The following is a 288358-nucleotide window of genomic DNA, read 5'->3' as shown; positions in this document are numbered from 1 at the left end:
TAATAAGTGAGTTGAAAAAAGCAAACGAGATCTTTAAAGTTTTTATAAACAGTGTCACGGGAACTAGCCCCGGAGGTGGTCAGACACCCAGCCTACTTGTGACAGACGCCACTAAGGAGAATGAGCCAATCCAGGTCCAACTGTGGAGAGTTAATTGCCTGACTAGTTGGGCAGCAGCTAATTAGGCAAGGAGCACCAGGGTGTAATAAAGGTTGATGAGGGCTCAGGAAGCCTCAGAACAGAGGAAGCTCCGGAGGAGAGGGACTTCTTAGAAGAACTAGTTAGGAAGCTACTGCCAATGGTGTTTCCCTGGCAAACTGCAGATAGGAACAGGCCCAGGGAGAAAGAGCTCCCAGGCCAGGGACAGGAGCAGTCTAGGAGAACAAACTGAGCATGGGACCTGCTGGGGAGCTAATTGGGATTGGCTCAATGAAGAGCAACATGCTACCGCATGAAGACTGGCGTCCATCCAGCAGCAGAGGCCCTGCTATGTCTATCCCCAGAGTTCTCATTCCTGCAAATTTCCAGTCTGCACACTGGTTTCCACAGTATTTGAGGGCCCAGCTGGAGATGACATGTCCCCACAGTTTTCATTGACATCACCTGGTGTTACGGGCGCTCGGCACCTCTGAAAAATCAGGCACAAATTTGGGCACTCAAAACTAGTGAACCCTTTTGAAATCTAAGCCCTGAAACCTCGCCCAGGATCACAGAATGAAGAGGCATCAGGCCAAGATTAGAACCAGGGAATTCCCTGCTGTTGCTCTTGTGTTCAAACATTTAAACCACCCCTCTCTTTTCTATCCCTCCGCAATGAGAAATCACAGCTAATCCACTACAATAAAATCCAGACAGTGTTAAAATGTGCTGTGCGTATATGCTGTACTGAAGGTGTTATGTACACGTGATCCAACCCTGAGATTAAGTTGTATAGTTTTCTTCCGTGGACTTTTAAATTCCTATTCTTTTAAATGTTCTTTCAAGTTCAAGAAAGTACAAGGAAGGCCCACATTTTTAGCTGGTGTAAATCAGCCTATTCCATTGACTTCAGTGGAAGGATTCTTGTCTTCAATGAAGCTAGGTTGATTTACATCTAAAATACAACTGACTTCTGATTGAACTACCATGTTACTCATTTTCAACTCCAGCTTTGCCTCAGACATCTGAGTGCTGCAAAGTTTTATAGGACTGCAGGTTGGCAGCAGCAGTTACCTCTGTTGGATCAGAAACACGGTCCATCTAGCCCAATGTCCTTTCTCTGACAGTGGCCAGAACCTGATGCTTCGGAGGAAGGTGCAAAATGCCCTCTACCTCCCCCGTCCATAGGCTGATGTTATGCTTCATAGCAGCCTGTAGAAAAGGATAAAAACAAAGGCATTTGTAACCCTGTCATCCCACTCCAAGGATGTAACTTCACAAATATTTAGGCCAGCTGGGGCACACCCTGCACTGTACAGAAAACATGAGACCAGATGCCAGAGCCTTGGTGTGTTTGATAAGATGGATTCCATCACCAGGGACTACAGCAGCATAGTCATTTAATGATCAGCTTGGGAGATGAAGGCTGGCTTAGGAGACAAGTGATGTATATTGTGGGCTCAGACCAAAAAAAACCCATTCCTTAGAGGAGTGTCTGCTGCCAGGTGCGCAGAGTAACCATGTGCAAGCTCAGTTGTTGTGACAGGCGGGTAGGAACCCTCCATTTAAAAAAAAAACAACAATTTTGAGAATAAAGTCCCAGAGAATAATAAACGACCCATTCAGAATAGTAGGAAACCTGAGTGTAATTCCCAGCTCATCCTCAAACTCCCTGTAGGAACCTGAGCAAGTCACTGAATCTGCTCTTCAATTCCCCCTCAGTGAAATGGGGATAATGCGTCCCTGCCCCACAGGGGTGTTGTGGGCATAAAATGAATGGAGGCTGTATATCAGGGCAGCAATCTGCTCCATCTTAATGATGCGCAGTCTTTTGTGGCTCCTCACGATTAGTGGAGCTCTCGCTCACCTCCGGTGCAGGCTGTGGCTTGAATGCCACAGTCTAGCCCCTAAAGTGTTAACATTATTTCTCAGGGATCCTAAGCAGAGGCCTCCGAGTTCCTGAGAAAGCCAGAGAGCCTGAGAAAGCCCGGAGCCTTATAGTAAGGAATAGCTGCATCGCACAACACCTTACACTGAGGGGGAAAAGTCACGTGCAGAGAGAATCAGCGCTGAGTTGTGCATAATGGGATGAATCATTGAATTCTACTGACCATGGTTTGTCCTTGCTATTAGTCGGCAATCAGTGAAGTGGGAATGTTCCACCATTGGTCAGAACGGGGCGAAAATCCACCTCTCTTCTATCGGTTTTGGCTTCTTCTCAATGAATTTTCATTGAAAATGTTCCGACCAGCTCAACTGTGAGCCACATAGAAGGCCCATGTTATGGTTTAAGTGGGGCATACATTGCACTCGCCCTCTACAAAGAGGCGAAATTCCATTCCCGAAGCAGAAAACAACCTAAACGCAGATATTACTTTTCCATCTGCTGTTATTTAACTGCCCACTAGCTTGTGTTAATTCACTAATTTATTGCCCTGTTCTGTTCCCATTGTTTATGAATGGTTTCTTATCAGGAGGCGTAGTTCTATATTTATGACAGGATATCCAGCCTAGATTTACAGTCGCCTTGTTTGAACTAGATACTTTTACCTTCCACGCAGGCAGCAGTGTAAGTCAACATAAAAGATATAAAAATAAACAGGTGTTTGTTTAGGGACATTGGTTTGTATCAAAACACCCAAAAGGAATCTCTTCCTACTCCTTTAGCTGGAGAACGGGGTTCTTTTCTTAACAACCTAAACAACAATTATTTCCTAGGAAGATTGAGAGTTTCCTTTTTTAAAAAAAAATAAATAAATCGACAGAATAATCCTGATGGCGTTACAGCTCAGTTTCCTTCACTCCCTCAGAAGTGAAATGCTGATTAACTAAATATAGCACGGCCTGTCCAGAATCTATCACGTGACACAGACCAGCAGGGAAACCAATCAGCTGCCAAACCCACAGGTTGAGTCAAGCATGCCACTGAGAGGAATGCAAACTCAGGCTGAGGCCAGGGCTGGCATAAGAGATTTGTGTTTGACTTCAGTTGGCTGCTTTACAAATTTCACCTCTAGCTTGTTACATTCAGATCTCTGCACATCCTGAAGGAGTTTTACGTGCAGCAAACCAACTCGTGACAGATCATCGTTTGTGAAATACGGGTGTGTGTACAAGCTAATGCCTGCTGTAGGACTCTACTGGCCCACCTCAAGGGGGATTTAAATGGTGGGGTAAGCCTTCACCCGTGACCTAAGTCCCTCTTGCCTGCCAGACTGCTTCTTCCACAAGCCTCTCCCTGCTCCCCCTGCACGGGGAAACTTCTCATCAAAATTCAGGAAACCAACACCTTCTTCTCCTTTAAATCGCTTCTCAGAGCCTAACTCTGCCATGATGCCTACAAATCATGCTTGCCTGGCATTGGCTGGGCAACTGTTGAGCTGAGATTACTACTGCTTCTCTTCTACTAACCTCTGTTAATTTTCTTAGCTCATCCTCCCATGCTCCCTCCTGCACATTACTGTTTTATCCTCTTCTTATGTCCTGTCTGACACAGACTTTAAACGCTAAACTTTAGAGCTGGTTAGAAGATGTTTATTTCCCACCCACCGACCCAAAACCAACACAAAATATTTTAAGGTTGGGAAGAAAAATTGAAGAGAAATATTTCAGTTCTGAAATGTCATTAAGATACCTCCTGAGAGTAGTAATTCAGGAGCGTCATGCTCCCATTCTCCTCTATGGAGCAGGCTTCCCTGTTCGGATGACATCTCCCATCATTCTCCACGTTCTCCCCTTTTGGTGAGGGAATGTGGTGCATTGAGTCAATTGCATGGCTGCAGTACATCATGGGAGATGAAGTCCAGCTGTATGGCCTATCCCGAGAGGAGAATATGAGCATGAGGAACCTGAAGTAGAACTCCTGTGAGGCACTGCTTTGGAATTTCAAAATCAAACTAGTATAGTTTTTGGCCAAAATATTTCCATGTTGGTTGAAAACTGAATTATCTCAGGTTCTGGGCATTCAGTTCTTCAAATTAAAATTTTCCGTGGAGACCAGTCACTTTTTGTGAAAAATATAATTGTCAACAACCTAATTTTCTATCAAAAAATAGTATTGACAGAAAAATGTTGACCAGTTCTAATTCCAAACCTGCTGGGGCAGCCACTGCCCATGTTGTTTCAGTTCTCCAGGTCGCTCTGATCTCTTTCATGGGCACATGCATCCAGTTCTCTCTCACACATTTTTTAAAGCAAAACCTATGAGCTAATAGTTCTGTAAAACTATAATCAGGAGTCTGTAATGGATCAGCTTCTCAGACTAATGATTAGTCAGTAATATGAAGTTGATTACTGTTTGAAAATGATTTTACAACAGACTGTGTGTGTGTGGTGTGTACACCCTTCTGGCACAGTCTGGCACAAGGGATTCTTAGTCAAATTGTCAAGAACTCTCCAGCATGGGTAGTCAGCGTCATCGAGCTTCTCCAGCACAACTAACGTTTCTGAGTGCACGTGGGAGACGGAGCTAGAGTACGGAAAAAACAAACCAACCGTCTACCCCAAGGCTCTGTGCTGGCACTGATGCTTTTCATCCTGTGCACAAATGATTGTCCTCTTATCCAGTCCCATAAATTCATGTACGCAGATGATATTTACTTAGACGTCCAAGCATGGCATTCCCTGAACTTGAAGATGCCCTAAATGCTGACTTGACTAAGATAGCTAAATACTGCAGTCGGTGGCATTTACAATCAAGTATGACCAAGACAGTTTTGAGCATGTTCCATCTTTGCAACACCACAGCAGCCCAAGACCTGAATATCTTTCTTAATAGACATCACTTGAAACATGAATCTCACCCAGTCTACCACAGAGTAACCCTAGGCAGATCTCTCACATATCTTACCCACCTGAGGAAAACTGCAGCTAAGGAGAAATTGCATAAGAACCTTGGAAGCAAATTGGCCAGAACTTCATGTGGAGCAAATGCTCAAACCCTCCAATCATCCGGTTTAGCTCTCCGTAGCTCTGCAGCAGAGCACTGCGCTCCTGTTTGGCTCCATTTGTCTTGCATCAAGTTGGTTAACACACAACTACTCTCAACCATGTGCATTGTAATTGGGACAATTCAACACACACCAGTACCATGGCTCCCTGTGTTAAGCAGCATAACTTCTCCACACATCCGTGATGAGTTGCTACAGCCAGAATGGTTGAGAAGATCAGGGCAAACCCAAGCCTACCACTATACACCGACCTCTTCAAGCACTCAAGAGCATGCTTGTCACCAAGGCAACCACTGTGGGCCCACTTGCCCTGCGGGATTTCTCTCCAATGCCAAGGGGGTGTGAAGAATGCACTGCAGCTGATATCAGAAACCAGTCTCTTATAACTGACCCAACCATGTGGGTACCCCGCTTTGATTTGCCACGCTACTTGTGGGCCCTTCTGAACTGATTTTCAACAGGTCAGCATGTGCCACCAGCCTTCATGCCTGGGGCCAGTGAGAGGATCCCCCATACAGCTGTGGCCAAAGACAGACAATGTCACACATCATGGACAACCACTTCTGACCAGATTTGATGGCAGGGTGACCAGATGTCCCAATTTTACAGGGACTTTCCCGATATTCTGGTTTTGTGTTATACAGTCACTCATTATCCCCCACCCCTCATCCCAGTTTTTCACACTTGCCATCTGGTCACCCTATCCGAGGGCTCTATACTTTGCTGGTAACGATGCCACAAACTGCTCTGCTTCCAATAAGAAGACCAATCTCAGTGGTGTACCAATAGTGGGGAAGGGTGAGGAGGGGGGCCAGGCCCCCAGGAGCCAGCCTGGGGGGCGCTGGCCAGGCCCTCGGAGGAAGATCTGATGGGCTTTGACATCCCCAGCAGCCGCACTGACCCCAGCTCAGGCCTCCTGGCCCCTCTGCCCCCGTGCTGGGCTCAATGCACCGGGGAGTTGCGGGGATCCTGGCAGCGCAGGGGCCAGGCAGCCTGACCCAACCTAACAGCAGGGCTCTGGGGCAGAGCCTGTCACGCCCCACCTCCTCCCCGCCACTGTGCAGCCCTGGGGCATCTGCCCCTGTCACTACCACTCCCTGCCGTACCTGCTGCCCCCACAGCAGGAGGGAGTGGGGGAGAGCAGGAAACAGGCCCACAGACACTTCCCCCCCCCCCCAGCCGCCGGGCACTGCTGCCGCTGCCACTGACAGGGAGGCACAAATGCAAGTATTGGTCCCTGGGCACTGGAGACCCATGATACGTCACTGACCCCTCTGTTTGCCAACTACGGAGCATCCGTTCCAGAAAGGATAATAGCAGTGGGATGAGCCCTGGAATATAATAATCTAAGAGAAAAAGATGTAATTTGAGGACCTTCTCACATCAATTAAGCAAAACAATCCCCCATTCATAATGGAACATTGTTCTTGTAAGGCATGTTAAAACAATATTCCACTCAACTAACAGGCCCGGGTGTGACTATCAATGATTCTGGATTGATTCTCAGGATTAGCCAATAATTCCAATCTGACTGGCCTAATTCAAAACCTGAACCTGTGACTTTTCCTTTTTATTTTTCTAACTTAGTGTTTGTAAAGGATTGTGTGAACTGTCAACCACTACTCTGTTTTTCTCCAGAAATCAAAGTACTGTGGTTTCCCCACATTACTTCTATAAAGTTCCATGGTGTCCAAAAACTCAACTCCCTTTTGGGATTTTAGGAGATTGCATTTACCTGCCATTTTTCCATCCAAGGGACTGCCTCCCTTTAGTACAAAGAGAGCAGTACAGCCAGGTTCCTTTTTGTTTTCTAAGGAGGACCACAAGGTCTAGCAGAGGCTAAAATGGGAACAAGCTGACTCCTGTTATATGAAGCACACACCATCTGTAATAGAAACCTGTGTCTTAGATTAGAAAGTGACATTTTGCATTCAGATGCAAGGACTGCTTCTCCTATGGACTATGCATGGATTGTATTCAAAATTTTTAAGGGAACTCTGGGAAAACAACTTGAGCTCAGGCTATATTATAGTTATGTCAGCCTAGGTTACATTACTCAGAAACTTTCCCCTTAATTCGGGTGATTATAAATACTTTATGGAGAGCAACTGTACACTGTCTCATCACAGCTGTTTGATTCTCATTTCCTGCTGCCATAGAAGCCTGGCCATTTATTTCCAACCTGTGACCTAGAAATGCAATATTTGGGAGATAATGAGGGTATAAAACACCTCGGAATCATGATTAGAATGTAAAACATATGGGAACATAATGAGATTTAACCTAAATGGCATGCCCTAAATTGCAGTCCTCAGAAATGTATTGATATTTGGCACCAACCTTTTAAACTGATACCATTGTGCAGACAGGCTCCAGAGTGCCAACGGGAGGCCATGACCCAACCACTGTGAAATGCTACTCTACAGCTGAATACAGAGGTGGGACTTTGTGGTGTTGCTCACTGATACAAAATCAGAGGAAAGGGCGAGCTGCTACCACGCTACGGACCCAGGTAAGTACATAAACATTTTTTAACCAAGTTTATGGCCAACCTAGCAACATTTTCTATAGCATTTGTCTAGGCAAGCTGGGCTTTATACTTGGCTTATAGTTCTTGATTTTTCTCACTGTTTCAGTAAAATTGCAATAAATGTGCATTTACTTGGACGAATGGAATTGAGTCTTGAAGGAGTCAGATGGAGCAATCTGTGGCAGTCACCTTGCAGGGAGGACACAACCTCAAGGGTGGCACTGCAAAAAGCAAGCAAAAGCTAAAGAACAAGGTCCTTCTGCCCCCAAACACCACAGAAGGGCTGATGAGGACCATTGTGAAGACAGGGAGAACTCAGGGTTCTGAAGGACAATTAGCTCAGTGACAAGCTTCCAGTCCCTACAGTGACCTGGATGCTTGAGTCAAGATGGTGCATTTAATATTGGGTAGCTGATAGCTGTTGAAACATCATTGTAATCAGGGAATCGTCACTGAGTGGGTCTGTTTCACCCTACACTATTTACCATTTTTTCTCAATGACCTGGAAGAAGACATAAAATCATCACTGATAAAGTTTGCAGATAACACAAAAATTGGGGGAGTGGTAAATAATGAAGAGGACAGGTCACTGATTCTGAGTGATCTGCATCTCGGTAAACCGAGCACAAGCAAACAATATGCCTTTTAATACAGGTAAATGTAAATGTATGCAACTGGAAACGAAGTACATGGGCCATACTTACAGGATGGGGGACTCTATCCTGGGAAGCAGTGACTCTGAAAGAAGATTTGGGGGTTGTGATGGATAATCATCTGAACATGATTTGAGGGTCATGGTGGATAATCAGCTGAACATGAGCTTTCAGTCTGACACTATGGCCAAAAGAGCTAATGTGATCCTTGGATGCATAAATAAAGGAATCTCAAGCAGAAGTAGAGAGATTATTTTATCTCTGCATTTCACAGTTGTGCAACTGCTGTTGGAATAGTGTGTTGAGCACTCACGCCCACAGTTCAAGAAGTATATTGATAAATTGGAGAGGGTTCAGAGAAGGGCCAGAAGAATAATTAAAGGATTGGAAAACATGTCTTAAAGCGATCTATTTTGCTTAACAAAGAGAAAGTTAAGGGGTGACTTGATTACGGTCTAAGTAGCTACAAAAATGGGGAACAAATATTTAATAATATCTTTTCAGTCTAGCAGAGAAGGGTATAACATGATCCAGTGGTTGGAAGTTGAAGCTAGACAACTTTAGACTGTAAATAGAGCATACATTTTTAAGTAGTTAACCATTGGAATATATTACCAAAGGTCATGGAGGATTCTCCATCACTGACAATTTTTAAATCAAGATTGGATGTTTTTCTAAAAGATCTGCTCTAGGAATTATATTGAGGAAGTTCTATGGCCTGTGTTATACAGGAAGTCAGATTTAGATGATCACAAGGGTCCCTTCTAGTCTTGGAATCTATGACTCTAGGACTTGACCATACAGACATATCTCCAATTTCAAGATAAGGGTGGCTGCATTCTGCTCACTTTTATGCTTCTGAGGTGTGGCCTTGGCCCCTTAATGACTTGTAGGCAAAGTTTGAGCACACAGCAATGAGCTGCCTGTTTGAGAAGTAAATGTTGCTTACATTAGTCAATTTATTGACAAATACTTAGAAATAGTCTAATGTAAAGATGTACTGGAAGTTTTTGGGTTTGGGGGTGTTTTTTGCAATTGCATTCTCAGAGCAAGATTTAACACAAATGTCCAACTTCTCTTTTAGAAGACTCATATAGCACAAGTATGCTTCTGTTGCATCTGGCCCTCAAAAAGTCATTTGCACCATTTATAGAGATCTATATTACAAGGAAAAATTTCTTTACATAATGCCATAGTGAGAGCTATTGAAACCTGGTCCATTGAGAGGGCTGTCACTGTAACAACAACAATTATGCTGGAAATTCTGAGCGAAATATTGTGTGATTCTGTTTAAAAATCCAGTGAAAGCCCTACAGCTGTGCTGTGACACAGTGGAGAATAATGATACCCTTCTGCTGTAGGGGTTACTGGGGGGAATTCTGTGGCCTGTGAAGGTCAAACTAGATGGTGATAGTGGCCCCTTATAGCCTTAAATTCTATGAAATCTGTAAGTCACTTCTCCATCCATAACAGGTAGCAGACTCTGCAGTAGCATAAACTTACTGTGACTGTGTAACAGAGGAGTTGGGGAAGAGAAATAATCTACAGTGCTGTAGTGTTCTATTTCACTGCTGTGTGCAAAGTTGATGTGCAGTGGAAACAGTACAAACAGTCCAGGGGAATCAGTCACTATAGAATCTCCTATTTCAGCAAGAGCCTCAGAAATCTTTATGGCTAATCGGGAACATCATGTATTAACCCATTTAATAACCAGCCAAGTGCAGATGTTAGCGTGGATAAGAACTTCCTTAGCATCATTAAAAGTGATGTGCAGAATTCTGTGACATATTTCAATAAACAACCTTCAGTCCAAGATTTCCTATGTTACTCTGTGTGCTAAGAAGATCTAAACTTTCCTATCTAGAGAGGCGTGATGGGGCATACCAGGTATTCATGACCTCCTGCCAGAGACCCTGCTGTCTTGATGCACCCCATCCTGGGAAGTGGCTCTTTAAGAGGAGAAGGGCAGAAAGTCTGGCCCTCCAGGAGTTGCCTAGAAAGGCCTTCCTGGGTCAGCTGCTGGTGGAGTCAGCAAGACATAGGGCCGGTCTACACTGCCAGCAAAATTCAGCAGCAGTTGACAGCTTGCGTAACTCTCATCGACTTTGTAACTTTCCTTTAGCACGCCATCTCCACTGCGCTGTGCTGACAGGAACTGCATTCCCATCGACGCAGCGCTACAGTTTTTGGAGAGGTGGTTTTATTAGATCAACTTCCGGATCGATTGAGCTTGTCTTCACTGCACCTCAGTCAAACCAGAAAAATTGATCTGACAGTGGCAAATTTGCCGCCGTCAGGGTGTACATAACCTTAGTCCTCCAATGGCTGGAAGGAGGTTGATCACGGCTCAGCAGGCCAGATGAAAAGGGCTGGCTGCCTCTATCAGATAGAAACTCTGGTTAAAGCCAGGAAAGAGAGGGGGAGGAAGGATCTTCCCTCTGTCTTAGCCCAGGAAGCCAGACTTGGTCAGAGCAGAGACTTTTGACTTATTTTATAGAGTGGAAGGCCCAAATGGGCCATACTGAGTGAGATTGAACTACTGAAAATTAGGTGCGCTCATCTCACAAGATGCCCCACAGGTTCAGGTGGGTCAATGACAGGAGGCAATAGTAAAACTATGATCACAGCCTTTTTGGGATTATACTGAAAAGGTTGTGTTCCATGTAGGGGTTAATATTGGGTAACTTTGCCTATTCTGCGCCTATACAATTAGGACCTGATTCAAAGTGTACTGAAGTCATTGGAAAGGCTCCCACTACATTCAGGGGCTTTGGATTAGGCCTGTAATTATTGGAATATCTTAGTCAGGTGTATGTTTTTTAGCCGAGCATCCTTCAGAAGAGAATCCCTGAATCAGCTCTAACCAACAGCAGCCCTTCTTTAAGGGAAATAAAAACAGACTGTTGGAAAAGTCTTAAGTGTTCTCAAAGTTTTATAGCTTTTTAAAAAATGTTTTTTGCTGATTTAAAATATTTTAAAAACCAATACAACTGAATATTTTTAGATCTCATCTTCATCTTATAGCAAGTTTTTATAGGTATTCTAATGTAAGCTTTAAGGTTCAAATACCAAAAATATTCATGATAAACAAGCACCTTCAATTTAAGATTTTACTTCACACAGAATATACATCAAACATGGGGAATGGGAGAAATTCACATTCTGCCCAGGCAGGCAGCTGAGGTCAAACCCACCAATTATTTATTTGTATTCTGTTATTGTCAGGGTGGCTAGAGTGGATCACAGCTGAGAATGCCCAAACTCAGACTACTAGAAAATAGGGCAGACACTCCAAACTGGTGGTATATTCTATGATTAGATTTCACCAAGCCAGTAATAAAAGGTATTCTTGGACCACTATAGTAGTTTATCACAGAGTACAGACAGTCCCGTTGACATTCCAGCCCTTTCTTACAACCCAGGCAAACTGGACTTTATGGTATAAGGTTATTAAAACCCAAAACACCATACATTAGGTTCTTCTAGTCCCAAAGGACCAGTCACTCACCCCAGGTCACTGGATACTTCAGGGTTTCACCAAAAACAATGCTCTTAGCCAATCCTTAGTAAACTAACTACAGGTTTATTAATCCGGAAAAGAAATGAGAGTTATTAAAAAGGTTAAAAGCAGATAAAATACATTATAGTTGAATTAGAATATGAGTCCAGTTGTTAGCAGAGATATCATGTCTGCTAATTCTCCATAAGTCTCTTGGTGTCCTTCCCTGAGTCTTACAGGGTGTCCCCAAATGATTTGGGGGGGGAGGGATCTCAGTCCAATGGCTCAAACTCTCCCTGTTTAGAGTTCAGCAGATCAGAGATGGCAGGATCACTTCCAGTGCTGCTTCCGTTAGCTGCAAACAGTTTGCTGAGTGTCACTGGAACAGCATGAGTTTTCCCCTGATGAAGAATAGGTAATGTAGACAGTTAGTGAATCTCCATTGTTAAATCAATGCCTCTTGCTTTGAAGTTAACCTTCTACTTCCCATGCATACACAAATAATTCAGTTACATTGATTTACATAAGGTAATTGCTGGCCATTCATTACAACAGGGATAGATAATTGAAGCCAATACAGGTAATGTTATTACTTTCATGCAGTATATACACATCTTTGATCTTAAGGTTGGTTGAGTACAGGATACAGACAGACAAAAACAATACCAACAACATTTTCCTTGATCTATTATCAACACAAGTGAATGAGTTGGTGTCTTCCCTTTGTTACCCACACACAGTGAATTGACACTCCTTGGAGGTTGTGACCTGAGCTGGCTAGTTGTCAGCACTACAGTTATCACCGAGGAGCCCTAGTCATGGACCAGGCCCCCACTGTGCTAGCTGCTGTACAAACAGAACAAAAAGACAGCCTTTGCCCCAAGGACAATCTTACAGTCTAAGTCCCTAACACAGGGGGCTGAAGGGATGGGAAACAACTGCCTGCCTAAGGGTGCAGTGGGTGCCTGTCTGTGGAGCAGAACTAGATTCCCTGCCAGCCTGTGTGGTGCCAGCACAGGAGGTCAGTTTCGGGGCAGGGCCACTTTCACGTCAATCTAGTTGTCCCACTAGTGGAGAGAAGACATGGCTGCTACTCCAGCCGTCAGGCATAGCATCTGAGAATGCTTCACCCCAGGAGCTCTTCCAGGCAGTCTGGGATGGCCAGAGCAACAGCTGCATGTATAGTAGCCCTTTACCCTATCCCTGAATTTAAATTCCAGTCTCCCACCTGTGTAGTGCCAGAATACTCAGGCATTGTGTAGGTGGATTGATTTTTCACCCAACTGAAAAAAGAGACAGAATTTGTTGGATAAATAATTTTTTCAAATGAATTGCTCACCCAGCTCCAACTTTTACTCTTTTTTTGCCCCATAAAAAAGCAGTGTGTTTGTAATCATCAGGGTAGAGATGTTTGGCCTTTCCAACGATTTGTTCTTATTTAAATATTAAATTTATTTTTCTTCTCCTGGAGCTTCTTCAAACCTCCATTTTATTCCTTCCTAACATCTTGGCAGTGGGATTATCAGCCTTTCTCAGAATGCTGTCAGATATGTTTCCCATTTAGAAGGATGGGCATAAATAGGCAAGACACCTGGCCCTTGATTCTCAGTTAGTCTGCTCCTGCAATTGGGGAAGAAACATGTGATGAAGGTGGGAGGTAATGAATAAAACAAAGGTGACCTTAAGCCACCTTGTTCTATCCATATTCAGAAGCTTCCAGGGACCCAACTGGTCCCCAGTGTATGTTAGAGCAGCCTCAGGGCTATTGTAATTCTGCTTCTATTGGGATGTAGAATGGGAAACTAAGTCACAAGCCTGCCCTATGTATGCTTAATCAGTTTCACCTTACTTTAAATAATTTCAGACAGAATTATTGTCCCTTATAGTATCTGGATATACATTTATGCAAAACAAATAATAACAGACAAGATGGAATAGGTAAATGGGCCCAAGTTACCACATTCTGGGGCACCAGGAAGTACTTCTATAAGAGCCATTGCCTCCCCTGATCTCCTCTGGTCCTTCAGTCCTGTTCTTCAGTTTCTGGTCTGGTGTTTCTCTACTTTTAAGCCCATATCTTATACATTTTCACATTCCCCATTACCCAACTTTCCTCCAATCAGCATTTAACACATTATTCTTTGATTTTTAAATACCCCATACAATACATTATGCATGCACAACCTCTACTTACCTAACCTCTACATTTTTCCTTCTGGGTTTGCAGTTTCTGGGTCACCCAGTTTCTGAGTTTCCCAGAAAAGGGGGAACTTACATATTCTACATGTTTGTGCCTCTTACTTACATCTTCCTTCCTTACCTTGCCAGCAATAACATCATTTGAAACAAATCAGCAATTTATATCAAAAGACAATTGGCAAAAACACACTCATGCCATGCCTCCATGTTACCTTATCTATACTTATTCATTATCCATAATTAAAACTTATTAAAAATATAGCTAGCAAAACTTTTAATATTATCATTAGCAATCCTTCAATTTTATATTTCAGTGTTATAAGTCAGTACCTGTATGTTATCTTCCACCTTAACAGAAGTGGGTTTTGGAGAGCACACTATGATTCTTTTGTGTCGATGTTACTTATCTTCTGAAAACAAAAATTTGTCAGGGTTTTTTTACATTACTCAAAGTCCAAAAACATTGTGCTTTTCTATTGCCAAATCTTGTCAGGGTTTTCCTTGTTACAAATTTTGAGGTGCTCAGGTTTTGGAGCCTTGGTATTTAGTTGTTTTTAAGGGTACTCGAACACTTCCCCTGAGAAAAGAATAGTGATAATACAATGCACTCTAAACACCCGCCACCCGGAAGTAAGGCTGCTGTAAAGGTCTATAGTGGCTGGGCAGGGCCCCTGCACAGAGCAAGTTCTTTGAGGGCTGTTTCTGCCCATTAAGGCCTCATTACTCTACCAGAGCAATACAAAGGGGCCTCAGTATAACTGAGAATCATGCCTCTGACCTAGAGGGAAAAATCAAGGCAACTGCCCTTGACCAGGAAGATTGTCCAGCAATAACCCTGAAAGTTACATAAAAGACCAGATAAAATTAGCATGTTGGATGAAAATAACGTTTGAAAATTCCTGTCCTATTGGGACATTCTGCAGACATCACAGGGTGTTCCCAATTTCCTAATCTTCTGTCACAGGAATCCTGACTGCCTGATGCCTGCAGCCTTCGCACAACTCCAAGTAGACTGGCTGACTGCCCAAATTTCATGGCATTTTCATTGCCATGGGAAAGTCATACAGGAGGGTAACATTTGGTTTGACACCCATTTTTAACGAAGTGGTTGCAGTTGGATGCATTTTAAAGTCTGGGACACTTTGTACTGGTTTACTGTAGAGTGTGCGTAAAGAAATATAATCCCGGCCTAATGATGAGTCATAGCTGAGCTGTCACACAATGTTGAAATCTCCAGGAAGCAAATGTTTTTTATGAATTTTTTTTAACCACTCAGCTTGTTACATAAACTCCCAATGGGTACAACCATAGCAAGGGTTTTGAAAAGATATATTTATTACCAGAGTAATAGTGGCATTTAAACCTCCAGATAGCTGTTGTGGACAAATAAGCAATAAAAACTAAAGCCAATTCAAAGCTGATATTCAGGAATAGTAAATAGTGTGACCATTTGAATTGTGAACCGTATTATGCTTTATTTAACATGTATACAAATCATTAATACAGCACCTCTTATCCACAGACTTCAAATCACTATGACTACAATTTCCAAACTTGAGTGCATACCATTTAGCTGCCTAAACATGGATGTAGGTACCTAATTAAGTGGCCTAAATAAATCTCATCTGCCTCTTCCATTCATCTTCAAACTAATTTTAGGTATCCAAGTACAACATTTGGCCTTTATAAATAAACATTAATTAAATCTTATGTTTTATTGTGCCCGATTTAGTGAGAAGGCCAGAGTCAGAATCTATTTTCTTTTTTATCAATGACCCGGAAGAAAACAAAGTAATCACTGATAAAGTTTGCAATGACCCAAAAACTGAGCACAAGCAAACAATAAGCATTTTTATATGGCTAAATGTAAATGTGTACATCTGGAAACAAAGAATGGAGGCCACACTTTCAGGATGAAGGGCGACATCCTAGAAAGCAGTGACTCTGAGAAAGATTTGGGAGTCTTGGTGGATAATTAGCAGACCATAAGTTCCCCAAGTAATACTGTGGCCTGTGACGGGGTGCGTGCCCCTCACTGGCCAGGAAAGGGTTAAGAGGGCACATGGAGAGGTGGCACGAGAGGCAGCCAATAGGAAGGAGCTGTGTGACAGCCAATCAGGGCCCAGGAGGCCAGTATAAAAGGGAGCTGCAGTGCGTGCAAGGACAGTGCCTCCCAGAAGCTTGAAGGGGAAGGACTGTCAGCACCCTGGACGAAGCAGTGGCTGGCTGCTGGGACTCAGCCAAACCAAAGGCCCTGGAATAAGGGCAGAGAAAGGACTGGGGCTGCAGTGAAGCGGTCCATGGAAATCGATGGAGGAGCTGTGTGGGAGGAGCAGCGGAAGGCTGCCACACACATAGGGTCCATGGGCCGGGACCCAGAGTAGAGGGACCCCTGATTGCCATAGAACTGGTAGCAGAACTGCAGTAGCCACAGTGGGAGATGGCTAGAGCAGACTGCAGAATCCACCGGAAGGGGAGGGAGCACAGATTGGACTGATTGTGGGACACCATGGAGAGGGGCATCTGCCTAGCTGAGAGCTGATTCCTCAGATAACCAGCAGGAGGCATCCAGGCGGTGAGGCAGACCATGCTACATGGCCAAAAGAACTAATGCAATCTTGGGATGCATAAACAGGAGAATCTCAAGTAGTGGGACAGAAGTTATTTTACCGGTTTGGCACTGGCATAACCATTGCAGGAATATTGTGTCCAGTTCTGCTGCCCACAATTCAAGAAGAATGTTGATCAATTGAAGAGGGTTCAGAGAAGAGCCATGAGAATAATTAAAGGATCAGACAACATGCCTTGCCGTGATAGACTGAAAGAGCACAATCTGGTTAGCTTAACAAAGAGAAGATTAAGGGGTGACTTGATTACAGTCTATAAGTAGCTACAAATAGTTAACAGTCTAGCAGAGTAAGATATAAGATGATCCAATGGCTGGACATTGAAGCTAGACAAATTCAGACTTGAAATGCAATGTACATTTTTAATGGTGAGAGTAATTAACCATTGGAACAATTGACCAAGAGTTGTGGTGGATTCTCCATCACTCACAATTTTTAAATCAAGATTGGATGTTTTTTGAAAAAATATGCTGTAGGCATTTTCTTGGGGAAGTTCTCTGGCCTGTGTTATACAGACAGTCAGACTACATCATTACACTGGTCTCATTTGGCTTTGGAATCTATGAATCTACTAACCTGACTCCTATCAAAAAGTATCTGACTCTGCAAATAGTACCACTGATTTCAACATGAGTAACTGTGGCAGAAATCAAGCACTTTAAAACTAATTAGAATCAGTGGGGTTCTTTTTATTGAATTCAGTAGGCTTTGCATCAGCCATTAAGTAATTTCCCCAATGTTCCAGTGTGTGAGCAGCAAAACCAGAAACCAAAGGTGAAATCCTGGCCCTGTTAAAATTAATGGTAGTTTAATCATTGAGGATTTCACCCCAGCAGTACTGAATACCAACCCTTCGCTTTTCCTCTTAGCTACAAATATTATTTAACCTTTTGGTATGTTTAAAAAATGTGGCAAAACAGCTCAGATAAACCCAGCCCCAAGCTCTCATTCACTCTTTGATGTCTGAAAAATTCTCCATTTGCAATGAAATTTCCCATGGCTGATTTTCATCCCTAGATACCCCAATCTCTAGAAAAAAGGTTATCTCCCATTGACAATGCTGATTTATGTGCTACACTCTTCCTGCTTTAAAAAAAGCTTATCCTTGCTCTCCGCTCACCACCTGAGGGAGGTAACTCAGCAATGGATGGACTTTGAGGGTTCAAACTTTGCACTGGATTAATCCTCAATATGGAGTAGGTGCTAATTACTGGTTGGGAAATAACAAAAGGCCAGTCCATACACACAGTCACTGCAGAAAGGGTGCCCAGGAACCAGATGAGGGTGGGGGTGTATAGGGCTGGTTACTCCAAATTATCCGTGTCCCAGAAGCCCCCTGGAAGAATTATGACTAAGAAAGCTAAAGTTCCTGCTGGGGGCTCCTGCAAAAATGCGGAGCCTTCTCATCCCCCCCTCCCCCGAGTTCAGGGACAAAACTTGCTCATTGAAAATCATCGAGTTTTGCTCTTGAGCTGATGTAAAGCAGTATACAATAGCTCTATTGATGTCAATGGAGCCGTATGCCACTTCACGCCAGCTGAGGGGCTGGCCCTTTTTCTTCAGTGAGGTAGGATTGGGCCCTATACTTACCAAAGTGAATTATCTAACAAATTGTTTTTTGTTAAAGCTTTATCTTATAAACTGTGACGAGGGCAGGGCCCTTGTGTTAGCTTTTCCAACATTCAAACAAATAGTCTGTCTGAAGAAAACCACAGAAGAACGGACACCAGTACCGTTTTGGAGCAGTCGTAGAAATGTTGTATTCGCCTGAGGAGAAAGGGGAAAAACAGTTTTATCTGAAATGCTCTGTAACGGTATGTCCTAGCAACCTGTGGAGGCTAAAATATCTTGCACAAGATCTCTTACTGTTCCAAGCTACCCTGCCAACTGTCAAGTACTTTTGCTGATTCAGTTAAAAGAAACACAGCTGAAAGGGCTTCTTCGGTGAAGTCTGGAATGAAAAAGGCACACTTTGCCATGGGAGGGTTCAACTTATACTAGGTATGCTGTAAAGCAAGATTCGCAACGTCAGACAAATGCGCACATACACCTGGAGTGCCACATCCCTCTTAACCCACAGTTAAAAGCTGTGAGCTTGAATAGAAAAGCCATTGCGCTTCCCAGATTAGGGTGGCCCCTCATCTCACTGCCAAGCCCCAGACTTGCCTGGGGCATGACCACCGCCTCCCAGACTCTCCAACTGCAAGCGTGGAACAACAGCTCGCACAGGTGAGCCATGGAGTTAGTGTACAGGAAACAGGATAATGCTGTCAGTACAATGCAGACTCTACACCTCAGTGGCTTTGAACAGTCATTCTATATGGCAGCCATACTTCACCCCCTTACTGGCCCCATCTCCCGTTCCTCTTGCTGCCAAGCACCTCTTTCAGACACTCCGCTGTGCAGCCTGTAACCCTTCATCTTCCTTTCCCAAAACCAGGAAAATCAGAGACCCCTCAAGACACACACGTTACACACTTAAGCTACCATATGATCTTAATGTCACCATTATCTGTGTCCACGTTTGTTTTCTAACCAGCATTCCACACAGTGATTGTCACTGGGTCACTTTTGTCACAACAGTCTTTGACTGCTGGCTCTTTTTGGGGGGTGGCAGCTCATCTTTATTTGTCTGTAAAATGCCACGTGTATTTATTGAATCGTATTACATCGGCATGTAAATAATACTGACCATATCTTGGGTACTGACACAATCAGACTCATGGCCTAGACTACAGGTTTTCTGCCCCGTATAGAGTGGTGAAAGTGACTTGCTGAAACATCCGCAGGTGTCAGTCCAAAACTCACAGGAATTCTATGACCTCCCCTACGTGCTGGAGAGGCTATGAAAGAACTACAACACGGTAAATTCTTATGTGGCTATGCGTGAGATAAGCAAGGTGCGCGTCCTCCCTCTCTCCAGTGAAATCTTATTTCGAGCTCAGCCTGCTGATTTTCATTTTCCCCACCACGCATAAAACAGCTTTCATTAGGGTCTCCAACGACTCATTCTTGGCTAACTCTCTACCCTCACCCACTTTGACTTCCCTGCTCATTTTGATGTTGTTCATCATCCTTCTCCTTCACATCTTTCCTCAGTTTTCATGATCCTGCCCTGGTTTTCCTACTGTCTCACCTACCATCCCTTAGCAGCGCCTCCTTCCCCTCTTCTTCCCCCCACCAGCTGTAGTCATATTCATGAACTAGCAGAGCTGCCCACGTGGGGAGCAAAATCTGAAACTGAGACCCCCTAGCCTTCCAAAAGGGGGCTGGGGAGTCAAAGAGTGAGCCCACGGCACATCAGCCTGCAGTGGCAGCTTGGCTCCTGTCCCTTGGGGCTGGGCCCAGCTCACTGCTCTGGGCGTCGTGACCCAGCGCACAGGGTCACAGCATCACTCAGGTTTGGCCCGGCAGCCCCTCTGTCATGACATAGGGACCACCAGGCCAAATTTCAGTGAGTAGCACTCCGGCCTGGCTGGGCCAAACCTGAACAAGTCAGTTCACAAGACCATTCAATCTGGTTGCACACTCAAACAGGGGCCCAGGGGCAAACTGCCACCTCTTCTGGGGGACCCAATGAACGAGGACCTTCTCGCTGCTAACCTGATTCATTATTTTACTTTGTTAGTTTTATTCTGGGCCATTTGGGATAATTATTGGATTGAGGGAGACAGAGCAAGCCATGTTTCACAGATGGGGGAACTGAGGCACAAAGAAGTTAACAAAGCATAGGCAGCAAGTCAGAGGCAGAAATATGAACATAACCCACATCTGCTTATTCGCTGTCCTTTGTCATGCCCGGTGGACCAACAGAAAGGAAACACATAGTTATCAAAGGAAGAGAAAACACGCCCCCCCACCTCACCCTGTCATGAACCAATGCAGTGAATTTTTAAACCTTCACACCACACAGGAATGTAGAAATAGCAGACTGGATCAGAGCAATGGGTCCTTCTAGTCCAGTATCCTGTCTCCAACAGTGGCCAGAAACAGATGCTTCAGAGGGAAAGTGCAAGAAAACCCAGAGTACACAGGGATGCAGTAACCAGTCCATAAGGAATGTTTCTTCCCCTCCTATTAGTTAGGTATTGTCATATTCCCTGACATCTTTTCTTATTCCTCTCTGTATCAGTTCTGTACTTTCTTGTCAAGATATATGTTTAGTCCAACTAACCCTTCGGTGTCAATACTAACTCATGGCAATGAGTTCCACAGGGTAACGGTGCATTGGAGGCAGTGTTTCCTAGTGGATAGAGTACTGAACTGGGACTCAGAAGAGCTGGGCTCTATTCTGGGTGACCTTGGGCAAGTTTGTGCCTCACTTTCTCCTTCTGTAAGATGGGGATAGTGACCTCCTTTTTAAAGTGCTTTGAGATTGACTGATGAAAAGTGATAGATGAGAACTAGGCATTATGAATGGGTAAAAAGTGTTTCCTTTTATCTGTTTTAAATCTGCCAACTTTTAGATTAATTGAATGTCCCTTTGTTCCTGTATAATGAGACTGGGAGAATGGACTCTCACTGACAATTTCAATCAGAACATAAAATTTATTAACACTTGCTTACAAATATTTTTTTCATGATACAGTGGCTTGTATAGCAGGGGTGAAAACCTGGCTCTGCTGAATTCAGTGGGGCTTTGTATGTTAAAATGCTGTGTACTTGGAGAAGTATTTTGTAGTCTATTCTTTCTCATCTACCATTTCCTATCTGAGAGTTTGGTAATCCCCAAAAATAATATGAATAAGGATTATTCTTAGTTTCCTATGAATTGTCCTAAGAATGGCCATACTGGGTCATACCAATGGTCCATCTAGTCCACATCCTGTCTTCTGTCTGACTGGTGCCAGATGCTTCAAAGGGAATGAACAGAACAGGGCAATTTATCGAGCAATCCATGCCCTATTGTCCAGTCCCAGCTTCCAGAAGTCAGAAATTTAGGGAGATCCAGACCATGGGGTTCCATCCCCTACCATCTTGGCTAATAGCCATTGATGGACCTATCCTCTATGAACTTATCTAATTCTTTTTTGAACCCAGTTATACTTTTGGCCTTCACAACAACCCCTGGCAACAAGTTCCACAGATTGACTGTGCGTTGCGTGAAGAAGTACTTCCTTAAGTTTGCATGTTGCCTATTAATTTTTTTGTGTGTGACCCCCTGTGCATATATTGTGTTATGTGGAGGAGTAAATACGACTTCCTTATTCACTTTCTCCAAACTATTCATCATTTTAGTGAGCTCTATCATACCTCCCCGAATCGTCTCTTTTCTAAGATGAACAGTCCCAGTCTTTTTAATCTCTCCTCATATGAAAGCTGTTCCATTCCCCTAATCATTTTTGTTGCCCTTTTCTGTACATTTTCCAATTCTAATGTATCTTTTTTGAGATGGGGCAACCAGAACGGCATGCAATATTTGAAGTGTCAGAGGGCCATGAATTTATATAGAGACTTGCATCCTCCTCAACAGCACAGAGACTGTCAGACTGGGGGGGGAGGGTTGGACCACTCTATTGTGGCCTGGAAAGTCTCATTTATGTACCTCTTTGTCTCTCTTAGCTCCTCCAGTTCAGCCACTCAGGTCTCAAGACCCCATACTCAGCCTCTGATGGCCATGAGCTCCTTGCACATGATGCACACGTATACCACTTGCCCACAAGGCAGGTAATCATACATGCTGCATTCAGTGCAATAAACTGGATAACCCCCACTCTGCTGCTGGACTTCTGTCTCCATTATTTTTGCTCTTGCAGGAGGAGGGGGTTGTGTTTGTTTGTTCTCTGTGTGTGGTCTGTTTGTTGTCTCTTTGCAGGGGCGGTTATTGGCCAAAATTGAGAGCATGTTGATTAGGTGTATCTGGCTCTCCCGCTCCCGTTCTAAACTCCCTTGCAAAACTCCCGTGCTAGCTGATCCTGTTCATTAGCTCCTCTGTTCACTTAGAAGCTGGCTTTTTAAACCCTTGTTCTCCCTGAGTTAGCTCCGCCCCCTTGCCAAGGGATGCTAAAGGTATCAAAGGTAAGTAAAATTATGTCAATAAACTGACAGTTCCTTGCCTTTTTTTGGTGAGGCTAGAAGCAATAGATCCGGCCAAATATCACACTCATTCATAGTAACCTTTTAAGAGAAATTATCAATGACGTCTGCAGCTAATTTCATGCGCTCTTGCCCAGTGCAATCTAACATCTCTCAGAGGAAAGGAGGAGATGCCAAGTCTCAAATAAGAAAGAGAACACTGGTAAATGTCAGAGCTCCCTGGTGAATCTAGATGTTTGAAACGTTCTAAACAGATGACTCACTGGGAAGCTCGCAGCCTGTCCTTTTTGGACAGCTTGGACATTTACTAGAGCAATTTTATCTAAGATCCTATCTTATTATTGGTATTACATGAGCACCTAGAGGCCACAATCAACACTGAAGGTGGACCTAATAAGGTGGCTTTGAGGATTCCATGAAGGGTAAGGAACTACACCATCAGAGCAAAGGTGGTGGAATCTGGCACTAAAATTTCATGCTACATTTCATGGAATATATTATAACTATTTCTATCCATGGGCCGTATTTTTCAGAGCACTGACTTCAGCTGGAGAGGAATCTGAACCTATAAGCATCTCTACATACCCGCGCACTCTACACAGAAATACTATGCAGAGACGCATCACGCTGGATATAGTACAATACTACATACACTGCAAACATTCAGACTCCACACCTGCTTTCACTAAGGTACCTAGGGATAACATTTTTCACATCCGACCTCACTTCTATTTTTCACCTGTGGCACCCTTGTTTCTCCCACCACAACCTGGCTCTTTGTTCCCCTCTGGTGGCTAGACCGTGCATAGAGGTTTATGAGTTTGCCACCATCTCCGAATTAATGACTTGGAATGAAATCATGGTGCCACTGAAGTCAAAGGAGGTTTTGCCATTGACTTCAGCAGAACCACAGTATCAGCAGTCACCCTTTAGATAAAGCAATAGACACTCATGTTCTTAAATACAAAGGTCATGAGTTCAATCCCTGAAGAAGGACCTGTTCATGGCTGTGATTGCTCTGATAGCAAGAAATGAAATCAGAAACGGTTACGTAAGTGCCATAGGATTTGGGGGGGGGAGTTTCTGAACATGATTGGACAATCTAATCAGTTCCCTCTTTTAGTTTTTCAGATTGTTGCTGGATTGCTCCTGCGAGATCTTTGACAGTTGTTTTGGGGACAAAGTCCTGTAGTAAATGCAGCCCCATTGTTTCATGTGCTGCTGAAGAAAATACAAGTCTATCCCCTCTTCCTCTCCCCCCACCCCCCATCTTATCCAGTTGAAACAATAAATATTTTACTCACAATTTATTGGTTTTCAGTCTGCTGAAAAGATCGACCAAACAAACGAAGTTTTAATGGCAACAAACGCCAGCCGCAGCGCATTAGAAAACATAAACAGCAGCAGAGACTGTTAAACAAAAATCACTTAGGACATGGCTGACATGTCGCTTAGCAGCCGCCTTCCTCTCACAAAGCCATGGCATTTTAGATAGCCAGCATTTAGCCAGTCCTTCCTCGGACAGGCTCTGCCAGGCATTTGAGTCATCTAACGGTGTCAGTAAGACAGCTAGGGCTGCAGCAACACTTCAGGGTCATGGACCAGGACCCCACTGTGCTAGGTGCTATGCAACGCAGGACAAAAAGACTTGCATTGTAACGATGCAGGTAACTAAATGGCTCCTACATGAAAATACAGGCATGGGCCTGATCCTCGAGTGGATCAGGTCGGGTGCTACAATCAGTGTAGCAGCCACTGTTGCTGGATATCAGCTGGGACTATGACCATGGTGTTTTAAGCAGCACCCCACACACACAGTGCACCAGACCACTTCAATGTGTTGTGCATGTGTCCGTGTTTAGCTTCTTTCTTCGAGATCCCATGTTCCAGTAGTGCTTTAGCCATGGTGGAATGTTGACCTCACCATGGCCTTTTTGATTCCCAGGACTAGGCCATAGACTCGAGGAAAGCCTGTAAGTGCCTCTCTTTCACACAATATTTTTGCGGTGATTTCAAATAAATCAATAGCATATTTGTGCGCCTTCCACATCACGACAGCGCAAGTACATTTTTGAACAGGCCCAGCTGATGCAAGTATGTGCAACACCCAGGCTGCCTACCCCAAATGCCTGGTGAATTTTTCAGTGAGCTTCTCATTAAATAATGGAGGCTCACACCAGTATTATGTAATGGAAGACTTCACTGGGGTTCCTCCCGCATTACAGTGCTGTGTGTAACAGAGATCTGAAACTGGCCCTGAAAGAGGCAAATTCCCCAGTTTGTGTGATGGGGCAAGTTCTTTTCAATAACATTGATCATGCAAAATTCATAAGAAAGGAAACTGTAGATCTACTCCAGCAAGAAAATCCCTTTTGATCAGCCTCTGGCCCAATACTTTTTCTGCTGTGGGTTCACTCCTCTATTGTTTTCTCTTAATCCCCTGAATGCTACTTATTGACAGCCCTGATGACTCTGTTAATGCCACATTTCTTTTGTTCAAAAAGAAGACAAGGCAAATAAAAGGATCCAGGGACTAGGATCAGGATGTTTTGATTTGTGATAAAGTAAGGATCATGTTGAGTGACCAAAGAAACTTTGCTGTGTCTCTCAGGAAGTGATTCAAAACATTTTACTATAAATTAAAAAGCAAGAGATTACTGTAAATAAACCACTGTTTACTATATACACAAGAGATACAGCCAGCCACTACTTTACCCAAACATTCAGATCTCAGCTGCATAAGCCACTCACCACCAGCAAATTCATTTTCAGCTGCTGAAGACTTTGTTCACATGCCCTAAGCTGGATGAAGTGCTACAAGTTTGGAGTTAATTTATTATTTGCAAGAGTCAGAGAATTTTATCCATGCCAAGTGGCAAGCAGCATTCAGCATTTCATCGGATTAAGGCATTTTTCCATCAATGGATACACCAGCAACAGCAGTAATTTGCTCAGAGAGGCTTGATATGGTTCGTAATAGAACAAGTTAATGACACCCAAACTGTGGCGTGCAACCCTCTCTGTAGAAAATGGATGTTTCCCTTGTTTTGCTAGAGGTTAACTTGCCCCTGGGTTAAAAGTTTTTGCATGGGGTGAATGGCAAATCACCATCCTCCTATGTGCTGTTCTTCATACATTTAGTATGGTAATTTAGTAAATATTAGTACTCACTTGTGTAACATACTGCTAGAGTGCATATTTCTACTGCCCCCTAGTGGCTGGCATACAGATAAAAGTCTTATTACTCCTGACAACGAAATGAGCTTCTTTAAACTCAAGTATTAGGGGTTGGAGGCCCTGTGTGCTATATCCCTTGCTGCATGAGTACAGTATAGCAGTTAGTGATATCTGCATGTACAGCCACAGCTTCTTTACCACCAAAGTCATGGGGCTATTGATGATCATCAATAGAAATTCCAATGTAAAACCAATTTTAAATGTTCTATCTGCTCATACGTTAGATGGGCCAAAATATATAAATGCATATTATAAAATACTGACAAAAGTATATGGTTGAGTAATATGAGACTATAAAATACCAATGAAATTAAAATTGATGCCACATACCTGAAAATGATAGCCTCCCAAGAAAAGAAAGCACATACAATGGAATGATCTGTAGCAAAAATATCCTGGTTTATTGTTTCCTGGAAATTCATCAGCAAGAGATTCACTTTGCACTGGAAAGAATTATAATCCAGGTGACTGTAGACCACCGACAGTATATTCATTATCAAACATATTTAATGTCTTTAGACAACATAATCACTGAGTCATCACTATCTACCATGCCAGGTTGTATAGCCGAATCTGTAATTCTGGTATAAATCGTATGGTAGTAATCTGCAGGGGTTCACCACACATCAACTACAGTAGAGACATTGTCATTAATTAGACAACCAAACAAGAATACACACTCTGTAATCCAGCAAAGAAGAGAAAGATAACACCAAATGGCCAGTGCTTGTATTACTCACACCATCTTTTACGGGGATATCTGGGTGTCAATAGGTGATTGTCTTCCTGGAGTTTCCCACCATACCTAGGCTAGGAACCATCTTTTATAATGTGTTACGTTAAAAACCACTTTATTTTATGCATCTTCCTGATGGGTTCGACCCCTTTTCCTTGTCTGAACTTCGGCATCCCAATTCTTCTAGGATCCCCCACCTCTTATAGATGAATTATCCATTTACTTCATAATCATTAGCAACTGATTGGTGTATATGCTATAACATTATTGCGATCAACACTTGTGTGTTTCAGTTAAACACATTCCTTAAAAATACCTTAAAATCTCAATAAACTGTGTTTGTGATTGTTTTAGCTTCATACCAGCCTACTGACTTTACACTTGTTTACCGCTACACTTCATGTAACATGTGACTTAAGGTCACTTGCCTGTCAATTACTTGTGTCAAACATCAATTTAGGCCTTGCTTATTTATATTTAGCAAACCATCTTTCAGGCCCTGAGCCTATTGGTCTTCTACTTGCATTACTGCCTCAATCACTATTTATATCTTAGCCATACATGGATATAGCTGGCTACAGCTGTATACGAAAAGGACCTTAAAGTGCAGCAGACCACAGTTACTCGGAAAAAGGACAAAGTGGTCAATATGGATTCACAAGAGATTGTGCTAAAATCAGAAGAGGATTAAAAAAAAATCTTTTCCTGTATAACTCAAAATGAGGGATGAATTAAGGCAAAGGAGAAGACAGTGAACAGGCAGAATGAGAAGGGCTTTTACAGATCAATCAGGAGGAAAAGAAATGCTAGAGAAAATGCAAATCCATTCATAAAAAAGGAGAAGCAGACATAAAAATTAGTGCTGAAACTCCAGGTACTGTAGTGAGCAATCTTGCATTGGTTCAGAGATCGACTAACTAAACTACTCGGACCTTCCCAACTTTAACATCTAAGGGCCTGATCCAAAGCCTATTGAACTCAGTAGGAGTCAGGTCACTGATTTCAGCTCCTATGAGCTGAAGATTTTCCCAAGCAAGATTTTCCCCACTGCAGATTAAGTCTGTCACATAATCCTTTCTGGTTCTTTACACATCTTTCCACCATTCTTAATAAATCTGTTTTCCTATGTTACATTAATAATTTTTTTTTCCAACTTTCATAAATACATGATTAACCCTGAGGTAATTTTCCTAAAACATTTTTTTTAAATAAACAGCTCTGTATGAACTTCAGTCATTTCAAAATGTGCTTTGAAACTGAAGACTGTGGAAAAGTTAAAGAAGTGACTGCTGATAAATAGTTCCATGTGATTTATTGAATATAATATCCTTCCCTCTACAACAGAATGCTGTTTCAGATCTCAGATTGCATGTTAAGAGATGTGTGCTGAGGCTTAACAGGATTTTTATGTGCTAGAGAACTTCCCCCCGCCCAAACACACCACATACCTATTCAGAGATTAATCCCCCTAAAACACATACACAACATTTTGATGCACTTATGGTAATGTAAATATGATGGTCTTATCAGTATCAAACCTATTCATTATTAATAAGCTATGGTAAAGTCCTATAGAATGAAATCAGAATGAAATCAATGGGGTTCTACAGAAATGACTCTAAAACATGTATAACTTGACAGAAAAATTATCATGTTCCTATAGAACGTTTCAAATCTTCCTGTAGAAATTCTAGAGTGGGGATGATGTGAATTCTTAAGTCAATTCGATCAGACAGTTCCAAAAGTTCTCTAGAATCTCCACTAAATTCCATAGGATTTTTCCAGAAGGGCTTGAAGGAGAACAAGAATTGCAGCAAATAAGTATGTTGGTAAGATAGCAGACGATGGGGAGTGAGTGTGATGAAAACTGTCTTAAAATTACAAGCGATCACTTTAAGTTGTAAAGGGTTTCTTGGTCCTGCTTGGCAGCTGGGGGCTTTGTGGGAAATGTGATCTGAGTCTTCAGTAGCAGTCGGTCTGCAGGTAGCAGTCTGCTATCTCTCGCTCTGTAATTAGTTGTTGTGTTAGATTTCGGAATTCTAGGAAATAAAGTAGTATTAAGTTTCAACCTTCCAGGAAGAGGATAAATATTTATTTTCTAACTGTGTGTGTGTGCTGTGAACATAACAGAGGTTTCCGTCATATGAGGGTGGAGTGTTACTCATTGTTAGTGTTTGTGAGAAACCAAATGGTCTCTCTCTTACCGTAAAAGGGCCTCTCTCAGATTTGGGACATGGCAACAGAGTCTTATAGTTTATAAGCATGTTACCTGGAACGACTCAGCCTGGAACCAAACACCCACACAGTTTCTCTACGTGCAGAAATTGCACCAATTGAACTTAAGTCAGTTTAAAAACTGACTCCATTAAACTAGTGTAAACTCCTGTTTAGAGTCACACGTCAATTTAAAACTGGCTACCTTGTGCCTGTAAATTTATCAATGCAAGCTAAACTGATACAAATCAAGTTTAAACCAATACAAGAGTGTCCACACACAGAATTGCTCCAATTTAATTCCACCATTCTTTTAGTTAAACCTGTACAAGTTTGTATGTAAATGAGGGCCTTAGATTTTGGGACAATTTAGGTCTGGATCCAAACTTGGAAGTTTGGCCTTTTGCTAGTCACCTGGCTGAGAGACTGAATCTGTGCAAAAGATAAAATGCACGTACTCCGAATGGGGTTTCCCAAGGCCTCAAAGATCATTTTAGAAGACTGCAGAGCATCTGGAGGTGCATACACATTCTGCTTTCTAGAACCCACGCAGTCTTCCTGCTTGAAATGTCAACAAGTCTGGGCCTAATAAGAACTCTCCAAAGTTCTAAACAGGAAACAAATTCCTTGCACTTGAAGGGAAAAGCCATTCAGAAGCACCAGCAAAATCTCTTTGCACGTAGTCAGAGAGGATGCCAGAGCAGCAGCTGCTTACAGGTGAAAACACAGCAGGCACAAATCCAAAATTTCAATACACAGCAGAACCAGGCAACTGGGCTATAAGTGCCTTCCTGTTAGAGTCTGAACCCACCACCATGCAATCTCAATCGGGCAGACACAAAAGGGCTGTGTGACATGGTATGACAACTGCCATCACATACTGCTGGCCCAGAATAGGTCTGAGCTCTAAGACCCCTTTCCGGGAGAACACGGGGGTTCAAATGCTGATTTGCCACATGTAGTTCCTGCTCCAAACCTGAACTCCCTCTGCTGCCCAGCACTTCCAATGCACAGCTAGTGACAATTGTCCAAATTGTGTGCTCAGTCCCACCTGTACATCCAAACTGACATCAATGGAACTGCATGGATGTGAGCAGGAGCAGAGTTTAACCCATTGGTAGAGCCCTACATGGATACAAAAGTTATATCCACATCCTATCTGTGATCCGCAAACACAGTCTGCGGATATCTGGGTATGCGAATATCCATAGATATACAGTGGATATCCACAGATATGCAGGGCTCTAGATATAAAATTTGGATCTGTATCCATCCATGATTCATCCACAGATACCAAGCAGATATCCATGGATTTGCAGGGCTCTCCCACTGGCCTCTCTAAGAACTAAACTAGATAAAGGAAATTTCTAATCCATGTGAAGGGATACTAGCAAATGTACTGGATGGTTTGATGGCTTGAGGATCAGGTTTTTTAATACTTAGGTTCTGGGCAGTTTGTCTGGGTCAACTTCCGAGCTTGATATATTCAGTTCCATACAGATTCTTTAGAGGAAGGTACCATTTGGACATCAAATGGCACATTTTGTTAGTGTACAATACACTAGAGTTCTTAGGCAAAATTTCCTCTTCCCCAAGAGATGACTGCATTTCAGTGATATTGCATGTAAAAGGCTTTGAGGATGAAAGGTGCCATCTAAATGAAATACTGTACTTTGTATTTATACCATGCTATGCTTCTCCCCATGGCACTAGATCCAATGCCTATTAAACTGAATGGGCGTCTTTCCATTGACTTTAAGATCCTGCTATAACTGTGTCACAATGAGCCAGTTGTATTTTATAACTTTTTATGCTGATTTAAAAACCACTGTGCGGTCCTGCGACCCACATGAGTGGACCCTTGCACCCATGCAGAGAACCAATACTTCAGTGGTGCTGGGATGGGAGCTCCCTCCTTTGTTAGATTGTTCCAAACTCCTGCAAACACTGAGGAGGCAAGAATTCACTCAGTAATCACTCCGACATAGAGATCTATTCACACACCTTTATTAGCACAGACAGAACTGCACTGTCGCCGGAAAGACCAATTACTGGGGGGAGAGTACACATCCAAGAGGCTTGAAATGAACTCTAACTCCACCAGTAACTCCATACAGTTTGGACAGCGCCTCAGTCCCAGATTAAGGCCCCTCCCCTTCTCTTCAGGTGGTGGCCAGCTTTATATTCAGAGCAGGCTCACGGGAACCACATGCTCCTGCTACTCCCTGGGCCTCTTCCCCATCCTGAGCTCAGATGCTGGTTGGCCCATTGAGTCCCTGGAACAGCACAACATGCTCCTGCCATGCATTTTCTCCTCTCATAGCACCCACTTCCACCCAGTAGGAGTTAGAGGTGGGATTTCTTACCAGCTCTCTAGCCAACCACAGCTCTGTGGGGAGGACAGAAGTTAGCTCCTCCTCTTTGGCCCATTCCCTAACCAATGGGAGATCTCAGGACAAGACGGACCTCCACGACATCACTGTCGAGGTAGAGGGTGGCACGCTCCACTTCCATTGACCAGCTGGTAGGAGCAGGGTCTGGACTTGCTAAGGTGTTAGACACTGAGAGATGGGGGTTATGCAAAGCCAACTGGTAAATGTACCATTTTATTTATTTGCTTTTAAGATTTCCTTTATTCTCCACAACCCATAAGAATCCCTTCCAAAGGAGAGAGAAAAAAATATTGTAAAGAGACATCTTGATGTGAGGCAACCCCCCTCAGCTGCAGCACGCCCAGCCAGACTCTTGCAACCATTAAAACACAGAAGTGCCTGTTACATCACAGGAGCACCTGATTTCTTTGCACATGCCAGACTTTAGGCTGCGAGTGGAGTGGCGTGGGCACAGAGAGGTGAGGAAGACCTCTGAGCACTAACATTTGGGGCTCATTCACCGAATACTTTGTGTCGATCCATCTGTAGGGAAGAAAGGTTGTGTGTGGATGGGCTGTGGACTCCCCCATCATTCCAAAGAGGAAACAATAACTCATTGCCCTTGTAGGCCACCTTTTAGTTAGAGCATGTACCAATCAGAGCCCTGTATTTCCTGCTGAACGTTCCCCACACTCCCCTCATGTTTGCCCCTGTATATAGCCAGAATGTATAGGTTTCTTGGAAGCAGTCTCGCAGATCCATTCGATTCACCCCTAATAATGTCCAACAGCTCTGTAGGGAAGTTTGCTAAGCAGGATAGTGCTTCACCGTGCTCCCATGAGCAGGCCTTAGCCATGATGACGATTACACTTGGCTCTCTGGTTGTTGTACCGCCAGCACTCGCCTAGGCAGCACCCACTCAGCTAGCAACACAGACATCTCAGTCCATACAAGAAACTCCTTTGCCTTGCCCGTGCCCTTTGGCTCCCCAGCCTAGCACACTAACTACAGCATGCCCTGCACTCGGCAGCCCTTCCATGCTGTCCTGCTCAGACATTTCCGTGAGTCACAGGGTCTTTAACTATCTTCACTCCTCGTGTTTCTCTTTCCCCCAGAGTTCAGCCGGTGCTCCCAGAAACACCGTCCCTCTGGGGCCAGCAGGGCGTGAGGCTAATTGTGCTCATCACCCACCCACGTCTGAACTTCTGACACTGATCCTTTGTATACCTAAGCCCTCAGAGTAGGTCTCAACAAATTTGATTTATAAACTGCCCTGTCGGAAAGAGCCAAACAACTCTTGTAATCTTGGTAGCTAAAGGGTCCAGCCCCCATAGCAGCCCTGCCCTGGATACATATGGCAAGCAGAAATTTCACAAAGGTTTTTGTCTCTATCTCCCATCAGTCAGAGCCAAATCCCAGTATCCAAACCATGGCCCCGGTTACCTTATCAGTGACCCCCAGCTTCTGGCCTTGCTCCACTGACCCTTGCTTCTTAGAGAACTCACACAGTATCCATTGCCTGCCACACACACATGCTTTCCTTTGCCAGGTCTCCTTCTGAGTCTGGGGGACTGTGGAATTAGGTATCTGGAGCAGCTACAGTCATCTCAGCAGGAGCTCCCCCAATGACAGCATTGACTTAGCTAGACCGGGACATTAACCTGCAATAGGACATTTTCCACACCCCAGCATATTGTTGATCTTTCCAAATCCACCACCTTTGTGTCCCCAATACCAGTAACTCCAGAGTACAATACTTTGACATTTCATTCCACCACAGCTGGCAATCATCTTATACCCTTACTCCTTACCATTAATAACCCTGACTGTCTTTCCTTTATGCTTGCCCCAGTAGAAGTCTACTGTCGGTTACTGCTAGCAGATAGAATTGCACCCTCCGTTACTTTTATAAACTTGAAATATATGCTGTTATGTTTGCAATTATAAATGTTTAAATGAAATCTTAATTATGAGAAAAAATTATTTGCTGTCATATTTCCATTAGCCAGAATGAATAATGAGAATTCATAAAGAGCCTGTGACAAATGTCAGAGGCCTTTTTGTTTTGTTTTGGGTTTGGGATTGTTTTTGTTGTTTGTTTGGTTTTTTTACTTATTTTTCTGATCAATTCCTGAAAACAATATCTGATGCTTTCTGAAACATAGGGCCCACAAAATTTTCTCTCTTTTTCATAAACATGAACAAGCAATTTTACTTCACTACATTTTAGCCTCAAAACAGTTAATTCAAAGAATAACACTGGGAACCATGCTCTTCTCAAAGAGATATTTATTTAGTTTTAAAGAGCTCATTCTTCATGCAAAGAAAATGGAAGTTGGAACTAGAAGTAAAACATCTGCCTTCTACAAAGTTACGAGAAACTGCATTTCACATTCCTAAACATTCCTCTTTCCTTTTGGCTAAAAATCAATTTTTTTAAGGTAACATACATACATCTGGACAACTGGGCAACTTGTATATAAAAATCAGCTTTTAAAACAAAACAAAGAATAGAGCAACTAAAATAGAGATGGAAATAGCTTTCACTTAATGGAAGAAAAAAATCATTTACCAGATAGTGTTTTTCTGGATATAAGGTCTGATCTAATGGCCACTTCTAGCCTTAAAATCGACAAATGGTGCTGAGCTCCTCCTACTCAGTGCTGAGTGTCTAACCGCCAATGACACTGGAGTTAAGGGCACTCAGCTGGTCAATGTTTTTTTAGTCAAAAATGTTTGACCAAAAAAAAATGGCCATTTTCTCTAAAGTATCAATGGGGAAAAAATTCACAAAACTAACATTTTAATTTCAGTTTTTGACTCCCTTTTCCCATGGGAAAATGGGAAAAGGGGGTTAAAAAAAAATTCCAGTTTTTGTTTTCTCTTGTCCTTTTTTTTTTCCCCTTCAATTTTGCCATCGAAAAATTTGGAGTTCCGGTTTGTTTTTTAATCAAAAAACTGAAAATTGTTTGCAGGTTTTTAAGTAATTTCCTGCCTCCCTCTCCCCCCCTCTCCCCCTAATTCCAGTGTAAAACAATTGCCATTCTTCCAGCAGCTTGACTCAGCATTCTCCACGGGGTGCTCAACATGATCAGTTCCTCAGTCTCTGTGTGAGCCTTACTTAGAAACAATCCTTCTCTGTCCAGGATAAAAGGCATGTCACATTCAATGGATTTGGGTGGATATTCTCTGCTTTGTCTTTATGCACTAATACGCTGCTTCTACTCCCACTAAAACCTATAGCTAACTCCCCTTGATTTCAGTGATGTAAGATGGTTATTTATTCTTTGTATTCCACATGGGTCAGGACTGAGAAAAAAACAGGCGATGTTTCCCTTCCAAGTTCCGCCCACAGAATAAGCTCCACACACGTGAGTGACTGAAATGAGACACCATATAAATTAGATCATGCAGATGTTCAAAACATGACCATGCAGCTCTCTGAGTTTGACTCCCTCATTGGGGCTTGTGTATGCTCCTGGGCTCTGCTAAGCTCCTTGGGTTTGGATCCTTCTTGACTGGGGAAAAGAACTAAGTGGTGGCATTTCCCAAAAACCACCCACATGTGGCACCAAAGTGAGATGTCACTATCCAGAAATTGTGCAGATATGGACATCCCTCTCCTTTCTCGCAGGAGACATGAAGTAGTTAACAAGCTGACATTCAAATTATCGCCGGGCAACAGGGCTGGCATCTCGCTGACATAAAAGGGGCAATTCACACCCCTCCAAAGCTATTATTGTTCCTGGCTCTTTGCAGATCCAGTTCTGCATTGGTTTCACTCCGTTCACATTTCTGAAATGTTCTTTGCAACCATAAGAGCGAGAGGCTTTTTAAAATGAAAGCTGGGATGCTGGAGAAGAAGAAAGTAGCTTCAGAAAAATGCTGATCTAACGTAGGAGTAACATATCAGCTACAGTACTTCACTAGCACCTTGGAGCTCTTACCAACATCAAGGTCCTAGGCACTGTACAGACGCATAATTGGAGATAGGTCCTACCCTGAAGAGCTTAACTCTAAATGCACAAGACAGACAAAGCGTGAGCAGAGAAGGAACTTGGCAAAGGTCACACAATAGGCTGAGCCAGATCACAGTCCCCAAACTTTGGGTTCCCCCTCCACTGCCATGCTGCCCAGTGCCCCCCAGAACATACTGCCTCTCTATTTCTCCCACTCACATGTACACACATGGAGTTTTGTAGTGTACATTTGCTACTCAAAGGCAACAGATAAAGAAATATTTTCAACTACTATATATGACCATCCTGAATGCATTTTTAATCTAGTTTTTCCCCATGTATCATGGGAATTAATTGAGAGGCAAGGTTCTTGTGTATTTGCAGATGTTCTGATATTAACTTTTATGACAAATGCAAATTCAGCATCTGAAGGCACTTTAGAAGGTATGTCTACCCTGCAATAAAAGATCTGCGGGACGGCTGCAGATGGCCTGGATCAGCTGATTTGGGCGTGCAGGGCACCGGGCACAGGGGCTAAAAATGGCAGTTTAAATCTTCAGGGTCAGGCTGGAGCCCGGGGTCTGAAACCTGGCAAGGGAGGGTGTGTCTAAGAGCTCGGGTTCCACTCCAAGCCTGAACATCTACATTGCAATTTTTAGCCCCTCAGCCCAAACCTCACAAGCCTGAGTAAATTGACGTAGGCTCTGAGACGCAGTGTCATGAGTTTTTGGTGCCATACAGACATACTCAAAATGGCCTCTGTGTGTGCTTCATATTTCTGTGCTGTTATCTGTAACCTTCAGCTCCACACAACTGAATAAATGGAAATGTAGCGTGTCTCAACCTTATTAATCCTCTGCAAAACCTATTGGGCCATTTACAAAATGGGCGTTATGGTCAATAGCCACTTACATTAACTATGACTATTTAATAACACTGGGCCAGTGTGTTAGCAATTCTCTTCCAGGAAAAATCAAGATTGGGTGATTTCTTGGTTCCTTTTGGCATCTGTCTTGCAGGATCCTAGTAGCTTACATTAAAAGGAAACGAAAAAATTATCTAATCATTGAAAAACTATTATAATAAGCAATGGCATCATAGATTTCTCATATGGCTGGTTACTACCTATATATGTACCTGGTTGTCATCAAGATAGTGAACAAGATAGTGATTCAGCTCCCATCAAAGTCCGTGCGAATCTTTTCATTGATTCTTATGAGAGTTAGATTAGAGCATGACTTGGTTAGTGGGTGAAGTAGAATGAAGAAGGATGGTCCAGTGGTTAAAGTACTAGCCTGGGCTATGGGAAACCAGTATTCAATTCCTGTTCACCATAAACGTTTTGTATGACCCTGGGCAATTCACTTAGTCACTCTGTACCTCTGTTCTCCATCTGTAAAATGGGGAAGATAGCACTGCCCTGTCTCACCAGGGTACTGTGAGAATGAATGGACTAAAGATTGTAAGGTGCTCAGATACTACAGAGGTGGAGGTCATATGCCATAGATAGAAGGAAGAAATTCTCCTCTTGATAATATTCTGGAATGGAGATGGATGGTCAGACCAAATCAAGGAAAATGGCATCATTTGTGCTGATATAGCTGATAATCAATCAATAGAGATGGTTGAAATATTTCAGGGCTTTGAAGATCTCAAACTTTCAAGGTGTTTTAAATTAAAAATTAATCTTTTTTCAAAAACCAAAAACTTTAAAGAAAAGCTTTTGCTTTTTTTCAAAATTTTTCGGTTCTTTGTCAAAACTAAAAATTTGGAACTTCTGAATTTCAAAGCCTGAACTTCTTAAAATTATTGTTAATTTTACTCTTTCAGCAATCCAATGAATGATTTCTAGTGTTGGAATGTTCAGTTTATGAATTTTTTTTTCTTTTTTCTGACTTTTGAAAACTTTCTCAATTTTGGAAGAGTTACAGGACAGCAAAAGGGAAAATTAAAATTCTGCAACTCCGATCAGCAACTTTTCAAAAGTTAATGAAATGTTGAAGAGGTACAGAGTAACAAAAAGAAAAAATGCAAAAAGTGAAAAATGGAGAAAAAAGTGACAATTTTATTGCATTCAATAGACCAAACAAAAAACAAACAAAAAAAAGGAATAAGGAAACAAGAGAAAATGAAATTTCACAATTTCAAAAATGTGAAAATTTAAAAATGAAATTGCTCAATTTAGAACAATGCAAAAAGGAACAATTTTGAAATTCCAGATTTTTTTTGTGAACTTGCTTTTTCATTTTTCAACCAGTTCTAATAGATAGATGTTTACCTACAGACAGTTTTTCATGGCTAGTTGAATACTCTGTAAAAATATCACACAGACTAACGCACTTAAGAGAACAAATGATGCTTTTGAGAACAGGTAGCTTTTCAGGACCCACAAGGAAGTAACTGAAGCTAAAATGTTTTCTTTATTCTGTAAGACTGGGTCAGAATGAAAACAGATGGAAACAATTCTGGAATTTAAGCCTTTTCTTTACATTCCTATTTCATTCTAACCCATGGATTCACCTTTGGTACAATTTCCCCCAACAACTTGCAGGTTTGCAGTGCAGGAGTAGGGAAATACTGCTTATTTAACTCTAGATTTGCTGGGATATCCATTGGAAATGTGAGGAGCTATTTACTGACTGTAGGTTATTGTTATATATATCACAGCAGTGCTTACAAGGCCCAAATGAGACTGGGGCCACAATGTGCTTGGTATTGTCCAACTACAGGCAGAGCTGATAGCACCCTCTAAATTAAAGTTGCTTACCACTTTCCTTTATAAGACCCTATTTTCAATTGCATATAACTTGGCCAACCTTTAACCATTCAATCTGAAAATTTTATATACTAAAACAGTCCCTGCTGTGAAGAGCTTATAATGAAAAAGAGAAAACAGACAAATAAAGGATCTGCATTTCACAGATGGGAAACTGAGGCACATAGTGATTATTAAGTAACTTATTCAGGGTCACACAGAGAGTCTGTGGCAGAGCCATGAACTGAACCAGGTCTCCAGGACCTCAATTCAGTGTCTTCACTACAATATCTTTTCTGTCTGATCTTGCTGTCCTTTTACTCACTCTAAATATTTGTATGACTAAAAGAAACCACATTACATTTTTTTTCCTTGGGAATACTGAGTACTTCAAATATTATTGTAGCTCAGTCTTTTCAAATGGTTTAAACAAATTTTAGAGGGCTTGCCTGGGAGGAGGAGGATGGGAATGTTGAGTTCTTAAAAGCCCATCTTTTCTGAATTTCCTAACCAGAGGCTTCTTGTAGGATGTGAAAAATATAACCAAGTGTGGCCCCAGGAGGAAAGTTGGGGATCAACAAACTGAAACAAGTCATTTAAAAATTGTTCTGGAGACCAGGAACATCTCAGGTATAAGTTGTGGCACCTGCTAATGCCAGTAGTGTATTTAGCCCCCAGTAAAATACCAGAATATGCCCATGTCTACACAAAGCAACCAGACTTGGAAAACATCTCCGTTTGCTCCAAACTTGTTTGACCTATTTCCAGTAAAAACGGTTGGTCGATTTTGCAGTCATAAAAGACTAGTGAATGGTAGAAACAGATAGGGAAGATAAAATAAGAGTTTCAGACCTGCTTGCTTATTATGGTGTAAAGGAGGAGGGAAAATATGTTTTCAATATGTTTTCCCATTTTGAATCCTCGTTCCAAACATATGTTTCTTGTTTAACACAAAATATATTTTTTTCTGTTTTCTGTCTCCTTTATTTCATTTTAAAATGCAATATGTTTATGGCATGAAGAGATTAATACGAGAGGAGGAGAGGGAGGGTGGTACAAAAAGGAAATAAGCCTGGCGGATAGTTAGTCTGATGTACTAAAAAGTAACCACAGCCACTCTTTGTGGCCTTGGTTTACCATTAAACAAGGTTTAATTTGCCACAGAGTAACTAATGCAGGTGAGCTATCCTGAGTTAAAAACACAGTGAAGGCACTTTAGTATTACCGTGAGGTAAACTAGGTGAGGATACCTTGAGGTAAAACTAAAATACCTTGAGGTAAAACTAAAATTGTCTTCACTGTATTTTTACCTGGGGGTATCTCACATGCATTAGTTACCCTGAGATAACATCCCTTGTTTAGCTGTGAAGACAAGATGAAAGAGAAAGGGACCATTTCTCCCACTGATATGCATGGGATTTACGTAACTGCCATTAGTTTTCCTGGAAATCATCCAGGTAATACTTCTTTATTTCCCATGCATCGGTCAAGGAATAGACTATTGTGTCCCAGGTTAATGGAGCCTTTCAGAAGGAAGACTTAGCATCTTTATTGTATACACCTGGCTTTGTCAGGCATTTATCTAACCCTCATTATCCCCAAAAGTGTCAAATTACCAAAATCTTCTATTAACACAATGAAGGCTCGTAATTAAAGTAATAACCTAGTAGCTTTATTGAATACATATATTGAGAGTGTATACAAAGCACTAGATAGACAGCCTAAAAAATCTGTCCCAACATACACTGGGTCTCATGTAAAAATTTTGGAGGTCACGGGATGGTGGGAAGCTGTATCTATTTAGTTAATCCAAAATCCTGATTAGGAATTATAGTGGGATTCTTCTAGTGCCTTAAATCACAAGTAAGATTCAAGTTGGATTCTTCAGAGTCTCATATTATCGAGCCTGTTCTATGCACTAATCATGAATCAAACTCCGAATTAATCTTCAGCACTTTAAAAGTGGGTTAAGTTAAACATGGACAAGCACTCTTGTTCCAGAAAAAGACTCTCCATACATGGAGTTATTCAGAAATAGCTGCTCCTGTCCCATGTTCAGGCAAAAACCAAAGGCAAGATTTTCAAAAGCACCTAAGTAACTCCAAAGTAGGCTCCAAAGTATTTGAGTCACTTTTGAAAGTTTTACCTTAGGTCCCCAGGGGTTTTTTGCACATACAAAACAGAGATCCTTGAAAAGCTTGTCAGTAAAGTTCTAAGTGCCTTCTCGTGTGTGTTCACACCATGCCACGCACATTGTGGCAGTATTGCGAACTCCCAGTGCTCAAAAAATCGTAAGTCAGAAACCAAAAAATCCATGGGATTTCTAAGCCAATCATGAAATTTAAAAAAAATAATAATAATATATTTTTATTTGCTTGCTGGGGTCACATTTGCAAGATTTTCTCTCCATTCACAAGGGCTAGAAACACACTTCTTTTAAAAATCCAATCTGAGAGTCTCATGTGATCATGTGACTCCAGGAGCTGGGGTTCAAGTGAATTTACAAATTTTGGTAAGACTTGGCATTTTTTGCACGAGTGAAAACAAGCAGCAAACAATGACAACGGATGCCAAGAACCATCATAATAGCATTGTGAAGAGGTGTACTCCCCGCACTGGCCCTGAGAGGGGAAATTAGACCCAATTAACTGCCCAGGCTGCACCTGGAGGAGGAGCCAGGGAGCAGGGATTAGACATGAGGCTCAGATGGGCAGGGACAAGCAGGGCCCATTGTAAGCCAGGAAACTGGCAACAGAAGGTGGCGGCAGGAGGCAGTCACTCCCTGGGAGGAGGGAGATGTGTTGGGACTATGGAGAGTAGTCCACTGTTGCTCCTGGGAGGTGGGAGGCTGGCAAACCCAAAAAGGAGGGAAGCCAGGAAGGTAGGATAAGTCTCAGGGCCATAGCAGCAAGGAATAGCAGTGCAGGCATTGCCTGCTAATTGGATGGCCCTTGAGCTGGAACCTGGAGTAGAAGGCAGGCCTGGATTCCCCTACCAGCCACTGGGGATGTGGCACTGACTGGGCAGAGGACAGTGGACTTCCTGATTTGTTCTGGAAAGACTTTGTTACACACACACGGAAGGGGGACCATGGAGCGACCTGGCTGGAGGGCTGAGTCACCAAGAGGAGGCTGCAGTTCCTGGAGCAAGAGGGGCTGCAGGGGGGAGACAGGAAGGGTGAAGACACTGCCAGAAGAGGTTGCAATGCCCGGTAGAGCCAATACCCAGGACAGCCAGGAAGAGGCACCAACAGTAGTGAGAGCCCCCCATGACAAACGTATCATATATTTGCTCTCATATCTTAGGTGGACCAAGTTCATAATAACACAGGCTAATTTGTCCTGTTTAAAATATCAAATCACTTGAGAGACAGAGCTACAGATATGCTCGAGGTCCGGATTGTGAGCCCTTACATTAGTAAGTTCCAATCCACATGCATAGCCATTTAAGTTCAGTGGAACTGCTGGAGGCCCAGTGCAATTTGAGTTGCCTGACCACGGACCTACAGGCTTAGCATAGCTTCAGTTGCTTGCTTGGCTATTCTGACCACTGTAGCATGACATCTTCCAGTTGGCAGAGATGAATAGGACGACTGAGTAACCTTGCAGATGTCTCAGTTTCTGCACAGCATGGCACATAACAAGACAAAATACACAACATGTATGCTCGCAGCTGCACATCGGTAATGGTGATGGGAACAAGAAGTTATCCTTGAACGACTGGGGGTACACTTTTTCACTGCCAAAGGGCATATTTTTACACCACCCCTCCTATCACCAGATGTTGTTTTGATGACCCCAATTATCATGGTGAGAATGGAACGTAGTTAAGGGTGAAAACCCAATGTAGGTAATTAGCATATATGTTAATGAGCAGAGAGGTAATTAGGTAAAAGTTGTTCATGGAAGGGTACAAGAAGTTACCACTTGGACAAAGGGGGGCGCTCCATCAACACCTGACTCTATGGGAGGTGCTGCCAGTTGGACCAGAGACCACTGACTCCCTGGCAGGGCCCCTGAAGAAAGCCGTTCCTGTATACAGCCTCCTGAGTGACTGCTTAGCTCTCCAGGTTTAGTGAGTATGATATATTGTAGTTCATTTTATGTTTTGTATTCCACTAGTATATCTATAGAAAACATTGCACATCAAACCTTATTGATCTGCAAATCAGGCATACCATGTCTCCCTGGTATTCCCACTAATCACTAAGCGTCCAGTATCAACAGAACTACTCACCCATGTGAAGAAGAGGTTTACAGTCTGGCCCTATGTCTATAAATTGAGATAGTAATACTGACCCCTCCTTTTCTATAGCACTTTGAAACCTACTGATGAACAGTGGATTTTTACAGCCAGGCATTATTATGTACTTGTATTGCGATAGGACCCAGCACTCAGGGGTCCATTCTGGCACTCTACCAACATATAACAGAGAAATGGTTCCTGCCCCAAAGAATTTACAATCTAAGTGTAGGAGAGGTGGATGCAGATAGCGGGAACACAAAGAAACAGATGATGCTGGATGATGCATGCTAAATTGTGGACACAGCACATGAGCCACCCAACCATTGCTGAGTTTTTTGTAAGCTTCCAAGCAGAGAAGAATTTTAAGGAGGGATTAGGAAGAGGACAATAAGGTGCCTTTTCTAAGATTTACAGAGAGCTTCTGCCATGCATAAGAAGAGGCGCCTGTTGGAAAATTTTACAAATGGGTGATGCAGGGCAGGCACCACATGTCTAAGAGAGGTGGAACTTAATATCTCAATACCATATGAGAAATGACAGGTAAGGCAGTGATAGGCCATGAAAGGCTTTGGAAGTTAAGACAAAAAGTTTATGTTTGATGCAGTGGAGAATAATGTTAACATTAAACTCTTCAAGCAGGAACTATTTATTATACTAATCTAGCTTCAGTGCTAAAAACAAAATATTTCCCAGCTGTATTTATTATACTTAAAAGAAAAGTTGCTAGATCCTGAAATTAGCAAAGTGCCTACATATATTTAATTACTACCAGGTACTTTGGATTTGTGGTTAGGAAACTGTTACCCATTCCTAAGGTATGTTTTCCACAATGCAAGTTCCACTTTGAAACATTTGCAGAGTCTGCTGATCCATAAAATGTACTATTGAAATGGTTTGTTTTGGCAAGAGTCTCAATTTTGTCCAGCATACTAATGGTGTCCGTTAATACACCATTACATACATCGTTAACATTGCTGGCAACTGGGATTTCCTTTGAAGAAAAAAGAATATATGTGTAAATCATAGTTATTGTCTGTCTAGCAGTATCAGTCATCACACAGGGAAGCACTTCCTCTAGTTCTCAGCCCACAAGAAACGTTCCATCATTTGAATATATCTCATGCGGCAGTGGAACCCCACACATCACTGTAGGAGGAAAATTATATTTGGGCTGTGTAACGGGGCGGCCTGCCCCTTTAAGGGTTAGGAGGCATGGGGCTGGCTAGTCCCTTTTTAATTAGCCCTACCCCGCCACACATGGGTTGAGTGAAGGACTGAAAATGGAAGGAAGCCTTCTTTTGTCAAGAACAAATCATGTTAAACCAACCTAACACCCTTCTTTGGCAGGGTAACAAGCCTGTAGATGGGGAGAAGTGGTAGATGTGCTATACCTCAGTTTTAGTAAGGCTTTTGATACTGTCTCATGTGACCTTCTCATAAACAAACTAGGGAAATATAGCCTAGCTGAACCTACTACAAGGTGGGAGCACAACTGGTTGGAAAACGATACTCAGAGAATAGTTATCAATGGTTCACAATCAAGCTGGAAGGGCATATTTAATGGGGTCCTCTAGAAATCGGTCCTGAGTCTAGTTCTATTCAATATCTTCATAAATGATTTGGATAACAGCATAGAGAGTACATTTATAAAGTTTGCAGATGATATTAAGCTGAGAGGGGTTGCAAGTGCTTTGGAGGACATGAGTAGAATTCAAAGCAATCTTGGCAAACTGGAGAAATGGTCTGAAATAAATAGGATAAAACTGAATAAAGACAAATGCAAAGTACGATACTTAGGAAGAAATAATGAACTGCACAAATATAAAATGGGAAATGACTTCCTAGGAAGGAATACTGTAGAAAAAAATCTGAGGTCTGAGGGTTATACACACTAAATATGAATCAATGTAATGTAATACTGTTGCAAAAAAAAAAAAAAAAAAGCAAACAGTCTGAGTTATATTAGCAGGAGTGTTGTAAGCAAGACACGAGAAGTAAATTCTTCCAGTTTACTCAGCACTGAGAAAGCCTCAACTGGAGTACTGTGTCCAGTTCTGGACACCACACTTCAGGAGAGGTGGACAAATCAGAGAAAGTCCAGAGGAGAGCAACAAAAATCTTTAAAGGTCTAGAAAATATGACCTATGAGAAAAGATTGAAAAAACTGGATTTGCTTAGTCTGGAAAAGCAAAGATTGAGGAGAGACTTGATAAGTACATAAAAGTTTGTTATGAAGAGCAGAGTGATAAATTGTTCTCCTTAACTACTGAAGACAGGACAAGAAGTAATGGTTTTATATTGCATCAGGGGAGATTTAGGTTGGACATTAGGAAAATTTCCCAATTGTAAGGGTAATTAAGCACTAGAACAAATTGCCTAGGAAGATTGTGGAATATCTGTCACTAGTGGTTTTTAAGAACACGTTAGAGAAACACCTGTCAGGGATGGTCTAGATAATGCTTAGTCCTGCCTCAGTGCAGGGGGCTGAATCAGATGACCTACAGAGGTTCCTTCCAGTTCTTTGTTTCTATGAGTCCAACCCCAGCAGCTTGGGGCTGACTGTGGAAGAGAGCCACGCCATTCCAGTGGAGCTAACTCCTGTGGTAGGTCCTGGAACAAGGGACCAGGTTCCAAGAAGACATCCTGGGACCAGTGCTCCACAAGGAACCAGGAGCTAAAGAGGAGCCTCGGCAGGACAAGAGGTTCAAGCCCAGAGAGGGGCTAAGATGTTTCAGTCAGGAGAGTAACCAGAATTTTACTAAGGAGGGGGCCCAGACTGACTGTTCCTACCTGCTTCCCGGCCTGATTCTGAGTGCTATGGTGGCCAGTGCAGCTCCCTCTGTTCTTCCCTTCCCTAGCACATGCACGCCGTTTACATGGAAGGATGTGCAGGGTTGGTAACAGAGATCTGTCCCCACAATATTTCCATTTTGGAGGTGCCAGGCCCCCCATAGCTCTGTTGCCCCTTGAAGACTGGCAGCATGCAGGAAGCGGGCCCAGCTGCCATGGAGCGGGACAGGGGGTCTCCCCTGGGGCCCCAAGCCTGGCTACAGTCTCTGCGGGGCCTGCCAGCGCCCCCGCCCCCGAGCAACCAGGGCCTAACTCCAGAAATCATGGCCTGGGGCTTCCCCGCTTGTGGAGGCAGCCAAGGAGGGGCTAGGCTGGATCCCCCTGTGGCTCAGGAATTCCTGGGAAGGGAAAGCCCCAGGACCATGATTCCTGGAGGTGGGAAACTCAAGAAAGGGCTGGTGGGCCCTGCAATGGCTGCAGTCAGGCTCAGGATCCTGGAGGGAGCCCCTGCCCAGCTCCCCGGCAGCCGGGCCCACTCTCTCTCCATGCTGATGCTGTCTCAAGCAGCTACTGCTTCCAGCTGCTGCCTCTGCAATCTGTGCCCAAGAATTGTAATCCCTTTGGGGGCAAGCACCTAGCACACAGCTGGCCAGGCTTTTCCAGAAGGGCTCAGCACATAGAATCGGGACCTGATTTTCAAAAGAGCAAAAACTAAAACATGTAGCCAGATTTTTGGAAGAGCTCAGCATGTTGGTTGTCGAGCTCTTGAGAATCTGCCCATAAAGTAGCACATAATGGGAGCTCGTGGGTGCGGAGTGCTTTTTGAAAATCCAGCCCTGAGTTAGGTGTCTAAATGAGTTTGCAATCAAATTAGGTGACACAAGTATTTGAGGTTTTTTTTTTTTAAACTCTGGCCTCAGATGCTGAGCATGTGAAAAAATCTAGACCCAAATTCTTTTTAAAAACTGGCTAACATCAATAATAAATGCAACAATAATAATACAAACAAACCGGTCAGCAGATATGACTTATAAGCTAGATTATTCATGATTACTTTTTATAAAATTTGTTAATATAAAACATTTACATCCTCCAGTAGAAAGCGACCTTCCTTTATCCTGAAAGGTGCAGGCCACTTTAAAAATGAACCTTACACATCACATCCCCCTCTCTCAGTACCTTATTAAGACCTCGCTGGGTCTGAATTTAATTTCATGCTATGTTAGAATGGATCTCACTATTTCCTTATAAAGAGAAAAAACAAACATGGTAAGGGCTGGAGAAGCACAAATTCCCTGCAGATTTGTGCCTTACTCATTTCTCATTTTTTTTAAATGTTCATATTTATATTTAACCTCTGATTTCCCTCCTGGCTCCACACACTGCTGTCTTGGCCTACTTATTTAAAGAGGCATACTATAGATTGCAACTATGACCTGTAATATTTTCAGGCCCTGCTGAAAGTCTGCAGTCTATTTTCCAGACTCGTAAATCGCCAGTAAAAAGTGTTTCATTATTCTGTCCAGGCAGTGTGGAATATCTGAGCTATATATCCTCACTGAAATTTTCTTTCTGGGCCATTCTGTAGGCAGGTAACATTTTGCATTTCAGATGTCCCCTTAAATTTCTCTACCAGCCCATTGCTCTTACAACAAGTGGAATTGAAAAATACTCGTAGGCCTGGTCTACACTAGAAAATTAGGTCAGTATAACTACATCACTCAGGGGTGTGAAAAATCCACACACCTAAGCAGCGTTCCTAAGCAGACTTAAGTCCCCATGTAGACAGCGCTAGATGAATGGAAGAATTCACATATCAGCCTAGATACCGCCTCTCGGGGAGATGGATTACCTACACCGATGGGAGACTCTTTCCCGTTGGCATAGGTAGTGTCTACACCGAGGCACTACAGCAGTACAGCTGCAGCGGCACCACAGTAGCATTTTAAGCGTAGATAAGTCCTTATTCTCTTTTGAATCCAGTATGATAAATTGTGACCTTCGCTTTAATGCATTAAAGAATATTTTATTCTCCTTTCCCTTGTAAACAGAACAATACAGTAGCTGTGCTTTCCTCCTGCAAATTCAAGACACCAGAAAATAAAGCATGGTTTAAAAAGTGGCTTTGTAGTACATGGCACAGCTTCCTCTACCAAAAACAGGCATTTGTCTGCTGATTTAACCACTTGACCACCTTGCAGCTATGAGCTCAAGCTGTAAAATTCAGATTGGATCCAAACTACTACCAAGTTTGATAAAAGGGCTTTTGGATCTTGGGTTCTGGGTTCAGGATCATGTCAAATGTTTATAAAGTCCTTTGATATCATTGGACGATTGGATAAAACTAAGTATGTGCAAATAATTACTAGTGTCTGAACCTTTGTTCATTCAGCTGAAAATGTAACCCAAATTCTTGTAATCACTCCTAATATTTAAATGTCTGTGCAAATGCAGCACTTTTTGAAACTCCTCTTTCTGTCCATAAAACGGGACTAATAAGAAAAAATATCCCCAGGTTGTCTTTTCTACAGGTTTTTGTTTCTGATCCAGAGTCACATGATTATGGTTACTGACAAGGAAGTCCAGTTGATCAGGAGTAGAGAGTAGGCCCTACAGTCCAATGCACTCTCTCTTCCCAATCATGTCTGTGCAATAGTCCATGTCGCTTAGATAAACGTTAGTCTCTTATTCATTGAACAATTGAACCATCTTTAGAAAACATGCCAGAAAGACATTTTTAGTTAGGGCAGGGAAGGTTTCAGGAAGTCATGATAACTCTTCAAATATGTAATTGGGTGTTATAAAGAGGAGAGTGATCAATTGTTCTCCGTGTCCAGCAAGGGTAGGACAAGGCTGGGCTTAATCTGCAGCCAGGGAGATTGAGGTCAGATATTAGGGAAAGCTTTCTAACAATAAGGATGTTAAGCACTGAAGCAGGTTGCTGCAGGTCCATTGTGGAATCCCTGTCACTGGCGGTTTTTAAGGGCAAGTTAGCCAAACACCTGTCAGGGACATTGTGATGTGGTGGCTGACCCTTTCCGGGGATGAGTTAGAGGGATGAGTTAGAGGGAGGGACTCCAAGGGAGAGGAGCTCCTAGCGATGACAATGAACAGCTGCCACCTGAAATAAAAGGACTGAGTAGAGAGGGGCCAGCTGGAGAGAAGCTGACTGAGGCTACAGTTAACCAGAAGCATAATTTAGCTCCAGGAGTAGGGCTGGGGACTCCTGAGCATGGCAGGGGATGCTTGTTGGCATTAGCCCCAAGGCCAGAAGAAGGTTGAGGGGTTAACGGGTGAGGGGGAGGGGGTTTCTTGTGCTGTGTAAAAGGATTTAATGAATGAGACCCCCCCCAGCGGACATCTTGTTCTTGGTTCCCAGCTCTGAGTAAAGTGATTGCAAGCACTAAGAAGGAGCTGAGGGTCATGTACATGCAAGGGGCCGTGCTCGAGGGCGTAGCCCCATGATATATAATCTAGGATTTGTTATATATAATCCTGCTTTGGAACAGGAGGGATGAACTAGGTGACCTCTTGAGGTGCCTTCCCACCCCACCTTTCTAGGAGTTCTATGATCTTCAGAAAATGGGATTCAAATCTGAGCCTTTTATTCCACTTCTCGAAGGAAGAACTTACTCTTGCGTGAACTGCCTATCTCCTCATACAGTCCCTAGCAGGGAGGACCCCTCAAAGGCTCATTTTGGTTGGGATAAGCAAGCAGAAGTTTGTATGCTTGTGTGAACCTTCATAGGATCACAAGTCTTAGCTGGCAGTCTCACAAGAACAGCCTTTCATTTGAGTCTATGGGAGTTTCCCCTGCAGAAAGCTTGCACGGTGGGGACTGATGGAAATTGAGGGCGATGAGCACTTCTCAGGAAGTGCTCAGCATCTCACATCATCAGGTCCTGACTTTGGAGGAAGCATCTCAAGAAAGAAGCAGCTCACGTAAAGAATCACTGAGAATTTGAACATAACATCCGGTATTGCATCCTGCCCTTAGCCAATCAAGACACGCACCAGTGTCATAGTTATGTATCTTTTTAAAATTATAATGATCTTCAACCTTTGTATCCCACAACCATGTGCATCAATTCCATCAATAAGGCAATACCTTATTACCAAATTCCCAAAGTTTAAGCAATAGCCACCATGGGCACACACCAGTGCATGAAGTTCCCTTTTCATGGGAGCTTAAGACAATTAGAAATTTGACCATCAGCTTGACCAAACCAAAGACTGAGATGAACTTCCAAAGGCTTTAGATCACTGAAAACTCTGAATCATGAAATCAAGGGAAGCTCATTGAAAAAAGTTTGTCATTGTAATTAATTCTGAAGGATCTTCATGAGAGGAGGTTGCCCCTCAAGGGCTCACCATGTTTGATCAAATACCATATAAAGTTGGGTGGGGATCAACCCCACCAGTGGTACAAACCTTGAAGAACCCTAATGTTGTATTTCATTCACATTTGGCTGGACATTGTTCCTGGAACATTCAAGCACATTCCCATTCCATGGTCGCTTTCTTCATTGTACAGCAAGTTCTTCCCCTTTTGTCCTGTGCTCTCAGCAGTTTTCCCAGACCCTCAGCTCTCTCTTTAACAATCCAAAGCCTACGTGCGTGGGAAGCTCTTCTGCTTTTTAAAACAAGCCATTTTTTCTGAAAATGTCGACAATCTGGGTCTGGTTGACCACAAAATGAAGATAAAGCAAAAACTCTGACTGTTGTAATCTGTTGTTCCTGTTTCCTTCATCAAGTATCAGTTTGATGGATGATACCCTGGCGGTACTCAACATGGGAGCAACAGTCCAAGTGTCAGGCTTGTTTGTAAGAAACAAAAAGTCCTTCTCAAAATAGTGAAATTTGTCATAAAACTACATACTGAGTTATAATCAGTTGGTCCTGTCTTCTTCTGCTATTTCTCTGTGTTGTTTATCACAAACTGAAAATCAGCCTTGACTTGTTTGCCAAGACAAGCTTCCCCACTTCCCACAGGAGTGTAAGTTTGCAAAAGTGAATTTTGAGGAAAATCATGATAATATCACAAATCACAGAAAATCAGGTGTTATAGGGCTGGTTTAGGGCCTAGTGCCTGATGGTATAAACCTCCTCCTCCTCTGCCCAGGAAAGGGTTAAAAAAGCAGATAAGGCTTTAATTAGCACTGCCATGCTACAGCTGGGGAAGGTGTGTCTGAGAGGAGACATTTGAGCCGGTTCCATTTGATTTGCCCAGTCTAAGAATCCCAGAGGAAGTCCTGAGGGCTCAGGGTCCAGGAAGGGGGTCCAAACATAGTGGGACAATGGTTTTGACTTATTGCTGGGGACTTGAGACTCTGCTACTCCAAAAAGCATGCGACTGAGAACATGACCTGGCATGAGGGCAAGTCACGAGAAATAGATTACAACCACAGGGTCCGAGCAGTGGTCAGCAAGGGGTGGCAGAGGAGACAAACTTGCTACACCATGTCCAGCCAGGAGGGGGCACACCAGCCAGTGAGTCTCCAACATGTGGTAGAAAATGCAAGCACCAGTGGTGCCAATTCAGATTTTTTTTGGGGGGTGGGGGTGGGGGGAAGGGAGAGACAAATTCCGGTCCCCGTTTCCATCCACAGCAGGGCCCATGCTCCAGTCTCCTCTCATCCCCCTTCCTCCTGCAGGGACCCTGGATCTCCCTCAGTAAGGGAGTCTCCCCTCGCTCTTACCTACAAAAGTGCATGAGCAGGTTCACCAGGGGTTGTATCCCCTGCACTCCGCCATACAGGAACATACTCCCCATGCGCCAAGTCACAACGCCTTTTGGCCCAGCCACTGCTGCCTGGTCAGAGGGGGGCAGCCAGGCCAAGTTTAAGTGGCGTTGCAACCGTGTGCACCACATCACAATGCCACCCACTGAAATTTGTCCAGCTGCCCCACCATCCATACAGAAAGGCAGCTGGGTAAAATGTCAGGGGCACTGTGACCATGCAGCTGGAGAGATGCTCCAGACCACTCCAGCAGCAGACATTCTGATTTAGTACAGGATCACTGCGTAAACATGCGTGGGCCCTGGCTCCCCCAGCTCTGCGAGCTACAGAACTTTAAGCAAGTGAAAAAACCTTGGGGGGAGGGTTGATCCCCCCTCCTTCAGCTCCCACTAATTGGTGCCACTGGCATGACAATTGCTGCTGAAATAAGGGGAATCTGATGCCAGAGGTCTGACTGGAAGACTCTGAGCTAAAACACTGGAGGAGTGATGCTTCTGCTGGCGGGGCCCAGCTGCAGCAGCAGTCAGCCGCTCCTCAGCAAGAGAAGACCCTTCCCCTGAAACAGATGCAGCAGGAGGTGCCATTCACTGCCCAACAGCTCTTGCAGACTGAAGAGGAGTAACTGAGGAAGCAACTGGGGATGGGTGGGTATAAGGCGACTATAACTCAGACTCAACTGAGAGAACAAAAGGTCCATCTGGAAATAAGATCCCTGAACTGAACATGACATGGCAATATATAGATCTGGCAACCCAAGTCATGGAAACCGGCTCCTCTACGTGACTTGCAGGTCATTGAAGTTCTAGTGAAGTTCAAGAGGCTCCAGGCAGTTGGGAACTGTGAATACTTGCCTTTGTGTGGAGGAGGAGATGGTCCTTCTGGTGCATTGGGGTGGGGTCTACAGATGGCATTTTCTTCACTTTTAGGATCCCAGAGCCCCACGTGTGGGAAAGCAGTCCTGGAAGAGTTGTGTTGGTGGAGTTTGTGAAATATGCTACCTCTTACAGACTAAGAAATATCTGACACCCCACATCATTTGAAAGGAAAGGTCTTGCTGCTAGAGGATATTAGCCCCTATTTAATAACTTCTGAATTGGTGACCCTGACAGGAGATTTTAATTTTCAGGCTGATGATGGAATAAAAGGAGAAAGGTTGGAGGATGCTGTTCTGCAGTGACAGGATACTAAGATATTGAAACAGCTCACCCACAAAGTAAGTCTGAAGGATGTATTCTTTCGTGAAACAGCAGCTTTGTCAGACCCTCACTCCTGTTCCAAACTGGCTGATAATAGTGGGGCTTTGCCAAGCAAGGCTTGTTTAAGGATGGGATTCACCTTTTTTAGAAGGGGGCAAGGGTCCACAATTGCCGGGATCTAGGTAAAGGAAGGAATTCAGAGTGCAGGCTATTCTGCACTCCCTGTGAAGATCTTGAATTGCGTTCTAATTTGCATTTCTCTGCATTTGGACTCCTCCATTACCTTTGGGAGAGAGCTGGAAACTAAACCTGAGACTGCTGGTGGGAAGTCACAAGTGTTGGGGCCAGCATCTTCCTGTCAGAATTTGCCACAGCTGAAAATGTATCTGGCTTCTGTCCTTCACTGGCAGCCCGGTGGGAGCAAAGGAAGAGAGACATTAGAAGCTTCTTTTTGCAATGGTCCAGACATGTTCAAAGGGACAGGGGCTTGGTGGACAGCCATGACAGAAGGAGGTCTTCACCTTGAAGACTGCAGTGAGGGACTGCTGCAGAGAGTGGTTAAAAGTCCTATGTGCTGTGATGAATTATGGGAAGTTCCCAGGGAGGGGATGATGGGGTATGGAAAGGGGACTGGCAACTCCTCCAAATTAGCTGCTGAACAGGGCAAGTTGTGTGCTGCTTGTTACACTCTTTTTGTCTGCAGTAAGGGGAGATGGGTAGCCTGAGAAATGCTGGGCTTGAGGGATAAAAAAGAGACTTACGTACACACCACGAAGGGATGCTTTCAATCCTTTCTGATTACTACTCAGGTCTGAAGATTGCCTTCAAGGGACAGCAGGAATGGCAGTCCTGGGAGCAGAAGGCCAGAATAGCAGGCAAGAGAGACTACTGAGGTCAATATTGTTCTAGGGATTCTAAGTATTACACAGAGGGATTCGAGAACGGGAAGATGGTTGGCGGGCTCAGGTCACCTCTAAAGAAGTAGCTTAGACAATTTTGGGCTTAAAGAAAGGGGTCTCTCTGGGCTTAGATGGCCTAACAAGTGAAGAAGGCCAGTCCTTCTTGTGCTTGTTTGCTAGAATGTGAACTGGGGTATCTTCAACCAGATGTCAACGAGAGGAAATTTGAAGGAATCTTAATAAAGGGATTCTCATCTTGCTGGCCATGCGGGAGACACAACATCCCTGGCCATAACATCTGGAGGTCTCTTGCTGGCTCAGTAAGAATTACAAAATCCTGGCTAAAGCACCGCTTCAGAGACTGTCTCATTCAACCAGCCCAAACAAGTGCAGTAAAGGGCAGGCTAATTGCTGGCTCGCGAGCAGACCTCAGTGAGGTTTCTGGAGCTAGGGAGAGAGGACAGCGGGAAGGGTTTGCGAGCTCCCTGGAGCAAAGGAAAGCTTTTGCTCGCGTTTGCACATAATTATTTATGGGCTATGCTATCAAAATGTGGATTCCTCAACCTCTGAACTCTAAGACAAGCAGTATTCTACGAGTGAGTGGGTGGCTAGGGTCAAGGCCTATTTCTTTACAATCAAGGGTGAGACAGGGATGTGCCTGCTGGTCCACCCTTTATATGTCTGCTCTGGATTCTCTGATTCAGCTGTTGGCAGAAAGGGAATGGGTCGAAGTGGGGAGTCCTTTCAGATTGCAGGCTCACCAGCTTCAGGGCAAAAATAATAGAGATGGTTTTGCCTGAGTTGGTTTCTTTCTGTTTAATGCTTTTTCTAGTAGATACAGGAGACTGTGTTAGTTTGTGGGGGCGTCTTGCCCTAGTGTGGGGCAAGGATTATTTATTTATTCCTATGTCCTTTGATACAGTTCTCTCTGCCTTTCACACACTTGTTTGTTTTTCTGGGTGTTTTGTGGTTACTGTACAAACATCGGGGCTATTTTTTTGGTTCCTTGGAAGGAGCTTTCTGTGTGTTGCCAATGTCTCTTGTGATGTAATGTTTGTGAGAGTACCAATACAGGAAATCAAATCCATCACTGGGGGCAGCTAATTAGTCACAGGTGGAGGCAAAGCCCACCTCCCATAAAGGGCCATCCCACCTCTTATAAATGTGTGTTGTAAGGGAATTTAATTAACTCTTGGGTACTTCATTCCTGTCCCTTTCCTCTCCTACAAGGGCCATATTGTACCATCAATTTTCCCAATGGCTTGAAATAGAGAGCTCTGTTTCAAAGTCAATAGCACAATATGGCATCTAGTTATCCCTGTAGTCTCCGGTTTTCTATATAAAATTTCACAGGTGTTGTCTCTCTCCAGACACACCACCCAGAGACGCAGTCCAAATGACTCATTTTAGCTTGGTAGATGGAGGCACATCACGAGGGAAGTGGCCCTTCAGGGAAAATCAGGGCCTAACTTGCCCATAATGACCCTGGGAACTGCATCTGGAAGCACTTAGGGTGCTCCGGGTGATGGCTTATTAGCCAATTAGCAATGAAGCAGCTGAGTTCTATATGGAGATTTCCTGAGCAGCAGAAGAAGGAAGCTACTTAGATAGGAAGGAGGAATGTGGAGAGGCCTAAGACTTCTACAGGCTAGAAGAGACCAATAGGGGTCAGAGCCCTAAGTTGGGCCTTGGAAGAAACAAGGAGATCCCCAAGGGAAATTGTCAGATTCCCTGGGGAAGGGAGACAGTAGAGGAAATCCTGTTAGTCCTGGGAAGACAGCTAGCAGGCGCCTCTAGACAGGAGAGGCCTACAGTTCAAAACTGGATCTCAAGGAGGGAGCAGGAAGGTGGAAAGTCCTCTAAGAAACAGTATATTCCCAGGGAAAGGATAAGAAAACAATCCTGGAGACCATATGCTCCCTGGGAGGGAGTAGCCAATGGAGAAGGACTTGGAATGTGAGACTAATAACCCCAGTGTGGCCAGGGAGAAGCAACTGACACCAAGGAGACAAAGGTCCTAGTGACTGTTTTTCAATGAGATAACAACAAGAATCCTGTGAGATAAACCAGAGAGAGACTGTTTTTATGTTAGTTTCTGTTGTTAATGAATAAAACGCTCTGCACAATGGGCTCTAAAAGGTAAATCTGGCTCAGGACTGATTTACACAGGCGGACAGAGAGGAGCAGCAGATGCCAAGAAGGCAAGGGATGGTGGCAGGGGAATAGTAGAGATTGCAGGAGAGTGCACAATGTGTTTCTTTCTCTGTAATAGCTACATCTGAACATAGCATACACTGGCAGCTGCTTTCGAGATGTGTAAACCTGAATTCACTGAAACAAAATGAGAAGTTGCACAGCAAGACACACCACCGCAGATGTTGGAGGAGATTTTAGAGGCACAAAGGGGCTTTCTCTGCTGTTATCGCCTTTACCAGTTTGATATCTACCAACCTGGGCATAAAGTGCTTCATATATTAAGGCTAGTGGAACCATTTTGATCACCTACTCGAACTTCCTGTATACCACAGCCCAGAGGATTTCACCCAGTGGTTCCTGCCTAAAGCCCATAACTTCTGTCTGAGCTGGAGCATACCTTCCAGCAAGACCTCCATGTGTGATTTAAAGACCCCCGGTGTTAGTGCATTGATCTGCTAGTGCTATGTGTCGTTGCAGTGTGATATTGATCAGTTACGCCATCTGCAATATTTGCCTCCTTTGCGGTCTTGTAGGATAGTCCCTTAAGATTTCATAATATTAGCAAAGCTGTTCACCTGTATATGCTCCACTCCACTCGCTTGCCTGCCATGATATTCCTTGCAGCAGAGTGAAAGGAATTCTTAATTCTGTAGAACCTCAGTACGTAATAGTCGTCTAGAATTGTACTAGACTACCCCTCGACCACTAGCTGGGTTCCAGGTGGGTGTGAATTGAAAGAGAAGCCAGGAGGCGAGGACTGAAACGAAGTGTCTTTGCGGTAGGGTCTGGTGCCTGTCACCAGCTCTCGGGGAGGCAGGTGCTGCTCCGGGAGGGCTCTAGCTGAATTAAAAGTTTGTTGAATTTTTAGACAATATGATCTTGCCTCATTCCTTGGATACCCTGAGGTTGCAATATTCAGAAGGGGTTAGAGGGAGGTTAGGGAAGGAAGCGGGGCTACAGAGACTGATTTGGAAAGGAAAGCAGCTTAAAAGGAACAGAAGCAAACAGGCTGGCAATACTGGATACTGCAGCTATTACTGAAATTTAAACTTGCTTATTTGACTTTTTTTAATCTCATTTAATTGGTTTTCATGATTACTGGGCCTTTTTCCATTTAAAAATACCCCCTCAGAGCTCAGTCTTCATAATTTGCTCAGTCACAAATGGGAACAAGATGCACTTTCTAAATAGATATTTTACTTTTTTTTTTTCCTCCTCAACAACAGAGTGAATGTGACAGATTACTGAAAGCCAGTTGCTGGTTCATACTTCCCCGTTTCACTCAAGCTCCTTACTAGTGAGATTTCCATGAGCAAAGAACTTACCGGTGCACGTTAGCCTGCGCTCTGCATATTCCCACCTGAATCATCAACCCTGAAATGTAAAATTCAACATAGAGAGATCGAGTTCTATATAATCTTCTCTCAGAGCCCGGCAGTAACGCATTGCCATGAAGTGGTTTCATGATAGCTGTGTGCAGCGGCCTCTGGACAGTGCCAATAACACTTGGAGTTTCCTATTTCTGTGGGTCTCTCTCTGACTCCTAGAAACTTGTTTGTCAAGACTGGAAGAACCGGAGGGGTAGGGAAGCTGAATGAAAAACTGACATTGAGCAGTTGCTATTCTGACTATAACCACACTCTAAGGCTGCAAGGTAAAGAGGTCGATAATGAAATAAGCCCCCAGATCTTGATCCAAACGTCCCCAGAGCCTGGTTGTGTTCTCACTAGTCTTGGGTTTCATGTCAGACCATTACAAATGTCGGATGCATCTTCAAAGCTCGGGTTCTGGATCTCAATCCAAATTTTAAAGGTGTTCAGAAGCATAGATGACCCTGAACTTCTGCAAGCCACCTTAACAGCAAACGCCTCAAATATGGCACCGACTGCATAATCCGAAGCAGGATCCACCTATGCAGCATTTTCACAGCCGGGAAAGTTTAGCTGCTTCTGTTTTGCTTTTATTCTTTAAAGTACTGATAATTGTTAGTCCTGCTGCAAAGAGAAGACGGCTCAATCAGTTCTGCGAAGAGGGTAAAGTGAGAGTGGCACATCCAAGACAGCCCACTGCTGCTAATATGGGCAGAGAATACACACAACGCAGCATCCTATAGACATGGGCTCTGGATTCTCTACTCCACTACATCAGATTTCCACCAGTGCAACTCCACTGGCTCTGCGTAGAATTGAGCATGCAATGTGTGCAGTGGAGAATCAGGCCCAGGATTTTGAGAGAGGGGGAAGGGCAGGAATTTTGCTGATGGGGTTTATATATTTTAAGAGTTCTGCTAGCCTTGGGAATGGAGGGGGTCCCAACGTGAGGCCTTTTTAACAAGCTAGAACTATCCATACTATGGAGTGATTACTGGGGGTGGAGGGCAGGAAGAGGACAAAGCTCTCCTGAGTGGTTTATTCCATCAGGAGCCCAAAGGAAATGTTCTGAGACTGACTTACTTCTGGACTCAGGAGGGACCCATCCCATCTTATGTTGGGGGCCTCTCTTCTCACAATGATTTGGACCAGCCCCTCAGCTGGTGCGCATTGGCATAGCTCCATTGACTATAACACACCTAACATCCTGTTTCCCACCATGCCTTAGGTTCAGTGTAAAATCCATGATGGATTCTCTGGCGGCAGCCTCTTTTTGGATTGTCCCAAAGTCCTGGTCAGCAATCTGGAGGTGATGGCTGCAGGCTGGTAAATCCATAGAGATGTGTGTACTTAAGCCATGGACGTGTCTTATCTCACATGGGTGCTGTGAGGCTTCACTGATGTTTTTAAAACTCTTTAGGATCATTGGAAGAGAGAAAAGTAGTGAAGTGCGACATTATTATTCATTCACCTCCTCCGTACTTCATTTCCATTGCTTGCCAGGGGACCTTTTTTGGCATTCAGATAATTTACTGAATAAGAAAGCACCATAAAAAATACATAAAAACTATCAAAGGTAAATAAAAATGTGACAACACAAAAAAGTGAAGACCACACAAGATTACGTCAGCAAATATGCTGAAGGAACATGTGTAACACCTTCTCCCATAATGCCATAAAATGCCTCCAGCTGGATATAACAAACGTCTCATTGTATTTTCATACTCAAGGGGATTTTAACGCTGTTTTGAAAAATCACTGCTGATAAACACTGTGGCTGGCAAAAGCCCCATCAGTGATCCTTGTGGAACTCCAGTCCTAAATGGTAGAAGGTTAGAAAAACATCCTTTTACAACCATTGACTGAGATTGACCTAATAAACACCCATTAATCCCTTTGCAGGCTGCTCAGATGTTGCTAGTTATTTTCATTAGTAGAGATGAGTGAAAATATCAAACCACAGACTGGTTGATAATTTGTTGTTATATGTCATTTGTAAAGAAGTGCCAGAGCACCAAAGTTCAGAGATATTCTGTTCATGAAGTTTGGTTTAGCTCCATACAGAGATGGGACACAAAATTCAGATCTGAAGTGGGGACCAAACTTCCGCAAAGTTCACAGGTGTTTGGATGTGGAGTTTTGGATCAAACACAACTTCTAGTCATTTTTTACTTTTCTCAGGACAATAAGCACAAAAATCCCAGGTCTAAAGACAGATTGTTGATTGCCAAAGAGCAAATATTTGATTAGATTGCTGTTACAGTTAGAAAAATGGCAGTTTCTTATTGAACAAATCAGCTTCCCGTATATCTTTGAGTCCTTTCTGCGTATAGCTAGCTCAGCAGCTTCAATGCAGCTATGGGAGAGCAAGCCACATTCCTTTCTAGCTCACATCATTCTGCGTCACGCAATATTCTCAGGAAAGTTCTAACTGCACAATCTCCGTTACTGGTGATGATGATTAAAGATAGGCTCAGACACAGATCTGGATCAAAAACTGAAGCAGGCTGTGGATGTTGGTTCTAGTCTCAGCTTCTTACAGAAGACAGAAATTGAGCCACAAACTCTGGATCTGAATCTAAACTTTGAGCAAGTTTGGTGGAAGGGATTCAGAGATCCAAGGTTCCACCTCAATGATGTTAAGAGACCAAATAAACACAGAATGTTTAGAGTCTGGGTTGCATACAACATCAGAAATATATAGACATCATCATTTAAGTAGTGAGCTGAGGAAATCTGATCCATATATTTGCCAGGGAGAGAATAAATATGGAACTCCAAAATATAAAACCAGAATTTCAGTAATTGACTCTAACAACTGATTATGGGCTATGTTTAAAAAGCTTGAATTAAACCTTCCATAAATGAACCTTGTTTCCCACATTCAACATTTGTTTGTTTAGGTCCAACAGCCAGTTGGGGTTGGGGTCTAAAGGTTAGGATATGACAAGAGGCCTGACTCAGTGATTTGCCAAGATTGATCATACTATGTTGCTCCGTCTCATCGTTGTTTTACAGCTGAAGCCTAGGTGCTATATTATATTGTTTGAGAGACCTAGCACTCCAAGAATCTCTAGTGTAGAGCCATTCAGATGGAAGTAGGACTTTCTTCTGGTAGTAGGGTGATGAGATGTCCCAATTATATAGAGACAGTCCTGATATTCAGGGCTTGCATAGGCGCCTATTTCCACCCGTCCCGATTTTTCACATTTTGCTATCTGGTCATCCCATCTTGTAGAGATATTGGACTCCTGCTGATCCTCCCATTTACACTGCTTTTTAAATTGCTGTAGCTCCATTGACTTCAGCATTGTTGCTCCTGATTTATGCTGATGTAGGTGCGGGTCTGTCAGACCCACTGTCTTAGGTATAACAGTTACCAACAGGTTACAGAATGAATTCGGCCAGAGCCTTCTTAACAATGTGATTATTTTCTCCTTTGTCTTTGCATATTTCATCCAGCAAAAGGTGTAGATGAGGACTGGATAAATAGCAACATTAAGTATATACTTGATATGAATGGAGCTATGCCACGTTACACCAGATGAGGATAGTGTCCTTACCGATTGAGTTCCACCAATTTTATATAGGTGGAAAATGTTGATGAAATTGGCAACAAGATCCCAATGCCTGGAATAAAGGGCACAATACGCCCTGCCTCTTTTGTACATTTCATCACAGCTTTGTACAGCTTTTCATTGTTTCAGAAGTCTTTAAACCATATAATATACACAGCATTCCAATGAGCTGCAGCCAGGAGTTGGGTCAGGATCGCTCTAACCTTGATAAAGAACAGACAAAGCGTCCAGAGATTTTTTCAGGCCAAAACTAATTTTTCTTGCTTATGAGGGAGGAAGTCACTGATAAGCAAGTTTATACAAAGTACAAAGCACTGTAGTGTGTGAGTATAGCCGGTGATTGGCACCATTGTCCGATCCAGCACATACAAGCTCCAGAGATTTGGGGACGAGCCACGCTGCAAAACTCCTACCGTAAGCTGACCACAATGTGTTCTTTTTCAAAGCTGTGAAAGCACACAGCCGAGTATTTCCTGTTGATACCTGCCTTAGAACTTGGCAGGCACAGAGCTAACAAAGATGATAAATTGGCCTGTGCAGTAGAGAGGGTTAAAATGGCTTCAATGCAATGGGCTGACTCTATAGCTACTGTAGGTGTCTCACTTATATGGGAAGCAGGTGCACAAAAAGAGTGCACAAAGAGTGTGAAAGGGATTGCTGTGGTTCTGTTTGGTAGCAAACAGGGTAGCATGAATACTTGTAAACCAAATAAACCATGAAACCACTCTTCCCTATTGGAGCCCTAACTGCACCCTGTATCCTTTGCTGAGGACAGGTATTGAGAAATGAATCACAGGCTCACACCTGCACAGAAATAAGGATCTGCTGCTGCCGTAAATACGATGAAGAGCTGGTCAGAAAGAAGCCACATGCCATTTTGGCATCCATCCACGTGGCATCTGACGTGCAAAGCTCTTGGGCCAAGTTTGTGCAGCTGGATGCTTTGCAATGTATACCTGCTTTTCCTATTTAGTGGGATTGTGGAAGCTAGTTATTCTTCTAGATACTTGGGAGCGAAATCTCAGCCCCAGTGATGTCAGTAGGAGTTTTGCCATTGATTTCACAAGGATTCTAGCCATGCTCTTTTGTGTCGCACACCATTTTTGCTTTCTCAGGTGCCCCCGTCAGTATGGGGAAGGAGCTGGGAGGGGTGGAAGAACTGGGAAGATTTCTTCAATATTTCCAGGACTCGAATGACTGCTTAGTCTTGCTGTAGGCCTGATTCTCATTTACATTAATTCCCCTTTACATCACTCTGACAGTATAAAGGGGCATTAAACTAGCTTTAAATTACATTTATATCCACTTTCAGGCTCCTTTACACTGCCAGAGTGACACAAAGGTGCATTAGTGTGAATGAGAATCAGGCCTGCTGGCTCTGGGTTTGTTTTTCTGCCCTCCTGGAGCCTACTGTGTGTTTTCTAAAAGGCAATTCAGCAAGGCCATCCCTGATTGTCAATCTTCATTCTTCAGTTGACCCTTTGTTATTCGTACTATCAGCAGGCTTGGAAGACACAAGCATGACTGTGTTAGGAACTATCCAAACACATAGTGAGACACTGTCACTGCCTCACAGAGCTTACACTCCACGGGCCTCCTTCGAAACCCATTGAAGTCAATGCAAAAACTCCAAGACTCCAGATCCATTGAGTGGGCTTTGTATCAGGACCTGACTGTGTTAGGAACTATCCAAACACATAGTGAGACACTGTCACTGCCTCACAGAGCTTACACTCCACGGGCCTCCTTCGAAACCCATTGAAGTCAATGCAAAAACTCCAAGACTCCAGATCCATTGACTTCAGTGGGCTTTGTATCAGGACCTAAGTGACTTTTTGTGACAGCGTATTTAACCAGTCAGTCTGGATCCAGCTGAAAAAGCTGCCACCCTGCTTTCTCTCTTCCTCGGTATAATTTATTTGCCAGGATCCCCTGCCACAGATTTTACACTCAGAATTAGAAGCAGATCTGCTCAGAATTGCTCCGTATTTTTACTTTGCTCCATAGGCTCAAATGCAAACAAACTATGGAAGTGGATAGACATGCACCAGTCACTAGGGCTGACCTGAAGGACCTGCTGCTAGAAATTTAAAAAATAAATAAAAAGGGATGAGAGAAGAGTGCCAGCCCAGCCTCACATCAAAAATACAAAAAATGAGATGAATGGGATAATATCAGATGTGGAAATAGGGTTAAAGGAGGTATCAGACAGCTTCACTAATCTAAAGGAAAGAATCCAAATACTTGAAAAAAGAGAAAAAATTGGAATTAAAGAAGAAGGATATGGGAAACAGAGAATGCAGGAATAACATACTGATTAAAGGTATTCCAGAGGAGACTGATGGGGGAAATCTGCTGGACACATTAGACAATATTTTCCATGACATTAAAACTGGGCAATAAAGATCACATTTATATTGAGAAGATCACATATCCCTTTTCCTCAGGCCCCCAAGCAGGTTCCAGTCCAAGAGATGTGATTCTCCATGTACACTACATCGAGACCAGGATACAATACTGAGGGCAAGAGCCGAACCACTGATGATCCTGAACCAGTCGATACACTTTTCCCCACATCTGACTAACTCAGCCATTAGAAAGCAAAGCGAACTCTACCACGTGACCGGAATTCTTAGAAAGAACAATCAGATTCAAATGGATTTAGAGTGTCGGTTAAATGGAAGGACAGATATATGTCTATCTCAGATCTGAAAGAAGGGAAACGGATACTTATGAACATGGGAACGGGTGAAGCAGCACAAGAACAATATGAATGGGGGTCAAAGGCATCGGCCCCACATGTCACCAAGAAATCAGGGAGATCAAAGAGAGTCAGAATAGCTCAAGAAGATGCATTATCAAGACAACAAGACAGACAAGAGAACATAAGACACAGTCCAGATCTAGAAGAACAAGACTAGTATATGGGCTAAGACATTACAATAAATAATGGATATTGTATCCATGTGGTTATAATGACAAAGCATAAGTGAATGAGTGATCTTAAAGATGAGCTCAATAATCTCATGATGCCCAATAATATAAAGATGTTTGATAAGAGTAGATGAGGTGTGGTTCTTAAGAATATTTTTTTTAAAGGTGAAAAAAGGAAGAGAACCCACTCCCCTCCAGCAGGGAATTAATATGTCTGTGGAGGAAGTAAGAAGAGCCTGGGCTCCCACAGTTAGAGGAGATGAGGAGCTAATGGGGGAATGAATAGGGAGGGAAACAGGGGAGAAGTGAATAGAAACAAAAGTTAAATATTGTTATCTGTTTTAACAGAAAAGATTATATGAATAAAAAATGTTCAGGCTCAGAATAAAATTTTTACTTTAAATCAGACTGAAGATCAAGGTACAACAAGGTGGGTATTAAAAAAAAGGAAAAGCAACAGGGGTGTGAATTTTACAACAGCTGTGTGTATGATGGGAACTCTATCTAAAATGTCTTATTTAAAGAAGAGGCGCAAATGTACTGGGGGAGGAGGGTCTCACTACTTTGAGTAAAGGGTAATAGGGAGCAGAGAGCAGACTTGGTACTTATGGGTGAGTTTATTAATGTCATGACTGTTAATGTTCAGTGAATGAACAATCTGAACAAAAGGAAAAGAGTGTTCTCTCACTGAAAAAGGATTTTCCAAATATAATCACGGGAAGAAAAATGATGATAAATACCTGAATACATCTTAGAAATAGTTACCATCTGTCTCTCTAGTGCGTTCACATAGAAGATGGGTTGTGATACTCTTTGCTAAACACTTCCTTTTATTGCTTCAGCACAACTCAGATACCGAGGGCATATATATTTTAATTGAGGGATCCTTGAAAGGTAAAACTTCTGACCTTAGCCAACGTATATGTTCCAGGAATTATTCTGGAGAAGTTCTACAGCCTGTGTTACACAGGAGGTCAGACTAGATGATCACAATGGTCCCTTCTGGCCTTGGAATCTATTGGTATGTCTATACTTAAACTGCTACAATGGGACAGCTGCAACAGCACCACTAGAGCGCTCCAGTGTAGATACTACCTATGCCAATGGTAGGCGCAGGTAATCAACCCCCCAAGAGGTAGTAGCTAGCTCAACAGAAAAATTCTTCCATAGACCCTAGCACTTTACACCAGGGTTAGGTCGGCATAGCTATATCTGGCAGGGGTGTATTTTTCACACCCCTGAGAGATATAGCTATGCCAATGTAAGTTCCCAGTGTAGACCAACCCTATGAATCTATGTCAATCAAGGGCAAGCTTCTTTTTCTTTTTATCAGTTTTTAGGAATTTAAGGAGTTTTAGGGAACGGGATGTTATTCTAAGGAGGAATTTTAACAAGGCGCTTAATCTCACTTTGGATTGATCAAATATACACAGAGGATATTCAGGAGGAGCAAATGCAAATGTGTTGTATGACTTTAAAAATGAGGATCTGGTGGATGTCTGATGGGAGATGAATCAATATGTCAGGGACCATACAGTTTTTTCTGCTACTCCTGGATCTTATTTCAGGATTGATTTGATTTTTTATTCTAAGACCTTGGCTAATTTGGTCAAAAAATCAGATCTGGGAGTTACAGCTTGGTCTGATCATGCCTCTGCATATATTAAAATAAATGGCTGAGACTTAGTGGAAAAACAAAGGGTCTCACGTTTGTGTTGTATGACCCACTTACAATTCAAGAGATGAATGAAATTTTTCAGAAATATATAGAAGAAAATAAGGAAAGGATCAAGAAAAGTGTTTTTTGGGATGCTGGAAAGTAGTAATGAGGGGGATCCTTATAAATAAATTATCAGACCTCAAAAATATGAGAGCTCTTGAAAAGAGGATGCATTTAAATAACTTTGTTTTGGAAGGTAGACATAAATCTAAAGGATCTAAAAGTGTATAAGGAAATAATTAGGGAAGATTAATGTGTTACAAACAGGTAAGGCTGAGAAAACACTTAGATATTTTAAACAAAAGTATTATGTAAAGGGCAATAAAGCTTGGTAGGCTTTTAGCCAGAAAGTTAGAAAGGAAACAGGGTAAATCAGCCATCGCTCTGATTAGAAATAAAAAAGGGAGATTTAGTAATTGGCATCAAACAGATCTCTGAAAGGTTTGCTAACTTTTTTCCGTACGTTGTGTATTTCAAAACAGCCACATTCTGAACTTATAACTAGATATTTGAAAAGTGTAAAACTACTGTCCTCAGCTCTCAGAGGATGATGTGGCAGCTCTTGACTGGCAAATTGCTGTGGAGGAAGTTGAAGCTACAATTGAGAATTTAAAATCCAGTAAAACTCCAGGTCCTGATGGGTTTTCTGGGGAGAATTATAGAGCTCTAAAGCAAATGTTGGTCCCGATTTTAACAGAATTGTTTAATGGTATATCGCAGGGAAATGAGATTCCACATTCATGATAGAGGCAAAAATTGTGGCCATTCCTAAAGAAGGAAACAATCTTATTACTTCTGCATCATACAGACCTCTTTCTTTAATTAATGTGGATGCTAAAATGTATTCCAAGGTGTTAGCAAATTGAGTGTCATCTTGCCCAAATATGTTCACCCTGACCAATCTGGCTTCGTTGCTGACAGGATAATGTCAGAAGAAATCTGAATTTGATCTATAATGTTAATTCTAGAGATTCTGTCCCGTTAGAAGCAGAGAATTCTTTAGAAGCAGAGAAAGCCTTCAACTGACTACAGTGGGAGTGTCTCAGTTTATCTCAGAGTATCTGGTTTATTATAGTTTACTTGTACTTTGTATTGGATTACTTTATTATGTTTGGCTATAATGCAGGGAACCTACAGGCCTGTATTCTGTATGATTAGCTTAAGCAAGTTAGCATAGGTAAAGTAGGCTTGTGACCTTTGACACAGATAAATGACCTAACGGTCAGCCTTTTAGATTATGGGACACTAGACATGTGTACCTAAGAAAGTCGTAACTTGACAGTGACCACAGGGAACACCGCAGGAACATGGAAGTAACAACTTTACATCAGTTGAGGCAAGAAGTGGCGGGTTTGCGAATGAACTAATTGGCATTGATATGTATGGATATGCTAGCCTATAGAATAAGGGCACCCCAATATTATGTGGGCGAGGAAGTTAGATTTGGACATGGAAGGCTGGGCATGAGCATGAATATTCAGGATAGTGCTGAGGCCCTATGAGAGGGCAAACCACCATGTGGAAGGAGCTTTTCTTCTTCTTTAGCTTTTGAGTTTCTATTGTTAACCTGATTACTTGGCATTTTGATGCTTCAGCTCTATTATTCACCATCAATCTCGGACATCGATTGAGGAAATTGGACCATCAGACTCATTTGGCATGCCAGAAGTGAGGCTGGTCATTTGTCTCTTACCACCAAATCCCCCGGGAAGGACATGAGTATGCTAAATCTGGGAGTTTCTGTAAAGAATGATCCCACAGGTATCCCCAATACCCTTTTGGTTCTGTAGTTTGGAGCTCTGGTAGCTATTTCACTTATTTTAATACAAGTCTCTAAGGCTGTGTTTGGTCCTCAGTGTGAGCGTTCTTGCCGTACACCCCAAGAATCTTTCCAAGATATTGAACTCACTATATTTAATTCTGTGTAGCCTGATTCCAGGACAAAAACCTTATATTCTGATCAAATCAACTGGCGAGCTTGTATAATAATATTAATCTCTCATCAGGCAACACCCTTCGTTTGCTTTGGCAATGGAGCCATTTGCAATAAATGTGAAAAATAGCCCTGCAGTAAAGGGCATCAAAACATCTTCTGGATTAAAACTCAAAATTGTTTTGTATACTGATGATGCTTTGTTATATCTGCAGGATCCAGAAGCCCGATTAAAATCATAGAACAATTGACTTTGGAATTTGGGCAGGTATCAGGTTTCAAAATAAACTACAATAAATCTGAAATTTTAGGAATTAATATTCCTGAAAGAGTCAAAATAAACTGTTGTAAGCTACATACAGTTAAATAGGTAAAGGAATCTTTAAAATATTTTGGAATAAGTATTGTGAAAAACAAAAATATTTTTAAGGCAAATTACCCTTGACTGTGGAGGAATTGACCAAATATGAAATTTCTTGGCAAGCTAGGGCAACTTTGGTAGAGATGAATGTCTTCTGAAAGATATTATTTTTATTTCAGTGCATCCCCGTTGGTATCCCAGAGATGACTTTAAAAACATGGCAGGCTGTGCTACTAAAATTCATATGGAAAACTAGGGTTGCCAGTTTTGGTTGGACGTATTCCTAGAGGTTTCATCACATGACAATCTTTAAAGATTAAGCTTTAATTCCTGGAGACTCCAGGACAATCCTGGAGGTTTGGCAATGTTAATGGAAACCTAAAAGACAATGGGTGAGTTCTAAAGTTCTGTTGAAGCCTACAAAGTGGGGTGGACTAGCTTTCTCTAAGTTTGCTTATTATTGTTATTAATCACAATTAAAAGATGTGATCAGTTAGGTTAGCAATAAACCATAACACTGGGTAAAACTCAAACAAGACTGGAGCCCAAATATAGCTATCTATACGAGTTGTTGGGTTAAAAAAGAAATTTAAGTCACCAAAAATTAAAAAAAAATCATCCATTTATCCTTAGCAGCTTTGGACAAATTGTTTCAATTCTTGTCACAGAGGCCCTCTCCCTTAGCTACTTAGCTACTTTAATAATCAGGAATTCATCCCTAGGAAATATCAAAGTGTTGTGGTAGGAACTAAGATTACTTAGTTTGGACAGCTGTTCCTGGGTCCTGATTTGAAATCATACCAAGAGATATATACTAATGTAAAAAATATAAAGATCTCATAATTTCAATATTTACAAGTCAAATGTTTTATTGTGAAATCTGGATACATCTAGATTTATAACCACATTTGCGGAGTTGCCCCAGGAGCAAGCTAGAACAAAAGATTTAATTTCTAAGATATATACAATTTTGACTGAAAAAGATGTTGATAAAAAAACAACCTAGATGAAAAGATGGGAGAAGGATTTGGACAACGAAACTGATCTGCATGAGTGGGTCTCTATATGGGAAAGGGGATATACATGTAGCTCAAAGAAACTTTTTATAAATTACTGTATAAATGGCATTTGACTCCAGTTAAGATCCATCATATTTTTATTACTAGAGAGGTGGTCTGTTGGAGAGGTTGTGAGGAAAGACTTGCACATGTGGTGGTTGTGTCTAGGAATTAGATGGTTTGGGGAGGGAATTATTAACGAGATTCATCTTCTGACAAAACACCAGCTTCCTTAATGCTCCCATTTAAAAAATCTACATTTTAAACAGAATGACAAATAAATTGCTTTTTTATTGTTAGCAGCAAGACTTTGTATTGCACATTATTAGAAAAATGTACCTTCTCCTATGGAATTGTGGTATAGTAAAATATGGACTGTCTTTGTAATGGAAAAGCTTTCACACCAAGTATGTACACAAGAAGTGTCAAAATGAGGCTAGATATTTAGAAATTTGATCACCCTTTTCAGTGTTCTTAAAGGTGGAGGGCCCCCGAGACAGCCAGGTTCTTTGAATATTAATCTGATCCTGAGTAACTCGTAAGTAATGTAATGTAGTATGTTAACATTTTATTGTAACTTTGCCTTAATAAATAGTTTTTAAAAAATGAGTCTGGCCCCTTCAAATCACGAGAGTATTGGTCTTCTGGTTTTGCTCCCTTCAAGTTCACATTTTTCCAGCTTTTCTCCACAAATCATGAAGGTTAGAAACTTTTTTGTTTTAAATAATGGAAGCTAAGATTTTCACATAGCCATATAATTCCAGGAGCTGGGGCTTTAAGAAAAGCATGAAAAATCACAATAGTTATGGTAAAAGTTATGAGAGTTGGAAACATGGGGATCTGGATAACAAAAATAATTCTAAAACAAAAAACTTATTTTTTTAAATCAGCCATTAATATGTTCACATTAACTTGAAGTCCAAAGATCCTATTTTCCTTATGGATCATAAATGACTAGGGTTTAAATTTGGAAATTCACACCTTCCAGAATTCCAAGTTTGTCTTTTCTGAACTTTCATATATGGGACTATTTCATATGTTCTGGGTTTGTTCTAATTCTTAAACCACAGAAATATAGATTGCTTTCCTGTTCTTTTCCTTGGCGAGGTTTTTTTCAATCTGGCTTTCTAGTGATGAAGTAATTGAAACATCATGAGCCAGTAAGATGAGTAAGTACATATCTATCCAGCTGAACTTTGTCTTATACAGGTGCCTGAGGGGGGAGAAAGAATACATTTTTCTCTGTTGAATCAGGTCATTACACATCCAATGTGTTCTGAGTGAAAACATTTCCGAAAAATGTTTGGTTCATGTTTCACATTTCATCCGATATCCTTAAAAAGTTTACAAAAGCAAAACCTGGCTTAACTAAAAAGCTGAACTCAACCAGCATGTGACGCAAGAGCAGGCTTCTTTTGGCCAACGCTCTAAATGAAGTTTTGACATAACACTGATTAGAGAAACACATGGGCTTGGGAGTGAAAATGGCCATGATTTAATTTTCTCTTTTAATAGAGTCATGTGTAAAGCTGAGTTGTAACCGTTGACCTGCCACAAAACACCAGGAATCAAAAGCATTAGCCCTGTCCGCATGTGATAGGATTATGTTGGTTCTGTTAAAAGCAATGCTAAAGAGAAGGACTTGTAATAAATCACTGTTTGCAAAGCTGCCCAAAAGCCCACAATTTGTGAGGTAATATTTGGACTCTGACCTTTTTAATAGGGACAATATTAATCTGCAGAGACAAAGACAAAAGCAAGAAGAGACTAGGGTTGGTGGAGAAGGGCCAAACATTTGTGGTCAGTGATTCAAGTAGTCTGTAGCTTGGAAGGGAAATCTGAAAATCTTTGCATAATATACACACACACACTGCCTGTGCTCATAGTTTTTCTTCCCTAGGTCATGCATATCTCATAATACTGTAATAGTCAGGGAGGAGGAAATGAATGGTCAGCAGAATGAGGTTTAGTGTAGCAAGGGAGCACTATAAGGGAACGTGATTTCCCATGCAAGCTCTGCAGAGTGTGTGGGTTTTTTATTGGCAATAATGGTCCTATTATTTCTAATTTAGATGCTTCACACTCAGTACAGCCTCTAAGGGGAGAGTTGTAACTAGGAATGGATGAACCTCCAAATGCTTGGTCATTTTGATAGACCCACACATGGTAGGATGCTAATTTTATCCAAATCTCTTGTCTCTGGGGGGACAGGGGGAGGTGGGAATTTTCCATGCTTTTTAGTAATTCCTACCTCCAAAATAGCCAGAAATGCCTCTATTTCATCTACACTTAGCGCAAGTATTACAACAGTTTCCCTCTGTTGGAATGGCAGTTATCAAGTCACTGGAACTATGACACTCTACACAGCTGAAGATCTGCCCTGCATACCCCTTTGTGATGACCCAATCAGATTATTACAAACAATCATCACCTATTTGATAAGCGGTGCTGGCCACAAGGAGCATATTACAGCAGCGCTCCCTGTTTGTTTCAATTCATGGTCTTGAGATTGATCTGTAAAGGTTTGGTTCATGGCTATATGGGAATTCTTCTTTTTCCCTGTGTGCCTCCATGGCAATTCAGATCAGCTGATGATCTCTCACTAAATCATTCCTAGGTCTGAACACTTTGGGATTATAGCCAGAATGTTTTCAGTGAAGGGTTTTGCAACTCTGACATTTGCTTCCTTTGTTACAACCTAATTTCATGATATAGGGTAAAGGACAAAGTTCACTGAGGCTTTTGCCAAAGAGGGTAATGGTTTGCTAGATTTATGTCTTTGCGTATAATTTTTTAGCACATTGACACCTGTAAACTAATATCAGACTTTAAAATGAAAACTGTCTACATGCACCCAGAGACATAACATAAGAACGGCCATACTGGGTCAGACCAATAGTCCATCAAGCCCAGTATCAAGTCTTATAACAGTGGCCAGTGCCAGATGCGTCAGAGGGAATGAACATAACAGGGCAATTTTGAGAGATCCATCCCCTGTCATCCAGTCCCAGTGTCTGGCAGTTGGCGGTTTAGGGACTCCCGGAGCAGAGGGCTACGTCCCTCACCATCTTGGCTAATAGCCATTCATGGACTTATCCTCCATTAACTTATCTAATTTTTTTTAACCCAGGCTTTATACTTTTGATCTTCATAACATCCCATGGCAATGAGGTCCATAGGTTGACTGTGCATTGAGTGAAGGAAAGCATTGGGTGCGTTTTTAGAAATCTAAAAGTTGAACATCCACTGTGGTATTTGATTCAGATACTCCTAATTTTGTCAGAGGCACGGTGGGACCTGTAGTGACCATAAGTGGTCATCTATAAGTGATTCCCAACCACCACTTTTCAAACCAGCGTTGATACATAGGTGGACTCATTCTAGATTTTTCCGCCATAGGTTAATAGCGAATCTCAGTCCACCATTCACTGCCCATTTAAGTCTGCATGCACTAAACTCCTATGGAGCTCATGAAACAGAACTTGGGAGTAGCTTACACTCCATGTTGGACAGAGGTCAACTTGGGCTGGCTCAGGGTGAACTTGCTGAACTGGTACTTTTCTGTGGGGAAGCCATCTGGTGCACAACAATCTAAATGATTATTCCAAATAAAACTAGATGGTTGACCCAGGCACAACCAGGCAGCAATGCCTGGCTGAATCTGCAGAGAAGCCTGTAATAATAGCTCTGAGAACTGTGTACCGACCCATTCTTTTTCAATGGGGTGTTAAATCCAATGCCTAATTCATAACATTTTAGATAGCAACACTGTTAACTATTTCACCAATGATCAATGCATGCAAGAGGGACCATCGTACTCTGAAGAACTTCACCATCTACTGTGAGTGGCATCCCACTATGATGTCAAGTGGGTGGAGCTTGCTTTTGGGAGCAAGAGCTTGGAAGGTGAGTGGTTGGGATTTTTTTCCCTACCAGTCTGACACTTGATTGTGAGGGCACTTAGCAAAAAACAAATGGTGAGCAAAATTAGCACGTCAATAAGTGAACAAGAGAGGCAACATAGGAGAAAAGATAATGAGATGAAGACTCAACAACAGCACCACTGGCTGTTCTAGCCATGGTCACTTTTCAAAAAGCAAAGGAGTACTTCCTGGCACTTATGATCTGGAAGATGTGGTGAATGGTGTGGTTTTTGCTCCCACGTGAAAGAAATTGTTTAATACTTGGCTTTGGCCTTGTTTTTGGGCATGAGACTGGTGAAAAACTGAAGCAGCGATTACAAACTGTCCCCTCTTCTGAGAGGAATAATGAGACAGTGTAAAAACACAAGCTCGCGTGCCAAGCAAAATTAACGTTCTTTGTCATTACAAGTGCAGAAAGAACAGCAGCTGCCAGCAGCTCTCTGCATGGATGTGAGAGCCTCCAGGCTTTGCACTTTTTTGGTTTTGAAAACTACAAATCGTATTTTTAAATTGCGAGTGCAATCCAGAAATTGCCCCACTGCTGCGTAACTAAAGCAGCGGATGGAAAGGAAAAGTGACAGGCCAGCATTTGAATGCAGCTCCATACACTTATTTGGTCGTCCCCACAGATTCCTTAAGCACTCTGGGCCGCATTCTGATCTCATTCACACCAGCGTAAATCCATGGTCACTTCACTGGGGTTCCTCAGGGCTTCCTGAGATCAGAAACTAACTGTCTACGTTGTGGCTGATCCATGGCAGGAAAGCCCTTGCCAAAGCTGAACTCCATAATGGATTCTATCAGTATCAGTTTCACAGAGGCTATATATAGAGGTAAAACCACCTCCCTACTCACTAGTCCCCTGTTTATACATTCAAAGATTGCATTCGCTGATTTTGCCGCAGTATCACGCTGGGAGCTCATGTTGAATTGCCTCTCCACTGTGACCCCTACATTCTTTTCAAAGTCATTGTTTGTCAGAACACAGTCCTTCATTCTGTAGGTATGGCCTGCGTTCCTTCTTCCAAGATGTATAACCCTGCATTTGGCAGCATTAAAATGCATTTTGCTTGAATGGGCCCAGCTTACCAAAAAATTCCAGAGTGCTCTGACTCCCCTGTCCGCCTCCTTATTTATACCCCACCAATCTTGTGCCATCTGCACAATGTTTTCAGTAATGATTCTATAGGTACTTCCAGATCATTCATCAATATAGTGAATAGTATCAGGCCTGGAGTCGATCCCAGTGGGACCCAACTGGGAACACACCTGTTCAGTGACTACGAAGGCCCTCAGTGTACCCAAGACTGAGAGTCACCCTCTACCTCCAACGAGAGGGACACTTTCTTGTGCTTAGCTAGGTATCGACTCCCTGACACCACCGCTCTGTCAGCCACCCAAACAATCTGCTCTGGGTGCTGCCTTTGCCTTGCAGGTTAACAATAAGTGCGCCCCAGTCCCCGAGGCCCTTCAAAATGCTCACTAGTATTGTCAAGCCCTTTCTCCACTTAGCACTTAGAGTTCCCAGGTCAGCTGTTCAAGGGGAAAAAATACGCCCCAGCTTGCTTGGTTCCGCTCAGAATCAGCACTTAATACGGCAGCACTGAGAAATAAGCATAGCGAAAACAATCATAAGTTTATGATCCCAGGTCAAGATTTAAGAGATAGTGAGTAGGGATAAAAGAAACAACAGGTTATATAAAAAAGAAAAGCACAAGACACTTTCTCAAGACTAAATTTAAGCTAACAGGCTCGTCTTCTGTCTAAAAGAAGTTTCTCTCACCCCAAATGTCTTCTGTAGTGTTTCAACCAGGGCTGGTGGTGAGCCTGTTTTCATTAATGTAATCAGATTGCCCAAATACTTCCTAGGTGTCTTCTTTGCCTCCTAGATATACTCTCCACCCCCCAAAGTTCCTTGTCTTTGCACACAGCCAGTCTAACCCCCGGGACTTGTTTTTGTCCTGTGTTCGCCTTTCCTGCTGACTTCCTATGTGAATGTGTTGGGTTACAATGTTTAATTCACATTTTGACAGAGAGAGATACACGTCTTACCTCCCATTGGGAAGAAAATCTGTTTTCCTCTTTGGTTGGTGACATATTTTCAGTACATATACGCAACTCCTTAAATATCATCCGTGAAGACATCTTCAAGTGCTTATGAGGATCAGAATGACATAAACTTTCATAAGAGACCTCTTCGGTGACCTAGAATGTACATACCAGATCAGAATATTCTTGTGACCCTCTGGCATCAACAGGCACTGAGGGATTCTTGGATAACAGTGGAGACTCCCCACTGAGAACTGCTTTTTTAAGATCTGTCAGCTAATCAGTTCTTAACCCATGGATTCACACAGTCACAAAAGACTGAGAATGTCTACAGATTTTCCCCCCTCCATGTATAGTTCAAAAGCTTGGTGACAATATTCAAAATTCACACTCTCTTGGTTAAGTTACAGAATTCATGGGGTAGTGACTCTGCTCGCTGACTGGATGATGTATTTAACTAAGTGTGAAATCTGTGTAGTACAACTGAACACTTTCAGTGACTCTCTAAAGCATCTCAAGCATTTGAGTTAGTAAAATTCTGGCACTCAAATGTTGACTGAAAGCAAACACAAAAGGACCTTTAAACATGGTCCGATCAATATTCATTTTTGCATCTGAAGTAATATTCATAATTTTTCCAGTTCACTCAGTTCAAGTCACTACCTCTTACTGACACATCATTGGAATTAACGAATGTGGGGACTCTTTAAATGTCCTTCAATTATTTGTTTATGCGGTATGGGACAGATCGGTGAAAATTGAGATGTGGTGTGACAACCTTAGTTTTTCTCAATTTATATCAGGCATAGTCCTTTTTATATTCCTATTCCTTATGCAACTCGCTCTCCAATATTGCCATTCCAAAATTAGTATTGCCATTTTAAAATCAGCAGTTCATGACCCCCAAAACCAGAAGATTTAAAAAACAATAAATTTTGGGTTCTTGCTTTCTGGTGCTGTAGCCTTTAGGGTTCACATTTTCAAACTGTCCTCTGCAACTATGAGGGCTAGAAACTTTTTAAAAAAATGAAAGTTGAGATTCCCATGTCATCACCTGACTCCAGGAACTGGTGCTTTAAGAAAAACACCAAAAATCATGAGCTGGTAATACTGGTGGATTCCTCAAACTTCTCCTATTTCATTAGGATTCTTCATGGATGCGGAGGATCTGCTTGCACAGAGCAGCTTGCAGGGCCTTACATAGTTCTGTACAGTCATTTGAATGAGTGGATTTACAATGGGAAATCCCATCTCATCAGCTATTTTGCAATTGGCTACATTCACAAAGCAGCTTAGCCAGACAAAATCCATCTTAAAACAAATCTGAGCTCCCCATAATAGCAGTTTTACACGATAGAAACATTTTAGAACAGAGGCTACAACCTCTCCAAGTAATGGTGGATTTCACAGATCCAAATGCACTTATATGCCAGATTTCATCATTCGGTCTGCCAAAAAAACCTCAGATGCCATCAGCTTCATCTTCATCCAAGTTATTATTCACAAGCCCCTAAAAAAAACAATCTCATTTAAATGGGAAGGCTCTCACGTACCCTTCTTCAAACCCCAGTGATAATAGGAGTGATTCCAATAGGTATGGAACAGCGTTGAATTGATCCACAATAGATTAAATTCACCTATGGCACAGAGGGGTCAGCTCAGGGCCCTCTGGATCATTTAAGTCCTGTAGAGGGAACACGAGGGGAGTACTCCTTCTATATTGTAAGGCCAGTGGTAAAAACAAATGGGGCAAGGCAGGTTTTCAGAGATCCAGTGTTGTAAACACTGTGCACAACTTGCACAGAGGCTGTGGCTGCTACTCCAGCCTAGCTGCTCCATCGCTGACCCCCGTTTGTGAAGTGAATTCCACCTTCCCATCTTCTCTGCACTCCAACCTGCACACAACGCCATCACTGTGGAGAGAATGGATTTTACCCAGTGCCAGTTGCCAAGACAGATGTAGGTGACTTGAAAGGGTGTTGATCCTCAGGCATTCATTGCTGCTATTCAGGTGTTGCTCCAGCAGTAAAGTCTTTGCACCAGTTCCTTTGCAAATGTTTTCCCTTCATTTTGCCTCTTTCTCTGATGCCACTAAACTAGAGGTGAAAAATATGACGTTGAGTGCATTTTTTTAAACACAAGCAAAGAGATTAAGGAGTTTATCTGTCAACACTAAAGTCCAGATGTTTTTAAAGTGGAAGAAAAAACAGTAGATGGAGAGGGACATTAATTATAAGCCTCTTTCTTCCCTTTAAAATGTTTAAAAATATTTTTAAAATACCTAACTTTTCCTGTAGATTTTGGAAAGGAATTTTTAAACATATATTTCAGACTAAACTTTGGTCTTGTCTATAGAGACCTGGAAAAACTTCTGAGTTTCCCCCAGTATTCTCCACTAGAGTTTGAGTAAAGGCTTCATGCTAAATTCTAATATTCTATTTAGTTGGCTGGAGTCACTCTGGATTTACATGGTTGTAGCAGATCAGGATCTGGCCCCAGATGGATATTTCATTATTTCATTACTTGTTTTAAAAGCTTTTCCTTTAATTTGTATCCCCAATCTTCACATTCTAGCTAAACTAGAGTGCAGGAAAATAAAGGTTTAACTGTTTTTCCTCCAATCTGAACATAAGCCTGATGTTCTCTGCAACCTTTAGTGATGTAGTGGATTACAGCAGCTTTTTGGCTTTGGAGAAGACAAGTCTGTATCCTGGCGGGCCTGATCAAGGACATAAACACAGGATTAGAGTCAAATAATGTATGGAGGGGTTTTCTTTAAGATCAATTTAAAACAAAGGGAAAAAAATCAACTCAGAGGCTGCTGTTTAACTCAAACTGAGCGTCACTGATTGTGAGAATGAAGCCAGTCCATCGGACAAGCCTGTTTGTAGGCTTCATTTGCAATCCTTCTTTGGGAGGCTGCCTAAAGCCTGCAGCAGCAGATTGCTGAATGTTTTCCGTCACTCATCACTGTGAGTGCTCACTGCTGGTTACTCCTAAATGAGACATTGACTATGACCGGTACGTTATCCTTCAGCAGCCCTTCACATAAAGGGCTAGATTGTGCCCTGGGAGCTTTTATATGCCATGGAAAGGCGGAGTAGCACAGAGCCTGCAGAAGGAATTCTGCCTGACTCAGTGGGACTTCCTCTAGGAGACTCCTATCCTGGGCAGAGCAGTGTAGCACCCTTGGACAGGAAGTAGTAGTAGCAGGAAGTAATATTAGATGGTAGTTCCCTTGCTCAGCCAAACTCTGCTGACAGAGCTGAAAGGTGAGGGCCATAGCCCAACTCTCTCCTCACCTCCTCCTTCCATTCTCTTTTGCAGACATCCTCCTTGCACTCCACACACCACGCATGCCTGTACAAAAATCAGCCACAATCTGACCCTGGGCATTTTAAAGACAGTTGGACAGGCCAGTTGCAGTGATCAATAAAGAACAGTGAGGCAGCCTTATATAAGTGACGGGTGAAACTCAAGAGGGCTTGGCATGGGTGAGCACCCAAAAGTGGCTCAGGAACCACGTGGAGATATCCAAAGGACTGAGGCGTTCAGGTTTGGAAAAAATTACCCCTAGTGGTGGATAAGGCCTGTCCAGAAACATTTCAGATTTTTCACCAACGTATCCAATTAGGATGAAAAAAAAAATGATCAAAATTTCTGTGAAAATTTAGTTTGGTTTTTGACCAATTATAGAGCTGGTCAAGAAATTTTGAAATTTAAATGACATTTTGTATTGAAATTTTGAATTTTGTCAGGGAAAAAAAAAGATGATTTTTTTGGGTGAACATTTTATTCACCAGCTCTGTATCTGGTTGCTTGTCCCAACCTCAAAGATCTAAAAATGGTGGCTAGACGTTTTCTTAGGAGATCCTCTGGTATTATTTGTTGATCACTAAGAGATGACCTTACAGAATACCGAGACCTCTGTCCCAAGGAGCATATGAACCTGTGCCTGGAAAAACTCTTTTCAACTCTTTCTCTCCTATTCCAAGCCACAAGTTGGAAGTTAATGGCTTCACCAAAATGAAGAATTCTTTTTTTTAGACATTAAGCTTTTTTTTTTTTTTTTTTTTTGCTGAGACTGATGCTGAGTGAATAACTGAAGGTAGCTGTTGGTTAGGCCATTTGTGAGCATTGATGGTCTAGGTATATTTAATCCTGCCTCATCATGGGTGGATGGTTTCTTACACCATCTTTTGCAGCCTCTTCCAGCCTTACATTTCTGTGAAAGTTTGAGAGTGCTTCTTATTTTATCCAAAGTGGTTCTTCCCTATCCTTTATTATGGGACAAAACCTCATTACAATCTCTCCTTTCTCCCTAGAGTAAGTAAATCACCCACATGGTCAGGACACATTCCCTCACAAACGGACATCATAAAAATCCTGTCGGTTCTATTAGCTGTCACTGAAACACATTCCTATGGCATTTGCAATTCATTTTGGGCCCCTTTTTAAGGTTTCATGACTTCCTAGCCTTGTTTTATAGAATGCTTTAAAAATCTCTCCATGCAGTGTTCTATTATTGTACATTAAAATAGCTCAAACTTGTCTTAAAGCTCTAAAAACTCAAGTGTATTTGGGGTTCTTTCATTCCCCCACTCACTCTCTTTCCTGCTCCCATATTCTTCCTTTTTCTTCTTTTTGTCCAAATGGATACCCTTCCCTTGTCCCCATGCTCAGATGGGTAACACGTGTTTCCTTCAATAGGCTCAGAGTGCTGCTTTCATAACTGGCAGTTCAGAAGTGGTGATGGGAAAACCCAGAAACAGGTGTTCAAATCAGTGAGCAGAGAAAAACCTAAATTAAAGGTGCTGGCAGTAGAAATCCACCTACAACTCCAGGACCTCTGTAGAAAGATTCCTCCCAGAATACATCCTACACAGATTCAAAATACAGGGTAATAAAGCTATCTTCATTCTGTGGTTTTGGTCCTTCAAGAGGAGTTTGGACTCTTCTGTTGCCCCTTCTAGGGGACCAGTTACTCCTGCTAAGCGGTAGCAGTGCTCAGATTAGCAGCTCGTCCCTCTCTCATGGAATAAAAACTAAGTAATTGTCATGCAGAAGTGATCCAGTACCTTCCTTTTTCCTTTCTACTCATCCTCCTTCCCAATATCATTCGGTTTATATAATGGTGCCTACAGCCAGTGTCACTTCTGATTTGCATCTACATGAAGCAGGAGTGATTCTGTGCTCCCTATAGATTCTATCTATTATGATTTGTTCTCTGTGTAGTGTACATTCAATTGGAGAGAAGTCTCCCTTCCTGCTGTAGCGGCAGCTGCCATTTTGTGTTCAGATCCCACACACACACACTGTGCTCTCTCTGAGACATTACTGTGCTTTGCTCCTTCGCTGTTCTGTTGCTGTGCTTATTTTAGATTAAGCTCGTACCACCAGCGTGTTTTGTGCACAGGGAATAGCAAAATAAGCTCCACTGAAATGGAGTTATACTGGCACAAAACCAGTGTAAGTGAAATCTTCCAGCCCTTCCTCTTGGAGCCCTTTAGGCATACATTCTTTTTGAAAACTCAGTAGGGCAGTTAAGCTGTTCACGAGAGGTTTTGGATGCAATATGAGCCTTGCGCTCACATGATCCTGATAAATCATTAGCCGGGCACCTTTTCACACTCACAGCTACCACACACGTATATCTGTAGAAAACCCACTCTTTAGTTATAATTACAAAGCGTGGCATTCCTCCCTGCGATCTACAAATGTGTCCACATGCTCCACTCATTAGAATCTGACAGAGCAGCTCTTAAAAGGTTTCCACCCCTCACTCTGTCCCTCTCTTTCATTTGGGCACCCTACAAATGTGACAAGATGGGCTGCTGTTCATAATGAAAATATCATGCGATTTTCAGGAGAGGTGACAAACGAAGGTACTATATATACACACTGCTGAATCCCCACATTAACTGGCTTGTCCTAGCCACAAACCACCTGTGCTTTCTAAATGAAAGAGTTTCTAATTTGAAGATAATTTCACATGCCTTGGCACCTGGTCCAAAATTCCCACAGACAGTGGTAAAATTCCCATTGACTTCACTGAAAACAGGATCCAATTTAGTCTATGGCCAGATCCTATAGCCAGTTAGGACACATACAGACTTCGGTGAGAGTCCTGACTGCAGGATCTGGTCTTCAATGTCTACATTAAAAATGAAACTGTGCTTCTGAAGGGCTGAAGTTGGGATGGGGTTGTGTGAGGATCCCCTTCTTTCACAATGAGGGGTGCTGATAGCTGTCCATTAGATAGCTGAAATTATAGAGTCAAGCCAATACCTTGACTCCTTCATTTGCCTGCCACCAGATATATTAACAATGATGGAACACGGTCAACACTGCAAAGCACATCCTGTGTGTTGGTGTCAGAGCACATTTGGGTACCTCCCTCCGTTGCTGAGCAATGCTTGTCCCTTGAACACTCTCATCCTGTGCTCAGTGAGTTTGCAGAAGGAAAGCTGACATTTGAAAGACAAAAATCCTCTTCACATGAAGCCAATGTATCCTCTCCCAATTTAGAAGAATGAAGGAGCATGTGAACAGCATTGACATGAGCTAATGTGGTCACAGGGACACAAGGTACCCTCGTTTCCAATTGAGCTACCACGCGGTAGGCACGTGTGACATGACGTGACACAGATTATTTCACAACAACGTGTATCTTTGTCCTTGTGCCCCCTTCAGTAGCTAATATCTTGGGATAAAAATATCTGTCAAAGTAAAACAAAAGTCCCTTGGGAGAGTTATGGGGTTGGAGCTTCAAGGGAAAACGTAATGATTTTTAAATTTAAAAGTGTTTCGAGGTCTAGTCAATGAGGACACATGAACTATTTCATTCACTTAGATTGGTCGCTGAAAAGAGTCAAAGTGCATCACCAGTTACAGGTGCAGAGCGTGTCCCTTGGTGCTGTCTCGTCCCAGGGGCTGGACATACTAGGAGCATTCCGCACTTACACTGATTGCCCAAATGGCAAGAAAATACAGAGCAACCTGGTCCAACTGCGGAAACGGCTTCTTTTGGGGAGTACAATCAACAAGGCGGCAGAATTTACAGAGACATTAACTCCTCCTAGCACCAGACAAAAGTCACTTGGTCATGCTGATTCTTTCAGGCTAGCAGCATGGGTTACTAATGCCCACAAGGTCTTGACAACTATGCTGCAGACTGGCAAGACTAGTTGGGAATGCACAGGGGTGGTCCCTTCCTTCCTTTCCAAGGGTGGACAGAGGGGTTCTTTTTTAGGGGGCATCCACACAATTCTCTTCTTTTCACCCCTCCTGTTCAGTATGGATGGGGTGATGACAGGGACTTTGGGGCTGCAGTGCCATCAGTATGCCTTTGACATGCAGCTGTCTCTCTCCACTTCAGCTAGCCCACTGAAGGCGGGGTCTTTGCATTCCCAATGTCTGGATGAGATTGGGATGGAGAAGGAGATGGCTGTGGCTCAAGCCCGAAGAAAACAGAGGTGACACTAGTTGGCAGAGGGAAGTAACTAGAGTTGGGCAGGGATGGTGCATTTCCACTTAATATGTTAGGGATTTGTCCTCCTTTTTACCATGAAGTTCACAATCGAGGGCCACTTCTGCATTCTCCAGAGATCTGGAGTCCCAGGTCGATTTAATGACCAGCGTGCTTTCTTTTCTCTGTGCTTTGTGCAACATTTGCTCAGATCTGGACTTTGGCACAGTTACGCATGGTTCTGCGGCATCCAGGTGGGAATTACTGTACCACCTTCTTTGCGAGGCAGCCCAAGGAGAATATTCAGAAGCTAGAGCTGGTGTAGAATGGCAAAATTAGTAAGTAGTAACCATTCTTGAGCAGGGATAGGAAAAAATAAGTCCCTCATTCAACTTAAAGAGATTTGTTGTCCCTGCAAGTCCTAGATGAAGCAGTGGTGAGAACAGATTTCACTTTTAAAAGGAAACCTCCTGTCCGTATCTTCTTCATAAATTAAACCACATCATTTCTTCAAAAGGTAGGAAAGGAACAGCATGCATGGATGAATGAACTATAACAAACAACGTCACAGAGAAAGGATCGGTGTACGTATGGACAGATTTGAAGCACAGGCAGCATGCATCAGAACAACACATGAGAGGCGAAAGTGCAATTACAGGCTTTCATCGTTTGATACTGAATCCTCGCATGCAGGGCTTCTTTGTTCATTAATTAAAAATAAACAGCTGTGTTTCTAGCCAGCCGCTGTTTGATGCTCTGTTAAAAGAGGCTTTCAAGTGTCATAATGAACACAATAGGCCAGATCCTCAGCTGATGTAAAGCAGCGTAGCTCCACTGACTTCACTATGTACACCAGCTGAGGGTCTGACCAACTCTGGTCATTCTGACACTTGAAAGCATTTTTAACAGGTCGGCTTTACTGGAGCTATGTGGATTTACAGTGCCTGAGGAGCTGGCCCGGCGACTTCGTCACACTGACAGCAACTAAAAGGTTTGTTTTGTGAAGGGGGAACTGCCTGCCTTAAACAGATAATTTTTTAATATATTTGCAAACAGAAAAAGATTGCTCTGGGCTTGCAAAACATGCCAAAGCCTTGATCAAAATTGTGTCCCTTTCATAGGGGCAAAACATATGTTCACATTACCCTGAAAAAAAAAACTAAGTGGGGGGGGAGGAATATTTTTTTATTTTGGTTTAGCATGAAAATACCATGTGCGGCTGTCAGTTGTTTATCAAGTTTTCCAGATCAACAATATGTTCTTTCTTATGGTCTTTCATTAAACAGCTTTCTGTCAATCTAACTTTTATTAAATAATGAAAGCCAAATGGTGAATGGCTTTAGGATCTGGGCTTGTCACATTACACTGATGTTTAAAGAGCATATTTGGTCACCACCTCACAGCAAGAACATTTTGGAGGATCTGATTCATAAGAACTTGCTGCTGTAGCTCCAGGACTTTTTCCGTGTGATCCACACATATTCTTTTCGCTGGGACATGGAGGAAGAAACATGCTTTCCTTTGTGTCAATCATTCCTACTGCACAGCTGGGCCCCCTTCCTACTACACACCTGAGGAATGCAAACTCCAAGAGAAGGAAAGAGGAAGTGTAACAGGGGTGTTTCAAGCAAAGAAAATCAGATGCATTCAAAATTACTGGCAGCATTGCTACTGCAGGAGAGGTTTAAGTGTTTTCTTCTCCCATTTCTGACAGGAAAATCTGGCTTTAGTTCCGGAAGGGTAGCCATGTTAGTCCGTTTTCAGCAAAACGAGAGTTCTGCAGCACCTTAAAGATTAGCAAATTTATTTGGGCATAAGGTTTCGTGGGCAGAAGCCCACTTCTGCATCTGACCACAGGATTCTCGTTGTTTGGCTTTAGTAGCGCTCCTAGGAAAAGTACTCTACCCCTTGGGAAAAGAGAGCAATTAACAGAGTGGCAAAACCAAAATTTGGAGGGCAAGGGATTCAAATGGTTCCAATCTGACCCATCATTCTACAGAGATGGGCAAAAGCCAGGGTGATTTTGCAACACTCCATCAGTTGGGGTTTTGTTTGGCGAAAACTCTGAGGGAGAGAATGTTAAGGATCCAAGATCTGCTTTATACAAAAGTACCAAAGATTGGGATGGTGTTCAGAAAAACTGCTCCAATTTTGGCCTTTCAGCTAACCATGAATCACCGTGCAGATGTTTTTCTGTCCTCTAAACATCAGAGCTGAGCAGCTCAAATAGACATGCTAGGCATTTGTATCATATACCGTCGCTCAGACAGAAATTTTTAAATGAAGGTGAAAAAGAAGACCAGAGGACATTGATGACATATGCAGATGGAACACTGTTGCTGCCATAAGAGAATATCTAAAGCAAAATGATGTAAAACTCCCATTAGAACTAAGGGCAAAACTGTCCTGTCTAAGCAACTCTGTGAATCCCTTTTCTGCACAACGTATTACCTTGTTTCATGCATGTAACTTTGAAAGATACTAATGCGAGTTCCACATTCAGCACAAATACAAATGTGCACAGGATACAGGTTCACATGGGTATAGAGAATAAGAGAGGTTTTGCAACTGATCCCATCCACAGAACTTCTTAAAGGTTTGATGATGATGTATTCTGTTCAACTGGGTATCATCCAAAACATTCCGCTTGACACCACTTTACCATTATTACTGGCACCATGATTAAGTAATCAAACTGCAATGCACTAAAACACTTCTAAAATGCTAACTTAACCCCTTTCCTGGGGAGAAAAAGCACTTCCTAACTTTTCCAAATATTGGTCATGGACAGAAGGAAAATAATGTGGGGAAATTATTACAATGCTTTGTTACATGGAAAGAACTTCAACCCAAGTAAATCTGTTGCTTAATATGATCCACTATAACATGTCAAGTACAGTTTGTTCCCTGTCCCAGATTAAACCCTGGAAAGGAGAAGCCTGCTATCACTGCATCTTGATCTTCTTCACCATCGCATGAGAACGAGGGCCAGCCTTTCCAGATTGACTCTAGGATATAGTTTAATAATTCTGTCAAGTGTGTTCTGAAAAATTAATTTTAAATACGTTTGCATATAATTACAAAAGCAGAAACACATGTTTGCTGCTGGATCAAATTGTGCAATCACCAACTACTCCTGATTAATGCGGACACTAAGGAAAGAGAATGGTATCTGCTAGTACAATCCCCCCACTTCCATAAGGCTGTATCTCCCTCCTTTTATTTATCATCCTCCCTGTCAGTTTTCCTGTTATTCTGTCATCCACCTAACTATAAAATCTGAGGCAAAGACTTTGTTCCTCTAGTAACCTGTAAAGTCCCATGTACACCCATGGCAATACTCCATACACCCTTCCCTTCCCCCTACTTGCCATCACACAGTGATTCTCAAACCATGGTCCGTGGATAATGGGTAGTCTGCAAAACAAAAGATTTGAGAACCAAAGCGTTGGGTTGAGAAGAAGGTTGTTGCGTGGGAAGATAATTTTGTGCAAGCATCTTACTCTAACAAGGTGGTCTCTGGATTGAAACGGTTGGAGGACTGTTGCCTTGGCATAAAACAATGTAACAACCCAAGGTCAGGTAGTTTCACCCTGTGACAATATCTGCAGTTGAAAATATCAGGTTTCCTGCTTTGGGTGAGACAGAGGAGGACAAACGCCAGGGTTTACACAAGAAAAGACTGCCGGTCACTCAAAAGCCCCCATCTACCTCTAAGTGACATGCCCAAGGTCATACAGCAAGTGAGCATGGCATGGCAATAAGTGAATGCAGTCCCCCCGACTCCCACACTCTGTAGCACAGACTCCAGAAGGCCTTAGCAGGAAAAACACTTTCCTTTTGGTCCCTTGCTGTCCCCTAACCTCATCATGAACCACCACAGTATATTTTCAAAGGGAATATTCCACTTGCGCATGGACCAATTTTGTGCACGTAGTCGCCATTGCACTGTGTGGGTGATACAGTCTGCACCTAATAAAACCATTGGGGCAATGGGTTTTGTGAGTACAGAGTCTAATACACAAATGCCAAACTGCGAGGGCCGGCCTGAGTGACAGAATTGTTTGCAGTCTCTTGTTCTCAGACAGCCATGGTGGGATCACTCTGTGTCTACCTGATAGCTGACACAAAGAACTATTGTATAGCCACAGCCAGATGGTTTCACCTTCTAGACTAGATACCTGTGCCCCAGCCTTATGAGTTCATCCCCTCCAGGACATCGGTATGAAGAAGAAGGGGGTGTATGCACGAATAGCCTGAATCAGGCATCTGCTCTCCAAACCTTTCAGCTTTGCTCTTGTGTCCTGTGGGAAAAACACACTCACAGGATGTGTCCTGTGGGGGAAAATACCACACAGGATGCTGGCTTGTGTAACCATAATTACAGAGCCACTGTCAATCATGAGACAAAGAAAGTGGGTCTTCCTTCCTGCCAGGCGGAATTCTCACACAGATTGTGGCAGGTCTTTCCAGATGGATGAGCCCTCAATGGCCCCAGGCAAACTCAGCCACCCATGCAGTTAAATTGAAGATAAGATGGAGGAGGATAAGGCTTCGAAGGCCATTGCATTTGGAGTGACAGCAGCAACAGTGATAGTAACAAAAGGAATCTCAAAAGAGGTCATATCATTCACCTTCACCTCTTTTGTCCTCCCTCCGTGCCGTAAGGGTCATCCCGCGTGTATTCTCATACACTATCTGTCCCTCTGATCCAGACTTCAACTGAGCGCAGCTCCAGGGACTGGGGAATCAGTCACCTCATCCACATAGCAGCCAGCTCTGCACAGAGAAGGTTTAGGGCTCTCAGTGGAGTCATCAGTGGGCATTGTTAATACCAGGATGCACAGCACTGCATTGCTGGGTGGTACAGACTCTGCATTCAGCACAAGAACCGGGACAGTTTCACCTTATTTGTGTACTTCCCAGGTTGTCAGGCTATACTTGGCAGTTCCACCAGACCACAAGGCAGGATTCACTGTGACAGGTGCATCTTCCTGCACAAATCAGTCCAAAATTCTCATGGGCTTTCACTGGCGGCCCTGCCGTTGAGGATGATGAATAATAAACTTACTCAGCATTTCTGCAGCACATTACTTCCCAGAATCTCCAAGCACTTTGCAAACATCAGTTGTATAAGCCTCTTTTTGTCCCTTGAGAGCTTGGCAAATACTTTAATCCCCATTTTGCAAAAGGGTTAACTGAGGCACAGAGAAGCTAGGAGGTCCCAAATTTGCAAATCTGAATGCTTCGAAGGTTAGGCACCTAAATCCACAAATAGGCACCAAATAGGCACCAAATAGGAGAATTCCGATTTTCAAAGGTGCTGTAAATCCAATTAAAATTCAATGGGAGCTGCAATGGCTCTGAAAATCAGGCTACTTTTATTTAGTATTAAGTTAGAGGTTAGTTTGTGCTTTGGGGGATCAGGGTTTATAACCCTTCCAAAATACTTGGGTTTATTTAAAATGTATTACTGCAATCCTCATTCTCCATACTCATTCCTCAGTTGCAATGCTTCCACCTGAGGTAGGACCACAGACCCCTCCCTTTTATATGTGCATTCCATGTAGTGCTTTTGCGGATAACTTAAAGTCAACAGAAAATTTCCTTTTACAACAAAAAAATCCCAAGGATTAATGAAAGAAAAGATTATTTATCATAAATTCAATGTAAAATACAAAAATTAAGAGTCTCTTATTCACTGAATGGTCAAAGGACCAAACTCTGCTCTCAGACACATAGCTCTGAGGGTAGAATATGCCCCAAAGCGTTTCTCTTCCAGCTTGCACTGTTGTATGACACAACGTCGTGAATGTCAATGGTGCAGTTAGTTCTAAACCAACCAAGGAGTGTTTGGCATGGCACTTTCAGCACTGCTTTTCCACCACACTATGTTTATTAAGGCCTCTTATCCTTTCTTGTTTATGCCAGTCCAGTAAAAAAGGAAGATTTATTGCATGTGTTGTGGAAGTAGAAAGGAATCAAGAGACCTGCAGTGCTGACTGTGCATTGTTGGCATTTTTTCCAGTATTCTTCTGTCCAAGGATTTGCTGGGACACCTTTCTTTTGGCCACCTCTCTCTGAATTTGGCCCTCACACTCTCTGAAAGTGCATAAGCAGCATTGGGTCATGATCAGGACAGAGGTAGGGGAAGGGTTGCAACAAACGAAGCTACAGGGAATTAGCACCATAAATGCTTCACCTCTTAGACTGCAAAACTCAGCTTTCACGCCAACAACATCCTCAATTAAACCTTCAACTTTCCAATCAACCTTTCACTTCCTTCTTGTTGTGCTCGCTATGCAGTTTCCTGAGTGTCTAGTCAGTCAGTCAGCAGCTAGAAGAGGGAGGAGGGCTCTGCAGCACAGTCGCTGGATCTTTTTCTTGTACTGTTTCATGGAAATGTGGAGCTGGGCACTCTGGGGAGGTCTTACACAGAACATCCAGGATTTGATATACAGTACATCGAAAGCCGCCTCATTCCAAGCATGGCATCCCAGTGTGCAATACAAATTCACACATAAGGCACGTACCTCAATGAGCACATGTCATCCAAACACACACCAGAGTGGAGGTGAGGAAGGCAGTGAGAACATGACATACCCCATACAAGAACCTGAATGAAATTCGCAGATCATTTGGGTCATGTTCACACTGCTTCTACTTAGAATCCCACTAGGTTTTTCTCATCTAGATGAATGCTTTTACCCCCAGCAGATCCATACATGATGTTGTTATCATATAATAGTAATCTCCTTCTTTTGGACTTCAAAAATACATGTCCTGATTTTTAGTTGTCATCGTACAAACCAGGGAAGAAAAAAACATTGGATTTTTTTTTCTCCAAGGCCTGAAAGGAAACATTTTTTAAAAGCAAGTTTAAATGTTTAGCAATAAAGTTGTTCACTGCGGTCAGGTAATTTTCTTAATAAATAGAACATTCCCAGGAAGAATCTGTAGCTTAAAATACCTAGAGATACCAGTAGGTGAAATTCTATCACTCGTGGATGACACAAGCAAGCAGATAAAGCCACGTAGGGGAGCTTCCCAAATCCTGCGGCTATTTTCAGCGTGTCTCTGCATAAATGCATTTGTGTGAACATAACCTTCATATTGCTACAGTCAACATTATGGCTGACATTTTGCCCTTCACTCTTGCCATGGTGCCTCTTCATTTCCAAGCTATGGGTGGATTGTCCTCCTCATCGCTGGATTTCCTGGCTTGTGTCGCAACCTTTATGTTATTTAAACATAGTTCTGTATCTAATTTAATTTCCTTGTTTTTGTTTAGCTTTGATAAGGAAAAGGAAATCTATTCTAATAGGTTAAAATAAGCCCATTATTGACTTGAGACCAAGTTCAGTGAGTTATCTGGGGCCAGTAGGAGAATAATGGCTGAGGCAAAAGTCTGAGAAGGGAGCATGGGAACGAAAAACATAGGCAGAACAACAAATTTGTTTTAAATATGTGAAGGGGAAGCAGAATGAGGGAAAAGGTTCCAGTAGCTGAAAATCAAGGCAGGGTTCACATCCATGGAGGACAGAAGAATGGACGAGGAGCTGACTACAGTGATTGCAAAGGTATTGATTGAGGTTGGAAGACGCCGGAGACTCCCAAACAAATATGGTGTCCAATGCACATGTAGATTGTGGAAGGGCCAGAAGAAAGAATAACTGAAAGCACTATGTTCACAGAACATAAAAAGAGTTTACAGCTGTATAAATCGCTGGAGTTAGACAGGTTTCCACACAACAGCCCCAGTGCTGTATGAGGTTCTCTGAAACTCAGTGTACTCCAGCTCCTGGTGAAGGTCAGAGGTGACACCATCGGAAGTGACATGAATCATCTTCAGGAAGATTTAAATGCATCAAGGCAGCAGGAAAAGGGGTGATTTTGGATCTAAACGTTTTAAAGCCAACTACACACCTATACCTGCTAGAGACCTGGAGTGGAGTAACAATGGACACACGAATTCAAGTTAGCTGTGATCACACAAAGATGGAAATGCATTATTCAGTAGCAGCAAATATGGCCAGAGGGTCTTGGGCTGCATCCGAGGGAGTGTTAGTCATGAAACAAAGAAGGTGATTGTGGCCCTTTTACAAAGTCACGGCGAGACCTTGCTGGGGAGTGGTGACCTGTTTGGTGGACCTGCCACCTCCATAGCATTTGTGAACCTTTTGGGGTAAGGTCTGGAGAAGAGCTGCTGATCAAATGTAGGGATGAACTTAGCTATGATGACCTTAAGCTTTCACAGTTTGGAGAAAAGGAAACGATCTACAGTATCTGAAATAAACAACAGGAAAAATATGAACACTGGGAATTGGTTTTAAAGTGTAGCTTAAATACACATGGGTGGCCTTTCATTTCAAGAGTGTGTGTTGAACAATCTGCTTTGGGGTTAGAATGCTGTCCCCAGAGGTACCAGCCAAATCCATCATAGTGAGATTCAAGGAGGAAATTGACTTGTGGTTTAAATGGGACTGGATGCTGATTTAGACTCCTGCTCACGTGGATTAAATTGATTTGCAATTAGGGTTGAGAAATAATCTGGGCATCTGTACAGTCATCTTGGGAGGTGATGGCTGACTTTGCCTGGAGACTGAGCAGAGACCCTCCAGTGGGTTTGTACAGAATGTTTAAGAAATGTAAAACCTATTTTAGGTCAGACTTTACCTGAACAACCCTACCTATAACCTGGCAGACTCTTACAAAAAAGTCTTTTATTACATCTCCTAGTACTAACCAAGAGAACTATGGGCCTGATCCGACGTCTTTCCATTGACTTCAAAGAGCTTTGACTCAGGCCCAAAACAGCTTCTTTCAGACTCATCACAGATGATGGGGTGATAATATGACAGAACCATATGTACGGATAAGTCCTGGTCATAAAAATATTGTCCCAGATTCTTAGCAGTTAGGAAGAGTAGGACACAGAGAATGAATTGACAAATAGGCAGGCTGCTTAGATGTTAAGGTACTAGCATCACAGGTAACTGCATGCCACTTATTGGCAGCAGCTACACATTGTAAGTGCAGCGCATTCTGATTCCCAGCCAGGCTACTCTCTCTCTCTCTCTCACAGCTTCTGTTGCAACAGCTCTGTGTTTTAAATCCTGCAAAAGACATTAGGACTGATTTTCACATGCACTGGTATAAATCCATGGGGTTAGGTCTTAGCCAAGTCTTCAGACTGCTTTGTGTAAAAAGCACAGTGTGCTTACACTACACCGCATAGGCCTCTGAAGATAAACTCCATTATATAATTTGATGCATTTGTACAGTTACACTTTTTCAAATATCATTTCTCAGAGTGTTATAAAAGAAACACAGCAGAAAAATATCCTAGTAAGTACAGTATACTGAGCCCACGTCAGGATATGAGACCTCCAATTTATCATTCAGGATTTTTGTCTTGAACATTTGTTCAAGCTCACTTAAAAATAGCCTGAAGTGAAGTGCTGCTCGAAGCTCTCTGTCAAATGTTAAGTGCTCTGAAACAAGCCTTTTTAGCAAGCAGCAGCAGTATGCTTAATCTTACTGGTGGTCTTATTACACCATTCTTATCAGGTGTTGGAAATCCACTGAGCCTCCTTCAGTATTTCTGTCTACTAAACCGAAAGAGGCCATAGTCTTTCTTCATCTCCTGCTTGGGAAAGGAGAAATGTTTTAGAACCCTGAACACCTGCTTAATAATGATATTGCAACTGAGTGGCTAGTATATATATAGAGACCACTGCCCTCTGCTGGATGGAATCAGTCCTGCTCAGTTGTACGACACAGGCCCTACACTGCTTCCTGCTGAAGTAGACTCTTTTATAGCTCAAGCGGCATGGTCCTGGGGTTTTGGAGAAGTAATATTTGGATTCTATTCCCATTGCTGATGGGAAGCATCCACTGGCATCCTCGACAATATTAAAGAGACTCTGTCAGGTTAAAAACCATGACTACTGATGAGAAAAGCATCTTAGATCATATAGACCATCTTAGATCATATAGACCATCTTTAGCAGCACAGGATTGTTTCCTACTGTACAAGTACTTTCTCCAATCTACTTTGAATTGTACCAAGTGAAGGGGCTTCTAGTACTTCCTTTGGGAGATTACTCCACAAGCTATTATATCTCCCTCTCAAGAGCTTTGCCTGATACTCAACCTAAGTTTTCCTCCTGATAACTTCATCTCACTTGCTCCTGATTTTCTTTCATGTCCTCACTTATGTTTATTCATACCTGATTATTCAAACTGCAAGAAGGATTAAAATCGAACTTATTTTAAGATGCCTTTTGCATTGCACTCAGCTGATCCAGTGAAAATAGACTAGTCAGAATAATTTCTGTTTCTAGTCAATTTAACTTTCAGACACAGTAGAAAGATTCTTTCCCCACAACCTAAAACTGTATACCAACCCTTCAGCATACATTATTCTACCCTGAAACACAATGCTGGAATGTCTAGATTGCAAACGCTGGGAGGGAAAGTTCCAATCTGAATCACAGAAACTGTTTACATTGGTAGAATTTTAATCACCAAGGTAATTTTAATTAAAATTCTACCAGTTGTAGGTTTTGTAAATGTAAAACACTGAGGTTTGGGATTTTTTTTAACTAAATATTTGGTCTAAGGTGGAAATGACAAAGTCCCTTTAATATTTTCCTTCTGTTGAGGAAGGACTTGGTACATGATCTTAATTTTTCGAATCCATTTGTGAAAAGACAATGGTAGTGGCAGGGAAGAAGTTCTTCCCACTCCGAGAAAAAGGCAGTGCTGGGACATCTGTGAAGCACATGGTTAAACTGCAATGATCTCATCAGTGCGAACTAGCACAGCACGCTGAAATTGCTCCTGCCAAAAGCAATTCTCTGCAAAGGGACTTCCTGGCCAGATAAGGCTAAAGAAACTTACTGCATATGTTGTTATTCTAAACTAACTGATGAAACACATGGACACTGAGCAAATGCAGGAGTCCAGTACTATACATGATGCAGTGAGAAAGAAATATTTTTTTGGACTTCGCACTTCAAGATGGAGAGAGGGGCGGATGGGAGGAAAGCAACTTATAGTAGAGATACCGTATATGGGAGCCTTGTTTTTCTTCTTTGAATGCATTATTAGTCACATCATGGAATTCTTTTTTCTAAATCTTAACTGGAAATGCTACTACAAGTAGGACTGAACAAGTATAGGCTGACATGAATTAATTTTAAAACATATGGAATTGATATAAAGAATCTTCTCGCTATATATTTTTTTTGAAAGTGCAGTGCAGCAAGATTGCATAATGATGTTTCTCACTTTATCTCAGCCACTAGGCAGGTCTATGCAGAGTTCCAGGCAGCGTACAATCCCTGGTAAATAAAGATGACAAAGCTGGAACTTAAGCTGTGTGAAAGTATTTGTGGATATCACTGGTAGTTGTTTTCTTTAACAAATGTCTCCTGTTTATAAAGATCTGTGATTCCATGTATTAAGACAGAAAGGAAGCTTTTGCTACAAGGAAAATTACATTTATTTTTTTTTAAAATAGGAATAGAAATTTGAGCTTGCCTTATAGAGAACACCGATAGAATTTTTAGAGAGACAAAATCAGTAGGGTTTTGTAGAAATTCAGTAGGATTTTATATAGAAGTTGTTTTAAAAGACTATCAAACTTAAATAGAAAATTATACCCTATCCACAGGTTTCTGGAATTCTATAAGAGTGATATTCATCTCTACTAAATTCTATAAGATGGTTTTAAAAACCATACCTATAGAAAGGCCATTATATACTATTACATTCTCTAAGGATGACTGTCCCTCCAGAAGAGCTTTCTCAAGCAAGCATGCCCCTGTTCTTTTCTGAAAACATACTTTCTCTATTAAAAATGATGTTTTTATTACCCTCCTCTCATGCTGAGCAGCGGGAGGATACTACTCCTTCAACAGCTAGAGTACAAGGCCTTCTATCCCAGGGGGTTTGGCAGTTACCAGTTGCACAATTAATTGAGTAGTGAGCGAGCATTGCTTTCTGAAGAGGATGTATTTACTAGATGATAATGGTGCACAGATCATTCTATTCTTGCAGAACTAAAGCCAGACCACTGTTTTGTTACTGGAAGAGACAATAGGCCTTTTTCCCCCTCACCCCAAAAAAGGCCACACACAATATAGCTCCAAAATGAAAACCCTGTGTGTTTGTTATTTGATTCTGTGCTCCTGATGATTTTTCAGTCCCTCACAAAGCAGCTACCACTGCCAGCATATCTGCCTGCCTGCAGAAGGAGGTAGGATCTCTTACTAGTTTTAAGTGGGATATTAGTTATTTTTTCCAAAAGGCTGTTTAAGAAATTGTTGTCAGCCAGGCCAGAAACCCATTTGTCTACTGTTATATAAGCAAGTCAGTAAGGAGAAAGAATGCTGTCTAACTTTATTGATCACTAAGCTACTGTGTGCCAGAATCCAGGTTTATAAAGTCTATAAAAGGACATGCATATGAGTTAATTAAACAAAGGCAACAAAACCTTTCAGAGACAGTAGAACAGTTCTTCCTAAGCAATCTATAGCTGCCTAGCAACTCTTATTCCTGCTTTGAGCATATCTACTCTATTCTGAAAATCACATGCCAAAAAATCAGCCTGCCTGTTGGGACTGGCCTTTTATACCATCTTTCTGGGCTTAGTTAGACTCAGCTGTGTACTGGGCCAAAGGATCCCTCTCCCTACATAAGTGACATTTACACACCCCCTGCCTTTCCCCTATTGCTTCTCTCACTTTATCCCAGCTGGTTAAAGAGAAAGTTGTATAACATTCTTCTCAGATGGAGGCTTCTCAGGAAGAAAACCAAACAGACATTCAGTTTCCTCTAGATCTCACTGGGTGAAACCTGTCTGTGGCTGTGTTTAAGGTAAACAAAAGAAACTTTTGGTTTATTCTATGTCAATGAGATGGTCTCCTAATGAGTATCTTGTGTGCTGTCAAAAAGCTATATTAAGGTAGATGTCCATTGTATTAATAATTCCTGGTGATTACAGGAGAGAAAGCTGGTCCAGTGGGTAACCTTTTCCCCACCTGGCATCAGGAACTCTTGTATCTGTTCTACTGTAATTGTCTCTGTAATTTTGTTTGTTGTGGTGTTATAGCCACGTGGGTCCTAGGATACTAAAGAGAAGGGGGATGAGCTAATATTTTTCATTGGATGAACTTCTGTCTGTGAAAGAGATTAATTTTTACACTCCATAGAGCTTTTCTTCAGCTCTGTAGCTCAAAGGCTCAGTGCCATAACGTGGACACTTTAGCACCTGGGGCAAGCAAGCATATTTATATCCCCTGCATTTTTTTCCCCCTTCATTTTTCTGTCCTAGTGGCTTTATGCCCTGGGTGGCTAATTCATTCACCCTGCCCTGCCCTGCCCTGGTTATGGCACTGAAAGCTTGTCTCTTTCACCAATAGAAGACTGTCCAATAAAAGAGATTCTCACCTACTTTGTGATCTTGGGTAACTCACTTCAAGTCTCTCTAGATCTATTTCCTTATCTGTAAAATAGGCTAATACTTCCCCATTCTCTGGTGGGAGGCTTACTTCAGATAAGCACTTTAAGACTGTCTGTAGAAAGGTATGCTAGCAGATATCTACACTGCAATAAGAGACCAGTGGGCTGTGCTGGATCTGTAGCCTTGAGCTGTAGGGCTATAAAATTGCAGTGTAGGCATTCAGGCTGGGGCTTCTGAGACCTTGTGGGGGTGGAGAGGAAGGAGTGAGTTTCTCAGAGCCCAGGTGCCAGCTGGTACCCAAATCTCTACCCTGCCATTTTATAGCCCAGTGAAACTGAGCCATCTGATTCAGGCCAGCCGTGGCTGTGCTGCAGGTCTTTTATTGCTGTGTAGACATGCTCTACAAGTGCAAAGTATTCATCTTGTTTTCCAAGCTGTGAGTGTTACAGAAGCAGCAAGCGCCATCCTGGAGAAGGGAATTAATGAAAGGCTGTGCCTTATGCTACTGAACAGGTTTTTCCTTTCTAAGCTGCCTGTGGGTCCCCCCTGTGCCCAAATGAGCTGCGTTCAATCTCACCAGCTTTCACCTGGTGCATCTGAGACTGTTGCTTCCTTCAACACCAGTCAGATTGTCTGCAGCATCTCTGTGATTAGCCTCAGGCTCTGACCAATTAGCTGGTTATTGTGCTGCTCCCCTCACCTTGATTCATTAACTCCTCAGGGTTCTCACTTAACTAGGTGCAGTGGATCCCTGTATCAGACAACGTCTCAGCCAGTGCCCTTCCCTGACACCCCTTTCCTGAGCCCCTTCTCATTAAAATCCCAGACAGCTCTGTCCGAGAGCTCTGCCTCCCAAATACAGGTCTTAGGGATGCCCCAGCTAGGCAGGATTCTGTTTCGGAAGGTGCCAAATAGCAGGTATGGTTTTCTCTGTGCTCATGCCAGGCTTCTGTCCCCTATCAAAGGGGGCGTTGGCATTCACAACGACCGCTAAGAGGATGTGGCACAAGGGAAAGAGTAAAGATTTGTCTTAATGTCACCTCATGTGCCCTTAAAAGGAGGAGGGAGGAGAAGTATGGGAAATGATTTTTAGGCAGGCAGTGTTGCCTAGTAGCTATAGCAGTGGACTGTGATTCAGGAGAGCTGGGTTCTAGTCCTGGCTCTGCCACTGGCCTGCTAGGTGATCTTGGACAAGTCACTTCAATTCTCAGTGCCTCAGTTTCCCCACCTGTGAAAGTGGGGCTAATGGTACTGCTCTCCTGATGAAAGCATTACATAAGAGCTTGGTATTAACAACATAATGTCTGAACATTGGAAATAACAAACTAGAACCCATCAATGTCAAAACAGTAACAATAATTGCTGGACTTTTCAAAGCAGTCTGGGTATTTGTCTATTTCCCTTGGCATTGGGTGCCTAACTCCCTTAGACTCTTGAAAATCCCAACCAATAAAAACACAACCTGACTGTTGAATGAGCTGGGATTCTCTCATCTTGACCACTGAGCACAACTCATTTTGATTCTTCATCACTGTGCTTGGTGTCTAACTAACTACCATGGTGATGAGCACCACAGAAATGACACTGGGAGGGGAGAAAATCTGCCTTCCTATGAGATCCTAAGAAAATCACATCCCCTTTAAACATGTTATCAGTACTGTAGGTTATTATTTGTAGCACTCACCACTATCGTGTATTAACAGTAGTAACACATTAATCTTCCTTATCCATGTGAGCTAGGGAAGTACTGTCGGAAGGGACCAATTGAAAAACTGTGGCACGGAGATCAAGGTCAAAGACTGAGAATTTCCATACCCAATTCTTGTCCACTTCCATCAGCCTGTTTAAGTAAATCCCCTAGATGGCACTGAAAATTTAATTCTATATCATCTGTGTCCCTTACGTTGGAGTGTCCCAGGGCTGAAAGTGCAAAGTCTAGCATTTAGCAGCAACTTCCATACTGCCCCTGGAATGGATGTAGATCTCCAAAGCCCATTGGCTGGCCTCGTGTGGCTTTAGAGAGAATTTCACCTCCTCCTATTTCTCTTCAGGAAAGCTGGGAAGCTAGGCAGTTGATATGGGGAGTTGATATGGCTTCACTTGCTCCATCTTTGTCTGTTTGCCACCATATTTTAAGGATGTGACACCGGAGCCTGGATAAGAAAATGATCATAATTTTTGGCCCAGCTACACAAGTCCGTGTTGCTGAAGATTATAGATCCTCATTTCATGAGATGGGTCAATGTCTACTGAATCCATTGACTGCTGTTACACAGTTTTCTTAAAAACTGGATGAGAATGTCATAGGGATCTGGAAACCTTTATGAATAAACTCTCAATTGCTCACTTCAAATCTTCCAGAAAAACTAAAATACTAAGAGAGATGGAGTTATGACAAGGGAGTGGCCCAAGCCATAAAATTCGGATCTGAAGTTATCCAAAGTGTTTTAGCTCAGGCCCATCTCTAATAAAGGCCCATGGTGCACTAAAGTCAGAGAACTGGACAGCCACTATTCATTTCATGCTGTCAGAATCTAAGCATGAGACCTACTGCCTTGTGATTGCTGATTTCAGTTCATTTCTCTGATTTACAATTTCCTGATTTGCAGGTTGTTAAAACACTTATAAAAAAGACTGGTCTGGAAAATGTTCCTAAATAATTATGTTGATGACTAAAAATCAGCCTGAAAGGGTCTTAATTCATAGCAGCTTATACAATAAGGGAGATTTAGGGGAGAGCTTTTATTCTCAACTCATATTTTTTAATACATTTCATTCATGTTCATATCCTGTACTACAGGCCCCAATGTGAATGAGTTTATATGGCCAAACTATTCTAATCCTGCTCTCAGGAACTGGTTGACTTTTTGGAAAGCTTTCTAGGGCAAATAAATTCTTCTAGCTGAAGGTTAGTGTTGCGTTTATGTTCAGGATGTTTATGTGGGGAATTAATAAAGCAGTTTTTCCTTTTTAAGAGACATGGGGGATTGTGGGAGTTTTAAGAGGTTAGAGTTGAAGCTAAAGTCTGTGTAGTGGAAACGTAGTCTCTAAGGTAAGGGCCTGGCCCAGTTTACTTGCAAATAAAGATCCTGGCTGAGTTTGTACATAAAGATGTGTGTGCTCAAACAAGCAACAGCTATGATTCAGGAGGTGAGTGAAATGCATCCTAAGCAGTTTTGATACCAGACTTCTCTATTGGTGCTGGGAGGAAAACCTGCTTAAGGACACTGTCATGTGAGTGAAACTGAATATTTGGGCTTGGTAAAATATTTTACCAAAGCTAGTATAATGAGCAGTTTCAGGCGTCTCTAATTTAAACTGCCCCCCTGCAGCATGGAAAACCCTAACACAACATGATTGTGTAAGCAAAGGAGAACCAGAAACTGACACCCACCAGTGAATGATCTCAGAAATTCAACTCTGGTCAGCTCTTGTGGATTTTATTGCAAGTCTTTGTGATATTGGCTTTTTTCCTTAAAGCTCCAGCTTCTGGGGCCACGTGACTGTGAGATTCAGCTTTCATTAAAGTTCCTACCCTCAGGGCTGCAGAGAAAAGCTTAAAAATGTGATACCAAAAGGGCCCCAACACTCGAAGGCAAATAAAAAACACCTGAAATGTAACTTTAAAATCTCGTGATTTTGAAGAGCCGAAATGCATGATTTTGAATGCTTGAGGTTAGCAATACTGGGAAATCTCCCACCACTTGTCTAGCAACAGTACATCTGTGCTGGTGCAGACAATGATGGGGATATTAATGTAAATTGGTTGCAGGTGTTCTCACCAGTGCTGTCTAAAGCACCTTTTATCAGGGGAGGATAGTGGGCCCAGCTGAGGAGAGACTGCTGAATGTGTAGTAGTAGTAGTTTCTGTGCAGTACTAGTTGAAACGGAGGATGTACAGTCTGCACTGTGATGCAGCAGAACCAATCTGTTTAGATCAGACTTTTACCAGTGCAGAATGTCCGCTTAATTCTGTAATGAGAGGCAGAAGCCGCCCACTGCAGCCTTTCAGAAGCACGTGAATGGCTGCTGGGGAACTTCTTCTGAATGACTCTGGAATCCTGTGCTCTGCACTGCTCCCCCTTGCTGCCCCCAAGCCAGTGACTTCCTGCCCCTCCCTCCCTTATCTCTACATCTAGCTAATCCCCTCCTAAGATAACCCTGTGGACTGCATTTCGAAAACAAATGACAGAACTAATCGGCTGTTTTGCCATCACACGGTTTCTCTCTTTCCCGATCCTGTGTCCATCTTGTCTTTTTAGTCCGTAGGCTCTACCGGGCAGGGACTGTCTCTTCTCCTGGCCCAATGGGCCCCCCAGACCCTACCACAATAAACATGGCCAATAAATAAGCACCCTAGAGCCAGAATACCCAAGGAAATGTTCGCTTAAAACACCACATTTTCTTTGCAGAGATAATGAAAGAAGGATACAAAGACTTGGATGTCATCCCAGAAGATCTCACAATTATTCTTTGTGCTGACAATGTGCCCAGCACTCCGAATGCTTCAGCAAATAATCTTTTTCCTAGCCCATGGCTTTGACCATGTCACCGCTCTGGCCGTTTCCTTCCCCTGGCACTCCCCTTCTCTATCGCCGCAAACAAGTTACTTGTCTTCATTCTCAAGGCCCTTCCCAGACTGTCCCCACTCTGTCGATTATCTCTCATTTGGTGGTGTTAACCCCAAATCTGATGGTATTGGAATGCCACGAAACTATTGGGTTTCTTGTTTCTTTTTTTTTCTTGAACAAGAATGATATGAATTTACATTTTATTTGTATACTGAACTTTTATTGCAGTAATCCTTGGCTAAACCAGGCATGTCTGGAGACAGGCAGGTTTTCTGAAATAACAAGGTCTGTTTTAAAAAAAAAATAAATAAAAATTTGCATGCACGCACCCATTTATAGCGTGGGGAAGGGAGAGAAGCACCAAACTCATGGATTGGAGGGAACTGAAAAATGAGGGACTTTGGAGAGCTCTGGCTGCCTGTCCCGGTTGCTCTAGCATTACCCTGCTTGTATTCTTCTCTGCAAGATTTCATACTAACCTCTCCACCACAGCCTGCTCTGCCAACCCAGTCCCTGCTAGAGTGCATGGACTCCCACTCACACATGCCAGCCCCAGAGCTCAGCTGCCCAGATGTAGCAGCTCATGTGACTTGGCCAGAGGAGAAGCCTGAGTCGGACAATAGCAACCCCTTGTTGGGTGCTGCCCCTGTGAGAAGGATCCACTGAACCCCTGCCCTGCTCAGAAGACCCCGGTGCCCCAGAAGATGTGCAGGTTGCCACGTACCTTTGCTGGCTGTGCTGGGCGCTGCTTACTCTGGAGCTTTGCAGAGCCAAGCCCCTACATGTGCTCATCATGGGGGAGTGCATCCTCCGGCACCCATGGAGGCTCAGGGACTCCAGGGTAGAGGGACCAGGCACAGGGGTAGTTTGGTATGTTAGTGCTGTTGTGTCAGTGAGGGAAAGCCATTCAGATGCCTATAATCAAGGGAGTTGGCCAACAAGCTCTGAAGTCTGCAGGGCTAGCACCAGGAGTGTGTAGGAGCCTACTGTCCGTTTCAGATGTGGCCAAAACCTTCTGAGATGAGGCACTCTTGAAAGATTTTGGCCCCAAACAGTAGACCTCTTCCAAGATCAGCTGCTTGTAAGAGCTCCACCATCTTATGTGGTGGAAATGTCAATCAGATCTGCTGCCTGAACACTGTTTACAGGGCTACAGCACCATTGGCTCCAAACCCTGGTTCTGATACAGCTTCCTACCTCAAACAAAAATGCTAGCCTAAACTAGAACATTGTTTAGAACTTATTTAGCAATAAGTAAAGTAGGGGTCAACAAGAAGAAGTCCACAAGAGTGACACCACCTCAACCATGCAGGAGTCTGACCTGCTGTTCTCGCTCCATTTCAGTAGCGGCAACCTCACATAAACCCGCTGCATCATTTGCTAAATCAAACCTCATCACCACTTGTCTCCCTTCTTAAAGAATTGCTCCCAATTCTTTAGGAAGGACAGATGGGCTGAGATTTTTTTTAAACTATTTCCACTTCATTATTAGTTATTAAAATGTGAGTGTTGATTTTTTTTGACTGCCTCTCCTTTACTTTATGATTATTACTGTTTATTCAAAAGCAAACCGGAAAAGTGTAATTTATTGCCCCTTTTTAAAATATTATATTAACCTTCCATCAAAGCTTCTGGTTCATGCCCACAAAATGGAGGAGAATCTGAATTAAAGCTGAAAGCTTATCCTGAAGTCTGAACACATCCCTCTGTGCAAGTATGGAAGTACATATGGGTCTGTAAGATCACCCATTGTTTGACATCCCAGTGAAATTGATCCCTAACTGGTGATGGAAGCACCTCTAACGGTTCAGCAGTTTAGCTAAGCACCCAAAAATCTCAGCCAATGTAATTATTCAAAATTTCATGATAGGCTTACTTGGGCGGTTTCCATTAATTCCTGCTTTTTGGTTTGTGCTGGAAAACAGATGTTCTTGCAGTTCTTGGCTCTCTTGCTTTACTGGCCAGAACCAGGAAATGTAAAGGGGCATGAAAATAAGAAACCTGTTTTTTAAATTGTATCTGACCATTTCTGACCCTCAAAGGTTGGGATCTGAGTTTTGGGCAAGCATTCAAATTCGCTCTTGATACCTAAATCAGTTCACACATCCCTATACAAAATATGGTGAGGGAAGGCTAGTGTTTCAGTCTTAATTCTCAATTCCCTGGCTTGGGTTCTTAGCCAAACCTTTAACTGCTTCACCGCTGGGGTCAACCGCAGCCTCTCGCAGCAGATCATTGTAGGGTTCTTTTAAATCTTTCATCTCTGCAGTGGAAATGGATCAGTGGTGACAAACTACCCGGTACACTGGGCAGCTGTACAGAAATTACTGTTGCTTAATTAACAGATATTTGGAACATAAAGTGCAACTATTTCATGTTTGGGGGTTTGGTTAACATCTTTGGTTGCAAACCACTGAACTGTAGAATTATAGTCTGAAATAATGGCCTCTAGCCATTTTACCTTGGACAGCCATCTCATCAGATTATAGACTAAGCCTCGTTGGGCCTGATCAATACTTGGATAGGAGATTTCAAAGGAAATCTCGGATGACACAGGAAATGAATGGATTCAATTGGTGAGTCAAGCACAGAATAAAAGAGGAATAGATGTAAAAGTGGTCTGTCTTACAAAAGTTAAAATGTAGGTCACTGTAATGAGTGGGTGTGGCCTCCCTCTGAAATTCACAGGGAAGGGCAGGCCGAACCCAATGGGGCGGAGCCAGAGACTGCCTGTTTGGAAGCGAGGGGGCGGGACAGGAAGTATAAAAGGAAAGAGCAGGCGCTCAGTTGATGGCTAGCTCCTGGAGGGGAAGAATGTCTCTCCCTGCTCTCCAGAGCTGCCTGTGGCCTGGTACTTGGAGCCGAACACCCTGCAGGAGCCGGTGATCCTGACGGGCCAGGATCTGAAGGAGTTGCCGGATGAGGAAGAGGAGGGGGCCCTAACAGGGCCTTTGGAGGAGTTGCCAGAGGCCAGCAATGGGGCGAGGGCCCTGTTGGGCCCGGACCTGGAGGAACTGCCCTACTCTGACTTCCCTGACGAGCTGCTCAACTTACTATCCCCCGATGATATCGAGGCGTTCTGCAACCTACTCCTGGGTGATTACCCCAATGAGGCTGACTGGGCTGTGGCCCACCAGGTACCTGAGAGAAAGGGGGCAGGGGAGGGGAAACCTGGTCCAGGGACTGTAGGACTGGAAGGTGAGTCAGCGTGTTGCGGCTGGATCCCTGCTGACCCAGTGACAGAACACTTTGCTACTGATAGGGCCCTGGGCTAGGATGCAGTGGAGTCAGGTGGGCCTGTGTCCCCTTCCCTGACCACCCCGGGAGTGTCTGGACTGTTGGTTGCCTCACCTCGGGGCCTGGGGATTGTTTCCCTGCCCTGGACTGGGCCAATACCCGCCAGAGCAGGGTAGTGAGTGGGTGTGGCCTCCCTCTGAAACTGACAGGGAGGGATGGCCACCCGTGCTACAGTTACTTATCTAAATGTCCCATAGAACACCTTTTCCAATAGTGGGGGCTGGTACCCTGGCAATATTCCAGTTTCTCTCAGAATTCTGTATCTTCTTTTTCCCTCCTAATCACTCTTTACTTGTCTTGCTAAAGCTCTTGGGTGATGGTGCTGACATGGAAGGGCTGAGGCATTTCTGCCCCCAAAGATGACTGCATTTCACTGATGAAGGATGTGTTCATGTACAAGGACCACGTTATTTGGGCTGAAAGATGCTTAAATAGAATAGATTAGTAATCCAGCTTCTCATGACTTTAGCATTTTGCAATCGATCATAAACAAAATGTGAGGTTGCTTTAGCACAGACTCAGACTGTGATGATTCCTGAAAATACATCTTCCAGTGATTTATATGGCTGCATAAGATTCCACCAAATTATTTATTCCATTGACTGGACAGCAACATTTGTCTTCTGTAATGACCTATTTATGTGCCAGTATTGAAGCACTTCTTAAAATGGGGTATTACAGACTAGATGGGTATCTTGGATATAATCAGCCCAATATTCCTGCTCTGTGGCATTACAGCCTACCTGGGTACTCAAAGGGAACATGGTGGTAATGACAAGCTGTGGACACAAGTCAAGATGACTGCTACTGATTGGCTTATTGCAGCTATGAGATGAGCATACTGCTAGTCTGTTGAAAAACAGACTGTTGTAATGCCATGCTATTGAGAGAATTTCAGTGGGAGGGATTGAACCAGGGGCTTTGGATTTTAAAGCAATAGGCTGTACTCCCAGAGCTAAAAATCAGATCTGACAGCAAGGCTAGAATAGGTTTGTCATCCTCTGTCCAGCCACCACTAAATGGGGTCAGCGCACCACACTAAGTAGGTATGTGTTACATTCATTACAGTTGCCTGATTTTCCTCTCCTTTTGTTTCACTTACCTGTTGTCCTGTCAATAAGACTTTGGGGCAGGAAACTCTCCAGCAGACTCCGAGTGGTGCTGGAGAACTGCTCCTTCTCTGCGGAGGCCTGCACCTGCAAGGTCCCAACTGAGAGAAGGGCCATCACCACTAAGCCGTCAGAGTGCCTTCAGGAAACTAGCTCTTGGCCGAAGAGCAGCCCAGGGCGAGACCAAAGAGATGCTGGTCGGAAAGGGGAAACGCTTGTGAGAGCTGTCCACGACATGCTCTACCTTCTATGGAAGATGCACGAATCCCGTTCGTCAAAGATGTGTGAAGCTTTGGGGATCCTGTTCAGCTCCTTGCTAAATTTGGAGGACCAGGTAGCATCCAGTTTCAAAAACGCCCTCTTTCCTCTCCGGCTTGCTAGGAAAACTCAGGATTCAGCCACAGCGATCCTGCAGTTGTCACCACCAGGCTGGATTACTGTAATTCATAGTACCAGAAGCAGACTGTGACAATGATGCCCAAGCTCCACCTGGTACAGAATGCAATGCTCCTTCTCCATGGCCCAGGCTGCTCTGAGCACAGCAGGCCCATACTTAAGTCTGCTCCCAGGCAGCTTCTGATTCCAGTTTAAGGCCTGGGTCACACTTTTCAAAGCAATGAATGGATAAGAATGAACTTTGATCTCTGAACTGCTGGGCTCCTTTGGAGGCAATGCAGATCACCATGCCCAGGAAGAAGCATGTGAGATTTGGAGACCAAGCTTTTCTTGTCAAGGGGATCCAGTGACAGAACAGGCTTCCGGAAGAGGCCCGGCAAATCCTGAGTCTGAGTGTCTTTAGGAAACCTTGCAAAGCATTCCTCTGAGACTGCCTTCCCACCCAAAGTGAGGCTCACAATACCGATACCCCTATCTATCCCCAAACCCTCACTAAGCCCTCCCAAACAAATCAAAAGCCCTACCCCAAGAAGAGTGTTCACCCTGAAAAGAAAAGTGCTAGACATGCCATGAAGTCCTCTTGGGACTTCTCTATAGCTATTGATTTCACATGGAAGGCATTACAGCTAGTACAGTAATGGGCAGCAGTATTAAACCCTAAGGTAGACAGGAACTACCTTTACCATGTTTATACAGCACCTAACACAGTAGGGCTCCAACCTATTTGGGGCCTCAGGGCATTATTGTAATGGAGATAATGAATAATACAGACTGCATAAACCTCCCAATGCACTGGGCCAAATTCACTGCTGGTGTCCTGGAGGGAGGCAAATCAGGAGCAGTAGCTTACTTTCTCAAATGATGATACTTGGTGGTTTTAATTAGATTCCCCCAAATGAAGTAATTCCTGGGCTAAAACATTCCATTTAAAATGCACAATGAAGAAGGCAATACTGGGGGTGAAAACAACACTGCTGCTGGCTATGGGTCTGATTTGTCCCCACTAAAAGGGTGCCTCCCTGACGCTGGAGCTAGCCAAAAAGTGGGAACACTCTCTCAAATTTTTCTCCAGAATTGCCCCTTTCAATGTCTATTTGAAAGGCTTCATCAGTTTTGGAGCGTGTGTGTTTTTTAAAAAAAAAAAAAAAAAAAGGCTGATTGGTTATGTGGGTTTTTTGCCAAACTTTTTCATGGAAAAAACCCCTGCTGTCAGCAGGTGGTGTCTCTTTGAAATTCCAGCTCCACTTCTCTGAAAATTTCCACCATCTCTTCTGCACCTATGGGGAGTGAGCAGTGGCTCTGCTGTGGCCTCGGGGACAGGGAAGGAAGGGGGTGCTGACTTGGCTGACTGCTTCCCAATGGGCTTAACTAGGGAAGCTGGTTTAAACTCTGCAGAGCCTTCCATTGGAGTCCTAAGGGGAGAGACTGGAGTGAGGATGCATTGAGTCAGCACATCAGCCGTGCTCTTTCCTAGACTTTGGGTTGCACTGGCAGTGGACTGACAACTCCCTAGAGCCAGAGCACATCACATACAAGCCTGCATGACCTAGGGCTGCATCTAGCCCTGTGAGGCTGAAGAGGGCCCTGCAGATCTCTCATATTTGTCAGTAAATATTCTTCCCCAAGAAACAAGTTCAGCTCAGAGCAGATTTCTTTACAGCTCCGCTATAAACGTTCAGGGGCTATGGTGGCTGTGGTGGATCTTTTACATAGAATGTAAGAGCTGCACATTAAGTGGTTCTATACGTGTTGATATGAATGTCTTCCATAACTTTTTTTAAACATTTAATATTAAAGTTGTCCCAGAGGCATTTACATCTGAAGTGCAAGAAACTCCTAGCTGTACTGCAGTTCTTAGCACACAGCTGACCGAGAAAGGGCGAACCTCTCAAACTCATCTCAAGAAAGGACTTTATCCCAGTAGAAGCAAAAAAGCCTGGTTAAAAATCATTACCATTTTAAAGCACAGCCATTCCAGACTTCTCTGTGCTCAGCTAATTAAATGTACTTAACAAAAACTAAACAAGCAAACAGTCTGTTCATTTTGGCTACCAGTCGCTGCAGGAGTTAAACTATCCGCATGCTAGCCAAATACAAAATACTGCTGCTTCATCCTTTCTCACCCCTGAGCCAACAACAAATTCTACTCAGCATTCTGCAGGAGCATTCTACTTTTCTTCAAATAAGTAACTCCCCAAATCAGGTTTCCTGGAGCAGCCTGGTAGACGTAGATCTATTGCAGCCTACTACATGGAGGTGCCTATACAATACTAATTATCACTCACTACCTTACAAAGTTTAAATACACTAAGTGGTCTATTGAAAGACCTGATTTTCCCCCGCCCCTTCCCACTTCTCTTGTGCTGGCCAGAGGCAGGTAGGATTTCTCTCTTGTCCTTCTATTCTTTTCTCCCCCAGCCTGAAGCAAACATCGTGTTTTGTGGGAGGGACACTGTTAATGAGCCAGTGCAGTAACAGAAGGCGGTGTCAGAGCTGACTCGTGCATTTTGTCCTGCGTGATCCTCCACCAAGACTATACATCCTTTTGGATACACACACCTATATTATGTACATCTTTGCCTGGGAAGATTCATACACTAGGCATAGTAGTCTATTATGTACAGAGACCTCCAGAGCATAGCATTTCATATGGCGCTCCTGTAATTCTTGATGCTCATTTTCACCACCTGTACTGGATTAGCTCTTAGATGGCTAATTTTTAAGCATTTCACTAATTGCCTATGTATGGAAATTTAATTTTCCAAAAAGAAATTTAAAAGATTGTGTGGCCCAGTACACAGGAGATGTTGCCTTGTCTCTGTTCCTAATTATAGCCAGCTTTCTTAATGAGGTAATGTTCTTCTGCTCTGAGTTATCTTCTAGCAGGCAGGGCAGCAGGTGATCCATTGGGAAGGCATACTTGAAAAACATCACAGGCAAGCTGTTTAATGTTAACACTATCATTCATCACTCAGGTCTTTCGGATAACTTGACAGATGTAGCACACTCCCTTGGGATCCCCCTAGCCTCTGGCATGCTGCTTAGTGCAATTTATCCATCGGTATCAAAGAGTCAACTGAGACTTTGCAGTTTGGAGGAAGTTTATAGAATCCTGTAAATCTTCAGGAACTATTCAATAAAATGCTTGTGTCATCATAAGGCAAAAGCAGATTCTTCAAGTGGAGGGTTTCTAGCAGAAATCATGGCACTGGTTTTGTTTTGGTTTTTTCCGTTCACAATTTGTATATGCTGTTGGATGAAAATAGGGTAGGATTCAGATTTCATGCGGTGAGTTTAAGGCGACCTTTTGAATATGCCCAAATGGCTTCTTGACGTTAATAGTTGTGTGACTGTGTCTTTACACTGCAGCCTTTACACTGCACACAGTAAGTATGGACTTGGACACTTAACCCTTCAATAACCTTACTTTTTGTCTCTTCCCTACGTCGTCTTCTGTCCATGTAGTCCCTAATCATGCACTCTGATCAAGGTGTGTGGGGGGTGGGTTGTCATCACTTGCTCATTAGCAGGCCCAGCTGGATTCAAATGTCATTAGCATTGGATGGGGAATAAATTGATGGTCTCAATTCATTTCCTAGTGGGCAGGTGTCTACGTCACAAAATTGGCACATTCAAGGGTCTTCAAGTGAAATAGCTCTGGTGAGGGAGTGTTGGAATGCTTTGACTGCTGCTGCCTGTCCACATCTGTTCTGTGCATAAATAAAGCTTCAGGCGCAAGTCCTGTCAATCTACTTCCTTCTACCAGAGCTAAGCCTGAGCATGGCTGGGGCTGCTCAGCAAACCGTAAAATCCGCTCCAAATTCACTTGGGGGCACAAGGGGGTGAAATCCCTTCCTCAGTGACACTAAGGAAGATTATCCGTCTCCCAAGACAGCATAGTCTGCTACAAGGGGGACCTACATAGAAGGTCACACAGGGTCCTAGTGTTACTGTCCACCATGTCCTGTTAGCCAGGTCTCTGCTTAGATGAGTACTCTGAAAGGGGCCACTTTCCTAGACTACTGGAAGGAATCCTAATCGTATGCAATGTTGGTGATGAAAGCAGGCAATGTGTTTCTGCTACGTTGGTGTTTATGTTTCAAAAATCCTGTCCCTAGCCACTGATGGGAAGAAAAGTATCGGGCCAAAGCACTAACCAGCAGGCTGTAGGGAACTGCCAGTAACATGCCATGTGGCCGCTGCAAGGAATCTGTTCAGCCAGGTCTGGGAAGGGAGCAAAACCTGCCTTAGTACACTGACGTGCACCTAGCCTGAGAGAGGGGATTGGGTTACACTGGGCTAAGCCTTCCTCGCAGAAGCAGAGTTGTACTCTGTGCAGTAATGTTGCTCGTGATTCAAGCAGGAGTCTGGCAATAACAAACCCAAGGGGTGGGAGGACAAACTGCGTATCCCATAAATAACCTTCCAGAGGGTTCGTTCACTCTCTGCCGTCCCCGGGCATAAGTCACTCAACGCGAGGAGTGTGTCTGCATCAAGGGGAGAGCAAACTCTGTCGTGTGCCAAGTTATGCAACCATTGTTGTGAGTGTCAATCAGCTCCATGTTGGCTTCACCTCTGAAATGCAGACTTGGCTTGTTGTGTTCTTGCTGCCTGCATGCAAATGTAAAATACATACTGTTCTAGCAGGTTTGGAAAGGCCTTCGGATGATGTTTCCAGCAGCAGCAGCAATGTAGCCTGTACACTGGGCTTAAATTCTATTGCAGATAAGTCCCTTTTTATGACTGTGCTGCAGTGGTTTAACTTGTATCTCATTTACATAATTGTTTCCAATTATCTTTCTAGTTACATGCTAAAAAGAATTATCGTAAGCCCTTGGTGTGAGTGCAAAGTGCACTTAGAATTAATACTCTGGACTCTGTTTAACCCTTCAGCTACAGCTGTTTGATGATGAAGGGCCAGTTCTCTGACTGGTGTAAATTAGAGTGGCTCCATTCAAGGCAATGGCATGACTGGGAGAGGCTTGTGCCTAGAAGGGCAGAATTGAGTCCATGGTTTTTCTTTGGTATCCCAAAGAAAACAAAGAGCTTAAGACTTGTAGATTTTTGAAGGTACAGTAGAACCTGCCAAGAGCGACCTTACTTTTGCTAACTATCATGAGTGAGGAGGTCTCTCTTCACAGGCTTGCACACCAGAGCGTGGCAGTGTTCCGTGGTAGTCACTTGGGACAGGTGGTCTCAAAGGCAGGTTTTAGTGTATTTAGGTGCCTAACTCCCACTGAGGTCCATGAGATTTAGTGTATGTTTACACTGCCAAGTGAAGTGGACTTACTTAAGGTCAATTTTCAGCAGCCGATTTTTAGACATCGCAGCAGCGTGTACACATGACGCTGTTTGCGCAGGTCTCGTGTCCGCACTAACCACGCTTATTTCAGAGCAGTGCACTGTGGGTAGCTATCCCACGGTGCAACTAGCCGCGCTGGCTGTTGGGACAAGTGTCATCGTCCCACGATGCAATGCTGCTTCCCCCTCCCTTCTACCACCAAACAAACAGGAAAACTGTTTTTGTGCCGTTTTTTTACTCCCCGCGATCACCATTGCTGCAGAGACATGGAGCCAGCTCAGCTCTGCACTATTATTGTGAGCGTCACAAATACATCACAGCTTATCATAGAGTATTTTCGAAGTAGAGCAAGAAGCCGAAGCACAGGCAATAGCGATGCCACCGAGGCTGCCCTGCTACAAGCCATCGAGCAGAACCATTCCCAATTGCTGCAGGCTGTAACGCATCTATATAGGTCTGGGAAGGTGCATGATGCGCGCATATTTTGTACGGTGGGCACTTTTTTCCCCCAACCAAAAAATTCACATCGGGGGCGTGGAAATGCCCATAGTGATCCTGGGGGATCCTGCTTACCCCTTGCTCCCTTGGCTAATGAAGCCCTATACTGGTCACCTTGACAGCAATAAGGAGTGTTTTTAATAAGAGGTTAAGCAGTTGCAGAATGGTTGTAGAATGTGCCTTTGGGCGTTTAAAGGGTAGATGGAGGAGTCTCCTCACTAGGCTGGACATGAGTGAGAAGGACATCCCTACGGTGATATCTGCGTGCTGTGTTCTTCATAATGTGTGTGAAGCGAAGGGGGAGAGGTTCCCCCAGGGTTGGGCTGTGGAGGCAGAAAGATTGGCCGCCAATTATGAGCAGCCAGATGCAAGCACTACGCTGAGAACTAACCGCGAAGCGCTTTGCATTAGGGAAGCTTTGAAAGCCAGGTTCTGCAATGAGTTGCAGGACTGATTTCTGTTCTTGTATGTTGTTTACCTTTGGTGACTCCCCCGCCCCCCAACGATATCTGTGCCCACCAAATCCCTCCTAAACAAGATATGATTTAAATAAAAGTTTGCATCATTTCAACATGTTTCTTTATGAACAGTCAAGTCATGAGGAGCATTATGGAGGGGCTGTAGCGGGACTCGGTCCTGCCTCCGCTCCTCCTGAATCTCCACAAGCCGCCGGAGCATGTCTGCCTGGTCCTGCATGATTCGCAGCATCTCCTGCGTGGTGCTGTGATCATGCTCCTGCACTTCTCTGCGACTCTCCTTGTCCATGTCCATATTCTGGGACAAGGTCAGCCGCCTCGCTCTGAGCTCTGTCTCTGTGGCCGCGGAGGCATTCATGAGCTCGCCAAACATGTCATCTCTTGGGGGGGGGGGTTCTCTTTCTAATTTGCGATAGTCTTTCCACAGCATTTCTTGAGGGTGGGGCCAAGGCCGAGGTGTCTACAAAAAATTACAAGGTAGCTATTGTTAGCAGAGTGAAGAAAATTATACAATTTCAACAATGTAGACAATACTCCCCACGCAGTGCACAGGGCAAACACAGACCCTCATTCCATTCCTAACATCCCAGAAGGGTCAGCTGGCTATGCCCTTACAGAGAGGATCTGCGGACAGTGGAGGGGAGGGTATATTGTCTCTGCTTAAACCAACTAAAAGTTATCAAAGTGACTTGGTAGGACACTACAATGGGGAATACAAAGGTACAGGGCATCTGCTGTTTAGCTCTGGTATTTTAAACTGAAATATCAAGATTCTAAAATTAGGTATAATTAAAAGGTATAATATAAAATTAGATATATTTGAAAGATAAAATTTCACAGGTTGGAGCAATTTAGTTATAGTGAGGGACAAAACATGAAACTAAAATAGGTTATCTACCTTGGCCTGTATCTCATATTTCCCATTGTGTCGAGATGTACAGCCCCAATATGCCAAAAATCATCTTAGAGTGTCATACCTTATTCTACTTGTCTAAATCTATTAACTGTTGTTTCACTAGTGGACCCTGCCTAGGTCCTGGTGGACAAGTGGTCAGTGATTTGCATGAAGGACACAAGTGGCATTAAGGACATACTTCCAGATGGTCTCCATGTGTGCATATGCAAACATGGCTTTGCATGTGCAAATACAGTTAAGTGCATGGTTCCTAATCAGTGCTCAAAATCATCCCTTTTCAGTTGTAAGTGTGGGTTTTGCACATGCGAACAATGCATATGGCCCTAACTATGGGCTGCATGAAAGTTTGGCCTTGACTGGCACCCTTATTGGTTGAATTTCATGTCAATTAAACCTTTTAATTCCCCTCTGTTGGCAAACAGTGCAAGGTACCTTGTGCTGCTGCTGCTTGTGTTGGTCTGCTTTGAGAGGAAACAAGACTTCACTCTTCAGAGCTCTCAATCTACTACTTTCATGAACAGTAGAAAGCTACTTTTACAAAAGATCAGGGCTTTATTTTTCTTTAGCCATTTCATTAGTAAGGCTGATGACTTACTGACTCCAGGGAGCCTGCCAGGACTTGGACTTTACCAGAGACTCAACTCAAATATAATAATGGAACTTACTAACAGAGCAATATTTCAGCACTACATAATTGCATCAGTACTTTTTTCTATACGCGGCTATTTTGCCATTTTTCTGCTATAGACATTTGAGATCTCTCTGATATAATGACATCTTCAGCTTTATCTTTAGTTTTCTGCTTAACCATGCTGAGCAATCCTGTGAGTCTGAGAAGTCTAATATTTTTTTAAATTGCTAATCTACCCCTATATGATACCCCTTTATAGCAACTTCCTTGCTTGTAACGATGAGATGTCTTGCAGATGTAGTTAATCAGAAATAGATTACTATCACTCTGCAAACACCTGCATTAGAAGTATTTCTGGCTTTTATTAGTATAAATTCCTACTGCTGACAAGCTCAGGGAGACAAGGACAGGCAAAAAAACCAAGATTCCCTTGCACAGCTGGAGTATAAATTTGAAGTTTTGTTCACATTTATTTTTCTTCTGTAAATGATTTAGCTGCTATTGATCAAAATTACCACCAAATAAAAACCAGAATTGACTCACTTGTTTTGTTGTGTGTTACATGGCTATAAAACGTGTCTGTGCCTCCTCTTGGAATCTGCTGTACTTTCTCACTCTGTTGCCTACAGAGCAGAGAGGTAGAGCAGCAGGGAGACTTGCGCTGCAGATACATTTGTTAACATTAATTTAATAGGTCTTCAAGAAACTAGAAGTTAGGACTCCATATTGCATGTGTTAGACAGAAAATATGTTAAGTATTCCAAAGGCCTACACATCTTATAAATTGTAAAGTTGCAAGCAGTGGTGGGTGTAAGATAAAGCCTCAATGTGATTGTAGGAAGAAAAGTCAAGAGTATTAAGCATGTGTAAGAGGGTAGGGGAGAAGTTGTGTAATTGAGTGTGCAGTAGAAAAACCATTCCTCACACTGAAACCTTCTACTGGGTATGCTGGCTGATCTTTCCATCACAGGAATTGGAATATGACCCATCCACACTCACTCTGCACAGGTGCAGATAGCAGTGGAGATTCAAGCTCAATCATTTTTTAATAAAGGGACTGTCCATGTTAATTGTTGGGATATGCTGTTTCAGAAGCCTGAGAGTCCGATGACTGGGGTTGTGCTAAAGACCTTGGGGCTTTTAAACAGGCAAACCTGTATGTAAAAGTTCACTCTTAGTGGGAAAGCACACAGATGTCCTTCAAAGGCAGAAATGGAAATAGCTCAAGAGATAGCTGGGAGAGTTCAAATTTACTATGAAACATTCATGTGCTAGGATTTTATATTTCCAGACTCGGGACATATTGAGCTGCTCAAAAATGACAATTGTTCTTTACGGAAAATGTTAAAGTTTGAAATTTTACAGCTTTTTTGGATTTTTTTTTTTTATTTTTTTTTAGAACAAACCTGAACTTTTAACCAAAAACTACAGTTTTTGCTTCCTTAAATTGCCAACTTCCACGAAGGAAAATTTTGAAGAGAAAATTTCAGACCAGCTCTTCCAGGCCTTAATTCTCCAGTGCTTTGTGTAGTTATTTACCCCTGTATTTACCCAATATTAGTGTGAAATTCATCAAATCAGAATTTTCCAGTTTCTTACACCAGGGAACAATTTAACCCTCCTCCCTCTGTTGACAATGGTGTAAATGGCAGGACAGTGAAGAATCAGGCCCATCCTGCCAGAAAGACTAAGGAAAAGTTTATAAAGTGCAAAGCAGAAAGGTGAAATACTGAAGCCCATTGACGTTGGTGCTTCATGATGCTTCATGGGTGCTTCGTTGGTGGTTCATTGTGGGGTTTAGACCACACGGTGCTTCAGCTGCAGGGATTTGAGGGCTGTTTGCTTCCCCATTTTAACCATCAGAGCTTGGTGTGGCTTGTTGCTTTGTTTTAAATGAGGCTATTTGTCATACATGTCCACACTTACACAGGCTGAAGTCAGTGAGACAAGACTCGGAAGGGACTGGTCTCAGTACTGAAGGCCAGAGAGTGCTTCAAATCTGTACTGGCAGGAATTTGGTGTTTAACTTGGCCTTGGTAACCAACTCACTTATGTACAATCTTGTTCTATTTGCTTCATAGGGGACAGTCACGATGGGGTTACTAAGGAGTGCCAAAATCCCAGACTATAGAGAGTGGTCCCTTCCTAAACAGAGATGAGGTAATATACAGACATTAGCAATGTCTACTTAAACCAGACTTAGCCTGTGGTTAAATATACAGGTCCTTTGCCCTTCAAAACTCAAAGTGCCTTTGTACAGAGCTACTACCTTGGCTTATATTACAAGATAAATTATGAAAAATAAATTGATCTCAGAATAGTTTTATTTAGCTGTTCTGGGCATGAACCTGTTCACTTTAACTCTGTTTTCCAGACCACCCATCTCCCTCACCAGGAAGATGAGGAGAAACTAATCATGACTGGTTGGAATATATTTAGACAACTGACCGGTACACTGCATAAAAAGCTCTCTCTTGGCTTAGAGACAGAAAGACAAGGGAGAAAAAAATACCTTAACTCTTGTATGAGTTTAACATTGCAAATGGGATAGCAAGTCACAAGGAGTGAAGATGGGATATGGACCTAACAGTGGATTATATAAATTTAAACCAGGTGAGGATCTGATTCAGTGAGTACCTGCCTACCCATGTAAAGAAAGGATGAAATATCCTCAGCAGGACTAATGTGGTCACATCTGAGCAATGTAATGAGTGATTTCCCAAACACAAGCTGGTCACCCTCAAGTGCTAGCTAGCTCAAGTTCACAAAACGAAACCAGCCATTACCGTATTACTTTAATTGTGAGACAAAAACACAGGCCTCTTTGGATGACATTTTCAAACCTGGTTATCTAAAGTGCAGGGTCTTCATCAGAAAATCATTGGCTGGAACTGAAAAGAAAGATTTCCCCACTACCTTTCCCCCGATCTTCTTTTGGTCATCTTCGTAGCCTGTGCTTCCTTCTCTTCTGTATTAGCATTGCTTAAGTGCCGGTTATGCACCCAGCATTCCACAGGAGTCAAATCAAAGACGCGTATCACTCCAGTCACTTAACAGGGGCGCTTCCCGTGTCAGTCCTGCAAATAAATACAGATAAATCGATATTAAACACTTAAAGTTTATAACCAAGCACTGTACAAACTGGCAGCTGGAATCTAAGTGCCACCTAGTTCATAATGCATTTAAGAATGTATTTATATGAATAATCTTGTATGTTCCTTTCTAGGGATGGCTCAAGCTGGTAATAACTAGTGCACCGTACAGGCAATTTTTGTAGGGCCCTATCATGCTCATGGAATATCAACTTTCATCTTATTTAAATATTGTGAGCTGGCTCCTCAGCTGCCACACAAAAAGCATAGCTATGCTGCAGCTCTTTTTCCAGCCCTCCTGGTTGCAAACATAACCTTAGGGATGCCATCTTCCTGAGCCTCATGATGGAGGCTAACAAGCTCTCTAACAGCTAACAAGAGCTCTTAGCATATGACTGGCTTCCATTTGTCTCAATATGGTTTTAGTCTAATGAGAAGTAAATGTTCATGAACTAAATTGCTGTTCATTTTAATAGAATTATCCATTGGGGGGAGCAGATCTGAGTTGTGCCTCTACTTATTTCTAATCTGAGTCCCACAATGATATTTTTTTTGGGGGGAGATAATGCCTAATTCTGAACGGGAGGGGGGAACACAAATGAGAATTTATGATCTCATACACCATGAGAGCTGAAGACCCTTGAGCATCTTCTGAATGACAGCAGAACTCTCAACTGGATTACAACTTTAGTTTTCAATCCAAGAGGAGTACGCATTGTTGATAATTACATAGGGAAGAGCCTAAACTAAACCAGGTGTCTTTCCCATTTTGCCAAAAGATAGTGTGACACACACTAGCTTATACATGGATGGCTTTGCCAGATCAAACAATGATATATTACTCTTGCCACTCAAGTGCCCCCAGCGGTGAATCAATTTTCACCCTAAAAATGCAAATTTTTGAAATTGGAAACAACAAACAGGCTGGCTAGTACTGTCATGAAAAGGATATGAAAGGGGACGGTTCTGTAAAGGAGAAAAAAAAACCCTGGCAAGTGGTAAGTTATAAAAATTTCAGTTCAAGCAAAGTAAATTATTGCTGAAAACTTCTTTCAAAAGTCCTGCTTTGGGTCATGTTAAAATAAAAGACAATCTAATACTTTAAATGGGAGTTCTCACTGATGGCTATAACAGAAACATGCTGATTGGGGATATGGGAAATGTAGACTACTGTAATTGATATGAAGGAAATGTTTTATTCCAGCAGCAGGATATCCATTAGCCAAGCACAAGGGCACATTTAAATTATTTGTGCATTCTGCTTAACTTTCTTACTCGGGTGCCTACCTTGAGGCATCTAAACAGAAAGTTTTAGGTATCATGTACAGTTCTGTTTGCTTGCGTGAGAATAAACTCTGACGGCTACACCTATGGAAATGGACACTGGCAAGACGGAATTTATGGGTGTTATATAATCTGTGTCCAAAAAGTGCCTCACAGCAGACAAGCATTTTTCCAAGTTCTAGCTCCTATAAATAGAACTAGCTGGGCCGTTTACACTTGCACTGGTGGGTGACTCCCTAATGTTACAGATCAGTGGGTTGGCTTCCAAGGGTGCTGAGCGCACACAGTTTTCATGGGCTCTGAAAATCCAATTCGATTAGGTGCCTAATTTTAGATCTAGTGACCTAAAATTTGACAACTTTGGCCTAACTTTCTAATTTTGTCCCTCTCCAAAATCAGGCTCTGCTGGGGTGGTGAGAATGACCAGTGGAAGAGATTCCTTTTTGAGAGAAGTGGCTGTTAGTGGGAGGCTGCACATAGCCTGAATCTACAGAGTCATCAAACCACCAAGCTAAAGGGAGCTCTGACTTTTCCTCCAAATGCTACTGGGCACTAAGTGCTGCGGGGATTTTGGTGTTGCCATTTCACTAAGGGAGCATCTCTTCCTCCTGCCATGGCACTGGAGAGCTGCCTGAATGTGGTGATACAAAGAAAAAGCAGCAGGGAGGTGCTGTCTTTCAGAGGGGACATAAACCAAGGTCGTCCTAACAGTTTACAGTCTTTCAAAATACCCCAATGGGTAGAGTGAGTCACTAGGACACAGATCCACTAACTTTTGTCCCTACCTGTAAGAACGTCACAGTCCTTGAGGCTGTCAGGAACCTCTGCCACTCTTCCTGCACCCAGCAGCCCTCTAGGCTTCCTCAGTCTTCTGCTTTCTCCCACTCTTCCCAAAAAATAGCTCCTGTCCTCACCTTGTTGTGTTTCACTTGCGCTCCCATCAGCTGGCCATGGAACTCTGGGGGTGTAGAACATGGCAAAAGATGCCATGCCTGCCTGTTGTATGTAGATCAGCAGCAGGATCAGAACAAGGCAGCTTGCCCCTAGTCATCCATGTGATGGGGCCCCCGAGCCCAGGGAACAACACACATGTGGGCAGGAGGGGAGCTAGGCTCAGTTTGAGTGAGTGGTCTTACAAGGTGCGCAGTCCTGGCTAGGCCCGCGTCAGTCAGCTGCATACTATTTTCTTTCTCTCACATTGCCTGGGTCATACAAGGAAAAGAAATAAGCTGGGTCAAATGGTCTTACACGGCTGCAACAAATTTGCCCCAGGGGCTTTTTCTAACCCAAAGCTCTTTGCGCTTCTACATGAACAAGCTCTCACGTACACAGCAGATGCTTTCTCTGAGCAGCATGTGAAGGCTTTATTTAATCAAATAACTTCGAATGTCAGAATGTTGGAAGGATTGCCGGGGCAGACTAAACTGGGTACCTCTATGCTCACCCTAAAACAGGACTTCATGGTGCAACCCTTGCTCTGCAGAGCACTCACTCATGGGAAATAATCCCATGGACTCCAATTATGTGAGTCACCTCCATGCTCGTCAGCATGAGTGAGGGCTGCACTGGTAATGCAGAAGAACCTGGGAACACTATCCTGAGAAAATAGTAGCATTAACGCTGGCCACAATCCATAATCTTCTTCCTAACACTTGTTTTAGCATGAATGACTTGCATAGGGCTGAATTTTTAATGTGGGGCTTTTAGAGACGAAAGTGAGACTAATTAATAGCGTAGCCACGTACATTCCTCGCACCTGGTTACTACTCAAGTCTTGGTCATGCTTCTGGATAGAAGGACAAACAGAACACAATGATCTCTTTCATGGTTTCCATAGCGCAGCCTTCTCTTTGGGTAGAAAATATATTTTTGAATCTTCTTGAAAATAAACAGCCATTCCTCTCCATAAAAATAGCAGGGCAGTGGAGGAAAGATTTCATAAAACCAGCACTTGTTTTATGAAATCCAGACTGGGGGTTGGGAGGATGAGGATGGTGATTCTGAACTCTCACACAGATCTCAGAGGACATTGGGGTTGTGCATCCTTAATTTGTATTATACAGTACAGCCAAAGAGGGGGATTTCATACTATGCCAAAGGCATTTTTCTTTACGCACCTCTAAAAGTGCAGTCCGGCTCCAATGATGCTGTGCTGGAGGAGCTCACAGAGGGCTGAATGAAGAGCCTGACTTCAGCTACTTATTAAGAGGGTACTTTGTTCACTTTAACTATTCATACAGAAGCCAGCAATACCGTGTGATAAGTAGTGATGGAGCCATGTATGTCCTGTCGCACATGCAGGTATAGCCCCTGTGCACCACAGTCAAGGAGTGAAATATACACCTCTTGCCACAGTGTTGAGCAGTGAACTTCCCCTGCTTGATGAGATTTAGCAGCACACCCACACTGACCAAGTATGTTCATTTGCACAGCTGCATTCTAGGCAGCAATGAGACTGAACAGAGACGCTGGTCTATTTCAGTGAGCTACTCTGAGAGCAGCAGAAAAGGCAGGGGCTAAGCCCTCCCCATGCAGGAGAACTCTCTCGCTTTTCACGTGTCCCGTCCCTTGCCCCCCAACTCCTTAGCTGCAGAGGACTGAGTACCTTCCCATACTGCTTTCCAGTAGCTGGTCAACTTTATTTCAGATCAGAAAGTAGCAATGAATCTGGCCAGACACTTGTCAATTTCATGTTGCTTGCTCAGAAAACTAGGAGCAACAGGCAAAGAGGAGAAACTAACATGAGAGAACAGGGCAAAGAGTCACTTCCCCTTATTCCCAACTTACCACTGTTTTGGAGCCCTCTAGCATGTCCCCTCTTATCTGTCTCCTCTCTAAATGATCATCCAAATTAGTTCTTTCCCTCTGGAACTCTCTCTCTGTTCCCAGTTACTTTTGTTAACCCACACAGAGGGGGTGGAGTTGGGTATCTCTTGATAGCCCATGTGAGCATGTACCATTGCTTTATAGAATGGCCTTATACACTCTTCAGTATTTTCCCCTCTGTTCCCTGCATTGAAATTCTGATTGCTGACGTCCACTGCAGGCTGAGCAGTGGCTTTTACTGAGCTGTCCCCCGTGATGCCTGGGTCTTTATCCTTACAATTTACTTAGAACCCAGCAATGTAACAGAATAGTTCAAATTATTCATTTTAATATACATAACCTGACATTTTCCCCCCACCCATATACAATCTGCTAACCACTCATTTAGCCTATGAAGATACCTCACATTCCTCCATTTTCTCTGGTCTTGACTTTACAGTGGTACTGGGGCATATGCCATACCCCTTTATACCTATATTACATGACTATGAATGTAATTCATTTGGTACAGCTCCCAGTTGCCAATAGAGAAGTTGGACCCTTGTGTAACAGCAAAGCAGAAGATTGCCGCTCCATTACATTTAAATTTAATATGCTCCCAAAGTGTTTTAGAATGCATATCCCAAAGGGGAGAGAGAAAGTAATACTTACCACTAGATTTAAATATATATTTTACACACGCACACAATCAACTAACGTGACTATTATAGTGCTCATTCTACAGGGATGGTGGCCATAGAAATACAGTACCTCGATTAAAACACATAGCTATGCTTATTAACTGCAGTCTATTTTTTAAATCCATTTTTGTTCCAAAGGTCATCTGTAGGACACCAAATCTCCTCAGACTGAATACAAATAGATCTGTGTAGCAGATTGCCACCAGCTCCCTGCCTTTCTGGGTCCTCTAGGTGGTCTCCCTCCCGTGCAATAACTGGACTAGTCAGCATCACCCAGTGCAATTACCCATGCTGGTTTATTTACAGTTCCTACTCCCGAATCAGACCCAGGCTCTGGGCTGCTCACCCATTCTGGTCAGGGGGCAAACTAAGGAGCTGTGCTTGTACCCTCTTTCTTGGCTATGCCTCTCCCTCTGGTTGCTCTCTGGCTTGTTTATATGTTCTCTCCAGTGAGGGGAACAGCTGTTTCCGCTTACCCCATTAAGCCTGGTCTTGGCATGGGTTAATCAGCAGCTTCAGCTGTTACCCTTTTCCCTGCTGTCGGGACTCTGCTGGTCTAGCTTACTCTGGCCCAGGCAGCCAAGGTGGGGGTTGGCAGAGGTGCCGAGGGGCTTCCGCCCTCCACTCTGGTCTATATAATCCAGGTCTATATTTTCACAGTTCTGTGTAACAAGACATATGAGGCTTGGATGACAGAAACCCATCTGTATCTCATGTAGACTTTCCTAGATTTATTTTCTATTTAATGTAAAATGGAGAAGATTCTGTAATGCCATTCATTTCAAGGAAACCTAATGAATGTTTAGTCAAAAGAGAAATGATCTTTCTCATGAGATATCAAAACCACAAGCCTCATTCTGTTTCCACTAAAGTTAATGGCATAATTCCCACCTTTAACTCTAGTTGGAGTAAGTGCAGCCTCAGAGATCTCAAAGATGATATTGAGACAGAGGTTTCAGGCATGTTAGCAAGATTAACTTTTGTGCAAATATAATTCTTAATCTGTTAATATCTGAAATATGCAGTGTAGTTGTAGCCAGGTTGGTCCTAGGATATTAGAGAAAGAAAGTGGGTGAGGTAATATCTTTTTGTTGGACCAACTTCTGTGGGTGAGAGAAACAAGCTTTCCATCTCTTCTTCAGGTCTGGGAAAGGAACTCGCAGCAAAATGCAAGGTAGAATATGTTTAACATAAGTAGTTAGCATATATTGTAAGAGACCATTCAAGGTAGACTGGTTTATTTACACCTCTGCAGTCACAGAACAAAAATAGGGAGTTAGGGGGTTACAGATTGTTGTAATAAACCATAAATCCAGGATCTCAGTTCAGTCCAGGATTTTTGGTGTCTATATCGTATCTGAAATAGTTTTTAAGGATTAATGATGTTTTTGACATATCTTGAAAAGCAATAAACTGCAAGAATTCTGGCTAATGGAGTTTTTTCATATGCCTTCAGCCTACCTGGAGTGGGAAACAAGAAGAAAGTCAATGCCAAAGTAGGAAGGTCATGATAGAAGAATAAAAAACCATTTACCAAGGATTTTTCAAGGGTGTGAAACCCTTCTTTAACCAAAAAAACCTCAGTACCTTGTGAGATGTAGAAAGACCAAAAAGGGCATTAGACATACAAATGAGGAAGGGTTTAATTATTGCATGACAATCTCCAAAGCGTATTGTTTTAACACAAATTTCACATTTGGTCTTGCATCTTTTTAAGTGATTCCTTATTTTTCTACCTTATAAATAGGCACCAGATGCCTGAGGGAACTCTCAAAATTTCAGTGAAACCTGAGATAAAATAAGTAGCCTTAGGTCAGGATCAACTGTGAGAAAAATCATTCCAGTTTTTTTCAGAATTAACAACAAAAATAGTCTTTCTCCCACTATTCCACTTTTAAAAGTTTGACAACAGCAACTATGCATGAAATCCTGTACAAATCTCAAAATATTTGCCACTGTCCGTCTCCCTCTTCCCTATTAAATAAGGTTCTGGCATTATCCCCCTCCTAAAATAGGTGGCCAGCTTTCCACTCCCAATTTCAAATGTCCCCCAGCTGTAAAAATGTCATCTGATCCATTGGGAAATGTATCGTAAGACTACAGCTTGCGTTTGTCTGCCATCTCTTGCCACAGTGCTAGGAGAGGGGAGATTGGGAGTCAAGGAGGGAGGTTAGTGCAAAGGCTGCCTTGCTTAACAATGTGTGTGGGCTAGGCGCCAAGTGATTCTGTTTAACAAGTTGGTCACAGGGCCACATCTCGTGTTGAAACATGGGGAGAATTAAAACATACATTTTAAATTAAATAATTCTACATTAGGTTTTTTGGCTTTTTTTTTCATTTTTAATTCAAAACACTTTTTTTTTTCCCCTCTCCTCCTGGATTGAATTAGTTGGATCAAAGAACAGGGAGTTCTGTACAAGAATTAGACATGTTAAATTAGGGGGCTTTCATGAACTATCTGGCTGCATCCCAAAGAGATGAGATGTTGTGTTGCAATTCAGTGTTGGAATGGACGGAAGAGTCACATGTCCTTTCACTGGATACAACTTTCTGAGACAAATCCTTTTAAATGGTTTACTATTTCATTTTAGCTTCGCAGCCTTTCAGAAGAATATCCTATTGTATGTTCCACGGTCCTGCTTATCTGAATTCCCTTCTGATGCAATGGATCATCTTCATTAAGCCAAAGGTGGGCTACCTGCCCATGCAGTGCCCTGCACGGCATCCTGGGATATAGAAGCAGTCACTACCCAACTTGTAAACCACAACAATACATTATATAATAGGCCTTTTGAGCTCAGAAACCTTCATTTCCATAATTTTGTATGTTTCCCTTTTGCATGGAGTTTATAATGTACCATTGTTTTCTTACCCTTTGTTCTTTGAGAACAGTAACTTTCCAGGTTTGTCCAAAAGGAGGCTGAAGTAAGATGACCAGATGTCCCGATTTTAAAGGCACAGTCCCAATATTTGAAGCTTAGTCTTACGTAGGTGCCTATTATCCCCCATCCCCATCCCGATTTTTCACACTTGCTCTCTGGACACCCTAGGCTGCAGGAAAATGCGTTTTTGCTGAATGCGCCCAATAGGTCTAGTCAAAAGATCTTATTTGAATTGGACTTTGTAAATCAAAGGTGGTGTTTGCATGTCCCTGACTCCTCCACCCAACCACTTGCCATGTGAACAAATCTCATTGTGCTCATAAGAGTTGTACATGAGCGTAACAAGGAGCAATTAAACTGCAGCTTCTGAAAGAGACAATAACTTCAGCCATGCAGAATCCATTTCTAGTTTATGGTAAATGGCAAGTCTGCCCCTCTCTACATATGCAGCTCCTTTGGACCTCACCCTGCAGCTTCCCTCCCCCACAGGCAGAACTCCCATTGACTTCAGTAGGAGTCCCTGTGTTATAAAGCAATGACAGCACCACCAACAGTTCCTGCCACATACTATGGATCATCCTAGAAGCCCAGTTCATCAGGAGAGAAGGCACAGCATTTCCACTGTACAAGCACTCAGCTCAGCATGAAACTGCTCAGGTGCCTGGAAATACTTCCTTCTCGCTGGGCCTGTTCAGAGGCTTAGCAAGGCATTAGCAAAGTCCAACACTAAATCTTATTTGCATAAACCCTCCCACACTTGCAATTTGATACCTGCCCTTACATGAATAACTTTTTATCATTAAAAGTTAAAAAGCTTACAAAAACAAACTTACTTTTCACCATTTGTTTTAGTTTTTTGTAGGGGTCTGTAAAACTAGAGCCTCAAGGTTCATCTTCTGGTTCTCATGTACTAGCATGATGCTGGCCTTCCAGCCTATTTGGATCTCCAATGTCAGAGGGAAATGGGCCCTGTCCTTATTTAAAATTCAGAAAAACATTTTTATTCAGATTAGGTTTCTGTCATAGCAGCTTTTTCAGCAGAACTTAATTTTTTGATCTAAACCATTGGTTCCCAGCCAGGTCTGACCGGTGGTCCATAGAGCACTGGCTGGTCACATGGTGCTGGCACCTGCTTGTTCCAGCTACTAATGGCCTTAAAAGATTACATTAAAAGTTTTCCTACTATTACCCTGCCATGCATGCAGGCCATTGCTATGGCTGCCTCAGGAATGTTATTTGATTGCGACTGGGAGGAGAGTGGGGGCATTGAATCGTGACTGGGAGGAGAGGGGTCCATGAGGCAATCTCTGTACTGCAATACATGGGGAATGAACCTCTGGTCTAAACTATCTGACAGTGTCCCTTTAAGCACGTACCCATTAAAATACAGTTTTTGGTACCACAAAATTATTTGGAGAGCTGAGGGAATAAGTCAAATGAGGCAAAAGTCACAAAATTCCTCTTTTTCTGTTTATTTTGGATAGTTTGCAGATCACCGCATGGACATTTTTAATCTGCTCTAGTTCAAACAGGAATTAATTCAGCAAATTCCCATGTCCTCTGTTATACAGGAGGTCAGGCTAAATGCTCACAATGATCCCTTCTGGCCCTATAATCTATCAATCTAAAACCTGGTTCTCAATTATTCGAAGAGATTTGTCATGGTTCTTATACTACATGAGTTGTTTTGCTTTGCTCTGAGTGGTCTACAAATCACATGGATAGTGTTCCCTGATTGGAGGAAAACAACTCATGAGGTTTCCAATGCAAAGGCTCACAGGAAGCAAATTTAAAATTCACTCTAAACAAATAGAGAGCATGCAAGATTAGACCTTGTTTTCTACGAGCATTTGCGCTATCAAAAAATCAATCTCATGAACGTTTGGCCATATTCACTTAACACAAAATGCAGTGAATAGTGATAGAAAACTTTTGCAGCATTTGGCCATTTCTTGTTTCTAATGTTTTCTACCTGTTTTTCTATATGGCTTATAGTGAGCAGCTTCTTTCAGGGAATGAAGAACATTCCTAATGGATGAGTTGCTGAACATTTTGCTGTATTATGAATTATGATGCATTTTGAACTATTTGTACTAAGTTAACTTTTACTGCAAATGAAATCTGCAAGTCATACTATTTTTTTTATGTTCCGAGTAACAATGGATATATACAATAGGACGTACTATACTTTTAGGATATGCCTGTGCCATACCCCTACTAATTGTCTTTGCCAACTGGGAACAGAGTTGATGGGAAAAGTCCATGAGATGTCAAATTACTATCATTTTCCTTTCAGTTTCTACCACCTGCATGTTATTGTCCCCTTTGGCCTTGAGCGAAATCTTGTCCAGGGTTTTGTCAGGGAAAATGGCAATTTAAAGTAGGCAGGGTGAGAGACAGAAGGGCAGGTGAGATGGAAGAAGCGAATGGGAACTTTCTAGCTATCTCTTAGATCAAAAGCTGGAGTGGTCCAGAAACCCTCCTGCCTTTTCCTACCCTAGTGGGTAGGGAATCTGTGGGAGGGGAACAATTAGTTTTGCTCTTGGTTGCTGGCACACATTAAGCATTGGGGTGGGATTTTCAAGAACACTTAAGGCTGGCTTAACTCTGCTCCACTTAAAATCAATGGAAATTTTACCAGATCTTTCAGCAAGTCCTAAATAACACTGCTCAAATTGCAACCTTGACTCTAATTTTTAAGGCTGGGATTTTCAAAAGAGCCTAAGGGGGTTAGACACCCAGCTTGCATTGATTTTAAATGGAATCAAAGTTTAAATAGATTGTGTTCTTCATGCCCTTGAAAATTCTGACCTACATTTTAAAGTGGTCAGCAGTGCCAACAGCGTGCTAAGTGCTTTGGGAAGTCATACCATCTGCACAGATCCAAACTCCACCATGCAGGCTATCAGATGCCCTTCTTACAGTCCGTTTATTTTCTGAATCATGTTATAAACCAGCCTTTTTAGCAGTGGAAATTTTGCCTTAATTACCTACTGCTCATTTGATACACTTAATTCTTCTGACACAAATTGAAAAGTTATTTGCATCAAAGCTTAGTAGGTTGGAAACCTTCCTATATATATAAAATAACTTCCTGAACTAAAATTGCTAAAGGCCAAACCCAGTCTTGTTGAGCTCAATGGGAGTTTTACCATTTACTTCAAGAGAACCAGAACGTGGGCCTCAGAGAACAATACATACTTTGTTCCTGAAAATGTAACAGGTGCTTAATATAACTGTAAAATACTGTATCTCTCTACATGAATGAAATATTCTGCCTTCTATTGTACCTGTATATTTGTGTTTCACATACATTTGAAACCCTTTAGATCATAAGGGATGTATATTTTTCTCATCAGGTTTTGTTATCTTTGGATGTCTGAACATCAGAATGATGTATGTACCATTTGATCTAAGGTATTATTTCAATGTTCCACGACATGCAAAAGACCTTTTTATTTTTAATCTTTGGCTTTGGAGAGGACCACACAGGATCAAACTCTTCCTACTTTGACTGCCTTTTCAGGAAGAGTTGAGCACAGAAAGTGCTCTTGGATGATAGAATGGCAATAGTTCATAATTAAGGTTGGTCCGAATCCAGAATTCCCATTCTGTGGGAAATTCTAAAACCGGCCTGGTTTCCATTGGAAGATTCAACAAAATCAACAGGTTCCCACAAAACGTTTTGATTTCGACTAGTTGGCATTTTCCCAACAGAAAAACATTCCACCAGAAAACTTCCAACCAGCTCCAGTCATAATTATATATGCACAGTTTTTAATCGAACACTGTTCCCTTATACCTTCAAATTTAGCATTTAGTTGTGTTGTTTAAAACCTCATTTCGGACTTTCTGGAATACATTTTATAGCTAGTTCTACGTTTTTCTTGTAGCTACAAGTTCACAGATTCTTTTGTTGGTGATGGATAGTCTCACATAATGCTCTTGTGGGCGTAGTCCTTAGCGAATCTGTTTTAGAGGGGCCTCTTTTTGTTGAATGTTTATAAACTGCCTTTGGATGCTATTGGTCATTGCACCTCTCACATGCAGATGGAACACCATGACCATATCCTGCTCTAGGCTTCATGTGACATTTTCAAAAGTATTGAAATGATTCAGAAGCCCCGTTTTTTTTTTTTGTTTTTTTTTAAAAACCAAAACAGTGATTTTAGACTCCTAAGTCTCATTGAAAGTCAATGGAGACACCGGTTTTCTGGGGACCGATCACCACTTTGGTTAGAATGCCCCCTTCTTTTACTTCACATTGGAACAAAGGCCAACCAATCAGCAAAGTTTCAAATCCACATTAAACACCACCAAGTCCATTGTTTTGGTTACTGGGAAGTATTGTGTTCAATATAGAGTGGTAATATGAAGTGTGAGTAATACAGTAGATTTGTAACAGTTACATTTTATGCTTCAATTTGATGTGGAAATAAGGGGAAGCCAGTGTCAGGACTTGAGGCAGGGCTGGTTCCGGACAATGGGCAAGGTAGATGATTTTCACAGCCGTATTTTGAACAGATTGAAGTGGTACACGTGAGGGTCTGGATGGCCAGAGGGGAGGAAACTGTAGCACTCAAGGTGAATGATTGGGTCCTAGGCAAGGGTTGCCACTGATAACAGTTACCAGTCCAGCCCTTAGGGACACTTAGCAGATGAGCCCCTCAACCATGAAATGCTTTTCTTTAAAACTATTCTCTAAATCTTCTGTTCATGAACTAGAGCTCAGAAAAATGAATGTGGTTGGACACTGAATAGTGTGTATCCAACCTTCACCATGCAGCCATATCAATCTGGCTTGGTTCTGATCTGCAGCACCCCTGCTTTTTCAGGCCTGGGCTCTTTTATTTGCCAGTGACAATCAGTTCTGACCTACAAAACCTCTATACTTACCCTCTACCTCCTTTGAAAAAAGATTGATAATGGGGCCAGATTGAGTGGTGGTTTTATGATGGGCCGAAAGGGAGAATGGGCTGAAACCCATAAACTCCATTTCCTGGGGCAGCTTTTGAACTCTGGTTGCCAGAGGTTAGCATGCCCCCTTCTTCTACTTCACATTGGAACAAAGGCCAACCAAGCAGCAAAGTTTCAAATCCACAGTTAAAACGTGAATGTGATTGATGTGTGGCTTTGAATTTCATGTATTATTGAATTGTATACATTGCTCAGTGCTTGGAGGGCTTTCCTTTTAAAGTGCAATACAAATATAAGTTTAAATGGGGAGAGGGGGAGAGGGGAAAGAGCTAAGCAAAAGTATTTCCATATGTATTTTTAGAATCGTATGCCTGGAGGACAAGGCTGGGTTGGGATTTAGACTGTGTTTGACCAAACCGAAAACCAAATTTAAAGAGTGTTAATGAAGATGCACTGAATACAATTGCAGAAGAGCTGTGGGATACCGGACAATGGCCAGGAATGCTTGGAGTTCATTGCTTGGCTGTGGATCTCCTGAAGCCCCAGAGGTATTATCGGAGCTAAAGTTACAAGCAAAATGCGCTATTTCCCCCAGTATAATTTAAGGTTCTTAGTTTTCAGGTACTAAACTCTGGTTCAAAGAGAAGGTCAGTCCTTAAACAGCTTTAGGTCCTGATCCTGCAACAGGATCCACAAGGCTGGACGTTCTCACCCATTTAGCTTTAATGGGATACCACGTGGGTAGAAGGGTCTTCTGAATCTCATTTCAGGGAGGAGGGTGCCTTATAGAGTATTTTTAAATGCAGTTGCCTTCATCAATCCCATGTTAAATGAAGGGGATAATTTTCAAATGTAACTAGGCAATTCTGAAAGGGGAAGGAAGGTTGTCTAGCATTTAGAACGAAGAATTGAGTCAGGACTCTTCCATTTTATTCCTGGGCCTGCCAAGATTCATTGCATGATCTAAGACAAGTCACCTGACTTCCCTGTGTCCATAATATGACATGAAGTTAATAGGTAGGGAGCCTTCAATGCTGGTTATGAAATTTTAATTAATGGCTGCCCAAGTCTTTGCAAAGCACGTTGCATTTAAAGCGTCATGTGGTAAATGCCTGATGTGCAATCACAGCTTCTGGCCAGATATAATACTAAATACCTGGTCACAACCACCGACAGCAATTCCAGGCCCCAGGGCAGAATAGTCAGTGGCCCCCCTAGAAAGGGATGGCTGAGGTCCGAGTGGGCTGCCGCCGGAAGTTTTTACTTATTTATTATGTGCCATGTAGGTTCCCGGGCGGCTGAGGAGGCGATATCTGCTACTCAGCTTCCCGGGTCCCTTGGGCTGCCCAGGGAGATTACTGACGAACATGGGAATCTGAGTTGCAGATACCGCCTCCTCAGCCGCCCGGGAACCTGCATGGCATGTCATAAGCAAACTTGGCAGGAAAGGGGCGAAGACCGCGAGCAGCGGAGACCTCAGTGAGGTGTGGCGGAGAGGAGGGTATGTATCTATCCTCCCATCCGCCCAGGCCCTTTTAAATCGCCGGGCCCCTGGGCAATTGCCCTCCTTGCCCTCCCCCCATCAGCAGGCCTGGCCCTGTTCCTCCTTCGTGCTGCAGTTACCGTGGTGAGCCCTACTGATTCTTTTTTTTTTTTTAATGGAGGAAAGCCTCCTGCGGTGCCAGATGGAGTTTGTGTTAAATAAGGTTAGTACAGAAATGAGCGCGCACTCCCTGGGAAGTAATGTACAATCCATTTCACCTCTTTCTGTTCATGAGTTTTTCACCCACCGTTTGTTTTCTGTTAAGCTATTTATTCAAAATTATTTAAATCAGTGGAAAAACCCCTACGGACTATAATGGGCCTTCTTGATTAAGAAGGGTTGCACAATTATGCCTTAGTCCCATATTACAGCTGTGCTCTCTCCTCTGAGAAACGCCTTCAGCTTTGCCTCCAAGGGAGGAAGTTAAGTTCTCAGTGATTATCCCAGTCTATAAAGACAAATCTTTAGGGCAACTTGTGTTACCATCTCCCTGCTCTGTTAACGCTGGCATTACTTCAGGCCTTGGGGGTGGAATGGAGTTCAACTTTTGGTTTAGGCCACAAGTGAAAGTTACTGTGTTTATGGAGTGAATTCTCCTCCAAGGCACTGTCCAATCTGCTCCTGCTGGAAGTGTTCATTTTTTAAAAAGTTGGAAAAGGGGCGGAGGGGGGTGGCAGCTCATCCTAGTTCCCCATTTGTGCACATCAGAAAACCCAGTGCACAGTTGGCAGTCTCTGTTCTGGACCAGAAGAGCAGGATTGTTGTGGGTCGCTCTTGTGGTTGGATTGCAGAGAAACAGACTGAGCCTCTGCCTGCATTAAATCTTGGATTTCTTACCATACTACAGCCTGAATTGCATCATTTCACTACACAGCCCTTTAACCCAAGAACACTGGCAAAGAGCGCTGTTTGAACTGACCTCACATGGAATACAAATCACTGGCTCAGCAAACAGGACCTGGCACAGATCAGAATTAACAGAGAGTTACCCTTTTTCAAAGCTCAAGTCTAAGGAATTCCTCAAAAGTTTCCATCTGGATTTGCACCTGGGACTCGATTTGCTTGTAAAAAGGGGCAGGGAGCAGGGCAGGGCTGCTAAACAAGAGAGGGGCACCAGCTGAACAAATGGTATCTGGCTCAGGAAGCAAACTAAACTACACTGTAAGTAGGAAAATGGAACCTTTTCACCTTGGGAGACCTTTGAATCCCTGTATCCCCTGATTTAGCCATCACCAATCCGAGGATTTGAGAAAACACATAATAAGGCACATACTCCATCAGCAGTAATAACTTTCCTGCCTTGACAAAGCTGGTTAAGGGAGATACAAACAAATCTGTGCTTGCCAGTGAAAATTTCCAGATGGTGGCTATAGAATTGCTGGTGCAACTCTTGTCTGACATATTTCTAAACCTGATTTTGCTGGCTTCTCTAGAAAACGTGTATTGAAGAGATCTTGAGCCAATAGATTGCAGGAGGGATGAAGCCCAGCACAATGCAAAATTGATTCCCAAATCCCAGAACAGATCTGAGACTGCATTAGTTGCTTATGAAATTTTGGGAGAAAATGATTATTTGCCTATATGGAAATAAGACTATAGAATGTAATTAACACAGAATAATCATTCTATACTTTGTGTTTTAAAAAAAACAAAAACAAAAACAAAAAAAACAAACTATTGAATTCTATGGCAGGGATAAAATCTGTTACATTCTATAAATATTTGGAGTAATTCCTATACAACTCTAAGGATGAAGCTAACTGGATTCTATAAGACTCCTCCATAAAACCGTTTTCAACCTTCATGTATTCCTTCCTGAGCAAGCTGAATTACAGAAGAAACCCATGTATGCTGGAGATAGTCTTGTGTGTGGCAGTCAGGTGGCTTGAGTTGCATGTGAGCTCATTACATTGGTATTTTAATAAATTCTTAGCATCCCAGAAGTCCTCTGTTTTGATGCCAACCCAGTCCTGGTTAAACTGACCTCCTCCCCCATTTTTAATTTCACATGACTAGACCTCCTCCAGTCTTTTTAATTAAATCTAAGAGAAAATGGGGAGTCTTGCAAGACCAGCTGAGTGATTCCCCCACCCGCATGCTAATTGGCAAACGTGTATGCATACTCATGTGGTTCCATTTTCAGAATCTTGCCCTGGGCAGGGCTCTTTTCTTCTATATAGATTTTTTTATCAAAGCATATTTTGCACAGGTTTATTGGACCCAAAATTTCAAATTCATCAAAACTGTCATGGGCGATTTGCAGGATGTAGTGATACCAACAGTCCAATCAGCTTTGGTGTCACAAACAATTACATGCCAAAGAATGATCCCAATTAGTAAATACTCTACTAATAGGCCACCTCTTCAAGGATATTGATTGCTTGTGACAGAGGTTTTCAGGCTGTCTGCTAGAAAACTACAATCCAAGCCTTTGTGGCTGAGGCTTTGGGAAAATTCCTTGTTAACTTTCTGCACCCTCCTATCTCAAAAAAAAAAAAAAAAAATCAAAAAAAAAAATCTGCAGATGAACAATTAAAAACATTAGAGCAGAAGTGGTATGTTTCTTCAGATTTGTCGTTCCAAGTCCTTTTACAATAAGGCCTACTTCTTGAACAGATCAAAAGAGAAATCCTAAACTATTGCATACTACGTATGTTGACTTCTACAAGAAGATCCGTGATTTGGTGCTTTTCTCCTGGAGTCTATAGAACCACATAAAAGTTAGACATGTATTTGATCTCATTCTGTTTCCCTCTCTCTCCTTTCCTGTCCATTTAAATTTTTTCAGGATTGGCCTAAAGGGTGAAACTGGCAAGTTCTTGAACTCCAGGTGATTATTCTTCAATTAGTACAGGGTATCTTTAGAGAGTTTTATGTCATTATTTAGAACAGCAGTACTCATGCTCTAAGTGTTACAGTGTTACTTTATCAGAGAGAGCCAGGAATGAGAGTCCGCATACAAAAATATGTGTAATAAATGTAAGGGCTCAGATATTCATTCAAAAAGTTGTTTAGTACAACTGGATAGGGAGACTGGGAAGTCATCAGTCACTCTTTTTTACATGGACCTTAGCGGAATTAAAGGGTGAGCCTGATTTACTAGTGTAAACCAGTCAGTGAAATTGCACTGGTATAGAATTGGGGAGCACAGCAGCACAGTAGGTGGAGAACCTAACAAAGAAATACCATTTTCCACTGTGCATGACCACTTTCTGGCATTCAGTGCCACAAGTGGTTCCAGCAAAGTAGCTGCTCTGGCTAGAGTTTATAACAAGCTAGGTCATTTCATGAGCATTGATGGACATTTGTAGCTGTGAGATAAGGTTGTGCTGCAGGCTGTAAACTGATAAATGCAGGGGTCAAGGAGATTGATCCCTTTGGACAGGATTGCAAAACAGGCTAAATGCTTTAGAGGTTTTTCATTTTCTCCTCCCTCTAAAGCATCAGGCACTAGCTACTATTAGAGACATGATAGCACTGGTCTAAGCTGGTAGGGTAAATTCTATGATCTCTTCACTGGGGAAAGATGGTAGATATTATTAATACTCTAATCCCAAAAGTAATTGCTTTATGCTTCCTTCAGAAAGTGTCTGAGGACACCAAACAGCCCCCAGTACTCTAACAATAAAATATCCTCCGGAGTAAAGGAATATTAGATCTGACTAAAGCAAAATAAAGAGAAAACACCAGCAGTAAATGGCGATTTCCATATTAACGTCCATTGAGAATAGCATAGATGAGATTTGAGCCAAACCCTCTGTAAATCAGATGAACTGAATTCCCATTCCCTCTTTATTCACTTGAAAAAGCAAAACAAGCCCAATGACGCAATAACACTCCCAATCCTTCAGATGTATAAAGCTCCTGCTTCTCCTCCTCACCACGCTGGCTGTATTCTGGAGTTCTGCAAAACTACATGAAATTCAACCTGGGGGAAAGATAATTTATGAGTAAAATATTCCCGTTCTCCCACCATGTGCTCAAAGCATTCAGATGAAAGGCGGTAGCCAGGCAGGAGGAATATACAATTACTGGAAACTGAGGTTCCTTCCAAAGCAGTCAGCAATAACTAACTGATCAACAGAGCATGTATCTTGTATCTCTCAAAGGGAAGGGAGCTGCTACAGAAGCTCTGGACCTTCCATTAATGGTTAATTCATCACCATTTGGAGTCTAGGTTGAGACTGGAAGTCATTCTGAACTATGTGCTCTTGTTCAACCGCAAGCGATTGGGTCTGATAGCATTCATCTACACAGTAAGGAAGAATAATTCCTTTCACTGCAGGAATTGCTGGGTGAAATTCTATATCCTGGTGTAGTCCATAGAATCCTATTGTACAATGATGGAAATGATTCATTTGGTCATCTCACCCAGCCTGTGCAAGACTGTTCCAAAGTATATTTATTAGGGGGCTGTCCAGATCACTTAAGCTGCCAAGCAATGGGATTTGCACCATTTGCCTTGGAAATCTATTCCAAAAGACAAGACAGTATCTCTTTGCTGGAAGCTTTTCCATCTGAACTTTTGCTTTCTCACTTTTATCCAATTACTTCTAGTTATAGACTCCTTGTACTACCCTAAATAATTTTTCCACACCCTTCAGGCTTCACCCTTTCCACCCTTCAGTGGTAGACTGCTATGAAGGCCTCCCTTGCCATCTCTGAACCAAGTTATATGCATTTTGATCTTTAATCTTTCTGACAAAGTTGATTCAGTTAACCCTCCTTTTCCATGTTTGCTCCTTGCCTCTGAATGCCATTCAAACTTAGCAATCTGTTTCTGGTAATGTGCCCACAATTAGCCAGATCCTCAGCTTGGGTAAGTCAGTATACCTCTACTGACCAGGATGGAGCTATGCCGCTTTACCCCAACTGATCATCTAGCCCAGTATTCCAGACACAGTTATACCATAGCTTGTCTGATATGATACCTCTGAGAATGCAGCAAGAAACTGTAAACCTTTGTCTAATTTGCTATCACCTTCAGCATCTCTCTCCGCCATAAAGCTTTCAGGGTTTCTCCTTCCTATTGACTTTTTGTTGGATTGTTTTCCTCAGATGTACGAGCTTTTTCCCCCCCCACAAGCTGAATAGTATTATAGTATTATTAGTATTGTCTGCCCATATTTCTAACCTCAGTGCTTCCTTCTGGCTGAACTGTGGTGGAGTCAAAAACAGGTCCTGGCTCATGGCACAGCTGGATCCCTCAGTTGCCTGTCCTCCATATTCCTCCTCCTCTTCCCCCTTCACCTCCTGCTCCTTGCTGATCATGTCAGGGGCCTGAGACTCAGGCTCCTCAGAGATATCCACGGTGATGGAGGGGCCTCTGACATGTCCAGCACGCAGCTCTTTGTAAAAGCAGCAGGTTTGCAGCTTTGCACTAGAGCAATTGTAGGCCTCCCTGGCCTTCTGGTATGCCTGCCCCAGTTCCTTGGCTTTCACACGGCACTGCTGCTGCTCCGTCATACCCCTTCTCCTGCATCCTCTGAGCAATCTGTTTGTAGATGTCCCTATTTCTACAGCTGGTTTGGAGCTGTGCCTGCCCAGCCCTTCTCCCCACAAGACTAGGACATCTAGTATCTCCAGTCTACTCCAGGCAGGAGCATGTCTGGAGGTGTAGCCACCATGACTAGTTGCACACAACAACTGACAGCTGCTAGGTGTGCTCACCAAGCTGGACAGCCAGCAAGAGGTATTTCAATAACATCAGCCCTGGCTCCACACCACTCAGGGAGCTGGTGTCGTTGTGTCGCCATAACAGGGCACTTACATCGGCGGGAGACAACTTTAAGTGCAGAATAAGGTCAACACAATGAGGCAGCTTATGTTGACCTAACCTTGTAGTGTAAATGAGGCCTTAATCACCGCAGCTGGTTTCGATCCATTGAAGACAATGGAACTATGGCAATTTACACCAGCTGAGAGCCTGGTTCAACATCTTCAGCTGGATCTGTAGACAGACTTTGAAGAACATTTATATTTATGCACATATATATATAGATAGAAATCCACATTTTTATTGAACAAGTGTTGCAGTAATACTCCTAGGCCAAGATTTGATTCTGCAGGTTCAGGGATGTAAATTACGCCTCCAGTGAGAAAGAGGATTCACCTCCAAGATGACAAGTGTCAGTACCAGAGCTCCTGACACACTGGGCAACTTTAAGTTTAGGTCCAGGCTAGAGTGGCAAGGTGCTGAATCCCCCATGAGTGGGAGCAGGTCCTGCCCCTATTTAAGACTTGCCAACTGACTCCAGGGCCCCAGTGAAAGAAGCAGTACAGGTGGCAAGCACTTGGCATGCCACTCAGGGTGACTAGTTGCAAGGGTCTGCCTGCAGCCTGACTTGTGCTGACTGTGAATTGGGCCCCCAAAACATTTAATTTACTCCCGGTGTAAGTGGAGGCATCTCCTGCTGAAATCAATGAATGTTGTGCCCATTTGCACCGGGGCTGAATTTTGCAATCCATAGTCCCTCCTTTACTCCAAAGTGCCAAGGGTGGGTCTAGAACCAGTTTGATTTCCTGGTTGCCCAGGTGAAAGACAATGGAGCAAAGCCACCCTCTCCTTTGCTGAAGTTTTGAGTGTACAGCAAAAAAGCCTCTCTCTGCTTTGCCTAAGGCGCAGTGGAAAGTCCAGCTGTCAACCATGCAATGAGTACTTTGATAAGAAGGAAGTAGTTCAACATGCCCAGATCAAATTCTTGTAAATCAGTCTGCAAGCAGCCAGCTTCACCCCCATGCCCATGTAAACAGGACGGTTGTGTTACACAGAAGTCAGGAAAGATATCGACCTAATTGCAGAAGTCAATTATTTTAATGAGGTAAAAATTATGCCACCTCTCTTATCCTTTTAGATCCTAATCTCTAAATAACTCATTTGTACCAGCAGAAGGGCCCATCAAAGTCATCACGTTTGGTATTCAGTAGAGATGGATGCAAACCAAAGCCATAGAACCGTTTACCCCTGACCACTGGAGAATTCTGGGACTAACTACAGATTGAACATTGAAGCCTCTCTTATGGGCCCAAAGCAAAATTCCAGCTCTTAACACCTCCAAACTCCTAGTGATGTTCAGATGTGACTTATGTCTAGGTCGTAGAGTGCTAAACCTACTTCTGTCAAGTACTGAAGTTCCAGGCAGGTCCTTGACATACTAAAAGCTAATGGGGTATATTAGATACGTACCCCTGGGGAGGAAAACAGAATGAAACAAGATATTTCAGTGACCTTGCATGATAAAAATGAATGACCAGTATTTCAGGGAATAGCTCTAGTGAAACTAGTACTATAGCAAAGAGTCCCAAGGACGATGATCTTTAAACAGGGCATGGGGCAGGGATTGGAACATCTAATCTGAAATAAAACCGATAAAGGGAAATGTCAGCTGATGTTTTGTTAGCTATCCAACATCGCCACCTAGTGTCAATACGCTAGAAACAAAATAGCTTGAGATAAAAGGTGTTTTTCGGAATTCACCCATAGGCCAACATGTAATACGTGATTCCCTACCTTTGAATTAAACAAGTGAACGGACTAACATGAGTAAAGAAATAACAGCTTCTAAGTCATTTTTAGTCTGTCCTATGACTAAAAATTCAGGGATTCAATGGGTATGTTTTCAGCCAGGCTGAAACCTAACACTGGCACAATAGATGTATAAATCTGAACATTCAGGCCCCTCGTCACAGGGAGCCAGAGGCACAAATGTTCAGTACCTGCAATTCGACTGTGGGTGTAGGCGTTGCTTGTGCCTGCATTCAGAGGCTGCCATGTTTCCTGAGATAGGAGTGCTGTGTGAAAATGAATGCAACTGGAGAGCAGGACCCCAATGCTGGCTTACACAATTGGCCTGTTCTTTTGGAAAAGCTCCTTGGGCAGTTTTTCTAGCTTTCCTTGTTGATCCTTTTAATGGTAAGAAAAGATTTGCTTCAAAGGCACCACACTGTAGGTGCAAATTGTTATTATAAAAATATGAAGCAAATGTTGGGGCAGACTCTGCCGCCTTTGAAGAGTACTTCATCCCCTTGGGTAATCCCAATGAAATATATAGAACCATGCACAGAGTAATTTACTGCTCATCAGGATCCAGGGTGGCAGAATTTGTCCCATATAAAGACCATGAGAATGCAATCCATATGACTAAGCAAGGCAAAGGCAACGAGGCTGTGCATTGCATTGAAAGCATTAGAAAATCTCCTTTCTGGGATGGAAAAGCCATCTGGTTTAGGTACAAGGTGAGGTGAAATTTGATGGGCTCAACCTTATCGCTAGTAAAATCTACCCCGTAGATTATCCATGCTCTGTTGGTCATCGAGTATGTTTATTTGGGCACCATCTGCAGCCATGCTACTGCGACCTACAACCTCATATTCGCTAGATGGGGCTAGGACTTGGTTAGCATTAGGATGGGGGAATTCCAAGGAAATGCTGGATGCAGCAGGAGCTGATGCTGGAGATTCAGGATACATGCACGCACTGGACAACATGCTTCCATATGCTATACAACAGCAAAGGAAGCAGCACCAGGGGTGCCAACCTCAAACATTCACAAATCATGAGTTAGGCCTCAAAAAAATTATGACATTTTTTTAAAAAATGAGTAAGTGTGGGGTTCTTTGTATTTACCTTCTGATTTCTAAGCCTGGAGGCGTTCACATTTCCAAGCTTTTCTTCCCAACCACAAGGGCTATATTCTTTCATTTTAAAAAATGGAAGGAAAAGAAAAGTAAACTGAGTTCTCACATGATTACTTAACTCCAGGAACTGGGGCTTTAGGAAAAAACACCAAATATTTCAAGACTCATGATAAAATGATGAGAGCTGGCCACACTCCAGCATGTACCAGAGCAGACCCCAGAAAGGTGGAGGGGAGAGAGCAGTAGCTTCACAGTCTGCTACCCCTGGTCCTAAAAACTACAGAGGCACCACAAACAAATCTCCACAGTTCAAGAGTGATGGGTGGAGGACCAGAGGTGGGAGAGAGGTACCGCTGGAGAAAGTAGACATCCCGTACATTACACTCCCTTTTTGCTTTGGGAGATTGGAAACCTGCTCTGAAGTCACTTCTGGTGGAAACTAATGTAACTTCTCCTCACATGCAAACCCCTCTACGCTACAACCAGATTTTAGGTGGTTTGCAGGCAATAGGCAGCCACCATCAGGTACCACATGGTAGCATCGGTCCAGAGGTGGCTGATGGTGAATGGCCACAATCAGCCACCACTGGATGCTGACCAAAGGAAAGGGGAAGCCCAAGGAGTGTCCAAGCACAAGGAGGGTGAGAACAATTAAGAGAAACTCAAAGTGTGTTCCCTAGCCCCAGTGGATGTTTTTCCCTTAAAGGGGAATCCATGGTTCATAATCTGATTTTTGGGGGATCTTTGGATGTAAAGCACTTTATAAATGTCAGCCACTATTCAAAAAGAAGCTTAATCAAATGCTCTCTATCTGCACAACAGACCCACAACCACTACCACTCCCAGCGCTCTAAGGAGTCAGCAATCTCTCTGCTAACCTCTGTGAAGAGAGACCACTTCGGTCTGAACACCAAGCATCATATGTAGTTGCAGAAGTGACTGTGCTATAAGAGGAGAGGGATGTAAGGGACGGTAGAAACCAGATAGCTGAAATAATGGAAAACCTGGTAGAAGATTTTAAGTACATGATCAACCTTCTTGATTAGAGTTTTATAGCAATGCTGATAAATTCTATAATTATGCTGTATGTATTGGAGAGGATTTATGTTGTGAAAGGTAACAGAACAGACAATTATTAGCAATCTGGGACAAGAGGCTTGGTGGAGCTCTGTTGTCTTCAACAAAGCTATGTTAGCAATTTAGTGCTTTCTCCTCAAGTGCTGTGTTAGAGCTGCCATAGGCTACAGTACCAAAGATCTGGATTAAGCTGGGTAAGAGTCAGCCCTCATTGTAATGTTACCCCAAAACTGAGGGGTGGGTTACCCCAGAATTTGATCAAGTTAATCGTAGCCATATTGTGTGAATTCAGCCACTATTAATTAATAAGATAGAACACCACAAGGTTAAGGGTTAATTTAGACAAGCAAGGCTTTTGGAAGCAAGGTCAAATACGAGCTGCAGGTTTGCAGTTTCTGCTAATCGGAATGGGAGGAGGGGAGAAAAGAGTCAACAAATTATGAGACTGAAAGAAAATGAGTGGATTGAGACCTTGAGTTTGGGCATCTTTGATACAAAAGCTTATTATGGCTAAGATTTCTAGGAATGTTTTATTGATATGTAGTTTATTGAAGTTAAGAGAAGTGATGAGTCAGTAGGGAGTCACTATGAGTTGTGTTTTGTTAAAGTTAGTTCTAAAAAGACTAGATAATAGATTGTATTGTGAAGCAGTTCTCTGAAGCTATCCTGAGAGACTTTTTCTTGACTTTACCCTCGTGGGGAAGCAACCAGCCGCCGTTGGCCTGCTGTTAATTACTCAATACCATCTCAGATTTTAGGTAATTATTTGGGATGTCCTAAACCTATTGCTTATGTTTGTGTGTGCTTAAATCTAATAAATTATAGTTTTTAGATACGAGCATGCTTATTTGTATCAATCTTTCATCAGCTAGATGTGGTGTGTTCCCATTGATTTATTCCTGACACCGCCTGGCATGAAACAGTTACATTACCCCTGCTTTGGGTTTAAGACCCTGGGTAACAGTAACTCCCCTGGCTCCAATGGAGTTACAAAAGGGGTGGATTTGACCTCTGGTGACTCTATGACCCTGATCCAGTGCCCACTGAAGTCAATGAAAAGGCACCCATCGGCTTCAATCGGCTTTTCATGAGGCTGCCAATAATACATTAACACACACACACAACCTAAAATGCATATATCCCACAAAATAATCAAAATCACAAAGAAAAATGTTCATGTTTATAACATGTAACATAAACACACCAATTTGAAACTATTACATTCCATGTATAAAAATACCTAGTATTTAGTTGAGGCCAGATCCTCCGCTGGTGTAAATCAACATAGCTTTGTTGAAGTCAATAAAGCGCTGCTATTTTTTACCACCTGAGCCTCTTACCCCAGATTGGTAATAAGACTCCTTCCTGTTTTGTTTGGAAGAATAAATCCTCTCAAATAAAGTCTGTAATTTTGCTGAATATATCTACGGTTATATAAAATTCTAATCAAGGAAGTTGATCATGTACTTAAAATCTTCTACCATGTTTTCATTATTACAGCTAGCTGATTTCAGTAGTCTCTCTCTCCGCTCACGCCTGCATAGTAATGATGAAACTGCTAGTACATTACTTGCTGTAATTGGTTTCATGCAGTGTTTAAATTCCAGAGATAAAGCCTGAAGGGGGTTTAACGATTTTGTGAGTCCTCTACAAAGTTTTTCAACCCACATTCTGCTTTTTCCCTAGTTGTAAATCCCCATAACGGATTGTGTTTTTTCACAGGAATCACTCAGCTGTCCAGTAACTTATTCCACTGGTCTGTCATGGCCCAATAGAGGGCAGTAGTGCACACAGTTAAAAACCAGAACAACAACTACCTGTCATGGTCATTATTAATATTATGAAGGCAAAACTATTCTCCTCCCCACTGTAGCCATGTACTGTGTTAAAGAGTAGGCTAATCTGTACCTAATAGAAAGAAAATCCTAAAAAAAAAATCATTGCAATTACTTTTTTTAAATCAATTTTTAGAAAAAATATTTGGCAACACAAGAAGTATCTCCTGTTTTTCCAGAACTGGATTGCTCAGAAAATTGGTAATTGGATAAAGAACCTCCTTCTTGTTCATCAGGCTAAATCCAAACTCGGACTGTAGAGAGTAGCAGTGACAAAAAGACTGAGAAACAGTGTGGTCTAGTAGATAAGGCACTTCTCTGGGCTCAGGAGAGGCAGATTTGATTCCTGGCTCTGCCAGTGACCGTCAGTGTGACTTTGGGCACGTTCTCCCTGCCCACTCTAGATTATAAACTGACCACAAGATGCAGAGGTGGGATCTATTTGTATTTATAAATAGTCCACCTCTATATTTCACAAGACAGCACATGCCATTAAGCAGCTTTGACTATAATAAAAACAAAAAACCATCACACCACCTTCCTCTTTGGCATATGTCTAAATTTCCTTTGTCCACAATATTAAAAGAGTATGTTAAAGTCCAAAAGAATCCATAACACTACAAACCAGAAATTATAGACCCTGTGCTGAAATACAACCACCTCTGAAACCAAAGGTGGTAACACTACAACACAATGATTAGGGCACTGACCTGAAAAATCACTGCATCATGTGAAGCAAAAGCAGGTGTTTATCCATAGGCTGAAGGATGAAAATTGTTCAGGACATTGAGGTTCTTGCAAAGTGTGCTGTGAGATCTTTAATGGCCTTTGTGGTCTCAACACAGTGCCTCATATATCCATGCAGAGCCATTGGCTCATACTGACTTAAGGAGCAGTACTACCTGCTAAACCACCATCATTGCTTCTTACAGTACTCATTTTTTTCTTGAAGCTCTCAAGGTTTGACCAAATCTCAAACTAAACCACTGTAAGAGAACCTAAAGTTCTCTTTGACCTAAATCTCAAACTAAACTAAACTAAAGTTTGACCCAAATCTCAAACTAAACCACTCTAGGGGTATGTCTATACTGACAGTGGCAAAGTCGCCACTGTCAGATCGACTTTTCTGGATCGATTGAACAGTCAGTGAAGACCCACTCAATCGATCCAGAAGTTGACCTAGTTAAACCACCTCAAGTGGTGTAGCGCTGTGTTGATGGGAACGCAGTTTCCGTCAGCGCAGTGAAATGAAGGCACTGCGCAGAAGGGAAGCACAGCAGTCGACAGGAGTTACTCAAGCTACTCTGTAGTAGTTTGCGTAACTCCCGTCGACTGCCGCCGAATTGCCAGGTAAGTGTAAACTAGGGCTAAAAGAACCAACCACCTCTGCTACACAATGGGAGACTTCTAAAGAGCTCATGCAGCTGGGCCTGAAAGCAGCTAGCTAACTGCAGCTGAAACCCCTAATTGGCCAGATCATTTAATTTACTGAGTGGCATCACCAGGACTGCACTTAAGCCCAGCAGAAGGAGTTTGCCAGTGGCTACCCAGCACTTACGCCTGCAGCTGTGATTGTAGCTGCCCCAACTTTGTTCCCAGTTTTGCTCCTGACTCCCAGTTCCTGCCCCTTGGCTCTGACTCCTGAATGTTGACCACTGCTCTGACCACTAGGCCTGAGTGCCATGGCTCTGATTATTAGACCTGTGCATCCACCTCCCAGGCTATGATATCTAGCCGCTGAAGGAAGTGATTTTTTTAATTCATTATTACTGGTATATGTGTTAGCTACATAACAGTAACACCTGTCGCTCCCAATTATGCTTCACTGTGCTAGGAGTTGTACACCTGTAGCAAAGAGACAGTCCCTCTCCCAGGAGTGTATTATTATGCTAATAGCAACAGATGGATAAGGCAAGTAAATATGGTGGGGAAAGGGGAGGACAAGGTATCAATCATACCAGTGCTTTATGAAATAGACTAGCTGTGTGCGTGATGTTGTTCATCACTGGCCTAGCTGTTTTGGAGACAATGCATGAGAAATGAGTCTTTACACTATTAGGGGGAGAGAGGGGTTTCGGTCATGCATAGGGGCAGAAAGGTAGAAAGCAAGGAAGTGCTTGTGGGAGAAATGGAGGAACGTGCAGCAGAGGCTGGGACCACGGGTGGAGTACAGATGGCAGTGGATGATATGATAAGATAATACAGCTGATAAGTGAGGTGGGGCTCATGCTTTCAAGGGCAAGGAGCTCAAAGCTCCTCCCAATCAGTCATTATGAGACCAATATCAGTTTGATATGAGGGATACATACAGTACTGCATTAGCTGAGAAAAGAGAAAACCAAGGCCTTATCCCATCATGACTACTGAAGAGCACTTGACATTTCTTGAAAGCTAACCCTGCTGTTCTAACCAGATTAAATAGCCTGTTTAGAATTCACCTGTAGTTCCATCTGCAGAAATTATTCCTGACTTCCTTTCCTAAACACAGTGACACGGAAAGGCTGCTGCCTTCCACCCTTGAGTAGTCCAAGTTTCGGTGTTGGTGGGTGAGTGATCCTGGTAGCGGCATTTAATAAAGTGATTTGGAGCCTGTTTAAATGAGAAGTGCACTATAAATGCTACTGGTGCAATGGAAATCTAGAAATGTCCCAAAGGGAAATAGTCTATTCCACCACAGCTAAATCGGCTCCCAAGCTCTCTGCCTAAATTCCTTCTGGAATTCCAATTGGAGCAATTGTTTACCATTTCCCTTCTAAAAAACTGCTGCATGGTGTTCTGGGTACAGAATGACTGCTGGATGCTGCCCAAAGCAAAGCCCCAGTACTAGGAACATGGCTTTGTCCTTATGTGCCACTGAAGACAAATAGGGTAGCATTTCCCTTCAGTCTGAGCATATGCCTCCCATGAGTATGGTAGGAATTATGGGCCAGATCTTCATGGGATGCAAATTAGCTATGCCACTCTGATTTACACCAGCTGAGGATCTGACCCTTCAGATGCCCACGTGTGTAACAAATGTGTATTTAGTGCTAGTTTTTGTTAAAATCAAAAATAAAACCACACAGGTTCTGTAAAGTAATAATCCATTCCCCCTCCCCTTTGTTCAATTTCTTTTTTAAGGCCTTCCTCTTCCTCAGAGCAATACAGTTGACATCTATCAGCCAAGCTTCTCCCCCAGCAGAATGTTTTACATCTATTAAATGCTTTGTTAAAAGGAATTTTTAGAATTATTTATCTTTATAGACTTGTTTCTTCAATTTTGACATTGAATTTACACAATGAGGAGCTGAAGAGGCAGGTTCTGCTTTAAAGGTCACAAACACAGTTGGAAAGAAATCTATACAGGGTAAAAGACCAAAGAGGAGTTCTCTGTTTCTTCAGCATGTGGCACTGTACTGCAGCAAATCAATACAATCTACAGCAGGAAACTCTCCAGAGGTTTTGTTTCCTGCACATTGTATATACACACACACTACAAAAAGCTGCCTTAACCCTTAGAGCACTGCACACTGCTATAATCATCCTCAGTATACTGCACTGCAGTGCACTAGACAAATGTAGTCCTCCACAGACTGCTCTCAGCTCATCAGTGCTGGACTTAAATTAACCTCCTTCCTAACTGCCTAACTCTCCGACTGTCCCCGGACAAGCGACCTGACTCTCTCCACCTCCAAAGTGCCTGACACTCACATTTTGTCCCACATGCTACTCAGCTAGAAACTCCATTGTAAGAGTGAAAATTATGTAAAGGGTGTGACTTACCACAAAAACCACAATATTCAGATGTAGACAGCGGTCCTTACACCACAGTCACAACATTACAGTGGATGACGTAAAAAAAGATGCTCTATGGTGCTCGAAAGTTTGTCTCTTCAACCAACAGAAATTGGTCCAGTAAAAGATCTTACCTCACCCACTTTGTCTCTCTTATTCCTTTATTCATTTATGCTTCTGCATTGCAGAATGGATGATATATATGATCAGAGACTGTTCTAAGGTTCCTCTGAGACAGGGCCACTGAGCTTTCGAGCCACACAGAGCTCTTCTTCAGTTCTGGGAAACTTACTCAGAGACTTTGCCAGACCTGAAGAAGAGGTCTGTGTAAGCTCAAAAGTTTGGCTCTCTCACTAGCAGAAGCTGGCCCAATGAAAGATATTACGTCACCCACCTTGTCTCACTACATATTTGTGCATATTGGTTGGTTGATTTTTTGGTCCTAGAGAGACATGCGGCCTTTCTTCCAAAAAGCCACAGTCCACTTCCTTTCCAAGTCAAAGTATGGCATTTATGAACGTTAAGACTTACAGTGATCTCTGTGCCTCCACTACTTCATTGCCACCAAGAGCCTTATCCTGCTCTTTGAAGTCAGTGCCAAAACTCCCATTGACTTAATGGGAAAAGGGTTCTCTTTAATGCTTTTCTGAATCTTTGGTCATGTGCTTACAAACATGAGTGCACAGCCAGGTCCCAATGTTAATAGTAAATGAGACATTTTAAAGTAATTCAGCTTTGCTCTGATTGAGGTCTAGCACTGGTATTGTCATCATCTTCATGCTCAGCCAGGAATCCCCTCATGGCTTCTTTAAGATGTTTTGGATCTCATGAGCTAATCACTTGCCATCCTCCATCAGTTTGTATCTTTCTATTTGCTATCTTCAAGTGCTGTTGTCTCTAGGTCCGTTATCTGTGGTGGCTACAATGGCAAAATAGCTGACAGTTAATTAAATTGTAAATCTTTGCTCCTCCATGGTGATGTCACTGAATCCTCTACGTAGTCACACGGATCCTGGATAAGAGTTGTGGGGTTATTCTGGTGGTCTTTTCTTGCTGATTTGTTGAGTGAATGATCATATTCTACACTGACTCTAGTTTCTGCATCCTTAAAAGTGAAACATTGAAAAATTATGTAGATGATCATCACAGTTCCATAGTTAAGGCTGAGTTGAATTTTGCACTTAAACCTCTGTTATTTGTGAAAAGTACCACATAGCCTCCACAAAACTTCAAGAGAGATGAACAGTGAGTGTCTGAATGTCTGTGGGTGTGTATATGTTTGAGAGCTGATTTATGGAGGGATATGGCTTTGCATTGTATTTCCTGTTTTTCATTACTTTTGTGTGATTATCCCTTAGTAACTTTGACTGTTTTTCATATTGGTGTTTTTTATGTTTAAATAGATTATAGACAAGATCAGGCCAACAGCTCAGGTCATGCTTAACTGGAGTCATTGTGACATCAGAATAACCAGCCAACACCCTCTTATACAGCTAATTTCCATGCTATGATTGTATTGGCTGCAATGTGGAACTGATGATTTCCAGGGGTACCCAGGATTGTGAGGCACCTCTCTATCACCTGTCCTTAGCGTGAGGAAGCCTCGTCTGTGCCTAGCATGGGTGAGCTCTATTGGCATTGGCAACACAAGCCCCCGCCCTCTACGCCTACATAGGCCCCATTCTCTGTGACAGGCTCACTCCAATCTCCAAGCAGGGGGGTTCTTGTTTATGAAAAGGACCAAAGGACTGTCCCAGTATATCTAAGGGTACCAAGAGAAACCCATGATCTTTCATTGAGGAGGCAAGCTGACAGTGTGACTTGTCTCATGAACAGGTCACAGTCAAGCCTGAACAATATTTTAGATGAGAGTATTTTGTTAATTAAGTCTAGGTTCTAGAATGTATGTTATGATTTTATTTTCTATGTAACCATTTGTTTCTAATGCTTCTACTTGGTAGCACTTGAATCTCTATACTTTGTTAAATAAACTCATACTTGATTTCACTGTAAAGCTATCTAAGTGTTGTGTGTCAAGCAGAGTGGTGACTGGAGGTGGAACTGGTAAACTGGTGTGTACTGTTTCTGTGGAAACAGTGAATTTGTGAATACTATGGGTGTCTAGTAGAACAGAGGGTGGACACTCTTATGCTTGGAGATTGGAGTGAGCCTGCAATCCGGCAACAGAGGGGCGGAGCCTCAGCAAGGGCTGAGAGTATAAAAAGCAGGCCCCACAGCTCAGAGGGAAACAAGCTGCCACTGGAGGCAGACGTGCCGTTCCGCTGGCTGCAGCAAGGACCTGAACCGGGCTGGGCCGCTGCCCCAAGCAAGCGCCTCCCGGAGCGAAGACCCCGGGAGCGGCCCAAGTGATGAACTCCTGACAGTTGGATAGGGCCTCCAGGCCCCCTAGACTGGCCTAGGCCTACAGGCCCCAAGGACTGGGCCAGGCCCCTGGGTCCCAGTGAGTGGACCGAGTCTCCTGAGTCGGACCCGACCTGGAGGAGCTGCCTGAGGTCGAGCCAACCCCCGAGCCCTGGGACCTGGAGGAGCTGCCCCTCCCAGAGGAGCTCTCTGCCTTGCCACCGGTGGACGAGGAGGGACTGGCGGGCCTACCCCAGGCCATGTACCCCAGCGACTGCTTGCTCGCCTGCCCTGCGTGAGGGCCGGGGCGATGGACTGCTTGCCTGCCCACCCTGCCTCAGGGCCGGGGCACCAGACTCATATCCGAAGCTAACATTCCCCTTGTAGGAAGGTGCAGTGGCCTTCCTCCAAGCCGGGGCCCAAAGAAGGGCCACAACCGTGGGGCCGGACCAGACCCCGTGCTACACTGCCCATGAGGGAAAATATGATAAAAATTATGTCTTTAAAATCATTTTTATTGAATCTAGAATAACAAACATTAAATTGCATCAATCATAATGATATGGTTATTGCATGACTTTACAGGGCAGAGTTACAGTGGTTCAGGTACCTTTACATGTTTAGATTTTTTAATTTTTTTTATTTAACCCTACCTCTGAATTTCCTGGGTTTGCAAAATTTATTTTGGAGAGAATCACAACATCCTTGTCACTTTTTTTAACCTTTAAATTGTGGGAATGAGGGGAAGTCTTATAATGCTGATCTGAGCTGAAGAGCAGAACACAAGATTGGGTATGTCTACATTGCAATTAAAAACCCATGGCTTGTCCGTGCCAGCTGAATCAGGTTCCTGGGGCCCAGCCTGTGGAACTGTTTAATTGCAGTGTAGACTTCTGGGCTCAGGCTGCAGTCTGAGGTCTGGGAGCCTTCCACCTCTCTGGGTCCTAGCGGGCTCTTCCCGGGGCTTGAGGGGAGGGGACTTTTCCTGGTAGCATGACCACTGAGCAGCACAGCGCGACTGTCCAGAGCGGTCAAAACGGGGCATTGTGGGATACATTCCGGAGGTCTACACTGCAATTAAAGAGCCCCTTAGCCCAAGCTCAAGTCAGCTGGCAGAGGCCAGCTATCAGTATCTAATTGCAGTGAGTGTAGACATACCTATATGGTCAAGCAGAAATGAGCACAGTGGAGCAGGTATGATCAGATCCTTGAATAAGTTCTTTCCTTCCAGTTGTATTTCTCTTAACCTACTGTTTCATTATTTCCATTGCTGCGTCATGCTGTTCTCATTCAATGGAAACAGGATGAAACTTTATTTGTATTTAAGAGAAATAGCTAGTACTGGGCTCCTGCTAAAATAAAAGTGCCAGAGTTCAGCTCCTGTGTTTTTTGACCACCAGGATGAGAAGGGGATTGGTTTGCTGCCTTGGCTGGATGATGCACATCACCTGCTAGATCTGACTGCTGCTGCTGTTAACCTTTTATCTTTCTGTAATGATCACACCAGCTGGACTACAACTGGGAGGACTTGGTGGATCCTCAGATGCTGGCTTGGCGCATGGGGCTCCCCACCCAGCCACCCTCTCCCCACGCACTAAAACAGCTGCAAGATTTGCAGCCAGTCCATTTCCAAACTGCGCCGAGGGTCTATCTGTAATCGCTCTTACTCCACACCTTCCATTTCCTTGCCCGCATGTCCTGCCCAGACACCAAATGGTGGGACCTAACACCACCTGTGGAGGGTGAGGATCCCCAGTGGGCCAGCCTCTATTCCACCCTGACCCCACAGCCCGCTGGGGACATCAATTGGCAGCTCCCTCATAGAACCATAAGAACAGGCATGTACTTGGCATGGTTTACCCCGACACCTGCCCCTTCTGCAGCATGAGGGAGACCCTGGTGCACGTCTATCTCGAGTGCACCAGGCTGCAGCCCCTGTTCCAGCTCCTCCAGAACCTCCTGCTGAGGTTCTGGCTGCACTTTTCCCCACACCTATTCCTATATGCACATCCCATTCATGGTCCCACAAAGCTGTGGGACTGCCTTGTCCACCTATAAAACCAGGGAGAGGAGGTTGGCTGAGGGGGTGTTCTGCGATTGTGGGGCCTATTTCCATTCCTCTATCTGCTCACACATGCAGGCAGAGTTCCTCTCGGCAGTGTCTGCTGGCTCCCTAGACACCTTCAAGGAGCAGTGGGCGTTGTCTGGGGTTATCTGCTCAGTGTCCCTTCCGGTTCCCTCCGTTTGACCCTGACGCCCATTCCTATTTTTTCATCCATTGTCCCCTGTAATTAGTTGAGTCCCAGTGACCCCTCCCCTTAGACTGGAGGAGGGGCCTTTAGCAGTGAGCGGGCACAAGAACACAAACAGGATGATCACACCAGAATTTGCAACACTAGAAGTGGTTAGCAGAGTGGGGTGGGGGTTGGGAAAATATTGGGTTAGCGATACTCCCCCTCCTTTAAAAAGCACTTTGAGATACAGGGATACAAAGCAGAACTAAATATTGTAGTTATGATTACTTATACACAAGTAATCCTCTGCTTGAAACCCAGGTAATTACACTGGTGCAAACCACAACTTATAGCAGCTTTGCCTGAGGGGTTCAGATCATTGCAGCTATACTATTAGCTAGCCACCAGTAGATGTAAATGTAAATCCACAGGGTAGACCAGGCCTAAGAATCTTGCATTTATCTGAGTTGTTTTTACCACTTGCCTGTAATATATAGTGCCAAATAACACACACAAACTCCTTGTCTCTGTTAAAATCTTCATTTGAATATTTTGCCTGCATTTACATAGATGTCTTAGTATCTAACTGCTTTTGTGTATTCACTTTGTTAGTATCTATTGTTGTATTTTTTAGGATATCATTCATGTTCCTTACTGAACCCTTTTGATTCTTCACTTTAACATTTCCCTCAAAGAAAGCCCTGCATCATCGCCACTATCCCTTTACTTAAGAGAAACAAATATTATTAATCAGTATCTATCTAGATAGGAAGTGATTGTCAAAAAAAAAACCTAAGTGATCCAAAGGGACTTGTAATTTTAAATCATGTAGGCACCTTTGAAAATCCCACCTATAATGTCTGTGTATCACCCTATAAATACATCAAGAAGCAGGAAGATTGCAAGAGAGCTGGTGGAGCTGCTGCTCTACCGAGGAGTAAAGAGAGCAAATAGGGTAAAGACATTCATAGATTTTAAGGCCAGAAGGGACCATTGTAATTATCTAGTCTGACCTCTTGGCACATCGCAGGCCACAGAACCTCAGCCACTCACTCCTGTAATAGACTCCATAACCTCTGGATGAATTACTGAAGTCCTCAAATCATGATTTAAAGACTTCAAATTACAGAGAATCCACCATTTACTCTAGTTTAAACCAGCAAGTGACCCATGCCCCATGCTGCAGAAGAAGGTGAAAAAAAACCCAGATCTCTGCCAAAATTCCTTCCCCACCCCATATATGGTGATCAGTTAGACCCTGATCATATTGCTAAAATCCACCAGCCAAACATGTGGGAAAGAATTCTCTGTAGTAACTCATAGCTCTCCCCATCTATTGCTCCATCTCCAACCACTGGGAATAATTGCTATTAACAGTCGCAGATGGGCCACATGCCATCGTAGGCAATCTCATCATACCATCCCCTCCATAAACTTATCAAGCTCAGTCTTGAAGCCAGTCAGGTTTTTTTGCTCCCACTGCTCCCCTTGAAAGGCTGTTGGATAATTTCACTCTTCTGATGATTAGAAACCTTCGCCTAATTTCAAGCCTAAACTTGTTGATGGCCAGTTTATATCCATTCCAGAGACGCCAAATGATTTTTTCACAACTTCATCGCAGAAGCAGTTGGAGAAAGGAGATCTGAGAGAGTTCTTTCTTCAGGTAATAAATACTGATGTGTTCAAAGAGGTGCTGCAACAAATGGCTATATTAAAGAGTGGAAGTCACCTGCTACTATAAAGCACACTCAGTAGGCCATCCCTCTTTTATAATGTTTGTAGTTAATATGCATTATGTTTTGGGTGATAATGAAGATAGAGAGGGGATGTACTTAACTAAAATAATAAAAACTACCATCTCACGTCAAGAGCAGCGAGTTATTAATTTCTTAATTTATGTCATGATCTTGCCATGTTTGTTGACAGTTGTGTGTGCCAAGTTCTCACCCACAGTTTTCACCCTTCTGCCCACAGAGAGGGATGCTATTTATCTGGCTGGCTTCCAGGCCGAAAATCTCCATTATCATCATGTGCCTGCTTTAGGTGTCTTATCCTGAACCATTAAAGTGAGTGAAAGAGTGTTCTTCCCTTCCAAATAGAAAACAGATGTTTTTTGTAATGCATATGACTTGCACACTCTACTCACCTCTGGTCTACTCTATAAACTTATGTAGGTATAACTATGATGTTGAGGAATATCATTAGACTGACCTACCTCCTGTTGTAAACAGTGCTATGTCAATGGGAGGGTTTCTCCTGTCAGCACAGCTACCATCTCATAGGGAGGTGGAGTACTTATGCCAATCGGAGAAGCTCTCCCATCGGCATAGGTCGCATCTTCGCTAAGTCCTATTATAGCAGCACTGTAAGTGTAGACAAGCCCTATGACCCTTTGTACAACACCTGGAAAGAGAAACTCCTTGTGGAGACCATTTATATATATATATTTCTTACCATGGAGGATAAAACTCCTGTTTTTATGCAGCTCCTGTTGTGTTTACCTACCCTGTAGTTTTGAGTGTTAAAAACAGTAATGTACCTCTCTTTTTATTTCTTTTATGTAACCGTTTTGTTCCCATTATCCTTTCTCATTGTATCTTGTATATTGAACCTTTGATAATTAACTTATTGGGCTGGACACTACAGGGGAATGCGTCAAAGGGGCTTGAGGGTTTGGGTGCACCTGTTAACCTGCAGGGCAAAGTAAGGCATGGCATAGTCTAGAGGAGATTGTTTGAGTAGCTAACAGGCTGGTGCTGTCAGGGAGTTGACACCCAGTTCAGCACAAGCAATTTTCCTTCTTGCTGGAGGCAAAGGGAGGGAACAAAGTGACTCAGTCCTGGGTATTCCGAGAACTATCACACACCCCTTTCAACTTCTTACCTCAACTAGCTTCCTTGCACCCTCCAATGACCTTCTAGGTACCTCATCCTCTCTGCAGCTCTCCATGTGGGCTGGTTTGCTCAGCTAACCTCTTCCATCTGGGGCATAAATTCCTTCTAGTGATAGCACAGGAAAAATGTGTGCAATTTGGGACTAACGACATTCCTAGAGGCTTACTAGACATCCTCCCCCGCACCTCCACTGAGTTGTAAAACACAGCCTTTGCTTGAGGGCAAATGAACCCTGTCAGGTGAGATGGTAAAAGGAGCCTTTGGGACTGGCACTTCTGGTTTCTAAGGTTATCACTCAGTGCTACCTCCACAGTTGGCTAAAATTTCATCAGACTGCCTAATATAAAATTACAGCTAACTATTTTCAGCACTGCTTGACTATAAGAGAACAATTATTGCCACAACAGAGTCCGGCATTCTGCTTCACTACTACTTCTGCCTACGAGCCAATAAGATTTTAATTCGTTCATCTGTGTGCAAAATTACAGATGTAGTCTCCTGAGCTGAGTGCTGGGCTTCCTCTGTATAGTCTTAGGCAAGTCACTTAACCTCTCTGTGCCTCAGTTTTCCCATCTGTAAATGGAGATAAGTCTGACTTACCTCACAGAGTGTTGAGGACTAATTAATGTTTGTAAAGTGCTTTGAAAATGAAAAAGTGAAATGTAAGCACTACGGTAGGTAGTATGATTGACTAGACAGTCAACAGTCAACATATTAAATGGACCCACGAGAATTGCTGGAATTTTGCTGAAGCCTGCCACATTTGATCCTTAGCAATACAATGAAATCCAGTACCTCATGACTGGATGTCAGTGTGAATGAAAGTGCCCTCCCTGGTTCTGGAAACTGAATTCCAAAACAGTTCACAACTTACATACAGGAATCAGAGAGTCTATATTGTGTGACTGCTTTTTCTGCCCTTTGGGTATGTTGACATGAGGAGTGTAACTGTTAGTAACATACTGAAATAAAAAACGAGTCAAATGCCTTGTCAGTCAAACACTGTTCTGTCAACTTCTCTTTATATATATATATATATATATATATATATATATATATATATATATAATGTATGTATTAGAAAGTTTTCAAATAGGTATTTCTAGCTTCCCTACCTCAATACATTTATTATGTCAAGGTGTCAGTTGTTTCACCTAAAAACTGTCTTTCAAAATTTTGACCTTCTTAGATAGGTACTGTAACAATTCCTAGGCCACCTGGGATATCAGTGTCACTACAAGCCATACCATGGCCACTTGGAATTTCATGATGTCATTGAGGACATAACTCAGATCCTCCCACTCCAAAAGCATAGGTCCTACTTCTTGAGTTAAAGGAGATTCTCCATTAATGCCTAACAGCACAGCGCCTACGGCATACGGTTCCCTCAGAGCAATTCTGATTCTAGCAAGTAGAGGATATATATACACTACTCAGTTCATTACAGCATTATAAACAATGCCTCTTTCTTAGTTGTAGCGTCCCTGATTTTAGGTCAGCTTTTCAAATTTCCTCTCAAATTGCACCCGCTGGCTTTGCCTCTATGTCTGCAGGATCCGCCACTTTTGTGCCCTGCGCTCTTTGACTCTGCCTGACCATTTGTACCCACATTTACCTCTGTCGGGTCCTCATTTGTGCCACCAGTTCTGCCTGCTTGTGCAAGTACAGGGTTGATGGGCACAAATGAGCAAAGCAGGCACAGGCAGGTTTGGGAGGCTCTTTCCCAGCGCTTGCTGCCCACCCTCTACAGGACAGGGTGGCATTAGACTCTGGAAAGCCCTCCTCATCCACTCCTCTTTCTATCTCCTCCTAGCGGCCTCCTTCTTCTCCCCTCAGTGCCTCGCAGCCTCCCTGCTCAGATCCCTGGCAGCTCCCTCCATTGCCCTCCTCCTCCACTCCCGGGAGTCTCAGCTCCCTGGGAACTCCCTGCCTGCGCCCCTTCTCCCCCTCAGGCTCTCCAGGAGGCTGCATTCTCCCCCTCAAGCCCCGCTCCCACCCAGGACAGGCGCCTCTTTCCTCTCCCTCTCCCACTCCCTGCCCCCGCAGCAGCCCCCTCAGGTTCCCATGGCAACCACCTCCTCCCGTAAACCCCGCCCCTGGTCGTCGCCGCCTCTCCCCTCCTCCTCCTCCTCCTCCTCCCAGCCCCCCGACTCCATTCATGCCCAGGAAGCCTCGCCTCCTCCCCTGTCACGTGACCAGGGTCCTAGGCGCGTCCCCCCCCCACCCCGGCTTCCCCGGCCGCTTCCGGGTGGGGGCGGGGAAGTGAGTCCGCGGCGGTCTGTGACTGAGGCGGAGAAGGGCTTGGGAAGGAAAAGGAAGGAAGGCGGCGGCCGTCAACATGGCGGCGCGCAGAGCGGGCAGCGCCTGAGCCTGAGCCGGGCTCCCTCCCGGCCCCTTCCCCCACCGGCCCGGCCCGGCCCGGCCATGGAGAGCGAGGAGGAGCAGCACATGACCACGCTGCTGTGCATGGGCTTCTCGGACGCGGCCGCCATCCGCAGGGCCCTGCGCCTGGCCAAGAACGACATCAACGAGGCCGTGGCGCTGCTCACCAACGAGCGGCCCGGCCTGCACTACGGCGGCTACGAGCCCATGGACAGCGGGCAGGGCCAGCCGGGGCCGGGCGGACACGGCTCCCCGGCGGGCGGGCAGGGCTCCCGCGGAGGGGATGGAGACAGCGGCGGGGGGAGCGGCGGCGGCGGCGGCGGCAGCAGCAGCAGCGGCGGGTTTGATCCACCTCCCGCTTACCATGAGGTGGTGGAGACCGAGGTGAGGAGGAGGGGGCGGGGGGGGAGCTGCCGGGGCCACTCTTCCTCCGGCCGCCCTCACGGCTGCCTTCGCCCCCCGGCGCGGAGAGCTGTCAGCCGGTGTCGTGCTGCACCTAACGGACCGGCCGGTGCCGCCTCATCCCCGGGTTAACGGGCTGAGCCCCCGCAGAGCCCCAGCGCGGGAGGGCGGGGCGGGGCGGCGAGGCGACCCTCTGAGCGAAAGCCCGTCCACTCCGCACTGCTCCCACCGCTCGCCTGGCAGCATTGCGGGCTGCCCAGCCACCTCCCAGCCCAGGCCTAGTGCACAAAATACCTGGCAGCGGCCCCAGCCTCTTGGTTGTTGGAGCGCCTGGTCTCTTAACTCCACCCACCGGGACGATTGGGCTAGTGGCCAAAGGCATTGGGGAGCTGGTGTGTTTCCAAAACCCATTGGGTGCACAGGCGAGAGCAGCCCTTGGTGTGCTGAGGGAGCACAGTCCGATGGTCGCTTTACATTCTCCCACAATATGGATCCTCTTTTGGGTTGCCCCCAAAATGGAGCAGTTCTACCTTTCTTTGGCATGTGGTAGCCAGGTTCAGCCATCAATTCATTCAAGGTGTTGCTCTCTCCTGGCCCCACCCCACTGCCCACTAAAAGCCAACCGGGGAGGTTTTCTCCCGTTGGGTGATTGTGAAGAAAATATGCCATGTTTGTTTTATTTCAGTTTCTAGAAAGTGAAGTGCTTGCCATTCACTCTAAGCATTCTAGGAATACAGTATGATGTGGCTTTGCTGGGATTTTTTTTCTTTGCCTCATTGCCTCAGCCAGGTGGCTGTACACTATATTTTCATTATTATTATTATTATTTATTATTTATTTGATTAAAAGAAAGAAAAGAGAAAAATCAGTGTGAGTACCTTAATTTACTCTGCACGGAGAAAAATAGTTGGGTTTATTACTGGATGCTAGGGTAATACAGATAAAAGTAATGGAAATGAGAGTAAATGACCACTTAAAAGACGGTGAACTGAAGTAAAAATGCCTTAAGATATTGACTTTCAAACTTTATAATTTAAATTTATCTATATTTCAGTGTAGCCTTTTGATGATGGTACTGAAGAATATTGCCCCTTCACAACTTTGCCTCTTTCTACTGCTCTGCTTTTGTCTCTTCTCTCATCACTCCTCTGCTCTGTCAGTTATGCCAGCCTTATCAACCCTTATGCCACCTTCTCATGCAAACATCTTTGTGCCTCTGATGCTGCCTCTTGTGTGTGGATGCCTTCTCTGTACTTATCTGTAAATCCACTACCTTCTTCCCTCAAAACTCATTTCTTCCATGATCCCTTTAAGAAATGAGCCAGTTAACGTCTAGGTTGTTGAATATAGGGGGTGCTTATCTGTATTTTTAAATGTTGTGTTATGTGTACAAACATCTGTATACATCCAAGCTGTATCGCTGCTTTCACTGCATCACTTATTTAGGGCCTGATCCTGCAAATCTTAGGCACATGAATAGTTCTGTTGAACTCTGTGTGGGTTAAATCTTCAGCAGATGGAGTATGATGTACACCACTAGAGGATGTAGACCGATGGGTCATCTTACATGCATAACATTACTCGTGTGATGATGTCTGCAAGATCAGAACCATACATTGTTTGAATTGGCAAAGTTACAATGGGTAAACCACAAACTGATTTCTAGTGTCTGCTAGAGGGAGAGGTTGGGGGGTATCATGATCCCAATATGTGTGATCTGTTGTCAGTAAGCAGTTTATGACCAGCAGGAAAGCGTATTTAACATCTTTAATTTCAAATACACTTGCCTAGTTACACATGAGATAAGGTGCTTTTTTCAGTGTGATATTTAAAGGGACACTGTCCATTTAAACATTACATTTGTCTGATTTTTTTTTACCTATTGTACTATCATAATCTTAAATATCATTTGTAACAACTGATAGGATAGAGGGGGAAATTCCTTTCAGTTTGGGTATTTGACACTATGTACAGTGAACTTCACTTTTCCTTTCAAAGTCAAATATTTTCCTTTAGTGGTAGTTTTACTCACAGAAACTAGGGAAACAAAACATTTCTTAAAATATGACTGAAATTGCAGAGGGTTTAGGAGCATTTGGGAAATTGCCCAATTTTAGCAATAGGATACACACAGATGCAAAGGTTCTTTCACCCTCACAGATCTGATTACAAGATTGAGAGCCTAACTTTTTGTAATGTGAAAGTCCTGCTTGCAAGAATAATTTAGGAAACAAGGTTAGATATCCCCTGTACCTAGCTATTTTTGTATTGCATTGCAACAGCTTTTTACTTATTCCAATTTTCCCCCTTTAAAGTATGAGTTGGGACCATCTATTCTGTTTAGGTTTTTTTTTTTTTAAATTGTAACCTGGAGCATGCCTATACATACTTAAATTAGGAGATTATTATAATAGACACTTTCTGAAGCAGAGCCTCAAGATATACAGTTGGTTAAAGGGATGCAGGCCACTGAGAAATGTTTGTTTGCAATGTAAGATTCTCTTTCTAATGCTAGCTTACGTTGTTAAAAATGAATACATTTTAAAATCCAGTTTGTTTTACTTCATCTTTGTATATTTCTTGTCTCGGACAATGAAAATTACTTTTAAGTTCTTAATGTTGCAGTGTTCAGGTTTCAAACATTGCAGGGGAATGGCTTGGGAGACTTGGTTATGTTTTATAAAAGTTTGTTTTTACAAAATTAATATTTTGGGGGAATACATGTTGATCCTTTTTTTGTTTTCTTATAGAAATTGCAGATGCCCTCTTTGTGCTTCAGATGAGTTGTTTCTGGAATAATTTTAATGAGGTTTTAAATAAGGTGTTATCTTGAGAATCCAGGAAACTTGCCAGAGAAAAATATTTCCACAGCATTTGGAAATATTCCTAGAAACTCCTATATATGATGGTCTTTGTTGTGGTTACTAGAGTTGCATGCTAAGCACTTGTATTCACAGTTTTTGATAAGTAAGAAAGGTGATTGAATTTTAAATAGTTATATAATTCACTTGCTGATTGTGATGCATGCTATTGTGACAGATTATATTATTGCAGAATTCCCTACCATGAGCTACCAAAACGTCTGTTCAGCCATCATTAACTTCATCCATCTTACAGATATGTAAGGGAGTCTCTTTGCTTGCTGCATTTTCTGCCTGTGTGGTTATGGAGTCCATTTAAAATTTAAGGTTAAAAAAAACAAAAAACTAAGTCTTGGCGTCTAGGAGACCATTCTGAGCTCTTAATTCCTCTTATACTGTACTGTTCTTTGGGGCCCCATAATCTTGGGACTTTTAAGCCTGAAGCTTGCAAGAGGAGACTGTCTGTGTCTTGGTGGCTCTGGGATTGTGGGATCCCCTCTCTTTGGAACTTATGGTAACATCTGAATAAGACCCTTTTGAAGGAAATGTTAAATCCATTTTTATTTCCAGAAGTCTTTTTACTATGGCATGTTTTTTATTTTTCTGACATTGTTTTATTTTTTTGTGTTGAGTTATAACTTTGATTCAGTGACTAAAGTGCCAAAGAAGTGCTTGTAAATAGATGCATTTAATAATAAACTCAGCAATAATGTATACTGTAATTGCATAAATAATATACTTGTTAATTTGTATTTACATTCCACATGTTAAGGATATGCTGTCTAAGGCTAGACAGTGGCAAAGGATGTTTCTAGATGAGAATCTAAAAGGTGCAGTGTTCAGATAAAATTCCATGAAAACATGGCAAAGGAAGAATTGAGTCAGGAATATAATATCTTGAGCAGGGACGCTGTGTGTTAATAAAGATGATGTAATTAATAACCTTTATTGGTTTAAGCATTGTGGCTAATGGGTGAGTTTCAGTGAGCATGTCCCATGAACCTATCTGATTGTGCCCATCTTCAGTGAATGGATTAGACATTTGTTATGTGGGGAGAAGAGCTAAGGAACTTTTTTCATCCTTTGATGATGGTAGTGAAGACTGTGACTGTTATATTGTTAGCATCCTCCTCTAACTGGATCAAAATAAAAATTCTCCTGTGAAGGCAGAACCTAATTTTAAAGAGATAATTTGGTGGTGATAACTCTGTTACTCTGGTTATTGCGAAGAAAACTTAGAGGGCTGTGAGCTCATTATATATCACTGTAAAAATCCTGCAGTATGACAGAGCAGTAACTTGCTGTGTGCTTCACCCCATATTAGTGGCACTTGCTGATCTGCAGTTTTAGATGTTAATTTCATTTCCTAACTTAAAAATTAAAAAGGATCTGGAATTCCTGTTAGTTTCAAGTTCCAGAGGGGTAACCTTGTTAGTCTGTATACAGCAAAAACGAGAGTCCTGTAGCACCTTAAAGACTAACAGATTTCTGTGGGCATAAGCTTTCGTGGACTGAAACCCACTTCGTCAGATGCATGAAGCATCCTCCTCTAACTTCATGCATCTAACTTCATGCATCTAACAAAGTGGGTTGCAGCCCACGAAAGCTTATGCCTGCAGAAATTTGTTAGTCTTTAAGGTGCTACAGGACTCTGGTTGTTTTTAATGTTAGTTTCAAGTTTTTATAGGTAGGGAGTGAACACCAAGAAAACTAGTATCTAAACAATTCACACATCTGAGGTGTTAACAGCATTTTTTGAGTTACTAATCTAATGATGGCAGGGAAACTAAAACTGCTGGGCCAGGGTCTTATTTTTGCTGTAGTCCTGAACCAGTGTCATTGCAGACCAAGGGCCAGTAGTACAAAGTTTGATAGGTTTAATCGGGATAAAGATGTGTATCTTTATGAATCCAGTTGTTAGTTTTGACCTGAATCAGTTTGAACTGCCACATCAACAAATATTGTTCAAGACAAATAGAATTACACTCAGGACCAGCGAACTTTTTGTGTAACTGGTCCCATACCAGTGGCCATGAAGTATAGTTTTGATCCTTGAATTATTAATTGGAACAGTAGCCAGAAGAGACAGTCTCCAACCTATATTTAATCTATTTTGCATCTATTTTTCCTTCCACCATCTTCTCCTGGGACTTTTTCCTGCCCTATTGGATAAGCGGTAATGAAAAGTGTGGGGAAAGATGTAGTTTCAAACTTTTTACTGCTAGCTGCGGGTCTTGCTGATTAAAAACTCTTGAGTGGTAGTGGAGTTCAGGCACTCTCCATCACTTCCTTCAGTAGGACTTCTGTCCCACCTCCTTGTGGTGCTGGGGAAATTAGGTGGAGAAAGGTTGGTGTGAGGCCGTTTTCCCCATGCCTCAGATTCTGGTTTGCATTGGAGCCCATGCTCTGCAAATTATTTCCTTCCTACAGAGCATCTGCAGCAAAAATAGAAGGAGGTGTCTGCTGCTCTTCTCCACTGGTTGGCACTTTTCTTGAGTACTGAGCAGGGCAGAGTTGAGGCCCCTGTTCGGTACTGACTTCAGGGGTACTGCAAAATGAGATCCTCCAGCTTGGAGAGAACTGAACAGCCCTTGCAATTCTTATGCCTGGGCAACCCCTGAGATGGAATAGTTAATATAAAGTCTTGATATGTATGAGATCTGAAAAGACAGCAAGTTTTGTATTTAGAATGTACTTCTGGCATATGAAACTGTTGAAAGTCACTGAAAACACAAATTGTAGCAAAAGTATTCAGCATAAACCAGCATATTTCTGTTGAACTTCATGCTAGCATTTGAAGACTTAGAGAGCCAAAAAGTATGCACAGTACAGTAAATATGATATTGCCTGTTGGTTAAATCTATTTCTAGGTTATCACTTACAAAGTGGTACACAGTGCAGGAGTGCTATTCTTTTTTATTTAGATCTTTATCTTGTGGATGGAATTTGCTTACTACTAAATGTTTTCCCCTAGATGGAACTGTGGTGGTCTGGTGAATTACATTGTACCAGTATGTGTGCCTTACAAAGTTAGCATTTTTAGTAATACGAAAATGGTAGAGCTTAGGACATGATATAAGATGCAGAATGGGTTTGTAGTCCACATTTTCAGTTGTAGTTCTGCTGCCTCTCTATAATTCATAAAGCACTCAATCATTTATAAATCTAATGGTGACTGGTGTATAGTCAAATGTGACCATTATGCACTCGCTGATCTATGCAGAAACTTGGATGTTAGAATCTATTATGCTGAGTGAGTGAGAATGTTGGCCAGAACAGAGGTTCAACTTTTTCCTTTTCAAAGATGACATGACACCTGGATAGGTATTGGATGCTGGAAGAATGTCACTTTAAGATAACATGAAGGATACCACATCAACAGCCCTCCTGCTCATCTCAAGTTCTACAGAGTCAGCCTGGGAGAGGATTCCTAATCATGGTGTGAAAAATGAATTCCTCATCCACCAACCCAGAAATAAGGCTGCTACCACTGAGCTATCTGGATGCACTGAATATATTTTGTATGTCATGGTTAAGAAAAAGGGGAAAATTACAAATTTCTCTTTTTATGTAGACTGAAATTTGAACTGTACAGCAAGCTAGTTTATTGACTTAGAGTGAACTAACTTGTAACTAAATTTCATTGCAAATAGCTCTGGCCTAACTATCAACTACAGTCAATCTTGTTGACATCTCCATGCCCATCTTGCCAAGAAAAATAAAAATTGAATGTCAAATTTCAGAGATGCAAAGAACAAAGGAGTTTGAATATTTATTTGTGCAACCCTTCCAAAACACAGTTAAGTAGCACAGTAGGGTTACAGTTGCCCCAAAAGGTCCTCCATGCATAGGGCAAAACACCTTGGACCAGCTAAGTTGTACCTGTTTATACAAGTGATGATTAGGCCCTGTTAGCATAACATAAATTGAATACATATCAGATTTACTCCAACTAAGAGACAACTTGATTTGAAAAGAATCTAGAACTCAGTACACCTCCGTTCCTTAAACATGTTGAATTTTAAATTCAGCTGTTCTAACAAGAAACATGAAGTGTTTACTCTTTTCATATATCCCTTGCTAACCATAAGATAATCTGTTGTACATGCTTGAAACAGGGCTGTGGATGAATGTCAATTTTTTGGCAATACATCTACATACTTTCTCTTCAGAAAGTGGTATCAGGAAGTGAGCAAAATGTATACTTCTTTCTCTGTCATGGGCTTGACTTATACAATTTTTCACTTGAAGAGAAGGAAAGGAAAAAAGCAAGAAAACTCAAGAAGTGTGATTGTCATCAGTCTTTCTTAAATTTGAACATTCACTGAGCCATATAGAAAAAATTCTTCTCCCTTATGGCCCAGTATTGAGCATATAGTACAATAAAGCTTCTCCAATGAAAAATCCCATTATACTTGAAAGAAGCAGAAGTACAATATCTTTTTCAGCTTGATTGGCTTTTGTTCAATGTGCAGGATCCTAGTAAACCAGCTTCCCTTTATTCCCTATTAACATTACAAAGTAAAATGTGTAGTTAATTCTAAGTTTTGTTTTATAGTGAGATCTTCCCAGGGACGGAAAGGCTCAAAATGGAGCAAACCCACTAGTGTGCAGAGACCAAGTGCAGGGATTCTGTAACTAGGAAGAGGGAGGGTTTTGGTAGGCAAGCCAGGGGAACTCGGGGAGCTTGACCAGAGAGCCCACAAATTCTGTGTGATCCCATAAGAAACCATGACTGATATTAAACTACAATGTTTAGTAGTATGTAGGAATGTGGTAGCAATCATGCAGGCTATAATGGTTGTGGAGTCTCTCCTTGGATGTTCCCTCACTCTTTTAAATGGTTTCTGACAATCATTACTGTGACCTCCTTGTTAAAGTGTGACTAACAAATTGTATGCCTCCAAGCTATCCCTGACTCACTTTAAACATGTCCTCTCTGCTTGCAATTGTGATGTATGAGTTTTTGTTCCACTTACTGTACAAGGATAAGGTTGTAATATAGACTCATCCAAGATTCTTTTCAAATGTGGTTTTATGTTCTAGGTGGAATTCCATCATTCTGCCAACATTCTTCCCATATTCTGCCTCATAGAAAAGAGGGAAATGGGCCATTAACTTTCGTGAACAATAGTGATAGAAGCTATTTTTCACTAGCTGTACTGTATGCATCTCAAAACTGAGATGCAACAATGAGGGAAGAGAGGGTAGTCTTTGTTTAATGATAATGTGAGTCAAGAAGTGTGGATTCTGTTCCTGGCTCTGCCACAGACTTACAGTGTGACTTTGGGCATAGTTCTCTGCTCCATTTTCCTGCTGTAAAATGCAAATAATGGTACTTGCCCACCACATAAGTGTACTGTGAGCATAAAGGTTTTTGAAGTGCTGTGACATCCTTGCATAGAAGGAGCTATATATTTGCAAAGAGTAATTGTATTTGCCATGTGTGACAAATCTTAGTCTTTAACTAAAAAAATTAATGATCTTGCTGTAAATTTCAGATAATCCTGTGCCTTGCAAATACTGATTTTGAACTATACAATATGAAGATCTTTGCATGGTATTCTGGAAGTTTTAAAATGTGTTTTACATAAGCATTGGCCTTGTAAAATAATTAAGCAATCAGATAAAGCTTTGCGGTGAATGCTGTCTTTAAATTCCTGTCTAGTTTCCATGTGAATATCAAGTGGAATTAGAATTTAACACACTCCCAGTTCTCTGCACCTGCATTTCTAAAGACTACTGACTCAGGTAGAGGACTTTTTTTCTCGGCTCTGCCTATTTAAATTTTTCAGCGCTTGGTTTTGATTTTTTTTAAGTAACTTGACATATCTTTCACTATGAACCTTGGTGGCCCAAAAGTAGAGACAGATACCAAGAAACTACTTGAAGAGGGGAGTATTGGATAAGAAATAGACTCATAGTTACTAATATATTAAATTCTAGCTTTGTATTTCAAAGGACTTGTAAATCGCTTGGCATGTAATCTGTTGTGTATTGAAGTAGTTTTCACATCAAAATTAATGCTTCTAAATGACTAGATTGACTCAGGGCACGTTATAGAGGTGATGTTTGTAGTCAGTGGAGGTGAGAGGTCAACTTGCTTTGTATATAGGCAGTTTCTCAGCTGGGCAGGAAGTCTCTTTGATATAACATTCTCTAGCTGCATTTTCTGGTCATCTTCCCAGTCTAAAGTGCTATTCTGTGGCAGCTGTTTAATAAGGAAGTGAAATACTGAAGGAAAATGGGGATAAAAACAAATTGCCAGTGTTAGAAGTTAATTCCAGCAGATCATTTGGAATGCTTTCGGATTAACAAACAGTAGCTCTTTGAAAGAAGACGGCTGGGAGGACGAGGGAGGTGCTTACGTCTTTTGTAACCCTTATTTTCAGAAACCCTTGGGTATGTTAAATCTGCCATAGGAATAGTTTTCAATATGTAAATTTTGGCCACACTCTTTGGGCCAAATTCAGAGGAGTTGGAGGTAGTCTGAATTTACCTTGCTTCATCAGCTCCTCCTCTTGCCTTACTTGCACAAATACAGACTCTTGCACATGCACAGAATACCCTTCTACTTTCACATGCTTTAGCAATGTGCAATTTACACCTCCCTTACTCATTGTCTCTGTATCTGGCTTGTGGAGTTTAAGGGAGCCTAGCAGGGTGTAGTTCACAGGCTGTGGGGTTAGAGAGAAGGAGCATTGTGCGCCCCCCCTCGTCCCCAAAAAAGCAGCTAACGGAAGGGTGTAAGGAGATGAGTTGAAGAAAGTTACCCCCTACTTAAATTTACATTTATCCTAGCTCCTTGCTGTGTAAGATTCACCATTAGACTCCTTTTACACTCCCACATTAGTAAGTGGGTGTAAGTAGCACTAGGAATCTGAACTAAACTCCATGTATGGAGGCTTAGAACTGGCATGATATTCTCCTGTTCTCTTCATAGCAAACAGAATTAGGCACTTTATTTTCATAAGCAAGGTGGTCTAATGGCTAGTGATACATACTGAGATTTAAAGGAGAAATGTCCATTTTGTTTTCCTTGCTAATTTATTGTGCTTGCCCTAATTTAATACCTTGTTTAGAATCCTGAAAAATGTTCCCTACTGACTTATTTTGTCATTAGGCAAACATTTTTATACCTCTAGTGTTATTGCAGCACTGTGATATCAATATTTAGTGTCCTGACAGAAACAATCAATACTACTGATTTTGTTTTTTAATTCTGGAAATCTGTCATTCATTAAGGCACAATTTTTAATTCCTAATAAGGAATGTAAATTGGAGTTCTGGCAAGCAGTATGTTTGTGTGTGATCACTCTAAAATGTTTATCAGTACTTACTCCTCAGCATCAGCGCAATTACTTAGACCATAGAATTGCAACTATGAATGTGGAATATACCTGTATACAAATCTGTATAAAATATTTCTTGTCATAGAATTTAAAACGTTTTCACCTTTAGATTTTTTAAATTACATGTACGTAGCCACAGAAGAAGCCTACAATATGGCCCTTTTTATAACAGCTTTACCTTCCCTAGGCTAATGCTAGTTACCTAGCCTTAAAAATGAGGCCAAAAAACTTTTGCGGTTGGTGCCATTGCACCTCCTGATCTGTCATGGTTTCCAGAGAGTACCGTGGTTACACTAAAGGGATCAGTTTTGGGGCATTGCACTATACCCCATAGGAAATCAAATGTGTGCAAACCATAGGCTTAGGCTGTTTGTATCAAGAGCCTTACTAATATTTGGGCACTATGCTGGACTGTGAACATCTAGTCAGGTGGGCTGGGGCACACTGAATGGCAACATCACGCCATTACCGTAGAAACGAGGAATTCCGGTTCCAGCAGCGCTCTTATAAAATCTTAATTAAATAAGTTTAATTTATAGACTGGCTTTGGGCTGAGAGGATTTCCTCGTGTGTGTGTTTGTGACATTCCTGTATCCAGTCTTATACAGTACACTGGTTTTGTTTATATAGCTTGTAGTTTTGAATGAAGGAAATGGGAAATCTAAGATGAATCTATCCTGTTTAATTATTAATATAAGGGATTGTAACAAAGAAGGTTAAGCCAGAGATACATCCTTGGTAACATGTTACTTCTCAGAGCCTACATTTTGCTCTGAATGTGTATACTGAGAGGTTTGATAGGAGCATATTTAAATTCACCAGTAAAAAGAATCCCAGTTAGCTTCAGCTGGATGGAGCCAGCCATAAGACTTACTTACCTGTTGTGAAATAAAAAGCAATATTGCATCCTCCCATACAAGTGCTACTAAATCTTAACTGCTTCCCGTCCCTGTGCAGCAAGCTACACTTGCATTCGTGTGAAATAGCACAAACTTGAGCTAAAGGAGTTGACATTCTGTAGAAATTAGGTAAATCATCCAAATGCTTAATCAGTTTGAGACTTTTTTGGAGTCACTTCAATAGCAGAACAGCAGTAAAATAGAACCTTCCTGACTTTGTTAATCAGTGTGCTTCTTCATTTTCACACATGAAGCAGTCTCTCCCTACTTTACAAAGAATTAATAGCAAAGTGCTGTAGCGACTTCTTGTCTTGCATAAACTTAATTACTCTTGTAATGCAGAACGCTTACCTAAATATTATGAAGTATTATCAACAGTTAAAGCTAGACTGCACTCAAAATAAGTGAACACTGCATATTTTGGCATGTATTAACTGATACAATTCTGTAAATCACAACGGGTCTCCCCGTCACTAACTAACTTGCACTAATGAAGTTCTGCAAAGGTAGATTGTTAACTGAACAACAGTTTCATAATGTGGAAGATTCCATTTTTCTGAGTTTAGTTTTGATGCTCTTATGTTTAGAAATGAATGTCAAGTTTACTGTGAGCAATATGGATTAGATTAATTTAGGCTAATGTTAAGAGCAGACAATTGGGAGTAGAAAATCTTTGGTTCTGTTCCCAGATCTGCCACTTGTGTGCCACTTGGGAAAATCACTTAACCAATGTGCTGATGTCCACCAGTTGATAAAATGAATAGAATGCAAACATTACACCTCATATTATAAGGTAGGCAAAGTGTTTTGAGATATTTGGTTGAAATCATTGTATAAAGTGCAAAGAAGTGACTCTGGGTGGTGGTTGATTTAAAAAAAAAAAAAAAAAAAAAAAAAAAAACAGCTCTCAGCATCTGCCACAATGGATCCTAGACAGCAGAGCAGGGTGAATAAAAATCAATTTTTTTTTTAAATAAAAAAAATTATTTTTTTTAATTTAAATCGGATTTTTTGGATTTTTTCTGAAACAATAGATAAATTGGGAAATACCCACACAACAGAATATTTCAAAGAAGTGGCAGTGAAAGCTGTAATAAACTGTGAACAAAAATTTAACTGTCATGTGTGCAGTTTTGTCATTGTCACATTTGCAGCATTGTCTAAGATGAGAAGATACTTAGAAGAAGAAACGGAAGGATGGTCCTTAATAACATATGGCTGCAGTGCCCATTAAATGCATCTTTTAGCCAAAGATCTAAGTACGTCTTCTCCAGGAATAAAAGAAAATGTTGTTGAAGTCGCAAAATACTTCCGTAACAACCATTTTTCTTCAGCTTCACTGAAGAGAGCAGGTGGATCCAAACTAATTCTCCCTCAAGATGTTCGATGGAATTCTGTGGTTGATTGTTTTGAACAATTTATTAAAAACTGGCCTATTCTCAAAAAAGTTTGTGAAGAAAATTGTGATAAAATAGATGGAAGTCTCTTATCCAAAGTATCTAACATTGGATTAAAGAGGAATGTAGAGGATATTCTCAGTATACTGAAGCCTATACCAGTAGCCTTAAACTTCAGATAAATTGTTGCTGCATTGCTGATGCTGTTGAAATTTGGAATGCACTTCAGGAGACATTGAAGAAAAAAATACCTCACCAGAAAGTTAAACTGCAGGCAATAAAGAAGCGAATGGATCAAGCACTAACGCCACCTCATTTTCTTGTGAACATTCTCGACCCCAGATATAAAGGTTAGATGCCTAACTTCTGAAGAAGATGATGCTGCCATGGCATAGGCATCAAAAAATCACTCCTCAGTTATGCCAGTCAAAATAAATTTCAGGGCTGGAGTTGAACCATTTAAACAGAACATGTTTACTGCTGATGTTTTGAACAAAGTCACTCGCCTGAATTGGTGGAAATCATTAGCCAGGCACTTTGAAACAGAGTTCCTTCAGTTGCTAAGCCAACTTTTCACAGCAGTAGCTTTCTCTGCAGGCACAGACAGAATATTTTCATCGTTTGGTATTATTCACTCAAAGCTAAGAAATCGACTGCGAGTTGAAAAAGCAGGAAAACCCTTATTTCTGTTTGTCTGTGAATAAAAATGACCGGGGAGTGGGGAAGATGAGAGCTAGTTGTAGAAGTTTTAAGAACAGCGTATGTTTAGTATTGTGATGACTTGTCTGTTAGAGTTAATAAAATTTGAAAATTAAAAAAAAAAAGTTTAAGGACAGCTGGCAACTCAGGATACTGCTGCAATTGCAAATGTGAAAAAATTATGTAACATTTAAGATTTCGTTTAAGTGCTATTGTGTTTCTGTGTATGATTTACTTCTTACCATTCCTAATGTACTGCTGCTGACACAGTTAATGAGTATTATGTACTATTTCCTAAATTAATAAAAATCAAGTTATCTAAAAAATTACTCAAAGTATACCCTCCTAGACATTGTAAAATGCTGTATTGAGTTGTAAATTAACATGTTTTAGTGATCAGATTTGCACCATTGTTTAAGAAATATGTGAAGAAGTATCAGTGGGAAACTTGATTTAAATCAATGATTTTCTCTTGGTGATTTAAATCAATCCACCCTGCAGCAGAGTCATCTTCCTTTTAAAAGATGGATTTGTAAAGCTTTTTAAAAAATTGAGATCTCAGACTGCAGAACATACATGCAGGTTTGAAATTAAATGTTGCCTTAAATATCAAAATTCCACTGGACAGCTAACTAGAAAAGGAATTGTAACTGTCACATCTCAATTTCAGGGTTCAATTTATTGGTATCTGATGTAGTGCTTTTCTAGTGCCTTCCATCTGAGCATCTTGAAGCATTTTGCAAACACTCCTGAATCATGCCTCAACACACTGAGGTAAGGAAGTGCCATTACCATTTTACAGCTGAGGAAACTGAAGCACCAGGAAGCTGTGATTTGCCCATTGTCGCTTAGCATGCCTGTGGAAGAGCTGGAAGTAAGCTTCCATATTTCTTGGCTCTTCATCCTGTGCTTTTTAAGCAGTAGGACTGTTATTCCAAATGTGTTACTTACTCATCTTCAACGAGGGCTGTGTTTACATATAGGTACAGATCAAAGTCACTAGAGCAGTCTCTGAAACAATAAATTGAGGCACTTAGATCTGTTTTCTTGGCCATGCGACATTCCCTTCATTTTGTAAAAACCACAGATTTATTAGGGGAACTAATCAGACTTTTAGCTTGACCAGCTAGTATTCATCGCAGGCCCTCAAGCGTTCTGGTCCCCCATTGCTTATTGAAAGAAATGTGACTCTGTTCCTATTTTATGAACTTCAGTAAAAGTTTTAAAGTAAAATAAAATTAAGAAAACATCAGAGTTAAGTTACTATTAATACTAAATTAAGAATAAAACACTTCAACTGTTAAATAAGAATTAAATTAAATCAAATCTTAAATTAATCTCACTATTGGATTAGAGTTAAATTATTCACTTAATACCAAAATTATTTAATATTTATTTATAAATTCTAAGAGGGAGTTGAGGAAGGTGGTTGTCAGTTTGATTATAAATCACATAGAGAATTTTGCTGAAGTCAATTAAATCTATAATGTGAGTCTTAGTAAATAGTGTAGGACTGAAACCCCAATGTCTTTTAAATGTTTGAACCACAAGCTTGTAGCCAACTGAAGCTTCCTTCTTATGGTTTGTATGCCCAGCAAGTTACTGCATAAAAAGCCAGGGAGTGAATCTATGGCTCACTGACTTGCTGTGTGGCAATATCCCATGTGCACACGGCTACCCGCAGGATGTTACTGCGCAGCAAGCTGGTACACTATAGATTCACACCCTGGCTTGCCATGCAGTACCTCACCACATAGACAAGCACTTAATTCTTATGTGGTGGCCCCTTTCCTCTACATCTGTCTTTCCCCAATGCATATTATAATACAGACTTAGCCACAACATTCTTGATAAGCAGAAGTTTAACTACTCTTTAATTATCAAAAATTACAGATGGACAGTCTCAGGAATTAAACACAGAACAGCCTTTAATGAGTGTCTAATAAAGACAACAATTAGGGCTATTTAAACGTGGGGAACTTTTTCTTTCTGGTTTGCCTCCTATGCTGGCTTTTTGGATGCTCACACGCATATTCAGTCACTTTTTCACACACTAATAATAAAGAAAATGAAAAAGCAAGAAAGTCTCCCATATAATAAAAATTAAATACAAAAAGTGGAAAAAGAAAAAAAGATATGTAAAGGTTGAAAACCACTGGTCTAGAGTTCAGTGCACAGGAGATCAATGTTCTGGTCCTTTCTTTGTCAATATTTGCTGTGTGAATTTTAAGTACTGTGTACCTAGCTTTATGCCATAGAGTGTTACTGTGTGAGGCTATCACCTCAAAACCTGAACTCCTGGCTATAAACCCCTCCAATATCATAGTTTGGAGTCTCTCAAGTAGACTGCATATTGTGATGAACCATTCCAAGCTATCTGATGCTCTTTTAATGTTAATAAATGGACACACGAATGAGCCACTAAACATACATTCAGTGGAGACCAAACCTAAATAGAATGGGAACATGACATACTGCATTTCTGCAGGATACCAGGCTCACACATCTGCTGTTAAACCCTTATTTTCAAGAGCACTACATGAATTCTTTTTTTAAAAAAGTTGAATAATAAATCATTTGAATTAATATCTAAGGATGATATTAAAAAGAAACTGCAATGCATTTCTAGGGGAGCTACTACCCATTTCAAGTGTGTTGTAAGATACAAAGTTGAATCCTTGGTAGTATAAACTACTTGAAAAAAGCAGTAATATTCCAGAAACGAAGGGTCTGAAATTTTATTGTTATGAAGTGGAAGCTGACTTTGATTTGTAAGCCATCTCTGTGTTTGCTGAAGACTGAAATAGGCTTTAAATCAGTTGTAAAGCTGTTTTTGTATCTTGAATACTAAAATTATTATTTGTTTGATATTTTTGGGGGGCAGGGTTTTAACAGAAGAAAAACTCAGCTATCCTTCCATGTGCTTTTTTTTCCAATCAAGGGAATATGCTAAGGATGCTTTCCCTTTCCCTTTCCCAAAGTGGTGGCTTAGGTGGTTAGGCTAGCCTCATCACCATTTCCTTGTATAAATGGCATTCCTTTCCCTATGTTTTTAATGCAGATAAGTAGCTGACATACTCAGAAATATAGTGGGTTGTTGGGGGAATTGTATTTAACATCTCTTCTCTCATTTCCTTGATTTAAGTGATCATCTTCTGTTGCACAGTTTTTAATCTCTTAGGGGAAGGAAGCATAAAAGGTCAGTACTGCTGAAAGATACTAGTGACACACTCAGTGGATAGCCAAAGTCTTCTAACATGTACCACATGGGTAGTAGCAGTTGAACGTCCATGACAGTTTAAGAATTAGGAGTGGGCTACACCTGAAACTTAGGTCTTCCTAGCTAAGTCACTCAGGAGTGTGAAAAATTCACACCCCTGAATGACATAGTTAAGCTGACTTAAGTACTAGTATAGACACTATTAGGTCGACGGAAGAATTTTTCCATTGATCTAGCTAACGCCTCTTGGAAGAGTGGATTTACTACAACGACGGAAAAGCACCTTCCATTGCTGTAGCAAGTGTCTGCAGCTATGCTGCTGTAGTGTAGCCATATCCTTAGACTCTCCTAAAACTGCCAACAGGATGCAAACTGGTGCTGGTAGTGGATTTATTTTTTTAAACACTGATGCTTATCCACTAGGGAATGGACTGGTTTATGTGAAGTAAGTTGTGGACTCAGTCACTAAAAGGTCACTTTCAGTCCCTAAAAGCCTGGGTAAGAATCAGATTGATGACCTAGGTGTCTATGACAAAGGGGTGCAGAACCTATCTGAGTTATTTCTTTTTTACTGGACTAATAATTACCATATCTTGTATTAGAACAAGATGATGCCTTATTTTAATAAATGTACAATCTTTTTTTCTGGTCTATGTGAAATGAGTTGTGGTTTCAGTCCGTTTCCTAATGGATAGGTGGCTGTGTTAGCAGTTTTGGAAGAGGCGAAGTCTTTAACTGGTGTAGAGGTTCAACTGTACTACTTACATTGTACATTTTAGAGCAGTGGTTCTCAACCAGGAATACATAAACGTCTTCCAGGAGTACGTCAACTCATCTAGATATTTGCCTAATTTTACAACAGGCTACATAAAAAGCACTAGGGAAGTCAGTACAAACTAAAATGTCATACAGACAATGACTTGTTTATACTGCTCTATATACCATACACTGAAATGTAAGTACAATATTCCAGTTGATTTATTTTATAATGATATGGTAAAAATGAGAAAGTGACCAATTTTTCTGTAATAGTGTGCTGGGACACTTGTATTTTTGTCTGATTTTGTAAGCAAGTAGTTTTTAAGTGAGGTGAAACTTGGGGTACACAAGACAAATCAGACTCCTGAAATGGGTGCAGTAGTCTGGAAAAGTTGAGTCACTGTTTTAGAGGACTGGTGGAGTCAACTTTGTCTCCAGTATCTTTCAGCGGTAATAAATTCTTTAATGGTATGTCTACACTAGAACTAAAAGGTGTAATCTCTAGCTCGAGTAGACCTATTCATGCTATGGTAGCACTGATGATCTAGCATACTAAAAAAGCAGTGTAGCTGCTGTGGGATGGGCTAGCTGCCCGAGTACCTTTCTAGAATCTCAGATGGGATTGTGTTCAGGGTGGCTAACACATCCCACCACTCGTGCCACTGCAGCTGCATTTCTGTTTTTAGCACTCTAATTCTGTAGGAGCTAGAATGGGTATATCTACTTGAGCTGAAAATTACACCTTCCAGCTCCAGTGTTAGACATATATACCCTTAGACTTTCAAACTCTTACCTAAAAAACTTAGACTAGCAACTATAGTCCCCCTCCACCCATTTACACCCCCCTTTCCTCCCCTCTCGCCCCCGAGTTGCAGACATAAAATACATAGATATGTATTTACAATATCAGATCAGGCTGTTTCAGCAGCAGTGGCCAATACCCGATGCTTCAAAGGAAGTACAAAATCCTGTAGTTGCTTGCCAGCTATATAGTTTTGTTTTTTTTTTTTTTTTTTTTTGTTTGTTTTTTTTTATAAAGTTGGATGTGGGGGAAACTGCTTCCTGTCTGTTGACAAGCTTATATCCTTGAAGCTTTGGACTTAATTATTCTTTTGGACTGTTCAGCTACGAATATTAATGGTCATGATATCCAGCCTTGTTCTGTTTTACTTTAGCCACTGTGTCCCAATGACACCTGCAGTAGTGAATGCCATGGATCAATTATATACAGTCCAAGTTTGTTTCTAAACTTACTGCTCTTGAATCAGTGTTATAGCTGAAGTAGAATTTTTAAAAAAAATAAACTGGTCAAAACCTCCATATAGCGAATGCAGTGAGAATTGGGAGCTCCTTTGTTTGCTCAAATAGACTGAATTCTTTACCACTATCTCCTAGGTTCTGTTTTCTTTTGATTTGTTCTTTCTCTTTTGTTCCTTTAACTTCCTTGACATGCTTTTTTCCTTATCCTTCCACCCCGCATGTTCCTGGCTTTTTTCTCTAGTGCTGTCCTATTGCTATTATTGCACTTCTCTTTTCATTTGTGTTCAACTGGGGCAGAATCCTGATCCAAACATTCTGTCCCTTCTCCTGTTAAAGTTCTGCCTCCTGTTTTAGTATCATAGGGAAAAAAATCCTCCTTGTGAACCCCATTACCTCATCCCACATGGAATGATCAGCATTTGAAACAGAAGAAATGGGTAGCTTGTTTCTCAGCCCATTATTTTATCTGGCATCACCAGCTATTTACCTCATGTGGCACTTAACAAAGAATATTGGATGAATTTTGTGTGTTCTCTCTGTATGCAGGAATAATTGCCATTCAGTTGCATTTATAAGGAAATGGGTAAAGTTGGTCTGAGCTGCAGATTTCTTCTTTTCCTGGGGGAGGAGAGAGGATGGGAAAATACAGAACACCTTTTTTTAATGACCCATTTAGACTGCAAAAAAGGGACAGTTGTGTTTTGATCTTTGGGGTTTTTTGGGTAAATCACTACTTTACAAACAGCGTGTTAGAATTATTTTAGTCTGTCTTGTTTCTTAAAATGGGGGAATAAGATTGTCATGCAGCTGAATTTCCTCAAATAATACCCAGTCAAATGTTTGAGTAACTATTTAGTAGAGAATTACTGAAGTGAAACTCCAAAATTCTGAAGTGAATAGGGTACTTCATACCATAAACATGTTTCACTTATTACCAGGGCTGTCAAACAATTAAAAAAATTAATCATGAGATTAAAAAATAAGTTGCGATTAATCACAGTTTTAATCGCACTGTTGAATTTAATTTGGCATTCTGTTGTTCGTTATGAATATTTTGGATGTTTTTCTACATTTTCAAGTATATTGATTTAAATTACAACACAGAATACAAAATGTGCAGTGCTCACTTTATTTTTATTACAAATATTTGCACTATAAGAAAGATAAAAAAAAGAAATAGTATTTTTCAGTTCATCTCATACAAGTACTATAGTGCAGTCTCTTTATTGTGAAAATGAAACTGACAAATGTAGGGTTTTTTTTTTTTTTGTTTTGTTTTTTAACATAACTGCACTCAAAAACAGAACAGTGTAATACTTTGTTTGGAGTCTACAAGTTGAAGCATGAAGGAGCATACGAATGTTTAGCATATCTGGCACATAAATATCATGCAGCAGTGGCTACAACAGTGCCATCTGAATGCTTGTTTTCACTTTCACGTGTAAATAAGAAATTGGCAGCATTATCTCCCATAAATATAAACAAACTTGTTTGTCTTAGCAATTGGCTGAACAAGAAGTAGGACTGAGTGGACTCTCATAAAGTGAAATTGAAAAATACTATTTCTTTTGTTTATCTTTTTTACAGTGCAAATATTTGTAATAAAAATAATACAAAGTGAGCACTGTACACTTCGTATTGTGTTGTAGTTGCAATAAATATATTTGAAAATGTAGAAAACCATCCAAAATATTTAATACATTTAAATTGATATTCTATTATTATTTAACAATGCAATTAAAACTGTGATTAATTGTGAATATTTTTAATCTAGTTAATTTGTTTTGTGTTAATTGCATGTATTAACTGTGATTGACAGCCTGACTTATGACCTTTAGTATATAATATGTTCTGTGATAGGATGCTTATTAAGAGGTACAGAATGTTTGGTACTTAATTATTAGGTATCAAATTCTAAAAATACTAGGGATGTTTGTTAGATATTATTTAAATACAGTATTGCTAACTCCAAGTATTCAAGAATCATGAAGCAGCCCTCCCCCCCTCCCCCTCTGAAATTGAGGTTGGCTTAAAAGCTTGAGATTTAAAACAAAAACCAAGCTTATATTTAATTTGCCTTCTGGTTTTTGTACCCTTAGGGTTCTTGTTTTCCAGTTTTTCTTCACAATCAAGGGAGCTTATTTATTCAGCAAAGATTCTCCAGTCACAAGATTCCAGGAGCTGGTGCATAAAGGAAAATGAATATCACAAGATTTAAGATTAAATCATGAGCTGGCAACCTTGATTACATGTAAACACAGAAATGTATGGGGAGGATACAATCCTTGTATCAAGGGGTATTCAATTGAAGCTTCAAATTCTGCCCTCAAACATACTTGCAACTCTATTTGAAATCAGTGGGAGTTGAACATGCTAATGAAAGGCAGGCTTTTGTCTTAAAGGAGTTCATGAGCTAAATAATTACTAGGAGCAGTTTAAAAAAAGTCATCTTCGTTTGCACCTTTTCTCATTCACAGAAAAGTGATGAAAATGGGAACTGCTCTGGAGAGGGTATTGAGTTTCCTACAACCAATTTGTACGAACTGGAGAGCAGAGTATTAACAGATCATTGGTCCATACCATATAAGCGAGAAGAGTCACTGGGCAAATGCCTAATTGCATCTACCTACCTAGCAAGACTTGGTAAGTTCTGTTTGACTTTTTTTAATGTGTCTAGTGTGTATTTAGGAAATTGAGTACTTACAAAGTCTGTGTAAAGGTGTATACAGAGGATATGCTCTAGAAAACTGCAGTGTTTATACTTGTTACCTAGTGTTATACCAAAATATTGCACCCTTTCTAGAACAGTTAATAATCTGCTGTTTTCAGCTCATAGGAGTTCTGCAAAGAGGATTTGAATTTGTTTGTCTTGCTCACGTGTGTTTGGTTGTAGAATAGAATAGGCATGACGTTCTTTCTATGTTTTAAAGATTGTAAATATTTTTGTATGTAAAATGGTTTCATTTTTTTTAATTACTGTTAGTAAAGAGCTGTATTAATTTACTTGGGCATTTATTATTATACTAATGGTTTTTGCTGTCTAAGCTCATTCTATATTTATCTGTATAGTAGGTTATTTGGCCAGGTGTCCTAGTGGAAATACTCTCCGTTGCCATATAATAGACTTGGTTTGGTTCCTCCCTGGTCAGTAGATTGTCAGGGGCTAAGAGTGCTGTGGAGGCAACTTTTTCAGCACCTGATGTTGAAGGTATACATGAGCTTGCTTTCCAGTATGCCCTCTGGTGAGCTAAAAGGAGGTTGTACTATGTGGTTGTGTTGGTGGAAGACATGATTGTGGGTAAAAAAAAAAATTAGCTGAATGTACTCTATTCTGTATGTGACTTTGTTTTGGTGGTGAATGGGCAGCAGAAGAATGATTTGTGCCAGTGTCGGAACATAAACTGTGTTGTTGAAAGGAAAAACATCTACAGTGGCAAAGTTCTGTTATGCCACCATAAAAATAAAGTTGCACTTAGTTGTATAAGATGGAATGTTTGGAAACTAAACTGTACCTAATTTCTTAAAGGCTGGAGATCCAGTTTCTTTGACCTCCAGTCTCTTTTGATGGAAGACCTATAGCATGTCTGCATGGGTTATGTATTCCCAATAGAATTCTTATTGCTTTGTGTTGCAAACACTTTATTTGATGAGCTCATATTCTGTGACCTCAGTAGCAAGGCTTTGGCATCTAGAGCTCATGAGGCTGTAAGAAACAAGTCAGAGATAATCATAAATTATATACTCTCTATCCTTTCTGAAAAGGTCTTTCTGATTCTGATGAGAATTGCAAAAGATTCATGGACAGATGTATGCCTGAAGCATTTAAAAAGGTAAGCACAAATCCAGCTTTTGTGTTTGGGAGTCCATTTAATTAAATGTCTTACGCTCTTATTCTTCCATCATAATCAAATTAACAAGGTCAGTTCCCCAGGTCTGAAGAGTTGGAGTCATCCTTGGTTCCTCTCCTTTCTCCATTACCTTCACAGTCAGATTCCTAACTCCTGCCACTTTTGCCTTTTTCAGCCTAGCCAAAATTTGTCCCTTCCTTTCTGTGCTTACTGCCAAAACTCTCTTCCATGCTTTGATTTTCTGCAATTGGCTTGGGATTAATATCTGTGCTTTTTAACCACTGAGTGCTTTCTGCCCACTTAGCTTACATCCTGGATGGTTGCGGGGAGGGGGAAGGATTTCGTTTGCAGAGGTTAAAGTTTAAAGTCTGCTGCTGTTTTACATTTACTCTAAAATACCCATAATCCACTTATGAAGCTTTTAATGCACTATAATTTCTTAAAGAAAATCTTAATAAATAAATTAAATAGTCTTTGGGTTCTTTGAGGTTATAAAGTTTAGTAATTTGACTGCAAATACAGCTAGTAATGTTTACTTAATAGCTGTTTGTAGAATTTAAAAACCTAATGCAGTTCTAAGTTTGGCCTAACATGGTGGTTTAATGCTGCTTCCCAATCCATTAAAAAAAGTTCTTTGAACATCTGCCTCTTCAATAGTGCATTCTCCTTGGTTTCTAAGGAAAATTGTATCAGAAAGGTGATGTAGCAAACCATGACTTCAAGCAAAGTAATTGTGCTGTGCTGTGGTGTGTGACAAGCTTAATTCTTATTGGAAGAATTAAAAAGGTTTATCTAACATCCTACAAACGTTGTTATAGTCAAGCACTTAGAAATAAAAACAGTAAAGTGAATGGCCCTCTTCTATACAAAACTTTTCTGAGTTAATAGTGAATTCCAAGGGAAATGGTCAGTGTATTTTGATAGTTACCTCTTAGGGTATGTCTATACTAGAAATTGAAGTCTACTTACAACCACCACCTCTCAGCTTCCCCGCTGCTGGGAGCCTCTAGGCAGCAGTTGGCCTCCAAGTGGAGAGCCAGGATCGGATATGGGGGGGCAGGCCTACCTCTAGCTGGAGCCCCCCACCTGCCCTGCGGTGACAGCCTGGCTTTCTTAGATCCATGAAATTGACAAGAACAACAGCTAACACTTCCTTGCCCTCACTACACCAACATAAGCCCCTTGTGGAGGTGGAGTTCTGCCAATGTATGTGCCCTACTACACTGAAATAAGTAAGGCTGTAGCGTGTACACTGATATAATTAGGTCGACATAAGAGGCCTTACTTCATGCTAACTCTGTAGACCAAGCCTCTGTCTCTGCTATACTCTGTTTCTAATTAGGAAGCTTAAAACGGTGAAATTATATATTTCAGTGTTGCTTTTCCTGTCTTCATGCTGTATAAGGATATCAAAAATATATTTATACTACTACCAAATACTATTAAGGAAAAGTGTAACTCTGAAAATAATGATCAGTGCCAGAATTGATGCGTTTTTTTCATTTTGGTAGCTGCTGACATCAAGTGCTGTTCATAAATGGGGTACTGAAATCCATGAGGGAATCTACAACATGTTGATGCTGCTAGTAGATCTGGTCGCAGAGAGAGTAAAACAAGATCCAATTCCCGTTGGCCTTCTGGGCGTGCTTACAATGGTACTGTATCCAGATCGTGCAATCTCTTGTAATGGTAATATTTTAAATCCATGGAGACATTTGACTCTCATGGAAGGAGGATAGAGGTTGTAGAAGGAATTAATTAATAATCATTAGTTTTATTAATAAACATCCTTAAAATATTAAGTCTCTAGAATTTAGTTCTTAAACCTTGTGGATGGTTTGTTTACAAACAGTTGTTCACAAAAGCTCTTGTGACTTCTCATGTTTCTGTTGCTGCTGTTTGTTACTATTTAAATCATGAACTCAAACTGTGGCCAAGATATTAACAACTGAGTAATGATTTTTTTTGCATGTGTCATTTTTTGGGTGTTCAACTTGAGACACTTGAAAGGAGCCTGATTTTCAGATTGAGTGCTCAGTGCTTTCTGAAAATCAGCCCTCTTTAAGGTATTTCAAGTTTAGCATTCAAATCATTAGTCACTTTTTAAAATCTTTGCTTTTATTCTTGGTCTAAAGAGGCAACATTGTCAGAAGAATGACCATCGTTCTGGGAGGCAGGAACTCCTGCTATTGTGGCCATGTGCAAATCACTTTAACCCCTTTTGAGTCTGTCCTCTCTCTCCATAGAAGAAAATCAATAAGGGGATATCTACCTACCTCACAGGATTGTTGGAGATTGTACTGTGTTCTGAAGTTGTAATACTATACATTAAGTACTAAGTATCGTTAACATGGATTGTCCATGCTAAATGTTAAAAATTTATCTTTCACTTGGAAAAGTTAGCCATGCTCAAGAACTATGTTCAATAACTGAAGTCAAATATTAACAATATCTCTTTAAGAGATTCACACATAAGCCACATTGTAGTCGGTTTATTTATGTATTTTTTGTTTCAAGGCTTTTAACCCTGACAATGAATACCATTTCAAGAATCGAATGAAGGTGTGCCAGAGAAACTGGGCAGAAGTCTTTGGAGAAGGAAATCTGTATGCTGTCTCACCCATAACCACTTTCCAGAAGGTGATCATACATATTTTTAAGTCTGTCTTGTAGAACAGAAATATTTTTGCCACCCTAGAGTATAAAAGGCTTGTAGTGTAAATGCTTATCCAAAATAAGCTGAAGTAAACCTTTAAGAAATATTGAGTGGCTTTTGAATACCAAATTTGTTCTTTAAAAGTGCATTCCAGTTTCAAGGTTGTCAGAGAGTTCTACCAGTACTAAGTTTCTCCATGGGGGAACTGGATCTGGGGATTGTGTCCATTCCTCTCTAAATCTACCATCATTACTACTAGTTCAATAATGAATAAAAGACCATCTAACACAGGGGTCGACAACCTGCGGCATGTGTGCCAAAAATGGCACATGCCTCGCCTTTGAGCAGCACACAGTGCCCTGGCTGGAGCCACCCCACTCCGCCCCCAACGCTGCTGTCGGAACGGGGGCTCCAGACCATCCCCGCCAACACTGCCGCCAGCTCTGGGAGAGGAGCAGGGGAATGATTGGGCATGGCCTTTGTTAAGGTTGCTGACCCCTGATCTAATATCTCTAGCTTTTACTGTATTGGAAATGACCTAGTTGCTCTAGTCCAGATCCTAATGTACCAGTGCCCATGTCTCAAAACAACCATCTTAATTAACCCTCTTGTCAGCGGTCTCAGCAGACAGTTCCAAATTGATCAGGTCCACATGCCCAGTCAGTCTCTCACACTTAAAGGTGGTCCCTTCAGGTCAGGGTAGAGGCACTCTGGCAGAAATGCAGTTTGAGGCTTGCAGTGCCATTGCTGGTGCCGTACCCGTTGTATGGATAAATAAGGCTTCAGTCTTTGGTTGTCACTCTGTTGCTTAAAAGAAAGTTCAAGGCTTGTGAAAACAAAAAGAAACTCTGACAAAGTTCAGGGAAAGCACTTCAATAATGTTCCACGCTATTGATGTTATAATTATGGCTGTGTGTCAGTCAGCAGCCACAGAGCTTAATGTGGCCACAACCCATGGTCAGTGATGAGAGGTATTTATGCAAAAAAGAATTATGTTAATAAGAACGTCCGAAAGCTCCAGCTGCAATCTGTAATGAAGGTAGCATAAACACATTAGTATTTTCTTTGAAGTTGTAGCTCACATATGTAGCTAATTAACCCAAAGTGCTAAATACAGCACATAAGAAATCTGCCTTTCACATGCTGTTTTAAAATATGTTGCCAATTAATTTTTTTTTAATTGTCTAGGAACCTCACGGGTGGCTGGTGGATCTGGTAAACAGGGTAGGTAAAGCTAAACTGAGAACTATTGCCAGAATATTGGTGTCTGTCACTTGAATTCATTGTAGAACAGTGAGTTTTAGGCTTTTTAACTCTGCCCAACATATAGAGTAAGGTCCTTGCCAAGGCAATCATGATGGGTTGCTTCCCTCTTCCTTGCCCACTTTTGCACTACTGATTTGTACCCTTCATCTGAGGAAGGCCAGAGGTCACCTCTGAGGCTGCAGTGCCATTCCACAAACAGCTTCTAAAGAATGTTAGAGAGATGCATCCTGCCTGCTGTCCCTCAACTTGTCATCCTGTGTGGATCCTCTAGCCTTCTTCCCCTTGCCCAACTTTGCTTAAGGAGCGAGAATCTCAAACTGGCTTTTGAATCCAGGACTCCAGCATAACAGTATGGTGTGTTCTCAAGTGAGCCCTCAGATAGGCACGAAAGCACAAGTCTTAAGTTAAACTTAAAATTCCACTGTGAATGATCCTTATTAACAGCTCAAGCATCTCATCTTGAATTCTTCTTTCACTGATGATCATTGGAGAATAAAGCTTTATACACTCCACATTAAAGCTTGGAATATTTGCTTTAATCACATATTTGAAAGGCAGACTGTTGTAATTAATTAATTTGCTATTGCTTTTTTCAGTTTGCAGAGTTGGGTGGATTTTCGGCAATTCAGTCTAAACTCCATTCAGATGATATTGAACTTGGGGTACGTTAGTCTTCTTTTGATGTCTCTTTTTTTATGTTAATGTACTATAGCAAGGGTTATTGGTAATTCTATGCATAGAATCCTTCCTTCAGTACTGAAGCAGTACTCCAAAAAGAATGCTGGGGGAATTCTTGCCATGGGGTGGTTTGGAGATAAGAGAACTACATTTGAGATGAGACTTAGAGCTTGTCTATATGGAGAGTTGTCACAGGGCAAGCTAGGGTGTAAATCTACAGTTTATTAGTTTGCCGCACACTAACTAGCCATATGTACCCTGTTACTGTGCTCTAAAAGTTCTGCAACACATTATGGTCTAGCGGCAGATTCTCCATCACTGGCAATATTTAAATCAAAATGGATCCTTTTCTAAAAGAGATCCTCTAGGAATTATTTTGGAAAAGATCTATGACCTGTGTTACAGAGATGATCAGACTAGATGATCACAATGGGCTCTTCTGGCCTTGGTATCTTTGCACTAAATACCCCTAAATATGTTAAATACTGCCTCAGAATTTGACGTATTTAATGACTACCTACAATTTGGGATCTGAGGTTCACAAAGCCAATGGTGTTTGGTGTTGAATGTAATTTAGAAGACTCAGATATAACAGATTTTGAATCTAAATTACCATGTTTGAGAATCAGAATATTGAGAGGAAGCACATTATTTAAAACTTTAATTATTGGTACAGTACTAACCTGTTCATCCCTAGCAGTTAAGCTACAAATTTAGAGAACGCTATTTCCTTTTAGTGGGCTGATTTCTGTGCCTTCCTCCACTCCCCCCACTTATTAAGGAGAGGCAAGTAGTTTATATGCAAATATGACAGAAGGGGAAGAGGAGTTCATCTTCTTAAATTTAGACGTTGCTATAGATTTCTATCCTCTTAACTTACTGGTAACACATTGCTTAGGAAGCTTTTTTTGACTAGGGGACACTTAACTTACAGGCAGTTGGTTGTAGTGAGGCACTCACTATTATGCAAGTCATTGCCTCTTCTCAGGAGGAAATTCGTCTTGGTGTGTCATAACGTCAAGTGAATTTCCTTCATTGTACTTGAAAATTGATAACATTTGGAAACCTTGGATCTCAAGATTTTTTTCATTCCATATGTGAAGGAAAATCCTTGTGTGACTGATCTGCATGAAGAACATTCTTTAGCTCTGGGTCCTACACAGAAATCCACTCTCTGTTTAAGGCGTCTGGCAGATAGCTATCAAAGCATTTATTGGCTCTTGCATCTGGACCATAAACAGGCTATGAACAGATTCTAATAACAGAACTGTAAAATGACCAAAACCAGTGAAAGTTGAGAAGGTTCTTTTTGTTAGCAAGCAAGAGATGCAATACTTAATGCATGCCATTATTTTAAATTTGTTTCTTGGACTACATGCTGTCCATCATGACTAGTCCAGAAGACCCTTCCATGTTGAAGCAAAATGGTAAGCAATGGGAGGATAAATGACATGTATGATACATGCTACTTGTAAACCTTCATCTGTGTTTTAAAGAATTTAGTCATCAGTCCTGAAAGGGATTACTGTATCTGTCCCTAAATGTCTGCTATCTTTCTTCCAGGCAGTCTCTGCATTAGTTCAGCCATTGGGGGTGTGTGCAGAGTATCTTAACTCTTCTGTAGTGCAGGTAAAACACCATTTTTATTAGTTATTTTCAGTAAGTAGAAAAACACTTTGAAACACACAGCTATATTGTTCCCTTGAGTTCTGTAATGATTTTTTTCTATATTAAAATGTATCTCTAAAGCATGGCATCCAGAAGGCAACACTGCTGGTACTTAACTTTCTGATTCTTATACCAAACTTAACAGGGAAAACTGAATTAGTGTATAACTGACTTAGTATCAACTTGGTGGCTAATTTTGAACCACTCTTAAACATGTATGGGTTAGAGTGCAGGGTTCTTGTTCTGCATTCGCTAATACTGGTTGAGTGACGCATTTTTTGTTGTAAATTAATTTAAAAATTGGTATTTACACATCTTACAAATGGAGGTAGTGGTGGGGTGAAATAAGTTGCCTTTCACAAGACATGGCTAATGGCCAACGGGTTCAGAAATGTCAGTAATGTTTGAAAACTTTTTATTGAAGCAGCATTCTCAACACATTTTCTCCGCAAACAAGGGCTGAGGGAATGTTGCATGCATTGGAAAAATGTCCACATAGTACAGTGGTGGAGAGTTACCCAGGACAAAGAGACTTTATCTGCCATTTGTTACCCAAGAGAATAAAATGCCATTTTTAATTACAATTTATAGTCTAAGGATGAGATTTTCAGTCATTTGAAAATCTCAACCTAATTTCTGGGTTTATACAGAGTAGAAGGGTTTCTCACTGTGTGAACATTCATACTTATTTGCTGAGCACGGTAATCCTGAATCTCCTGATCTTCATCAGTGTAAATCAGAACCAACTCCATTGCAGTCAGTTGAACTATCCCAGGGTAAAACAGGTATAACAAGTATCTGCCCCAATGAGTACATCTTTCTTTGGACTCCTAGCTTTGTGACTGAGACCCAGTGTAGATATATGAGCAAAAGTTGGAAAATCTATTTCTAGAGAGAGACATCTCCTGTGATCCACATACCTTTGCTAAAGTTGTGACACGTATTGCAACCTTATGTGGTATCTTTAGGGTCCATTGTATTAAATTTATGAATGGTTTATGTATGTTATATTTAAATCTGTTTATTATTTTTTATAATCTTTGTTTTTTCTATAGTACTTTTACCTTAAGAATAAATGTGCTTGCATAGAAAGAGCTGTGTGGTATAGTGTAGTTGCTGGCAATATTCTGTTTATAGTCTTCAGAGAGAAAGCAATGCACGGGTGCTGGCCTTTAGGCAGACTGGCTTGCTGGGGATATTGCAGTGTAAGATTGGGAGCTGTGCAATCTTAAAACTCTGTGGCCTGAAGGGAGTGGGACAGGGGTCCCCGTTGAGAGACAGGAGATGGCTGGAGACATGAGACCTCACTGGGCACTCCTGTAGTGAACCACGAAGAGGGGGATACCGGTACAGTTGTCCTGAAACTCTGACAAGGCTCCAGCACTATACAAACTTCCTCTCTCTTCACCAGCTGTGCTTTTTGTCACTCTATTTAAAAAAGAATCAGATAAGAAGCCACTAAATGTAAAGTTGACTTCATTGTACATATAGAACGTGGTGTCTTGAAAAGATCAAATCTCTTTACTAGATACCTTTATGGTACAAGCAGCTGTTCAGAGTCCACCACTAATTCATCCTGGAAGTTTTGGCTTCTTCCTTTATATTACTTCATTCGTTGTTCATACTAGCGGGCTAGTTTATGCCATATTTGTATTAGCTTATATATTTAAAGGAAATGGGCTCTTAAATTGTTTTGGCCTTTTTAGAAAGAGAAGCAATTGTATTTCATTTTACTGCAACCAGATCTTCCAAGTAACTTGACTCTGGAAAATACAAAATGATTGTCCTTGTATGTTCTCAAATTCTTTAGCCCATGCTGGATCCAGTCATTCATAAAATGATTAAATATGTACAGAATGTGGAAGAGAAGGACCTAAAAGACAAGGTAACATTTTGTTTATATCAAATATACTGTAGAAACTACTGTAAATGTCAAAAGTGTCATATCATCATAACTTGAGAACAAATAACACTAGTTTCTGTTTGGAAAGTATCACTTGAGCTAAATTTAGACTGAATGTTTGTAATAGGAGACTGTGCTAGTGAGTTGGCTGTGTTTACCAGGACCCACTGTAATATCTTGCTCAGTGTTAGAACTTCCCGTGTAAAAACACTTTCCCATCATAGTTATCCAACACATTTCCCTGGGTCCAGTCCTGCAAGATGCTGTATGCCCTCAATTCTAGTTGACTTAAAGGTGCTTGGTACCTTGCAGCATTAGGCCCTATAGCCTAGATTTTTAAAGGTATTTATGCATTGCTCTGCTGAGTGTTGCAATGCCTAATTGACTTAGGAGTCTGTCTCATTTTCAAAAGTGACTTAGGCTCCTAAGTCAGCTATGTGAAGTGGTGCCTAAATATCTTTAAAAATCTGAGGACTGCATACTGGCTTTGCACTGTGTTGGTTGTAGCAGGTATAAAATTGCATTTCTGTTTACAGATACAAATATTGTATTTTGATTTCAACATCTTGATATTTTTTAGTTTTACATTGTACTGAATTTGTCATCTGTTTCTAATGAGATCTTTATAGTGTCCCTTTCTTTAAGATCGTTATAGTGATGTGCTGTAAATGTTACTGTTCATGCACTTAAAGAATCGTGATAGGTGTGCAATATGTATTTTACAAATTAGAACATTTTGGCACATTTAACTTTCAACAGAAGTTTCCTCTTTATCCCCTAAACTTTGTCATCAGTGATTTTTTTTCTAGTATTGAGTAATATTCCTCCAAATGTTCGTACAAAGACAAAGTATTATGGATTATAGATCAAGCAGTCTTCACCAGGTCACTATTACCCTTTTTGTCTATTATCCAAGTCTAAAACATGACAGAAATTGTGCTTAAAATAAAATGTCTACAAAGTGGTAGTCATTACTAAAAGAATTTTTTTTTAACAGAGACTAGTTAGCATCCCTGAACTCTTGTCTGCTATAAAGCTACTGTGTATGCGCTTCCAACCTGACCTAGTAACTGTGGTGGATGACCTGCGATTGGACATTCTGTTGCGCATGTTAAAATCTCCCCACTTCAGTGCAAAAATGAATTCCCTCAAAGAAGTAAGTTTGAATTTTTGTTTGAGTATATTTGAGTATACTGACTATATTTGCTGTACCAAAGCAGCATCTGAAAGGCAAAGGGGCGGGATGGTTCTGAACAAATTATGTGGCCTTAGGAAGTATTAACTCCACATAAATACCAAAGGAAGTCAGTCTAACAAGAATTAACTTTGCAAGTTAGCAGTGGATGCAAGTGTTGTGGTTTCCTTGTTGGAAAGAGTCTAATTCATATCAGCCTTCTCTAAGGACTATTGTTTCAGCTACATTTATGAGCAGTAGTCTGTGCCATGCATAGGCCATTCATGGGTATTCCATAGTAAGATAACTCTTAGGTGTATCCCAAAGGCTGCACTGAGCTAGCAAACATTTTTATTCCTCATGTGGAACGTCGTATAAAAGCAAAACTCTAAATTCAACCTCATCAGATTGTCACTTACTTATGCAGGTGTAGTCATTCAGTTCCTACTTCCAAAGCGGTTACTGCAATAAATTGCTTTTTAAAGCCATGCCAAATTAAATGTATTTTAAGGCTTTCTTGGTTCAGTTCTTATTTCTGGAATATATTAAACTTTTCTCAGTTGTCATTTGAGTTGCTGATTTCAAATTTGGGTCCTTGGTCATAAGTTTATCACATTCCTGGTGAACTTACATAAGTGCAGCATTTTGGGTTTCATCTGGAACTTGTACTTTGATCACCTTTATCACTAGACTAAGCTGAAGTGTAATGGTTTCCTACCATGAATATAGGGAACTAATTTGAATGCCACAAAAAGAAACCTGTTCTGCCATAATAAAATTCTAGAAAATCTAAAGAAGTTTGTGGCACAGGAGGACCCTATTGTCTGAGATAGAATGGGATTAGGAAATTACTAGTGTAATACTGGTACCCAGCAGGCTTTTCTCTTTTTAATAACTGGTCTTTTTCAGCGCATTTTTCTTATATTCTCCTGGTGCTTATACTACTTCAGGCTTTGCAGGAGAGTGTACCTTTTGAATGGATTTGCGTGCGTGCGTGTGTGTGTGTGAGAGAGAGGGTAAGAGAGGGAGAGTTGGGCATATAAAGTACAGCAACAGTTTTCACATTCTATGATTCATAGGTAACCAAATTAATAGAAGACAGCACCGTATCCAAATCTGTAAAGAATGCAATAGATACAGACCGATTATTAAACTGGCTAGTAGAAAACTCTGTTCTATCAATTGCACTAGAAGGTAAGCATTTTTACCAATTATTTTACACTATGAACATGGAATGAATGTCTTAGGCTTCAAGGGACTGTCAACTGGACTCTTTAAAAATTGTTTTCTGATCGAGCATCCTTTATAAAGAAGTACTCAGGTGTTTTTCTGCAGTGTTTTTGATTTAGAAGAGTTCTGAGAATACCACCACCAAGCATACTGAAGCACACTTCGTCCTGTTTTGTCTCCTGATGCCTTTTCAGTTTCACTTTCAGCTTTGCTGTTGTTATTGGTTACCACTTGCTGAGGCTAGGAAATAGTGTAATGTTTTTCAAAGCCTTGAAACTGACTAGACGTGATATGCTGTCAATTACACAAAGAAAACAAGCTGAAAAAATAGAGAAATGAGTATCTTTGATTTTTCTTTTAGTAATCTTAAGAATTGCCTGTAGTAGCAAGTAAAGAATTTTCAGATGGGAATGAGACTTTTCAAGCTGACACCCTTCCTTTAAAGTACCAAGTTCCTTGTTATGACTTGTATTAAATTACTCATTTTTGAACTATTGTTCAAAATTTATAATTTAGCTGTCTTTGTTCATTCTGTTAGGTAATATAGACCAAGCACAGTACTGTGACCGCATAAAGGGAATTATTGAACTGCTGGGCAGTAAATTGTCTTTGGATGAGCTTACTAAAATTTGGAGAATACAGGTAAGGTTAAGTGTTGTTCTATTTTATGTATGATTATAAAAACCTGTAGGCCAACAGTTTCAGACTTACGTGCCTAAGGTTAGGCACCCAACTTTGAAAATAGTGGAAGGCTAGCTGTCCATTAATGTGCTGGATCACATTACTTTGTTCATTCCTTATGTGGTATACATTATTAAAGACTTAAATATCAATGTAGACTCCTTACATTCCGTTTTCAGCCATGGTCATAGGCATTTCATTTATCTCATGATCACCATGGCCCTGACAGCAAAAATCCTTCTGGTTCTGGGAGAGAACCCCTTAAAATGTACACCTTTTTCAATCGCTTACTATTGTAACTGCTATCCTTAGCTAAACAGGTTTAGATTCTTGTTAAGATTAACACAGATACAAAATAATCTCCTAATAAACATCTCTCCCTTCAGTTATGCTCCTTGGTCTAGCTCAGTGTTTCTCAACCAGTAGTCATGACTCACAGGGGTGTCACAAAAGACAGTTAAGGGGATCATGGGATATTGAAAATGTTTTGCCATCTAAAATAAATAAAACCTTTCCCCCATTCTCCACACACCTTTACCACTTTGTCAAGTATTCTGTTAAACTCTCAAAACACATTCACATAACTTAAATAGGCTTCTCATTGGTACCCTTTTTTACACTTTTATAGTGACTGTAAGGAAGTTGCAAAAAAAATTTATTTTAAAATAAGGGATGAAACATCATATTAGCCTAATGACTGTGCTTTAGCATTTTAATTTTCATGGATGAAGGTATGAATCTGAATCCAGCTAATTTTCTGCCTTTAGATAGCAGGAGCTCAAATTCTATTGCCTCCTAACTTTTTCTACTCTATTACATATGTACTGTTGACAGATAAGTCTTTCTGTTACATTAATGTATTACTCTTATTATACACACATTAATCACTGTGTAGAAAAGATTCTCAGTGCAAATTCTTAAAGCAAACTGCTGTTTGAAAGCTTTCTCTTCAGTCAAAACTGCTTGATCTGAAATTTAACATGCTAGTGCAAAGTTTTAGTTAACACAGAAAACCATTCAGTCCTTTATATTTTGTACAATGTTTGAAAATTACTTAGTTTAAGCTTTTTGAACACCTTAACAAGTCTGTGTTAATGATAGCAAGTCTCTCTTGCTTAGTGAAGTGACATTAACGTGACTCACCTTGCACTTATTCTGAGCCCAGCTGTAATACTTCGTCTTCCTGTTGGTCTGTTTGTGAAGTGCGTCTTGTTTTGAGAGGTTCTGTATCACTTCCTCCTGAAAAAAATCTAAATATGATGGCAGTGGGGTGTAAATAGAGTGCCCTGAGTGTAAAAGTGTGTGTGGTGTTGGTGGAGGACCTCCATTTTTAACTAGACTTTGGGTTAGGAACAGGTGTATTTACATCCTTATGCCTGGAAACTTCATACCCAGTAAATTTTCCTTCCTAGCCATATCCCTCCTGTATTTCAAAAAGTTCTATTTTATGTCTCCAGGTCTTTCTAAATAGTCTTTGTATGCCATTCTTTTTTAAATGAATAGTATATCAAAATCGTCAGTCTCAGAATAATTGTTAATCGTTGAATAAGGATCTTGACAGAATAGTACCCTTATTAAGAAGTTGAAATAAAACTGATTTATCAAGGGTACAAGAAACAGAAGAATATATATTTCCTATTTAGCACACAAGTTCTGTTTATAATTCTTGTTCAGTCTTTCCAATTATATAGTGTAAAGAAGTTGGTAATAGCTTGGCTGGTGAATGTCCTACAGCGTGTTCTCAGATTAGCATTACATTATCGGGCTGTTTCCACATCCTGTACAGAATGGTATTCATATAAAGTTTCCTAGTTTTTTAATGACCTGGTAGCTGCTGACACAGTACATCACCTCAGATAAGGGCCATGTCTACACTACAGAGGAAGTCGACTTATTTTAAGTCAACTTTCAGCAGCCGATTTTTAGAAGTCGCAGCAGCATGTATACACTACTTTGTTTGTGCAGGTCTCCTGCGTTTACACTGAGCACTCTTAATTCGAATTGCAAAGCAGTACAATGTGGATAGCTATCCCACAGTTCAACTAGCCACGGTGGCTGCTGGGATGAGTGTCATCGTCCCATGATGCAACACTGCTTCTCTCTCCCTTCCCACCCTCCCCCCATCTTTTGAAAGCTTCACATGCTCATTCTGTGTTCCCATATAATGCAATGAAAAGTTCTAACACAGGAGTCGATACTGCCACCCTTGCAGTCAATGGAAGCACTTCATCTGCAGCTCCCCCACTGTAAATGGGACTGAGCATTTGAAAAGACATTTTCTGTGAGAGCCCTTGACTCTGGATTTTGCTTCTACCACTACCGCCTACCCCTGAGCCCGGATCTGGTAACCTTCTGGTCACTGTGCAAAGCTCACTTAACCTGTCAAGCAATCACATTGATGACTGGGGTGAGAGAAGTGTTTAAGGAAAGCTTCTCATTTATATTGCTGGTGAGTGTTTAAAGGCTGTGAAATTCAATAATTGTGATATTCCTCATGAGGGAATCCTAGTGATTTCAATGGGGCTTTCTGTAGGTGCAGAAATCAGGGTCTTAATGGTCATAAATGGAAAAAACATTTCTATATATGCACATAACTTCAGTGTATGGCTGTGGAAAATGGATGTGTGTATGGAAAGGGGAGTAGGTATGTCATTGCTGTGTGGTGGGGCCAGACAATTGCAGATAACATTTAAACAGGAAGGTATTGATGCTAAAATATTTCCATATGTAATTTTAGCTATACGTACATTCAGCAGATTGATGGATATCTTGGTTCTTCGTTCTATTTCTATGGCTTCCACCATCCTACTTTAACTGACGCAATCAAAATCTGTGGTGGTGGCCATTAGGGTGTGGAAATCCTGCAAACACCTATGTTGGCACTTCTTTTCCTGTTTCCTAAAATGGGTAAACACTGAAATAGAAAATACTTCTGAAAGAGTGAGCCGTTAATTTAAGGTCACTTACTCCTGATGTACGGTATCTTCCCAGAATATTTGTAACTAACATATGTAAACTGTCTCTTTTTAGACAGTATTTCAACCACCTTTCAGGGTTTGGTAGATTGAGAGTCTTGTCCTATCTTGTTCTAGAATGATTCTCTAAAGATCTACTTTCATGAGATGTGGTGATACTCATTTATATCCATTGTTACTCAGGCATCTGAAGGCTTTTACATGATATAATGTGTACAGTAAGATAAATCTGTCTTAATGTTCTCCTCCTTTTGGTTATTGCAAAGAACTACCTTTTGTCTCATTTTCTCCCCCTTTATTTAGTCAGGACAATCATCCACTGTGATCGAAAACATACATACTATTATTGCTGCAGCTGCTGTGAAATTCAGCTCTGATCAACTTAATCATCTGTTTGTTCTTATTCAGAAGGTAAGTCTTTTTCTGAATTTAAATTTCTTACTAAAACAGGGATATTGATATATTTGAGTATCTAGTCTACAAATCATAGAAGATTAGGGTTCGAAGGGACCTCCGGAGGTCATCTAGTGGACTAAATAACATTTCCAAATACACATTTCTTTTGAAACATATAATATGACTTTGAAAAGATTAAAATATTTATTTTAAATTACTCAGCTCCCATTGTGCTAGGGATTTAATCTTTTAACTCAGGTTTTAACCATGTAATTCATTCTCATTGCTAAAGTATGTTCAGGAAAAGATTTCATTATTGCCTCTAACCACTTGTGATGTATTTTTTGGAAGTGTTTGGAGAAATAGATCTCCTGTTAATGAAACTTGAGTTCACATCTAATCAAGCTGGCTTGGTGATATCACAGTAAAATAGGTCATAGATGGAATCAATTAATTTTAAACTTTGCATTTTTATTACCTATTTGCTATTATGATAGAAATAATATTTCTTTGTCCTGCAGAGCTGGGAGATTGAGAGTGACAGAGTGCGACAAAAACTGTTGAGCCTGATAGGACGCATTGGTCGGGAAGCACGTGTAGAGACAACCACTGGAAAGGCATGAGAAATAAAATCCTCCATTGTTAAGATAAAGAATAGAGTTGCATTTCTTTTGTAATTACTAGTGTCACTTACCATGTATGGTGTTCTTGTACAGGTCCTAGAAGTACTTTGGGAACTGGCTCATCTTCCAACATTACCCTGTAGTCTAATTCAGCAAGCCTTGGAGGAACATCTGACAATCCTTAGTGATGCTTATGCAGTGAAGGAAGCAATCAAAAGGAGCTACATCATCAAATGCATAGAAGATATTAAGAGGGTAGGTTTATCTTTAGAATTACTTTATTTTTCCCAAGAAGACATGTTCTCCCAGCCTCAGGAGTGATGGTTTTGGGGAAAACGTGAGTGGACTCAGGGTTAGAATTTTCAGGTGGAATCACTATTTAGGTATGTTAGTTTTTGAACTGTGGCCTTTTAATATAAAATATCTTAGATTTTTCTTTGAAGGACTAAATCATGTTTTCTGGTTTGTCTGTTAGACAAGTCTCAAAATACAAATTGGCTTTTAAAACCTCAGTAATGTCCTTTGTTTAAAGAAAGAGGCATGAAAAATGTCTTCTGGTGTAAGAACCCATTTTGCAGCTGAATTTGCTAAGATGTTTCCTGAGCTACAGCGTGCTGTTGAGGGAAGAGGGTTTTGACCATGTGAAATTGATGGCATGTAACTTAGAGGATTTCCCATTCTATTTACAGTTCTGCCCATGTAATAAATGATCTTTCTTTAGGCCTACAAGAATGCACCTGTCCTTGTTCCATAGTCCAAAATGTATCTCAAAGGAAATGGCTTGTTACTTTTGTTGTCCTTTCTCATGCTAAACTAAACTTAGACTAGCCTTTCTGTCTTTCCAACACCATCCAGGAGTTTTTAAGAACAGATATTCCTTAGGTGCCAAGGTACCTTGCAATCTTGCTTTTCTCTGAAGTTCAGAAAATGCAGATCTCAGGCTGTCTCCCTTAGGGGAAATGTTTGTTGAAATCCAGAGTATTCTGTATCTGATCTTCACTTCTCCTTTCCTGTTCTTGTTAGAAACACCACAGATTTATCCCCTGAGACATCCTTCTGCAGTTTTTGGGGAGTTTTCCTCCCCTTACTGCTTCCTGTTGCAGTACCTCCCATCTAGGGCTCTGATAGTGTGTAGTTTTAAGACAGGTAAATGTTGCATTTGTAAAACTATCTACCCTTACCCCTAAACACATACACAAGGGGAAATTTAAACAACATTTCAGAGAATATTGTCTGCGCTGTTAAATATATGGAGAAGTCTTCAGTGTAGTATTCTTCCATGGACAGGCTGCTGGGAATGTGCTGGTGTGCTGTCTTCTAATGTCAAACTTCGTGGAAAATAAAGGCTCAGTCCCACAAAGTGTTGAATGCTTCTGACAGATGAGGTTGCTCAACATCTCACAGTATCAAACCTTAACTTCTCTTGCAAAACTGAGTTTAAATGTCTTATCAGAGGGCTCCTTGTGACCTTAAAATATTTCATTGAGAACACCACTTATTTCCCCCTCCAAATCTTATGGTAGTATTTTAAATAATTTTTAAGTTCTGTTTTTCCTGACTCCTCTCACTGCCTCTCCAACCTGGTCTTTCACTGAGTAGCTATATTTGCCTCTCCATCTTACTTGCTGTCAGATAGCAATCACGTTCCTCAGCTATCCAATGTAACTGTGAAAGCTGAAACTGAGACAGTCAGTGGAGAGGAACTAAGGACTATCAACCTCAGATTTATGAAAGAAAACTACTGTCCTGAAGTTGGGACATGGATGATAATAAATAGGCTTCTAGGAGTCTCTTACAAGAATACTATTGTTCAGCATATACTTATGTGTAATTATTTTAACTTTTTTTTATTACTAGTCATCCCAACATCATAATCCCCAGTTTGTGTGGGTAGTACCAGCTTTACGTCAGCTCCATGAAATCACACGTTCATTTATTAAACAAACTTACCAAAAGCAAGACAAGGTAAGGCAGGTGCTAAACTATTTTGGAAGGCACAGTTATGTCCATTAAATTTCTGCTTTTATAGCAAAGTTTAAATTTAAAAAATGGTATTCATTTGTGGCACTATTTGAATTCTGAGAAGTTTAATGTAATGGTGGTATAATTCCTTGATGCTCTTTGCTGTCCATTATATGTGAATAATCTTATCTCTTTTGATATGTCTGAATTGGCTCACATTATCATCTTTCTGTGCCATTACTGACTGTAAGTGAATTTGACTTGACAAATTTAAGGTAACTGACATTGACTAGACTAAGCAGATTGCGGTTTTTTTTATTGACTTTTAACTGAAGTAATAAAATCTATTTTGACCTTTAGAAAATAGAAATAAATGGCTCCAGTCTACTACCAAGTTGTGCTTTGGGTTAATGCCAGCTTTGAGTGGAAGTGTTTTGACTGGTAGTGCTTTGCAGTGCTACATCGCCAGATGCTGAAAGCAGTTGCCTTGTAGAGTGATTTGTAAATGGATGGGGAAGGATGAAGGTGAACCTTCAAGACTCCTTTGACAGTTTTGATAGTTCTGAAAAAAAAACACAGGTTTTTTTTGTTTTGTTTTTGTTTTTTGTTTTTTGTTTTTGTTTTTTTTTAATGCAAAACATCTAACTGTGGCTGTTGTGGCGCTGCATTTCTTAAACAATTTTTCTCAATGTTTCTGCCAAGAGCATTATTCAAGACTTGAAGAAAAATTTTGAGATCGTGAAACTGGTGACAGGAAGCCTAATAGCATGTCATCGATTGGCTGCATCAGTAGCAGGTCCTGGTGGACTAGTTGGAACAACATTAGTGGATGGCCGATATACTTACCGCGAGGTACTGAATGCTGCTTTCTAATATTAGTTACTAGAAATTGTCAGATGGAACGATGTTATGAATCACCAAAAAAGCCACGATCTGTTGAAGCACAGAAGATTAGACAATGTAAAATATTGGACACTTAATGTACACTGTATCTATTTATGCTGCATTTCCTCCCTCCAAAAATTGCACTCTCTGTTTTGTAATTTGGAATAGAAATATATTGAGATTTATCACTTACCTATTAAATTATATGGTGAATAGCCTCTGTATATTAAAAACAGTAGCATATTTAAAATGGCTGAATTTGGAGCAGACTACTTAAAACCAGAAAATATTTTCCTGTTAGAATATGGATTCATGAAACCATACTTCCACAGAGTACTTGCAGCAGTGTTATTGCACCTTTGATCTCTTTGCACAGTTGGCAGATTTTTTTACATCAGGTGGTGGCTCAGGCTAGTCAATATTACGGGCATCTAGAGCAATTTGAGTGTTTTCTGAAAAGATGCCTGACATGAAGTCTCTTGTTTAAAATAGTGAAAATTAGAAATTATAATTGCAGGCCCTGCTCTTTCATTACAGGATCAGAGTCAGTTATTCACACTTTGAAAAATGCATGATTGTGTGACAGCTGAGTTTAAAAAAAAGTGTTGTATTTCTGATTTTAAGTTCGCTTTTGGTAAGATGGCACTCAATTTTGTTATTTCCTTTTCAGTACTTAGAGGCACATTTAAAATTTCTGGCATTTTTTCTGCAAGAAGCCACCCTCTATTTGGGCTGGAATCGTGCCAGGGAAATCTGGGAATGTCTTGTGACAGGTCAAGATGTTTGTGAGTTAGATCGAGAGGTAAGAAGCCCAAGAGATCAACATCTGAGTGTGGGAATGGAACTTAATGGCTCATGACTGGAATGCATGTATAGAAAATAATTGTTTCTCGCATTTGATGTCTTCAGATGACTTACAAAGTACTAATGCATTGTACCTGTTAGTGCAAGAACCATGTAGGCAAATGAAGCAGCTGTTTAACAATAAATGGCATACTGCCTTGAACATTAACACCTGTTTAATTAAGTTTAATTAAAAGAGAATGTTGGTCAGGAGACTAGATGGGGGTTATCTAAACTTTGAAAAGTGTTGTTGGAGCTGTAACTTCCATCTGAACAGCCAACAGTGTCAGACACAAGGAACCCTCACTTAATGTTTTATGCAATAGATGGCATTAGTACCAATGCCTGCTTCCCTAATGCAGCAGTGCAAGCTTGTGTTGTGTAAGAACCATAGTCCTGGTGCGAAATCTGAACCTTGTGCTCCAGAAGAAAGACTACTACTATCTGAGTTACACTGATACATAGAAATGCTATGTGCAGTAGCAGTGCATTTCAGGTGGTTACAGACTGCTGAAGATTTTGACTATCCTTCCTTTTCATAACAAAAGTCTTTTTTTTTTTTTTTTTAAACTTTTTTATGTGCTGTTCATGATAGTGTCTGAAGTAATTTGAAAAAGCAATGTACTTTTGATCTTCAGAATATGGGCCATACACTTATACAACTATATTCATTCACAGATGTGCTTTGAGTGGTTTACAAAAGGACAACATGACCTGGAGAGTGACATACAGCAACAGCTCTTCAAAGAGAAAATTCTCAAACTGGAATCGTATGAAATTACTATGAATGGTATGAAAATGTTTTTGATCACTAGGTCATAGAAGTAAATGTAGACCACAGTACTAGAAAGTTGTTTTCTAATAAAACATTAGTTTTTTAAACCTGTGAAGAGCTTTAAAAACTAATACAATAAGAGTTGCTTTTTCATGATTCTAAATTTTTACTTGATATTAAGAGTATCCTTTATTCTTTGTGTATTTAATATTTTAATTTACTAAAAACAGGAATTAATCCTAAATAAAATATTTCATAATTTTTACGTGCAGGTTTTAGTTTATTTAAGACATTCTTTGAGAATGTGAACCTATGTGATCATCGACTAAAACGACAAGGAACTCAATTGGTAAGTCTTTCACTTTCATTCCTGTCAACAGTATATGAGATCCAGAGAACAGGAACAGCCATTTTATATGATCATATTTGTACTAAAGGTCCTTTTATTATTTTCTTTACAAATTCTTTCTCTTCAGAGGGTTTTACCTTGAGAAATTAAGGTTGGGATTTTGGTAAGTTCCCAAACCAACGAATGCTGAAAATTGATGTAAAAGATCTCAGGTTGGATCGGAATAACTTTGTGAATCTTGAGGAAAGACCAGTCCCAGTTTTCCTTTGTATTGTTAATGAGCAAAGGAAGTTCTAATGTGTGTAATTTTTTTTGCTTACCTCTTTAAAAAAAAACAAACAAAAAAAAAAAACCATTGCATCTCCATTTCTCTATCTTTTTACAAGAGATATGTTTAGTAAATTAAAATCTTAATTAAATTGTAATTATTTTTAACTTTGATATGATCCTGCATTGCTTTTTAAAATTAAATAAATGGCAAAAAATAGGTTGCAGTATACGTCTGGATCTGCTCATTATCAGGGACTGTTAATTTTCTTCAAACTTACCTATGTTGCTTACAGGCCTGCTGTAACATTTTGCAAGAATAAATATATGCTCAGTATATGCCACTTGATTATGAGCATTTTAGCATATGATTTGTTGCTCTTTTGACTTGGGTGTGAAATAAATTATATTCTATATGATGTTGAACTTCTAAAATGTTCTTTGAATTCTTCATTATTTCATCGCTTAATTGAGAGATTTTTCTCAGAAGTCGTTTATCTACATGTAGACAAAATGGCGTAGACTTTAAATGTCCACTGATTATGTAGATTTGAGTTTATACAATATGAACTAAATTTATATAAACATTTTTATAGAGTTGACAACACGCATTGAAAATGTACTGCTTCCAAGATTTTACCCAAAAGATTTTTCCAGCAGATATAAAACAAGCATGATTTTATGATTATACATGCTTACAATTGTATTTTATTTATGTCTTTCCTTTTGAACAGAATGTAGAAAAACTGGAGTTAATAGGAATGGATTTTATTTGGAAAATAGCAATGGAATCACCTGATGAAGAAATTGCTAATGAAGCCATTCAGTTGATCATAAATTATAGCTATATTAATCTAAATCCAAGATTGAAAAAGGTAAGTATAGTGTGTCAAATACCTTTCTTGATAAGACATGCAGAGGTTTAATACTCTGGATGTTATGATATATATTGCAATTAGTTAGGGTTCAACATTTGGTCAATTTACTATTGACCATATTTTTCCTCATGAAATTATTTTTAAAGTGCTAATGTACCTGTTCTTCATACCTTCAGGATTCAGTGTCACTACACAAGAAATTCATTGCTGATTGTTATACAAGGTTAGAGGTAAGTGGCAGACTTAAATCTGTTTATGTCCCTAAAGCCCATTCTGTCTTCATTGTTAGTTTACCTGCAGAATTGAAGCAAAGTATTTTGCAGTATATGTTACAAAAAACTTGTTTTTCAAGAACTAGAGAATACATTGCTATGCTCTCTCTCAAAATATTGCTTATTCTTAAATTGAAGTTTTATAGACGAGAATTCACTGGCTTCTGCATTTTAGCTGAAGATGTTTGAGCTTCAGATTGCAGTGCAAACTGTATTTTATTGAAGGCTAGAATAATTAATTGTGATAAAGATTCTTGTTAAATTCTTTTGAACTGGAAAATCAACTTTGAGTGCTTAAGGAAGTTTTTTCCTTCCAGGACACTATTTCTGCAATGTGTAATGGATGTACAAAAGCAACAGAATGTAGTTAAATTTTGTAAACTTTACTATTGCCTGAATAGGAAGTTCTTTAATAGTTTCCATATAATTTCATCACTCCAGAATAAGCAATATAGTATAAATGCTGTTTTACATTGGTGCATATTACATTCTAGGCAGCCAGTTCAGCACTTGGTGGTCCAACATTAACACATGCTGTTACAAGAGCTACAAAAATGCTTACAGCAACTGCTATGCCTACCGTAGCAACATCAGTACAGTCTCCCTACCGGTAAGTCTGTCTAGAAGAGGATAAACATAATAAATGTCTACACTTAGCACTCAAATTTATGTGGGAAGCATCTTGACAGTAATGTGTGTGTGTGAGGAGAGTAAACACTTCCGTTGAATACAGCCTTACATTGTATATTCCAAATCTTTCTACAGCATAAGATCGATATTTTTTTTTGCAAGAATACAAGGTAACTATAGGCCAGCAATACATTCTGGTGATAGTTCTCTGCGTGCTATATATGACCAGCTGGGTTTCCACAATTTCAAACTGATGCTCTGCTGCATTGCATTTCTGGTAAGCCATTGGCACGCAGAGTCATCAACAATGGAATATTCAGCTTCTCCTCTTTATAGCCCTTTACATCTCTTCATACAAAACAGGTTGCTGAGTTGTAGTGCTTCCTTTCTCTACTGAGCAAAAGAAGACAGGGAGCTGAGAACATTGAAGAACATCAGTAGAGAGAGAACATAGAAGGGAGGGGAATATGTTTGAACAGACTTAACTGAAGATCAGAATCTAATAATTATCAAAATGTAAGTTTTGAGACTATTGCCTGGTCTATGCTACACAGTTAATTAGGTCGACATAAGGCAGTTTACGTCAACCTAATTATGTCAATGTCTGCATTACAGCCTTGTCCTGCCAATGTAAGTGCCCTACTTCACAGACATAATTCCACCTCCACAAGAGGCGAAGGGCTTATGTCAGTGTAGTTAGGGTGATGCAGTGTCTATATAGACACTGTTACTTACATGGCTGTTAGCAATCTTGTCAGTTGGAGCCGTGAAATTGACAAGAAAGCTGGGCAGCTGGAGCCCAGTTGGGCCCTGCTTCCGGCTAGGAGCTGTAGCATAAATGGACTCTGCTTCTGGCTGAGAGCTGCTACTGGTGAGGGGCGAGAAGCCTCAGGCAGCTTTCCACCCCCGGCTTCCGGCAGGACGCAGGGAGGGGGCAGCCCACTGAGAGCCTGGAAGCCTGTGGGGCAGCCGGGCTCCCAGAAGAGAACTGCCAGCGGAGCTGAGAGACCAGGCTCTCAGCTCCCCACACTGCCCCTCTTAGGTGGGTGGAAGCACTTCTGATGAGGAGACGCACCACTGACCCAAGGAGGGTAGTGTGGACATGCACCACCACAGTAATTACTGTGGTGGTTGTAAGTTGACCTAATATAGGTCAAGTTTTTAGTATAGATCTGCCTGTTAGGGTGGTCCATCTCAAAGGATCACCACCAGCAGTGTTCTTATGGACAAAAATTTCTTGGGTTTTTGAATCCCATAACACTGTGTTTGCAGAGAATGGATAGCAAAAATAATGGCCATCTCCTTATCTGAACAGGAGTGTAATGTTGCGCACTGTGCCAAGTTTTGCTTACAAACAATCTTTAGCTGTTTGCACTAATGGCCACATACATGAACAGCTCTGTATGTGAACTAAGTAGGGGGAGAGAATGGTTGCTCTGCACTGTGTAGCAAGTTACATTCTTAAATGGAACTATTTTTTGAAGTAGCATAAATAAGTCAACATCATGGACTAATATCTGCAAACCTGACTTCGTCTTTCTTTTTAGTGGAATAAGTTCCTTTTCTTGTAATATTTGTAATTTTGCTCTAGGTTTAAGTTTACAGCCACTCGCACAGTAGCTTTTCATGTTTACATTAAAATGTATTTGGTTTCAAAAGGGATTTTTTAAACAATCTCTATATATGAAACCAGACTGAAAGTCTAAATGCTGACCTCCTCTAAACTACCAAGATTATTTTGCTTAAGAGCCATCAGATCTGTGGAGTAGGAGATATTGGGGGAGGGGGTTTGCCTCTCATCCTTGAGGGGGCTGATGTATTTCTAAATTTGTGTATTTTAGTACCTGGGCACCGGGATGGGCCCTTTAGACATGCACGATGTATGTCCCCAAACCAAGTATGACACAAGAAGTGCAGTTCAGGACTTTCACCCTGCTTTGCCAATGTGCCTCAATCTAGCTGCGGCAGCTCAAAGAGCAAGAGTTGTATTTATTTAGTCTCTACTAAATTCAGTCCTTGCCTTCGGCTGTTAGTTGTATATAGTGTCTTTTGTGATTAGACTGAGGCCACCTATTCACCTCATCCTTCTTAAAATTTTGGATATGTTTAGGTCAACTAAACTTGTGATAATTGAGAGACTCCTACTTCTGGCAGAACGCTATGTGATAACTATAGAGGTAAGAGATTTTCTTGTTACCATAACCGTCGTGTCCTTTCTCATAACTGGACAAAAATGAAAATGGCAACGCAGTATTTTAGCAATACCATGAGTTGTTCAGGGCCATGTACCATAGAATCAGTTACTGCTCAATACCTGAAAATGTTTTTGTTCTTTCAAAATTGTTTTCACGGATCCTTTTTTCTTTCTGTAGGACCTTTACTCTGTTCCTCGTACTATTCTACCTCATGGTGCCTCTTTCCACGGACACCTTTTAACGCTTAATGTTACATACGAGTCTACCAAAGATACTTTCACTGTAGAGGTATGTTTACACAGGTTACATGAGTCATGCCATATTGACCTTATTCATTTGTGAAAACATAGCATTCACTAGCTGCTTCATGTTTTGTGCATGACTTGAAACACAAGCCAGAGAAATGTAAGGGGCACAGGTAGCCTGAGAACCACATTTTTCTAAAAGTTTTGTGTACACACCTAATTTTATAATAATGGAAAAGTCTGTGGAAAGAAAATATTTTCTTGCAGCACTTAGTATTAGTCACTTTCATTCTATAGTTACTTTTCATGGCTGAAAAGACCTTTATAAACATCAGTAGAGGAGCAGAAAAGCCTCTATAAAATGTTAACAGATCACCTAAAAAATCAGGTCCTGCTGTTTAAACAGCTTCTACCAAACTAGATTTCATTTTATTTTACAGGCTCATAGCAATGAAACTGTAGGAAGTGTCAGGTGGAAAATAGCAAAGATGCTGAATTCTCCTGTGGATAATATACAGATATTTGCAAATGACAGTCTGGTATGTTAATTGGTTATCTTTTATCTTATGAGTTTGAATTGTTCCTTTTACCAGAACTAAGTGTTAATACTTTGTTGCAGCTAACAGTAAATAAAGATCAGAAGCTACTCCACCAGTTGGGTTTCTCTGATGAACAAGTACTTACAGTAAAAACATCAGGAAGTGGAACCCCATCGGGAAGCTCTGCCGACTCCTCAACCAGTTCCAGTAACAGTAGTGGTGTCTTTAGTTCCTCTTATGTGATGGAGCAGGTACAGTATAATAGGTTGTAATCTGCTTTTACAATGCATACTTTTGTGAGCATGTCACAATTGGGGTGAAGTGGTAGAGTAAGCTAATGCTATAGTTTTTCATTTCCAGAGACTTGGTTTCAAGTTCTGCTACATATCAGAATTAAAAATGGGGGAGTTTGGTTTGCATTTGTTTGTATTACAAAATCAATTCACAATGCCAGATTCATCTCTGGTGGTTTATGATTGGAATAGCAGGGGGTACTACAGGTCATAATGGTTTGTGTTTTGACAGATCTAGAGAGTGAAATAACTGGGGCATTTTCAGTCAGTAGTGACATCCTTTCCTAAAGCTGCATGGAAAAGCCTATATATGAGAGAGCTTGTGCAGTGGCCATATACTGTGTGGGTGCATCACACTTTGCTCAGACCGGGACTTAAGTAACTCTTAATTCTGACCATTAAATACACACACTTTTTTTTTTTAAAGCAAAACCACTGAGACTGTTTTTTTCCTTAAAAGGTGGCTTTGATTTCAAACAAATTAAAACAAGCAATTGAAAAGGCATCACCTTTTCTAATCCAACTCAAATAACTGGATTTAAAAGCTACATTCAGTCTCAGGTGTGCTGATTGTGCTCTGTTAGCTATGTATTAATCACCCTTCTTTTTAAATGTGAATAACAAAGGGTGAAGAAGTTAGCCTTTACTATTTCTTGTACTGTGTCAACCTTTTATCATTCTATCAGTCTCTTGTCAGAGAATGCCTTCTGCTTTTAGGGTTTTTAAAATATCTTAAAGAACGTTAATTTTAAAGAAACTGATATTTGCATTTGACTTTAAGCTTATCTGATGATTTGCAATTAATTGTAACACCTTTCTCTACACCAGTGAAGTTTAGGGTGTGTTAAATTAAAAATCTGTGAGTGAATCAAGCTGCTTAACTGTATCACTTTGCCATTACTCTCAAATTAACAATTAACATTTAGCCCAGAGAGCATCTTTTGTCCAAGGTAGATGTAACACTGCACAGTGACATGCAGATAGAGAGAGATACTGGGGTTTCTATTGGAATTCAAATTGTGTCTTTGGCTAGAAAGTAGCTGAGATATCCCTGAGTCATTTGCTTCAATGGAGAACCCCACAAAATAGTTTAAAGGAGGGAGAAAACCCTTCGTAATTGTGTTTCTGCTTAACCCTCAGGAGAAATCCCTCCCTGGAGTAGTGATGGCTCTTGTGTGTAATGTTTTTGACATGCTTTACCAACTTGCCAACCTAGAGGAACCAAGGTAAACAAACTAAATTGTTATTAAACATTGGAGAAATGCTGTTGCTGAAAGTCCCAATTAGCTACATAATGAAAAAGTGTTACCAATTTATGTAGACTCTTGTCCTGTATGTAGCTGAGTGAATCCTATGTTATATAGAATAATTTCTTTGAACTTTCCAGGATAACTTTGCGTGTACGGAAGCTTCTGCTGTTGATTCCTACTGACCCAGCTATTCAGGAAGCACTTGATCAACTAGATTCTCTAGGAAGAAAGGTACAGATTAAAACCATATTAAGTCCTTGTCTCTGTAGGTCTAAAAAAGAGCATTTTCCATTGGGATTTTGTAATACTCTGTTGGATGTTCATTTATTGAAGTTTTCAAGCTACATAAAACTTCTTAGTGGTTAAGCAGGATAAAGCTGTTTCAAGATTTTAATGCTGTGTTTGTGTGGTTGGGGGCTTGTTACTGGGACTGTACAAGATGCAGTTCGAAAGCCTACTTCTGCTTCAATTGTATTCTAAAAGTTCATGTTTATATCTGTGCTTATTCCTCTCAGAAAACACTGCTGTCAGAATCAAGCTCTCAGTCTTCAAAGTCCCCATCTTTGTCTTCAAAGCATCAACACCAGCCCAGCGCTAGTTCAATACTGGAAAGTCTCTTTAGATCTTTTGCTCCTGGTATGTCCACCTTTAGAGTGCTCTACAATTTAGAGGTAAGAAAATATTTTATCAACGTGCACCTCCAATTTTCCAACATAGCAATTAAAGCAATGGATACAGTTTGTGAAGTCCTGCAAAAAATACCATAAACTGCTAGAAATTTCATCATCTGAACGATAATTAATCCATTACACAAATCAAGTGATGTAAAGTGATGATTATATAGTAATGAAAGGTTCAAAATAGCTGGGAGCATGAAGGATGAAGCTTCACCTTAAGGTTTCATTGCAGACCCAGGCCTCTGTTGTTGTAATCGTAAGATGGCTTTTAAATGTGTTAGTAAACAGAACAGACATTGTTATAATTTGTATGTTTTTCTCTGCCATCACACAAGGCTTTAGTTATCAGTTTGAATCTTTGGCTGGATCTGCGGAAGTTCTGAGTGCATGCATCTCTTTTAAAAATGAAAGGGATCCATAGGTGCTCAGTATGTTGGAAAATCAGGCCATATTTAATTTGGATTGTTTGGATTGGTTATTTCTACTACAAAACAAGCTCTCCATTAAAATGGACAATCATCAGAAGATGTCACAGAAGAGGTGCAGGGGTCTGACAAAGCACAGCATTAACTACCTTTTCAAAGGAAATACGCCAAGAACAACTATAAAGGCCCAGGAAGCTGCAGTTAGTGTGGTGTACTGTATTTCTAAATCTCCAAATAAACAGGCATATTGCTCTAATGGATACAAGTTCAACTGCAGGAAAATGGTTGACTATATTCCATCCACTTCATGTAGGGTAGTCTGGGTTGGGTCTTTTCGCAGTCTCTCCTGTTGAAGCTGTTTCTTTCTCTGTTCCAATGACTATTTATACAAACGTAGTGAGCAGTGTTGTAGCAGTGTTGGTCCCAGGATATTAGAGAGACCAGGTGGGCGAGAAGTTGGTCCAATAAAAGATATTCCCTTACCCACCATGGCTCTCTCTTTTATATGAAGTGGGAGTGAGAATGACTCTCTAGCCTGGTAGGTGAGAGACCCAGGCTCAAATCCCTGCTCCAGTGAACCTGGTCTTCTGCATCCCAGGAAAATGCCCTACTCACTGAGCCAAAGCGGATAAGGGAGGCACTGCTACTGCCATTGCTTTTTCACTGAAACTATTTAGTGAGTTTGTGCCAAATTTGCAAATAGTTATGCTGAGGGGAAAATATTTGCATCTCTGGGGAAGAGTGTAAACTAGTCTGAAATGCTGCACTGAGGGAGAGTATGCTGGGGGTCTGCAGGCCTTTGTGGGCTGACGTGACCAGAAGATGTGTAAAGCATCTGGAACAGGGAAGGTTGTTAATAATCACCCGCAAAAATATCGTGTTTGATATGTGAATTATTCAGGGGCGAGGGGATAGGCCTCTCCAACTGGGGAGCGGATATATTTTTAGCAGATTTTAGGGAAGAAATTGTTAATCTGGGAACCCAGGTGGGGGTGAAGAGGAAGGCAGCTAAACTTACTGCTGGTGTCTCTTTGTGGCAAATGTCCACTGCATGTCCTTGTTCCACAGGAGTCCAGTTCCCTGAGAAATTGGAAGTGGACTAAGGGGAAGACATCTAAAGTAGCTGAGGGGTCAGGTTGGGACTCCTAATGTCTGATGTAGTGAGGAGACAACCTCCTTTCTCCAGCCCCTTCACCTTTTGTACAACGGGAGATCTCAGCAACAGGCTGGGGACCAACTATGGAGGGGTGGGTTGCTGATAGCAGCCCTCCACCAAGTTGAGACGATTAAGGATGAAATCATGACCTGAACTGTATGAACTATTGTTGGATAGTTTCCACATGAGCTAAGTTAAACTTGCAGCCCAGTTAATCCATATCCCTTGTATCTTGTCTGTCTTTCCGCATGGCTGGAAGAATAGGTCAAATGCTATCATAGACAGGATGACTCTTTACCACTCCATTACAGACCTATCTAGATCAGTATGTACAGGTTTGGAGTCCCATTGCCAGCCAGTATTGTCAGCAGCAGGTTAATTTCCTAGTGTATTTGGGGCATAAGTATCCTTCCCCATAGAAACAATGGACAGAGACATACGCTCATCTCTTGTCCCTGGTGTCTCCAAAGCCTTCTATAGGAGTTTTCATAATCTCCATTTACCTTCATATGTCTTATCAGTACATCAGTTCTCCACCTTTTCCATACCACATCCAATGTTCTAACAAAATGTTTCAGGCTCCTCCTGTTCCAGCTAGCCATGAAGAAAGGTAGGGTGATTGTAACTCCTCCTCCCCTCCCCCCCCCATCTACAAATCTGTTTGCGACTCCCAGATTGAGAGAGAGCAATCTATGTCACAATACGGATGCCTTCCTGGATGAGAGGATTCTATTTTGCAGGGGGACTGTCCCCAAAATGATTGTTTTGCTTCAGAGCAAATCAGTAACAAAATGCTTATTTCCCAGCAGTGAGACTAATGAGGAAGCAAACCTAACTAAATATTTCTTAGATTCAATAATTAAATGGGTTATATTAGTGGATTTGTTCCTGAAGTTCAGTCACATATAATGGAAAATATTCTCTTCTAAAAAGACAGAATTATTTTTAATCCCTCATCATATTTTTTAGCCTGCTAATGTTGTTCAACACAGAATATTAGTGTGGTTATTTACTGCAAAATGACTTGGCAAATTTGCTACTGAGTCACAGACACAAACATGGAACCTTACAAAGTATTGCAGAGAATTGAAAGTCAAGATGTGTTCTTTCTGGCTCTTGTAATAGTAAAGATTCTGCAATTGAAATAAGTAAATAGTAAGAAACTTGTGTTGGATATTTAAAGGAAGAAGATTCAACTCTGAATACACATGAGGATCTCACCTGTTGGATAAGCAGGACCATTTGGTCACTTTTCTGACCATCATGGCAATTTATATCACTCACTGCAGAGAAGGGTGCCTTAAGCTTGCAAATGGGAGGAGCAATATAATGCTGACAATATTCCTAAAAGCCATACCATTTCTTGGACCCTCTTGATTTTGTTTCACACCTCAAAAGAAAAGTAGAGATTTAAAGTAAAAACCTTGTTCTTGAGAGCTCCTATTTACTAGCACTTGTTGTTTCCTTGGAATAACGTCGTCTTAACTAGAAAGATGGTAGGATTGTAACCGTCCAAAAGCCCCTGCTAAGCCTGAAGAAGCATGAGAGTCAAGGCTTTTCCCTTCTTTTTAAATGTGAATAACAAAGGGGGAAGAAGTTAGCCTTTACTATTTCAACCATTTATCATTCTATCAGCCCCTTGTCAGAGAATGCCTTCTGCTTTTAGGGTTTTTTAAATATTGATTGGCTTTTTAGTGGTCAGATCTTCTTAAGTCTGTAGCTTTGAATTACTGGGAGAGTAGACAATGCTGAGTCTCAGGGTGAGACTGCCTGGTGTATTAGATGCTGCTTCAGAAATGCTATGGTTCTTGTGCACACCAGTTATGAAACATTTATACTTGCATGTATTTCAGGTATTGAGCTCCAAGCTGATGCCAACTGCAGATGATGAAATGGCAAGAAACTGTGCCAAATCTTTCTGTGAGAACTTTCTGAGAGCAGGAGGCTTGAGGTTAGACCTTAGACATATGTATTTTTTCCATAACACTAACTTTCTTATCGGTGATAACTTAATAGTTTCTGTAATATGCTCTAACACCCTGCTTATAGTATAACACCCTGGCATAGATTTTCAATTTTTTCCATCTAGCAGTATGAAAACTAAGATGGATTGGTCCTGTGAATAAGGAACTACCTTGCAGATTTTATTACTTTCACGAGTAATACAACCATTCTGTATCTACAGTATGTCATGTATAATGTATATAGCATTAAAGTCTTAATCAAAGCTAATTCATTTGCATTCTTGTTTCTTTTACTATAGTCAGTATTTGGGTGCTAAATAATTGGTCTCACTTCAATTCAGATATACAGGCGTGCATATTACACAACCTCCCCAGCTGACACTAGTTGGCATTTTTAGCAGTTTTAGAACAGGCCATCAGATGGTCCCTCCTGGTGAGAGTTGAGGCACAATGGGCACTTTGCGACAACTTGCAGAGCTGCTGCCTATGCTATTACTTATCAAGTGATGCTTGGATCAGCACTAAGTCACTGAGAAAGGAGAGGAAAAAATACCTGAAACTCATTACCAACCGTTTCCTTTTTAGACTGCTTTATAAAATAGTTTCTTCTGTTTTTAAGTCTGGTGGTGAATGTGATGCAGAGAGACTCCATCCCATCAGAAGTGGACTACGAAACAAGACAGGGAGTCTATTCCATCTGCCTACAACTTGCAAGGTATGAGATTGCTCTTCGTTGTAAATAAGGCCACTAGTAACACTACTTATATTTTTTAGCAGTTTGCCTGTTATCTCGAAATGTAACAGTGCTTTGAGTTCTGTACTAGAACTCTGGTTACCCAATAAACCTGACTCTTTGTTTGTATGTTTAGGTTCTTACTTGTGGGCCAAACAATGCCTACCTTACTAAATGAGGATATAATCAAAGATGGGGTAGAAGTGCTGTCCTCCCGTCCATTCCGTAATGTGAGCCGGCAGGCTAGCAGGCAGATGTCCATTTGTGGAACACCTGAGAAGTCATCCTACCGACAGTTGTCCGTTTCCGACAGGTCTTCCATTAGGGTGGAAGAGATCATACCTGCTGCGCGAGTTGCAATACAAGTAAGTGAAGGTTTGACAGTCTTGAAGATCTAGCAGTGTGCATGCTGTAGAATGAAAGAAGAAACTTGCTCTTAGTTTCTGGAGTTCAACATAAGTAACTCTGTGAAATTGGTTCTCTATGCACAGGTCTCATTTCAAAACCTAGGAGAGAATCCAGGTCCTCCCTCACAACTTTCACCTGGACTTTTATTTTTAACTACAGTGTCTCTCTGAAAGATCTGTAACATACTGAAGTAGTAAAACAATGAGTTGGCTAGTCACACAGCTTTGCCAGGGATGTTTGAAGACACTCGGCTGTAATATTGTGCTTTGCTGTTCATTTTATTTTACATGGTATTTGTGTCACACAGTACCATCTGTAATGTGGAACATGCATAGGATTTCAATTTAAGATTCGGTTGGTACTTTCCTACCAGGATGATTATCTTCAAATGGGAGAAGGGGAGTCTTTCTGTAGCAACTCTTCTTTCTATTTCAAAGATAGTGCTGGCCAGCTTTCAAGGAAGTCATATTAACCTCTGTTTCACATGAGCAAAAAGTCCTGTGTTATGGGACCAGATAGTGGGCAAGGAACAAAATTGAATGGAAAATCCTTGTGGCTCCAGAGATACGTTCCTCCTTTCCTTGGGGTAGAGGAGGCTGCTGGGTGTGGCAAAAGTAACCACTTTTTCCTCTTCCTTCAGACGATGGACGTAAATGATTTCACGTCTACAGTGGCTTGCTTCATGCGACTTTCGTGGGCTGCTGCTGCAGGACGACTTGACCTAGTGGGGAGCAGCCAGCCAATAAAAGAAAGTAACACTTTATTTCCTGCTGGGATTCGAAACAGACTTAGCAGCTCAGGTACATCACTCATAGTTGAGACTGCATCACTTAATCTAAACAAAATACTCTCAACTTACTTCAGTTGTGTAATGCTTCTAGAGTTCTTAGGAGATGAATTCCTTCTAAATTGCTGCTTAAATCTACAGTACTTGCTGTATACTTAAGTACTTTTGAAGTTCTTTTTAGCAGAGAAATGTTGATCAGAGCTTGAAAAGCTTTAAAAAACACAACTGATTATTACATTTGTTGTTTTTAATCTAATGCAGGAAGCAATTGTAGTTCAGGAAGTGAAGGAGAGCCAACAGCACTCCATGCTGGAATCTGTGTGAGACAGCAGTCTGTATCCACCAAAGATGCTCTGATTGCTGGAGAGGCCTTGTCTCTACTAGTTACGTGCCTGCAGTTACGCAATCAGCAGTTGGGTATGGAGTAGACTCTGATGAATTCATACTTTCAGGATAATGTAATAAGTGGGGAGTCAAGTTTTGAAGATGAATTAACACATTTTGTGCTTTCCTCCTTACTGAATTTTGCTCTTGTTGAAGAATCTCAGTTTGCAGACATTGTGTAATTAAAAATGAAAGGAAGCTTTAAGTCTGCTGGCTTTCTTGGCAAGATTTAATGTTAGGTGGCATGCTGATATTTTTGTAAATTTATCAAGGTAATTGGGATACAATATTTCAATCGTTTTTTAACAAAATGAGGTGGTTTCTGTATTCAAAAGCCATAAATTATGTAGCTTCACTTTAGAACCGGTGCTTTTGGATTGATAAATAATATGCTTTAAATATCTCTTTGAGGGGTATCTATGATGAGAGCAAATGAATCTGAAATATTTGGGATTGTCTACTTATTTGATAAATTACCACAAGTGTTTTGTTATTGTAGACATGCTGCATTGCTTCTTGGCTATTATTGTTTTCTTTGTTCCCTTTTTATTGCAGATTAACATTTTTTACATTGAAATCTCCCCCAGCATTCATTTCTGAAATAAACTGCAGCAGTGCAATAAACAAAGTTTACAACAGTTGCCAGGATTATGTTTCGTAGGCCTTGATTCAGCAAGCTACTTGGATCAGTGGAACTGCTTATGTTCTCAAGTACTTTGCTGAATCAGGGCTTTAATGAACTGTGTGTTTTGGGCAAGTTTACTTAATGTTAGCATCAAAATGGTTATAGCTTGGCTTTGAAGTAAACACTTCTGCTGGTGTTACTGCTTGCCTAGCTGTAAATTCAGCCATAGGGCTAGTAAATCCGTTCACTAGCACTGGGGTGCCTTCACATACAGGGAGGCTGAAACCTTTATTGGGGAGAAAAGAGGAACTGTCATATTTATATTCATAATCTACAATCTATGGAGGGGGAGAAATCAAGGTATAAGAAGATTTTTCCATATCAATGTATTTCTCATCCTGGGTGTTGAGGATGTATATTTTTGTTCTAGTGGTACTTGAATAAATAAATATAAATTAAATAATAATCAGTTGTGTATATTTTTAACAAGTTCCATTATGGCAAAAAAGCAAAAAACACTGATCAGGATTGTTTCATTTTTAGGCTCTTTCTACAGCTTGCCTTGTGTAGCTGACTTCATCATTGACATTCTACTTGGATCACCAAGTGCTGAGGTGAGTGGCTGTAATTAAGATTTCTAAGTCATGTGTTAGGAGTCCCAGTGAAATATAATGTCTTGTTTGCATTACTGGTCTCAGACAAAAATATTAATTTCAGCACTTTCAGGATCTGATTAATATGTTCTGTATATAACTCCATTAGACATCACTGATTGCAGTATTAATCCCTGTCTCGGTTGAAAATTATACCTTTTTATAGTATTATGCCACACTGAGAGTATAATATTGATTTGTTTGCATCATCTATATGACTAGTTGTCACAGGGCAGGGTTACCTTGCCCTGGATTCTCGCCATAAATCCTGCGTGAAGGCTGTTTTTGGAAAGTTCAACACCAAGTGCTTTGTTTACAGCGTGAATATAACTGAACAAGTTCCCCACAGCTCAAAATTCTTACATTTTTCTTAGGCACAGGGTGAGGGCAAGGAGGGAGAGATCTCACCTCACTGAGAACCTGGACTTCTCAGGCTCTTTCTTCCAGCCAACTCTTCTTCCTCTTGTCTCTCTTTTAGCTGTCCTCAGTTGATGAACTGAGCCACCTTGTTAATTTTTCAGTCCTTAATGAGTTATCTCCTGAATTTGCCTCATATGGGGATGTTTACTAGGTACTCAGCCTAAGTCTACTCTCACTCTGTCACACCAATGATAGTTGAAAGTACGACTGTGCTGACTAGTGAATAAAATAACCCAGTTTTGAGGAGTTCTGAAGTCTATCACTATCACTCTTCCAGTGAGGACTGAGAATCTCATAAGGGGCTGTTCTCTTTAGCTTTCCAGCCCAAAGAGGTTTGGATGAGCATATGAATTTTTAGGCGCTCACCCAAACCTCTGAAATATGAAGCTAAATGCAAAAACCTCTTCACATTAGTTTTTATTTGTGACTTGAGATCAAGCCCTGAAAAGTCTGGATATTCTGGAAGTCAAGCAGCACTAATCTGGTCACATAGCACATTCTGTATATTTTATGATAACAAGTTGTTTGCATTTTCCCTTGTCTACATTTACAGTTCATATTACTTTTTTTTAATATACCGCAAAATATGTAGCATGTCCACCATGTTCAAGTGAACATTGCAGGAGCAACTATGAACATTTGGGGTTTCTTGGCATTTGGATGCTTGACTTTGCAATCTTAGTGTTTTATTAATACTATTTTTATTATTAAATTTCCTAGAATATCTTAAAGAATAAGAGGTGGATAAATGGTATATAGCTATCACATCACCCACCACTTAAAAGCAGCCACCTCTGAAGTGAGACTCACTCAGAACAAGCTTATAACTCCTAAGGGAAGTTTAGTAGGCACAGTGCAGTTACTCCAGTTGGAATTTGGCCAGCACCCCTAGCTCTGAATAGTGTCACAGTGCCTTTAAAGACTACAAGTGATTAGAACCTTGCTTTTACATCTCAGCCAAAAGAAGACACCTTGTCAACCCTCACGTGCTGGGTTAAGTCATTGGCTCAGTTCTGACTGGGCAGGAAGAATGCTCTCTATCGAATTGCCAGCACTTGCTGGTTCTTTAGAGGTGTCTTATTCTAGGATTGACTCAGATCCAATGCTGCTTACTTTTGAGATGTGAAAGGATTACATATGGAATGGGATGCTTTGCAATGACTCCCCTGAAAGGGTCGTCTGCAAGGGCTGAAACAGAGACCTGTGGCTCTAAAAGAATGAGTCTCTACTGCTTAACCTGAAGGACCCAGGGCCGTCAGCTCAGAGGCAGTAGCAAATCTATAAACACCTTGACATGGTATTGCCACCACAGGGGGACAAAGAGTCACACTTTGGGTCCCACAGTCTGTTCGGGTTTTCCCATGTCTAATTTATATTTGTTGTAGGTTTCTACTCTAAGTAAGTGCACCATGGGGAACGTGCAATATAGAGTACTTGCAATGCTCTTGTTTCAGATTCGTCGCGTTGCCTGTGACCAGTTATATACCCTTAGTCAGACAGACACATCAACTCACCCAGATGTACAGAAACCAAACCAGTTTCTCTTAAGTGTCATTCTCACTGCCCAGCTGCCTCTTTGGTCACCAACCAGCATCATGAGAGGAATCAACCAGAGGCAAGTTATATGCATGTTTATTCAGAATGGAAAATTCACAAGTTTTACAAAAAAGTTTTTGCCTTAAGGATCTTCAAAATATATGAAGTCTGAGGAAGATGTAACTTTATGGATAGCAGAACTGAATTCTGGGGTTGTATATCCCTTCCCTCTGACGGCTTACAAAAACAGTCACCTATATCGCACCTGTCAGACTTCTTAAAGTTTCTTGTTTGCAGTAGACTGTGAACATTAGAGTCCAGTTCATTTGTATCTTTGGACATAACCTTCAGATCTTGGTTGCAGCCCCTGTGGCAGGACTACATGCATGGAAGTGCCAGTATGTGCTTCCAGCAACCCAAGGTTTAATGGCAATAATTTTATGCAGGAGAGTCCAGACTGAACGCTAAACAAAGATGTTCGGTTCTTTGACCATTAAGTCTGAACCCATCAGTTGTGACACCAACCTTACATATTCTTTCCATCCCTGCCCATTACATTTTAATTAGACTATAGATATCAATTCCATTGACTTTTTCTGAAGAATACTATTTAGTTGGGAAGCTGAGTTCAACATTAATTTTGAAATGCAAATTCTATGTCCACCCTGGTAGAAAAAGAATACTGTAAGAAGTTGAAGCATCTTATCTTATTTCTATCAACTTTACATGATCATCTAATATGTAGTTTTGTGAGGCGAGGAGAAAAATAGGAATTGTCAGTCCAAAATTCAAAAAGTGGCTGCTATGAAGAAATCTGCTTAGAAGCTACAGTGATGTGCATGTGGAGGCATACATATGTAGATCTAGAACAATCACATGGTTCGGTGAATGGATGCAATACTTTAAAGTCTATGCAAAAGTTACAGATTTTATTTAATATCCTTCTTCCCATTTGTAATTTCTCATATTTGTTTTAGACTCTTATCCCAGTGTACAGAATATTTTGACCTGAGATGCCAGTTATTGGATGATCTCACTTGTAAGTATATGTTACAGGTTAGATTGAGAACTCTAATGTGACATTTATATAGCAACCAGAAATGTTCTAGGCACCTAGGCATATAAGACAAGTCCCTGCCTCCAGAGAGCTTACAATCTAAGTAGACAAGACATTTAGAAGTCGGAGTGGGGGCAACACAAGCTTTTACAGTCATGCTTTTTAAAAAATGGTTCATCCTTCTCAACCCTTATTGTCTGTACCTTGCTCACTACTCATTGTTTGTTTGACCCACTTGTAGATTTTTATTTTCAATTTAAGATTCTCTCCCTTTGTTACAAAATTATCGTTTTCCTATTGCCCCTTATATCCTTCCCGCATCTTGTCATATAGTGACACTTGGCTTTTGACATGGCTACCTCCCTTCAGGCCTGATTTTCAGAGGTACTGAGCACCTGTGGCCCTCGATTCCTTCAGTTTAGGTGCCTAACTGTGAATTTACATTCTTAATTTTAGGTATGCACATTTCAAATGCTCACCTTAAAGATTTCTCACCTTCTTATTTCACCTTTCTCTACCTATGGCTATAGTAGTTATACAATTACATCTTTCATGTGATTAACTTCTCTTTTGACCAATTTATAATGAGCATCAATAAGCTGATGGATGGTGAGCTGCAGTTTCATGAGCTCTTTAATAAGCTGCTTGACTAAATGCCTGCTCTTTATGTGAAATGTAATGTGCTGTATCCATTGTTAATGATGAAAGCTGTGAAACTCTTAAGGTTGTCTATTGGTATTTTAGTTCTCCATGTTTGTAACTTTGATTTTTCTCTGTTTCCTGTTTTTCATGCCATAGCTTCTGAAATGGAGCAGTTGAAGATCAGCCCAGCTGTAATGTTAGAAGATGAGATCACTTGGCTAGATAACTTTGAACCCAACCGCACAGCTGAGTGTGAAACCAGTGAAGCTGACAACATTTTATTAGCAGGACATTTGAGACTCATTAAGACTCTCCTTTCTCTGTGTGGGGCAGAAAAGGAAATGCTTGGTAAGTATCCTTTTGTGTGCCAAAGCACATAAACCAATTTGAGTTTGATCTAATAAAGAGATAGAAGTGTCTTTGGCTATATCTAAACTTACAATGGCATGTAGAGTACAGGCGCTACACACAGCAATGAAAGACAACCTACACCACACATGTCCCTGCAGTGTGTAGCTACATGCCACATGAAAGGGTCTGGCAGCGGGGAACTTTCACTACAGCAAGGAAAGGCTCTGGCAGCAGGATGCTATGCTGCTAAAAAAAAAAAAAAAAAAAAAGCAGTATTGAGGTTGGAGTCACTACTTAGTCGTGTATAATGCACATACAAGGTATGTACCCTTGGGGTTTAGGCATTTAGGGCACTGTACTCACCAAAGTGATGCTTCACCTTCTGCACTGCTGTTTATACCCATGTTAGCTGGGCATGCAATGTCTGTAACTGTAGACAAAACTGTGTAGACAAAAAATTGTAAGTGTAGACAAAACTTTGAGGCCATTTTATATCAGGAGACGGAGTGAGAGGCTACCGGAAAAACTTAACTGAATTAGTAACCATGTTCTTCATTGCATTTTTTGGGGGGTTGGGTTTTTAGTGGATTATTTAAAGACACTTTTCTCTTCCATGGTCAGTGTGGAGGGAATTTATGGAGAATAACTATAGTTTTGTTGCTGCTTCACCACAGCTGCAGCATCATAGGAATTTTGAGCATATTTTCCTTTGATAGTTCATAGTGTCTGATTTGAAATATCAGTAATGAAGAAAATAGAACAGTTCATGCTGCTGCGGAATGGCTAGCATGGTGGCATTCTCAATAGGTGGCTTTCTTGATATGGACAAGCTTTGGCTGTCAATTTGTAGTAATAAGGCAGATATTTAACCAGAGATGTGGATTTGCTTTGTTACAGGTTCATCTTTGATTAAACCGTTATTAGATGATTTCCTCTTCCGAGCATCTAGGATTATCCTGAATAGCAATTCTCCGGCTGGCAGTGCTGCCATCAGTCAGCAGGACTTTCACCCAAAGTAAAGAAAATAATTTGCATTTTTGTTCACACTGTATAAGTTCTTGACTAGCTAGATGGCAGACTGGGACTGTAAGCCATGGGAGTTAGTACAGTGGGTCTACATTCCAGCAATATCTTTGAGTACTTTAATAATCGGTTACTTGTGCATTTGATAAAGGACTGTGCCAAAACTTGCCAATTCCTGTGTGCACTTAAACTCCCACTGTCTCTAAATCCCAAAGGACTTGCCTGTCCATTCTGTAAAGAACTTTATATATAGCAGAGAACTGTACACAGTGGGTATGGTATCTGGACCAAGAGGTAGTGGGGGATCCTCCAGCCTGAAGAATATTCATCACTATAGGGATATAACTGTCCATCTGTGTGTTATTTAGCGAACTTCCAAATTGCTTTATCAATAGAGGTCTCCAAGTGCCTTTAACTTTTGCAGAAATTGGCCCCTGTAAAAGCGAACACTGATCAACACACTTTCACCCTGAGATAGCTGTTTATATTCTAGGGCATCAACAAAATGGAAAAAGAATTAGTGGGTTTTCCTGTCCTGTATTTATAGTTTTCTAGCGCTGTAATATTTGCACTTCTCAAGTGTTAAAAAATAGAAATAACAATCTCTTCCTCTTTCAGAGTATGTCTGCATGGTAAGCAGAACCCTATGTTAGCGGGTCTCCGAGCCTAGAAACTCAGGCTCGTGGGCTCACGCTGCGCTGCTAAAAGTAGCTGTGTTGACATTGCAGCTTGGGCTGGAGCTCAGGCTCAATAGCCTAGCAGCACCATAACACAAGCCCTGTGCGCGTCTGTAGAGCCAGGCTCTGAGACTCGCTTCCTCAGGCTTCTGCTTGCCATGTAGATGTATCCGTAATGTCTGTAGGAGAAATAGCTTAGGTTTTTTAATGTGTGTGTGATGACCGTATTGACAGACAGCCAAATAGAAGAGATGAGTTTTGCATTTAGTTTTGAATGCCAGTTAGGTCTGTGATCATTCTTATTTCTTGTGGTAGTGAGTTGCAGAAGCTAGGTCTAGTTTCTGTGAAAGTCCTGTCTCCTGCATTCGTGAGTCTGTCCATATCAGCCAACAGTTTAATGGTTCTAGAGGTATATAACTGTTGTAAAGGCAAAGGCAGTCTCCTTTTGGCAGGTGCTTTGAATAACAGAGTTTAAATTGGACTTTGCACAATGTGTACTTGATGCATGTGTTGCAGTACAGGAGGCTATTGTATTTTGTACCAGTTGGAGCATTGTGAATGTATGTGGCTTTATTTGTAGCTGAGAGTTACAATAGTGAAGTGTGAAGGTCACAAATGCATGAATCGTTGTGGAAAGAGAGGACATAATCTCATGGCTAATTGCAGATGGAAGAGGGTGTCTTTCGTGTCATGGCTGTTTGGGCAGCCAGTAGCAATAGGATGTCCAGAAGGCCCCAGGGCTGCAGATTGATTTAGTGGTCTTGAGAGTGGATTCCCCTGACAGTGGAGAATGTTAAGGAGGAGGCAAGTTCTTTTCAAGCTCTTGTCTTTAACAATGAGCATCACATCAGCCTTGTCTAAGGTGTGCTTTAGACAGCTTTTGTTCATCCAGATACTGATCTCAACACAGAGAAAACTGGAAGATAGCACTATTTATATTTGATTTAAAGGAGATATAGAGTAGGGTGTCTGTATAATGCTATCATATTCTCTCACCAGCTCTCCCAACGTCATAAAGATGTTGAATAATATGGGGTCGATGATTAAACCTTGTTGGACTGCGCAGATGAGGGCTCTGGAGATGAAGGAATAGTTGCCTAGAGTGATTCTCTAAGTTTGGTCTAAGGACATGAAGCATTTAAGTACTCTTCCGTTTCCCCGCAGCCTTCTGGGTGCAGGACAGGAGTATTTGTTGATCCGGAAGTGTCAAATGCCGCAGAGGGGCCAGCCAGATGAGTATGGATGCATTTCCGTTGCCTATAGGTGGGAGGGGATCCACCAGAGCAAAAAGGTCTGTCTCCGTATCATATACCCTGGCCTGACCCTATGTGACAGGTATCTCAGGATAGTGACAGCTATTAAGCAGTGTTAAAGACTGTTTTGGATTTTTTGGTAGCTTCTTGAGTCCTGTGCTTAGAAAAGGGAGGTTAGATACTAAGCAGTAGTGTGCAAGGTTGCTAGCATTGAGCTGATGGTTTACTTAGTACTGGTTGGATTTCAGCATGTGTTAGGGTGATTCCCCCAACACAAAGGAGATGCTGACTTTCGGATAGTGGGGGTCCAAGGTGTGGGCTCTTACCATCTAAGTGTCAATCATGGGTGGTGACCCTAATTGCCACCAAAGCTTCCATAACAATTGTGAAATTGAATTATCTGACATTATTTCTGGTCCCATGTGTGCTCAGCTAATAGGGTGTTTTGTACCCTTGAACTTAGCTTTCCCAGTAACTGAAGCAGAAATAGAGTCTTTCAAAAAACTGCTTGCTAATAGGTTTCATCTAATTCTTAAATTTACAGTAGTCACTTGGTTTTTGCAGTGTTACATATTTTGGTTTGTCTTGTCTCATCCTTCCATCTTGGGGGCACTTACATACCCCGACACCACTGATTGCAATAAATACTAGGCCTTTTCTCTCTTGGACATCCTTGGTTTTCCTTCTGCCGTGTATTAGCCACAGAAGTCACCACTTGGATGGGAGAAAGTCTTATGTGCAAGACCTTTAGCATAAATGTACCTCTTCCCACAAAATGAGTAGCATTCAGTGGTAATGAAACAGAAAATACAATTCCCACAGCAAGTTGTGAATCAGACTGTCCACAGGTCACTAGTCAACTTGATTTTGTTTTCCTTTGACAGTTATGTGGGTTACACAATCTGACTAACATGACTTGCCAGAATTAAAAACTATGGAACATGACTATCTACTAAATAGATCCCACTTACGGTTTTCTTTCTAGGTGCAGTACTGTGGATAGCCGATTAGCAGCTTATGAAGTGCTAGTGATGTTGGCTGATAGCTCACCTTCCAATCTTCAGCTTATTACAAAAGAGCTGCTTTCTATGCACCATCAGCCTGACCCTGCACTTACCAAGGAGTTTGATGTAAGTCAGATGCCACGATGCAATTCAAATTATTCAGTGTGATTTGAAATACTGTTTTTAGCCACTTATCTGTTCTAACCACAATGTTCCAAGGCCTTCATCTTAAAGTGATGATAATCCAATCCGAATTAATGCATACCTATTGATCTTTCCCAAGAGCAAGCACACTTTTGAGTGTCTTGGGCAATTGTCATCTTGACAAATAAAATTATGGCCTAAAAATCTGACTGGTTTGATTTAAGTTACACAACTTTGTAGACTGTTCTTAAGTATCTTATATTCAATATTGGGTATATAGCCAAATACAAAAATGTATGTGCATCGCGCTCTCAAATTTGACCCAGATACTCAGTGAAATGTCTGAAAATGTTGTTTAACAGCCAGCATACATTTTTATAACGCACTATATTATAATAATAATATGATTTACAAGCTATTGGAATCCATACTTTCCATGATCCATTGGTACAGAGAAATGTCAATTTTCCCCTTAGTATCTTCCACCTGTGGATAGTCGATCCACTTCAGGATTTGTGGGGTTGAAGAACGGTGGTGCTACTTGTTACATGAATGCAGTCTTCCAGCAGCTATACATGCAGCCAGGACTCCCTGAGGTAACTGCAAATTTTAATTTCTGACAAATGTTTTCTGCCAAGCCATATTTTGATTTTTACAGTAAATCAGAGCTGAGTAAAGGAAAGCATTTTTGGTCAAATATTTGCTGAATATGGCAAAATTAGTCAGATTATTTTAGAAATATTGTTCAGTCAGCTCTACTATAAATTCATTTAAGTCCAAAATAGATTTCTGTGATCTATTAAAAACTTGGAATGTGTGAAATATGCTGAAAGGCTCAGGACATGCAAATTCTTAAGAGAAATGATAGGTTACAGTATCAAAATCAGTTCTTAACCAGGAATTTTTTTAATAGATCTATTGTCTAGCACTGCAATTTTTATATAAAATGTTAGTTTTCACAAACTCAGTTTTGTCTTCTAGGAACTCTTGTGCCCAGTTCAAACACACAATAGTAACGGAATTACTGATTTAAACTCTTATGTGATATTTTTGCAAATAAGTCATGTTACAGATGGTTATTTTTTCTATCTTTTCCCCCTAGGCATTGCTTTCAATTGACGATGATATGGACAATCCAGATGACAGTGTATTCTATCAAGTCCAATCTCTCTTTGGCCATTTGATGGAAAGCAAATTGCAGTATTATGTACCTGAGAACTTTTGGAAGGTATCATTTCCATTTTGTTCAGCCTATATAACTTTCCTAGTTAGTTAATATGTGGGACTTGGATTCAGACATGGTGAAACATGTCTATTTATGACTCTTACTAATAGTTAAAAATCTGTCTGGTCTTAAACTAACAAATGCACTTTTTACAGTATGTAGAAGCCATAAACATGTACTTTTCACTTTTTACAGTGGTGGGTGTATGAAACTGGTAATCTTTTTGGTTTTTATAGATCTTCAAGATGTGGAATAAGGAACTTTATGTTCGAGAGCAACAAGATGCTTATGAATTCTTTACTAGTCTTATAGATCAGATGGATGAATACCTCAAGGTAGAAGTGTGGAGGGGTTTCTGTTGTGTTTCTGGTGGGGCTTTTTGTTCCTGCACCTTTGGAAAGTAAGGCAGTAAAAAGTACTATGTAGTTCTTAACAATTTTAGTAAAGTGCAACAAAATCTTACTAATATTTAATCATAACATATTACAGAAGTTTAAAATGAACTGTAGTTTTGCCCTGTTGATCTTCCGCCCTGCATACCTCTTGACCTTGTATGTTGGATAGGGTTTTGGGGAATGTGGTTTTAATAGACTCTGAGAAGTTCACAGCTTGTGGCTTTAGCACCTTAAATCTGCTAAACTGGTTTATTTGTGTAATTTCCCTGTGGTGTTGGGGATTCTGGCACCTTCCCACACCCAAAAAAGCTCCCCCCCTTCTTTCTCGCCCCACGTGTGGCTTCTTGCCTCCCATTCACTCAGTCGTGGGAAGAGACCTACTTTGAGGGAAGCTTTGTAAAGCAGACTTAAAGAGCAGTTTCTGGTCTACTAAATGGCCCATCTTATTATGTTCCGGTAGCCAAAAAGTACCAGGCCTCTTTAAACCAACTCTTCCTATCTGGGTGTGGAGAACTCTCAGCCATAGTTGCATTGGAGCCATAGAATATGCAGGAACGACTTTAATTCCATCCATAAACTCACCTCTTTCCCCCCCTTCAAAAACATCCTTCTTCATTCAGCTAAACAGATAACACAAACCTGGAATTTCTAGGCAATTGCAGTTGAAAAAACAAAAATGAACCTGTAAAATCAACCTGATTTTTTTTTTTTAATTTTAAACCCTCACTTCCCAACTGCCTGTTGCTATTTGCCTTAAACTTTCCTGAAAAATTCTAGTGTGGCATGAACTAATACATGCTGCATTTCAGGAGGATTGATTTAGCTTGGGCAAAGTAAGGTTTGGAGGGAGAGTGATGAAATGGGGTTAAAATAGAAGACGCTTTCTAATCTTAACTTTAGACTGGCTTGCTTTTCAAAGTTTGGGGACATGCATGTTGGTGATATAGTTTGTTTAAAACCCTAAAATCAAGGGGGGGGTTCTATATGTAGAACACAGTATGTGTGTGCGTATATATGTAGTACTCTGAATGCAGGGTGGGGTAAGCTAACATGATAACTTATTTTCTGCAGTTTCTGCTTTTGTACTTTCGAACCTTAACAGTGCATTAGCACACTTTTTTATGTAATAGATTAAATTGGAACTAAATTCAGGACACTGCTCTTTGTACATTACAGAAATATCCAACTGATACTTTAACTTTCTATCTTCAACAGAAAATAGGACGAGACCAAATATTTAAGAATACTTTTCAGGGCATCTTCTCGGATCAGAAGATCTGTAAGGACTGTCCTCACCGGTAAGTAAGTAGGCAGTGTGAGGAGTCAGTACATCATGGAGTGCGCTTCTGTCAAGACAGTTGTAGTGCGTTGGTTAAATTAATAGATGTGGGAGGAGGAATACACTTTCAACTCAATTGTAATCTTAGTTTTGTAAATCCCTTTAATGTTCACTGATCATTTGCCCCATATAATATAATTTCCTAAGCCTGTGTCCTATTGGCTCAGAATTTAGGACCACTTTTCCTTCAGCCCAAGCTTATTCCTTCCATGTTCTTGTTTAAAAGGGCTCATATATTAATGTTTGGTGATCAGAGTTTGGAACCTTCTCACCTAGTTGTACAATATCATGTGATATCTCCAGTTGTTAAAAAGTAGAGCAGAATGCCACTTCGTGTACAGTTGATGACTAAAATGCTTCCAGCACCATATCTGTTACAGGAGAAATGTAACAGTCCCAAACTAAAATTCTAAGGCTTTTATAATTCCTTATGTCGGTCATCAAATATTTACTAATTAGTGGCTCCAAAATAGAAGCTAAAAACGAGAGCAGGAAGCCTATAACCATTTGATGGCTGCTTTTAACGGATCAAATAGAAAATAATTCTAAGTCATGGTTCTCTTGTAAGGTCAGTTAGGTGAAAGAAAATAATCTTAATCAGCAGCTGAACTCTCAACAAAAGTGAAGAAAGCACTAGCCAGAAACTGTAACTACTTTCAGAGTTGATCCTGTTTTAGTAAGTTATACTTTCCAGAGGTAGCTATTTATCTTTACAAAAACGGATCTGTAGATAGTTACTTGTCTATGGTCACTTAGCAAGCCAGTAGCAAAGCGGGGAATAAATCTCATATTTCTTAATTCCCAGACCTTTGTTCTAACCATTAAAGATTCTACGTAGGAGCATATGTCTAAAATAGATAGGTTTTGCTTCATTCTCTAATATTTTAATGTTTTTTTCCCTCTGGAATCTAGATATGAGCGTGAGGAAGCCTTCATGGCACTCAATTTAGGAGTCACTTCATGTCAAAGTCTGGAAATTTCATTGGATCAGTTTGTTAGAGGAGAAGTTCTGGAGGGAAGTAATGCATACTACTGTGAGAAATGCAAAGAAAAGGTATTGTATTTCTGGAAAGAGAGACTAAAATGCAAGCTAAAACTTAGTAATTCCTTGTTTTCCACATGGATATAGGAAGAAAGATTTCATATTAGAGAGCAATATCTTTCATTCATGATCACAAGATTAAATCCAAATATGTAGCCTGAACCAAACATCAAATTCCATCTCTTATGGCTTGAGTTTTGTATATCGTGAACACTCAGATCAGCAACTGGATAGTGTAAGATGTTTTTTGCTAAAGGTGTAAACCCACTCTGCGTAGGTTCTAGACACATAGATCATTGCTTGTGTGTGTGTGTATTCCTAACTTCCATCTGGCACATTTGTGTATTATTTTGGGACATTATTCTTTAAAAATCATTTAGGCTAGATGGGAATCATACAATATTTTGTAATTAGTATCTAGACAGAGATGACTTTCTTCTCTCTTTAAGAGGACTACAGTGAAGCGCACATGCATTAAAGCTCTACCCAGTGTGTTGGTGATCCACCTGATGAGATTTGGATTTGATTGGGAGAGTGGACGTTCCATTAAATATGATGAACAGATAAGGGTAAGAGAACTCCTCCATGTTCCTCACCCAACCCCTGGGCTCCTCTGAATTCCCATTTTTCCCTTCATCCGCTTCCACAAAAAAAGCATTTTTTCAGAGACCATTGTGCAGTGATCTTCTCTGCAGTAATAATGTTTGAATGTAGCTCCCTGTGGAGCCTTTTAAGGGCTGAGTCTGTTGTCTCCACTTTATTCCCAAGTCCTTGATGGCCTGGAAAGCAAGAGCAAAAACCTGCTTAAAGAAATGTTGGATAACTTCTACATTGTAGGGATAATAGGCTAAAGCGCAGCGCTCTCATTAGATCTTTCCAGTGTATAAGGCATTGTGAGTAAGTCTTTATATTTTTCTACAGTTACACTAAGCTGGTAACATATCAGATAGTGTCTTAGTTTAATCCAAGCTGTTTGCTTTTAAACAGTTTCCCTGGATGTTGAACATGGAACCCTATACTGTGTCAGGAATGGCTCGCCAAGATTCCTCTTCCGAAGTTGGTGACAATGGGAGAAATACGGATCAAGGAGGTGGAGGATCCCCACGAAAAAAAGTTGCCCCTACAGAAAACTACGAGCTTGTTGGTGTGATTGTGCACAGTGGCCAAGCGCATGCAGGGCACTATTATTCCTTTATAAAGGACAGGAGGTAACGAATGACACTGATCACACACGTTAGTGGGTATGACCAGAGCAACTGGGTCGGAAGATGACTTGTTTTAAAAGGAACAGCCCAGGTTCCTTGTTAAACGTAGTGAGTCCTTTAAAGCTACCAACAAGACGCGAGCTACTGAAAAAACGTAAGCGCTTCTGGAAAAAGTTGCAAATCTAGTGTGAACTAAGGTCCAATCCTGTAAGCTACCCCGGTTTATGTCATTGGGTAAGTCTACGCTGCATCTCAGAGTGAGCCGCCCAACCTGGGTAGACAGATTTATGCTAGTGAACTAAAAATCGCTGTGTAGACACTGCTTTGACATTACAGCTAGGGCTTTCAGGCCTCTGGTGGAGACAGGGACTGATCTCTAGCCCAGGTGGCAGCATCTATACAGCTATTTTTAGCGTGCTCAGTTGAGCCCTGCTATCTCACAGGTCTGTCTACCCAAGCTGGAAGGCTATGTCCCAGATGCAGTGTAAACATACCCATTAGGGTTCAGTGCAGGCTTGCAAGATTGGGGCCTTCTGTGATATTTGAACATTCGATGACATGTTTCATTCTCTTGGATTTCAAATCACACCTTTCTCATTAAACTATTTTCTTTTGCAACTTTAAGAATTGTTTTAAGCCCTTCTTGTTCACCATCAAAGCAGGCCCAATCTCAGGAATTTCATTTCTAGAGAACTTTTTTTAGTTTTAGGCACTCAAACTGAGCTTGTAACTTTGTACCTGTCTGTTGTGTTTGACCATAGGGGATGTGGAAAAGGAAAATGGTATAAATTCAATGACACTGTGGTTGAAGAATTTGAGTTAACAGATGAAACCCTGGAATATGAATGTTTTGGTGGGGAGTATAGACCAAAAGTATATGATCAATGTAAGTATTAATAAAGGTTTAATGAATAGTGGCTTTGTTTCATACTAATTCACTGCAGATTTAGAATTAAGTAAATTTCATCCAAACATATTAGGAGTTGTTATTTTGGATTAACATTTTGACTCAGCGTGACTAGAATTAGAATGGCTTCAGTTACATTTTGACTAGGAAACCCTCCTCAGCAACTTTTCATAAAGTTTCCCACATTACTAAGGAATGTGTTAACTGCTTGTAGAGATGGTTGAATAATACTTACTGAACCAACCACCCTGCAGCCCTCACCGTGTGTGCACCAGAGCACATGGAGTAAAATGGGTTAAAATTACTTTATATATCTTACCTTTTGCATTAATTGTCCATTGAGTTTTGTTTCCCTTGTAGGGATTATAAAGCTAATTATACCTACAGAGACTGACCGAAACATCATTTTTCCTTAAAGCTAACCCTTATCCCGACGTGCGCCGGCGGTACTGGAATGCCTACATGCTGTTTTACCAGAGAGTCTCTGATCAGAACTCTCCAGTCTTACCAAAGAAAAGTCGAGTCAGCGTTGTACGGCAAGAAGCTGAGGATCTCTCGCTGTAAGTTTATCGTCCTGTCTTCCTAGGTATTTCTGATGCCATGATATCTAGACACTATAGACAAAACTAAGAATAGAATAATTCCTGTCTGCCAAAGGAGCATGCTGTCTGCCCATCTTTTTAAACCATTTAATGAGTACTTCTTTATTGCTTCCATGAGTAACTTTGCATGCTCCCACCTCTGTTGAAGTGAGAGGTCTGACACTGACTGCAACAGCCTCCAAAATATATTTAGATAAGGATCAAAACACTTTATTAAGATGACATTTTCCTGTTGGTATATTGAAATTTGCATTGCAAGATTATCTCAGGATTCAATTATCAGCATTAAACTTGTCTGTCTCTTAGATCTGCTCCATCTTCACCAGAAATTTCACCCCAGTCATCACCTCGACCACACAGACCCAACAGTGACCGTCTCTCCATCTTGACTAAGCTGGTCAGAAAAGGAGAGAAGAAAGGACTCTTTGTAGAGAAAATGCCTGTACGAATATATCAGGTAAAGCACTCCAAAATAGTGACTGAATGCAGCTTGTGTCAATGTATTCTTAGGCATGTCAGGTGAAATACATTGGTTTGTAGCAGACCCTAATGTAGAAGTAGATTTGTTAAAAACAAAACTAGATTAAAGGTGGAAAATATTTCAGAACTGTTTTACCTGTTCCTACAGCCATCAAGCCAATTTTAATAACTAATTATATAGCACTGTACTTTACCATATCATTCAAAACCAGATTGACAGATTCCCTGCCTTGAAGAATTTCTAGTTTAAACAATCTAACTGAACATAGCAATTCATGTACAATGAGGGAGAGTGAAGAGATTATTGATGTGAACAGGAAGGATGGAGTCCTTGAAGTGAGTGTGAAGAAAAATAGAGAAGGTATTTGGTAGATAAATGGGAATTGTAACTAGCTGTTTTTGTTTTTTGAATAAAGTGTGAGAGCAGTAAGGTGAGGGGAATGGAGAAACCAAAAGGAGGAGGAGGAGACAAGATCACATACACAAATGTTACCTCTGACTATGTAGAGCCTTGAAGTTGGCTTGGTAAGATTGGCAGCCATTGTAGGGAGGATTGGTGACATAGATGAAGCGGTGGGAGTACAGGAGGATTTACAGTGCAGTATGCCATTAAAACATTTAGTCACAGAAACCAAAATTTGTTTTAAACTTATTCTGAGGTTTCTTCAAGGAACCTTTCTCGGGGGAAACTGCATGCGTGCACTTTATCGTGATTGTTCGTTTCACCTGCTAATTCTTAAGTTCCAAGAGCTTGTTTAGCACACGCTATTGATCCTAAGCTTTCAGTTTCTTGACATGTAGTCTCATAACATTCCTAAATACAAAAAAACTGTCTTTTGCTGGGTAAGTGGGTAAATTATTCTCACTCTGCCAGTGCGATTCTTGCCATATTTTGGGAGGAAATAATTGCCTTTATGGAAGTCTCCAGTACTAACTTTCCCTAGAGCAATACAATGAGTTCAGAGCACAAACAAGTTAAGTGTGTGACTTGTTTGCCAAACACTGCAGATCCTTCATGAGTAGGTAGGATTGGAATCTTAATGTGAGCACTGTAACCTGGGTTTCTTGCCTTCCGTTACTAACAATAACTACTTTTCCTCTATAGATGGTGAGAGATGAAAATCTGAAATTTATGAAGAATAGAGATGTGTACAGCAGTGACTATTTCAGTTTTGTTCTGTCGTTAGCCTCTCTGAATGCCGTAAGTTGCAGGATTTTAATTCTTTGGTGCTATAATATTGGATGGGAGGGCACACGCAAGGCTGTTTGGGACCCAGTCAGAAGAAAGGCAGCCGGGTGGATTAATGGAATTTCTGTTTAAACTCACTCAGTATCTCCAATTATGGTTCCCAGTGAGTGCATCTGGTTAAAACTGACGCTGTTTTCCTGTTCCTGATCATGGAAACAGTTGTCCTTGGTCTGCAGTGAAATGTACAGAATTATTTAAATTTTTGTAATTAAAAAATGATATGATGGGGGTGTAAGTTGCTATGCTCTGACTGGATAGCATTTCCTTTCTCTATGAAGGGAGGATCACAACTGATATTTGACACCTTCATATCATTCTTTTTCCAGTTGTTGAAGTTTTGTGTAAAACAACGCTTCCAATTTTAAAGGGACATTATTTGCATGCCCACCAGCTTTGATAGATGCACTCTCGGGAGTCCTACAGTTCATATAGTTCTGTCTACTCACAATAATGGAGCACTAAACAAACTAGCATCCTGCATTTGGTGGGTTCTTGAGCAAGTTAATTCATGTTTTAACAAAGGTATAGCCCTAGTTTAAATTGCTGTTGTGTTCTGAGCTGGAGATTCTTCATTTTAATGTTGGTAAAATTTGGGGCCTGCCAGTCTTCAAATGAAGCAAAAAGTTTAAAGTTAAAGCTATGTTTACTGATTCTTTCTTTACAAATATGAACAGAAAAGTGGTACTGCTGGACTAGAGTGAATGTGTTGTCTCTTCCAGACTAAGCTAAAACACCCCTATTACCCGTGTATGGCAAAGGTGAGCTTACAGCTAGCGGTCCAGTTCCTCTTCCAAAACTATCTACGAACCAAGAAAAAACTCAGGTGAAGATTCATTTTAGAGCCCTATGGGCATATCTGATAAGATTTGCTGACTTGTAAATCCTGTAACTTTTTGAAACATTGCATTTAAACCTCTTGACTCCACAAATGCTGTTGATATTCACTAGCACAGCAATGCTCTCCAACTCTGAGATTCCAAATACAAATGGAATTTTGCCCAACACAAGAAAATCCAGGGAGGGAAACTTGACAACTTATTTCTACTGCATTTGTCTGTTTCTATAACATTGTTATGCGGGGTAGAAAGAACTATAAAGGATTTAAATACAAGGAAATGGTCAAAGCTTTAATTAGTGTGTATTCTGAATTGAGAAATAAAACCTCTAAATCCTGGTCTTTTATGAACACAAGTAAATTCTTAGTTTTAAATAAATACTTATTTTCTGAATATTGCGGTCTATAACTAATGTTGGAACCCACTCTTTGGATTTCAGTGTAAGAATGGCTTGGCTGGATTTGAGAGAGTAAAATGTGATGCCTGATTTTTTTTCTTTAAGTGCTATCTGATATGTCTTCAGTTCAAATTAAGACATGGGTCCTTTATACTCTATAGCAGCGGTTCTCAACCTTTTTTCCCCCCGAGTACCACTCGGGGAAAAAAGGAAGGGGGGACTTGCGGCGGCGGCGGGCCGGGACTTTCGGCAGCGGCGGGGTTTCGCAGCGGGCTCCATGGCGAGAACACTGCCCTCCGCCAAAACCCTTCCGCCGTTTCCCCTCTTCGGCGGCACAGTTTCGTGAGGGTGGGAGGGAGGGCCCTTCCGGTGTGGCGGATTCGGCGGCGCGGTACGCGTACCACCCAGCCTTCTTCGGCGTACCACCGGTTGAGAACCGCTGCTCTATAGACAGGTGAAACAAAGAGAGAGGGTCTGAGTTACTGTAACTTCTTAAATTCTTAAGATATTATTCAGTGGTGGAAGCAATAGCTCTCCAGAAAAAGGAACCAAACCATTCCCCTTTGATTGACCAGTCAGGTCCTGCTGTCCTGAACTACCTCTAGAAATGCCAGATCTTGATTATCAGAGAAGAAAAAGTCAGATCCGAAATTTTGCTGTTTTACTGATACTGCTGTCTCTGCTTCATTAAAGGGTTGATACAGAAGAATGGATTGCCACCATTGATGCATTGCTTTCTAAAAGTTTTGAGGCTTGTCAGTGGCTAGTTGAATATTTGGTGGGGTCAGAGGGACGAGAGCTTGTAAAGTAAGTACCAGATCCTCTCTCAAATCACTATAAGTAACATTTCATAAAGATGTGGTTTGTCTCATACTCATAAAGTAGAAGAACTGTTCAGTGTCTTCCATATCCCTTAGTCAGATATTTTGAAATAGTATTTGTCATTATCTAATTAATTTTTCTTGAAGAAGCCAGTAAGTATAATAAAATAGTTAAATGGAGAAACACATTTTAATGTAGTTTTAGTGGTTGCTTTGAAATGCGTCTTGAAGAGCTTATGTGTGGCTCTTGGCTAGTTTGTGCTACAAGAGAAAAGGAAAACAAATGTATTTAACAAGATTGTTGCAGGTATTCTCAGTTTTGTTTCTCTTACAAAGATGTTGAAAGTAGAGCATATTCTTCAAATAAGTTCATCCACCCACTGACTCTTCTACAGTGAAGGGTTCCCAACTTTTTTGCGTGAAAGCCCCACTAGTTAACACTAGGTAAAACACATGCCCCACCCCACCCCCTCACCGGCCATAAACACACATGACCCCTATAAACACACATAATGCTAATAATAATAACACTAAATTACATAAATAATAATAATAAATGACTCTTACCTAAGTAAGGAGCTAAGCCTTCCTTGGCACAGCTGCCACCACACGCCCCGTGTGGCCCCACTTCTTCCATCCCTCATGGACTGAGTGTAATGGAGGCAGGCCTCTCGCAGGTTGGCTGGGGCTGCTCCAGACCACTGCCGGCACGGGGCTGCTCCTCTCTGGCCAGTCGCCTGGCCAGTTGCTCCTCCGCTCCGTCCTTGATGCTACTGCGCCCGGCATGGAGCTCGGGGGGCTAAATGACCTCAATATTACTGAAGCCTCATGGACCCCCTGTAATCTTTGGCACACAGAAGGAGATCCCGCCCCCCCAGGTTGGGAACCGTTGCTCTAGATAAACGATTTAATGGTTCAAGTTGCTCAAAAGGACGTTATCAAACAGCTTTTATTGTACTTAATAGAAGGGGGAGGTAATTTGTGCTCAGGAAACAAACCCCTGTGAAATATGCAATTGAGGTCTTATTTCAGAATGCCTTTCATTGAGAATTCTCAAATTATTTTTCAAGTCTCATCTATTTATGAAGTGGTTGTTTACAAAAGCTCTTCAGCCTAGTTTATTTTTTACTTAAAGGCATTTACATTGAATCCTCCTTGCAGATTGTTGGTTTTATCTTGCACGATTCCAAGGTTTCAGTGGGGATTTGTACAGCAACTCTTTTGAACATAATAAATCCAGGTCATTGCTGGTAGCTATTACAGTTTAAACGATTGGAGAGCTCAAAGCTTAATACTGGCTTCTTTTAGGATTATAAGAAAATTTCATTTTCCATCCAAGCCCTTTTTAATTTTTTAGCGCATATTCCAAGGTATTAGAATGATTCTTGATCTAAGTTTAAGCATTTTCTAAATTGTATTAAATATTTAGATGCTAAATCGTAATTATTTTGAGGGAATAACTCTTCAGCTATCATGCTGTATTTCCATTGGTCACCTGATCATTGTAGTATATTTCTAGCTAACTGGCAATAATAGTCACTAGTTGAGGCAAGGAAATTCAAGGTTGACGTTCCTTCCAAAACTTTAGTTGGTGTGAGAGAACCCCTAACTTTGAATGGCTTTTTGGGTTTTTTTTGTATCAAACTCACTAGTGTTTAAACAGTGTTCTCTGAATGCTTTGGGGTATTTTGGATTTCATATTGGGAAGTAAGTTTGCTGGTTCTTGTTCAAAAAAGGAAATATATAGTGTTTAGGCATTTCCAAGGTACCTATCATGTAATCTAAGATGAAAAATGTTGGAGAGGAGATGGAAGGAGATGGTGTTGGTAGTTATGCTGTTATGAAATTGCCTCTTGGATTTTTTTATTGATAAAGAAGATTGCATGGTAATCATGACATGTATAATATCATCCATTGGTCAGGGCCATTTGGTGGGGAAAGTGTGCCAGCTCTGAGAAGCTAAGGCAAGATCCCATTTAATCACTTCTTAGTGGCCAAGAACATCTGTGTTGCTTCAGACTGTCAATTACTGAATGCTCAGAATCTACTTTGCTACCCTACTGTATGCTGTGTATAAAACTGCTGATTGAGGAATGTCGATGTCTCTTATGTCTCTTATGAATTGTACTCTTTAGTTTGTCTTTTAAAGTGATCAAATGCAGTTTCGCTGCTCTAAAAACAAAAACAAAAAAACACTGGAAATTGCAATAGTAGCAAGCAGGAACACGAGACGCAACCCTTGTCCTTTTACGTAACAAATGCCGAACTTCAACATGAAGTGGTAGTGTAGACAAACCAAAGATTCTTTGTGCATTTTTCAGGACTTTCCTGCTGGAGTGCAGTGTAAGAGAGGTGCGAGTTGCTGTAGCCACCATTCTTGAAAAAACTCTAGACGGTGCCTTGCTTTATCAGGATAAGGTCAGTGATATTTTATTCTGAATTAGTGTATTGATTCTTGTAGTGTTATAGCTGTCATTATATTGCCAGAAAATGCCATGCACCTCTGTTAGTGACCAAAGTAGAAGGCTTTAAAAACCTCATTCTCAGTAGTTCTTCAGTTCTTGAATCTCTTTATGCTCATATCCTCTAGCCATGGTAATGCGGTGTACACCAGTTTTGGAATCCCAAATTGTGTATTATAAATGTCTGGTACACATTGTGGGATCTCAATCTACACATAAATAGCAGTTAAATTTGCCGGGGAATGACATGTACCTTACTTTTAAGGGCTGAAGTTTAGTTAAAACAAAAGATTTCCTATAAAAATATATAAATAACATTCTAATTTGTTGTCTCAAAGAGAAGCTGACACCACAGAAAATTTTGAAAAGCATTGCTTGGAAACCATTCTTTGCCATGTTTTGGTTTATTCTCTTTTGGTATTACCAAGACTGATTCACAAATTTAGAATCTGAGGACCTGCAACTGCTTCTCCTTCCTTATCTGACGTCAGAAATTTCTGACATCAGCATAGTACACTGGAGTGAATGTAGATCAGTGGTGATTAGAGGATTCACTTCAGGTGAGGAAGCCTCAGTAAGGGAGCTTTTTGGCAACGTTCCTGCTTACATGCAATTGTCCCTCATAATGCCACAAAAGGGGAAACCACAAGAAAATGTGAAACACGGAGTAGTTTTTAAAAAGTGTTTTTTCCAGGTGGGGCAGGTGAATTTAGACCTACTCTCATGCAGTTGTCTCTTGTAAGAGAAATTGAGAAAATATGATCACTGTTCTGTGCTGCTAATATATTTCCATGCATTGCTAGTGAGCTTTTAAATTAGTCTTAATTGCCAGACTACAGTTCACAGTTGGAATTAATTTCCTAACTTCGTATATTGACTTTTTCAATGACTGCTTCTGTGTGATGTGTTAGGAGAACTCGTGCATGGGGAGGAAGACATTCTCGCCCCTTAGGCCACTGTTTAGGAACTTGTCTAATTAAGCCTTTAAGGAAAGACTGCTAAATGGCCCAGTGAGACAAAGCTGGCCAGATTCCATTTCTCTGAGCAAGTTCTGCTGAATAGTAATACTTGACATTCATTTTTATAATGTACATAATATTACTGTCTGGAAGGGGAAAACAGGTTTTGACTGTGCTTCATCTGTGATTGTGATTGTCTGTGATTCTTTCTCGTCGCAATAAGTACATCTGAATATAAACCAGTGATATTAACTACCCCTTAACCTTGATATGGGGGTGTTCTGAATGATTTGTACAGTAGACAATTGCTATTTTAATATAAATATTACTTTTTGGCAGTTAAAAAGTCTACATCAGTTATTGGAGGTGCTACTTTCTCTGTTGGATAAAGATGTTCCAGAGAACTGTAAGAACTGCGCACAGTACTTTTTCCTGTTCAACAGCTTTGTACAAAAGGTAACGAAATGAACTAAAAGCTTTTCAAATTATTTTAATTGAAAAGGACACTAGAAAAGGAACTAGTTATGGATATTCAATAACCTATTTAGTGATAATGAGGACTTTCCAGAATTCAAATAAGTGAAATGCCTCTCTCTGTAAAGTACATGTCTTTTTGAACACTAGATTGGGACAGAAAAGTATAGAAATGCAAGCAATGTATACATGTTAAACCATGCCTGTATTGCTTAAGGTCTTGTCTACACTAGCACTTATACCAGCAAAACTTTTGTCACTCAGGGATGTGAAAAAACCCACAGCCCTGAGTGAAGTAAGTTTTGCCAGCATAAGTGCTTGTGTGGACAGCTCTGTCGGCAAGAGACACTCCCCACCAGCATACCTACCGCCGCTCATTTAAGTGGTTTTAACGCTGACATAACATGGCTACACAAGCACTCTAAGTGTAGACTAGCCCTAAGTTTAAATGCAATCATTTGACTATTTAAAGAAACGAAGACTGAAAGGTTTGCGGTAGGAAGCTGAATAGCTGACAGGATGGTGCTGTACAGCATGGTTTCTAATGGTTTTAAAGTCACACAAAGCTTATAAACCACTAAAGCAGAGTGTCATACAACATATCCTTTCTTCAGTGCTCTCGCTATGTGAAGGTGTAGCTTATTGACAGGGAAACACTCTTTGCAAGTAGGGAATTTAGAGTCTAGCCTGTGCACCAAATTGCTTTTGCTCCTACAAACGTAATTGTAACAATTCCTATAAACGGGAATGTAACTTGTATTCTATCGGTCTTTTAACAGCAAGGCATAAGGGCTAGCGATCTTCTTCTCAGACATTCTGCTTTAAGGCATATGATCAACTTTCTTCTTGGCCCCAATCGGCAAAATAACCAGGTAACGCCTAAATGGCATGTATGCCATGTGTGCTTAGCTTCGACTATTCCCGTATTTTTTTCATATGCTTAAATCAGAGGACAGACTTTTCATGAGGTTTAAAAAGGAGTACTCCCATCTGATTACTTTGTTGTCCTTTAAATCAGTACTTAAACTCCACCTCTGTCTGTATGAATTGATGTTCTGTAGCTGTGCTGGTATGAATGGGTCTGTATTGCATGTAGTCCAGGAAATTTTCAGTGAAGAAAAAGTTATAGAAGGTGAGCTTCTGTGAATGTAAGTAGGGAGTGATGTATATTTTCCTCCATTCTTCGCCAAACAGAACCGCAGGTGGAGTTCAGCACAAGCTCGCGAGTTTGGATTCCTTCACAATACTGTGGCACTACTTGTTATGCACTCTGATGTCTCCTCACAGAGGAATGTGGGTAAGAGTTACCTTTCAGTTCTTATTTGGCACTTTGTTGATACAATCTTACAGTTGCGGATGGAACTAATTTCTTCATCAGTGAGGAAATAAGATTGCCTTGAACATTTAAAACGAAAGTGTGTGTGATGTACAGTGGTGCCCACGTGTTCTTAGCTTGGGTACAGTCATATAGAGATACTTGGATACCATAGTGAACTAAAATATGGCTGGCACTCAAGGGATGTGTGAATTTATCATTTTTATAGCACCCTTCCATCCAAGCATCCCAAAGATTTTTACCAACATGTCAATCCAGTCTGGACGGAGTACCAGGCACTACCAGATTTCAACATTGTACTTTGCTTGCATTTTCCATATCCCTTCCAACCCTTTCCAAAGGATATTTAATGATTAGGTAAAGTTAAATAAGCAGCCACCTGCAGCTGGAAAGACATCCCAGTTAAACTAAGTGCTACAGAAGGGATAAAAAGACAAAAGTTGGGATCCTCCGTGCTTGATGTGGGACTTTAAAGACATCCCATCCCTCTTCGAAAGAATAGTTTCAGGACTGTACAAGGTTGTAAATTTGCCAAACTCTGAGATGGTGGTGAGGTTTTAAAGCACTAGAAAGGAGCTAAGCTTTGATGTAACACTCAAATGTGGTGGTAGTGATTGTGTTAGAACCTGGGATAATGTACCCAAGTGAATATAAACTGATTAGCTATGACCTTTTAGTACTTTATTCAATTGTCACTAGGGTGCTGATAACATAATAAATGGTTCATTTTCTGTGCTCAACTGATTGTGTGGTAATGCATATTATATGTGATGCAGAACTTGAGATGTAGGTTCTTAGAAACTATTTGCTGCCAACAGAGGTTACAGCAAGCCCAACTTTGTCACAGAAATGATGGTGGTTTTTGAAGTGCGGAGCACAGTGTTATATCTGTGGGTTGTGTGTTCTGTTTTTCTTTTAGCTCCTGGTCCCTTTAAACAGCGTCCACCTCTTAGTATCACTGCCTCAGGCCCACTTTTGGCTCTCCATGAAGAAGTGGAAGCTTTATTGTTCCTGTCGGAGGGGAAGCCTTACTTACTGGAGGTAACTATTGCTTTAAATGCCTCTACATTTTTGGTTTAAAACCCGCTGTGCTGTTGGTTCTTTAAAATACCCTTACATTTGAGATATAAAACGAACATTTTAGCCTTGGAACACACATCTGAAAATATCACCTCAGTCTTTTTCACTGGGAAATTTCAATAACTTAGCTCAGAACTGGGTTGCAAGCCAAATTCTTGTTGAAGGCAAGACTAGTAGAGATGGAAAGCATGTTATGGAATGCTATGGGGGTGGACTGGACTGGACTGGCCAACTTGGGGTGGGAAACAAAATTACATCCCTCTTGAAGGATACTAAAAAATTCCCATAAAAACTTGATCCTGCTTTTAAGAGTAATTGTATAGCTGTGTGGAAATGATATGTGTATCTCTCCATTAGGTGATGCATGCATTACGGGAACTAACTGGATCATTGTCCGTTCTCATTGAGATGGTGGTGTTCTGCTGCTTTTGTAACGAGCACTTTTCCTTCACCATACTACATTTCATCAAGGTACAAAGCTAATTAAAGTACATTTTCAGCATATGGTATGTTCCAGGCTTTGAATTTAGGGTTGTGTCCCAAGGGCTTTAAATTGGGCTTTATTTTGGGATCTTAAGAATAATCTGCACAGCTCCTTGAAGCTTCCTTTAGGTTTTAGGGTTTGAATAAATAGTTCTAACACATTTTATAAACTCCAAACAAGGAAGGTTAAACATCCAGTATATTTTTGAACAGCTATTAAATTACGTCAAATTTACGTTGGTGTGTATTCTACCATCTGATGAATTTTGTATTTCTAACATACAGAATCAGCTGGAAACTGCTCCGCCTCACGAACTGAAGAACACGTTCCAGTTACTTCAGGAGATATTGGTAAGTGAAGAGTGAAGACTTGTGTATGAAGCACGCCTGAGTAGGCTGAATTATTTGTAAATACCTAATGGAAGGAAAGTATTATTATGTTGATCACAGTTCTTACACACACATCCTGTAATCTTTTCTACTTTCAGCTAAGGGTTTTAATCTGTTTATATGTTGCATTACATACTCAGTAGTGCAGTAGTCCTTGAAATGCCACAAGTCTTGTTTTTTTTCATTTTGGACCTGAAAAAAATCATTTATAGCAGCGGTTCTCAACCTTTTTTTCCCCCGAGTACCACTCGGGGAAAGAAAGGGGTGGGGGGGACTTTCGGCGGCAGCGGGGTTTCGCCGTGGCAGCGGGTTACATGGGGGGAACAATGCCTTCCGCCATTTGCCCCTTTTCAGCAGCAGGGTTTCCCGGGGGTCGGTGAGTGGGCACTTCCGGCGGCGGATTCGGCAGTGCAGTACGGCTCGCGTACCACCCAGCCTTCTGCGAAGTACCACCGGTGGTACGCGTACCACCGGTTGAGAACCGCTGATTTATAGCATAGAAATCTGAAGACCAGGGCTATAATGAAGAAATCATTTATTTGGGGTAACCAAATGAAAATAATAGGCAGCAGGTTTAAATGAACAAAAGGAAGTATTTCTTCACACAGTGCATAGTCAACTTGTGAAACTCCTTGCCAGAGGATGTTGTGAAGGCCAAGGCCATAATGGGATTCAGAATAGAACTAGATAAGTTAATGGAGGATAGATCCATCAATGGCTATTAGTCAGGATGGGCAGGGATTGCTGTTTGCCAGAAGCTGGGAATGGCAATGGGATGGATCATTTGATGATTACCTGTTCTGTTCATTCCTCTGAAGCACCTGGCATTGGCAACTGTCGGAAGGCAGGATACTGGGCTAGATGAACCATTGGTCTGACCTAGTATGGCCTTTATGTTCTTATCTTGCAAGTACCACTTTCAGAACACTAAGTTCTACAATCCTTTCTTTTTTTCTTCACAGGTTATTGAAGACCCTTTACAAGTAGAGAGAGTCAAATTTGCATTTGAGACTGAAAATGGATTGCTAGGCAAGTAGGCCTATTGCGTGTAATGTTTTAATGTTTTCCTTTGACAAATGTCCTCTTAGTGGAATTGATTTCACATGTTATCCAAAAGCAGGGCATCAGACTCACGGTGATGGATGGGAAGAAATGGACTCTTATTCCTTTCAGACAAAACAAATCATTGAGCCCAGACAGGGATAGAGCTCATGTACATCAGTGAAAGACATTAAGAGCTCGAATTCAGATCAGGCCCAAACTAGTGGGGGCTAGGGGTGCGTGCATGTGTACATACGTACACATTATTGTCATAAAGGTCTTCTCCCCAACCCCGTTCTGCAATATAATCCTTGCACTAGAAAAAAGGAGGCAAAGCAGTTAGTCTATAGGAAGGAATGCATACACTAAAATTAACATTTTTTTGGCCTTTCCCTGGAGGGGTGGGGGAAGAAGATGTGAAGAAAATGAGAAGTGGAAGAGATGGGAGTTTCTCTCAGGTTGCTGGTTGACTTTCAGCTGAGTTGCAAACAAACTCCTTGAGAGAGAGAGAGGATCATTCTGAAATAACCCTGTCTCCTCCTTACACATCTTAATATTTTTGCTGCCTCCTCCAGTCTCCCTCCTGTATGAATGTGGTGAGCCCTGTTCTGATACGTTAATCTTATCAAGGACTGTATGCATGCCTCCTGCCTTCAAAAGTGTGTAAGCCTGTATTCAGGCCTTAAGGCATCTCCAGGTGCTCTGATCCTGCCGAGTCAGAGGGCTGGTGTCTAAATGCAGGCTCTCCATAACGAAGCTTTTTTTATTTTCCAGTCCTCTGGGTCAAGGTTCTTTCCCTCAAAGCTTCTCTGACCTGGAAGGTAAAGATCATGCAGGGCAGTCCTAACCACATGGAATGGAAGTAGAACCTTCTCTCACTCTGTGGGGTATGACACACACATACACTCCATCCCAGGATTTGGTTCTAATGTGTGCTGCCCCCTTCTAATGGTATTACCAAGTGCTCTCTCCAGTCAGCAAGTTGCTGAGCCCTTCTCCACCCCAATGGACTGCTTTGGCACAGAGCTCTTGGAAACTGGGGAGGAAATCTACCACTGTAGGCTTCATAAGAAAGATTCTCCAAGGGTGGAGCAGCTTTTCTGTGTGGATGTCCATGCAAAATTTTTTAAGGATCTTGTATCTTAACAGCTCTGTTGCTGTCCCTTCTTCTCATGTGCGAGTTTGAACATCATTCCCCTTCATGGTGTCTTTCATGTTTTATTTGTCATGACATCTTACTGTCCTTGGCCTCATAGACAAGATCCAACTCTTGGGATGAGGATAACTAAGTTAAACCTGGGATTCCTGGAAACTCTTCAGATGCTTCACAGGCCTCATTACTGTGCTTGCTGCTGCTATTTAGACCACAGAGCCATGTACAAAACAACCTTTGGGTAGCAAGTCTGCTTCTGGCAGATCCACGAACTCCTTCCTTCAACCTCTGCTCAGGGTGGATTTGCAACTAAATATAGTCTTTACACTAAATTTGGTATTTCTTTAGGTAACCAGGGGGATATGCTATATCTATATACATATATTTAAATTTAAGCAATTATAGAGCTTAACATACATTTATTCAGATTCATATTTTTTTACATTTATGATAGAAAATGGTGACGGGCACATTTCTTATTTACTTGAATCTTTAACTCAGCATTTGTGTTGAAGTGTTTGGATGAAAACTGGACTTTAATTAAATGCACAAAAATATTTTTAATAATTCTATTTAACTACTAAACAATCATATGTCCTGGATACATAAGAAAAAATAGTGTCAAAACATGTTTTGCATTTAAAATCAACTGATTTATTAAGCAAAGGAAGTATCGTTGGTTAGTGAATTGAACTGACTGTTTCTGGTCCCTGTGTTGTCCTTCAATACTTTAGAACTAGTAGATCCTCGTCCTCTCACACTTAGTTTTTATTCAGAGATTAGAAAAATACATGCTTTCCTGCTTTTTCAACTCTCAGTTGGTTTCTTAACTTTGAATGAGCTAGTGACTGAACTGACCTAGCTGAATAAGCTGCTGTGAAGAAACTATTCTCTCTGCACCTGCAAATGGCTGTCAAAAGCTTATTTAGCACTTCAGCAAACTCTGTTCCAGTAACTTCCACCAGTTCAGTGGTTTAATGTAAATTATTTTAATCTTTATAGTAATTTAGCCCTTAACATAAGTTCATAATTTCAAATTCAATTTTAAATGATTGTTTTTAAAAGAAAAATGTATTTTATTTAAATCAACAAAATCTGATTTTAAAAAAAAATTTAACCTATTTTTTATCCTCCCTTATCCTCTATTGAAGGATAGAGACAAGAAACTTAACAGCATAGGAAAATTATTGACTTGTAATGGCTTATAGGAGTCTTGCTCTTCCTCCATTAGGGGGTTCTTAGGTAGTGTATTTTGCTTTCATTTTTATATTGAGGAGTTGCACATTGTTTTTCCCTTGCTTCGGAAGTTTTTGCTACAGTTGGAAGTTGGTGAGCTGGGTCCTTTATACTAGCTTTGATCGTTAATTTGCTTCCTAGTAGGTGGAACCATGTAAAAATCTATTGTAAGGTGCATAAGAGGAAGATAACAGTATTACCAGAGATTTACAGCTTGTCTGTAAACTGCTGTTTGAAATCCAGGTACAGTGCATAGAATAATTGCCAGTTTTACTTTGATCTAGTTTAGACAAAAAGGAGGGTTCAGATAAAATATATGAGAATCTTGAGCAGAATTAGTACCATTATACATTTAAAAAATAGTCACACTAACATTTCTGGAAGCTCTAGATAAAACTAAATTATAGAATGACTGTAGTTTTTGCTTTAGCTTGATATTTTCAACCCACTTTATGGCTGTTTATATCACAAAATTATGTGTGAATTGTGTTTTTTTTAATACTTCTGTTTCTCATTCCAGCCTTGATGCACCATAGTAACCATGTGGACAGCAGTCGTTGCTATCAGTGTGTCAAGTTCCTTGTTACTCTTGCTCAGAAGTAAGTTAATGGTAAAAGGAAGTGAAACTCTCCATAGTAACCATCTCACAAATTTTCAACCTGTTGCAAACCAGGTTGCTAATATGGATGCTGTTACCTGCGTCTTTTGTCACCTCTAGGCTGGGTTACTGTAATGCAGTAGAAGTTCAAAGGCCTGCCTTTGAAGTCTACTTGAAAGTTTTTTGGATCTCTTGAAAATGAGATGCTAGGTTGCCTGGAGATGATGGATTGAAGGTTTTTTAACCTATTAGCACCTGAGCTGGATTTTTCCTGACATAGCTGATAATGCTGAAATCTAAAGCCAAAGCAGGAGAGCTGCATTCTGTAGTGTTTAAGGCATTTGTCAATTCTTGCATGAGAAACACAGGTTTCTGGCAACAAAAATATAACGAAGGATTTCAGATCTTTTATTTCAAAATGTTTGGGTTTTTAAATCTAATCATATATTCTGTTAATAATTAAGTGTTTAAAATACATGCTCTTGGTTCACCTCTAACTTGCAATTAGTTTAACTTAAATAAACGGACAATCTGATGTAAATTTCACTCAGTTTTATTTGTGTATATGTAATATACATTTTTACAATCACTAAACCAGTTAATTTATTATAGCAGTGTCTTCAGAAACATAAAACTATTTGAAATAACAGGTAAAGACGACAATGACTGACTTGGTACTTGCAATGTTTGCAAAGGTCGAGCGGTTTTTTAGTTTGATTTATCTGAAAGAACTGTTCATTGAGAATAATAAATATGCTCTCAATTTCCAAGGTGCCCTGCTGCTAAAGATTATTTCAAGGAGAATTCACATCATTGGAGTTGGGCTGTGCAGTGGCTACAGAAGAAGGTAACTTGGCTGTGGCAATGTTGTGGAGAGATTGTCTTCTCTTCCTTGTTAAATTTGCAGCCAGACTTCTATTATAAGTTGATCTGGGCGAAATTTTTTGGACCAATACTTTATTAGCCAAAAAATGCAGTTTTGGTCGACTCAAAACTAATCACGAATTTGATGTGATAGTCTAGGCGGGGAAAAGGTTTTCAAAGTCAGCTTCAGAAAAACATCTCTGTGCGTCTCTGTTTGTCCCTTTATAACTGTTACTCTGGTAGGTAGGGCACTTGCCTGGCATATAGGAGACTTAAGTGTGAACTCTGGAACAGGGACTTGACCTCAGATCTCCTCCCTCCCAGCCTAACCATCAGGCTCTAGGCTGTTCTGGGTGGTTCCATCTCTCCTGTTGAAGGTTTCCATTTTGTATAAATACATAAATATTCACTTGAGCAGGTGAGTGCCCTAACTCACAGGCTATTAGTTATTCTGTTGTCATTCTCCACACTTCCACTTTGTATAAATACATAAATATTCATTGGGCCAAAGAGAGTCAGAGACTGGTGATTAAGGCACTCATCTGGGATGTAGGAGATGTGGATTCAAATCTTCTCTCTTCCTGAAACAGGCAAATCAAAACATTTTCCGAACTGAATATTGTTCCCGATTTTTTTGTGTTTGCTGGCCAAACTGAAAAATTGGTAATTCGCCCAGCTCTAATTATAAATTCAAATCTTCCCTTGACCTATTTTAGGGATAGGCATGGATTTCACCTCTTTTTGTGATCATTATTATGCCAGATTGCAAGTTTTTCCTTGAATCTCGAGTAGTAGTACGACATGGCTAAATGGATACATTTGAAAAAGTCACTTTATTTGGCTCCTCCTTACTTTAAAATGGAAAGGTTTGTGTACACACACATGAACCAGTAAAGAAAACGTGTACACAGAGTAGTGTTTTTAGATCAGTGATGACATCATGACTTTCATCCCTCCCTGTGAGGAAAGCCAGCTTTGGAAGCTTTCAGTGCTACAGTACTGATGCTGAAATTCAGCGTAGAAAATACAGTATGGAAACCTTCCCTTGCCAGCATGCTGGTGCAGGGAGCCACCTTCCACAGGAGATTTTTTCCACACATTGAGTTCAACGCAGAAAAATGTGTGCACTTGAACACACACCACTTTCCTCTCAATTCACATTGCCGTGGCTGGGAACTCTAATTCCCATGCTTTCCCGGTTAATGCACACCCAGCAGTGCTTCTCCAGTACTCAAGGACATTTATGAAATGTGAAGTTCAGCAGAACCAGTCCATGTTCTGCTTCTGCAGTCGGGATTAGGCCATGATTTCTCTTCGAGCACTGCATGGGCTATCACTGCCGTCCCACAGTCCCAGACTCTCCAGCTGTCTAAACCTCCAGTTTTCTCCCTGACAGCTTTTACAAGGCAGTTGTGTTGCCAATGCAAAAAACTGCACCATAATGAAAATTGAAAATGTGCCAACGGGCATAAAATTACATTTGCTATAATAGGACTGTGGTTATTGTACTGATATTATTCATCGTGAGTTTGGAGCCTTTTAATTAATTTAATACAAATGTTTTAGTGATGCTGATATTGACTCTCCAGTCCGCTGCACAGGTATGCCACAGATTTGGGGAATCTTGCCACAGATTTCTGGCCCGTTCTGCTGTGGGAATACACAAGTCAGGCCTTAAGCATGTAATGTGTTTCTGTTGCTCAGTGTTAATTTTTATTTTGGCTTTTATTTAGATGTCTGAACACTACTGGGCTCCCCAGAGTAATGTATCCAATGAAACATCCACTGCAAAAACCTTCCAGCGCACTATTTCAGCACAGGTACATCTCAGAATCATGAGAGAGAGTGTTTGTTGTTTTCAGTTCCCTTTCCTACTCATCACTTAGTGGCCATTTTCTTGGCGTCCTGCTATAAATGAGTGTGCTTAAGTGCATTCTTCCTGTGGAGGTTGGATCTTAAGTCTGTTCCTGACTATGACTTAAGTGAGTTCACTATTAGATACCAGATTGTTACCTCAGTTACTTCCTGTTCTCTACATACGGGGCAAACTTAAGCAGATCTGTTAGTGTGTGATTAAAAACTCAACGTCTGCCAATTTTCAATTACGATAATTGAATGAAGAGGGCATATGACCTTTTTGACATCCATCCTGAACTTTCATTCCACCCTAGGACACACTGGCATATGCCACAGCCCTGTTGAATGAGAAAGATCAATCAGGAAGCAGTAATGGATCAGAGAGTAGTCCAGCCAATGAGAATGGAGACAGATATCTACAGCAGGTAAAAAAATAAAACAAAAAAATCCTGTCTAATGTTAAGAATTCATTATGAATGATTAAAGCAGTGGGCTCCATACTAAGAATTCCCAGTACTGCACACTTTACCTAATGACTGAGTTTTAAAGATGGTGCTACAGACAGAATAACTTTGACTGCATCAAGGTGCTAATATTTCATTGTATACCTTTAAAGAACAATGCATGTACTATCATCATTATCTTTGTGTGTTGAAAGGGCTCTGAGTCTCCCATGATGATTGGCGAGCCTAAAAGTGACCTTGACGACGTTGATCCTTAGAGGATATCTACGAACTCAAAAGCAAGAGTTCAACTGAAATATTTAATGCCTGGCACTTTTTTGAAACTGGAGTCCCATCGCTTACACCTTCAGAGGAATCTGGAGAGAGTTTGCTTTATAATAATCAGTGGCAACCCTGAAGAATTTTGTTTCCTTCAAAGTTAAAAGCATTCTTCATCTGTGAAGGTTTAGGAACTTATATGCTGCAAAGAACTCCTGCGGTAGCTAGTGTGATAGTCCAGAGAGGATAAAAGTTTGTCAAGATTTTATCAAATACAAAAAAGCTAGTGGTTGAAATTTTTATTATGTGAACATTAAATGAGTGAATGTAAAACTGTTGCTTTTTCTGTGATGCTGCAAAAAAGATTCTTTTGGGTTTTATACAGGAAAAAATGAATCTGCCTTTAGGTATGGAGGGCAAATTTTTAATCTTTCTGATATTGAATAGAAATATTCAAAATTATGTAAAGATGTGTGATGACTTACATTTACATTGTAAAACCTTAGTTTAAGAATCAGTCTACACAAGGACCTTTGTATTTAATATGTCTCCCCGCTGATTTGTATAGCGCCTGACAGAGAGTTCAGTAAGAGAGCTCTGGAAGGATTGTGATTCCTTATAGAATGACTTTGGCACAAGAACTCTGGAATTGATGAGCTTTTTCTGATAACCGTCTGATGTCAAATTGGGAAGAGCAATAAAAAAGCTTTGTTTTCTCTAGTAACACAGGTATGTATGAAATGACATATAGGTGGATTTAAAAAAAAAAGTTTAATGTTTAAAAAGAAAAAAAAAGCACTTTAAGATTGAACTGTTGCAGTTTGACTCCATTAAATCATCTTTTTAAGACTTGGAGACATATTGAATAAACTGTAGTCTTAATCATGTGATCTGCAATCATTTGCTTATGCTTTGAAGTTACTGAGAAAGTTGGTATTGGTTGTATATGATGAATAATTCCTTGAGTGAGTTGGGGACATTGTGTGGATTTTATAATAATTTTAATGCAGGGAAAGAATGATTTGGCTTTGTATTTTCACTTGACCAGGCAACATTTAAAATACTACAGCTAGGTTTATTTGCTCATAAATAACTGGAAACCAGTTGGACTACATGAGCAGAGTTTTGTTTTCCATGTTGAACACAATTCAGTTATTTCTAGTAGCTTGGGGATACTAGTTTCTTTTGTGCCAATTGAGTTTTCATATTTGTACATTTTGCATTTTCAGTTTGTCACGTTGTCTGCACTGCTTTTGCCTTTATTTATGGATTCTGCCTTACTTTAAAAAAATGCACAGAAATGGGGGAAATTGTAAGGAGTGCCTGGGTACCTCCAAAATGGATAAATTTGCCAAGTCAAAGGCACAACCAGCCAAAAAGTGCCTTTTTTTCTTTTTACTTTTATGTACTGTTGTCAAAACAAGAACTGGCAGATGGCTTTTCACTGTTGTGCACTAATATTGAAATTAACCAGTCATTTCATTGTTGAAGCAACCATCCGATACAATTTCAGTTGTACAGCTCTATAACTTATTGCAGGTTAGAGAACCCTTGTCAGAAACTGCATGTGCAAAGTAAGGATGACATAGTGGATATTTTTTCAAAACAATGTCATCATTGAAACATGGCAGAATTAACATATTTTATAAATGTTTCTGATAACATTCTGGGAAATTTTAAATGTGATGTTTTAAATTAATTTTGAATAAATCATTTCTCCCTGACACCTCTTTCCCCACCTTCCCTATTGCTTCATAATAGGTCATAAATCATCTCAGAAATAGTCATTATACAGTGGTGATGTGGTGTGATGTCAGTATTGTTCCTAGGGGCCAGCATCAATTGTCACTTCAAATCCCTATTATTTCCTATGGAAACCATGTCCTCTGTTACTGCAGGCCAAAGTAGCATTGCTTGCAAAACGGCACCAAGATGGCTCAGATCACCACTGTATATTCCAAATTAGTGCAAACATTTTCATGGTTCTGCTCATGCTTGTACAAAGTCAGAGGCTGTAATTTACAATAAGACAATACTTTGGTTTCCAGCTGCTATCATTTGAACCTGCTGAAGATTTTTTTTTTTAAATATAGTTTGAGAAAACTAGCTTTTTTTGTGTAAATTGTGACGTGTTTCTATGTTGTAATTTTTACTGCCGATCTTTTGGGTGAAAATGTTTTTATACGTCTTACAATCTGCTCAGTCAGAGAGCAGCCATAGCATGCCTATGTGCTCTTGGGAATAGATTTGTCCAACTAATGCACAGACATTGGCACTGGGGAAAAAAATAGGCAGTCCTGATGAACAGTCTTGGGAATCCTGGTCAATGGAATAAAGTTATTCCTTTCACAGAAAACGACTGTAATCTTTAGATTGTTCATAAAGCTGTGCTCTCATTTTGTTGATCCTCTTACCTGGAACACTCTAGCTAATCCTTCAGGTAACAAGCTATCGATCTGATATACTTGTGAAAGTCCCTACGACTTGACATCTAATTTGAAATAGGTGAATTACTTTCCAGGCTTTTCTATTGCATACCCTTATAGCGTGGCTTTCCGCAAGCACAATGATAGACAGTTGTGACAGCCATCTGCATTACTTCACCCTGAGTTCTTATCGCAGAATAAAGTCACTGGGTTAGACTGGCTAAACTCTTTGATATGTGACAAGCAAAATATCCAGGATTAGCTGGTAATTACCAGAGGGCCAAACTCTGGAGTGATACTGACTTTTGTCTTCGCATGATGCATAAAACAGTGAGATTCCCAGTACTCCAGTTATGGCGATTCAAAGGACAAACTTCTGTGAAGCACAGGAATCAGGACAATGTTGTACTTGTTATGTGCCCAGTCTTCCTCTTTGTAAAGAGCAGCTATGATAGCTACAAACAGCTATGTAGTCACAACTCTATTTCTTAAAGAAACAAAGCCCTCCCGCCATCCTGTGGATGAATAGTCTAATTAGCAAAGTAACAGCAAAGCACCCTCCGCACTGTTGAGAAGAAGCTACTAATCTTCAAGCAGGATCAAGGCTGCCGTCTCCCATCATGTTAATTACTTGGCAGTAGGAGTCCAAACCCTTGAGACAATACTCGGGAGTGAAATGTACTGGTGGTCTCACAGTTGATCTTCTGGATTTCCAAGCAAGCCATTACTCCACACTTCTCAGGAGCTTAGACATTGGGTATTCTCTCTCTTATCTCACCCCTGCACCAAAGGGATGGGCTTTGCTCCTGTGTCAACCACAGAGCAGCTTTGAAAGATGGGGGAGGGCTCTGCAGTGCTCTCGCATGCCTACAGCTACTAGAAAATACTCATTTGACAGTTATGCCTCTAAAGCGAGACCTGCCCCTGTTGCTGCTGGCTGTTCTGACATTCAGGCACTGTGGCAATTGTTCACTGCTCACTTTATCCTTTAGAAAAACCAGTTTTGATCTCCTTGGATAAGCCACGAAACATACCAATGGGCACAAAGTGCACATCATTTTCCATACCCGTTTTTTGAGCTTTTATTAAATGTGGTTCTGCTATTTAAGGAGCACCTGTCAGTTTGCTTGTTTGCTGGCCAGCCGTATTTTCTGCCCTCCAGCCTTCGCATTTAAGTAGTTTTAAGGTGAAGTTGAAAGGTTTCCTATTTTTTTACTCAGAAGTAGATGTCCTGAGTTCAAAATTCATCAGGCTTCTTCTACTTGCTTAAAAAAAATTACACACACACTTGGATCTTTGCAACAATCTGATAACAGCCCTCACTGCTCTAACATACGGTGCGTGTTGTGGCACAGGTAGGCAGGGACTAATCTTCTATTAAAACTGATTAAAAGCTGTGAGAAAACTGATTAAGTGCTGGAAACATCTCAGGTTGTAATAAGTAATCTGTACCAGTGTTTTGATGATTTCTTACTGTTAATTACATGACAATGCTCAGATGGGTTATTTGCAGTTTAGTCAAGCAAATTAAACCCCTTTATGCAGAACAATCATTGCTTTTAATGTCTTTATGATTAAGCAATTCCCTGGGGAGGTGCTTTGTGTGGAAGAAAATCTTCCTGTACTGTGTTCAGATGTTGCATAACCAAGAGTTGGTGTTCTCGGTGACCAGCCCAGGCGTTAAACACTGGTCAGTTCTAGAGCTAGCCCACTTACCTATATTAGTCAACCTAATCTGTCTTCCCAGCTGGATAAAATTGTACCTTGCTGCTAGACAGCACAAAGTACTATAATCATCTTAATTCTTGTCATTTCTTGGGGGGTAAGTGGTGCCATAGGATTTGTTCCCTGTTTGGGGGTCAGAGGGAAGAGAGAATTTTGACCAAGAATTTAAAGAGTGCAGATGCCACCTGACTCAATGGAAACTACGCTGGTGTAACTGCTATTTTTACCCCCGGGGATGCTGCATTGCATGTACTGCTAGTAGAAATTTGAGAGATGCTACATTATAGAAGCCACCTTTCCCCTGCCTACTCTTTTAGCTGCAGGTTATCTGCCGTAGGAGGCTGTCTTCTTACAACAGATATCTGTACTAGAATAGCCCTTCTAGTGCAGGTTAGTCCTGCTAGATGTATTTTGTTCTGTACGCCAAATTCAAATAACTAAATTCCCTCAAAAAATCCTACCCCAGCTAATTGCAATTCAAAGGGATCATTTTCCCAGCTCCTGGGTGAGCTATATGTTAAGGAGAGGGTTTGGTCCAACCCACTCTGACTCTAAATCACCACAGTTGGAAAAATGTAAACCTTTTACATGTTAAAACAGCCCCCCTGTTCCGCTGTGAAAACTCTAAATCAGAGCTTGTCTCTGTCCCCACTTCTATGGGACACACCAGCTCACAAGTTCTTACGGTAGCCTTATTACGGCTATGATATGATGAATGCAGCTTATAAGCAGAATGAGAAACTGAATAGAAGCAAATGTGTGGAAGCCTTTAATGACTTTAATTAAAGGGAAACCCCTGTGTGCTATTAACTGGTAACTTGCCCTCTAAGGTCTCATTTCATGCAAACCAACAAGAGGTTTATGCAATTCATTCTTGAATGGAGTAATTTTTTATTCACTACTCCTGCTGGGAGGGTCGTTCCTACCCCTAGTGGAGCCAGGACTCAAACGCCAGCATTCCTATTCCCTGTCCTGTACTCAACTCCTCTACAAATCAGGTCACTCAGTTAGGTGTGCAGGAGACAAAGGAACTCACCTCTCTGTCAACCTCAAGCAATGTGGATGGCTTAGCCCCATGCAAGTTTCCTACTAGATGGATGCCCATTCGCAATTCTGAATACAATGGTTTACCTCCAACTTCAATCCCCTGCCATTTTGACACTGGTTATTAGAGTACAGACAAACTCTAAGCAGTACCATAGATATTTTTATTTTAAAAAGACACCATTATAAATGTGCTGTTTATAAAACTCAGAATAAATATTTTCAAGATACAAAACCACAGTACTAGGAAAGCTTCCTTTATAAAAACAGCTAATGAATTACAGCCTGTTAGTTCAAACATAGACTTCCCAGGAGGACCTGAAAGGAGACCAGTTAAAGCAATGCAGTAGGGCACCATGATTTAACTTTCTTTTGCATTTAAAAAAAAAAAAATCTAATAAAGCAGCAGCAAATACTCTTATCTTTACAGATTAAATTCTGAGTGAGCAAGCAGTTAAACTAGAGGTTGTGAGCTTGACTACATAAACCGAGGTCTATTTGCCACACTAACAGGCTACCTTTGTTGGGGAGAGGAGGGGGGGATGAAGCTGCAAAAACTGCCAAACTAGAGGCTAGGGCTAAGGGGTCTAAGTTGAAATCAGACGAGTAAACAAGAAAAATGCCACACCACCAGTGCATTTGGTTACAGAGACTCTGGTTTTGTCTTAAACTGTGACTCTGCAAATGATATTGATATTCTAAATGTTTAGATAAGCTATCTCACTGCGTTGTGGGGTGGGGAGGTCAGGAATTCAGTGAGATAAACCAGGCCTGGCTGAGTTGCAGATCCCAAAGATTAGCTTTAACATACATCTCTTCCTAAGAGTTTATACTGCGTTGGTCACTGTTGGTATGGGGGTGTGACCAGCCGCTCCCAGCTGGGGGGCCTAGAGAAAAAGTGAATGGGTGGGTTCTCTCCCGTTCCTAGTGGACAGAAGGCTGTATCCCAAAAATATTCATAACCGACCCCCCCCGTGGTCAGTCTCAGCCAATGAATGATGGGCAAGGGAAACAGTCCATGGACCAAGAGCACTATACCTCATGCACGCTCGCCTACCGCCAGAAGAAGGGACTGTCACTTCAACAGTGCAAGCCTTGGTCCCGCCCCAAAAATCCAACCCCCCTGGACCTGCACTGAGGTCCCCCATGTATTGAGTGATCTGTGCGTGGGGAGGGCGGGATGAGGGGTGACTGAAGGCAAAGAACTTCCAAGTAGGAAAGCACGTGGAGGCTGGGGCCACACTCCAGCTGCAGCGGGGCAAACTCCCTGATGTTCTTCTTGGGGAGGTTTCAATGAGGGGGGACAATTCCCTCCCCACCAACCTTGCCCTTAAAAGCGATCTCAGCGGATCAGAGGCAGCGGGGGGGGGGAAGAGTCCATGGCCCCACCCACACTGCTCTATCGTGCAATGCAAGGACTGCTCGGGCCAGGGTCTGTAAGGCACGCGGGGCGCTGGCTGGAGGAAAGGAGCGACGATGCTCAGAACACAGGAGACTTCACCAGAAACAAAAATATACATAACACCCCTGCTGGGGCTTTTGGCTAATTGCGAGGTGAGGTGGAGGGAGGGGGGACTAGGGCGGTTTGAAGGCACCTTTGGGCTGCCCTAATTCTGCGCTGCTGCCAAAGGTGAGACCGCTCATGCAGCTCAACTGCCTACGGGGGGATCACGCCAGCTAGAATGGCCTTAGCAGCAGCCCCTACAGCTCTACCTCCACCCATTCCCCTCTGCACTGGGGCATGGAGAGAGGGGCCACCTGAGCCCAGTTCCTGCGCCAGGGGAATTTTTCCCCTTGCCAGATCCAGGGTTTGCATGGCCCCTTCGCTACAGCACACAAGGGCTATAGCCGGAGGGAGAAGCCATGCCCCAGAGTAGAAAAGGACGAGGCGGTGACACAAAAACCCAGAGTGCTGGAGGGGGAAGCAAGGTACCTGGCAACCACAGCCGAGAACAGTGAAGGTGTTTGCAGACCTGGTGCAGTAAATACAACTTCTTAGGTCGCCCTCAAACCACGTGATTGACCCTGAGCTTATACCCTTGCTGCATGGTAACAGAAACAGATCATGCGTGCACACTGTTTGCCGGGCGTTCCTGCCAAACGTCGCCCTGCTAGAATGTATGTGACACAGTAAATGAGGAGGCCCTAGAGAAGAAGGGGGGGGAGGAGGAAATCTCTTATCCACATGGAGCGGTTCCAGACACCAACAGCACTTACATGTTAGATGTGTTAAAACTCCCATCTGCAAGCAACGAGTGGTTCTTATTCAATCGCAATCAGCACGACCCAGCTGGGAGTGGTGGCCTCCGCTCTGGAATGTGGACAGTGCTGGTTTTGGAATGCCTCTTTTGTGGGGTAATGTCTGTTCCGTCTCAGCAGGGGCGCCCCGGGGCCTCGGGCCGCGTCCTCACTTGTAGTTGGAACGGTGCTTGGCGTTTTCCAAATGTCTGTTTCTGCAGCAGATGGCGATGGCTGCTGCCCCTTTGCCACCGAGAGCGCTCGTTACCAGGCAAGTGTCATCCACGGCATAGGCGCCAAGGGTGCCGGGACCCCGGGAATATGCATTGCATCCTGTCAGAGTCCAGCCTTCGTCACAGGACACTGTCACCTACCAGGAAGAGGGATGGAGTCACTCGTTGTGGGGAAATATAAATAGGGGCCAAATTCAGAACTGGGGTAAGCAGGGGCAGCTCCATTTCTTTCAATGGCTGGAGTGATGCAAAGGAAAGCAGCTGCACTGGGGGGTTTGGAAGACCCGTTACACTTTGTAATAATGGTTTCAATACCGAGCTAGCCAAAGGATTCTGAAAATACCTAGTGACGGGTTCTGCCTTACCTTTTCTTGGAAGCCCAGGGGTGAGTGTTCCTTCACCCGACATTCAATGCTGGGGGCGTGGCAGCAGGAAGTATGCAAGGTCACATCCGTTCTACCTGTGCATTGGTGGTGGCCGTTCTCCACCCCTAGAATGGGTCTGACGGTGTCACTAAACTCTCCAGCAAGAGAATGGGAGCCGCAACCTGCCAATAACACAGAACACTTCCAGGTGAATGCGCAAAACCTGCTCTCAGGAGCAATTACGTGTCAGGGAAAGCCATTTCTCTGAAAAACCATGAAGCTGAAAATGGCCTGGGATGGTGCTGGGGAGGAATCTCTGCTGATGCTCCTCAATCCTGATGTGAAATGCTCCAGGATATCACCAACAGAGGCCACCCCAGAGAAGAAGCTGCCAGTCAAACCAGCATGGTGATTATGTTACCTGGGCAAATATACTCTGGAGCATAAGACGAGAACCCAAACGTTTTGTTTGTATGCTAAGCAGGGTGTTTTACTTTGATCGTCAGGGCTAATTCAGATTATTCATTTTGCAAACCTCCAGATATCCAGGAACTGAAACCCACAACTAACAGCAATAGGTGCTTTGAGTCACCGAACCTGTGAGTGAGTTCCAGAGGGGTAGCCGTGATAGTCTGTTTTCAGCAAAACAACCAGAGTTCTGTGGCAACTTAAAGACTAACAAATTTATTTGGGCATAAGCTTTCGTGGGCAGAAACCCACTTGGTCATTGTTTTGCTGAACCCGTTAGCAGGCTAACGGAGTGAGCGTGTCCCAAGCAACCATACTGAGCAGAGCATGAAGCATTGGAACATATCAGACTAAAGCAGCAGCTGGCCGCTTAGTTTGCAAACCGTCAAACCAGCCTGTACAGCACATAAATAAGAACTAGGATCTAAATTAATCCAAGGACCTCCAAGCACTTAACAAATATTAAATTGACCTGCCCAAGTGGATGTAGTAGGATTATTCTGCTTGCACAGGTGACTGGAGAGATAGACAGAGAGGGCATTTGATAAATTATATGAAGCTGGAATTAATCCTAAAACTTCCAGGAGTTCCTTGAAACTGGGTATCTGAGAGAGAAAGTGAATGAGTCGGTCCGGTCTCATACAGCAGAGGGCAAGGTTGGAGCAAGTCCTACTACTCTAGTTGTCAGCAGCAAGACAGCGTAGCCTGCCGTACCTGTCAAAACATGGTTTTCCTTGGAGCAGCCCACGCCTGCTGTCGAAGTATCAGCCACAGTCTGAGAGCTGGTGTGAATCTGGCAGTCTGCTTTGGGCCAAATGCAACACCTCGCTATGGCGTAGACTCCACGGCCGCCAAATGCATTGTAAGCCACACATTCCTTCCTCCCTCCATGAACCTGCAATTCAGAAGGCACCATCTTAAGGCAATGTTTCTGACTCTCCTAGTCCCTGCTCACTGGACTTCCTGCAGCCTTGCGCTTGTTCCCCACACACGCTTTTCTAAGGGACTAATCCAACAGCCCGGACTGAGGCAAAATGCCTCTGAAGTCCTGGGAAGTTTTGCCTGCAAGGGCGGAATCCAGAATGAATTATACAGCCCTACAGGCTGAGACCCAGATCCCCATAGGTATTTAGGAGCCTAACTCCGACTGAAATCGATGGAAGTTAGGCACCTAAATACCTTTGAGGATCTGGGCCTGACACTCCACCAAGACACGAGATGCAGGAGGGTCAACTGCAGCACCCCAAACCTCCCGCGCGGAGCATCACCTCGATACGCTCTCCTCGCCTCTTGCCGTTCGTGGAGAAGCTGGAGCAGCTGAGCATCTCCTCGTCCCCACTGCAGCGCACGACGGCGGTCGCAGAGCGAGTCGAGCCGGACTGGGCAGACCACACGGAGCGGCAATACAACTGCTCATCTGAAAAGGGACGGCTCAGTCATCAGTCCCGCCCAGCAGGATTGCTTCACGGCTGTGCTGCATCCTGAGTGGCGCACGAGCAAAACGAACGCTCCAGGTGCCACGTTTGCTCCTGAGCGTGAGTAAAATGGCAATTTACTCACCCAGTGGCACCTATAACTGATCGTCAAGAGGCTTCAGAAGGCGAGCAAGACACACGCCCCCCAGCCCGCTCTCCCTACATGCACAATCTCCCCCTCCTTCCTCCGCACAAATCCAGCACAGTCACGTCACTAGGGATAACTTACCTCACGCCTACACTGCAACTAAAACCCCACCGCAGGCCCCATGCCAGCTGGCTCGGCCGGGTGCTAGGGGGCTGTTTAATTGCAATGCAGATGCCCCGGCTTGGTTTGCAGCCCGAGTTCTGGAACCCTTGAACCCGAACATCTAGGCTGTAATTAAAGAGCCCAAGTCAGCGGGCATGAGCCAGCTGCGGTTTTTCACTGCAGCGCAGACACGCCCTGAGAGGAGAATTCCATCACCTGAGCAGGCGTCACGTCAGTCATGCACATCTCCGCCTTACGGTCAAGGCAATGCTGCCACCTTCAGTCTCTCCTCTGGGTGCACATCTGCAGTGTGAAGCATGCGTGACTTACCTGCCATGAGTTTGGGGGGCAGCCCCGCCACCCTGTTGGGTGTGAACAGCCTCTGGTCTTCAGGAAACCAAGCCTCGTTGATCACGTTTTTGGTGGAGAAATGAATTAGCCTTTGCCTCAGCTCGGCGAGCGTCAGCGCGGAGTCAGCGTTCAGAATCATGGCTGCGATGCCTAGGAGAAGGGGACACAGGCCATTTCTATTTAAAGACGTTGATTTAAACGTGAAAACACCAATGGAAAGCGCTGGAGAACACGCAGGGAAGCAGCAGCATGTTTGCTTTAGAGGAGGGGAGCTGTTCTAAAGCTCTTGAAACAGGTGACACCTGGCAACCCCATTGTATCATCAAAAGCAAGTCTTCAGTACTCCTGTGTCTGCACTGCACTTCGGTCCGTTCTGAGGGCAGTGTGAGCGGTGGAGAGGGAGAGAGAAAGACGTGACCACCTACCACGGCTCAGCAGTGGGGTCTGAACTCAGGACATTTCATGCTAAAAGTAGGAGCTTCTACATCCCCAGCTGAAAACCTACCTCCTGCTGGCCAGTCAGCTCACAAGCCTCTTCTGTAGATCAGGCACTCCAGGGGGCTGAAGACCCATATTGAGGTCATGCCAGTGACACGTGCTTCATCCTTGCAGCAGACATCCATGAGTACCGGGGACTGCGACCGTCTAAACAAGTCACGTGACGTAACCAAGAGGGGATGTTGGGAATATGTTGATGATGCCGGTGCATGCCTCAGTTTCCCTCTGCGCTTTGCGTTGCTATGCACGAAGTGTGAGGTTTACAAAACTACTCTTGGGACAGAGCAGGGGACAGGAGGAGGTGTGTCACGTAATGCCTGGGGTGTTACGAATGGGCCATCAAAGGACTGGCTGAGACCAACCCATCTCAACGGAGGATCCAGAAAGACAGTGGGAATTCGAATGGCCGGAACTTCACACCTAGCAACCAGCGGGGAGGAGATCTTCCCCCGTCCCTTGTCAGAGAAGCAGAGCAAAGGCCCCAGCTGGAGAAGCAAGGGAGAAGGTGGCAGGTGCCTGCGTTAAGAGCTGGCCTCTGCAGAGGGCCACAGGCGGGAGAGCAAGACAAGATGGCTCTGATGCAGCCTGGCTCCAGGGAGCCTTGGCCTGGCATTGGCCAGGCTGGACTTTGTCTTAACCTCTTTGCTAACCTAAGGACCGTCAGATGCTGTAGGCCAGGTGACTAATAACTTGTCACCTTGTACTGCCTGGGGTCGCTGCACATGGTCGCTAAGAGCACTGCATCCTGCAGGGGGACAGCACAAGCTGTCTGGATTGGCTGGATTCACTTCAGGGACCCTTGGCGAGAGACAGGATCACTTGGGCTCACAGGCCCATCTTCAGAAGCCAGGGGCCTGCCCCTGTAGAGCTGTCTCAGTCCTTGGGCCCAGGCCAGTAAGGAGTCACTGGCAAGGGACTGGTCCCAGGCTGGGACAGACACCAGACACACTGGATCCGTGACAGTGACAGATGCTATTGCACAAGACGAGATCTTCACTGGGAACTGGGGCTCATCACCGCCCGGCTATCGGGCCATCTCTTCAGTCAGACTCCAGTGCAGCGGGGGCCTTCCATTTCTCTCCCCAGTACATTAGGAATGGAAGGAAGCCCTGCTTTCCAAACAAATATTCTTCTGACCAGATCCCGTGTTTCAGACCCTTTAACTGAACATCGAGCAGAAACATTTCAACGCACAAGCTCCGGTTTCTTGCTCATTTAGTTCTTCCCTGATCTGCACTGATACACATCCGCCCGCTTGCACGAGGCACGAATCACCTAGGGAACCGGCGGGTCCCGCAGCCTCCTCTCCACAGCATCAGCTTCACAAAGGATTCACTCACCCACCTGTTTCCATTAAAAACGTGAGTGACTTGGCATAAAAATCTGTTGCCACCTGGGACTCTTTTCCCCTAATGCAAGCGGCCGCCTCATTGAAAGCGTTCCTTCCTCCTCGTTAACGCTTTCTCTTCTTCCCCCTGCCGCTCCATCCCTTGGGGACCCCTATTTTGCAATCACCTAAGACTCATCGGAGTGTGCATTTATGGTCTAAGATGGAAAAACGTGGGCAGTTAACGGCCCTCAGCCTTGGGCCCGCGACCCCACAAGACACGTCCTTATTAGACCGTAACGCACGGCTGGTCGTTTCTCACTGCTTGATCAGGACACGGGCATGCATGGGCGGTGGTTATGTGAGGCTTGGGGGGGCTAAGCCGCCCCACACAGCTGCTGCCAGAAGCTCCTGCTTGGCCTCCTCCCGTGGCCCCCCTCACACTTTCCACCCCAGGCTCCCTCCTCCGAGGCCCCCCAGCCTGCCACTCGCGCCTCTCAGGAGAGAGGGCAAAGAGGCCCGAGCGAGCAGCAGGCAGGGGGCTTTAGGGGAGGGGGCTGAGTGGAGTGGAGCCTGGGGCAGAGCCAGGGGCTGGAGCATGGGGGAGGAGGTTGAGCAGGGTCACGACCAGTCACGGCACTGCCTACCCTCCCTCCCCCCCAGCCTCCCCAAAGGCAGGAGTCCCGGTGCCGCCCCCGCAGCACCGATCTGCATGAAGCTGCTCCGTAAGGCTGGAGCGGGGGCAGAAAGCGGTGCGCTGCTGTAGATGGACAGCACAGGGTGGGCCTTACTGTGGCGTCTGGCTCACCTAAGGTACATCTGCCCTGCGCAGGAAAACCCGCAGCGCTGCGTCTCGGAGGCTGGGGCGGCTGAGGCCGTGCGGGTAAATGTCGCTGCGCAGACATTCCCGCTTGGGCTGCAGCCCAGACTCTGAAACGCAGCGAGGGGGGAGGCTTTCGGAGCACAGGCTCCAGCCCAAGTGAGAATGTTTACCCGGCTATTTTTAGCCCCCCAGCCTGAGTTAATTGACCCAGGCTCTAAACTCGGTGCCCTGGGTTTGCAGAGGACCCCACGGTCAGTACAGACAGCGTCTCTGAGCAAGGCTGTCCTGGAGCCACTGCTCTCTAATGTGCGGCACAGGGCGTCGTGTCAGGCCACGCACTGACTGCCGGCGGGCTGCCGTACTGTCCTTTTATCTTATGCCTTCCCCCCCGCAATACAAGGCCTTTCTGTCTGTAAGGCCCCACCTACGCGCTGCACGACCCAGCTCCTCTTCCAGCAGCCTCACTAATGAATCACCTGATTGCAAATGAATCCTCTCTCTTCTTTACTACGAGAGAGACGGCCGGTTTTTCCCTGACAGGGATAAAACATGGTGCCGCTTTGCAGCGCAGGTGTATCATGCAGCAGGGCCCAGAAGCCCCGGCTGAGATCAGGCCCCCATCGTGCTAGGCCCTGTACAAACCCAGCACAGGAGAGAGTCTCACCCACTACACAGACAAAGGACTATCATCCTAGTGTCTCAGAGGCTAAACTGAGACTCAGAGCGCTGAAGTGACTTTCCCCAGGTAATAGTGGGAGTCTGTGGTAGAGCAGGGAACTGAATGCAGTTCTCCCCAGTTCAATGCCTTGCCCCCCCCAGCCCCCACAGAGGATCTAGGGCCTATGTTTTAACCACACCCCCGAAGCGTGATAGAACCCAGTTCTGTCCAAAGTTGCACTTGTGTGAGTCAATGTAATGGGCTTTGCTGCGGATGGTTCACTTTTACCCGGCGGGGGTCGCTCAGTCACTACTGTTGGAGCCTACTACTGCCTTTAAAAAAACCAGTTCACCTGCTACGTGTGCAGCGGCCTGGGACGTCCCACTCTGGGAAGTGAAGCAGGTGCTGCAGTCGCTGGAGGCCCCTATGATATCGTCGCCCGGGGCAAAGACATCCACACACCGGCCAAAGTTTGTTCCTAAGGCTCCCATGGCCACAGGCTGGTCCTGGAAGTCGGTTGCTCCGACGGTGATCACCTGCGGGTTACAGCGGGATGACACAAGTCAATTGGGAGTTTGGCAGGTGGTAAATAATGTCCATGGGTGTTGGCTCTAATTTAAATAAGGGACGGGGGTGTTTGGGATGCGAGGGGAGTTAGGAGCATTACACTGCCTTTAAAGAGACCCTTTCAGGCTCAGCAGCGTGTCAGCACCTGATCGTTTGGAGACAGAAAGCTGGAGGCCATGCGATTGCATTAAAACTCCCAAACAAACCACCCCCCAAACAAACCACCCAGGCCTGTACAATAACCCCTGCCCACCAGGGTGAGTGTCACCGAATAACCTTTTGCCTTTTCAGGAATACAAAGCCACATCCCTCCCTCAGGATCAGAGGACCTGTAAAGGACCAGGACTATATAATTCCCCAGGGAGACTCTGGCCTGGTCTACACCGCCGGCAGAATTCGGTGGCAGTCGATGTGAGATACGCAAACTAGGTACAGTTGCTGGCGTCTCTCCCATCGACTTCCTAAATTCTAACTAGCGTGGCGTCCCCGCTGCGCCGACAGGAAGTGCCCTCCCCTCCACGCAGCATTAATCTTTTTGCGGGGGTGGATTTACTGAGTCGGCTTCCAGATCGATTGAGCGGGTCTCCACTGCCGCTAAATCGACCCTGGAAACAATCTGGCCGTGTGCACGTACCCTCTGAAAGTTCATTACAAGGGTGGGTAAAGCAGGAGCACAGAGCTCCTTCCAGCAGCAGTGATGTGCTTTGGGGACTGCAGATACTGATGCTCCAGGGATACAGGACACACAGGACTAGTGCTGCTGCCCCAACCAATCAGCCTCTGCCGCTTGCAGGAGCTTCCTGCCAGCCACCACGTGACCCTCCATCTACAACAAGGCGCAGTGTCCCCGCCCAGCATGGAAGGGGCGGGACCTGGGAATCACAGGAGGCAATGCAACCCCGCAGCTTTGGGCCGTCTGCAATGTCCCAGGTACTGCATTGCCCACAGGGCATTAACAGGTCCTGAGCACTGGGAGGGCCAGATGGTGCCTTTCCAGCACAACCCACATGGAAGTGCCAGGGGGTGGGGGGACCTTCTGCCATCCCATTTAGGGAGCAGGGATTGCAATTCTGCATGACTCTTATGTGGCCTGAGCGAGGGAGGAGACAAAGCCCCTTATGCCATACTGGAGTGGGGCCTCTGGGCCACCGCATGCTTTGTGCAAACGGCAGGAAGCAATCATTATCCCCATTCTACACCCAGGGAAACTGAGGCACAGAGAGGTGACTGCCTTGGTCAAGGACAGGCAGCAAAACAGCGGCAGAGTCGGGAAGAGAAGCAAGGTCTCTCCATGCCCATTCAGTCCATGAGAGCATAGCACCCCTGCCCCATACCTCTGGTTCAGACGCAGGTGAGTACAAGCAGGCGTCCTCCTTGTAGTTGCCCGCTGCAGCAATCATTACCATCCCCGTCTGCACCATCAGCCGACAAGCTGCATTCAAAATACGGCTATAGCCTCCAGCAAAGGGGAGCAACACCACCAAGGGGGTGTAGGGCTGGGCAGTCAAGGTCTTCTTGATAAACTCCAGGCCTGTGGATCCAATACAAATGAAGTGGACAGTGGAAAACCCACCCCAGAAAAGGACAGGGCTAATGACTAGAGGGAAAGTTGGGGGCTGGACTCAGCTCTTGGCTCCAGCTGGAAAGAAGCAAGATTCTTGTCAGGTAAACATCCTCACAGGGAAAGAGACTCAGTAAAACAGCCACCGGGGCTCAGTACAGGCGAGCCGGCTGATGGGGTGAGTCAACAGAACCCCGGGCTCTCCTTCCAGGGACCAGCTGTCTGGTAACCAGACATCTGAACGCACGCTAAAGAGAAACAGAAAATGCCCCCAGGCAGGGCTCCAGCCCAGCCCCACGATGCTGCGTGTGTAGCCCCCTCTTCCCTCTGCAACCTGCGCCTGGGCAGGGAGGCTAGGAAAAGGGGTTAGGTCCTGAGTGGCCCCTTTCACAGGGTGTTCAGAGGCAGATCACAGGTAGCTGCGAAGGGACAGACTTTCCAAACAGCTCGGCCTGTTGGCCAGGCCTGAAAATCCACCACCGAGGCGCCTAAATGGGATTTAATCACTTCTGACAAGCGGAGCCAACGCCCAGCGAAGTCAAGGGGCGTTTCCTTTCAGCGGGCGTGGAACCGGCCCCTAAAATCCCAACTGTCCCGTCAAACTCCCAGGAGTTAAGGCCCGCCACACAGAGATGGTCGTCACTCACCGATCAGGGTCCCGCTGACCGTGCCCTTGCCTTGGCAGTTCAGCACCCGAAGGCTGCGAACGCTGGCTCCTTTAGCCACGCCGGCGTCCCTCCCGCTCACCACCCCGGCCATGTGGGTTCCGTGGCTGTCGCACTTGTTGGCCTGCCGGAGAGGGGAAGTCAAGCAGGGCGGCCAATCTTTCCAGAACCGTCACGTGCCTTGGCACGAAGGCACACGCTCGGGGCCCGATCCTGCAAACACGCTCACATGCACGAGAGGGGATTCCCCTGACATCAACGTAAAGGGACTCATGCACATCGCTACGTGCAGGATCAGGCCCCGTTATTGGCAACCGCCACGTCTATCGTTATGCTCTTGTCTCGTGGATAAGCCATTTTTCAGTGATACGGCTGCTAAATAACACGGCTGAATTTCTTTGTATAGTTCTGAACCTGGTTAATAAGTAGAGCTCTGATTCTGCAGCCCTAAAGCCAGGAAAATCTATTCTACAGAACACAGGAATTGTCAGAGTGGCTCAGACCTGTTAGTCCACCCAGCCCAGTATCCTGGCTCTGACAGTGGCTAGCACCAGATGCTTCAGAAGCAGGTGCAAGAACATCCACAGTAGGCAGCCCTGGAACAATCTGTCCGTCTCCCTCCTCCCTGCCGACCCTGGATCATTTGCTCCTGACCCCTTTTTAGAGACTGGCCTGAAGCATGAGGTTTTGTCCCTTCCAAAATTCTTTGTCTGCATTAATGTGGGATAGGCTTGTTAGCCGTATAATCATCTTTTCTGGGCACCTTCCAATCTCACTGCAGGCCCAGGGCTGCGAAGCTGAGAGGCAGGTGCTGTAAGCTTTTGATCTCTCTTGGATTTACTAAGCATAACATGTAATGGGGCAGTGTCCTATGGAGAGAGGTGGCAACTGTGCAGGGTGCCAGCATACTTCTGATGCCCTGGGTTTGGGATGCTCACATTACTCTTACCTCAGCTGGGCCCTGTTCCAATCACTGCAGCCCTGGTTTGGTTTTTCCTAACCTACTGCCATTCCAAAAGCACCTTCCAGGGATGGCCTCGAAGTGTGGGTTCTCGGACACAATGGTGGATAGGTGCAACATGAACAGATTAGCTGGACAATAACTGAGTCACTTCTGCATCATTCTGGTTTATATCAGAGTCACTCCACTGATGTGACACAGGTGTAAACCTGGAGTAATGCAGCACTGAAGCTGCCCATGTACAAACTCTAGCTAATCAAGCTTCATAGTACCCTTATCAAGGCAGGTATTATTAGTCCCATTTTACAGATGTGCCAACTGAGTCACAGAAAGGTTGAGTGACTTGCCTGCCTCATCCAGCGAGTCACTAGCAGAGCTTGGTGGTTAGAATTCAGGCGTTCCTGGAGCCGAGACTCCACCAGCTAATACCCGACTCAGAATGCTGGCTCAATGAACTCCACAAAAGACACACCAGACTTCTCAGCTGGGTCTGACAGTGTTTCATGCACAGTTCAATATCCCATCTCAAATGCTGCCCAACACAATTGTTTGGTTGGCGCGAGCAGGATCCACACAAGCAAAACACCCACCGCGTAACAGGAACTCAAAACAGGGACAGAGCAGGCACGGTTAACGCCGGCGTGGGACTCCAGTAACCCTGACAACAGAGGAAAGCCGGGTGTGGGGGTAAGGCATGGAAAGCTGGAGTGTGCTTGGCATCCTCCATGGAACAGAGCAGAAAACCCTTGTGTAGATAGTGCCCTGGCACCAGTCAGTTCCCTGGCGCTGTTGCTGGAGTTGGCTGGAAAATGGGAGTTCCCCCCTCCACGTGCACAGAGAAAACTTTGATTTTTCAGCTCAAATTTGACAATCCGAAAGCATTCCAAATCCAGGAAGTTCTGATTCAGGAATGCTGCCACAGCGCATCATGGGAGTCGTAATCTGCATACCTCCTGCTCCCATTCTCCTCTGTAGCCTGGCTCCCTGGTTGGCCTGCATCTCCCCTGTGATACTACATACAGCCTGCCCCCTTGGAGAGGTGGTGCATCATGGGAGATGGAGTCCGGCTAGCAAGCTCAGCCCACAGAGGAGCAGGGGATAGGAGGCGCCATGGTGGCATACCCCCATAGAAATGGTTTGGGGTTGGGCCGAATTTTTGGGGTGTTTCAATAGCAAAGTGAAATCTCCCGCAGAAAGCCGACGCTTCTTCACAAAAAACTGTCATCAAAAACTCCCATTTTCTGCTAAAGAACAGTTTCGACGGAACAGTTTTGATGGAAAATTTTCCTCCAGCCCGAGCTGTTCGACCCGCATGCAAGTGAGGGCAGAGGACCCGGCCGGAGCCCAGAGCCTCGCTCACCTGTCTGTGAAAGCGCGTGCCGTCCTCCTCCGGCACGTTCTCGAAGTCCATCGCAAACACTCGGCCCTCTATCTCCCGATGGTTGCTCTGGATGCTGGTGTCTAGCAGGTAAACCTCGACCAGGTCTCCTTTATCTACCAAACACAAGTCACAGCGCAGTCAGCGTGAAAGGCAGCCGTGCCCACAGAAAACACGCACGTGGTTCCAACCCGAGCAGTCACAGCTGTCATCGGTCCAGCTCTAGCTGACGACACACAGATGTTTTCTGGACACTGCCATCTTACAAACCACATCGCTATATTTTTACAGCCAAGTTCTCAGCTCCTGCAAACAGTGGCTTGCAAGGGAAATAACGACAAACACTTCAGGTCACTCCAGTGCCGATGTAAGGCCCAATCCTGCAAAGCCTGTGTGCACACAGCTCCCACTGACTTCCGGGACAATTATGCACGCTCCCTGGCCCCCCAGCTCCATAACTATAGTGGTTTCTTCTGTTCTTGACTCCATCCCCCTAAGGAAGCGCAAGAGGAGCTACTGAGCTGCTGGGGGAGCAGGAAAAAACAATGTAGATCATTGGCTCTGCTCCAGATAATGCCAACATGCCCTGTTCTCAGACGGTAAATGCATCCCAGATTTGAAGGGGAAGGTTACCATGGAGAGTTGATTGGCTCTGCCCCCTCCCTAGCTAGCCACGCCTCCTCAAAACCTAAGCATGCCAAACTCACCTGGAGAAGATGACACAGTCCCACTGGGGTAGGGAGAAAGATTGTGTCTGAGATTCGTGTTCTCCCACCCTTCTGCACACACTTGGACCTACATTTGTGCAGGTTTCTGACATTCTCTGCATGCATTTGGAGGGTGCAGTTTTGCCCCTGGAAATCACCTCCTGCCCCATAAACTCTCCTTTAAAATAAATTCAAATAGGGGGAAAGTAAAATCCCTTACTAGGGGGGTTATATTCGTCAGACTTGTACTGTGCTGGGACGATCCTGTCAAGGTTCCAGGGAATGCTCTGTGCAAACACATAGGAGTCCTCTTCGATGTAATCAACGTGCGGCAGCCTCAAAGCCTGTGCAAAAGAAACACCACAGAGAGGTGAGACGGGCACACCCTAGCTACTGAGTACGTGGTGCCCACCACACAGAACAGAAACGCTCTCAGCTGTTCTATCTAGCAGCTTCCTTGCACCGGGCTAGGGAGAGATTGCAGCCGTCCAAGGAAGGTGGTTTATTCTCTCCTGAACAAAAACCTAGGTCCGACCCTGCCCTACTGAAGCCAATGAGAACTGACTGCTCAACAGGTCAAGTAAGGCCCAGCCAGCAGGATGACACGCCCAGAGAGCTTTATTTGTCAGACATGGAGAAAACCAATGTGCAATCAATCCCAGACTGATGGAGCTGCACATTCGGGGCCAAACACTCTGTGGATGTAAGCCTGATGTCCTGGCGTCAGTGGCGCTGCGCCACTTCACAGCAGTGGAGAATGCAGTCCTAGCACTTCTAGTCTGAGAGCAGGATTTGTGACTTCATACCTTCCAGCTCCATCAACACTGTCCCATAGCTGTGCCATGGTAGCCTGCGAAAGGGACGAAGAACTGACACTGTGGGAGACGGGGCCATGCAGTAGCCTTGATTTGCAGTGCGACCTGACTCTAAGACTAAAGACGGTCACGGGGAGTTTCCCAATAATCTCGATGGGCCCATTCCGGGCTGCCCAACCCCACCCACAGGACAAATATCTTCCACTAGAGTGGGAGAGCTCCAAGATAAAATGCTGGTGGAGACCAGGAATCTCCCAATGCATTGAGGTGGCCACTTCCAGGATGCTAAACTCCCAGAGGCTCTCCCCATAGCTCCACGGTTCTGCCCCTTGCAGCCCTCCTTGCTAGAATACGCACCTACCCCAGTGACCTTTCTTTCCTGTGAGCAGTGCTGGATGCAGCTCCCTGCGGAGCTCATCAACGCCACTTGCTCTGAAAGATCCTAGAGACATAGGAAGGATGATCTGATGGTTAAGACACAGATCTGGCTGGCAGGAGATTCGGATTCTATGCCTCGCTCTACCACAAATATCTTACGGCACTTGAGCAGGTCCCTTCATGAACTAATTTCTGTGCCTCAGTTCTTCCCATGCAAAGTAGGCGCTGTGGGGTTACATTCAACCACATCCTCTGAGCTTCTCTGGTGGAAGGGGCAAAGCGTAATTAGAGAGACCAGTGCCACGCACTCCCTCTTCCAAGCAACGGGCCAACTTCAGATATCAAACTCAAGTCAGTGGTAACACACTGCACTGCGGCCATGACCCCTGAAAGCATGACTGAATAGGGCTTTGGCGGGCTGCAGAGTTGCTGACATCAGTGTCTGCAACTGCAAAATAATTGTCCTGATGCAGCAAAAACAAAGAACTTGTGAATGGCCCAGCCTCCTACACTTGTAGCAGTCCAGTCAAGAGAGAACACAAAGTAAAACAACAGCGTCCTTAACTGAGTGTCTTCTCCTGTGGAAATCCCATGCTCTTCTCAAAGTCACTTCCTCAGAAGAGGAGCACTGTATTGCATCAGCTTAAGCACACATTACTCCCACATGCTCTTTGATCGGTGAAGACATATGACTAGCAGCAACAAGTCCCACACAAAGCAGCGGGCATGCAAAATCAGCACAGTTTGGAGAGGGACAGAGGAACTGCCGGGCAGGTTCAGACCCAACATCCACCTAATCCGGTATCCTCTCCCTGACAGTGGCCAGCAGCAGATGCTCCAAGAAGCCTTGTGCGGGCAGTTATGGAATAATTCACCCACAGGGGAAGTTTCTTCTATAACCCCATAAATTAGAGATTTGTTTATGCCCTGAATCATGAGGATTTACAAACCTTGCAAACGTGTGGTCAGAGAGGTTGGTATTTTAATCCTTACTCTTGCAACTCTAGATGTTCTGTATATCTATACAGACAGACAGATGTTTTCTAGGCTGGATCCTGTTCCTTCCAGCCTATCCTGGTTTCCTGCCTGCCTTTCAATCTATATTTCTTGCCCCCAACTATTACCACTGAAAAAAATCCCTACTCTCCACACTGCCTGCCCTACACAAGATGCTCCTGAACAGAAAACAAAACCAGTGCAGGCTGAAAAGCCAGATGTGCAACTTTCTCTTACCATATCCAGCACATCACTGCTCATCTTAACCACAAAGCCCTGGAACAGATCCTGGAAGATGTGCAGGATTTTGGTTAGGTAGCCATGTTTTGCCGCTCGGGCTTGCAGCCTGCGGACGGTTCTCTCTGTCTGTGATTTATGAGTTTCTTCCTTCAGCACCACTATGTACTGCCCAGGCAATCTCCACACGTCCTAGATTTAAACAAGCAGAAGCAGATTTTTCAAAGTCACTCACCTTCACAAAGCAAACACTGCTGTTCAAATTATCGCTGCAAGCCCAGTCGCTTCAGCTGTTACTTTAATGAGCGCAGCAGAGTTCATTTTGTAATGTGAACATGATCAGAAGGCAGGAGCTGTGTGCAGTATTGTCAGTCCTAACCACTCAAAATGAGTGTGAAACCAGTCTCACGCTTAAAGATTTTTAAAAGATAATTTGGGTTTTCTTTGCCTTCTGCTTTTTGAGTCTGCAGAGCCCACTTGGGTCACATTTTTCAAACTTTCCTCTGCAACCGTGAGGGCTAGAAACGAACTGAAAAGCAACGAAACAGGGAAAAAAAAAGATTTTTACATAATCACTTGACTCCAGGAGCTGGGACTTGAAGAAAAGCACCTACTACCGCAAGACTCACAATAAACTTACAAGAGTTGGCAACACCCTGAATGCAATGAACCTGTATTCTACGCATGGCGAGGCACTGAACTCTCGCAGCTGCAGATGAAGTAGTCACTGGGAGAGGCAGATGACGGGCCCATTCAGAGCTTAACATGGGCATAAATAACCCCACACTGCTCATTAAACTACATGAACGCAGACGCTCTGGCAGCTGCATTACACTTGGAAAACATCTTACCAAGGCCCCAAACAGTGTGAAATCACCAATTCAGCATGGGGTGAGGGGGGCATTGCAGCTTTCCACAAGGGAAAGGTGGGTAGTAGGCGAGAATTGAGGGGTTAGTGGACAGATAGTCTCCTTCCCCCCGACCTGCCAGACTAACCCAGGACTATCCCATATGCCCACCCGCAGCGACCAGACCCCTCCCCCTTCCTCAGGACAAGCCAGCCACCCTCCTGCCCAAACCCTTCCGCACCTGCAGCTCCAAGCCTCACAAACCTGCTGCCAAACCAGCCCCCTCCGCAAGGGTCAGAAAAGGGTCCCAGAGCAATGTTTCCAAACTCACGCATTCAGGTGGGTCTAAAAGGGTTTGAGAGCCGGGGATTTAACCTGCTCCCAAAAGAGGTGGGAAACAAACTACTGAGGCCAGGTCCACAGCCGCCGGCACCAGCCCATCACAACTGCAACTGGTTAGCGCATAAATTCCCTGCATGTCCCCGACTCCCAGAGGTGCCCTCCCTCAGCTTCCTTTTCAAGCATGGCTGCTCTGCAACCCTCCAGCCCCGGATGCTCTGCAGCACAAAGCCACTGGGGGATGCGGGGCTTTATAGATTTGATTTCTCCGGCCCTCCCAGGGTACAAGACTCCCCAACAGACACCCAGGGAGCTCACACCGAGAAGGTGGCTTGCGCCCATCTTGCCATCCCACGGCACAGCCGCCTCTCGCCTGCTGCCCAAGAGATTCCAGGCGGGTCATCTCTGTCTGCGGCTAGCTCAGCAGCTCTTTTATGCCCAGGGCCACCTGATCATCACCGCGACCCACCGCCGCCTTGGCACAGAGACCACCGCTGGAGGTCTCCCAGGCGGGCACACCTAGAGCTTGCAAAATCCTCTCTCTTCTTTAGAACTTGTTGGTGTTGCTGTGTTTTATTCATTTCATCTGCAGGAGGGGTCGGGTCCTGCCTCCTGGAGAGGGAGCCTGGGGGGGTGGGCAAGAATCGGGCCCTGGCGTGGGGGAGGGAAGGGAGTTGGGTGCTGCCCCAGGGGAGGGTGGCAGGCCCTGGGGGGAGTTAATCTTGGTGGGGAGGGGGGAGATGTTGGAGAGCGAGTCTGCTCCCAGGGGTGAAACCTGGTCTCGGTGCCGCGCAGGTTTGGCCCAGGTGCATCCGGGCGGACGGGCCAAGGCTGAGGCCAGGTCGCCATGGCCGGAGCTGGGCAGGAGCCGGCTGCACGGGGGTAGGGGAGGGGCTTTCTGCGGTTTATCTGGCATTTGCTTCGCACGCAGAGCTTGAGTTAGAGCCAGGGAAACTGAGGCACCACGCAGCTACGGGACGTGCCCGCGATCAGCCAGGAGGACAGCAGCGGATCCAGAAACGACCCAGCGGGCTCCACTGCCCGGCACTGGGGCGGGCAACTCGTCCTCCCCCGCTTGACCGGCCGGCCGCCCCGGGCCGGGGCCGAGCCCCGCACACCCGCGCGGGCTGCCAAGGCGACGGGCCCCAGCCCCAGCCAGTCTCCACGGCCAGCCCGAGCCGCGACCCAGCGCAAAGCCACCGGCCGGGCCGCCGCTGCCCCCCGCCCAGCCCAGCCCCCCCGCTGCGCACCTTGTTCGTCCGGTGGAAGGCGGCCGAGCCCAGCGGCTGCTTCCCCACCTCCGTCTGGTTCTCCTCCTCCGAGGGGAAGGACAGGACCAGCTCGTCGTACTCGTCGTCCTGCTCATCCCCCGCAGCGCGGCCCGGGGCCAGCAGCGACCCCAGGGTGCCCAGCAGCAGCAGCGGCAGCAGCAGCGCGCGCGGGCAGCGGCCCATGCTCCTGGGAGCCTTAGAACCCGGGGAATCCGCCGAGCCTAGAACCCGGCTGGAAGGCGCGAGGCGCAGCCTAGAACCCGGCTAGCGCGGAGGCTCTGAGGGGCGCGCGCTCCAGGCTGAGTTCTGCGGGGAGCGCAACCTGCTCCGGGCTGGCTGCTGCGGCTGCAGGATGAGCGCGAACGGCAAGTGCTGCGCGGCTCCCCTCACACACACGCTCCGCGTTGCCACTTCCCCCCACCCCCGACTTCCACGTGCTTCCCGAAATCTTTGGGGCGTGGATGTGCCGGATCACGCCACTATTGTCCCATCGGACCATCCTAGCTTGTTAAACATTAATTGGAGTTTTACTCATCCATTGAGATCAGGTTTCTGCCCCCTTTTTTTTTCTCTCTCTCTTTCCTGGCGTCATATTACAAGATTATTTAAACAAATACCAAAAAAAAAAAAAAAAAATACGCTTCAAAGCTTGAGGAAGAAAAATGCAGATTTTCTGTGCATGATCGGCTCCAAATATGCAATGGAGAAGAGTCTCATTAAATGCACCTCCGCAGCTGTTGCATGTAATAGAAAGACATTGCTATATTTTATACTTTTAATGTGCATTCAGTTTTATGTACATATTATAAACTAGCAAACCGCCTTTCGGGCGGGGGTGTTATTCTAGCACATACAAGAAATAGTTGATTCCACTTCTGCAGGGTATAATGAATTAACATTTTCTTTGATCCCAGGAAAGTGGATATTTTCCAAGGGCGAGGCAGGCATATCATAGAATCATAGAAGATGTCGCACAATCATACTGAGCCTAGCCACCAGCAATGCTAACATTAAAGCAGCAACACACAGACATACCCAATTAGCCCAGCTAGGGTCAAGCCTCCTGTCTGCAAGTCCTATAAATAAAATAGAGCATGGGAAAATGATTTTTTTTTAAATTAGCTAGCAAAAATAAAGGGTTAAGTCCATTACTAGAACGCACACTTCACAAGATAAACAGTCCAGAGGAAGAGATCTTGTGCTCAGCAGTTGTATGCTGAAGCATCCCAGAAAAGACACAAATAATAGAAAGCTTTGGAAAAGAATCAACCTTAAAACCAACTAGTGCACAGTTCTTCATGATCCTCTGGGCAGGGATTCGTGCTTTGCTTGTCACACTTGACCTACTGTAAAACTTCAGGATTAAGGCAGCCAATATACAATGGCTGCCTTCATAAAATCTGGAATTACCTGCAAACAAATCCCTGCAAAGAACTAGCTAAATCTGGAGTGAGAGGAAAGTCGTCCCCAAGAAACATGAATAATAAGATAAAATTAAGAGAACCCACTCAGCCCGCCATACCATGCTCTATGTAGCTTAGTTATCGCTTTGCTGGCAGCTGCCCCTTTGAACAAGTGAACAGCAAACCTCAGACCCATCACTGGCAACATGCAGAATAACCCAGGTAAGACAACAGAAAGGCCATCACCAGGAGGTGACACTGACAAGCTAGCGAGGAACCAAAATAGGGTAGCAGGATCTGTGAGCATTTACAAGCAACATGATGACGGCTGCAGGTTTGTCATGGCAGGAAAAAACTTCACAGGTAGCGTGATTTTCCTATTTGTCCGTGATCTTTTTGTGTGTCCGTGATTTACCCTGCAACTGCAGCGCCTGTGGTTCCTGTCCCGTGGGGCTGGGCCTACCTCCCGTCTCTGGGTATTGCAACCCAGTTGTGGGGTCACAGCAGTACTCAAGTTTGGCCCAGCCACCCCCTCCCTCAGTCCAGCATGCCAGGTGACAGCATCTGGAGGAGAGCCAGGTTCAGCCCTGCAGGAGACAGGAGCCACCATTGCTCAGGGTGTGTGTGGGACAGGCTTGTTCTCCAGTCCCCGCCTTCCTTGCCTCCCCCAGCCAGCATTAGGGTTGAGGTTCTGGGGAGGAAGGTGCTGCTGAGGGTGGTCAGTGCATCTGTCAGAGCATTTTTTATTAAAAATCGTGGCGCAGTCCCTAACCCTGTGACTCTTACTACATTTATCATGACGCTCCGTGATTTTTCATTTTAAAAATGCCGTGACAAATCTGGAGCTCTCACTGTGATAATTCAGTGTTTTGCGCCAAGGGGGAAGAAAAACAAACAAAAAAAGAAACTTTGGTCCACCTTGAAATGGAATCTCTCTCTCAATACACAACAAACCAGACTCTGAGTAACACCAAGCAGTACTATTTTTAGGCAAATCATCATAACTTGAGAGCCAGTTACAGCTATTAAATCGTTGCTGAGAAATGGGGCAAGCCTGCTAGCCTTTTGCACATTTATCAGAGGTCAGGTTGGGGGAATTTCATTCAGGAATTCTTAAAAACTAATGCCATCTTATGGCCCCTAGATATGCAGGGGAGCAAAGAATTAGCAACATTCAAATGTAATAACATTACAGAGTGGAGGAAGAAGAGATCCCTTCCTAACCAGGTTATATTCTGCTCAGGACATTTTAGTTTTGCTATTGATAAACAAAAATCTAACCGAGACTTTCCATGCATTAGTAGGAGAGCTGGCAAAGCAAAGGTGGAAGCTAAACAACTGTTTTTGGCAGAAGAGGTTTGTAAGACTCTTATGGGCTTACTCTGGAGATGAATTTTCATGAAGGGTTCTAATCCTGTTTAGGAATTTTTTACGGAAGCGTCACACACTGCAATGATTTTTTTTTTTCAGTGTTCTGGTTTTGGGGCAGCTGTCAGGATTTCTTTGCAAATCTTTGCTGTCAAACCATTAGGAAATGACTGTGCTGTTTAAAATATCCGCATGAGGACAATGTATTTATACAGAACATCTTTGATGCAGGAAGCCTTCAAAAATGTACAGTAGTTTAGTCCAAAATATACAGTATATCAGAAGGCTCATGCAGAGAGGCAGTTTAGTTCAAAACACTGGGACTTAGGAGACCTGCATCCCATTCCCAGCTCTGCCAATAACCTTCTGGGTGACCTTGGGCTGCTGGGCAAGTCATGTCACCGCTCTGTGCCTCAGTTTCCCCTTTAGCCCATATCTGTTTAGACTGTAAGCTCTTCAGGGCAGGGACTGCCTCCTACTATGTGTTTATACAGCACCTAGCTCTGTGGTTCCCTGATCTTGGTTGCACCTTTAGGCTGTTTTGTGGCTAAAGAGAAGAGGGGTTTGGGTTATGTGATAATATTAAGTAATAATAATTAATAACATTTTACATTTAAGTATCACCTTATTTATATTTTCCAGTCCTTTGGTCTAAATAGCATGTGCTGAGCAACACTGAGAGAATCACACCAGCGTTTCTTTGGTATGAATGAGCTGTTACTAGGGGCTGATCTTGCTCTCATTAAAGTCAATAGAAAGGAACCTTGCTATGGATTTAAGCGGAGATTTTCAAAATAGCCCAACGGAGTTAGGTACCAAAACCCACTGAAACTCGGTGAGAGTTGGGTGCCAAACTCCCTTAGGCCTCTTTGAAAATCTGTGCATTATAACAGCTGCAGCATCAGGCTCTGGTTTTGGACATGCAGGTGCAAAAGCAATGAAATGAAGTGGACCCTTACAGCAAATAGGAACTCACAGCTAAACTCAGGGACAATAACATATAGTTTAAAGATGGCCTTGATTTAGTAAGCCCATGCATGTCCTACTGGGGCTAGACTTAAGCATCAATAAAAATTAATTAATTAGTGTCATGAGGCGACTTGGCCGAGCCCATGTGACATCAGAAATCAGGCCAGGTAACTGAGGGGAGACACAGATCCTTTTGCCAATTCTCTGCCTCTCATCCATTTCACACAGCTGCTGTCTGCTCAGTGGCTCCTGTCAGCTTGGCTGCATCTCTGGGCAGTAGAGGCAAACTGACAAGCAAGGGAGCCCAGCAATCGGCAGGATCCTGAAACTGACATGAGTCACTCCAGATTTTCAGCCCAGCCAACCCCTGTGGCTGCCATGTGTCTATCGGAGCAGAAAGTGGGTCCTCAGATGTAAGAAACTGACAGCACATGGTCTTCCTTCTGCTTGGCTGCTGCTTGCGCACAGAACTCCTCCTCCCAGATCACAGTCCTCCGTGGAGCGTGAAGAGTTAAAGAGCTGGACGTTCTCATCTCACAAAAGGAGAGAAATCTTGTGTTAAACACGAAATGCCCAAGAATCACCTTTAAAAATAACAACAGAGTTGACTTTTCAGAGCTGGGAACTAACGCGAGGGGCAGACAGCAATAGCTAGGCCCCTAAATACCAGTGCCTGGTTTTCAAAAGTGCTGGGAACCTGCATCTCGCACCGATTTTGATGTGGTTTGCGGGTGCTCAGCGCTGCTGAAAATCAGGCTACCACATTTAGATGCCTAGGTATAGATTTAAGACCCAAACTGTAAGCATCCAATCTGGGCCTTCATGTGGCCATGGCTGAATTAGTAGCAGGTGTTTCATAAGCAGCAACGGTGATGTTCTCTATGGGGCAACAAAGCAAAGAGAGGAGATTGATCTGTTTTTAAACCTTTACAGGTAAAGTTTTCTGCCACATTTACCCCAGGGGCTGCTCAGCCCTCTGCCTCTACGCCTAGCTCTGTGCTTCCAGCCCTTGCAGCAGCATCACTAAGCCTCACCGCTCACAGCCAGGTTGTTTTTTTATGCTGCTCGTGATTTCAGGAGAAGCTGGAGCTTTCCTGTTCATTTATCTATTGCTTTTATGTGATGGGGTGTACTGACCCAGCCCGGACCTGAAAGGGTTAAAATGCAGCTGTAGGCCCAATCAGCCCTCTCTGCCACACCTGTAGGGGGTGCCAGGCGTGACGGGAGGAGGCTAGAAAGGGAAGACCCTGCGCACCTGGGGCCTGGTTTGGGTGGAGCACAGATCAGCAATGGTCAGGTGGGGAGAGACGAGCCTAGGCTGGAACTGGGTGGGGATTGATGCCTGCTTGAGTCTGCCTGGAGGGAAGATAGGTGTTGACAGGGAACAGTTTGGAAGTACCTGGGGATCAGGTGGGCCCTGAGAGTTGGGTGTCTCCCCAGAAGAAGTAGGAGAATGAATGGATGAATAACTTTAAAGTGGCTGAGTGCTAAGCCTTGCTGGACTTAGCAATCACTCCTTTATTCTGTTGGTTTGGACTGGGACTCTGGATTCTGTCCCCCTGGCAGGGGATTGAAGTGTTGTAGTGACTTGGCTGGAGGGCTGAGTCATGTAAACCACCAGGGCAGGTGGGAACCTGGCTGGGGAAACTGAGGCAGAGGCCTTGCAGTGCCATGCCATCAGGAGGGGCACTGGGGCTGGTAGCCTGCTCACATCTGGCTAAAACCAACCACAGTCTCCTATTGTGAGAATGGAGCCAGGTTGCTCGCAGCTAACGTGGTCACCCACCACTTCCCTGCATACTTCTCCAGTGGTGCTGAGGCTGCCCTAGCGAGGCTGTCCCCATCTCCTTGTTATCAATGGGTTGGAAGCAGCTGCCTCCTGGTCAGGATGTGTGGCCCAGGGAAAAGGGAGCGAGTGAGGAGGAAATGTGGGGAGGCAGGTCCTGGGGCCCAGGCATGTAGACCTTATGGGGAGCAGGGAGGAAGGCTGTGCAATGAAGGGACCCTGTGATGACAGGAGACTGAAGGGAAAGGGAGCTAGATTGTAGGGGAACAGGGGGAGCCTGGTGTGAGTGGGCGGGGGAATTTGGGCATTTTGTGTGTGTGTGTTTTCAACATGAACCCACCCTGTGCAAACCCTGCGTGGTGGCAGGGGGCTTCCGCCTGACGCTTGCTGGCCAGAAAGCAAGCCGAGCACTGGGGGTAGCACCGAAGCCATGGCTTCCCAGCCAGTCTGCCCCGTTGCCGTCGTGGGGCTGGCCCCCCCGGGCTGCTGGCCCTGCTCACAGGCAGGGATTCCAGCCGGGGAACGAGGCACATGTGGCCTCCCCCTGTGTGGTGCCAGGTGACTAGGCCGTGAGGCCGGCTGCTGGAGTCAGCTTGCGGGAATGCCTGAGCGGTGAGCTGCCCCAGGCGGCCCATGTGTCTGGAAGCCGATGGCTAGCGGCAGCCATCGGTGTAAATCCCTCCCTGCCAGGCCTGCGCGAGAGTGGACGTCACCTGGCTCCTCATCCCTGCGAAACCAGGCACCCAAAGGGGCGCCGTCTGATGGGGAGACGAGGGGCCCATCGCACTGAGGGGCTTTGCCAGGAGCCCAGAAGGGAGGCCCTCAAACACAGCCGGCCTTCCCTTCACCCACAGGCTAGTGGCTCGTACTGGCAGGACCGCGCGTGCACCAGGGCTGCTGATGTTCTCTGGTGTGTGGTGGCTTGTTTTCTAAGCGGGAGGGTGGCTGATGGTTCCCAGGGCTGGGAGGCACCTGGCTACCCCCTGCCCTTAGCACCAGGACATCTTATCCATGCCTGCTATGGGCTAACTTCCCAACCCCACGGGGCCCCAGGCAACACCAGCACTCGCCTCTAGGCCTCACAGGCCCTGCTGTTGCTCTGCGGGTTGGCGCGAGGCTCAGCCTGACCTCTGAGCATCTCCCTGGAGCATCCTGCACCTGCTCCACTCACAGGTTCGCTGCTTCCAAAGGCATGTACAGTTCCACGCAGATCACAGCTCTGCCTAGCACTCAGCACGTGGGTAGGCTTACAATGAAGCACAGAGCTTCAAGTAGAAGTGTCCTGCGGGTTAGCTATTCCCATCTCGACATTGTTAGTTTCCTTATATAATACCTTGCTTCATCCACAGATCTCAAATTCCTTTACGAAGGAGGTCAATATCATTATCTCCATCTTACAGAGGGGGAAACTGAGTCACAGGGCCTTGCCCGACATCCCCTAGCAAACCAGTGGCAGAGCCTGGAATTGAAATCCGGGTACCTGACTCCCAGTCTAGTGCAGTGTCCTCTAACTCTCAGTGCCTCCGGAAGCTGAGAGACAGAGAGATTAAGGCCAAAAAACAAAAGTGGCCACTGATCTTAGGGTGCCCAAGTTGATACACCTAGAGCCTGACCGGCTCCAGTGACTTTGATTGGCAGTTTGGGTGCTGAGTGTCTCTGAAACTGACACCCTGAACCAGCAATGGTAGATGGAAGGGGAAGGAAGAAAGGAAAAAAGTGTGTGCCTCCTGTGAGGTAGGGGTTATGGAGGAAATCAATCAGCGTACACACACATTATACAAGCTCCCGTGGTTTCTTCTTGTCAAGTACATAAGAAACTTTCTGGTCAGGAATTTTTATCCTGATCCGTGGGAGCATTTGTCAAAAACCATCAAGCCAGTAAGTGTTCCTCTCCGCCAGTGTGTATGACTCCAGCAGGAATGTGTCGTTCTCCGGGCGTTCTCTGCGCTGCACTGGAAATGACAACACGCACTTTGCCAGCAGAGGGCAGGCCGCAACAAGGCTATCAAAACTCCAGCTGCAAACCCTCGAGCCGGATCCTGGGGCTCTACCAAACACCCCCCAGCGTGAGGCTGGGGGTCGTGTGTACAGTGGGGTAGCGCTCTGCTCTACATTGCATGCTGACGCTAGTGCTGCTCTGTGCAGGGCAGTTCCTTCGCCTTCTATTCGAGCTGCCCTAAAGCGGCTCTAACTTCTGCTGGGCTGCAGCAGCTATGTGCCAAAACTGCAGCAGAGATCAGCATGGCGTGGCGTCAGGGCATCGTGGCCACGTCCCGTTTCCTTGTCCGTACCCTGCTTCTGGCCCATACTGGCACCAGGAGAGTGAGTGGCAAACGAGCCCTGGCATCAGCACCAGGCCACAGGAGTGTCTGACCCCTTGCATGCAATTCTCTTTCAATGGGGGGAAAATAAACCAGTCTGCCAACTCAGAGACCAAAGCACTCCCTTTAGACCCAGGGTATATTTACGCTGGTGGAATGTGCACTTATTAGCTTCCAGTAGCCCTCATTCAGCTCCTGTGAAGGAGATAAGAATTGTTGTCCCCATCTCAAAGATGGGACCCCTGAGGCAGTGAGGTTAGGGAATGTGCCAAGGGGAGGGAATTGGTGTCAAAGCTGAGGGAAGAGAACGGGCCTGAGTCCTGTGTTCTAACTACTAGCCACACTTCCCCTCCCCGCAGGGACCCCAGACGAGTGTGGGACTGGAAGGGACCTCAAGAGTTCATCTAGTCCAGTCCCCTGCACTCAAGGCAGGGCTACGTAATATCTAGACCATCCCTGACAGGTGTTTGTCTAACCTGTTCTTAAAAACCTCCAATGAGGGAGATTCCACGACCTCCCTAAGCAATTTGTTCCTGTGCTTAACTACCCTGACGGGAAGTTTTTCCTAATGTCCAACCTAAACTCCCTTGCTGCAATTTAAGCCCAGTGCTGCTTCTCCTGTCCTGACGAGAACAAGTTCCTGACCTGTCCTGCACTCAGACCACCAATCATCGTGTCAAAACACAATGGAGATGCTCTCACATGAGTGTTTCCTGTGTGTATTCAGATCGCACCCGCATGCTTATGTATTGTGCGTCTTTGATGCAAGAGTCCGCACAGGGCTGAGAAGTGGGGTTAGCATCGCTACTGGCCCAAGAGATTAAATGTTGAATTCAGGTAAAGATCTGCCGATTTAATGGCTTTAGACCAGGAACTGGAGGGTCTCATGCTCTTGTTTTTAAATACCTTCTGACTCCTACAACAGCCGGATTAGAAGCAGCTGTCCTGGTTCAGATACAACAAGAACGCGTTTGTTAGCGTGTCTTTGTTGAACCCCCTCCAGAGCGGCAGGCAGGTACAGCAGTGACAGGCCTGGTCTCACTGTATTCACAGCCCCAGCTCCGTAGCTGAGCCAAAGAGGCTCAATAGGTTTGCATGACCGTCCCGGGGTTGATTCAACCATCTGCAAGCAGGGCACGTCCATCTCCCCTACCGCGGCCGGAGATGCATGTTTTCAGAGCCCGCTAGTCTGCCACGAGCTTGCCTGGCCGCATGGAGCCCTGGTTTAAAAGCACAGACTGAGATCTCAGAGGGAGGTTCATCTCCTCAGCTAACTTTCAGGCTCTGGCACCCAGCTGCACCGGGTATCTACTATGAATGTGCACACGTGCCATTGGCAGTCAGCCCTCCCTTCCTTCGGTAAGCAGATCCACGGGGCAAGCGCTAGGATTGATTCACAAGGAGGGGGGGCTCTGGACAGACTCTGGCCAGCATTTTCAAACATGGGTACCTAAAGGAAGGCACCTCAATCCCTACCTAGGCACCTCAATAAGTGACCTGATTATTGGGGTCAATGGGCGCTCTGGGTGCTCCACGTCTTTGAAACTCCGGCTCCTTGGTTGGAAATACCAAGTGCATGCGGTGCAGTCAGCCGCTGAGCTGGAGAAGCCGCTTGACGCTGGACAATGTGCAATACTAGCATATTGTAAAACCAGAGAGCTTCCTCTCTGCTGAACCCACCTCTGCTGTTTGGGGGGGGGGGGGGGAGGGCAAACACAAGCCTCTCGTAGCCATTGGGGGATTTTAAAACCAGGACAACAAGAGCCCCCACTCAGATAGTTGGTGTTGGGTGCTGGGGAAATAGGTGGGGAAAGAGATTCTCCCCCGACACCCAACCCAGGCTGTGTAGTGACCAGTCAGCCCCACCACGTCCCCTCCACAGAGGGCAGGTGCGAGGGTCTGCAGAGCACTTACCCCGGGCTGATCTTCCCCAGCCCCAGTTCGGTTGGGTTGGGCAGGAGCTGGACTGTTGGCCTTAGTTTATGAACTGCCAGGCAACCCTCCACAGCAGCACAGGCAGGCACTGTTCAAACCCATGCTGCCCCCAAAGATCTTAGCCTCTGAATAGCCAGAGTGGGGAAGGGAATAGGCACAGAGGGGACATGACTTGCTCTAGCTACCCTGGCAAGCACATCGGTGGCAGAGCGAGATCTCCAGGGTCCCCGCCTAGCGTCCTCTGCATGCAAGCAGGCTGCCTAGCCAGAGGGCGTGTTTCCAGTACCCGCGGAGCACCGGAGCTGCTCATCAGAACGTTGGCTTTTCACTGCTTCCCAGATGAAGATGGTTATTGCTGGCAATGTCTGTGGGCTTTTTAGCTCCCTTGCCCTCCACCAGCACCACATCAAGGTTGTTTGGTCGGCCTGTGCCCAGCGAACAGCTGAGACGTGCAGCCGAAGTTTTGGCTTTCTGCTTTGTCCGGCTTTTAATTTCATGCAGGAATGTTTCTCTCCCTGCAATATTTAACCTCCGCTGATATTCTGAGTCCGAACTACTCTGCTAAAGGCAGGCTCATTCCTTTCAGAACTGCCTCGCCCCCGGCCTGCTGTCTGTTAGTGGTTCGGGTGCACAAAAAATGCTTCATTGACAAACTTGGGAGTGTGAGCTTTGTCAAGGCAGCTGCCTTCCTGATGTGTCTGACCCGAGCTGAAGGGACCACCTCTTGGAGTGAGGGGTAGCCCAGTCTCTGTGTTCACAGCTCTCTCTGCTGACACTTGCTAGAAGATGGACTGAAATGACTGACTCTGGTGATGTGGCCCCGTCAGAACCTAGAGAGAATCCCTTGCACATAGGATGGAATAGCTATGAAATCTCAATAGCTGTGGCCACCTACAGTCCAAGGCGGAATTTGAACTGGAGTTACAGGGCTGTATCCTACCACCTGCAACATCCCATAACCCCAATGAAGTCAACATGTAATGCAGGGCAGAGTTTTGCCCTTAATCTGCTTGTGTCCTGTTCTCAGCTGTCCCTTGGGCCAGTCCTCTGACAGATAGTGAAAAGGTAAAACCAGCTGTAGTATCATAAATGGACCCACAACTCCACCCTCTGCACCATGGAGAAAGCTCACCCTTGATTGTGACACCACTGAAACCTATGGCGCTCAGCTGTTAGCTGGCATATTTTATCTGTCACTGTGTGGCAGACCAAGAATGCCACACAGAAATGGAGCGCGAGGAAAGGAAGGTTTTAGGGAGAAATCGAGAGCTGCATGGAAGGAAAAAGAGTCTCCCAGACAGTTGAGACAGCACAACTGAGCGTTCGCCCTCCAAGTGTGACTGAGTCAAGAAGAGGAGACAGAAGAGGAGCTAAGTAACAGGCAATATCCTGTGGATCCAAAGAACGGCCATTCTCGTACGGTGTAAATGGCAGTTCAAGGGAAAACAGCCAGCCAAGTGTAAACAGTTGGAATTATTGTTTCTTCTTTGACAGCAGCACACGCCCTGCCTGCTGTATTTAGGAAACACTTTCCTCTTTCCTCCCTACCTTCATCACAGCAGTGTCAGCCATAAATATATAAACAATGGGTGAAAACCTGGCCCGGTGGGAGTTTTGCCTTTGCTTCAATGGGGTCAGGATTTCACCCCGGTCTGACCTTGGTTTTTGCCTTCCAGTGTGTCTGCTTCCATGCAGGACATAAGTGTGCCTGGGTCAAACCATTATTACTTTGTAATACAATCGTTTGTGCGGCTGCCCCACAGAGCTGCCAGTCTAGGGTACAAGTGAGTAACAGCCACAGGGAAGTAGGCGGCAGATAACTGGGAGGGGTGTGGGCGAGGGTTTATGGACAGACGGAGCTGTGTTCAGAGTCAGCAAGGCTGAAAGGATGGTTCGTTCCTGTTTGAGCTACCATTTGAGCTATCTGGCTAGCCATTAGCAGGTGGCAAGTTGCCACAGGGACCACAATGGGAGCAGGTCTTCAGGAGGGATTTTAAGGGCCTTATGCACTAGTTTTGGGGTGATCCTGCATGTGGGCCTTTGAGAGTTCACTCACCACAGCTCAATCCAAATCAGCTACAGAAGAAGCCGCTTGATCAGGGTGGCCCAGCGTCCCTCCCAGGTTAATGGTGATTGCATGGTCCCCAGAGACTGAGAACTGTGCAGCATCTGAACTCCCTCCTAGTCTCTGTGGAGTTTATATTTTCTGTACCGACCACCATGGAGATTGTACAGATTGGGGCAGAGTGTAGATGTTCCACTGCTACCTCTGGTTTAGGAAGAGCAAGATCCTACAACAGCACCCTTCCCAATGAATAGTTAACAGTAATGCCAACAAAGAGGCTGTTCCCCATTGAATGAGATGGGAGGCGTCCCATTCCCTGGGATCAACATATCCCCCTTGCAGGGGAATGTACTACACGCAATTGGTGTCCATCAGTTTTTCTCCACCCTCACTGGGATGCACTGACGTCTGCCCCGAAGACACCAAATAAGTAACAGGGCTCAAGTTTCAAAAATAACCAGGGGTTTTGGATGTTTCAATATTGGGTGACTGACTTGAGCTGCTGAAAAAGGAGACTGGTTTTCAGAAAGGGCTGAGAACCTGCCCTCTGAAAAAGTCAGGCCCCTGGAAGATGTCATCCAAAATCTGAGACCCCAAAATCACTAGTCACCTCTGAAAATTTTGGCCTGGTATTTTTGAATACCTGTCAAAGGAAAAGAACAGGAACAGAAGTATCATAAGAACGGCCATACTGGGTCAAACCAATGGTCCATCTAGCCCATTATCCTTTCCTCTCACCATGGCCAGTGCCAGATGCTTCAGAGAGAATGAACCAGAACAGGGCAATTATCACGTTGATCCATCCCCTGTCATCCAGTCCCACCTTGTAGCAGTCAGAGGTTTAAGGACACCCAAAGCACAGGATTGCATCCCTGGCCTTCTTGGCTAATAGCTATTGGTGGACCTATCCTCCAAGAACTTACCTAATTCTTCTTTGAACCCAGGTGTATTTTTGGCCTTCCCAACATCCCCTGGCAATGAGTGCCATAGGCGGCTGTGCAGTGTGTGAAGAAGTACTTCCTTATGTTTGTGTTAACCCTGCTGCCTGGTAATTTTATTCGGTGACCCCTCTTTCTTGTGTTACATGAACACTTCCTCTTTCACTTTCCCCAGGCCATTGATTTGTATAGACCTCTATCATATTCCCCCTTCTTTGTCTCTTTTCTAAGCTGAACGGTCCCAGTCTTTTTAATCGCTCCTCATGTGGAAGCTGTGCCATACCCCTCATCAAAACATCAGCTGAAGAGACTCAGTAAAGTGAGCCTCGGTGATGTGTTCAGAGTTGCAGGCAAGCCTGTGAAGGGTGCATACAGGTCACAGCTCCCATTGGGCTGGGTGTGTCTATGTTGTAAACAAGACTTTAAAAGCAGTTATGTTTCTGGTGCCAAACTAGGACTGTCTCTGACAAATTGGCTTGAACCAAACGCTTCCTATTGAGATAGAGTGGGATTATAAAAGAATTTAAGTGCCTCCACTTCAGCTTTGGATCCAATCTCTGTAGGTACCTAAACTCACTGAGCATCTCCATTTTTCAGAGTCCCCTTTCTCCATGTGCCTCTGCGCATGCACATTGCTGCCTCGCTCCAGGCATCCAGACCCCCATCTCCTGCCTGAGCCCCAGAGCGATTCACAGACTGGAGAAAGACAGGCGTTTGCATATAGGACCCAGTCTGGTTGGTACCCCAGAGGTTGCCTGCTGGTTCAGGTCCCATTCAGATTCCAGCAGGAGAAGGGGATGATACTGCCCACCATATAACGTTTAGCCCAGGGGTTAGGGCACATGCCTGGGATGTGGAAGCCCCAGGTTCAATTCCCCCCTGCCTAGCAGAGAGGGAAGCAAAGATTTGAAGAGGATTCTCCCACCTCTCAGGAGAGTGCTCCAAACGCTGAACTATGGGATGTTCTGGGGGAGGCCTTCCTCAGTCTCATCTGGTGAAGTTATTGCTCTCTGGATTGAACAATATAAGAATGATTGGAGCAGGCGGACTGGACCTTGGTCTCCCATCTTCCAAGCGGGTGCCTGAACCTCTGACCCCAGGGTCATTCCCCCTCTCTCAGGCCCAGTGACTATTTAAGTATTTATCCCCAGTGGAACAATCCCCCCATTCTATCCACTCTTTCGTTATTTATCCAGAGTGCGACAGCTTCCACAGGAGGTCCGTGAAGGGTGTACTCACCAAACAAACAAGCGCAGTTGTTTAGAGACAATCCAATGGTTTAACTAGGAGCCATGGGCTGTAGCTGAGCTGAGGAAAACAGCCTGGGTTTGCCTTTGCTCTTCCCTGGAAGATCCAGTTCCGAGAGAGAGGGGCCAGCGTGAGGGAATGAAAGGCAGACTCGGGTATCTAACGAGACAGCCAGCAACCAGCTACCAATCACAGCTGGTTCTGTGGGGGTTCTGGTGGGGACCCCTGCCCAGTGAGGACTGGAGTGAGACCACCCGTTCATCTCAATACGTGACCCCATGTTCTACTTTCTACCAACAGGAGCCAGATCAGAACCAGGGGCTTAGAGTTCTGGGGCAATTACCTCAGCCAGCCAGTCACTTACCGAGTTTGTTGCTGTTGCTGATCAGTCCCACTGAAAGATGTTGTGAGTGACGCTGAATCCCTCCCTCTCCTTCCCCCGGGCTCCCTGCCCATCTTAGAGATGGGCCCAAGCCCCCAAATGTGTCCGATCCAGAAGGGGGTTGAATTGGGGGCTGTGCTTTCGGTTCATTGTCAGTAGAATGCTAGGGCCTGGGTCGCTGCTGCCTAGCACCCTGTCTAGTCACTTACACGCGCTTTAAGGGCTGCCGGCAGTACGAGTGGAGAATTCCAATTCAGTCGCACTGACAAGCACTTAGTTCAGGTGTAAGGGGCTGGCTGCCATGGGAGGCAGTGGGGGTCAGGCCTGCAGGGAGAACACTCAATCTGTGCCCCCCAGTCTCAGTGGAAATTAAGACTCTGCAGGACACCCCCTCCCCCCAATTCTCCACAGCAGCAAACAGCAGCACTGAGAGAAATCCACCTCTGTACTTGCCTTTTGTAAGCTATGTAATACCTCAGAGACCCGTTTCTGAGGCTGAAAACCAGTGAGATGAAGTCGTCTTGTGCTATAGCAGTCCTGGATTGAGGAAATAGCATGAGAAAACCAAATAACGCATTAGTTTGACCTCACCAAGGGCTCCTTTAGGCATTAAAAAGCCTGTGAAAAACATAAATGCAAGTCCCAATATGTGACACATAACCACTCTCAGATCCCCGAGCACCCCTTAGAAATTAATCTGTAAAGACCTTTAATTCCAATGGTCTCGTGTATGAGTGACCTTGTGTAGCACCGTCCTAGTCCACAAGTGTCTGATCCTGTTGAATGAAAGTCAGGTCAATGTTTGTGTCCTTAGCTCTTAGTTCAAAGGCAGATCAAGGACTCTCTGCACTTAGCTCCTGTGGAAATCTCCAACTGCACACAACGTATTCACGTAATAAAACGAAGCTAAATGTTAACAGGAGAGATCATAAAACACCATCACATCCAGCCACAACTCGATGCGTCTCTTTACAAAAATACAAGGGCTCAGGTTTTCGAACAGAGGTACCCTGTGAGGGTCCTGAATAAACGGCCTGATTTGCTGATGGCCTAGTTAGGAGTCACATGGCTGGCAATTGTTTTGCCGCTCATTGTCAATTTCACACAGCTGCTGCTGGCTTGCTGTCAGCTTGGCTTCATTTCCCAGCACCAGGAGGCAAACTGACAAACAAAGGAGCCCAGCAGCTGCGGGAGCCTGAAACTGACATAAGTCACTCCAGATTTTCTGCCCTGCTGAGCCCTGCGGCCGTGAGGCATCTATCAAAGCATGAAATGGGTCCTCAGAAGTAAGGAGCTGACAGCACATGAGCTGCATTCTGCTTGACTGCCACTTGCATGCAGAACTCCTTCCCCACCCCCAGATCCTGGCCCCCGGTGGAGGTGAGGAGTTAATGAGCTGGACATTCTCATCCGAAGTACCTTTTAACCTGGCAACTATAACATAGCATTAAAGATCCCTAGGCGTGAGTACTAATTAGAGTTGGTGGGGCTTTTATGATTAGAGAAAGGCTTTGCCAGATCTATGCTTTGTGAAGTCCACCTTGCGTGAACACGTGGTTGCCTGTCTAAAAACTAGTCCTGTTGTTTCAACCAGAGAAGTTAGTTTTCTCCTCCCTTCCTAAGCACCGGATCCGGCCCAGGCTTGCGCTTGCGCTGAACTCTGTTCACATCAATAGGCCTTTTCAAGGCCATCGGACTGCTCCCTGACTGAAAGTCTCACACGTGTTTAAGTCTTTGCAACGTCAGTTTGCCTGGGTGCAGAATGGCTGCACACTGGATTGCTGCCTTCTACCAGAAAAACCGGCACAAAAAGCTCAGGGTTTCGCATCTCCAGCTGTTGCTTGCACTGAACGCTCTGGTGGAAGAGATTTGGATTATGGATGCTGTGATGCTGGCCAAATCCACAGATCTTGGGGCTAGGCAGAGACAACAGCTCTCCAACCCCTGTGCAGCACACCTGGATTATAATGATGGTACCAGGACCCCATATTCCACCCTGCAAATCCCAGGTGATCAGCCTGGGATAGACCTGCCAGGAGTAAGAGCTCATTTTCCTGAGTACCGTATTTACCTAATTATTTTTATGGGGTAAATAAATATCCAGGGTGTTCTTTCTTGGACATTGGGGCTTACATTTTCAGCTGGCCTGGCCTCCCTTTTGGTGGGGCATCACTTGCACCTGTAACATTTGCTCCCATTAATTCGGGGCCCAGAGAATGAACAATGGGCCCCAACAGATGGTTGCCCAGAGTCTGAGCGTTCCAGAGCCAGTGACTGGGGCTTTGGTACAAAATTACAGGTGCACGTTTTATGGGTCCAAACTCCATCTGGTCCTTTGAAAACAAGGCTCCTGGGATGCAGGGAGGAGGCCCGCTCACCCCAACACATCCCTATGATGCCAACGGACTGCCAGCACCCATAGCATCTCCACGGGCTTGCAGCTTCCCTGTCAGGGCAGGTCCGCAGCTAAATATGCACTGGGGCAGAGTGAAGAACCCTCCCATCGGACATTCGGTGCTTTCCAAAAGCTCTCCAGCCAGTTGTATTCCACAGATGGGTGCGAGATGGGCTGTATTTTCAATAATGAATCAGACCTTTTTTTTTTTTTTTTTAATGTTCCAAACATAAACTCTGCCACCTACAAAGCAGGGTATTTTCAGGAGCCGGAACCCGACTGAGCAGCCATAACCTCCCAGCTGGCTGACCCCAACCCCCAGTCTGAAGCGGGCCAATCTGCGAGGCACTTGGGATACAGCTGAGCTCTGCAACCTGGGCCTGTCTCTGATTGTCACTTTCCCCTCTTCGCTGTTAGGTCTCGGGCTCAAAGACAAAATCCTCAGCTATGAGTAAATTCTCTGGCCCCTCTTTTAACCCATAATACATGTCATCCTCCTCTTCCACACACTGGATCTCTCTCGAATCTGCTACCTTTGAACCAGGACCCGTAGCCAATGCAAAATGGCTTGGAGAGGCAGTAGCAGATAGGTAATTCTGGGATAGGGCCAGTGTTGGCTCCTGGCTTAGATTCCGCCTTTCCACCAGCAGTGAGTCGATCAAGGCAAAATCTTCATAGCGAGGCGGCTCAGAACTGTGCTTCTCGGGGTGCCCCTGTGATGGGAGCGAGTTCCTCAGCGAGTAGGTGGATCCACCCAGAAACTGGCTGCTGGAGATAGATCCCTCTGAAGAGGGAGGGTCAATGTCCTCCTGGAAGGAAGCCAATGGCGCCGCACTGCGGGGGCTCTTTGATGGGCTGAAAATGGCATAAAAGTACATTGAAGGGCACAGATTCATTTATTGCTTGTTTTCTGTGCTGTTGTTTCCCTGTTTGGTGTTTTGGCCACGGGGTTTACAGTAAATCAAGCTGAGCAGATGCTCGCCAGGACACGGCTGGGTTCGTGGTGTTCCTACAGCTAGCTGCTGTGTGTCTGGTTTTCACAACGATGCCGTTCTGTTTATTTCCCCTCCACACTTTGGATCTCAGCTGCCACCAGCCAGGAAAGGCTTTGACACCATATGAATGGGGAGCCCAGTGTCTCCATTATGGTGCCTTCAGAGAAGCCCACCTGCCCAGTCCATCTCCTCTCCTTCATCTGCTATGCACAGTTCACTGTGTCCTTTGACAGTCTCCCTGCTGTGAATCCTGGCGCAGACATCATCAGACTCTGGTGGGTGTCCTGCCAGTGGTTCATGGAGAATAGAGAGCCCAGAACTCCTTTCATTACCTGGGAGATATACCTGAGGTGAGCTGCTAACTGATTATCCAGAAGTAGTTTAAGCAAACCAAGGGAAGGTCACTTAGGCAGAATGCAATGACCCAGCTAAACTCCCCAGGTAGTTTCAGTTGGTTATGATATTCTTCACCTCTTGCTGTAAACAGCTGCATAGTGTTGCTTCTGGACACATTAAAAAGCCAGTCTGTTCGACCCCCAGAGATGACTCATTCCAGCAAGAGGGCCAACTAAGTCCTACGTCAAGAGTTCATATGGGGTTGGTTGGTAATGTTTATCAAGCAGTTTGGGGACCTACACGATTTATTGTTCTGGCTATTCTAACCCAGGTTCTTACACTCAACCCATCACCATATGCTCAGAGGTGCCAAATAGCTTGTGTTCATTGAAACTGGCATTAGACTGACCCTTGAATCTACCTTCCTCTCTTGCTGTAATCCACAGGTATTTAGTTAACATTAATGGATTTAAAATAAATGGTCTCCTAGGAACCTTGATTAGAAGTTTGACAAACTATCGTTTGCTTTTTTTGTCCAAATTATTTGTAGCAGAGCTGATAAAGTCACTTAAAAATCTGATAGGGGAAGGCAACTTTCCTACAGTGTTATAAGTCTCCATAAACAAATGTCATTCCTCAGAGTAAATCCATGTTCCCATTTCAGAGTTTCAGGTAAAGAGAATCCAACTATTTCTTCATATAAAGACCCCTGTCTGTGTAATGGACTCTGTGCCCACTCCGGGGTCTGCCAGCAGGGGGCC

At 42.7% G+C, this 288358-nt stretch overlaps 3 protein-coding genes and 2 long non-coding RNA genes across 7 annotated transcripts in view; 2 read left to right on the top strand and 3 right to left on the bottom strand.

Annotated features, from left to right (window-relative positions):
* Positions 1-94112: 94112 nt before the first annotated feature.
* On the top strand, positions 94113-117382 carry LOC137145038 (uncharacterized). Its single transcript, XR_010917544.1, has 2 exons — positions 94113-94250; positions 116808-117382. It is a non-coding gene; the product is annotated as an uncharacterized lncRNA (long non-coding RNA).
* Positions 110495-155103, bottom strand: LOC137145039 (uncharacterized). 2 transcript variants are annotated; one of them, XR_010917546.1, is made up of 3 exons: positions 154814-155103; positions 114949-115109; positions 110495-110945 (listed from the first exon to the last, which is right to left on the bottom strand). It is a non-coding gene; the product is annotated as an uncharacterized lncRNA (long non-coding RNA). The 2 variants fall into 2 exon arrangements; XR_010917545.1 differs by lacking the exon at positions 110495-110945 and adding an exon at positions 117194-117366 and having other exon boundaries at positions 114817-115109.
* Positions 154346-245966, top strand: USP24 (ubiquitin specific peptidase 24). 2 transcript variants are annotated; one of them, XM_067535596.1, is made up of 67 exons: positions 154346-154834; positions 175777-175942; positions 177062-177129; positions 178659-178802; positions 179665-179787; positions 180992-181027; positions 181666-181731; positions 183311-183376; positions 185226-185300; positions 186316-186474; positions 187572-187686; positions 188261-188364; positions 191682-191789; positions 192296-192391; positions 192491-192652; positions 194255-194362; positions 195062-195211; positions 195915-196046; positions 196766-196877; positions 197135-197211; positions 198213-198353; positions 198533-198586; positions 199123-199238; positions 201369-201435; positions 201631-201741; positions 202139-202237; positions 202318-202488; positions 203671-203756; positions 203918-204011; positions 204296-204451; positions 207892-207989; positions 208622-208717; positions 208872-209100; positions 209784-209943; positions 210192-210347; positions 211483-211553; positions 213467-213627; positions 214526-214587; positions 215404-215595; positions 216496-216613; positions 219537-219681; positions 220176-220295; positions 220802-220927; positions 221161-221259; positions 222535-222617; positions 223571-223712; positions 224150-224269; positions 224688-224908; positions 225667-225791; positions 226231-226372; positions 226721-226871; positions 228000-228095; positions 228863-228966; positions 230070-230183; positions 232519-232615; positions 233958-234074; positions 234872-234964; positions 235287-235389; positions 236348-236469; positions 236866-236979; positions 237277-237342; positions 238344-238410; positions 241332-241410; positions 242181-242256; positions 244007-244093; positions 244445-244555; positions 244789-245966. In XM_067535596.1, the coding sequence occupies exons 1-67, from the start codon at positions 154493-154495 to the stop codon at positions 244849-244851; spliced, it is 7830 nt and encodes a 2609-aa protein (XP_067391697.1). In that variant the 5' UTR covers positions 154346-154492; the 3' UTR covers positions 244852-245966. The 2 variants fall into 2 exon arrangements, with proteins under 2 accessions (XP_067391697.1, XP_067391699.1); XM_067535598.1 differs by lacking the exons at positions 154346-154834; positions 175777-175942; positions 177062-177129; ... (1 more) ...; positions 179665-179787; positions 180992-181027 and having other exon boundaries at positions 181708-181731; positions 183315-183376.
* Positions 245967-251565: 5599 nt separating this feature from the next.
* On the bottom strand, positions 251566-269891 carry PCSK9 (proprotein convertase subtilisin/kexin type 9). The gene is made up of 12 exons (XM_067535560.1): positions 269436-269891; positions 266999-267190; positions 264793-264916; positions 263848-263981; positions 261509-261650; positions 260635-260831; positions 259086-259269; positions 255407-255577; positions 254620-254768; positions 254066-254246; positions 252884-253065; positions 251566-252655 (listed from the first exon to the last, which is right to left on the bottom strand). Exons 1-12 carry the CDS (start codon positions 269637-269639, stop codon positions 252455-252457), a joined length of 2061 nt encoding a protein of 686 aa, XP_067391661.1. The 5' UTR covers positions 269640-269891; the 3' UTR covers positions 251566-252454.
* Positions 269892-286494: 16603 nt separating this feature from the next.
* Positions 286495-288358, bottom strand: part of BSND (barttin CLCNK type accessory subunit beta) — an 8141-nt gene continuing 6277 nt past the window's right edge. Inside the window, exon 4 of the mRNA XM_067535470.1 lies at positions 286495-287121. Coding sequence (XP_067391571.1) covers positions 286680-287121 — 442 coding nt within the window. The 3' untranslated portion in view covers positions 286495-286679. The remainder of the gene's footprint in view (positions 287122-288358) is intronic.

The sequence above is a fragment of the Emydura macquarii genome, unplaced genomic scaffold (assembly GCF_026122565.2).
Source record: "Emydura macquarii macquarii isolate MOO-44397 ecotype Brisbane River unplaced genomic scaffold, CSIRO-AGI_Emac_v2 contig_3506, whole genome shotgun sequence".
Classification (NCBI taxonomy): domain Eukaryota; kingdom Metazoa; phylum Chordata; order Testudines; family Chelidae; genus Emydura; species Emydura macquarii.
This window is presented reverse-complemented; position numbering and strand designations above follow the sequence as displayed.

What these genes read in the sequence shown, in the direction of transcription:
- USP24 (XM_067535596.1), top strand. Translation starts at nt 154,493, where the DNA reads ATGGAGAGCGAGGAGGAGCAGCACATGACCACGCTGCTGTGCATGGGC. An exon ending in TCTATCAATTGCACTAGAAG is followed by an intron (nt 187,687 to 188,260) that starts GTAAGCATTTTT and finishes TCATTCTGTTAG; the next exon opens with GTAATATAGACCAAGCACAG. An exon ending in TGTAAGGACTGTCCTCACCG is followed by an intron (nt 222,618 to 223,570) that starts GTAAGTAAGTAG and finishes TCTGGAATCTAG; the next exon opens with ATATGAGCGTGAGGAAGCCT.
- PCSK9 (XM_067535560.1), bottom strand. Translation starts at nt 269,639, where the DNA reads ATGGGCCGCTGCCCGCGCGCGCTGCTGCTGCCGCTGCTGCTGCTGGGC. An exon ending in GCACGCGCTTTCACAGACAG is followed by an intron (nt 261,651 to 263,847) that starts GTGAGCGAGGCT and finishes CCTCTCCGGCAG; the next exon opens with GCCAACAAGTGCGACAGCCA. An exon ending in CCCTGGGCTTCCAAGAAAAG is followed by an intron (nt 252,656 to 252,883) that starts GTAAGGCAGAAC and finishes TCTTCCTGGTAG; the next exon opens with GTGACAGTGTCCTGTGACGA.